Raw genomic sequence first — 288358 nt, forward strand, 5'->3', positions numbered from 1 at the left:
GAATCTGAAATCCTCGATAATCAGACTTGTGGAAAAACCGGTCATATGGGTCACCCTGTTAAACCATGTTTTACAGGCCTGTGATGCAATACCTAAATGATAATTATTAGACAATATGAATATTTACAAGATTTTTAATCAATTATCATTTCCTTGATTTATTTATGCAAAATTACCATAATTTGCCCATAGTTTTATTTGATACTTTTTATGCATGCATTCCTTTCCATTTCATCCAGAATTGATTAGTCGGAAGGCACTTTTATTAAAATTTGATGGCCGTGGTGGTTATTTTAGACCGATAGCCTTAACAATTATATGAAATAATCAATTAAAATTTCACGCATGGGGAGTAAAATAAAAAGTGCCTTCCGATTCGTACAAGGTAAGCGTGGACACAAGATCTATTTTCAATCAGATTAGCAGGTTTGAAACTACACGAAATATTCTAGTACTTGGAAAAGGTCGAGAGCTAAAACAACAAGAGCACACACACGCTGAAATGTCTCGCCTGCTTTTTTATTTATCAATTGAATTAGTCATGAGGTGAAGGTCAGATGAACCAGGACAGACAGACATATAATCTCATAATCATTCTATACACCAAATATAGTTGATGTTGATGGATGTTTAAATTCCAGCAGCAAATTAAATTCATATTTAGGATGAGATCATGTTAATACATATGAATATAAACCCTGCAAGACAATCTGAGACAGATTTATAACGTGCTAGTTCAGTGTCCGCAGGAAGACAGGTCATCCTACCCGCACACATTATTCATTGGTTTGACACGACCGGGGTTTGAACACACAACTGTATCCTTAATCACTGATCCATGAAATAAGGTCGAGGTCAGGTGAACCCTTTCTGATGACAGGAAGACCCTGCAAGGATCCCACATACTAAATATAGTTATCCTATTACTCATTATAAGCGAGCATTTCAGACAAAAATAAATGGGGAATGTGTCCATGGGACACAGATAATGCCCCCGCTTGCATATAACGTTATAAAGGGCCATAACTTAAGAATGGCAAAAGTGACACTACCCAAATTCGTACTTGATCTGAGTTTTATGTACTTCCAATTATTGGAAAAATACTGGAAATATTACTGAGGAAATTGCTAAGGGACATCATTGATATTCTTCAAAACCGGCTACATCGAGGTTTCACTCCTGGAGTATCTCCTCTATACAGTGCCCTCATATTTCTAGAATCCATTGCAGAATCAATGGACCAAAAGATACCGGTTTTTGTTGCTCTGTTAGATGCTAAGTCTGCATTTGATGTAGTCAATCTTAACAGCTCACACCGTAAACTTTTCCTATGAGGAGTAGGTGGAACCCTCTGGCTCTTAATCCGCCATTGTGTATCTATGCCACAACCTCTATTATTAATATTCGTAAAGGTTCCGCGGAACCCAGTGTCTCGCCTACTTTTGCTGTTAATCGAAGGCTCAACAAAAATGAGGGAAAAAAATAATAACAATATTCCTTTCAATACTATCTTTTGATTGTAAGAAGCTTCTGTCCAAGTTTGGTAAAAATCCAGGATAGTTTATGAATCTAATAAATGTTTTAAATCTTTAACTGCAGACTGTATGTAATGTTAACTGGAAGAAAAACTAAGTCCATTTATAAGTAAAATACGGATAAACATGCAGGTACAAAATTTTAACAAAAGTTCCTTCTATAGATACTAGCTTTTGGTCATAAACAAGCTTCTGACCAAGTTTGGTACAAATCCAGGATAGTTTAAGAAAGTTATTTAAATTTTAAAAACTTTAACCACAGAGTGAATGTAATGTTTCCTGGCAGAAAAAAACTAAGTCCATTTATAAGTTAAATACGGAAAAAATGGAATTTTGTTTTTTCTTAAATTTACTTCTGGATACTATCTTATGATCATAAACAAGCTTCTGTCCAAGTTTGGTAGAAATCAAGGATAGTTTAAGAAAGTTATTAAAATTTTAAAAACTTTAACCACAGAGTGAATGTAATGTTTCCTGGCAGAAAAACTAAGTCCATTTATAAGTAAAATACGGAAAAACAGGATTTTTTTTTTTACAAAATTTAATTCTGGATACTATCTTATGATCATAAACAGGCTTCTGTCCAAGTTTGGTAGAAATCCAGGATAGTTTAAGCAAGTTATTAAAATTTTTAAAACTTTAACCACAGAGTGAATGTAATGTTTCCTGGCAGAAAAACAAAGTCCATTTATAAGTAAAATACGGAAAAACAGGATTTTTTTTTACAAAATTTACTTCTAGATACTATCTTATGATCATGAACAAGCCAAGCTTCTGTCCAAGTTTGGTAGAAATCCAGGATAGTTTAAGAAAGTAATTAAAATTTCGAAAACTTTAACCACAGAGTGAATATTTGTGGACGCCGCGGACGACGACGACGACGGAATGTAGGATCGCTATGTCTCGCTTTTTCGACAAGTCGAAGGCTCGACAAAAATGGAATGGTCTAATATCTAAACCTTTCCCTGTACAACATGGAGTAAGACGAGGTGGAATAATTAGCACCAACTGAACAAAGTATATATAAATGATATACTGGACCATCTAGAAAACAGCGGTCTTGGTACCTACATCGGAAATATATTGTGGATCCCCGACATGTGCAGATGATGTTGCCCTCAATGCCAATTCTCCTAATGACCTCCAAACAATGATAAGTACGGTTGAGAATTATAGCACTCACATTTTCCACATTTACGTACTTCCTGTTCTCATCTATGGAATTGACATTCTACTTACAGACAAAAAATACTCTAGAGCCGCTAGAAGTATTCTATCGAAAATCAATTAAACAGATCTTATCGCTTCCCAATAACACAGCAGATGCAGCTATTTATACTATAGCAGGAGTAATTCCAGTCCAAGGCACTATACACAAAGCAGCTATAAATCCTTAGCAGAAAAGATTTTGCTGAAAGGCAATTCTCAATATCTGGATTTAACTCCAAAACCTGGTTTTCTAAAATACGATGCTTACTGGAACAATACAACCTACCTTCAGCTCATGAACTTATACTGAATCCAGTCAGTAGATACCGATGGAAAGCAAATATTTAGAAAGCATTTGACAATGTTTGGCATGAACAACCGAGGACAAAAGTACCATCATACAGCTCTCTCCGCATCTTATCTACAAATAATATATTCTGGCGAAACACTCATCCATTTCTTGCAAGTGTTGGTGCCTCTAATCTAAGATACCATCCGTCTTCAACCAAAACTGGTCTTCTTTGCAATGAACACTCATTTTCTTCTAGACTGTTATCTCTGCATGATACCCGTATACCATACCTTCATGAATTAGACAGCTTTCCACGTAGCTTTAAAAACTGCTAAATTCTTTAACCTAACCAGCTTAGTAATAGACTGCTTATTTTAGATCCAAGTAGGTTATTATGCGCTTGTGACTGTAGATGCAAATGTACTGACAATTGCTTTTAAAGTCAAGTATATAACCAGGAAACTCTGCTATGCCTTACATATCCAAACTAAAAGGTCACCCCACGGGGCGTATTCTTTTTATTTTTGCATATCCTAGTCCCCTGTAAATATAGTTATGAACTTTTAACCGATTCTGAAAAGAAGTGCTCCTTTGAAGGAGGGAATTCCTTATACAGATACAGATATGGTAATAAGCATCGTGTATATGTGTCATAACATTTAGTTGAGGCAAGCTTAAGTTAGAGAACGGAAACGAAAAAAAAATTCATTTGTATAGGGGCATAACTCTAGAACGGTAAAAGTTACGCCACCAAAATTCCAAGTTGATCTGTGTTTTGTGTACAAGATTCATAACATTTAGTTGAGGCAAACTAAAGTTCGAGAACGGGAACGAAAAATTCAGCAATTTTGATATTTGTAAAGGGCATAACTATAGAACGATAAAAGTAACGCCACCAAAATTCAAACTTGATTTAATAAGCATTGTGTAAAAGTTTCATAACATTTGGTTGACAAACTTAAGTTTGAGAACGGAAACCAATATCGGGATGTACGGACGTAAAACTCATTATTATACTTCGTCAAAATGCCAGATTTTGATTGGCTAATATGAGGGAGACAATTTACTCTATCCCAAGGAAAATACTCTATTACCCTTCACGGAGACGCTAGCTCAAGTGTGCGCTTTAATAAATACGAATGATTGTTCTGTACAAGACGACAGTTTATTACTTTGAATTTAAAATTTAATAGACAGTAATAACAGAACATTCAGTATAATAAATTAAATAACACATATCTGAGAGGGCAATAGAGCAGATTGTTACCTCTCGAAAAGACATTGTCAACCTTGGCTTCGCCTCAGTTAACAATGTTTTCTCGGGGTAACAATCTGCTCTATCACCCTCTCAGCTATGTTATTTATATAATGCCCCCTCTGCTACGGCGGGGGCATAAAAATTACATTTTTTGCAAGCAGTCACCTTAAAAAAATAAGGTACATGTATTATACAAACAGTTAACGCCATTGCTGCCGCCAGATTGTAATCCCTATTTCTCGCATTCTGCAACTTTTGTTGCAGGTTTGACAAAAACTGGAGACCTATTCAAACTCTGGCGAGTTTCTTTGGGGGGAATACTGCAAAATTAATTTTGAGTTTAAAACATCACTCATTTTAAGTTGTGATAGTTAGAATATTGCTGTTGTTGGCAGCTGCTTATTTGTGGCACAACTTGTTAAGATGTGCCCATTTGTCATTTCAAGCAGTACACTTAGTTTATAATGTCATGTCAGGAATACAGATTATCACAAAAAGAATTCCACTTATTGGGATTTTATGATGACGTATCCTGGTGTCAGAAAAAACTATAGGCTCTTTAGTGTCGCTCACCTCCATCTTCAACAATGGCCACTCTTGAGTAAAAAATCATCATTAAAGGGGAATAACTCTATCAAGAGTTAATTGACTATTTCAGACATGTTGGCATTTTTGAAGATGTTATCCAGCTGATAATTTTTCCTATCTAAAGTTTCTATTTATCCATTATAGTTTAGTTATCAAGATAATACGCAAAAAATACAAAAAAAATGTTAAAAATAATCATTAAAGGGCAACAACTCCAAAAATGAGTCGACTGAAGATTCGGCCATAATGGCTCATTTATGGATTCCGTCTTGCTGATCATTTGTGCTGTTTAAAGTTTCTATCTATCTATTACAGTTTTCAAGATAATAGGCAATATATGTCATCCTATCATTGTTTTATTTTTACTTTACGTTCTGTTTTTATAACTTAACATTTTACTGTTTCAAGTCATGACCAAACTACTTCAAATTTACATCGTGTAGTTTCAAGTCAACACATTGTATGATAAGCCTCTCTTGACGTCATAATGATATAACATCGTGCTATCTTTGCTCAACAACACGTACTTTCAACTGTACGTCGTGTAGTTTTGAATGAGCATATTGTATGGCAAGCCTATCGTGATATTATTATGATTTAACATCGTGCTATTATAGCTCAACATCACATACTTTCAACTGTACGTCGTGTAGTTTTAAATGAGCATATTGTGTGGTAAGCCTATCGTGACATTCAAATGATATAACAACATGCTATCTTAGCTTAACATCATCTAGTTTCAACTGAAAGTCATGTAGTTTTCAATGAGCATATCGTGTGGAAAGCCTATCGTGACATTCTAATTATATAACAACGTGCTATCTTAGCTTAGCATCACGTACTTTCAACTGTACGTTGTGTAGTTTAAAATGAGCAAATTGTATAATGAGCCTATTGTGACATAATGATATAACATCGTGCTATCGTAGCTTAACATTACGAAATTTCAACTGTACGTCGTGTACTTTAAAGTGAGTATCTTAGCTTAACACGTTGCATCGTGTTGTTTTAAGTCAACAAATTGTATGGTAAGCCTTTCGTTTCAATATAGTGGTGTAGCATCGTGTTATCTTAACTTAACATCATGTACTTTCAACTGTGCATCATGGTGTTTTAAATCAACAGATTGCATGATAGACCTATCGTAATATCACAATGATATAACATCGTATTATCTCAGCTCAATATTTATTAATAATAAGTCAGTACCATACATTTTAGCTATTCATTTTATTTGTTATCATAGCTATCGAAGTGGATGACTGAGCAGTATCCATCTGCAAGCTAACATCATGCAACGTCAACTTCACATATTGCATATTGTAATTTAGAGTTAGCATTTTGATTACTCAATTCAACATCACGCTGTCTTAACTTTACATTTTAAGCTTCAGCATAACGTTTTGTAAATCTCTAATATATGACAGCTGAGGCTTTCCATACTTTTGCTTTATGAATTTATGGAAAACATTCTTTATATATCATTTTGCCTCCAGAGTTAAATTTAATTAATATTCATCAACTTGCAAATGAAGAAGAAAAAATCCTGGGGATTTGTCCCTCATTCTTTTCCATAGAATTGCAGTTTCAATTCACATAATTCTGTAATGTTTTACGCATCGTTATTGTCTTTCAATTTAACATAAAACGATCTAATATTTGTACTATATTCGAAGCCTACACCAAAAATCTTCAATTCTGCACAAGTATATGTTTTCCTATCATTGTTTTAATTTGACTTTACTTTCTGTTTTCATAACATTTTATTGTTTCAAGTCAAGACCAAACTTCTTCAAATTTACATCGTGTATTTTCAAGTCAACACATTGTATAATAAGCCTCTCGTGACGTCATAATGATATAACATCGTGCTATCTTAGCTCAACAACACGTACTTTCAACTGTACGTCGTGTAGTTTTGAATGAGCATATTGTATGGCAAGCCTATCGTGATATTATTCAGATATAACATCGTGCTATCATAGCTCAACATCACATACTTTCAACTGTACGTTATGTAGTTTTAAATGAGCATATTGTATGGTAAGCCTATCGTGACATTCAAATGATATAACAACATGCTATCTTAGCATAACATCACCTAGTTTCAACTGAAAGTCATGTAGTTTTAAATGAGCATATCGTATGGTAAGCCTATCGTGACATTATAATGATAGAACGTACTTTCAACTGTATCCTGTAGTTTTAAATGAGCATATTGTATGGCAAGCCTATCGTGATATTATTATGATATAAGATATTGCTATCATAGCTCATCACCACATATTTTCAACCGTGTGTCGTGTAGTTTTAAACGAGCATATCGTGACATTCTAATGATATAGCAAAGTGCTATCTTAGCTTAACATCACATACTTTCAACTGTACGTTGTGTAGTTTTAAATGAGCAAATTGTATAAGAAGTCTATTGTGACATTATAATGATATAACATTGTGCTATCGTAGCTTAACATTACAAAATTTCAACTGTACGTTGTGTACTTTAAAGTGAGCATCTTAGCTTAACACGTTGCATCGTGTTGTTTTTAAGTCAACAAATTGTATGGTAAACCTTTCGTTTCAATATAGTGGTGTAGCATCATGTTATCTTACTAAACATTATGTACTTTCAACTGTGCATCATGGTGTTTTAAATCAACAGATTGCATGATAGACCAATCATAATATCACAATGATATAACATCGTACTATCTCAGCTCAACATTTATTAATAAGTCATCACCATACATTTTAGCTATTCGTTTTATTTGTTATCATAGCTATCGAAGTGGATGACTGAGCAGTATCCATCTGCAAGCTAACATCATGCAACGTCAACTTCACATCATGTACTTTAAACCTAATGTTACGTGTGTTTGGCATATCATCACAACATCATGACTTAATCATTATACTATCACGACTAAAGCACTCGTCATTGCAAGTCAACATTGCGCAGATTCAACTTAGTATATTGTAATTTAGAGTTAGCATTTTGATGACTCAATTCAACATCACACTGTCTTAACTTTAAGATTTTTTGCTATTGCACAATACTGTGCAATTGAAGATTTCTTCCTATCGCGCAATACTGTGCAATTGAAGATTTCTTGCTTTTGCCCAATACTGTGCTATTGTACAATACTGTGCAAGTGAAGATTTCTTGCTTTTGCCCAATACTGTGCACCCCACCCCCTTTTGGAGTAATTACCCCCAAACTCAATCCCAGCCTTCTCTTTATGGTATGGAACATTGTAGTATAATTTTAGAGATCCATACACTTAAACACAAGTTATTGTCTGGAAACTAGAAAAATGCTTGTTTTTGGCCCCTAATTCCTGAAAGTTTGGGGCAATTACCCCCCCCAACTAAATCCCAGCCTTCCCTTTGTGATATGGAACCTTGTGGTACAATTTCAGAGTGATCCATACACTTACACACAAATTATTGTCCGTAAACTACAAAAATGCTTGTTTTTGGCCCCTAATTTCTAAACTGTTGGTACCATCACCCCCAAAATCAATCCCAAGCTTCCTTTTGTGGTATTGAACCTTCTGGTAAAAATTCATAAGGAGATCCATTCATTTAAACAAAGCTATTGTCCGGAAACCAACTGTGTATTCAGAAGTGACGATGACAACATCAAAACATTAATTTTTTGCGGTCATATAAAAATGCTTATTTTAGACCCTTTTTGGCCCCTAATTCCTGAACAGTTTAGGTAATTACCCCAAAATGAATCCCAACCTTCTATTTGTGGTATTGAACCTTGTGGTACAATTTCAGAGCAATCAAAATACTTATACACAAGAGTGTTCTGAAACTAGAAAATGCTTGTTTTGGACCCTTTTGGCCCCTAATTCCTAAACGGTTGGGACCATCAACCCCAACCTTCCTTTTGTGGTATTGAACCTTTTGGTTAAATTTTATATAGAGATCCATACACTTAAACTAAAGTTATTGTCCGGAAACCAAATGTCTTCAGACGACAACGATGCCCTGATGGCAATCTACGACCGTGGTTGTATGAAAATCGTTGTTAAGGGCAAAATTTCAAAAAGGAAACGACTAATAATTTCGGTCATGTTGACTTGTTTGTAGATCTAGTCTTGCTGATCATTTTTGTTATTTCAAACTTTCTGTTTATCTATTATACTTTTCGAGATAATAGGCAAAAATTTAAAAAAAATAGTTAAATTCATCATCTAAGGGCAATAACTCCTACAAGAAGTCATCTGACAGTTTTGACATAAATAATCAATAGGTAGATCGCAACATTCTGAACATTTTGCCCTTATCAGATTTTTTCTATTCATATGGGGTTTTAAAATAATAGACAAAACTTGCATTTTACCCCTATGTTGTATTTTAACTATGTCAGCCATCTTGGTAGACGGGTGGGGTCATCGGACATTTTTTTAAAACTAGATACCCCAATGATGATTGTGGGCAAGTTTGGTTAAATTTAGCCCAGCAGTTTCCGAGGAAAAGATTTTGGTAAAAAATAAACAGACGACAGACAACAAGTGATGAGAAAAGCTCACTTGGCCGAAAGGGCAGGTGAGCTTAAACAGGAACCTAACTTTTTGTTGATCAGGAATGACCCCTGAAAGTAATTTAAGTGAAATTGTGAACTAGATTTGCGTATCCTTGTTCTAGTCCTCATATTTAAGCACTACATCAGTCAAATCAGACAATAACTGCCTAGCATGCGCAAGTCCTTCAAAGATGTATAGCTAGTAATATACGTCCTTGGTCCCTTGCTGTTACCCAAAATAAGGTTGAATTTCATCTCGCGCAAAAGTTACTGAAGCCCTCAAAATCCTAGCTAAAACCCTCAAGTACACTTAGTTTTTTATGTCGTGTCAGGAAGTACACTCATTCGACTTTGCCAGGTCAGGCAATACTCTCATTTGTTAAAATATATGATGTCAGGAAGTTCTGACTATCTCTATCAAAATAACTTGGATTTTTTTATTTATTTTATTCAGTCCCATTAATTTATTCTTTCTCTCCTCCTTTAACTGGCAGTTTCTTTGTACCTCGGATTCTTCCAGTACGACGGGCAGCAATAAGACCAACCTGTGAACAGAGATAAGAGTAATCATTATGAGTGAAACATTGGTTATTTATATCATAGTGTGAAAAGAGGTCAATAAATTGTTTATTCCGATATATTAATTGAACAAATCTGTAGCCTTGATATGTTTGAACAGACTCATGTTTTACATCAATAATTTATTTATGCAAGGAACAGGGTTATTAAGAAACAAAATCAGCCCCATAATATTTTATCTTCAGAAAGTATTTTTTTACTGATGTACACGATATATTTTGTAAGCCAAGTGAATTATTGGGAACTACATATTTATCATACTATACAACTAGAGACTTCAGGAGCCTAAATGGCTTATCTGGTAAAAATATGCCACATTGATATTAACGTAAAAAACCAAGACCCCCAAAAAAAACAGGTTACTCTAGATGATACTCTGGTTATAACGACATAAAGAGCTGTGCCATGAGCGCATGATACACCTGTCGCTATTTCAAAGAATAAAGTTCCATAACTCCTCAATGTCATCAGAACTTAATAAAATAAATGGGGAATGTGTCCATGGACACAGATGATGCCCCCGCTTGCATATCATATACAGTTATAAAGGGACATTACTGAAGAACAGTAAAAGTGACGCTACCCAAAATTGTACTTAATCTGAGTTTTGTAGTAATAAGTATTGTGTATAAGTCTCATAGCATTCGGTTGAGGCTAACTTAAATTAGAGAACAGAAACGAAAAATTCAGCCATTTTTCCATTTGTAAACAGGCATAACTCTAGAACGGTAAAAGTGACACCAACAAAATTCAAACTTGATCTGTATTATGTGGTAATAAGCATTGAGTATACATCTCATAACATTTGGTTGAGGCAAACTCAAGTTAGAAAACAGAAACAAAAAATTCAGCAATTTGTCCATTTGTAAAGGGGCATAACTCGAGAACGGTTATAGTGACGCCACCAAAATTCAAACTTAATCTGTGTTTTGTGGTAAAAAGCATTGTGTATAAGTTTCATAACATTTCGTTGAGGCATACTAAAGTTAGAGAACAGAAACCAACTTTGGGACGTACGAACAGACATATGTACAGACGGACAAGGGTAAAACTTAATGCCCCCTCCGCTACGGCGGGAGCATAAAAAGTAAAGGGAGGTTATTTTAATAGATATACACCAGTCACTGAAGTTTCAAGAAAACTACTCAAAGCACTTTGGAGTTATTGTCTGAATACTTGAAAATCAACCCTTTTTTATGAATAAAATCCCATATAAAAATCGAAAGGGAGCTTACGTCAATAGATATAAACAATTTGCCAAAGTTTCATGAAAACTGCTCAAAGCATTTTTGAGTTATTGTCCGATAACTGGAAAATTCCCCTTTTTTAATGAATAAAACCCATAACTCGGAAACGTAAAATCTAAAAACATAAAAATCAAAAGGGAGCTCACATCAATATATATAAACAAGTCACCAAAGTTTCTTGCAAATTGGTTAAAGCGTTTTTGAGGTATTGTCCGACATGTTGATGACAGACAGAGAGACAATGGTATACCATAATACGTCCCTTAAACGGGTGTATAAAAACACTACTGAACTACATTAACAATATAAAGCTTCACTACAAGTGAAATTTCTCCTTACCTTTCTACCAGCTGATGTGTCTCTTCTTACTGTTGAGGCTTTACCAATATGTTGATGGTTACCACCACCATGGGGATGTTCAACGGGCTACAAATACAATAGAAGAATGATTGTAACTTACATTCCCATTTTAAATGTATCAGAAATTTTTAGTCTCAGGTTTAAACCATTAACAAAGTAAAAATCTAATCATTTCCTAGTTGTCAAGAGATGCAAAAAATCAGATGCAAATGCAGGTTGTATTGTAACACTTCTGTATCCTCCTTTTATACTATTTAGAGATTATATGGTTTTCATAGGAATTAATCAATTTTAAATCTACTAACAGTAAATATTATTTAGACTTCTCAACCTTACATCTACTAAATGGAGGATGGCAAAACTTAGCATGTATGTTGGCTTCAAATGGCCTACACAGAGGCAGTGTTACATGTAGCTGTAAATATACATACGTTCATAGCCACACCACGAACTTTAGGCCAGCAGTTTCTCTTTGCCTTGTATTTGAAGTATGCACGACCAGCCTTTAACATGGGTTTGTCAATACGTCCACCACCAGATACAATTCCTACAATTAATAACAACTTTTTATGACTTCTATCAGAGTAATTAATACATTTTTCTTAACAAGATTATGCATCCATATGACACCATGTCCCACTGTCAAGATCTTAATTCCATGGTTAGAAATCTGGGTCAAAACTTGAATTTTGTACATATTCTAAAAAGTTCACTTCATAATAAAACAAGTTTGATCACACATGGCTTTTAACCAAAACTTAACCTGATACAGGATGGGCAGACAAACCACAAATGCAGATCTGAGAACATAATGCACATCTACTATTACAGGCAGGGCATAAAAAGAATAATTTCCTTTATAAATATTCTCCCATATTAATTTTAATACTATTCACAAAGTTTTTAACTCCAACATGCATAGCAATTTTTGTTGATTGCAATTTATTTTTTAGAGCAAGTGTTTTCATATTTGTTTTAACAATGCGCTTTTCTTTTTGATTTCAAAAATCAGTATGGCTAACAAAATCCTGACCACCTAAAAAATTAATTCATTTCGACCCGAGTTAAACACCCCTCTATATAAAAGAAATAATTCAGAATAACTTTGATTCAGAAACTTTTTAAATTTTCATCACAAATGATTCAGGTCAAAGTGAAGAATATTTTTAATCATCATTTATCAAATCATATTCTGCTTTTTATTTAGTGAATTTTTTGTAAGACAGAGTCCTCATAACTAATATTAAACAGTACAACGGTTACGCCCAAGTACTTGCAATGGAAGACTCCTAGCAGACTTGCTGTGTTAAATGCTCAGATGTCCAGATAGTCTCAATATTAATCTACAACATGTCTGTTATTACAGAACAAGAGTTTGAATTTTGGGGCAATGGAAGATAAATATGTTTTAAAAAGAAATCCTGATTTGGTAGCATTTAAACTTGATGAAAAATAATTTTTGAAAAGTGGGGATGGATATGAAAAAGCAGTTAATGTATTTAAAGTTTTTTTCATGTTATTGTGAATTATTTATCTCAAAAAGGTTGTAGGGGTGGTGATGCTCAACATTTTAAAGATTTAATATATTTTGTTTTATTTGTCCTTGTCTCAATCAACACTTCGTGCTTTAAGACTTGTGATTATTTTTGGACCCTCATTTTGCTTTCCCCAAAAAGCGCATATAAGACAACAAAGAACATTCCAACAACACTACTGTATTCTTGTAGAAATCCTGAGGGGCAAGCTAAGTTTTACTTGTTATTATGGGCAGGTTAGTGAAAAAATATGAATTCCATCAGTTCACTCAATCTCCTTATATGACTTGTCAGGTCTGTAGCATGTTTGTTAATACAACAGAATATTGCACTTTCAAAACATGATTAAAATGACCTAGTGAACAAATGTGGAACAAAAAAAGTCTTAAACGCAAAAAATTCAAATCCTCAGGAATTCTCTCTTATCCTCTTTATAGGAATGGCCCACTGAGGAGTAAATGTATAGGTGGGGATCCATCCCTTGCTGGATTAGGACCTACTCGCCTATTAGAACTAACACCTGACTAAAGTAATAATGAGCCTGGCAAAGATCTAGTAAAGACAACTTTAAACTCCAAGCTCCCCTCTATTTCAGAAATGGGTAAGGCCAAATCCTATATTATAAATACAGGACTGTTAATCCTTCCAAGGAACATCAATATAAAACAAAACATTTTCAAATTAAAATAATGGTGACTGAGGACAACACATTAACATAATACCAGGAACTTTTTAACAAATGTTTTCTCAAGCTAAAATTGGACAGATTGCAATAACATTAGTTCACTGGACTGTACTGTCCTAAGAAACCTAGATGTCAAGAGCTTATTATTGTTGTTACTCAAGTAATTTCAATTTTATATAGCTTAAATTAAACCATTCCGCTATCTTAATAACTTATTCCATATGCATATAAAAGCAACCCATATAAGAGATGTGGAATGATTGTCAATGATTTAACTAAAAGCAAAGCTAAAGACCAAAGGACGAAAATGTAAACAACTAGACCATCCTAGCCACAACATGGCTGCAAAGATAGATGAGAATGAGAATCTGCTTCAGATACTTTTAGTGTGTTCATCACCTTTGATTCAGGTCAAAGTGAAGAATGTTTTTGTATTCATCATTTAGCAGTATTCATTATTATTTTCAGACATATATAAGAAATCAATTTATATCTGCTAACATTTAATAAACAGCTGCGTCCCAAGCGCATGATACGCCTGTCGTCTTGTGTGTGAGGTTTTATGCAATAATCATAAAACGTTTCTGAGATACGGCACGGCGTGAAACCCCCCCCCCCCCCCCTTTTTTTTATAAAAAAATCAATTATTCAAAAATAAAATTTTGAATCATCACCAAAAAGAATACAGATCTTTAGATTAATATAACTAAGAAGTGTGTAAAGTTTTAAGCAATAATCATAAAACTTTTTTGAGATAAGACGCGACATGTGAAAAAAGCACCCCACCCCCTGCTTTAGTTACAAAGTCCCGTAACTCAAAAAGTTTTAATCTTATTTTCACCAAAAAGTATTCAGATCGTTTGACCATCATAAGAAACAACTATGTGAAGTTTCATGAAATTTGGATAAGTCGTTCTCAAGTTACGGTGCGACATGTGGACACCGGCCATTTGTATACCATAATACGTCCCGTCAAAATTTTTGATGGGCGTATAAAAAATGTAGGTAAGTGACAAAAGTCGTTCTATATAGAAGTAAAGTTATGTTCAGGTAAGTGTGCAATTATAAACAATTAATTTTGAAAAAGATTGACATAAAATCTTTTGAATATATTTTGCATTTTAAACCCATGTATATACCTACCAACCATAGCTCTGTTTGCTGATGGGATAACTTTTTTGGCGCCTGATGGCAGTTTTACCCTTGACTTCTTGGTATCTGGGTTATGTGAGATTACTGTGGCATAGCCACCTGAAGCTTTGGCCAATCGTCCTCGGTCACCTGTTTTCTCTTCCAGTGAGCATACAATGGTTCCTTCTGGCATCACACCAACTGGTAAAATATTGCCAATCTGGAGAGAGGCTGCAAAATCATTAAAAAATGAAACTGACTGCAGTCAATCATATTTCCATCAAAGCTTATTATCAATTAATATTAATGCTAAATTTGTACAGTTGTGTAATGTGACAAGACCCTTCATCAACTTCAATTGCTGACCTTACAACTAAAATCAGAAGACATTATCAATGATTTGATTTCAATCTGAAAATATTAGAAAAATATAATAGTTTGCCATGAAATCTGTTTGGATGCAGTTTTAAGTAACCTTTATTTCCATTCTCAATTTTATTTATAGCTATCTTATGACAAAGATTGACAGTGAATAAAAGGGCAAGAGAATAATAATGTTGTGAAAACATACATGTGCTGTATTATTGGCAGGCCAGGAAAACTACCAAAATTTGATGCACGATTAAAAAAATATTAGCTTGAAATCCAAAATACACCATAAATTTAGTTTATGACCAGTGATATTCACTGGTAAAATCAAAATCAAGGTTTCCTCCCCTTATATGTCTAAAATACTAGAGTTGTGTTCATAAAGTATCATTATCTATTCGTGTAGAATTGAGATAAATACTACTATTAATACATTGCAACTTCAAAATAGTCTTCTCACAAAACAATTTTATAAGATGGGGTCACACCCAGAAAATATATTGGTTAATTCAGAAATTTAATTAGAATTTATATCAAAGATTATGTGTTTTTAGTTAAATGAACTATCTATTGTATTTTAATAGATTATTAATATTGTTAAAAAACCTTTTTTGCCACAATAAACAAATTGCCCAGTGTACATTCCTTCGGCTGCTACAAAGGTCTCTGTTCTTTGTTTAAATCTATATGGATCTCTGAATACCACTTTAGCAAGAGGAGCACCACGACCTGAGTCATGTATAATGTCCTAAAAAACATAAAATCTTGTTCATTTTTAGGTACATGGTACACAATATGTACTTAGCAATAATACGAAACTTAAAAGCAACCACACAGGAAAAACAGCAATTGGCACACTGCTAATATTTCTGCTAAATCATGAAACAAGGATAACTGTTTCCTTCATTATGTCTCATTAGAACTGATATAAAATTGCAAGTCTCTAACTGCTAATCATGTATAGATAAAAAAAACTAGAGGCTCTCAAGAGCCTGTGTCGCTCACCTGTATTTACTAATGCTTTGGAAATCATGTTAAATAAGGTTAAAATCATAATTAATAGTATTAGATATTAGATATTCAGAGTTCGCGAAAACTTATTTTGACCCGTCGGTCATGGGACCGACAAGGCATGATTATTTGTCAGTCCTACAAAATTTTAGCCAGTCCTACAAAATCTCTCAATTTTACCCTGAAAAAAAACTGATACATATTTTATCGAAAAATAACTTTATTAATATTAGTTTTATTCTTCGCACCCACAGGCAAATTAACAATGAAAAACCAGTTCAGGTCTTCTGATTGTTCTTATTTAAAGTCATCTTCACTATCCATTTCATCATCTGAATCACTTTCTCCGCTGTTACAGTATTTGTTTGCTCCATTGTAGGGTTCAATCGCCGATTGTTTGCCAGGGATGGCTCTATGGACAAATTAAGTAGGCCACGTGTAGATCGCCGCTTTGGTTTGTTTATAATAAATCCGTAAACCAGTACCGGAAATTGGCAGCGGATACATCTGATAACCGATGTAAGCACTTATTGGAAACAGTTGCGGTACATCTAATAACCGATGTAAAAAAGTGCCGAAATATGCACTACAACGGCCGTTTTTACATCGGTCATTGGGACCGGCACTAGCCTTCAAAATACTGGTCCGAGCCTCATTTTGACCGACAGGACCGACCATTTTCGTGAACTCTGGATATTATAATGATATATAAGATAATAACAAATAAAATGCTCCGCAGGGCGCAGCTTGATACGACCGCAGAGGTCGAACCCTGAACAGTTGGGGCAAGTATGGACACAACATTCAAGCTTGATACAGCTCTGAATTTGGATTGTGATTAAATATTTGACACAGCATAGGTTTCTGACACAGAATAAATGTGGTCTAAGAACTTAAAAATTTTAAATTGGACATTCACCTATTATGGTCCAATATCCAAAATCTAAATACATGGTTAGATTCAGCATATCAAAGAACCCCAAGAATTCAATTTTTGATGAAATCAAACAAAGTTTAATTTTGGACCCTTTTGACCTCAATGTGGACAAAGTTGATAACGGGGCCCAAAAATCAAATATCTAAATACATGGTTAAATTCAGCATATCAAAGAACCCCATACATTCAATTTTTGTTGAAATCAAACAAAGTTTAATTTTGGACCCCGATTTGGACCAACTTGAAAACTGGGCCCATAATCAAAAATCTAAATACATGTTTAGATTCAGCATATCAAAGAACCCTAAGAATTCAATTTTTGTTAAAATCAAACTAAGTTTAATTTTGGACCCTTTGGACCTTAATGTAGACCAATTTGAAAACGGAACCAAAAATTAAGAATCTAAATACACGGTTAGATTCGGCATATCAAAGAACCCCAATAATTCAATTTTTGATGAAACCAAACAAAGTTAAATTTTGGACCCTTTGGACCTCAATGTGGACCAATTTAAAAACGGGGCCCAAAATCCAAAAACTTAATACACGGTTAGATTCAGCATATTAAAGAACCCCAAGAATTCAAGAATAAAACCCCATTGAAATTGATCAAGAAATAAGCAATTTATACGAAGTATCTTCTTTTGCACAATACTGTGCAATTGAATATTTCTTGCTATTGCGCAATACTGTACAATTGACAATTTCTTGCTATTGCGCAATATTGTGCTATTGGATATTTCTTGCTATTGCGCAATACTGTGCAATTGAAGATTTCTTGCTATTGTGCAATACTGTGCAATTGAAAATTTCTTGCTATTGTACAATACTTATTATATAATAATTTACACATCCTGTTTGGTGTGTATCTCCTACCATATCATTATTATTTGCTTTTAAATATTAATCAGAAATAACCAACTTAAAATGGAAAATTTAAAAAAAAAAAAAAAATGAAAAAAATAAAAAAAAAGTAAAAAAAAAATCCCCCCCCTTCCAAATTTTTTGAACCCCCTTATGATTCATCACCCCCAAACTCAATCCCAGCCTTCCCTTTGTGGTATGGTACCTTGCAGTACAATTTCAGAGAGATCCATACACTTGAACACAAGTTATTGTCTGGAAACTAGAAAAATGCTTATTTTTGGCCCCCAATTCCTTAACGTTTCGGGCAATTACCCCCAAACTCAATTCCAGCTTTCCCTTTGTGATATGGAACCTTGTAGTACAATTTCAGAAATATCCAAACACTTACACACAAGTTATTGTCATGAAACTAGAAAAATGCTTGTTTTTTGCCCCTTTTTTGGCCCCTAATTCCTAAAATTTTAAGGCAATTGCCCCCAAAATCAATTAAGCCTTTCCTTTGTGATATGGAACCTTGTGGTACAATGTCAGAGAGATCCATACACTTACACACAAGTTATTGTCTGGAAGTTACAAAAATGCTTATTTTTGGCCCCTAATTCCTTAACTGTTGGTACCATAACCCCCAAAATCAATCCCAACCTTCCTTTCGTGGTATTGAACCTTATGGTAAAATTTCATGGAGATCCATTCACTTAAACTAAAGTTAGAGTGCGAAAACTAATGTGTCTTCAGACGACGCCGACGCCAACGTCATACCAATATACGACCAAAAATTTTTTAATTTTTGCGGTCGTATAAAAACTGCAAACTTTTTGTAAAATTACTAACTCAGAGGCAGCAACCCAACAACGGGTTGTCGGATTCGTCTGAAAATTTCAGGGCAGATAAATCTAAATCTGATGAACATTTTTGCCACCTGTCAGATTTGCTCTAAATGCTTTAGTTTCAGATATAAACCAAAAACTGCATTTTACCCCTATGTTCTATTTCTAACCAAGTCGGCCATGATGGTTGGAAGGCGGGGTCATCGGACAAATTTTTTAAACTAGATACCCTAATAATGATTATGGCCAAGCATGGTTAAATTTGTCTCAGTAGTTTCAGAGAAGAAGATTTTTGTAAAAGATTACAAAAATTTACATAAAATTGTTAAAAATTGACTATTAAGGGCAATAACTCCTAAAGGGGTCGACTGACAATTTTGGTCATGAAACTTATTTGTAGATCTTACTTTGCTGAACATTATTGCTGTTTACAGTTTATCTCTATCTATAATAATATTCAAGATAATAACCAAAAACTGCAAAATTTCCTTAAAATTACCAATTCAGGGGCAGCAACCCAACAACAGGTTGTCAGATTTGTCTGAAAATTGTATGACAGATAGATCTTGACCTGATAATCAGTTTTACCCGTGTCAGATTTACTCTAAATGCTTTGGTTTCAGAGATATAAGCAAAAATCTACATTTTACCCCTATGTTCTATTTTTAGCCATGGCGGCCATCTTGGTTGGTTGGCGGGGTCATCGGACACATTTTTTAAACTAGATACCCTAATGATGATTGTGGCCAAGTTTGGTTAAATTTGGCCCAGTGGTTTCAGAGGAGAAGATTTTTGTAAAAAGCTTACGACGACGGACGCCAAGTGATGAGAAAAGCTCACTTGGCCCTTTGGGCCAGGTGAGCTAAAAAATCTATTCACTATACATGTAGCTCTCCTTTTCATCTTAAAAGTATATGAAAAGTACATTTTAGTTTTATTCCAGTGTATGAAACCTTTTTTTCCTTACTCGCCAAATTTGCAAGCAGCTTTTCATTTCAACTCGCCTAATTGAAATTCCACTTGCCAGCTTGGCGAGTGATTTACTTTTGGAACTCTCCGTCTTTTACATACATAATTATTAAAACATATTATTCCATTCCACTTACTAAATGCATGTACTTATGTTCATCATTTAAATCTATATATAACTGGTACATTTAACTTAACAATTTAAATTTCTATTTAAATATAGTAGTCTCATTTATCATAAGGGAGCAGTCAACTTATCTTGCAGAGTTCTCGAAATCTTTTTTTTACTGGTGGTCATTGGGACCACCAAGACTAAAAATCTGGTGGTCCTTGAGAAAATCTGGTGGTCCTGTAATTTTATTTGAATTTATCAAACACCTATTAGTTACATGAAAGTCATTGATCAATACTATATTAATTCCATCCTAGTTTCTATGTTATATGTTAGGTTTTTTTAATGAAAGTTTAAACTTTGCATTGTTCACTAATTTTTATACTTTGTCAGTTTGATAACATGCTTGATTTCATTTTTGTTTTATGTCTCATGCATTATACTACCTGTAGGGTCTATTAAGGGCTCATGTATAATGAAATTCAATCCTTTTTTAGCCCACCCAAATTCGTACTTGTTTTAAAAGCTAAACTCATAACAATCCTGCATTTTATTGGTCACTTTTGGTTGACGAATAATTAAAATTTTAAATAGTTAATATTAAAAGAAGTCCAAATTCATCATAAGAGCTGGTATTAAATTTCTTCCTAATGCTAATCCACTCATATTAAGAAACAATAAAAAATTGTAATAAAAATAATTTATCACTAGAACTGGTCCATAACATCTACTCAATGATGATCAAGTTGTATTTTAAAGTTATCAACAGTATTTGCAGACACAACAATTTGGGTAAACTGTTCCAATCGTTTATAAATCGTTAGTAAAAATGCCTTTAACGAAATGACGAATTACATCGAGGCTTTATTAGTTTAAAGCTGTGTCCACTGCAATCATTTACAGTGAAAAGTGCATTAAAATGATAGAAATAAAAGACTAAGTCTTGTAATATAGAAAAAATGTTCAGTCTCTGTAAAAGTCTTTGTTCAAATACAGAGTCCTCTGGTTTAGCACCCTCACTGATAGTCCGAGATTATTCTGACGTCGAACGGCTATTTTGCCAGACAAGCTGGGGCTGTGGGTCCGCCCCAACTTGTCTGGCAAAACAGCCGTTGCACGTCAGAGTCAGAGTAATCTTGGACTACCTCTCTGAACGAAATGGGCCATGCCGAAGCCATGATGACTTTTATGACTGGTTATTTATCAAAAGTATTACCGTAATTTTGAGCTATGCTACAAAAGTTAATTTACAGTAGTAACCAGTACAAAAACTATCTGAATACCAAAGAAACCGACGACTGGTTCTTTTTCAAAAGTATTACTGTAATTTTGAGCTATGTAGTTATTGTTTACATCAGCAACCAGTTCAAAAGCTATCTAAATACCGAAAAGATGTTAAAAAACAAAAGTGAACAACCACCAAAATGTTGTCGGTCATCAGGACTGACACTACACATGCAATTGTCGGTCCTAGCCGACTTTTGGCGGTCAGGACCGACAGTTTTCGAGAACACTGATCTTGTGATTACCTTAGGAGAGGGGTTTCAAAAACATTTTTACCACAACTGACAAGTCAAAAGTGTTTTTGTCATAACCAGACTTCCTTATTCCAATGATTATGGATAAATCTTAGTACTGTACAAATGCTGAAGTTATTGAGCAGCCTCTTCTACTAGAATTATTTTAAAAAACATGAATAATTACACTGTTCTGCACCAAAGGCCTTTTTATGTTTAGTTTCTGGTTTTGCTTTTTGTGTTTAGTTCCTTTTGTTTGTTTAAATTATTCAGCCTTAAAAACTATTCCATTTTGAAATTACTATTTCATAATTTGACTCCAGATTGAACTTGTTAAATATTCAGAATAGTATAAAAAATGGCTTTCAAATCTGGTCAACAAATACAATGCCCATCCTGTATTTTGCTTAAAATAAACATACCGTAGATACTCGCCTAATAGTCGATCCTACTATAAGTCGGGGGCCCTTTTCAGCTCCAAATTCTAAGGATTTAGTCTTGACCCTCGTATAAGTCGGACAAAATTTGGGCATTTTTTTTTTCAGCTGACAGTAACTGAACGCCGGTAAAACCAATGCAAATCCAGGAATAATATTCATTTCTGCATTAATGTTTGTTTGGTTTGAATTTAGTTGATGCTCATCATGATAATTTATATTGCTGTTAATAATAAAGATGTATTCATTTCTCTTGTTTTGTTCACTGTTCAAATGTTAGATTAGCCATGTGTTGTTTACATAATGCATCAATGATTTTGTAGGGTATGACTAATAACCTATCAGTGATATTGTTTGCCACAAATTACAGCCGAAATTCGGCTTTTTCCCCTAGAGAAAATTCCCAATTTCTAAAAAAAATGGCTTAAAATTCCTCCCAAAAAGTTTTACATTTTCCCCAAACAGTGATGGCATTGGTAGTAATGTTTGTAAATATCGTATTCATGTTATTATTTTGATATTAGAAAGCACTTTTGAGATCCGGTTTTCTGATCAGAATCATCATGGTGTTTGTGGGTTTCAATGCATTAAGTACCATCATTGCTTCTGTTTCTTTCCCCTCTCCGAAAAGTACCTTTCAGGTTGAAAATGTCTGACAATCAAAATATACATGAAAAAACAGTACAAAAAAGACAGCAAAGGTCAGAAAAAAATCGGAGATGTGTTTAGAATAAAATATACAAATTTCCCAATTTCATTAAAAAATATGCATTTTTCCCAATAAAAAACGGTAGAGGTAGTTTTGAAAAAAGACAACAATATCACTGCCTATTGTTTGAGAAAAGCGAATATAAACCAATATGAACCTGAAAAATTTAAAGTCAATCAACACTTGATGAAAATATTTTTAACAGCATACATAACTTGGTGTTAAATGAGCATGTACACTTCATAATTCTTATTATATTGTGATGATTAAAGGATTAAAAAAATTAAGTGAAGCTAATCAATATATTAAAATAACTAACTCCAACTCATTAGTGTCATCTGTTTACCTATCACTGATAGTTTTCACACCTTTAGTAAATACAACTCTTTGTCTCTTAATTGGGGTTATCAATGGATTATATTGGCTTGTCAATCAATTTTGTAATTTTTGTTTACCTGAGACACTTTAATGAATAATATTTTGATTTTGGGAATGAATCTTAAAATTATTTTTTGATTATTATATGATTTATAAGCATTGAATTGGTATCATGATATCACAATAATGACACAATAACTCCGTTGAAAACATCCTTTCACATATTTGGTACATTGTTATCTCCTTTTCATTTTTGGTTCTTGGCTCTTCTTTTGGGTTTATAGGAAAACCATGTGACCATGAAAATCAATACACAAACCGGAAACAGTAGAATTTCAACACGAATTTGCAGAAAATGTTTACCAAAGAACAAATAAAACACAAAGACAGTATTGTAGTCATTTATTGTCAACAAAAACTTTTTATTTATTGATTTATGTAGGTTTGGCAATCAAAAACGTAGTTTTGACCAGGAAATTCACTCCTGACCACTTTTCTCAAGCTTGGATTTTTCCTCTGGTCGCTAGATCTCGTCTATTAGTCGGTCCCCCTCTCTGGATTATGAATTTTACTCCCAATTTTCCGACTAATAAGCGAGTAGGAACGGTACATGGACAGGAAGGTAAAACAAATATTAAATGTTTTATTTGTAACTCACTGATACCCAACTGTATGCATAATACGTTTATTTTAGTCATGTCAAGAAATTAAAATCCGTGAGGTGGGGATCGTATAGTAGGTTTTAGCATGCTGTTTCAATGAAGTGTCAAGGTCATCATAATAATGTTTTAGTTTGCCAATTGCGATAAATAAACTGTTTAGGAGCTAGGGATATCATTTTTAATAACACTGCACATTGAAATTAGTTCAACAGACTTAAAATTCATGGACCTTTGACAATATAAGGCCTCACAACTGTCAAAATACTTCAACTGGCCAGAGAATTTTTTTCTGGCCAGTTGAAGTATTTTATATCACTCGCCACATTGGCGAGTTACCAAGTATCAGTGCTCGCCATATCCGTTTCTTACTCGCCTTTGGGGAGTTGGCGAGCGAAGGTTTCACACACTGTTATTCTATCAGTATAAAACTGGTTGGGCACCTGAAATTTCAACTGGACCCCAGAAAATACATTTTGGGGCCCAGCTATCTCCTGGAGAAAAAAAGTAAAGTCGAGTCCCTGCATTCATTCATGATAAACAAATATAATACAGAAAATGAAAATAGCAATATTATACAAGTTTAGCCCAGAGTTTGAATACCAGCATTCTAAATTTAGTATTACAAATACCTTGATACATCCTTTGATATAACCATGTCTTTCAGCAAAATCAACTGGTCTAAAAGCTGCTCTACCCTTTTTGTTTCTTGTGCGGGCCTTGAAAACACTTCCAGGCCCTTTTCTCTGGGACCTAATTACTCTTCCCATTATCTAAAAACAAGCAAATATTTATCACTAGTAAATATGACTCATGGAATATTGTTTATTTGAATAATGACAACCATGTTATTTATTCATATACAACTAAAACTGTCGTTTTGATTATTTGATAGCATGGCTACATTTGTATCATTGAAGGTCGGATTTTTTTTAAACTTTAAAAGAGATCCAGAAAGGCAAATATGTTTTCTTTTCAATTTTTACCTGCTTAAGGTGTATGAAAGTTTACTAGTCTGGGGAATCGGACTAGTGACTTACGATGTAGACTGCGCACATGCACTTATTTCTATCGGCATGGGAAGGTCGATAGAAACAAGTGCCTGTGAGACTGGTAGAAAATGAGGATTCTAATACACCTTATCGCTATTTGTCTGCCATTACTGGACATCACACAGGTTCTCGTAAAATTTTGACGTCATAATACAAAATATCTGACGCCTCAATGGAAAAGTGATTGTTGTATGACGTCAATAGTTCAAGCGGGACAGATTCTCGGGTCAGCCAGGAATAGCGATAAGGTGTATGGGGATTTGTTAGTAACTAGTTTGCAAATTATACCTATCTACTACCGTTATTATAATTTTACAATTTAATATTGCGTTCAGAAGAAAAGATTAGTATGAGTACGGTGTACTGTTTACGTAAACATAATAATAAACGAAGACCGTCAGTTACACCTATATAGCTATATACCATATCTGTATCTGTATAAGGAATTCCCTCCTTCAAAGGAGCACATCTTTTCAGAATCGGTTTAAAAGTTCACTATATATATTTACAGGACTATATTTACAGTGGTCTTGGGTATACAAAAAAGTAAAAATAATGCCCGTGGGGTGAATGTTGGCTACATTCAATGGCCCTTTCGTTTGCTTGACGGCAGAGCTTTCAAAAGTTCATTTCTTTTGGTATGTAAGGCATAGCAGAGTTTCCTATTTATGTACTCCACTTTGAAGCAGTTGTCAGTACATTTCAAGTCATTTGCATCTACAGTCACATGCGCATAATAATGTACTTGGGTCTAAAATAAGCTGTTTATTTATTACTAAGCTGGTTAGGTTAAAGCATTTAGCACAGTTTTTAATGGTACGAAGAAAGCAGTCTAATTCATGCAGGTATGGTATACGAGTATCATTCAGAGATACCTGCATGTTGTTTGGTTAGAAATGTGTTTAAATAACTTGGGTATTATCTTATTTTCAAAAAGAATACGTATAATTTGTATGAATATTGGTGTCAAGCGATGTTTTGTGAGGCAAAAGTCAGAGATGAAGATGGATTTCTAGCGATAATATTTCACTCACGGGTATCTAGTAAAAATATAGACCGGAAAAGGAAGTTGACGGTGACTGGTTTTCAAAGAACATTTTACAACCAAGGTACCAGATCAGTTTCACTAAGTACCTAAAATATTACTTTGGAAAAGTATAGACAACAATGTACATATTGATTAGTTCAGTTTCTTGTATGTTCCTCCATTAATTGTGGAGCACTACCCATAGGGTATAATTGAAGCTAATATATACACCTTAAAACATAAAGGAACATATAAACCTATGTACAGATAAGGGAATAAAGGCAATATTATTATTAATTCAAAGGATAGTCATTACAGTTTTAAAACATAGAATTAGTTAATCATAATAGTTATATTAAAGATAAGTGGGGAGAGTTTTTAGCAATTGTATGCCTGCATTCATCAAAAACAACAGAAGTGACATGAAAATCAATATGAAATTAACATTTGTGTTACCATACAATATATATGTATCTAGCTGATGTTACATGTGCCTGACACGCCTGAGATTTCAGTTCAGTAACTATACAGTTACGTATCTGTAGCCCCCTCTGTACTGTATGATATGATCTGTATGGATACGTTATGTATACGAATAATATTTTTTGATACAACGGTGGAGAGAGCGTCGGTACATGAGAGCAGTTTTGAAGCTCTCAACGCTCGGTGCGCGTAATACACTGTCTTCTGATTGTTCCATTCGATCACTATTTTGACAAAGAATCTGTATCTGCATCTGTATGAGTACATTGTGGATACCAATACTGGCTTTAAAACAGCGGTAGAGAGAGCGCCGTCGATTTATTGATGGTGCGCGAGAGCAGTTTTGAAGCTCTCAACGCTCAGTGCGCGCAGTACAGTGTCTTCAAGGTGGTTCCACTCGATAAATGTTTTCACGAAAAATAAGTTTTGAATATTGTGGTGTTTTGCTCTTTGGAATCTCAAAATATTTTGTTTTGTTCTTAACTTGTTTTTCCACAATGTTTATTTTCATGTAGTTGTCAAATTTCTTGGCAGTAATTGTTTTTTTTTACGTGCTTTTTTTTTAAATATTCGTCTGGTTATATAGCAGGAAATCGTGCGGTTCTAATAATGTCACATTTCTCATTTTTCTACGTTAACTGCCTTTTGTCATGCTTTCTCAAAATAGCAAATAGAATATGTCACCGTGTTGGATTCGGAGATAAATCGCAATAAATCCCAAAAATTGCGTCCAACCTTGATAACCTTAACGTTAGCGCGAAACTGCTCGACGTCGATGGCTGACAATTTCGAGGCATCTCGCCAATTGTAGTTGATAGGTTGTCGGTGTGGTTATCGGTGTCATTTTTTAGGTGTATATATATATGTATTGCTTATTTGGAGCTACCTTAAAATAATGATACTGTTTTCGGAAATTAAAAAAAATACGTATCATATATATATACCTCTCTATCTTTTATTCTGTTGTTAAGGAGTTTTAAATGTTAGTGATTACGACAATTGGACGTTACAAACCTCGGATTTACAAAATTTCTATATACACTTGTACTTTCTGGCATGCCTTGTCGTTTCATGATTATTATAAACGATTCATAAACTACAAATTAGTTCTAGAATTAATATTGATATGTTTTTTATATATATTTTATACCTAAAGTATAGAGTTTAGTGCTTTTCCTTTATCCCTGTATTTATTCTAACATTCGTTCATTTTTGTTCATTTATTTATTTTACTGTTGGAAATAAAGTTTGACAAAGAATGTGACCCGGTTTGAGGTAGACGTAAGAAAGATTGTTGAACCCCGCCATAGGTTCGTTATCCAAATGAGAATCATCTCGGATATAGTTATTGCGGACTCTTGAATTTCTTTACGGCTTAATTTTTAAGACTCGCGGCAATTTAGAGCTAGACATGCCGGCCCGGTTCTTTGTACACAATTGAGTATTGTTTAAGGTCTTATGCTGACCTCTATAGAAGTTGTTTTTTTTTAACTTTTTAGTTGGTGGGCTGCTGTTTCATTGACATACCCTCAAAACTCCTTTTATTCATACTTTAATCTTTTTCAAGAAATTCGCATACATTCATAAAAATCAAACTGTTATTCGGTTGAATGATTACAGTTTAAGAAAACTTTACAATGATTTTAATTTTTTCAAAATCTTTTATCTATCAAAATGATTTAATTTATATATGAAAAACGGGACATGTTACCTATACTTTCCCTATAACTTTTGTTTTGGTTTTTGCGTCCATTTTATTCATCTACCAAAATTACAACTTTTGAAAGCAAGCCACTCAAAACATTTATAATCTGGGTAAGTAAATGATCAGATGTACCACATAATGTTGCAGAAATCTCAAAGTGTAGGTGCTCGTAGCTGTGGTGATTTTCGTACAGATCTAAAGACCTTTTAAAAAAGGCCTTCAGTGTGTTATAACTTTTTGGAAAACTGGTCCAACCTCTTTCGGTTTTGTACTACTATATTGGCATGCTTTCTCTTCGTATATATATAATAACCAGCATGTTGGATAAAAGTTTCGGTTCAAATCAGAATACTTGCCTTATAGCGTAATTTTGTTTGTAAATAACTATATATATTGTCGAAATCCGGATATGGTGTACAAATTTCTGCACCTCATGTTTGCGGTATACCATCTTTTCCGCAAGTTTATTGTTTTTTGTTTGGTATTAAATTAATAATAAAGATCCATTTTTTTACATCTTGTGATCCGTTTATTTGGCAATCGCCAATGGCAGTAAGCAGGGTTTAAGAACATCCGTTGTTCGACCTGTTAGTCAAATGCGTTTTGTTTAAATATACTTTTTCACTTTTTTGGTCTTTTGGAAAATGTTGTTTGTGCTGTATTTAGACCCCTCTTCCAAGAAATTTGTTTTGCATGCACACGTATAAAAATTGCGGTTTTTATCCAACGCAATCATAGGTTTGAACGTTGTTTTCATTTAGACTTATTTATATTTTTTTGTTTGGTCTTGTATTATATTTGCCTTCGGGTTTATATGATCCGTTCATCCTATTTCGACTCTTCAGAATTCAAGAGTCTATCCTTAATTGAGGTAAATTATATGGCCTTCCAAATACCGTTTCGATTCCTAACATCACTGAAGAGACATCATAGGATTGAACGTTGTTTTCAATTTAGACTTAATTATATAAATAAATTGAATAAAATGTTCCATGACGAAATTTACTTCTTTTGAAGAGTTGATGTAATTAATTAATTAAATAATAAGGGATTTCAATAATTAAAAGTAAATTTTTACGCTATCTGAACTTTCGAAATGAGATTTTAAAGATCATTGACACAAATTGATTTTGACTTTTTGTAAGCTTGTAACTAAAAAGCGCTGTACAACTTTTTTCACACTGTCAGACTAACGGGTTGTCAGAAAATCGGATCCAAATCAAAATTCGGTCAGGGATGAATGATAATAAAAATGATAATTCGCATGCATTATGTTAACACCAAAAGGATCAGTCGTCTTGAGTTTGCTAAATGTACAATATTTTATTGACTTCATTGTTCAAGACCTTATAGAAACTTCAAGGCGTGGAAACAGCAGAAACAGTAATATGTGTTTAATTTCTTATGATTTCATTAGACGTTTATACGGAGGCGTATTAGCGCCACACAATTTTTTTATATTTCTTCCTATGTTTGCATTATAACGCAAACTTTTGCGAAATAACGCAAACATAGGACGAAATATAAGAAAAAATGTGTAGCGCTAATTCGCTTCCGTAGACGTTTGTCCCGTGTATTGTATATATATCCAAAATGTGCCAATCAAATGCACTAATCTCAAGAGCGGAGAAGTTGACGTGTGTGAGAAACATGAATTGGAGCATCGTTTTGCAAATATCGCTCAAGCGTGTTTTTTTTTATATTATGGAAAAATACATGCACGCATGACGTCCCGCCGAAAGTGACGTTTTTAGGGAATTCGAACAATATACGTCGCGCCAAGAGTCCGACCATTTGAGTATACGCGTATGGTCATGCCTGCCCGGTCCAAATACTCAAATGGTCCGGAACATATATACACGTATTTAAAATTTCATCTCGTACATGTGTCGTGTTAGACTAAACGACCTTATATAGTGAGCTATATAACGATTTTTTGCTAAACTATAATTGATACTGTCTCTGCTATATGTCTCTGCCGTCAGCAACTGCGCTCGGAGTACTCTTATTTATGTATATAACTTGTGTTCATGGTGGATAGTTGTCTTGTTGGCAATCATACTATATCTCCTAATTTAATATAATGTCTTTATGTTAGTTGGTTTTTTTGTTTTGTTTTTTTTTTTTTGTGCTTCGTACCGATCTATTGAGTTTAGCACTGACTTTTACAGTTTGGTCGTATGCCACATGCTGTTACACCACTGTCCTGGGTAGGGGGAGGATTGAGCACCCACAAACACGTTAATCCCGCCACATTCTTTATGTGCCTGTCTGAAGTCAGGGGCCTGTAATTCAGTGGTTGTCGTTGCATGGTTCAATGACGGCTTTATTTGTTTTTCGTAAATGGTATTCATAAATTAAACCGTTAGTTTTTCTCGTTTGACTTGTTTCACATTTCTCATATCGAGGCGTTTATAGCTGACTATACGGTATGGTTTTTCTCATTGTTGATGGCCTTACAGTAACCTATAATTGATAATATCCAATTCATTTGAACTCTGGTGGATTTTTGATTTTTTGATTTTTTGTGTTTTAACGCCACTTTTAAGCACCGCTTTTGGGCTATTTCGTGGCGGCCAGTTTTTATTGGTGGAGGAAGCCGGAATGCCCGGAGAAAACCACCGACATTCGATAGGAAAACTGACAATCCTAGTCAATTAAGATTGGAATCGAGTGCACCCGCACGAGCGGAGTTCGAACTCACAACCTCAGTGTTGACTGGCTAGTGATTACAGTAGTAACTACTTAGACCACTCGGCCACCGAGGCCCCTAACTCTGGTGGATAGTTGTCTCGTTGGCAATCATACAATATATCCTAATTTTAAATAATTTGATTGCTTAAATCATGTTATTTGGTCTCTGTTGGATAGCTGTCTCATATAGGGCAACCATGTCACATCTCCTTATTTTATATTATACAAGGGCGTAGGAGCCGGAGGGGTACCAAATCTATGTTTTCTCCCCCATTCTTAGGCAAAAAAAAATAAAAAATTAAAGAGGACACTGACTAACTTCTAGACTCTAAGACTAGATGTGTGTGTTTGTGGTTTTTTCCAGTCATTTCGGAAAGTCAGAACTTTACACCCCTTTTCAGTCTACTTTAACGCCGCTGACATGTGGATCTTTCGTGTGGGAAATAAAAATGATCTTATACTACTCAAACAAAGTTTTGAAACGCTCCCATCCTGGACTATTACACTAAAATAATATATTAGTCCTAACTTCCATTGAGATTAACGTTGGTCAAACTTTGTAGAAAATGCTCAAAATGATCTGAAATTAATTAACAGCATTCCTGTTTAAAAGGTTGTTAAATTCATAAAAGAAAAACAAACTTTAAAAAAATTATAAATATATGGGGGGAAAAATGCTCTTCCCCGTTTGAGATATTAAAAAAAATGCGAGGGAAATAATAGTTTATGTTCACATATAATCAATTATGCCATCAGATTAACCGCTTACTCCATTTTGTGCATTGTATACAGTTTTTTTTTTTAACTAGAACATGTGCAAAAAATGTTAAAATTGTGACTTTCGAGTGTGACCCATTTCCTCAAAAATAGCGATCACTAATAAAACAGCTGCAGCTGCACATGTCTGAAATTTGACCAACAAAAGTTTAGAACTTGTAAATACATTAATTTTCAGGAGCAATCCGAAAATTTCATTTCTTATGTACATTTTCCATGAACTGATATCAAGCTTTTCGTTTGTTTTCCTTTGTATTGTTGTGACGTGCATGTCATGAGAAGCACGTGTTGCTGAGTCTTATTATGAAATAAAATATACTAGTAATTTGTAAATGCCTCCCATTTGTTGTCTGCTAATCAAGATTATAAATTCTTATGAAACATATATAAAAAGGAACAAGATACCGTCGAAAATAAATTAGAAAGAGTGTCTTCAGCTCATTAAAGATACTCTTTCATCCTCAGTATTGTAAACATTGGTGTAAACGGGAGAAATCTCACAAAAAGTCACTTGATTCCTATTTAAATAAATGTCTGAATATTGTTGATATTTGCATATCACATTTCGAAAATAATTTAGAAATAAATAAAAGAGTAAGTAATACGCCCATTTCTAGGATTAAATACAATATTCAAGTATACTCGCAAAGCGTTTTGTGTTCATATCGACCGACAAAGCAGCCAACAATGTGGTGTTGGTATGACGTAAATACTTTACACGGAATGAAATTATACATTCCACTACATTCAAAGCCTTACGCTCCATAGAGAGTCAAATAGTCAACCACAGCTCAGTTTAAGGCCTCCTCCTAACATTTGAAGGTTCCCACTATGTATTGGTTACCTAAACTACACAAAAAAAACGTAAAATATCGTTTCATCTCGTCCTCTAGTAAGTGTTCTATTACTAATCTTTCTGTGCTCTTATCTAGTTCTTTAACTACTATCAAAGAACTTATCATTAACTTTTGTAATAAAACCAAGGATTTGTATAGTAATCAAATATACAAATCCTTGATAAAACATAGAAAAATAGTTAAATAAACTATTTTTGGAGTGTACAAAATTCTTTGAATGTTTTAGATAAATTGCGTGCATTTAGTGGTCCTTTTGACTCGGTTGACATGTTTGACTTTTCCTCTCTTTAAACTACACTTCCACACAATCTAATCAAACAAAAGTTTTCCTATTTAATTAAATGGTTGTAAAGCCTTTTTCTTTACATGCTAGACGTACAGTAGTAACTGGAGATGATGAGATGAGTAAAGCTGTATTTTTTTTCCTTGACAACATTTATGTACGTTTCGGCAATAAAGTTTGTCGACAGGTTGTTGGTATTCCTATGGGCACCAATTGTGCCCTTTTAAAAGCAGACTTGTTCCTGTAATGTTATGAATCTTAAATTATGTCCAAACTCAGAAAAAAACAGTCTAAATTTCATTTAATTGATAAATTCCACAACATTTACCGTTATCTTGATGATATTTTATTCAAGATTTCTGTAAATATACTGCCAAAATTTACCAAAAGAAATTTACTATATATAAATAAAATATTAGCAATAGCTTTCCTTTCCTATATTTAGGTAGTTCAGTTTTACATGAGAAACTCTACACAAAAATTTACGACAAAAGGGACGATTTTTCTTTCCTTTTTTTGGACGGTGATGTTCCTTTGGCACCGTTTTACGGTTTTTATATACCCCAATTTGTTCGCTACGCCCGTATCTGAAGTGACGTTTTGGATTTCAATGAGCGTAATCTATGAATTACTGGTAAATTATAAAGTCAGGGATTTCGTTACCACAAATTACTTAAACCTTCACTAAATTCTTCCGTAGATACAAAGATTTGGTTTGGAAGTTTGGCTATACATGTAAAATATTTATTTCAAACGGGATAACACATCCTAATTTATACGGTGATGATGTTTACCGATTCCGGAAATTCAGGTACGATTCGGGTAAACTTATCGATCCTTTAAATAAACTTATTCTAAAAGGTTACCAATTCAACACTGTATTAGATCTTTGAATATTGTTTTTATTGGTATAAATATTGATTTTGTTATCAGTAAATTAAAACCATACTAAATATTATTTTTATACACATATGCACATTCACTGTTCTACAATCTGTCGATAACAATATGTTGGCATTGCACAAGGTCATGTTTTTTTCTGACTGACCTCTTTATCCTAAATCCATTGAAAATTGGATGAGTATTGATTGATATTTTAGTCTTAGATACATGATTTTTTTATTTGTTGTTATTGGCTTTAACTGAATAGCTGTCAGTAACTGCGAGTACTCTCAGATCTGTACTTTGTGTCTTTTTTCAATCTAATTAAAATATAGTCTTTTTTGTTGTTGTGAAGGATGTATAAATCCCCAGCCACGTCCGGTCTATGTTTTTGTTCCTTGTTTAATTTCTGATTTGTATATATAGATCTGATAAGTTAAGCCCTTTTCAACTGACTTTTATAGTTTGTTCATATGTTGTATTGTTACACCACTGTCCAAGGTAAGGGGAGAGTCGGCGCCTTCAAGATGTTTAACCCCGCCACATTCTATATGCTAGAAAAGAAAGGACATGTATATGGGGTATCCATCCATGACACAAAATCAGTATGTGCCTGTCTTAAGGATGGATCCTGTAATTGAGTGGTGTTCGTTTATATTGCTGTTTCTTATATTTGTTTTTCGTTTATTGTTTCATAAATTTTGTTCTTGTGTTGTGCCGTTACACCACGCCGGCTTCAAACGTGTTTCAACCCGCCAAATTCTTTATGTGCCTGTCAAAAAGTCAGGGCCCGTATGCATAAAACATCTTAACTTAGGAGTTCCTTAAACTTAGATTTCACTAAGAATTCCCTTAGTTAAGTAAAATTCTTAAGTCGTATGCATAAAATAACTTAAGTCTTCACTTAACTAAGGAATACTTAAATCGGAACCTTTCTCTAATTACCGTATGATATATATTAGCTCATCGCATGTACTCATCCGTGTAAAAGTTTGTTTTGATTATTTACATTGATTGATCAATACATATTTTTATTAAGAGCTGGGGTTAAGTGATGTTGGTATGTAAAACAATTCAATAGTACGTAACAAAGTAAAATGTTGCAACCGATGACAAATTGGCGCATAAGAGAAGAGGTTGACGTTTTGATGGATGAGCATGGGAAACAAATTATTTGTAATCCAAAACTTTCCCTACTTAATCTTTCATTCATCTTTCATGGGTGTTGCTGGATGGAGGGGCATGTTTATTTTCTGGAGACAACACTATATTTTTAACTCTAACAATACATGATAAAGGTTTCAATGGCGTAGCACCAGTGTAGTATTGTAAGCATGTGCTTACAAATAATTTTATAAAACATTTTTTTTCAATAAGAATTTTACTATAATCGTTCAGATTTTGGTGGGCTGCCCCCCCCCCCCCCCCCCCCCCCCCCCTTTTCAGATCCCCTGCTTACAATTTCTTTTTGGGTTTTAAAAAATCCATTTCGATTTGAAATAAACTTTTTTTTATCACGTCCCTTTTACTGAACAATAAAAATTGGGTAGGATCAATTTTTCATGAATTCATATAAAAACAAGGGCATTTAATTTTCCTACAATCTTGACTAAAACACACATTATTAGATTCATATGTTTACGGTAAGGTATTATCAACATCTTAGCGTACTTCCGAATATTTCACTTGAAAGTTATCAATGCCTAAAGATGATTCAAAACTGCATACATTCTTGCTAGATTTTAGACAAGTTTTTGAAATTATCCAAAAATGGCGAGAAGGGCAATTATATTGGAAGTAATTACTGAATTTTCTTTCGGATACAATAATTATTTTAGGTTAAAGTCTTCTCTCTATGCAAAATTTGAAATTTGCAATATTTTTGTCCCAGTCAATTGAAGTGAAACAAATTCAGGGGAAATTTGCCCTACATCTTTGAATAAATCTAGATAATTGAAAATTCAACCGATGCCCCCCTCTCCCACCCCCCACCCCCCACCCCCCTAACACACACAGAAAACAGAATTTTTGCATGCCTGAAGATCCTCATCTCTTCATTCCTTCATACTGTTTTTTTTTAATAACAGTTACAATTGATACCACGCGGTGTATTTTAACAATATAACGTTCAAAGTTATTTGTGTAGACATGCACGTACAGAGTAATCAAAAGAAAAATAATAGCATGAATTCCATGCGTGTAAAAACTGAGTACTTTTCGATATACACAACGTGATTGAGAAATAAGGGTAGAATGAAGTTATATAACTACCCTCTGTTATCTCTTGATTTGTTGATTATACCATGGAAGTATTATATTGACATTTTACTTCCATGATTATACGTTAATTTAAGAAAGTTCCAATGATCGTTAATATTTAGCAATTAACAAACGAAATATTACTGATCTAATTATTAATCAATTAAATGGTAGCTAATATATTAATGTTCTGCAAAAAACGCTTACTTTCGACTGATTTTTAACTATTTCTGAAAATTTAAGGTAGCTCTATAGGTACTTTAGACTTAAGTATAATCTTAGGCGTTTTCTTAGTATAAGGGGTTTTATGCATACCACTTAAGTTTTGTGGGCGTGATTTAAAACAACTAAGATTTTACTAAGGAAATACTTAGTTTAAGATTTTTTATGCATACCACTTAGGTAAAAAGGGCGGAGTTTCCTTAACTTAAGTGTTTACTAAGGAAAATCTTAACTTAAGTAGCTTTATGCATACGGGCCCAGGAGCCTAGCTGTAGTTCAGTCAGGTTCAGTGTTGTTGGTTCATGTCTGTAGTCATATTTGTTTTACGCAAATTGTTTTGTTATAAATTAGGCCGTTGAAGGCCTAGCTATAATTGCTTACATCCACTTCATTTGAATTTGGTGGATATATATAGTTGTCTCATTGGCAATCACGTACTGTATATTAAAATACAACATTTATGACTGCACGTGCTATCCGTGAAAATGTAAAAACAATTCATTGAAAAACAAATGAAAAGCTTGATATAACTCTTGTATTCATGGTCGTAGCATACAAATGTAATTATAAGTATGGCATGGTATTGGTTGCAAAAAATTGATATTTTTCATTTAAATGCAATATTTCTTATTTAATAGGTATATTTCTTCATTTAAATGCAACATTTTTTTATTTGAATGGTATATTTTTTCATTTAAATGCAATATTTTTTATTCAGATGGTATAATTTTTCATTCAAATGGTATAATTTTTCATTCAAATGGTATAATTTTCGTTCAAATGCAATATTTTTTATTCAATTGGTATAAAATGTCATTTGAATGCAATATTTTTTATTCAATTGGTATAGTAGTTTTTTTTATTTATATGCAATAATTGCATTATGGGAAATTCTTTGACGTCATAAGGTCAAAATTGAAACAACGTTTGTGATTGGTCGGTAATTGTTTGGATTTCTCCCCTTTCTTTCTAAACTTGAGTGATCAAGAATAAAAAAAACGCGTCAGAATATCGCCCCTTTAACTAAATTTGGCGTTCTTGCGAGTTCGCCGTGCACTGGCTGTTAATGCCAATAATGGCCAGGACGAGCAAAAAATGCGAGTGACAAGTAATAATAATTAATTTGACACACAACTTGTTTATGGATAGAAACAGATGCCTGCGTGCATGGCAAAAACAACTCCAATGAAAACCTTTTCTGAAGAAACTCTCCTACAGTCTACACATTGAAATAAAAAAAAATACGTAGCTAGCCCCCTCCCCCTTCTAAGTCCAGATACATGTAATCATGACGTACTTTAGTGCTATATCATTTTTTACATTTCTTGATCCCCAGCTGAGACGTTGCAGGAAGGCACACATGAAAAAAGAATAAAAAGCATCCAGGACGTTACAATTTTTTGGACTAAGCCCCCTCTTTTTTACTACATGTAGAAAAAAAATCACCTAATTACGACAGCAGAACCAGAAACCCACAAGTAGAGACATAAGCTGTTATACTCCGGAACTAATTCTTTAATAAAGACAATTCAGGATAAATTGGAACCAGTACTAACCCATGTTACAACAATAGTTCTATGACATAGGACTTCACTATAGGAGGCGTGAACTTCATATTTAATACTATCTATAATATGTGCTCTCATGTCTTATGCTGCAAATCATTTTACATTTAGAATTCGTTGCTGAGCTTTTTTTTACTGTTCTCGTCTCCGAATCCCTTAAATAGATTTTTTTTTGAAGCCCCACAGTAGTTCAATAATTACTATATGTCTTTGCATAAATAAGTATGCAGGGCATATTTCAAAACATATTTTATCTTCAGGACTTTTAAATGATTTACTTTTCAATACTACATTGGGGAGGGGGTATACAAGTTTATTTTGTGACACATTATATAGGTATCCAACAAATTATATAATTGTACGTTTAGCTATTATCTAGACCCATACAAAATGTATATAATTAGACACATTTAACAGGGGCGGATCCAAAACCTCGGTGTCTAGAGGGGGGTGGGGGGGGGGGGGGGGGTGGGGGGGGGGGGGGGGGAGTAGGTTCAAATTTAGATATTTGTATAGAGATGTATATATGCGAGTATTGGCAGTAATGGTTATGGTGTGTGTGTGTGAGGGTAGAGGTTTCAGACCAAAGATCGTTTCTATAATTCTATATCTTTTAGTTTTTACCATTTCACTCTATTCTTTATCCTTTGATCTCTATTATATTTGTCCTAAACATGCGTGACATATTTGCCACTGGACATAAGGCAACCAAAAGTCAATCAACGTATTCTGTATATTTCATCATTTCTTTATTTTGTTATCTATAGGTTTGGTCCCGCCCCTTATCTATTTTTTTGCACATTAGGGACATCAAAAGTTCAATGTAGGATAAAAAATAACTTAATTCATATAGTTTTTTTCGCTAACCCTCTACCACCCCCCCCCCCCCCCCTCTTCACTTAATTCGGGAAAAATTTATTGACCAATAAGGATATATATAAAATCGATGTTAATTAAACAAAACTTGCAGCAATTTTGACCCCCCCCCCCCCCAAAAAAAAAATATTTGAATTAAGTTTTTTATCCTTCATTGATTTTCTGATGTCGTCCCTTATCCTCTCTATGTAAACCCAATTCATGTAATGTCCTGATAAATGGTGACTCATGCATAGCATCATATGTGGTTATTAAAACAAGAAACATATTCATATTATAATAATTAATGTATGCTAGGACTTATAGATAGATGTCATTAGTCCCAGGTCATGTAATAAAGTAGGTCTTATAAAAATACAATAGCATATTAATTTTGATGATTATATATATGTTTATATATTTAATAATGCCATTTTTTTTTTTTTTGGAAAAAAGGGTAGGGGCAAGGCGTTTTTAAAACATACCAATGGGGCGCTTTTTTTTTGTTCTTCGGAAGTGAGCCAGAAGAAGTAAATTTTTTTTTTTTGCAGTGGGAAGATCTTCTGGCTCTCTTCCACCTCTTCTTTTTTGATAGGTTGACGGCAGAGGCACATAACAAACATGGCGTCGTTTAGTCTAAATGAAATTAATAAATTTATGAATGCAGATATATTAGAATGTGAGCTGTTTTATAAACGTATGACAGCCTTAGTAGGACATCCCTGTAGGACGATAAGCTGGATAAATATAAGAACTACACGGACAATAACAGTTAAGGGACGATTATTTGATATTCTAGGAAGGGATTTTGATTGATTGGTGTTTAACGCTACTTTCAACACTACTGGGCTATTCCGTGGTGGTCAGTTTAAATTTATAGATGAAGGATGGGGAAGGGAAGAGAGGGCATTATTATTCATTTCAATCTGTCGCTAATCATGCCTATTTTTCAGCTCTTACCAGGCAACCATATTCATATATGAAATCCTTCTGTCCCCCACCCCAACAAATAAATAAATATCAAATGGTTTTCCTCTTATTTAACACAAGTTTAAATTGATTGATTGTTTGTTGCTAATTTTAACGCCCAGTAAAAATTATTTCATGCTTGTTCAGGAAAACACGAGTTTAGAAGTCACGTATATAATATAAAAATGAAGCGATGGAATATGATTGCTAATAAGGCAACTATCCACCGGAGTTCAAATATGAAGTGGATGTAAGCAATTATAGATAAGATAAGATAAGAAAAATTTATTTTAAGTCGGGTTACATGAAATACTACAAAAATAAGCTCTGTAGAGCTTTTTGCCGTCATATAGACAAATGCTTTTTGTAGACAATCGTAAGGCCTTCAACAATGACAAAAACCTGATACTGTAAAGTCGTCTATAAAAGGCCCGACATGAAAAGTGTGAACAATTCAAACGAAAAAACTAACAGCCTAATTATACATAACAAAACAATTTACAAACTATCAAATATGAGTCGAGACAGGAACCAACGACAACCACTAAACTACAGGCTTCATCCCTGGGACAGGCAAAAAAAGAATATGGCAGGGTGGATATAAAAACGAAGATGTGGTATGATTGCAAATGAGACAACTCTCCACAAGAGATCAAATGACACAGAAATCAACAGCTATAAGTCACCGTACGGCCTTCGACAATAAGCAAAGCCTACACCGCATAGTCAGCTATAAAAGGCCCCGAAATCAAAAATGTAAAACAATTCAATCGAGAAAACTAACGGACGAATTAATGTACAAAAAAATGAACGAAACACAAATATGTATAACAAGCAACAAACGGCAACCACTGAATTACAGGCTCCTGACTTGGGACAAGGACATACATACAGAATGTGGCGGGGTTAAAAATGTTAGCGGGATCCCAATCCTCCCCCTAATCTGGGACAGCGGTGTAACAGTACAACAACATGTTTGTGAGCAACCCATCCCGAAGCTGGGACAGTGGTGTAACAGTACAATAAATTAACAACCTACACAAATCAGCAAATTAACTCAAAAGATCGGTACGAGACACACAAAAAAAACTAACATTAAGACAATAGGCACAAAGCACCGACATAAGAGTATTTGCAATTACTGGAAGTTTTAAATTTGCTCAAACCTAATTACAACTGGTACTGAAATAAATCTTGTTCTCCCAGACTGAGTTATCAATCAGTACACAACGCGCGGCAAAGAATTTATTAAAAAGAGAAAACAGTCTGAGAAACGTCTGGTTTACGTTGTATATAGATATGAGAAGATGTGGTATGAGTGCCGATGAGACAACTCTCCATCCAAGTCATAATTTGTAAATGTAAACCATTAAAGGTCAACGTACGGTCTTCAACACGGAGCCTTGGCTCAAACCGAACAGCAAGCTATAAAGGGCCCCAAAATATTAGTAGTGTAAAACCATTCAAACGGGAAAACCAACGGTGTCTATCATACAATGAAACGGTTTTTGAAAAGTGGACAGAACGTTTTGACCATCGAAATTTTGCAATAGAAATACTAGTTATGACCACAAGATTTTAACAGCCAGTGCAGGACTCGCACGAACGTTAGATTTGGTTAGAGGGGCGATATTCTGACGCGTTTTTTAATTCTTGGTCACCCATGTTTAGAAAGAAAGGGGTGAAATCCAAACAATTTCCGACCAATCGCAAACGTTGTTGCAAATTTGACCTTATGACGTCAAAGAATTTCCCATAATGCAATTATTGCATATAAATAAAAAAACTACTATACCAATTGAATAAAAAATATTGCATTCAAATGACATTTTATACCTATTGAATAAAAAATATTGCATTTGAATGAAAATTATACCATTTGAATGAAAAATTATACCATTTGAATGAAAAATTATACCATTTGAATAAAAAATATTGCATTTAAATGAAAATATATACAATTCAAATAAAAAAATATTGCATTTAAATGAAGAAATATACCAATTAAATAAGAAAAATGGCATTTAAATGAAAAATATCAAATTTTTGCAACCAATACCATGCCATATTTAAGTAAGAAATGAATGCTTCTTTTTATGATTTTATATGATTGTAAAAGCGTTGATCGTGCGCACATGCATTTTAACTGGAAGCGCGTCATACAAAATGTGCTTCGGCAGTCAACGCTTTTACAATTTTTACACTTTTTGCAAAGGGCGCATAAATCAAAATAAATCATTAGATCACCAGAGACATTAATAATACCTGGGACTCATGATATTGTGTCCCAAATATTACATATGAAAATCATACTTGTATATGTATTAATTATATCTTTGAAATCAAAAAGTTCCAACTACAATATTCAAACTCACGGCATCAAATTCAATATTGAGCCTGAGCCAGAAGCCAGTAATGTAGGGTCTCAGGAACAGGCACTTGTCTAAAAAATTCCTATATACTTTAAATATCACAAGGTACGTGGGTGAAAAAATGAGATTCAAGACGTTTAAACACGGAAAAGACCGAGTTATAATAATCGACCAATAGGCAATCCTCGGGTAAATCCGCCGATATGTCCTTTTAACACTAATAAAGTTACGGAATCGACCGTTTTAGCGACGAGTGACAATCGGCAACTTCCGACGCGGCTCAAACACGGGAAATTATTGTGTTGGTTTTTTTTTAAAGATCGTGGGTCCTAAGATAAGGATGATATCACTTCATTAAATTTCTAAGACAAAAAATAGTACAATTTAAAAATAAGGTTTAGTTTTTTTAATCCAAAGATAGGAAAAGAAAAGTAAAAGAAAATTATTCCTTTAATACTTCGATTAAATTGTGAATTGACTTGTCCCTAATCACGTTTCCGACCCGTGCTGCTGATATGACCTTGTCCTTTTACCACTAAGCAAGAGGCCGAACATCGTTACAGAACAGAACATCATAAACTTCTATAATATGTCAAATGCTCCCAATCAAAATGGACAGGGTCTAGAACAGCAGGTAAAATAGTAATACATTCATAGTTGTGAGGAAGTAAGACCCTAAAAAATTCTAATTAATGCGAAAATGAAGTAAAAAGCTCGTGTGGCGAGGCGCCGCTTCGTCTTAAAATGGCGGATGCCTGAAAAAAATACCATTGCCTTTGTTCACATTCGGACTTATAGCGTCGATATGGATTTGATTCACAAGTAAGACGAAAGACGAAAAAATCCAATTTTTTCCTTGACAGAGGAGGGCCATCATCAGATCATGGTTCATTAGCGGATCCAGAATTGGTGATGTTTAAGCGAGGGTGTTTTATGTCCTTAAAAAATTATATATTTCAGAAGACCCCCCCCCAAAAAAAAAATGTGTTTCCGACTTATATTTAGTGCCCATCCTTCAGAATTGTTTGTAATTTTTTTAACTTAAACCATGAAAGTCTGACTCCTGTTAAAATGAATCAGAATTTTTTTTTTTAAATTGCCTACCAACACTAATTATGATGTCTTGAAAGGCTATTTAAAAAAATTTTCTGTGACCCCTTCCTGCGACGTCATAACGCTGAAGCGATTTTTATCAGATCCAAGGACTTTGAGAGAGATATTTCTCAACCTTTGAGACCCAATTTTGCCATGAAATCTTCACCAACGGCTAGAAATTTTTGTGTTATGTTGACAAAGTGCAATACAATTCCAATAATTTCCTAAAGTAATGATAAAATAAGTTACAATTCCATCTGACGCGGGTGATAATCTACTGCTTTTTTACAATGTTTTCCTGATTTCTCAAGATTTTCACTTTCGGAGAGTATATAAAAAATTTTGCACCAAACTCTGTAAAATTTGACAGACCTGAAATTTCTGGAACATTTGTTGTATATTATCCCAGACTGTCAAATTTTAATGAATTTGGTGCTAAAATTTATTTCAAACTCTCCGAAAGTGAAGCATCTTGGGAAATCAGGGCAACCATTTTAAAATTGCAGTAGGTCATCCATACTTTGGATGATATTACAACTTATTTATCATTACTTTTGAAAATTACTGTAATAATTTTGCACCAACAACATAAAAAAGGTAACAATATATATATATATGCTAATATTTCTAGTTGTCAGTGAGATTTCATGGCAAAATTGGGTCTCAAATTTGAGAGATATCTCTCTAAAGTCCAACCGAAAAAAATGGCTTCAGCATTATGACATCACAGGAAGATGTCATAATTATTTGGACTACTACTGACACATGACTTACCTACCCTAATGTTTTCAGCATATTAGCACAGTTACTTGGTGGACAGGACATACTTTCCAAAATCTTTTTTATTTTTTGTGTTCCACTATTAATTACTAGTGTATTATCCACAGCGGTCACTGATTATATACAAAGACTATTAAGAGATAAGGTATCTCACTTGGTACTGCGTCACCTATTTTCCAATGTCAAGTATTGCTGGAATCTGAAGCCCAATTCATTTAATATTTACTTTCCTTTGGTTCAGTGGGCATGATTCATTTCCGCTCTCATATCTCTTTTTAAGCAGTCTACACTTTTAATGAAACCAGATTACAGGTATTTATTTGTTCACAACTACTACAAATATGATTTTAATGTTTTATTTTGCAGTTTGCTGGTCTAGGCTTAGGAGACAACAGTCGTCCTTACAACAACTACAACAGTAAGTTATATTGGCTTGTTCTATTTTACTAAAATTTACAACACCTTTTGTTATAATTCACTTCTTTTGTGATTGTAGTGTTACCTTTATATTATGTAAAACATTTGAAAGTTTGCAGTGCTGAATGGAGGTTACTTTGTTAAGTATGTACTTTAATACAATAGTATATATATATATATTGATTAAAGAGGGGTACAAGACAACTCGGACCGTCTACAAAAAAGACTACTCAGACTGTAAAGTCAACCTAGACTGTCTATAATGTTGACTCAGGCAAAGATAGTTTGGGCTATTTACATGATTATATGACCGTCTACCAAAAAAAAAACACAGACAAGTCTATAAAGAAATTCAAGACCGTCCTATGGACAGTGATTGATCTATATTGATCTATATCTTATAACTTGAAACTTAATACATATGTTCCCTATGATATGATCTTTCTAATTTTAATGCCAAATTAGAGTTTTGACCCCAATTTCACGGTCCACTGAACATAGAAAGTGATAGTGGGAGTGGGGCATCCGTGTTCTATGGACACATTCTTCTTGTTAATTCATTAATCCAGATTTTAAAAGATGATACCTTTTGAGTAAGTTGGTTAAAAATTTATTGATGAAGATTTTATTTAGACTATAGAATCACCACAATGAAGAAGAAATCGAATTTACAATAAACCAATTCTTTTTGGCACAGCACTTCATTTGAAAATGAAGTAAGGTATAAAGAATACTGTTATGTTAAATATATCATTTCATCATTTAAGCATCCCACATTCTGTTTTTATGCGTGGTCTAAGCTGTCATTATTGACGGTCTGAGTTGAATTTATATACGATCAAGGTTGATTTGTTGACAACTTTAGGTATAATACCAAATAAATATGCAATGAAATTTAAATATAAAAAAAAACAGATAATAAATAACAAATTCAACAAATATATAAACAAATTCACATGAATTCAATTGACATTATAGACTGTCAGCTTTGACTTTATAGAAGGTCCGAGTTGAGTCGTCAGTTGGTCTGATTTGTCTCCAGACCAAGTTATCCCATATTCATTTGATAGACGGTACAAAATGAAACAAAATGTTTTACTGGTTCTTAGTGAGACATCCTACATTTATTATCCTCTTCTGATAAGAACATGTGAAGAAGAATAACTGAGTATCTAAAATTTGAGCAAGAAACAAAAAGACACTTGGAGCTTCTTCAGATTTATACATTTGTATTTGAAATAAAATACACGATAGTCCTGGTTAATTTGGATTTTATCTCACCTGCAAACAAAGTCTTAGAATGCAAGACAAGATCCTAATCCTGTTACAGTGACGGCTGAAAAAATTTGTTCAAATCTGAATAGTTAAAGAGGTAGAAGTCCTGGGTACTTCATATCTTGTATACAGATGCCTTATGTCCCGAAGTTTCCATCTGGCACAATGTCCATTGTCCTGGACCTTGTTTTAATGGTTCATCAACTGCTTGAAAAAAAACATGATTTTTAGACTTTGAGTAATAGAATGACTATATCTTGTAAATAGAAATCTTCAAAGATATAAATGTTTTATTTTTGCAGGGTTCATTTGACCTAGACCTCCTTTCATGGTTCATTGTGGAATGTTAAATTTTCAAGGTTTGGTCTGTTTCTCAGATAGGTCAACTATATTTGGTGTATGGAATAATTGTAAGGCGTACATTTTTTCTTGCAGTGTTCATTTGACCTTGACCCTTCATGGTTCATTGTGGAACCTATAGTTTTCAAGGTTACATGTAAGTCTGCTTCTAAAATACAGATACTACAAGTAAAAGCTCAACTAAATTTTTTATTTTTAATTATTGTAAGGTGTACATGTCCTTTTTGTCTCGCCTTGACAGAGTCAAAAAGCGAGACATAGGTATGCTGTTTCCGGCGGCGTCGGCGTCAACAATGTATTCATTTGTGATTAGGTCTAGATCTAGTTCATGGTGAACCACTAGTGGTAGGTCAATGATATTTGGTATGCAGTTGTATTAGTATTAGCACATCTCATTACCATGGAGATTATTTGGTCCCACCCCGTCAGTCAAGGTCTATTGACTTTGAAACTTTTCATAGTTAACATGTATTAGTTTGTGATTAGGTCAATTTATGGGGAACCACTAGTGGTAGGTCAATGATATTTGGTATTTTGGTATGCAGTTGTATAAGCATTGGCATATCTCATTTCCATGGAGATTATTTGGCTCCACCCCCTTAGTCATAGTCTATAGACTTTGAAAATTTTGCTAAGTTTACATGTATTAGTTTGTGATTAGGTCAGTTCAAGGGGAACCATTAGTGGTAGGCCAATGTTAATTGGTGTTCAGTTGTATAAGCATTAGTACATCTCATTTCCATGGAGAATATTTGGCCCCGCCCCCTCAGTCATGGTCTATTTACTTTGAAACTTTTGCTTAGTTTACATGTATTAGTTTGTGATTAGATCAGTTTAAGATGAACTGCTATTGTTAAGTCATTGATATTTGGTATGCAAATTTATTGGCATTTGCAAGTATCGTTTCCATGGAGATTATATAGCCCCACCCCTGATCATGGTTCATTGACTTTGAAACTTTTACATAGTTTACAAGTTAATGTTTATGTTTAGGTTTGATTAAAGGGATCAACTTATAAGAAGTCAATGGTATTTTGTATGAAGTTTTATTAGCATTGGCACATCTCATTCCATGGAGATTGTTTAGCCATGTACCTTCAGTCATGGTTCATCGACTTTGAATTTTTGCATTACTTACATGTTAAAGTATTGCAATTTTAATTTCAACATTTGCATTATCAAAATTACAAAAAGGTGAGGCATATCTCTGTGATAACAGTTTATGACCATTGCCCTCATTTTCATGTTTCATTGATCAATGCATATATTTGGTGGTCAGGTCATTTTTAATGATACAATAAATAAAAGATCATTTATATTTTGTTTATGGACTTATTGTAAGGTGTACATGTCCATATGGCCGGAGCCATCTGACCTTGACCACATTTTCATGGTTCATTGGTTAGGTCCCTTTCACAGATACTATAAGCAGAAGGTTAACTATATTTGGTGAATTGAGTTGTTAAAAGGTGAACATGTCTGTCTGGCAGCATTCATCTGACCTAGGCCTTATTTTCATGGATCCTTGATAATGCTAAATTTATGTCAATGTGATACCTGTATTGAAACCTTGATCTTAAAACTTTCAACATAAAATTGAATTATGATAGCTGATGAGACATCTCGGCATGTCCTCTTTCGTATCTGAATACAGCAAACATATATTTAATCTTTCAATGTATTTAGCAGCAGGATTGTAAAAAAACAGTAGAATGATTTATTGTTTTTGGATGAAAAAATGCTTTATTAAGAATAAGGTGTTCAGATTTTATGAGAGCAATATTATTTGTAATCATCATATTGTTCCATCAAATTAGAATACAATATTCTAAAATGAAAGGAAAAAAATAATAAGTAAGTCAAGATTAATACATTTGTTTTGTAGATGCACCGAAATATTGGCCTAACCAAGCTAACAGATTTCAGGGACCACCTCCCAACTACAAAGGTGGGATCATTATCAAATGTTCAAGCTTTCAACATAGCATGCACATTTATAATTCTTATTTCAATGGATTTTCCTATGGTTTATTTGCAAGGGCCAAAAAGGCCCCTTAATTGTTTCAAAAAGGGCCTTATTTGGCCCACAAAGACCTTAGGAAAATCTTGTTTTGTATTTTCTTCCCATCTCTTAGTCATTCCTGAATGGAAAATGTATGAATAAATGAATATATTACAGTATATGTTGTACTTAAATGTTGCTTCACACAAACAGTCCTGTTGTGTTCTTAAAATTTGAAGAACCAATTTGGAAACTTTGTCAGTGTTTCTTGAGAGTGAGGCTTTAGTATAGTGCTTTCAGCAATTATTGTTATTTTAGAAATGAATGCATGTAGTTATTTTTATGAATAAAAATCAATAAGAATAAAAATTTACAACAAAACTTAGCATCAATAAAACAAAAATTCAGTGATTTACTATGTATGTATACTATATCTTTGTTTCACTTCCAAGTACCGTTAATACTTCCTTTGATTAAATTTTTCATGACTTGACGCTAAATCTACAATCTGAAAGTAAAATAAACAATGCAAAATTTGTTCTCTAATGCCAATTGCTTCAGAACACAAGGATATAGATATATTGGTCTTCATCCAACTGACCATAAAACCTTTTTCCTAATTTGGTTGTCCATTTGACAGTGAGGGGTGTAAAAATTCACAGCCACATCCTGTAAAAATGGGGATGTTTTTATCTGATGCCTCTTGTAGAGAGAGTGTTAAACCCTCTGTATGTGAAAGAACCACTGTGTTGGAACTCTTTGAGTGGTCTGTAGGTGGTCCATTGAAGGCAAAATTACTGTCCCTATCAAAGTTGCAACATACCATTGTTTTCAAGTGGCAGTTCAACTTTCCCAACTATCTTCCTTGCCGTCCCCTTTAAAGAACCTATACCATAGTATTAAATTGTAAATAGTTTCTAATCCTTCAAATGCATCAAATAATTGCCACTGGACGTTCAATCAATATATCGAAATGCTTCACACCTGTCAAAAATTGCTGCAGGGATAAATGTCTGACACAATAATTAAAAAAACACCTGTACTTAAATCAAGTGATCAATATTTTTGTTTATTTGACACGTTATCAGATTGTTATACATTTTATTATGTACCTATTGCATCCTCATTCAAAGCTATCTGCTTGTTGGTATCAAAAAAGGCTTTTTAAAATTATCACACCAATATAAGTGATGAGAGGTCAGTTGTGCATAATTTTATGCTTGGGTAAATGAAAAAAAAATTTAAGCTTGTGAATAAAAAACAAACCAGTGACATTGATTTTTTTGTTCAAAGCTGGACTTGAAAAGAATAATCGTAGTTCACAAATAGAGTAAAAGCTTTATTCAATAAAGAGACATAAAACTAAAAAGTCATTGTAACTGTAATATCAATGAATATGGTAATGAAATACATATTATTAGAAATTTGTTTTTAGTCCCCTACCGACGAAGTCGAAGCGGACTTTAGGTTTGCACTCTGTCCGTCCGTCTGTCTATCCGTCAGTCCGGCAAATCAGCTTTCCACACTTTTTTTCTTCGTTCTTGAAGATATTGATTTGATATTTGGTATATAGTTTTTCTATGACAAGTTATAGATCAAGTTCGAATTTTGTTCCGGTCTGATGATTTAGTCCAGAGTTATGGACCATATCTAATGTTAGAGTACTATGTTAAACCATATTTCTGTACAAAGGGAGATAACTCATCTTTTTAAAAGACATTCTTTGGTAAATTATTTGAAGAATTTTTCGCCAGGTTTGTTTGTTATTTTTGTATAAACTAATTTTCTGAATGCTTTATATATATAAAAAAGAATAATAAAGGGAAATCCTTTAATTAGATAATAATCTATTTTTATTAATGTATATATTACATTACATTGTGTAGATAAATATTGTTGACATTTTATAGATAAGTTACAAATCTATATTAGTTTATAGTAGATAAAAATTAATAAATGAAAAAACGTTGCTAATTATTAACTGAAATACAACTTTACACAATGTTATTTATTTAGTAAGCTGTACAAAAAATTGTTCATAATCAACTTGTCAAGTCATGCAAGATATTTTAACAATCTTTTTGTTCCATTATCCCTCCAATGGGTCAATAGAATTGCATTAAAAAGTACCTTAGTCATCTAAGTTAAACAATAAAATACCTGTGTTGGCAAAATAACTGGACTGTTTTACAACAATTTGGAATGCAAAACGATCAAAATCATTAACTTTCTCTACATAAAGATAGCATTAGAAAAGAAATCTGAGGATGAGATATTTGAGTTTTTGACCCTAGATTTCATCAAACTGGCTTGAGATATAAGACTATATCTAAACTCGGAAACCTCATCAATCTTTAGTCGCAATTTTATTGTCCTTTTGAAATTTTGGCAGGTCTTTGACCAAAACATGTGTTGCCTTAAACTTAAATCATTCAGCAACATTTAAGTTATTGATTTTCAAAAATTTGCCACTACAATTGAAATGAATTGAGAAATGTGCAATCAACATCTAAGTTCTCCTAATAATTATCATTTAAACATCTTTGCTGTCATCATGTCTAAAGAAAAATCTGTAACGTGAAATAAAAAAATAGATTTAACACCACCTGGTCATATGTTTAACTGGTGAAAATCTCAGTGGAAAAAATGGTTATATTTTGATAATCTAATCAGTACAGTTCACAAGCCTTATTGATTTAATGGAAATTTTATTTGGTTTGCTTTGAAAATCATTTTAAAATCAATTTCTATTATTCTTTCAAAATATGCAATTATAGTCACTGGCCCACAAATTTAGCTCAAATGTTAAAAGGGCAAAATTTTGTGATCTTTTGCCAACAACTGGCAGTAATACTTATAGTTATTTATTTCAAACATCTTTGCTTAAACCACTCAACCAGTTGAGAATAAGCTTTAACTTGTCCTTTCCCCTAAAGCTTTCAAAAAATGTGACTGCCACCTTTTACTAAAAATGACATTTTTGACATTTCAAGATTTTAGGCACAAATATGGTTACAAGGTATACACTGTTATTATGGTTTCTATATATGAGTAAAAGAGTTTTAAAATGAAGTTACCTAAGATTTTCTCTTTAATCAGTCTGCATTCTTGGTTGCAGGCCCACCAGCCAAGGTAGTTAATATTTTTAGTGTCTGTAAGAATTTCTCGTACTTGCCAATAGATCTATACAAATTTACCAAAAAATGATAGTCAGGTCTTAGTCTGCAAAAGTTTATCACAAAGATTGCTCTTGTGAAACCAGCTTTGTTTTTATTTGATAGGTGGTTAGACAAATTTTAGTTTCCAGTCATAAAAACAAGTTAATACCATTTTTAGATTAAAATTTTCAAGTTTTATGTTACCAGTTGTATGAGTTGTAAATACTCTGTAAAATTTAATGATCTTTAATGTCTTGGATATTGGTAGTAATTAATGTGCACCTATAATAACAATATAGATATTTCTCAAGGTGGTGTGTGTTCTATAACTTACGTCCAAACTGTTCTTTGCAGAACAAGGACAAGGTTTTAACGACTCTGGGTCCCGTTATGTCCCACCCCATGTGAGAAATGCTGGACAAGGGCCACCACCCAATGTCCCACCCCCGCAGAATGACCAAAAAGGTTTGTATTTTAATAGGCCTGAATAAGCTTAGAGCACTGTCTGTTTCCCATAGTACAAAAAAGGGATCACAACTTAAAAGAAAATCAAGTACATTTAGTAAACAGAAAAGAAGGTTGTCTACCAATTGAAAAATAATCTAAATGCACAGTTGTTCCAAAAAATATATTGGTATCTCATTGTATTTGTTAATTTTGATCTGGTAAGGTTGAAGGACAGCAACAACCAAAAAAAGACATTGTTTTGTGTACCAAAAAAATGCACCAGAAACAGGATGATCTAAAACATTGAACTTGAAGACCTGTCTTTGCTTATATCACTATCAAATTCACATTTCATGTACATAAACATACAGTATCTGCACTGAAAAAGACTTTTCTTTGGTAATGTCAGATTTACTTTTCATATACATTTACCTTTAGGATGATGTCATTTTAGAAAAAGGGATTCACTTTGGATACTGTGAAAGTACTTTTATTCGTGGGGTACAAATTTTCATGGTTTTCTGGTTTTCGTGGATGGCTTTATTCATGAATTTAAGCATTTAACAAAATAGAACAACTGTTGTACAATTGATTACATGGAAAGATCCCCATGTAGGTTTGACTACATGGATACGCTCATATAATCTAGAGAGTACATCAAATATCAGCAAACGCACTATGAACTATTATATACAACTTCAGACAGGATTTACCCATATACTCCTTAAAAAAACCTAAACTGTATGACTTTTAACCTTTTAATTCTCATGAAAAAATAGTTTTGATCGATGAAAGTCAGACTTATGGTGATGATAAGTGTTCTTTTATCTCCTCTTAATTCTCATACGAAAAAAAAAATCATATTGGGATTGCTTTTTAATTTCATAAGGATTAATTCTACAATTCAAAGTACATTTGTGGCATTTTTTTATGTAACTATTTTCTTTAAGTGGCATGTTTATGGCCCAATTAACACCTTCAATGATCGTTAATTGAGAAAATTCAGTCTCGGGTTAATTAGTGTCATCACTTCTGATTTCAAGTGTGCAACAATTAAATGTTTACTTTGCAATTTCCTTCATTCAGACAATTTGTAAGCATAGATGAATGAGCTTATTTTCTAAAGCAATTATTGTATTAAAATTTTGATAAAAGACCAAGTACATGAAAATGAACACCTTATTTTGCAATGCCCTGCAAATCATTATTAAACAACATATGATTATTTTCAAGAATCTTCGGTCCTGATGGCTTCAAATACTTCACTGGATTTTTTTCAGAAAATTAAAATCAACGAATTTAAGAACCCACCAACATGTAACTTTTGCTCAAACCATGAAGATTGATACCAACTAATAAAAGTACTTTCACAATAGTATGAAGCAAAAATTTATCATTTTCTATCAACAATACAGACATTACAATGTATGTACAAAAATGATAACAATTTGTGTCATTTTCTCTTCCATGAGCAATATTAAAATCATAATTAGTAAAAGCTTATATAGAAAAAAATATAGATTATCATAATAATAGAACATTTGACTAGATGATTATTTATTTTCTGTTGCTAATAAAACCTTGTCAATGGAACTAAGTTCAGATTGAAGACATTGCACGAGGTGTTATCTCGTGTATTTTTATTTAAAGTTTAAGCTAAAAGTTGTGATTGTATTTACAGAGGGTGGAAACCGAGGTGGATATCAGCAGAACTACAACCGAGGAGGAGGTGGTGGAGGTGGAGGATATGCTATGAATGGAGGACCTCCACAGAGCTATAGTCAACCAAGTAAGATAATGTACCAGATATTTGGTCATAACCTTTAAGAATTTCTTGGACAAAAAAAAAATTGCCTTGTCAACCAAGAAATTGGGTTAAAGGTTTAATTTAGGCCTTACATTAAATGAAACACACTCATTAAAGTCCGATAGACTAGAGTAAGAATTGCCTGTCTGGTCCTTCATTTTTAAAACATTTTTGATAATTGTTACATCAATGTTGTCATAATACATTATCAAGCTTAAATGATTATGTATTAGAAATCAATTCTTTTTTGACAACATCTGGCTACAAGTATTTCTGAATTAAGTAGACTTTGTGTTGTTGCAAATCTTTTTGTTGTCGGGGTTGATTTACGTTGGTGATGGACCAAAATTCTATTATGTTTATAAACCAAAAAACTAAACCTGTCCAACTAATAGAGGATGGCTTTCTAAGGAATCAGAACTATGTCCTTTTTAAGCAATTAAACAGTGAATTTTGTTGATAAACATTATTGAAATTTTAATTAACTAGAACACAAAAACATTTTAATAGATGGACTTGAACAAAAGGACAGTTTAACAACAAAAAATGGAATGGAACTAGAAACAGGTAGATATTAAAACAATATGTTTACAATCAAATTTTGTTTTTGAAATAGAAAAGACCCTATGACCTCATGAAATTTACTTTTGGAAGAAGTTTGTAATCTTAAGTAATTTCAAGGGATCTATGGCAGTGGAAGAAAAATCATCATAAATCTCTGAATAAAAAGTTTTCATTGAAAATAAAAGAAGAGCAACTACAGAGGTGTTTTAGTAGTTCTCTGTTAGCCAGTTTCAGTCATATTTTGTATTGAATTCCGCCATTGTTTTCATTTTGTGTTTGACTTCTCATTGCCATTGGTTATTTTATAAGTCACAAGAAGTGCTCAAAACAAGAAATATGAAGGAGATGACACTGTATTAAATATAAAAAAGGGTATTTTGTGTAATTATTGATTTTTTACAGTTTTGATTGCTTACATTGTACTAGCTATATAAAATTGCTTAACAATATAAGATTTGAAAGACCCATACCACTTTATCTAAATAATAAATACAAGGGAGGTTATTATGATATTGATTGACATTGCTTACCCTTTATTGAGTGACAAATAGTAGTTTTCCCTTAAGGTGTGAAATATTTAAGTGACAGCTGGGGCAAAGTCAACTGTTAGGAGTTTAATTGATCATGAATTAGTTGTTTAGGGTCCCTTGATTTCTTTGATCATCACAATAAGAAATATTGTATGTGTAATATTATATTTTAAGGACAGAACTGCCATAGAAAACATACCTGTCACAATATGTTTATCAAATTTCTAAATAAATATTGTGCATTGAATGAGTTACACACTTATAATTTCTTGGCTATTTAACTGAAGATCAAGGAGTAGCTTCTGTCAAAAATGTACCTATTTATACACAGATCTACTTATGGTCTAGTTTTTATGGTATGTAAGGTTCCATGACCCTTTGTCATTAAATAACAATGAAAAAGCAGGGATGGTTGAATGTATTAACATGATTAAAAAAACTTCATGGTGATTTTAAAAATTGGTAATTGAACAGACTTTAATATCTTTTATTGTAAAATTTCAATAGGGAGAGATCATATTTTCGATTAAGTATCTATTTTAAGTTACTAGCTAGTAGTTATATAAAATTGGGAATTCAAGTCATCTTCACGACCGTGCGAGGGCTGTATAGCCAGTCAAGGTCGTTAAAAACTCCCATCATCATCTTCACGAACATCACATTGGTAAGAACAAAGATAGTCTGTTAAGAATCAAACATTTAGATGCTTTGATTTTTATCAGGACACAGAATAGAGCTGGTCTGATACTTCAATGTGATAAAATTCAGTATAAAAAACAAGAAGACCATTATATTATAATTAGCATAGTGAATAGATTTACAAACATATTTTTGTGCATGGTGGGGGTAGTAAGATTTTAAATATAAAATTAATGAATGGGAGGGGGGTCTGAAAAAGTGCCTTTTGAATAAACATAGAGATTTACATTTCAAAACTTAATTTTGGATAACAAGGAAAAGATTCAGAAGTTTAGATCAAAACAAAACAAGCTACCTCTGGTTAATGAGTTTTCCAGAATCTGAATAAGTTGCTAGATTGTTGTTCCCTCTGAAAAACAGCATGTTTTGAGAACTTAATTAAAACACATAAATAAATAAACTCCATAGGATGACCTAAAGAATTTCCTAGTATTTTATACCAAAATACCTCAAAACATTGTACAGTTAGTAGATTAACAATCAAGGTTTCCTTAATATCTATGAAAGAGAAACCTTGATTTATGATGAACAATGACAAAATATTTATTTTTTGTAGACATGGGAAATGATCGTGGTGGATATAGTTCCTACAATCGTGGAGGAAGAGGTGGTTACTCAGCAGGATACCAGGGTAACCAAGGTGGTGGATACCAGGGCAGTCAAGGGGGTTATAACCAAGGTGGTTTCCAAGGGAACCAGGCAGGATACACCAACTATAACAATCGTGGAGGTTATCAGGGCAACCAAGGAGGAGGGTTGGTATTTTGTTGTCTTATAAAGTATAAAAATCAGTGCTCAAAAATCTGATTTTGAATTTTGAATGCATTTGCACATTTAAAACTATGCCCTGTTGCTTTAGTTAAGATGCTGGTAAATTATTATTTTAAATTGAGGCCCTGAAGAGAATACAGCAATTGTTGAAGATTTTTGTTGTAATTTAGATTAAATATGAACAAATTAAAAAAAGGAATAGACACAACTATAAAAATTCAGATAAAACATTAAACATATATTGATCATTATTTTAATCATATCTCAAAATATAAATGGTAATGAAATTTAGATCAAATAAAAAAAAATGGATGTATCACATTGGAATTGAGATCAAATATAGAACAGATAGAAAGGGAATAGATGTAGCATAATGAATTTCTTGTGAAATATATAACGCATAAAAGGAAGAGATGTATCACATAACATGAACAAATATAAAACCATAAAAAAAGGAAAAAATGTATCCATGATATTGAGACAAAATATAAAACATAAAAATTGGATTAAGCATGTAATATTACACTTAATGAATTTACTAACTAATGAAAATTTCTTTACATTACTTTTCAATTGATTTTTCGAAAAATCACTGTGGCAAAACGGTGTTTTTTTGCCCATAAATGTATTTGCCTTCAAGCAAATATTACAAGACTTCCATATAACTTGTGGCAAAACAGTCTGTATATCAACTATTAAAAAGAACTGATTTTGAATTACCCTATAGAAAAAATAATTTGTAAACTTTGTCTCAGATATGGTCGTGGAGGTGGTGGTGATAGAATGAACAGACAGGGCAGTGCACCACCTTTCTCTGGAGGATATGCAGGAGGCAGCTCCAGATGGGATGCTCTCAAAGATGACTCTCGCCAACCATACAATGACAACCGTGGTGGCTACAACACTGGCTTTGATGGTGGTCGTGGTGGAGCAAATGGAGCTGGTGGATACCAAAACTACAATCGACGTGATATGGGTAGAGGTGGAGGTCAGGCCCGTGACAGTGGCTTGCAGATAAATAATCGTTGGGACAATAGAACTGAATATAACAATCCTGAAGGAGGTTACCCTGAGGCCACAAAGGACAACTGGACTGTTCCTCTTCCAAGAAACGACAGACTAGAAAAGTATATAGAAATTCATTATTACCTAAGAACTTTAAAAATATGCTGCTTTGATTTTCTGGTTCAGGGTCGATACTACTGATTTTCAGAACAAAATTTGTTTAGTCCTATGAAATATGATCAGATGTAGAAAACTACAAAAAAGTTTCAGGTGTTTCAAAATCAACAGACCATACCAATATGGAAAGTTAGATTGTTAGATACATTGTATTTGATCTTCTGATAAAGGTTAAAACTGGTGGATAAAATCTGTGAACTTTCAAAAGTAAGGATAAATAGAATGTTATTCATTTTTTAAATGTAAAAAAATGCATTTTATTTTGTATTGAATTGAAATATTTTCCTGATGGTGACGGTCTTTTTAATTTGAATATAAAAGGAATAAGAAAAAATACATTGTCATAGTTAATTGTATTAGTAATAGTATATTTCTTTACATTTTTGTATTACAGAGTGGAATATTGTATCTTTATAATGAATTTTAATTTACTTAAAAATTTTATTTCAGTGAATTGTTCGGTGGTAATAATAGTGGTATAAACTTTGACAAGTATGATGATATTCCTGTAGAAGCCACAGGAGAAAATGTACCAAAATGTGTAGATACTGTAAGTCTCAATATTAGATTCAACAAACTTTCTAATGGATCTTACCCTCTTATCTCATCTGATTAGATTCCTTGCAGATATTCAGCCAATGTAGTATATAATTGTTCATTGATTAATTAATCCATGCAAGTTGACCTGCTTCTAACTTAATAACAGCCATTGGGCCTATAAAATTTCATATACTGACAATTTTTTTCCCTGGCTGCAGAGGACATGGTAATAGTTTTCATATGTGTGTCTGAAAGCTGTCTCACTTGGGGTACATCTACTATAAGGACTAACACAAGGAAAGATACAATTTACAAGTTTACAAATGACAATAACAAATACACTAAACATACATTTTGGTTAGTTAGTGCCTATTAATATAAGATGTGGAATAAACCTTGTCGAGACAACAAACGAATAACTAATTTAACAGTAAATGAAAACCATTAAGATATGACCAAAGACTACCATTGACCAAGTTCATGATTTTAGACAGGCACATGAACATGTGTTAAAAGATCTCGACCCTCCCTGCATCTTTCTTATAACATGGGGTGAATGTTTCACCAGATTTACATTTATGAGTGTTTACACTATTTATAAAATTTAGATAAATTGATGCTATAAACTCATTTTAAAGTTTTCCCATTGCCAGGATCATTTTAGAAATTTTTGGGAGAACACTATAATAAACTATTACAGTCGATTCCAGTTATTTGCATAGCCTATTAGTTAGACAAAATTATGCAATTAAGCGGCGTATACTTATATCCAAAATGCCAAATTACGGAGTCAAATAACATTGACAGTAAAGGAAATCACCGAAGAAAGATGAACGGCCATAATCCACTTACAACAAGTCCCGTGTTATTAAGTCTCCCAAACGAAGTTTGGGAAGACTTATTGTTTTTGCTCAGTTATTATTATTCTTCTTCTTCTTCTTCTTCTTCTTCTTCTTCTTCTTCTTCTTCTTCTTCTTCTTCTTCTTCTTCTTCTTCTTCTTCTTCTTCTTCCTCTTCCGCCGCTTTTAAATTTGAACTTGTCCGCACCCGTTCTCCAAAACCGCTTGTCAGATTAACTTAGGGTTTCACAATATGTTAGACTAACATGTCTAGTGGTGCAATCAGGGTTTTGTTTGTGCAATGGGGTTTATAAAGGGGTACTTTGAGGGGCAAAAAGAAAAGAGGGTTTTACGATAGAACCCTATGGGATTTTATTTTTTAAAATTTTCAAATCATTATAAATTGAAAACCGTTTGTGATAGACACAATCTTTTTAATTGAAAATGTTCTAAATGATAAAGCCCATTAAATGAAATACAGGGTTAGTCCCCAGGGGTCACCCCCACCCCCTGCCATTTAAGAAAGTTCTAATACCTTGTAAGTGGTCAAGATCCCCACCCCTAAACCATATATATTCTGGTTTGTCATGCTAAGATGATTTGAATGATATACAGGGTTAGTCCCCAGGGGTCATCCCGACCCCCTGCCATTTGAGAAAGTTCTAATATCTTGTAAATGGTCGAGATCCCCACCCCTAAACCATATATATTCTGGTTTGTCATGATAAAGCACATCAAATGTAATACAGGGTTAGTCCCAAGGGGTCACCCCCACCCCCTGCCATTTAAGAAAGTTCTTATATCTTCTAAGTGGTCAAGATCCCCACCCCTAAACCATATATATTCTGGTTTGTCATGCTAAGATGGTTTGAATGATATACAGGGTTAGTTCCCAGGGGTCATCCCTACCCCCTGCCATTTGAGAAAGTTCTAATATCTCGTAAATGGTTGAGATCCCCACCCCTAAACCATTTATATTCTGGTTTGTCATGATAAAGCACATCAAATGAAATACAGGGTTAGTCCCCAGGGGTCACCCCCACCCCCTGTCATTTAAGAAAGTTCTAATATCTTGTAAGTGGTCAAGATCCCCACCCCTAAACCATATATATTCTGGTTTGTCATGCTAAGATGGTTTGAATGATATACAGGGTTAGTTCCCAGGGGTCATCCCTCCCCCCTGCCATTTGAGAAAGTTCTAATATCTTGTAAATGGTTGAGATCCCCACCCCTAAACCATTTATATTCTGGTTTGTCATGATAAAGCACATCAAATGAAATACAGGGATAGTCCCCAGGGGTCACCCCCACCCCCTGCCATTTAAGAAAGTTCTAATACTTTGTAAGTGGTCAAGATCCCCACCCCTAAACCATATATATTCTGGTTTGTCATGCTAAGATGGTTTGAATGATATACAGGGTTAGTCCCCAGGGGTCATCCCGACCCCCTGCCATTTGAGAAAGTTCTAATATCTTGTAAATGGTCGAGATCCCCACCCCTAAACCATATATATTCTGGTTTGTCATGATAAAGCACATCAAATGTTATACAGGGTTAGTCTCCAGGGGTCACCCCCACCCCCTGCCATTTAAGAAAGTTCTAATATCTTTGTAAGTGGTCAAGATCCCTACCCCTAAACCATATATATTCTGGTTTGTCATGCTAAGATGGTTTGAATGATATACAGGGTTAGTCCCCAGGGGTCATCCCGACCCCCTGCCATTTGAGAAAGTTCTAATATCTTGTAAATGGTTGAGATCCCCACCCCTAAACCATATATACTCCTATTTGTCATGTCTCGAACATTTGAATGACGTATACGGTCAGTCCCCAGGGGTTCCCCCCACCCCCAATGTTCTAATATCTTGTAAATGGTTGAGATCCCCACCCCTAAACCATATATATTCCTGTTCGTCGTGTAATGAACATTTGAATGACGTATAGGGCCAGTCCCCAGGGGTTCCTCCCCACCCCCAATGTTCTAGTATCTTGTAAATGGTTGAGATCCCCACCCCTAAACCATATATATTCTGGTTTGTCATGCCAAGATGATTTGAATGATATACAAGGTTAGTCCCCAGGCATCACTAATGCATATAACTTTACTGGACCAAACCAATTTTCACTGGACGTTGCCCAATGTCGGGCAACCCTGGGAATTACGAATTATGGGAGCTTCGTTTGGGAGACTTCGTAACAGCATCCTGTTACAATCATTTCTTGTTCATGTTATTGTATTTTGTATTCTTTTAATAAAGTTTATAAGCACATTTTGTTTTAGTTTATTTGCGTACCGACATTTCTTTACCTGGGAAATAAAATAAGAACAAATTGTTCTACAAATATATTTGTTTCTATGACCCGTATGTATAATGTACATCATTACGCTTTGATTAAAATAAACTGTTCAACTATACTACACAGTTTATTATCATTTTTAACAATAAATGTGTAATGAACTGCCTATGATATGCAGTATTTACCGCTTGCACAGTGATGTTACACTGTTTCTTTAACCTAGTTAGTTTCGTATATGCAAAGCAGTAAACAGGTAAAGGGGCCCTGTACAGGTTATTTGCAGGACACGAGTGTTGAACGTGTGAAAATATAATAATTAGAAGTGAATGCTCTTTTCCAAAAATAATAAAAATGAATGATTGATAATAAAATTCTTCAACCATATATAAGTGCCCTGTAATGTTTAACATAAATGCCAATCACCCCAAGCCGAATTGCGAGAGTACACATTGGACGGTCTTTCAAAGTAAATTAGCAGGCGTTATTGTTTTTAAAATTCACCCAAAATGTAATCTATGGACAATGCTTAAAATCCAATCAATAACTAACACCTTTTGGGATAGAATGGTCATGTTTTTACAACAATTACCTGTTTGACATTTTATGACCTTGAGGCTTAAAATGGAACATGGGAAACTTCACCTGTGTACACATCGAGGCTTATTTTAAAGTAAAACTCCATCATATAAACACGAAAGAAACTGTTTTAAAACTTTATTTTAATAACACAAAAGTGAATATGAAATAATAACGAAAATAATGATGCATTCAAAAAAAATATACTTACCAAATTGTTGTTTCCGGTCAAAAATCTCGTCAGTTTGAACTAAGCATATCTAGCCGGCAATTATTTCTATACAATTAACCGAAAGGCCATTTGTAAGTCTATGCATATAACCGGATAATTTAACATTAGATAAATGGGGAAATGGTTTTGTGCAGGAGAAAATTATGCAATTAACCGAATTATGCTATTAAGCGGTATGCAATTAAGTGGAGTCGACTGTAAAAACAAAACAAAAAATTTGTTTTTAAATACCAATTGTGGTAATTCTCACAGGAAAAGACTAAATTTGATTATATCAAAGAATGAATATGTGGATTTTTCTTTTGAGATAATTTAATCTGAATGTTAGATATAGGCAACAACTCAATGAAAATCTACCAAAAATAGGTGCATTCAAGTCAGCCTTATGAATCAAGTTGATTTTGTAGTAATTAATGTTTTCTTCCTTTATCTAGTTGCAACTTACTTTAAAGGGGCATTAGTTGCCAAATAAAGGTCCACCAAATTAACTCAAATTTGATTAATAATATGCTAAAACATATATAATTACAAAAGTTTCAACAGAAATAATAAACAATGAATGAAATCATTATAAAGTATCACTATTGTGGGACTGTATGCCATCAAACTTACCATCAACTTGATCTACGAAAACTGGTGATGTGACCCTGAAATAATATATATAGCATGTGTAATAGTATAATGATACATGCCCTAGCTCTGTTTGATTTCATATCATTAATGAAAATAGAAAAATCAGTTGCAATATCATTTAATACCTGTAAAATGTATAAGAATAATTTTAATTGCGGCAGAATCGGATAACAAAATTGGTTCTCTATTATCACTTTTTCAACTGATATTCTTTTCAATAATTAAACATGTTAAGCACATGTACACACAGGATCTCCACCTAAGGTCAATCTTTCCCCTTATGTTTTGCATGTATACAGATACAAATTTAATAGGTCTAAAGTCAATATTTATCATCAATTTATTTTGTAGCTTATTTTGACACAAATAAACAAACTGACTGCTGCAAAGTATTGGTATTCAGTATTTCATTCTTGTAAATATTAGAAACATTAAAAACACCCTAATTTTTATACAACTTATTCTGTCAAAATTGCAGCTAATTAAGAAATGACTGTAATATTTTTTCTGTCTATGAAGAAATAACATCAAAAATGTGGTGCACACTGAATAACCCACGTAGCGGGTTATTTTAAAGTGTGCACAACATTTTTTATGTTATTTCGAATAGACAGAAAAAATATTACAGTCATTCCTTATAATTTAATTCTAAAATCCATTTTAAACCGGAGTAAATCATGAAAAAACGTTGATGACGTCACGGTCACATGACAAAATTATGTCTATGAGCTGATAAACAAAACAACGTCAGCCAATCAGAAGACGCGTTACATCCAAAATTAAATTATTAACAATTATAAGCAGTCATACATGATTATTTTTTAAAAATTTTTTGCAGTTTGAGGAAACAACTTTGGGAGAAATTATTAGAAATAATATTGTACTGACCAAATACAGTAAACCTACACCTGTACAGAAATATTCTTTGCCTATTGTACTAAACAAGAGAGATTTAATGGCTTGTGCACAAACAGGTAAGACTGAAAAAGTTACTACAAAAAATATCATTTAAAATAATAAATCTTATGTAGGACTGCCTTTGTTTGGAAAAATCTGTTCTATATTAGAACTGTTTTAATCAAGATTGTCACAGAAAAGAACATACCAAAGAGGCAATAAAGATATATAAGTCAAAGAAAGACAATAGCATTACTAAAAGAAAAAGATGAAAAGACAACAACACCCACAATAAGGCCAGTGAAATTGTAATCAAATTTTTGTGTTTTGTGTTTCACTTAATACAGTAACTATGTACATGAATTTGCAATGCACAATTGTTAAACCGTTGAGTAATTAAATTGTACATCATATAATTTTAGGTTCTGGAAAGACTGCTGCCTTTTTAGTACCAATTTTGAATCGTGTGTACGAGAATGGACCTGCTGAACAAGCTACACAAGAGGTGAACCTTTATCTATATGATAGAACCATGAAAGATCCGTAGTTCCTTCCATCTATGGACAGTGTTTTTTTTTCACAAACATTGGAATTATAGACCCATCCTTGTGGAACTTTTAGACAATATTCCTTGGTACAAAATGAAGGCTGACTTTTACATGGTTCTTTGAATTTTTCTCCCAGTTTGAATTGAATTTTTCATAGTCCTTCTTGGCAGCCACTGTCCGTAATGTGTCAACGGATATAAGCTATAAGAGGCCTTAATCAGGTTCTTTAAAAAAACTGAATATTTTATTTGCGGTGTAAATTTGATTCAATTTTATTTTAACTTTCTGGAGTTGGTCAGTCAGATTTATGGATGCTTTTACACTTAAAAGTGCAGGTTTTAAACAAATTGTACAAAATTTGATATTTTAGAAGGAAGAAAAGATATACAAGCCTTCTTTTGTGAATAAATGGCTAATAATCTGAAGTTTCTGTCTGGCATAAGGCTGTTTACCTGGACCTCGTTGCATGGTTTAGTCAAGTTTAAGTTTGAATTTCAGGTTAATTTCTCAGTTACTATGAATAATAGGCCAACTCTATTTGGTCTATAGAATGGTTGTTAGGGTTACATATCAGCAGCCTGACAGGAATTGCCTCACCTTCACTTTTTTTGGTATTATAATCAACATTTTCATGTGTAGATAAGTTTCTGAGTTATAGATTAAATATAGTATTTCTAGATGAATCACAACATACATGTATGTCCATACTTATTATTACAGGGAAGACAGTACGGAAGAAGGAAACAATTCCCATTAGCTTTGGTTTTGGCTCCAACCAGAGAGTTGGCCTCACAGATCTATGATGAAGCTAGAAAGGTAAACCGTTTCAAATTTTTTTTTTTTTTTTAATGAAAATGCTGAAAATTTGTAGATGAAAATGCAAATAAAATATTAAATTTTTTTATTTTGTCTTTTTTTTTTCAAAAAAGTTTTGCTCATACCTGCCAACCTTCCCGTTTTTAGCGGGGGTCTTCCACGCAAACGTCAAAATTCCGGAAATCTCCTGCTTGTTGGTCTGCTCCCACAGGGAGGTATAAAATCTCCCGCATTTGGATGTTTTAACCCGAAATGACCCAGGTTCGTATTTCTCTGGCTTTTTCTTTACTGTCAATATAAGTAAAAAAACAATCAGCGATCATTTGAAAACTTTGGTCAGTAGTTTTTATGTCTAATTTATAAGTAATCGAAAATCATTTATGATATGTCAACTCCAACAAGATAGAGGTCTTTGTCTGGACCAAGAGGCAGTATAAAAATGAAGAAATATAACTACAAATTGGAAGCAGATTCGATTTAAGATTTTCAATTTACACGACCAAGTTCATTCCGCAATGAATCTTCATTTTGCACATTATGTTCAATCAACTTTTCTGTTGCTTCTGGTGGTCTGTACGACGTTTAAAAGCATGCTACTCACAGCAAAATCAAAATATGGAATTTTATGAGTTATGAGACTCAGAGGTATTGAATACCTGAAAAAAGCAACAAAAAAAAAAAACCAACCTTGTATAGATTATAACCATGAATTGAAGAAATAAAGTATATTTATTAACTCTTATTGGTGTTTTATAGATGAATAAGTAAACAGGTCATAGATTTAACTTGAAAATGTCGTTTGTGCAAAATCTCCTCCTTAGCTGTCATAGCTGAGGGGGAGATTTCCCTCTTTGAAGGTTTCAGAGGTTGGCAAGTATGGTTTTACTGTTACACCCATTTTTAAAAGGCAGGCCTTTATTGTCATCCCATGATGAAAATATGAGCCCATTGATATATTCTTGGAATAACACAGGTTTATTTAAAGATTAATCAAAGTATGATATTAAACTACCACTTATAAAGTTGGGCTCTATTGCAATCACCTTCTCTGTTTGTTCAACAAATATTTTCGTTTAACTTTTCTCCGGAATCACTGAACAGGACAACTTCATATTTTGTTTGCAACTTGACAGTGATGAGTTGTAAAGTATGAGCACTTTTCAGATTTGTAATTTTTATTTCAATATGTTGTATGAACTTAAAAAAAAATATCACACATTTCTCATGTACTACAGAACTGAAGGACTTTATATTTGGTCTGTAGGCACTTTTTAAATCTGTCAGATACCTACGTCAGGTTTGATGATACCTTGAATTTTTAATACTTTTACACTTACAGCAGCATTTGCAGGTGACAAAACCCTTAACAAGTGTTTGCCTAATCAATGCATAAGCTTGACTTAGTACCTTAATGAATGGGATATAACACATTTTAATTCTTTAGGCTAAATAGCCATTTTTAGGCTATTGTGCCATACAGAATGGCAACAACTAAGAATTGTTATTTGAGTGGTATAATATTCAGTGTTCTCCCTAGGCTGCTTTAGTGTTGTGGCACCGAGACGCTATATTTTTTTCCCGTGATGCTATAATAATTTCCGCAACGCTATAATTATTTTGAGGATGCTATTTTTCTTGTGTCTATATTGCAAAACCATGTCCTAAATTTTGAACTTTCATCTAATTACCGCTTGTGATCATAAAAATTATATCACCTTTAATTGTAATCCCTTAAAGTCCGACAATAGAGACAATTTAGAGTGATTAAATAGGTGTTAATTGCCCTTTGGGTGATAACTGAATGCATATGAATACCCCATAAGTGGACGTTGCATAGCTCTTGGAAACCTCTGATCCCCATAAAAACTTGTTTACCCCGATTGTTCATTCTAACATTTGAATTCCTATTCTATACTTGTAGTTTGCTTATCGTTCCCGAGTTCGTCCCTGTGTAGTCTATGGAGGTGCCGATATAGGAGCACAGATGAGAGACCTTGATAAAGGATGCCATCTCCTTGTGGCCACACCTGGTCGTCTTGTTGACATGATTGAAAGAGGAAAAATTGGTCTTGATCATTGCAAGTAAGAGTTAAGAAATTGTTGACAGTGAAAAAAGAGATGATTTGTTCAATTATTTATGTTTGGTGAAAAGAAAAAAAAAAAGAAGGAAGAAACAAAACAGTCTTTGAGACAGAATTTTGAAAAGAGTTTATGGTTATCCAAAATTTGAATTTTACAAGGATAAATAAATTGTTGATTTCATCCTAGCAAGCAATTTTTGTCTGACATAGGGATGCCATAAATTACAAGCTGACAGCTTTTGTAACTATTTGTTTGAAGCTTTATATTACAGAAGGTAGAAGTTTTGGACACTTCATATCTAGTTTACTATAAGTAATTAGTCAATTATATTTAATTGTATAGAATGATTGTAAGGTGTACATGTCCTTCTGGCAGGGTTCATCTTAACATGCCCTCATAAAAAATCTGTGATTGGGGCGTTTCTTAAATACTATAAGCAATCAGTCAATTATCTTTTAGTGTATGGAATGATTGTAAGGTGTACTTATCTTTTAGTGTATGGATTTATTGTAAGGTGTAAATGTTTGTCAGGCAGGGTTCATCTGACCATGACCTCATTTTCAAAGTAATATGAGTTACCAGTAGTAAAACTTTTTCTAATCTTTCAACTTATAATTCAAACATGATCAGTTATACAGGCAAGACATTTCAGAGAGTGCACTCTTTTTAAGTAACAAGAAGGATAAGGAAACCAAAATACAACTTTTATAACCAGCATCATGAAGAGTAACCCTATCTTGGCTATTTTAAACTAAAGTACATCATGTTATATTTTGTCTAGTTTGCAGTGCATTAATTCCATTGCAGATTTTTAGTTCTTGATGAGGCTGATAGGATGTTAGACATGGGATTTGAACCACAGATTAGAAGAATTGTTGAGAAAGATACCATGCCATCTTGTGGTATAAGACAAACGCTTATGTTCAGTGCTACATTCCCCAAGGAAATTCAGGTAGATATCAGTGTGCAAATCAAAATTGTGCAAATAAAAGAAAAATCCTAAGCTATACAGACTTGTCAGATAGATAGAATTAACATGTTGGATAATATTTTCCAGATTTTAGTGAAAGTTAAATCAAGTGCTAAAGCAATAAAACCAAGTAATAAAGAGACCCATGAAAAATCATGCCCCAACCCTTAAAGAGGGAGCTATATTGCAGTCACCTTGTCTATCTGTTCATCCAACAAACATTTTTGTCATACTTTCTCAGGAATCACTGAACAGAATGACTTCAGAAGATTGACATTGATGAGTTGTTACATGCGAGCATTTTCCCTGTTTGCTGATACTTTAAATATTTCAATATGTTGATTGAACTTAAAAAAATTTCATCACACATTTCACCAGTACTACTGAACAGAATATTTAATGTGTGGGCACTTTTGATATGTTGGACACCTACTCCTGTTTTTTTATACTCTGCATTACGAGTGGTGGAATGCCTAGCACAACAATGTGTGCAATCTTGTCTTTTGAATTAACTTTGATCACTGTATCTGTTAAAATATATATGGTCATGTTATTGAATTTTAGATTCTGGCACGAGATTTCTTGGAAAACTACATTTTCTTGGCTGTTGGCAGAGTTGGAAGTACCAGTGAGAATATTACACAGAAAGTTGTGTGGGTAGAAGAAGGGGAAAAGCGATCTTTCTTGTTGGACTTGTTAAATGCTGCAGGTAAGTTTTATATGTAGTTAATTCTGTCTTATTATTACTTTATCGGGAAGTTATGATTTTTGAGCATTTAATATGCAGTCTTCTATGATGCTTTGTAAATGTCTTTTTGACTTAATGTGATACTGCATTCGTAATCCTGAAATGTATGAGGTCTCTCTGACAGTGTCAGATCAAACCATGTTAACAATATACTATAACTTTAGTACTTGAATTTCATTTAAAGTAGGGGATATATATTTAAAGGTGAAATACACTTATTATTGCACACTGACTATATCTTTGCACTGAATTATATTTTCAGCTGGTCCAGATTCATTGACATTAGTTTTTGTTGAAACCAAGAAGGGAGCTGATGCTCTAGAAGATTTCTTAATTCGTGAAGGTTACCCAGCAACCAGTATTCATGGAGATAGATCACAAAAGGAACGTGAAGAAGCATTAGCTAGCTTCAGAAATGGTGACAGACCAATTATTGTAGCCACTGCTGTAAGTTAGATATATAGTTGTATCAGATTTCATTGTTCAGCCAAAAAAATTGATTTGCTAATACTTTTTATTAGAATTAAGTCCTGTGATGTTAAAAATGAAATACAAACTCAAATTGTGTCTAAAATTGATGGGGCCATAGTTAAATGGTTGACAAAGATTTTAATTCAAAATTCTTCACAAGCCCTTCATTTGCAATTCATTTGTTCAGTTGATTTTACTGGCGGAATGTTCTGTGGAATCTCAGATGACGTTTTTGTTAGTTAATAGACAAAAAAAATCAATGATTGTCATTAACAAGTTTAAAAATATAATGCAGTAATTCCTTAATTTTGGCAATGTATAAATTGAAATCTAAATTGATTTAGATCCCCTAACTACCTCAAGGTAAAGTGGCAACCTAAAGTATGGGACGAATAAACAGGAAATGTTAACAGTGACCAACTAGTCATCATTTTATCAACCAACAAAATAAAAATATTAAACATAAACACACTGGAGTTGATATATCCTGAATTTGTTTAAATTTCAGTTATTCTGACAGAAAATTCTTTGTAACATCTTTTGAGTAGTTATTGATAAAAAAAATTATATTATAAAGGTGGCAGCAAGAGGATTGGATATCCCAAATGTGAAACATGTGGTGAACTTTGACCTTCCAAGTGATATTGAGGAATATGTTCACAGAATTGGTAGAACTGGCAGAGTAGGAAATCTGGGTATAACACAAGTGTAACTCTTATACAATATATATCAAAGAAAAAATCTGTTATTGTTTGAAAGGAGGAGATTAGATTTTGTATGTGTATAAAAAAAATAATTGTATTTTATTCTACAGAAATTTTGGACAATGTATACAAGCATTGTATTCATTCATTTTTATACGACCGCAAAAAAATTTTGTGGTCGTAAATTGGTATGACGTTGGCGTCGTCGTCGTCGTCGTCGTCCGGCGTCGTCGTCCGAATACACATTGGTTTTCGCACTCTAACTTTAGTTTAAGTGAATGGATCTTTTTGAAATTTTACCATAAGGTTAAATACCACAAAAGGAAGGTTGGGATTGATTTTGGGGGTTATGGTACCAACAGTTAAGGAGTTAGGGGCCAAAAAGGGGCCAAAAATAAGCATTTTCTAGTTTCCAGACAATAACTGTGGAACGGTGTATGGATCTCTCTGAAATTATACTACAAGTTTCCATACCACAAAGGGATGGTTAGGATTTGCTTTGGGGGGTTATGGCTCAAACCGTTTAGGAATTAGGGGCAAAAAAGGGGGAAAAACAAGGTTGTCCTGGTTAATGGACAAATACTTTAGTACAAAACATAATTTAAAGCAGTGTAAGGGAGATAAATCAAATACATCATTGAAATTATCTCCCTTACACTGCTTTTAAATTATGTATAAAGTAATGGTTAATGAACAATAAAGATAATTTAAAACAATGTAAGGGAGGTAATCCAAATACAACGTTTTGGTTACTTCCCTTACACTGCTTTTAAATTATGTTTAAAGAAATGCATATTTATAAAGGAAGACCAGTAAAAATATCTGCAAATGTTGCATCTTTTTTTTTACAAAAAAATCCATATGAAAGATTTGACACTATATTTTTAATTCTATTATAAAATAGATTAAGTTAGCACTATGGTAAATTTAAATGGGTAATTATGGTTGCCAACTCCATTGGAAATTTGAATTGAGATTTTGACCATATCTTGAGGGAAAGAATTTTTTGGGGGAAAAAAGGGGGGGGGGGAGGATAAAAAGAAATTGTGGGGGGTCAATTTTTTCTCATTTCAGATTTCAGAAATTAAAAAGAATTATTCTTCAAATATTATTTTTTTTTCAAATTTCAAATATTGAAAAATTCAAGAAGTAATCTTTAATTGCACAGTATGGCGCATTAGATTTGTAAAATCTTTGATCACATTTATTTATTTGTTATGCCGAATCTAACAGTGTATTTAGATTTTTAATTTTGGGTCCAGTTTTCAAATTGGTCTACATTAAGGTCCAAAGGGTCCAAAATTAAACTTTGTTTGATTTTAGCAAAAATTGAATATATGAGGTTCTTTGATATGCTGAATCTAAACATGTATTTAGTTTTTTGATTTTTGGCCCAGTTTTCAAGTTGGTCCAAATTGGGGTCCAAAATTAAACTATGTTTGATTTCAACAAAAATTGAATATATGGGGTTCTTTGATATGCTGAATCTAACCATGTATTTAGATTTTTGATTTGTGGACCCCGTTATCAAATTGGTTCATATTGAGGTCAAAAGGGTCCAAAATTAAACTTTGTTTGATTTCATCTAAAATAGAATTATTAGGGTTCTTTGATATTCCAAATCTAACCGTGTATTTAGATTTTTAATTTTGGGTCCTGTTTTTTTAAATTGGTCTACATTAAGGTCCAAAGGGTCCAAAATTAAACTTAGTTTGATTTTAACAAAAATTGAATTCTTGGGGTTCTTTGATATGCTGAATCTAAACATGTGTTTAGATTTTTGATTATGGGCCCAGTTTTCAAGTTGGTCCAAGATAGGGTCCAGTATTTAAACTTTGTTTGATTTCAACAAAAATTGAATATATGGGGTTCTTTGATATGCTGAATCTAAACATGTATTTAGATTTTTGATTATGGGCCCAGTTTTCAAGTTGGTCCAAGATAGGGTCCAGTATTTAAACTTTGTTTGATTTCATCAAAAATTGAATTATTGGGGTTCTTTGATATGCCAAATCTAACCGTGTTTTTAGATTTTTAATTTGGGTCCCGTTTTTTTTAAATTGGTCTACATTAAGGTCCAAAGGGTCCAAAATTAAACTTAGTTTGATTTTAACAAAAATTGAATTCTTGGGGTTCTTTGATATGCTGAATCTAAACATGTGTTTAGATTTTTGATTATGGGCCCAGTTTTCAAGTTGGTCCAAGTTGGGGTCCAAAATTAAACTTTTTTTGATTTCAACAAAAATTGAATATATGGGGTTCTTTGATATGCTGAATCTAACCATGTATTTAGATTTTTTATTTGTGGGCCCCGCTTTCAAATTGGTTCATATTGAGGTCAAAAGGGTCCAAAATTAAACTTTGTTTGATTTCATCAAAAATTGAATTATTGGGGTTCTTTGATATTCCAAATCTAACCGTGTATTTAGATTTTTAATTTTAAGTCCCGTTTTTTAAATTGGTCTACATTAAGGTCCAAAGGGTCCAAAATTAAACATAGTTTGATTTTAGCAAAAATTGAATTCTTGGGGTTCTTTGATATGCTGAATCTAAACATGTGTTTAGATTTTTGATTATGGGCCCAGTTTTCAAGTTTGTCCAAGTTGGGGTCCAAAATTAAACTTTGTTTGATTTCAACAAAAATTGAATATATGGGGTTCTTTGATATGCTGAATCTAACCATGTATTTTGATTTTGGACATTGGACCATAATAGGTAAATTAAAAAAAATTGAAGTTCTTAGACCACATTCTTTCTGTGTCAGAAACCTATGCTGTGTCAAATATTTAATCACAATCCAAATTCAGAGCTGTATCAAGCTTGAATGTTGTGTCCATACTTGCCCCAACTGTTCAGGGTTCGACCTCTGCGGTCGTATCAAGCTGCGCCCAGCGAAGCATTTTATTAACATATTGTTAACTGTGCTCTTTCTTGTCAATTTTATTTGAATTGGACAGAATAGCATATTGGAATCATTTGATAACTATAATGTGTGTTCATATACATATTTATATTTAAAAACAAGGTGAAGTTGGTTAATCATTTGATTTGTAAATCCTTTAAAAAGATCATTTCAAATTATAAACTCGCTACAAAACAAATTCCAATGGTGATAGTTTTGCTTCTGAGAGGGTACAAGAAGATAATGTTTACTTGTGATTCAATTTTTCAGGTTTGGCAACTTCTTTCTTCAATGAAAAGAATAAGAACATTGTTCGTGATTTAATGGATCTATTAGTAGAATCTCATCAGGAAGTGCCATCATGGTTAGAATCCATGGGATATGATGCTAGACCTAGTGGAACATCTAGACGAGGTGCATCTAAAAGGTAGATAACCTTAAAATGTCATAGGTTTTTGTCATGTTTAACAAAGGGATCCATAAAAATGGTGCTTCTATTAACATCAGTTTTAAAATCAAAACACAACCCCCCCCCCCAAAAAAAAACACTTTTTTTAACCATGAGTCAGTTTTAAAAAAAATTGTATAAAACAAGTTATCATACTGCCCAGTAAATACAATGAACCAATAAATTTTAGTATTATATACTATAACAATCAAATGTTGCCTTAAACTTTTAACATAGGATTTAGAAAACTTTTAGCATGGGTTCATAACACCTAATACCATCTTTACATAACACCAAAAACCAATGTATGTCTTGCTATCTTTTTGAAATGTGTTCTGTGCTACTCAAAAAGCAGGTCTGTATGTTTGGTTACAGTAGAATCATGGTTATTTTTATCATTTTTGCAACAGACACATCAAATTGAGAAAGAAGCTGCATATTTGGCATTTTTGGTTAATTTGTGAAAATGGACAAAATTACATTTGTTTTAATGTCATATTGAAGAACAAGGGCATAAAAAGCATATTCTTTCTGTATTACAATAATAAATTAAAGAAAAAAATGAACCTTTGGTAATTTCTTTAAAAAAGATGATTTGTATGGTCATTTAGTGCCCTCATGTCACTTGATTGCTAATAGTTCCTAGCTATTCTGTTATTGATAATTATCTAGATACAGATGATTATTAGCTTTCTTAACCAAATTACAGATGCCTTTTATTGAAAAGAAATATTTTGGGGTTCTATTTTAAATTAATCTTACACTAAGAATTGATTGCAAGTTATACTGAAATGTTCATGACATAGTAGTACTTTTCATGTAAGATTTCCTTTCAGATTTGGTGGAGCTGGCTTTGGGTCCAGAGATTATCGTCAACAAAGTAAACCAAAGCCTCAACAGAACATGGGGGGATATGGCAATCCTATGCCTGCTCCAGTTTACAATAATTATGGTGGATCTTATGGCGGTTCATATGGTGGAAGTTACAGTAACAACTCTGGTCCAGACTGGTGGGGAAACTAATAACAGACAATTTATACAACCACATTTGTTCTTGTGTAATTGTTTTTTTGATGGGTAACTAGTGAGGGAGAACCGGTGCTGTCAGTAAGATTTTCCAAGTTTAAATTTGTTCCCATGTCCATGGTACTCAGCTATTGACACAATCTGGACTTGCCATTTTGTATTTGATAGGATACAAGTCAAAGTATATACTAGAATTTTAAAGAAAAAGTAATTGATTTTCTAAAAATTAGTTTATTGAGAATATACTGTAAAGCAGTTATTTGCTTTTAAATTCCTTGTGGTCATTTTTGGGGTGACAAAGGTTTTTTGTTTTATTTGATAAAGTACCCCAATTTTTATTTATGGATTGAAAACATTTACACTTTTCATTACCATTAAGTTTCTAGCTGTCAATATTAATGATTTACAGTATTTATAATGACAACTTAAATAAATTTGAGGTATAATTTGTGAGAAATGCTAATTTTTTAAGTGACGATTTTTTTTTGTATCCAGTCTTCAGGTACACCAAAGTTATGACTAGCTAAATCAATACCTAAATTTTTGTCATTTAAGTGATATATTTAGTTATGAAAAATAAGTAAAAACAAAAAATGTTCAAGAATTTAAATTTTTTTTTTCTTGCAAACCCTGATCGACACAATACATTTGTTTATGGATCATATTTTTAAATAAAACTTCTTTTTGGAAGTGATTCATTAAGTATAAGCAAAGAAAAGTACTTACTTCATTTTTGATATTTTTTTTTTAAATGTTATTGGTTTAAATTGTTGCTCAAATGTAATTTGATTTTGTGATAGTCACTTCCTACTGAAGTAGGTCAGTGACTTGAATTTGTTGATAAGAGTAATTACCCTTTTTATGGTGCCAAGGATTTGCATTGATCAGGTGCATCAAGAACTTGTTATTGTTTGAGAGCAAACATAAAATCAATGAAAGGTTTATTACATTGACATTCCAAAACTTGGCGAGCAGATATCAAATTTTAGTTGTGCCTTTGCATGCTTGCATTACAAAATTTCATCATGATTTCATATATTAAAGTACAAAGTATAATATGTTTAAAAGTATATTCTTTTAATAATATGACAGATTTTGTATTATTACTTCAAAGTTATCGGATGAAAAAAAAGAGCTGTCTTGCTAAAGAATTGCTTTCTTCAGAATTCATCTTTTTTTATTTTGCCAGAAAGTGTTTTATTGTACATGTATATTCCTAACTAATTCTTTTAAAAATTGATTGATCAACATTATAACTAGAGCTGAAAGGGAACATGCAACCCATACATGCAGAAGTTTTTAATTTGTTTAGCAAAAGAATTGAAAAACTAATATGAAAATAAATGAGAGATTGAACTTTTCATTTTATACATTTTGTTGAATAATTTACTGCCTGAAATTTGATTAAAGTTGATTTAATTGATGCATTTTGCATGTTAAAATAGATTAAACATTTGTACATTGACTAAAATTAAGACAAACAAATATAATGTGCAATGATAATATAACATATACATGCGTTTTTTTTCTCATGGCTCATTTGTGAAATCCAAGTATTTTGTATTTATTAGATTTTACTGTCTCAGTATTCTATTTGTGCAATCAATATTTATAAATGTAAATAAATATTTACCTTGCCCTTGAATATTGAGCTTAAAGAAAATGAAAGTGATTATTTACAATTGATAATCAGTAGGTTGAATAAACTCATATTATTTCATTTGTGTCTTAACCATTGTTATATTTTACATACATTGTCACATTTCTGGTAGAAGGGAAATCATTTTAAATTTAGACATTCATTTCATTATTTCTTTTTAATTGTGATGATAAAAAGTAATTAATTGATTTAGATAACAATGGCTGTTGCATTTGTTTTTATTGTCCATAAATATTTTGAAATATTTGGTTTAGAAATTCCAAATGAAAATTTTCCTCTTGCCATTGTAAAGTTACAAAATTAGTTAAGATGGTAATTTTAAAATCATTTAAGTTTGATTGCATTACTTTGTTTTATAAAAATTACAGTCTTGTTAAAGACCAAAATAATTTATTGAAGTATAAGATGTTTGACATAACATATTTAGTGTTAAGAACTTGTCCTATCCAAGGAAGAGATGTCGTTCATTATTATGGGGTAAATAGATCCCTTCACTTGTAAGTTAAAGGGTTTTTGGTTGGATCAGAGCACTGGTACAGGTATATTTTTTATTCATTCCTGTTATGAGTGCCATACATTTTTGGGGATACCAATCTTACTGGTTCTGCCTCTGGTTACTCGGCCTGACATTTTATTGTGTAGTGTAGTCTATATATGCCGTCCTGTTAATGTACTATCAAATTTTTATGACAATTGTTGTGCCAATATCTATGGCACCACTTATGTAATCTCAGTTGATTGTGACGAGATTTAAGAAAAACAATGAAGATATCTGGTATCAAATTACATGTGTAATTTCTTCTGATAACAATACCTTGTAGACCAGTTCCAGTAACTATAATATACATGAAATGTAAACCTAACATGTTTAAAACTGTACGCAATTTGAACAGCAGACTTTTGATACCAGTTATTTTCTGATCATGGAACAGTATTATGGCATGTAGTGTGAATCTTGACCAAAATATACTCAAAGTCTTTCAGATATTGAATTGTTTACTGTCATTTTTGGTAGTCTGTTTTATTGATGACATTGTTGATACTCACCAAATTTTAACCAGCTCTGATGCAACAGATTTGTAATATTTGTTGCTCTATGCTTGTTAATTTTGTATGAGCATCAATGAACAAGTTTTCCCTGTCAGTTACATGATTTAAAATGAGGGAAAATAAAAGGAACTTGATGTGCTCTTTTATTCTTACTGACATTTATATATTTTAATGATGCATAGAAAGGATTGTTTTCAGTAAATGTAACAAGTTGTGAATTGATCTTCATTCAATATTTTGTTACATTATTTCAAGAGTTTTCTTTTAATTGTGGTTATATCACATTAAAATAGAGAAGAAAACAAATACCATCTGGTTTTTTTCCAGTATTTACTTTTTTAATATTTGATTTGTTCAAAACATTTGTCTGAGGTTAATAAGTACTCCAAAACAATGATTAACCGCTTCAGATTTATTCTATGAATGTGTTCATAATTTATTATACTTCCATTATGATTGTAATAATATAAAAACAATTCAAATTTGAAAGTATACGATAAACACTGCCCAATTGTCCTACTCGCAGAAATTTTTGTGGATAAAAATTCTCATTTTAGACTTAGCAACAAATTTTCTTCATTAGAGTTTTTGTGGTTAGGACAGCCTGTATACAAGTATTCAAGACTTTGATCTCAGGGTATGAAAAGAATTGTGATTTTGGAAGTGTGCCCCTTTAGTGATGGTGTCTTACGGCACAGTATTCTTATAGAATTAAGGATGCCATATTTTGCACATTACATGCCATTGTATGAAATATAATAAGCTCTCTTGTTAAGATTGTTATCATCTTGTCATAGTGTTGCTGGGTTGAAATACACATTTTTTGTTTATAAAACATATCCATTGTTGGTAAATTTTATTTTATAGATAATAGATAGAAATGCAAGTGTTCAGGAAAAATAGAATTTACCTGCGATATTTTGTAAAGAAAAAGAATTTTGTCCTCATTCCAGTGTATTTTGTTTGATCTTTTTAATTGACTGTCAGTGTCTTTCCATGATATATATAAAACTTGCCATGTCTTTAAATGTATTTTCAATTTCATAATTAAAGAATCATGTCTTAAACACACAAGATATTAATTTTTGTAAATATGCTTCCAAAATTTGTTCTTTTTGGTACAAGACAATGTTGTGTTACTGTACCTGTCCAATACGGTTCTCAGATATGGTAAATTCTGTGAATATTTAAAAGTTTTTGAAAGTTCAAATGATTAGACATAATGTAGTAATTTATGAGAATTAATATCTGTGCATTTAAGATTAGTGGTCTTCATATTTTGTGAGTGTTCAGTTATCTTTGTTGTACATTGTTCTAGTTTTGACTATAATTGGATTTGTTATAATGTGTATAAATAGTTAATTTTTCATTGGTATGCTGAATTGCTTTGAATCTCAGATTTTTTTTATATAGACATCTGGCTCAGTTAAAATATGTAATATTCTTTCAGCATAGATTGGTGCAATATATGATATTTATTGCATTTTTGTGACAACTGACTATTTTGACATCAAATATATTTTCAGCAGACCAAATTAATAGATATAAGATTAAATCTCAATTCTTATGTCAACAATTTTAATATCATAATCTGTTTTACAAAATCTTAAATTAAGATATGCTTAGATGAAGTTATAATTTAACAACTCCATGGAGGACGAGAGTAATGTAAGAATTTTCAGTCACAGGTAATATCAGTGATTGTTGTTTCCTGTAGGTTTATTGATTGCCTGTGAAATAAATGTTCAGGTATACAAACTGACTCAGTGTTTTATTTATGTCAAATTTTCATCCTCTGCTCATAAAAATTTCCTCATATTCATAATATTATGTGATATAAAGATCTGATTTATATGTAAGTCAAGACTTGGTGCTCAGTTTTATGCAATTAATTATTCTAAAATAGTGCTTCCAAAGGAAAATCAAACAAATTAAGTGTAAGTGGTGATAACAGCCTTTAGTTGGCTGATATTTTTCCTTTTGCATATTGTTATTTGATATTTGTTTAATATTGTTTAGAATCAAGTTATCTGTGATTTTTTTTCTACAGCTAAGTGCAATCTTTACTGACAAGTAGAAGGAGCAAATGTTAAAATAATGTTTTTTAAACATTTTTATTTTATTTTTTTTATTTATTTTTCATTTAATTTTTTTTTGCAAATGGCAATCTGTTTGATTTTTATCATTTTATCTTTTATAAAACTGAATGAGAGGGTCTTGATTTTTGTGTTGTGAGTGTGGGGAAGTGTACATGTTGCAGGGGATGATTTGGTTAAAGATTGGTTTTGAAATAGGTATATTTTTATGGTATAAATAAGTACCTATGTAAGATGTTAGTTTTCATTGTTGACATCTTCCTGATTATTATTATAGGTGTACCCGTTAATGTTTTAAATTTGAAAAGTAATTAAAATAATTTAAGTTATTAAAAATATCGACTGAAATTATTATTTGAAATCAGTGTTCTCTCCAGGGCCATTTGGAATCATTTGAATGTGATGTTCACGTAGATTGTTTTATGGATATGCTATGATACATGGTGCTAAAAACAAAAATGGTATTTCAAAATTCTCATTTAACCAGGATGTATGAAATTTGTGGAGAGAACACTGGAAATAGTTATACAATTTGCTGTGATATTGCTGAGGGCATTGTCATAAATCTGAAGAAATTAAATGATTATCTTTTTGTATAAAAGAAACTTGAGACGTTTTTTTTTCATGGTATAGTTAGAATCCACTAATAAATAACTGTTAACTGAATAAATCAATTTGATCAGGAGATAAGTATAAGTGCCTTATAATATTACTCGAGTTCAGTAGTCAAAAAGTGAAAATTTGAAATGGCATTTTCCTTCCTGTTGGGATACAGAAACTCATAATGTTTTAAATTCAGGGTAAGATGTTCCATGCCTGTTGCTGTCAAATAAATGTGTATGAAGAGCACAGGATGATAACTTTTGGTGCGATCTATGTCAGCATTGTTGATAGTAAAAATATATTGTTTTCTGAATCTAGTCAAGTACTGAAATGTAGACAAATAATTTTTTTATTCCATAGACTTATTATGCCTTGATTACATAAAATGTTTTCTTATAATCTATTGTTTTTCATATGAATTTGAAATGTTAACATTGTAATTTGTATGAAACAGTGTATACAGAGATTCTGTTTTAATAGCAACAAAAGGTATTTGTTGGTACATTTATTTGTGAGCGATTTCTAAAAATGATTTACACCAACAGTTACACACTGTGCAGTCATAAAATTAAGTATTAAGTAATATGGTAAAAATGAATATTACTTAAGAGTTTTGTATATCTTGTCATGTGAAATGATAGTAATAATTCATATTTTCTTCTAAAATTTGTTTACCAATAACTAACCTCCTGGTGGAAATTCTGAACATTTAGTTTCTTTACCTTTGAAATAGTTTTGGAGTGACAATCAATTTTTCATTTACATTATGAATGGTATATATGATTAAAAGGAGATGGGGGTATACAGTCTACCTCTTAAGGGTTATTTAAACTAACAATTTGGAAAATACTGGATGGGATTTGATTGTAAATACCTGCCATATCCTGACTTTATTTAGTTGTGAAACCATTTTTGAGCAAGAATTGTGCCAAGTTATTCTTCAACAGTGTTTTATTTTGTAATAGTTACACAGGCCTTGCCTTCACGATAACCTGACCGCCAAAAATTTGTTCATTATGAATAATTAATTCAGAACTGGTATTCAATTAATTTATACATATGATCTATACATAGATTGATAAGTTTATCAGTGATATTATTATAGAAGTAACTTGAAATTTACCAACTGAAGTAAAACGAGTGAAAAAACATTGAAGAGTGGAAGCAAGGCCTGGTAACATAGTTCAAAGACTTCTTACAAAGAAGATTTGTTTCTAGATTTTAGTGGATAAAAGTAATGACACCACTGTTATTTTATTATATTATGCATTAGTAACTTCTTGAGAATTATTATGAACAAATCATTTTTGTAAGAGGTCCTCTCAGTGGTAAAATTTGGGACCAGCCCCAATGTGTTTGACTTTTAATCCATTGATGTGTATGTGTATTGATATAGCATGAAATGAGAGCAAAGAAAAATAGGGCGGCATTTACTTGTAACTTTTTTTTATATGTCAGGCCAAGAGATGTTCGTTTTTATACTGAGAACAAACATCTATTTAACTTGTATTTTTTTACTTATTGAATGTGGTTGTTTAATAAAAAAAACATTTCTGTAATGACTTGTTTACTTAAAAAAGATCTATAATTTATGGAGAAGATCCATATGTCAAATCATTCTTAGGCATACACTGAATTTGACTCCTAGCTGAAGTTTCAGTTTCATAGTGGATATAAAAATAAGAATATGTGGCATGATTCCAATGAGACAACTCTCCACCAAAGACCAAATGACATAAAAACTAAATGTATACAGCCTTCAACATTGAGACAAAAAGCACACCCAATAGAAAGCTTTAAAAGGCCCTGAAATGACATGTAAAAAAAAAACAAAAAAGAAAACTAATGATTGTTAATGATTATACAGACATTTTGTCTCTGAACATTTCTTGTGCGTTTGAATTAATATTCAGCATTTATTTCACGCAGAATATTGTATTGATTACCTCTGCAAGTTTAAGATATTAAACAAACACACTGGAACCTAATGTTAATTATACCCTTTGTCACATTTTCCAAGCAGCTACAAATCAGAGCTTCTAGATATTTGGCACCAAGCTTCATATTGGAAAGCTATACCATATGACAAATTAGCAGATCAATCACTTGACTTACAAGTACATGTATTTTCAAATTGAGTCATGTATAAGAAATTTTCATTGCATTTAACTACAAACCAGAGCTTTACATTTGGTACCAAGCTTAATAAGGAGTTACGCTTTTCAGTGGGACACATATTAAGATTTGTCACTTGTCTACTTCCTGTTTGCCTTAGCTTCTTGACATTTTAAAAAAAATAAATATTTGTAAGCAAAACCCTTGTGCTTATCTACTTTCTGTTATTTGCTCCCACAAAGGTTGCTAAATGTAATTCCTTTCACTCGAAAGCAAAGTTAGGGTTAAGACATGAGTAATGTTCACATTTCAAATGTTTGGCTTGGATGATATATTGCAGATGCTAGGCCAATGCTCACTATTACTTCAGGGTCATGAATAATCAGTATAAAGATTTTCCAAAACAATAGATGGCTTGTGGTTTTTTATACGACCGCAAAAAATTTGCATTCGTATAATGTTATCATGGTTTCATCGTCGTCGTCCAAAGACACATTTGGTTTCAAGACAATAACTTTAGTTTAAGTGAATGGATCTCTATGAAATTTTACCAGAAGGTTCAATACCACAAAGGGAAGGTTGGGATTGATTTTGGAGGTTATGGAACCAACAGTTTAGGAATTGCGGGCCAAAAACAAGCATTTTTGTAGTTTCCGGACAATAACTTGTAAGTGTATGGATCTCTCTGAAATTGTACCACAAAGTTCCATATCACAAAAGGAAGGCTAGGATTGAGTTTGGGGGTAATTGCCCCAAACGTTCAGGAATTAGGGGCCAAAAACCAGCATTTTTCTAGTTTCCAGACTAGAACCATAAAGGTAAATTTTTTTCAAATTTTTTTTCTTCAAAATTTTTGAAATTTCATATTTTTTGAAAAAAAAAAATTTTTTTTTGGGGGGGGGGGGGGTTCATACTTATTACCTCAAGATTTTTCAAATTTCAAATTTTTTTTGGGTGCAAATTTTTTGGAGGGATTTTTTTTCATATTTTGGTTTTGTTTCCCCAAAAAGTTTTCATTTTTACATTGATTATTTCTGATTGATATATAAAAGCAACAAATACTGATATAGCAGGAGCATGTAAATTATTATATATAACAGATTAAGTATTGTGCAACAGCACAGTATTGCGCAATAGCAAGAAATCTTCAATTGAAAATAAATACAAATCTTTAAACCACTTTCAATGGGATTAAATTAAGTCTTTAATTTTTGTGAGTTCTAACCTTGTATTACTATTTTGGATATTGGGCTCCATTTTAAAATTGGTCTACATTGAGGTCCAAAGGGTTCAAAATTAAACTTTGTTTGATTTCATCAAAAACTGAATTATTGCAGCTCTTTGATATGCTGAATCTTATTGTGCATTTAGATTTTTTATTTTGGGCCCTGTTTTCAAATTAGTCCATATTAAGGTTTGAAGGGTCCAAAATTTTTAAACTTTGTTTGATTTCAACTAAACCTAAATTTTTTGTGTTTTTTTATTTGCTGAACCATGTTGTTAGATTTTGGATATCAGACCATACTAGGTAAATTAAATGTCCCATTTCAAATTTTTAAGATCTTTGACCACATTTATTTTGTGTCAGAAACCTATATTATGTCAAAAATTTGATCACAATCCAAATTTAGACAGTATCAAGCTTGAATATTGTGTCCAAACTTGTCCAAACTGTTCATGGTTCTATCTCTGCGGTCATATCAGGCTGTGATCGGCGAAGCATTTTATTTTTAAATTTGAGGATAAAGTAAATAAAAAGACATAGCTCATTATCAAACTTGAAGGTCACTGCCTAGGTTAGAAGGGAGTATAAAATCCCAAAATCTCGATCAGAAATGTAAATATTTTTGTATCTAGGTTTTGTAGGTCACCTAAACCATAGATATAATAGCCATTATTATTGGCTATTATATCTATGCCTAAACTTAAGTACCATTGTTATCTATTTTTGTGTGCAGGTCTTTCTAAAAGTAGGCTGTAATATTGGTCAAATCGACTAGAACAAAACACTTTACGACTTGAATAGGTTTGCTTTGGTCAGATATAAAAAGTACACTTAACCTCATTATGATGGAGCTGGTAAGTGACTTGCCAAAGGCACACCACCAAGAACACTAGACACAATAAAATAGTTCTTTAGTAGACAGAAAATCTCTGTACATGCCATTAAAAAACCCTTACTGGCACCTGTTAACCTGAACAGAATTTGAATAAATTGGTATTGCTTCAAACTATAAAAATTAAAAAGCAAAATGTTTTTTAGTAAATTATATAAGCCAAAAAGATGGATTAGAAGGACGATTCCTAAACTGGGTTGCTTTATAAATGATATCACACAAAAGAAATGGCGTAAAATAGCTTATTTTAAAGAACTTGTTTGTAGGTTGACATTTACTGGATGCAGGTATTCTGGTAAATGAAATTTTTCAGGCTTCATGTGTAATTAAGAAAGAAAATACAAACGAATATTTTTGGTGATAAATAACAGCCTTTAGTTAGATTGGGATGAAATTGTTTCATCTACATTCTCTTCAATTAAGGTAGACCAGCTTGTGGTAAGGTGCGTTTTACCTAAACCTCAACTAGGATTGCTAGTTTTCCTGTTGAAGGTAGGTGGTTCTCTCTGGACACTTGCTTCCTCAACCAATAAAAAGTGGCTGCTATGATACAACAAAGCCTGGTTAACATGGGGTTAAAGCGCCAACAATCAATCGAGGAAGATACGGACAAAGCAGAAATTTATTTTTTGGCAATTTTCTAGTACCTCAGATAAACTAGCTGCTTCGACAGCTAGAACAAACACTTAATGCTTACTTAAAACCATTTGATTTGATTTTCAGTCACATGATAAGCATGAGTGCACACACTAAAATGTCTCGCCTGCTTTACTATTCATGATTTATGTTGATAGTCTTAAAGATATAGTTTTACTACAAGTATCACATACATTTAACATTATCAATGATCCATGAAAATGAGATTAAGGTCATAAACCAAGCCAGACAGACATATACCTTACAATCATTACATATATACTATAGTTGACCTATTGCTTATAGTTTATAAAAGAAACGGACCAAACCATGAACCATGAAAATGAGGTAAAGTTCAGATGAACCCTTCTAGACTGACATGCACACCTTACAGTCTTTCCATACATCAAATATAGTTGACCTTATTGTTTATAGTATCTGAGAAATGGACCTTCTATAGCCAACTATCAGTATTGGTTTTTCCTCATTGTTGAAGGTCGTATTGTGGCCTATAATTGAAAACTACCACTTCATTTTATTTCTGGGTGAAAGTTATCTCATTGGCAATTATAACACATCTCATCTGAAAGTCGCAGAATGTGAGACATAGTTATTACAATACGTTGGCAGTCAGGGCATAAACTATTTTTATAAAGCTTTATATTTCAGAAGCTTGAAGACCTGGATGCTTCATACCTTATGTTACAAAGTCACCGCCTGCCATATGTTCGTTTTCCCTGACCTCATTTTCATGTCAAGTGTCTGCTTGAAAAAAAATTACTGTTATTTTTTTTAAAGTGAAATACGCTCTTATTACCAATGAACCATGAAAATGAGGTCAAGGTCATATGAAACCTGCCAGACAGACATGTACACCTTACAATTATTCCATACATTAAATATACCTAACCTTTTGCTTATTGTATCTTAGAAATAGACCAAAACACTAAAAGTAAACATTGTCCAATGAACCATGAGGTTTCATTATACATTTTGTTTTCACAGCATGAGACCAAGAAGATAAGAAAAAGATAATATAATATATATAATTCATTTTATGGTAAAAATTGATAGAAATATTAGATATTTACAATTGGACATTTTGAAAAGATTGCTGTCAATGCATTAAGTCTTAAATAAAATGCTGAAGTGGTTCATTCCCTTCTATTATACATGATATCACAGCTGTCTATAGAGTTTAATGATCTGATTCAACAAAATGTCTCTAGGTGTTTCAGCGATCCAAAATTTTAAAGAAATATTCAACCTGAAATAGAAATAGGAAATATAATTAATATTCCAGTTTCATCATTTGCCAGTCTCCTGGCTTTATCTTCCAGAATTGGAACTGTTAAGTGATCTTTTTTTAAATGAAATAGAAACATTAAATCCTTTGCAATCCATTTCTGGTGAATGTTGTGCATGAAATTAATAATGATAGACTTCTTGTAATTTTCCTGATGTGTGTCTTAATAAGCTAAGTAAATGACTGGTATTATGTAACTTTACTATGGATTCTGATTTGCATGTTGATACAGTATGAATTTTTATGATTCCATCTCCTTTCACATTTAAAAATTGACAATTTTTACATGTGAATTTTTATCCTTTAAAAAAAATTCAATCATTTTTTCATGACTGATAATCTAAGTAATATGGAAATGTCCTGTTTACAATAAATCCACCTGTCAAATGTAATTTATATAGTGCAAGTTCATATGTTAACCTGGCACCTATAAAAAACATTCTTAGAACCACAAATACTGATTCTAATGTGTGTTGGCTTCACCCCAACATCAAGTTATAAACAAACATACATCTTTTTAATATTAATTCTTACCTCCAATAATCCATCCTCAGGTAAGTCTGTGCAGTGGACAGCATTTTGTACTTTGTCTACACCAAACAAAGCTCGTAGGGTTCTAGGTCTTAGATGGCGTGCTATTTCCTGAAATAACAGAAATATATGTTTTAAAATTTTCATTACAATAATGGTTTCTGACTGACTAACTTTGAGATTAGTTTATGACAACATGAAAAGAAAATTTCACACAAGATAACTATCAGAGATAAGGTATTGTGTTTTTGTCATCTGTAATACCAATATTATTGAATTCTGTTATTTCTATAGACTAATTTTATTGTGATTTTGTCTGTACCTTTAGTAGTTCCACTAACCACTTGAAAATGGAAAGGGAGGATTAAGTACCGATAGACTAATAACACCAGCAGTGTGTATGCCTGTAATATGTAAAGAATATAGTCAGTGGCTCACTCAAAATTTCTATTGGTGACAGATGTTTGGTCATTTCTGTTTTTATATTCTATTCTAGTGCTGGCACTTATCCATTGTTGGGGATTATATAGTGACCTCTTGATTTCTATTTTGATTAACTTAATGGATGCTGCCATGTAGACATAAAACACACATCTCCTTTCACTCATATCCTAGTTTACATTTATCATGACTAAAGTTTCACATCTTATGACAACTTACTGGATCTGCTGGTCCAACCATTTCTCTGAATTTTGTTGGTGCTTCCTGTGCCCTGATCTCCATAGCAATGCATGGACCTGACGTTAATTCTGCTACCATAGAACCATATTCCTGTACTACTCCTTTATACACCTCATAAAATTCTTCAGCATTTGCCTTCTCCATGTGGAATATTTCTAACACTGAGATTTCAAAACCTGCTTCCATGATAGCACTAATAATTTGTCCAGAAAGACCTACAATATTTCATTGAATACATTTCATTTATTTTCATGTCGTAATCTTTTACTTAAGAAGATAGTGTTAGTTGCAAGCATCTACAAAGTAAAAACTAGGGATGTAAACTCGGTGAGCAATTACTATTCGAGTACTCGTTGGTTTTATCGAGCGATACTCGAGTACTAGCTCGGAAATATATTTTTTACACGGAAACACAAGAATACGTATTTTACATTCTGTGGTTGTTCAACGGATGAAAAACCATCTACATAAGTATCTTGGACAAGGAATTACACACCATAATTAATAGCTCATTACTTTCAAGTACCAATTAATCTAATCAATATAATTTAATGAACACCTATTTAAAAATTATAACAAATAAAACTCATATCAAACAATAGTATTTGGTGATCGTTAAAAAAACACATTTAATGTTTACACAGGCGTAAGGATTAGAAGTTTAACTATCAACTAATTGTCACCAGAGGATGCAACGAATTTTTTTATTTGGATACATTTTCTTGTCAACTATCATTGGGACAGTCGGTTTTGCAACTTTGTAACTTACAGCCTTGCAGAGGAAAATATTTGCTCTGACGGTACCGATGTGAAGGAATGGCTAGGGCATGTTTAGGCTTAGTATTAGCCTAGGTAGGAAACAAGTCAACTCGTACCATTGCAAACTCGTACCACGTCAACATGTACCACTAAAAGTCAACTCATACCATTGTAAATTTGTATCACTGTGAAGTCATACCATTGCGAACTCATACCACTGCAAACCCGCACCATTAAAAATATACAATATGTATGCAATGTTTATGCAAATCTTTATAAAATATTAATTGATTTTCATGAATTTTAATATTTAATTTTAGATTGAAAAAGTATACAATATATGAATGTAGACATAGCCCACATATTTTCGGATTCATTTTAAATGACAATTCAGCATTCGAAACAAAATGTATTTTATTTACTAGTATGATTAATCAGTGATGCCTATTTAATTTTCCGAAAGAGGTTTTCAAGAAGATCAACTTTATATAAAGTAGACAGTAATATTCTAACTGGAAACCGATTGGTATTCAATACTCGGTACTACCGAGCTATACTTGAGTACTCGATGACATCCCTGGTAAAAACTTAAAGCTGACAGAATTTTCATTTTCCTATCAAACAGCTATAAAAAGTATTCAATATATTCACATGCAGTTGAACCTCATTGTGTTGATCTGAGTTCTGTTGTAAATATTTTTACTAGCTTAAAGGTGTGTTTATGGTCATTGTCTCATTGATGTATAACTAGATTCCTATTTAATTAATATTAACTTGCATTACTGACTGTTTTCTCATAACAATCTTACAGCTAATGTCTCAGAAAAAATTGTTGATATTGAAAAGAACAAGCAATAATGCAAACATAAGGTTAAAAATGTTTACTTCCTAATAGTTGTTCTATTACTTCAAAACCATACCTGCTTTAACTGCATGTGGTTTGATGACACAACATGTACATTCACTATATTTGGCAGTGTTCTGTCGTCCAGGTCCAGTGCTGGGGAAGAAAAACTCTACCTCTCTAGCAGCTGATGTAGTACTGTCTGAACCATGGCACGCATTTTCTGTGTTGTCTGAAAATTAACAACACTTTATATATCAAGTTAGATCATATGAACATTAAAAATATAGTTAAGAACTCCATGTGTCTGTTGGTATTGTGTTGTTGGGTTGCTGTTTCATTTAAGTATACCCAACATCACCTATAATTCAAATACATTTTTGCAAAGGTATCAAAAACAACAATTTTATGAGTTGATATCAGTTAATTCCTGAATCTGTAATTTTCTGTTTGACAGTAGATTGACGCTAGAAAACAACTAAGATGAGAGACTTCAAACTGGTAAAGAAAATATGGTACTATAGGCATTTATAAAAACATCACATTAATTACTGAATGAACATGCAGTAAATTACTTCATATATCATTTAATCTTTCAGAGTTACATTTCTATAACAAAAATGTTATCAAAATCTAGTTTTTTTACATTTGACATATAGTAAAGGTTCAAGCTTAAATTTGTACAAAATCCAGGAAATTAAACATCAGATTAGGGCCCCTCATGCATTGGAATCTATAACAGTCCTTAATTTTAATTTGTTCCAGAAACCAAACCATATTTGGTGTAATTTTATGCCACTGTCATACAAGTGAGAGGTTTAGCTAGCTATAAAACCAGGTTTAATCCCCCATTTTCTACCTAAGGAAATGCCTGTACCAAGTCAGGAATATGACAGTTGTTTTCCATTTGATGTCTTTGAGCTTTTGATTTTGACTTTTGTTAAGGGACTTTCCGTTTAGAATTTTCCATGGTGTTCGGTATTTTTGTTATTTTACTTTTTGCTAGTTTAGCCTTAAAGATGTCTATTCTAGTTTATTGTGTTTAGGGTTGCTGTTTCACTGATATAAAAACCAACATCCCTTCATTTGAAATATTTCAACACAAACCTTTTCCAAACCTTGCCCGTATTGACTGGGGTGCCACTTTTCTTGCTTCAGCTGAATCTGTTGGACCAAGTAACTCTCTCCAAGCAGAGATAACTCCAGGTCCCATCATTTCAAATGCTATCACTGGTCCTCGTGTTACAAAATTTAATAAATTGCTGCGTGGAGAGAAAAGTTATATACCTTTAATAAGTCATATAACTATTCTAGTTCAGTCAGGAACATGTTATTTTAGTGGTTGTCTTTGGTTGATGTTTGCCAGTATGTTTCTCATTCATTGTTTTAACGAAAACCATGCAATTGGTTTCCTCCTTGGGACTGTTTGACATTTTGTCATGCCAGGGCCTTTTATAGCTTTAATACTTTGCAATATGGGTTTTGCAAATTGTTGAAGGCCATAGGGTAACCTATACTTGTTTAATTCCCATCCTTTGATCTCTGTAGTTGTTTCATTGGAAATTATACCATGTCTCCTTATTTTTATATTTGTTTTTTTTTTTAAAATAATGTTAATCATGGTGTTCATTATCAGTTCATATGATTTTTCCTGCTGTGAAATCAATTTCTATTGATGCTTTGTTTTTCATGATATCTAGTATACATCAATTGATTAAGTGTTAGCTTACCAAACAAAAGTTACTAGAAAATCCCTTCCCGGAGAAATAAAAGTATTATAACAGTTCATCTATGGTAGTACATTTTTCAGGTGCAAATAAAAATGACCTATAAAGATTTTACAGAAAAAAATTATATTGGATTTTGTGTACACTTCCAGTTATAAATATTCAAGTAACCTTTATTTGCAAAATAATTGATGTACTCACTCTAAAAATGGTTTTCCCTGATGCTCTTGGTAAAATTGGAAAGCTTCATTTCTATTCAGCTGACACATCTTTAACTGTGTAATCATAAATCCTTTTTGATATATCACATCTAATATTTGACCCATTTTGGCAGTTGAATCTGGTTTTATCATACCCAATGTTCTGCAAATAGAAAATAACACAACTCTCATGAGAGTTTACATATATACAGATTTTTTTTTTAAATCAGCACAACAAATCTTCAATGTTGGGACTAATTTGCTGTTAGAACATTTGTCATGTCAGCACAATCCTGCATTATCAAATACAGCAGAGATATTATTTTTTTGTTATATCCTGAAATTCTTACACAAGTTAAAAAATTGAATATGAAAGTAGTTTTGAAATATGCAAAGAAAAATATATCTCCATGACTTGTACAAATATATATAGTCTGATTTTGGCACACATAAAGTAAAATATATCTTTAAAATAGCACATTATTTATTTGCTTTTGTAAAATGTAACTTATTTTCAGTTCTTAATTAACAATTGAGGTTTAGTACAATCCAATTATTGAGAAATCAAATGATTAGGTTTGGAAGTTCAAATTTTCTGGTTCCTAAAGATGCATTAAAAAAAAAAAATTACACAAATGGTTTCTTAATTTTTTTGCGAAACAGTTCTTCAACCAATAGATATAAGAAGATGTGGTATGAGTGCCAATGAGACAACTCTCCATCCAAGTCAAAATTTATAAAAGTAAACCATTATAGGTCACAGTACGGTCTTCAACACGGAGCCTTGGCTCACACCGAACAGTAAGCTATAAAGGGCCCCAAAAAATTACTAGTGTAAAACCATTCAAACCGGAAAACCAACGGTCTAATCTATATAAAAAAGAGAAACGAGAAACACTTATGAACCACATCAACAAACGACAACTACTGAACATCAGATTCCTGACTTAGGACAGGTGCAAACAAATGCAGCCGGTTTAAATGTTTTAATGGTACCAAACCTTCACCCTTTTTCTGAAACATGCATCTTTTATCTAAAAAGATACAAGATTAGGCACAATGAAATTTCTCCCCTGCTTAACTAATTTTTATTTAATAATAGTTTAACAGCTGTTAAGACTGCAGGAATCATAAAAACTTTTAAAAGTTATACTGATCAATGAACTTTAAAAATTAGTTCAAGGCCAGATGAATTCTGATAGAAAGACATGTCATCCTTATAATTATTGTAGAGATCAAAGATACTATTACTTAATATCTAAGAACAGTTATCAATGAACCATGAAAATAAGATCAGAAGGTTAGATGTACAGCTTATGATAATTCTATGGACAAATTTAGTTCACTTATTACTTACTAGAACACACCCGCGAAATCGCTGGCATTTAGAGCTTGGTTGAAAGTATGTAAATTGTTGTAGGATGAATTTTTGTTAAAGATTACATGCAGAGGCGGATTTAGAGGGTTTTTCAGGGGGCTCGGACCCCCCCCCCCCCCCCCTTTGTGGGAAAAAATTGTTGATTATATAGGGAATCAATGATGCATGACTGGAGCGGGACCCCTCTTAGGCAGTCAGTGCCCCCTCCCCCCCACCCTTATGAAAATTTCTAGAACCGCCACTGTTATGTCTGGACAATTTCAGAAAAGTTATCAAAAATCACAGGTATTTGGAGACAGGACAATATTTTTAAGCCCTCTCTCTTTTTTCCAAAGTCCGTTATTTTTTTTTATTTTTCTGTTGAATTCCATTATTTATCGCGTTTCTGTATACTATGAACATAGGTATATTATAAATAAAGAGTATGTGCTATTAACTATCAATTTCAAGTTTCGTCTCCACGGCGATCACTGCTATAATCTATAGAGATCCTCTATATATTATAGTAGTATAATCATAGTATACATGCAGATAAACGCGAAAATGATTGTCCTGTCCCAGAGGACTTATGAAAATTATTTATAAGTTTAAAAGCGGAAGTCTTGTCTATGACTTAAAAGTCGGTCTGATGACGGAAACAATATCCCGACGTCTTTATTTTCGATTTTCTCCCCAAATAACCCAAACTGAATAATCATAAGAATGGATGAAAAATGCGACTATGCAAGGTACCTATAGGACACAGAGGCATGATGATTTATTTATTGTGGAAGGAAGAGAAGCGACACACAAAATGAGGTCTTCTCGTTTAATAGTATAGATAGTACTTGAGAAACTGATTAAGCCACACTACTTCAACTTGATGAATGAACCACAACTAAAGGTCAAGGTCAAATCTTTAGGTTGATGATTTGATCATTAAACTGTGCATAGAAGTCAAGTTTAAATTATCTTCTGTCAATTGACATGTTTCTTACAACCATTCTATAAACCAAATAAAGCTTATGAAAATAAGGAGATGTGAATAATTTTCAAATGAGAAAACCAACAGCCTGAATTACCTCTTACTAATAGTAAATGAGAAAGTGACCTGAAAGCAGAAACAAGATATTGATAAATAAATCATAAAAGGGATACAAGGTCAGGATGACTCCTGACATGTATACCTTTAAACCATTCTCCACAAAAATAATAGTTCAAATGAAAATATTTACCCAAGAATGAAAATTTAACTTTGATAATTAAGGTCTTGTCACACAAACATGCACACCTTAATTATAACCATACTATGGAACACATATGTATAGTTGACCTATTACTCAGTCATGATAATAGTAAAAGAAAACTGCAAAAGGTTGCTTCTACTTTTGGGCTTCCATATAAAATTAGAAACAACAAGAAAACAGCATTTTAAATTTGACAAAGTTTCAGTACGACTTTTTGCACCGCAAGACTTTCAGGTCCATATGGATGATATGATTATAAATGAAAATTTGATTATTAATAACCACCTTCCTGTTAAATATGGTATAAGTAACTGCTTTATATATTCATTTTATTTCTACAAACCTTTCTTTCTTATGAGAAAATCTGGTTCGAGTATAATCATCTCCATAATCTACAAATTTCAGCTGTCTGGACAAGATGTTTACTGTGCTACCAATATATAAATCTTCTAGTCGTAAACAGTCACTTACTTTTGTCTTCTTCAGAAATACTCTGTGATTTTTAATGTCAAACTGAAAGATACAACATTATATATTGCAAATGGATATAAAACTTTGTCACAACATATCAAATGTATTATTTGATGCAACATTTTCATAGTATCAGTGTGATAATTTTTTTTAAAGGATAAACAATTGAGATTTATGTTAAAATATAAATGTTGATATCCCCAATGAACACTTAAGAATGTGATAGCTAATGGACACACATGATACCCTCTAGCTACTGGTCTACTTTGAAGTTTATTTATATCTTGTATAAATTAAGATTTTAAAAGATGAATTAAATTCCAGTTATTCTTTTTTGTAATAGTAAAAAAAATTCATTCAAATTAGGAATCAACTTTTCTTTTAAATTACAATATTTCCATATCATTTTTCAGCTAACTGGCAAAATATTTAATGTAATGGTGTTACCATTTCTGCTGTTTGGTCTTTAACATAATACATAAACTGATATCTGCGTATGAAGGCTGCATGTGGGTCATACCATTCAGCAATGAAACAATAACGGTCTTCTTCCTAAATGAACAATATAAGGTTAAATGCTTGGATACAACAAACTTGCACTTAATACTTCCATTATCAGTATCCAGCATCTGTTAACCAATGGCACATTAATTTAATCATTCTGTTTACCAAATATAGTTGACCTATTTATCTGAGATATAGGCCAAAAAACTTAACCTTGATCACTGATCCATGAAATGAGGTCAAGGTGATAGGTTTACCTTGTCTAATGGACAAGAAAACTGCAAACATCAAATCTAGTTATCATATTACTCATAATAAGAAAAATTCATATGAAATAAACCTATTTTTTAGCATCTATATACAACATATGCAGTATCAATGTCTTCTACTTATGTTTGACAGAACATATAAATTGGAGAATAGCCATATGGATATATATATTTGTAGGTTTTATTGTTAATCGTTTTAACATTATTTTTTTTATTGCAGGTGTTTCTGGAGATCATGAAAATGCTATTTAGAAAATAAATACAATACGTCAATAGATGTGTAATGTTTGTTTTATCATTTCTACAATGCTCTTCTGACAGAAATTAATTGCAGAATAGCAATGTATCAGAGATTATCACTGTACGATTTTTACCACTTTTTACTACTTGTTCCTAAAGATCAGTACGAACAGGCTGTTTGACCCTAAAAATGGCAGTTAAAATAAATAAACTATTCATGTACATGCAACTACATGTTTTATTATTTACAATAAAAATACTTTAATAATATCTATATGGCTACATAAGATTAATTCATGGTTACCTATATTCTGGGAATCAGTAACTCACCAGAGTACACCAAAATAGGATGTCCAAAGCATACATTATGATTTAGTACACTCATTGCCTTTAATGTTATTGGTATCTGATATTTGTAATCTGATTTGGCCCAAAATATCTTGCTCTTCTAATCCAAATACTTACATAAAGTTTCATATCAAGGGAATGCATGAAAGACGATTGAAATCTGAATGTCAGTGATGGTTTTCAAATGACCAATATGAGCATCATGAAACTTAAAAGATAATGAAAAGGCACAAAAAACTTTGGGATTGATAAAGCCTGAAAGTTTAATAAGAATTTAAATAATGGAAAATAAGGCTTACTAAGCTAAGATCATATTTATGTAGGAGGTGCTGTTTTGGTGGCTATACAAGTCAAATTGGCACCTGGTCAATTAGGCACATATAGAAAAAGTCAAATCTACACTATTTAAAGTCGTTATGGCACCTAATATACTGTTTATACATTTTCTTTCCTTTTTTGAGGTATGGACAAGGATTTGTATAACACTATACTAATCCTTGGTATAGAGAACGTATTTCTTCCCAGGCAAGCTGTTGTTTAATCCACAGATGAGGATAAACACAAATTTAATCAATGTAATTTTTTTTTCTGCATTTCCTGTTTACCTGTATAAAATGAATAACATTAGCACCATTTTTTGTATGTTTACTAGCAATCATATATACTGACATGGATAGTATTCTGCACATTGCCAGTAAAAAATAAGAATCTTGGTGCCAATGTAAATTATTTAAGGTTCATCCTAACAAATGGACAAAAATGGCTGTATTTACACCTGACAAACTAATCTGAGTACAGACTAACCTGTGCAGTTGCAAAAGTTTTAAGGCCTGGCATCCACTAGATATATAAAAGTTAAATGCATTTAGTGTTTCAGAAAGCTAAATTCTTTTTTTGGATTTTAATGGGCATTTTTTTCTGTTCCTAAGTTGGGTTAAATCTTTGAGATGCTCCCTCTCAGGTATATGTACAAAAAATGTAACAACTGTATTGTATTGATTGTCCTTGATTGACATGGACAATAGATATCTACACAACAATAGGTGAGTTAAAGGGTGTAACTGAGTGGACAGTATCAAATGTAATTCAGGTGTTTATTTTTACACCAACAGCAGAAACAAACAAAAAATGACCATCAAAATCCAAAAAAAATTTGATCTTTCTGAAAAACAAAATGTACTTAAATATAATATACATGGTAGTGGATGCCAGGCCTTAAAACTTTTGCAACTACACAGGTTAGTCAGTACTCAAGAGTAGTTTTTGGGGTGTAAATACAGCCACTTTTGTCCATTTGTTATGATGAACCTTAATACAAATAAATAGGAAATACAAAAAAAATATTTAACCCTCTTGCTGTCAGAGGGACACATATGTATGCAAACTTCTCATCATTACTGTATCTCTTAAACTGTGTAATATTTTTCTTCAATGGGTCCCAAATGTAACGGTCATTAAGTGTGTATATTCGCTAGCTATGTCCCCGTGGTTTAATCTTGTGAAAATTAGAAGTAATAGACATGATAGAAGGCCAAACTGGCACCATTATCAAGTGAAAATATAAAAAAAATAAATAAGGAAATAAAAAAGTGTATTTTACTAGCAAAACATAATTTTAATCATGGGTGCTGAAATACATGTAAATACTCTGGGTGCCAAATAAAGCAGGTCGCAATTTGACTAGGTGCTGAATTGAATATTGTTGCCGATTTGACAAGGTGCTGAAGTGACTAGAATTCGATTTGTCTTGTTACCAAAATGTCTTTTGATTCAAAGTTATGTCTAGATGTGGAAGCATCTGAATTTAGTTTTAAAGAGTGGAGCCTGAGGAAGCTGGAACAGGCAACCAATTTTCGGCAGGAAAATTGGATTGTAGTGGGAAGTGAGCACATGACAAGTCATTTGACATTGCCGATGACAAGATGAACAGAGCTCACACTCAGATAGCACCTGTCTCATATTATAATTCAGCACATGTCAGATCAAATGATGATTTTGTCAAATCAAGCAAAATATTTACTTTAAAGCTCCTGTTTAAACATGATTAAATTAATAAAACTATGATTTGATTTTTTATCAATGCCTTCGTTTCAAAGTTTTGTCTTACCCCCATGTCGACACTAGTACGTGAATATTCTTTGGTAAGTGATGTTGATCCTTGATAATATTTGAAAATGTGTTGCAGTCCGTACAAGTTGTTGTTGGCAACAAACTTTAAAACATGATTTATAAAGAGTTTTCTGATTGGATACTGTGGACACTTCCTTTGCAGTAAACAGGAAGTTGTAATGTTTTGGGTGGCAGAAAAAAATATTTTTTTGTTTTTCTACCAATTAAGTAGGTACGCAGACAAGTTCAGTAGAGAAATTTAATATTCAGGGCAAACAATGAAAATAAAAAAAAAACAAATCCTGCACCCAAGCGCCTGTGATCGCTGACGCTGGTGTCTGGTGATACACACAATATGGTTTCGGTCGTACCGGCCCCATGTCGATCCGGCACAAGTCTTGAGTTCGGCCCCATAAAAAAATGTAATGAATAATTTAGATATAAAATGCCTGAAAGTTTGGTGAAGTATTTAATTCAGGGTTAGTTGAAATTTGCACATGAACATGATGAAAAAGTTCTGTAAAATTCGCTAATCCGAGGAATATTTATTAAGAAAAAGTATAGACTATTGCTGTATGTTTTATATATCAGCGGCGGATTCAGGCGGGGGCGTGGCGAGCATGTGCCCCCCCCCCCTTAAATTTGAAAAGCATGGGTTGTCCTCAGCTTAAGAACATTTCGATAATTTTACCTCAAAAAATTTTTCGCATAGCTGCACTCGGCTAAAATTTAAGATTGCGCCCCCCTTAACTTAAATCCTGGATCCGCCTTTGTATGTGTAGGTTTTTATACGACCGCAAAAAATTTTTGCGGTCGTATATTGGTATGGTGTTGGTGTCGTTGTCGTTGTCCGAAGACACATTGGTTTTCGCACAATAACTTTAGTTTAAGTAAATGGATCTCTATGAAATTTTACCATAAGGTTCAATACCACAAAAGCAAGGTTGGGAATGATTTTGGGGGTTATGAAACAACAGTTAAGAAATTAGGGGCCAAAAATAAGCATTTTTGTAACTTCCAGACAATAACAATAAAATTTAAGTGTATGGATCTCTCTGAAATTATACCACAAGTTTCCATACCAGAGGGGGGTCGGACCTTTATCAGGACTCCGGGATCGGATGTTTTTAAGCTCGTGATTTCAGGATTTATCCTTACAGGATCTGGGAATTCTTTTTTCGAATTTCGGGATGTTTGGATTTATCTTTCTTTAAATTCGGGACCTCAGGATTTCATGTTTTTTAGGCCGGGATTTCGGGAACAGGACCCCTCCGACCCCCCATTTCTGTTCTGTTCTGGTATATTCCTCCGTTTTATCGGAGCACTCCACTTATCGAATGAGTATTAAAATTTTAAATACTTAACCGAAAAAGCGGATATTTTTATATTTACGATATGAAAAATATATAATTTTAAAATAAAATTAGTTAGTTAAAGTGAATAAAATAAAAGTTTATAATGTCTTTTATGATATTATATCCCCATTACCACAAAGGGATGGTAAGAATTGGCTTTTGGGGGTTATGGCTCAAACCGTTTAGGAATTAGGGACAAAAATTGGGAAAAAATAAGGGTTTACATGGTTAATGGACAATTTAAAAGCTGTGTAAGGGAGGTAATCCAAAAACAAAATTACACAATGTTGGATTACCTCCCTTACACTGCTTTTAAATTATCTATTTAAGACTTTTATGATGTATTTAAATTGGTAGTTATGGTTGCAAACTCCATTGGAAATTTAAATTGAGATTATGACCATATCTTGAGGGAAAGATTTTTTTTTTGGAAATGGGGGAGGGGGAGGGGGGTAAAAATGAAATTTTAGGGGGCCATTTTTTTTTTCCATTTCAGATTTCAGAACTTAAAAAGAAAATTTCTTCAAATATTTTTTTTTGCAAAAAAAAAGGGGGGGGGGGGGGGGGTAAACAATTTTATTTTTTTTAAGGGGGGGGAGGTCAATACGCAACAGCATAGTGTATTTCACAAAAGCAAAAAATTGAATATAAATTCAAATCATATAACCAATTCTAAGTTCTTTGACTACATTTATTCGGTGTCAGAAACCTATTATGTATCAAATATTTAAATACAATCCAAATTCAGACCTGTATCAAGCGCGAATATTGTGTCCATTTTCGCCCCAACTGTTCAGGGTTGGACCTCTGCGGTCGTATCCAGCTGTGCTCAGCAAAGCATTTTATTAGTCTAGTGGTTAAGATCGATGGCTACAGTGCTGAAGGTCTCGAGTTTGATTCTGACTAGGGGTGCTGGAAATTTCATTACATCAGAAGGGTGATTTTCACCCTCCCTCACACATCTGTGGTTCCAGACCAGAGTTTTAAGTGGAATGGGTACTTTGGGGCATTGGTTGGTCAAAGTTGTCCCTGACTTTGACTTGGAGATCAATCTGCTGATATCTCTTCAATTTGTCTGTTCCTGCTGAGCAGCCTGGTGGTTCTCTCCTAGTACAGTAGTGTCCGGTAATTATATCCGTCCGGTAAACCCACCCCCCACCCACTCCAATTTACTTCCGTAATTGTCACTTCCGTGAATATTTAGTCTGCTGTTTTATTCATAGGAACTGTACTTATCATCACTGCATGTAAAATTTTAAAGAAAAATCCTTTAAATACGAAAATATCTAGTGATATATATAATACAGTTCCTAAAGCTAACGATAATCATATTATGCATCGTACTTCAACTTTCTCCACCATAATAACAGTACCCTGCCTGGTGTCCTACCACTCCCTTTGTGTTGGGTTGGGGATTGTCCTTGTACAGGGCTCATGCTAGCAGGTGACTGGGGTGACAAAGTCCCTTTCCTGTCCATCACTTCGCTTGCCCATCCGTCAAAAGCAATATCTAGTCGCTCTGTTGTTCACAATACTCGCTTTCAGTCGCTTTCATTATAGTCAATTTTCAATTTTGACCAAGTCGATGAAACAGCAATTTTTCATTTATAAGTAAAGATATTCAAAGACATGTAAACAATTTATTTCTTTAGAAAATAGGTGAAAGCATTGACTTTACAGTTGGTTGTATTTTATTTCATAAAGACAATTTTGTATCACTTCTGGTACTTGTTACTCAAGAGTGTACATCAATTTAGTCTAATTTTCGGTAAAATAAATTTGTTACTTTATAAGAACGTGATGAAAATTGCCTTTAGTTAATGTTTAATCCACTTTTTGCATTAAAAAACGTCATATTCCTTTCCAAAAAGCTTGTCAAACATCGTTCATTTTTGTAAATTTTCTTCGTCCGCCATTGAAATATTTGTATGAACTACGGATTGGAGGCGGGATTCATTGGAAGTGGACCAGCTATGACCGAAATCCGTATTCTTACGATAATAACTAAGGAAGCACAAATTGCACAGCTGACTAAAGAATATTGATCCCAAACGGAAAATTTATGCATTCTGCATGCATTAGCAGACTTTTGGTTAGATCTACTTGCTTGTATATATTTCCATGTACATGTATATGCATTGTTTTAATTTATGGATTAAAGTTGCTTAATTTTGTTAGATTTATATATCTTTTTAATGAGAAACACTGAATTTCATCTGTACAGTAAATAATATACATGTATGTCAATATATTTGTTCCTGATTTCATAAACATGATAAACAGAATAGTTTTGTAATTTAATTTTAATTTATACATTATACTTCCATTTCCGTTTTAATATAAAAAAAGTTCCTTTTTAGTGCTAGATATTAAGTTTGTTGTTTCTGACAAGAAGACTAATATAATTGTGCAACTAGAAATGATAAACTTAAACAACTTTGAATTTGAATTGTTTCTTTAATTGTATACTCAGGTATGAATTGAACAATATAAAAAAAAAGATACATATGGCCCTTCATATAATAGTAAAAATTCGTAAGGGTTCTGTGGAACCCAGTGTCTCGCCTACTTTTGGTGTTAATCGCAGGCTCAACAAAAATGAGGAAAAAAATTAATAAAAATGTTCCTCTCTATACTATCTTTTGATTGTAAGTAGCTTCTGTCCAAGTTTGGTAAAAATCCAGGATAGTTTATGAATCTAATAAATGTTTTAAAAACTTAAACTGCAGAATGTATGTAATGTTGATTTGAAGAAAAACTAAGTCCATTTATAAGTAAAATACGGAAAATAATGGAACAAAATTTTATCAAAATTTCCTTCTAGATACATTTTTGTACTAGCTTTTGATCATAAACAAGCTTCTGTCCAAGTGTGGTACAAAGCCAGGATAGTTTAAGAAAGTTGTTAAAATTTTAAAAACTTTAACCACAGAGTGAATGTAATGTTAACTGGCAGAAAAACTAAGTCCATTTATAAGTAAAATACGGAAAAAATGGATTTTTTTTTTTACAAAATTTACTTCTGGATACTATCTTATGATCATAAACAAGCTTCTTTCCAAGTTTGGTAGAAATCCAGGATAGTTTAAGAAAGTTATTAAAATTTCAAAAACTTTAACCACAGAGTGAATGTAATGTTTCCTGGCAGAAAAACTAAGTCCACTTATAAGTAAAATACGGAAAAAATGGAAATTTTTTTTTACAAAATTTACTTTTGAATATAATCTTATGATCATAAACAAGCTTCTGTTCAAGTTTGGTAGAAATCCAGGATAGTTTAAGAAAGTTATTAAAATTTCAAAAACTTTAACCACAGAGTGAATATTTGTGGACGCCGCCGACGACGCCGACGGAATGTAGGATCGCTATGTCTCGCTTTTTCAACAAAAGTCGAAGGCTCGACAAAAACCAAACATTGTAGTGCTGTGAGTAAAGCAGAACCAAATACAATGAAAGTCCCAACTATGTATTGGCTTCCGAAGCTACACAAAACACCTTACAAATATAGATTCATTTCGTCTTCAAGCCATTGTTCCACTACTAAATTGTCTATTCTTCTTACCAGTACACTTGGTACAATCAAAAACCTGATAATAAATTGTTCAAATAAGGCCTTCGAAAATAGTGGAATTAATTACTTTTGGAGTGTCAAGAACTCGTTGGAAGTACTTGATAAATTGCATGCATATATTGGTGATTTTGAATCTGTTCAAAGTTTTGATTTTTCTACCCTATATACCACATTGCCTCACATTCTCATTAAGAAAAAATTCACACACCTAATTAAATGGGCATTTAAAAAGTCAGAATGTGAATATATATGTTCAAACTCTTTTAGGTCATTTTTTAGTAGCAATAAACAAAAAAACTATGTCAATTGGACATGCTTTGATACTATATATGCCCTTGAATTTTTACTAGATAACATTTTTGTTCGCTTTGGAGATTCCGTATATCGTCAGGTTATCGGAATTCCAATGGGGACTAACTGTGCACCACTTATTGCGGACCTTTTTTTGTATTGCTATGAGTTACAATTTATGACAAAAATCAGTAAAGACCCATCGAAACAACATCTGATACACAAATTTAATAATACTTTAAGATATTTGGATGATATTTTGGCTCTCAATAATGACGACTTCAGTATGTATACTAAAGAAATTTATCCTGTTGAACTTACTTTAAATAAAGCTAATACTAACAATGACCACTGCCCTTTCCTCGATCTTGATATCTATATCATTACCGGAAAGCTTAATACTAAAATATATGATAAAAGAGATGATTTTTCATTTCCTATCGTTAATTATCCATTTTTAGATGGTGACGTTCCCTTGTCACCATCTTACGGTGTTTATATATCTCAACTTGTACGATTCGCTCGTGTATGTAACAATGTTTTAGATTTTAAGTAAAATGTCAGTATTCACCTCTGAAACTAACAAAACCTTTAAATAGACTTATTAAGAAGGGATATAGTTACGATACTGTTGTCAGGTCATTAAAGATTGCATATTTTGGCGTTAATATTGATTCACTTATAGGGTCTTTGCATCGGCACTAAACACATTTATTTAAAAACCAGTTGTTGGCATGACACGGGTTATGTTCTTCTCATATATGTTATGATGGTATGATACTAAACCCCTAACGGGAAGGATTGTGCCTGATATTCATATGATGAAGACATAATCTTTCAATCAGTTTAATTGAAGTCTGGAGCTGGCATGTCAGTTACCTGCTAGTAGTCTGTTGTTATTTATGTATTATTGTCATTTTGTTTATTTTCTTTGGTTACATCTTCTGACATCAGACTCGGACTTCTCTTGAACTGAATTTTAATGTGCGTATTGTTATGCGTTTACTTTTCTACATTGGCTAGAGGTATAGGGGGAGGGTTGAGATCTCATAAACATGTTTAACCCCGCCGCATTTTTGCGCCTGTCCCAAGTCAGGAGCCTCTAGCCTTTGTTAGTCTTGTATTATTTTTAATTTTAGTTTCTTGTGTACAATTTGGAGTTTAGTATGGCGTTCATTATCACTGAACTAGTATATATATTTGTTTAGGGGCCAGCTGAAGGACACCTCCGGGTGCGGGAATTTCTCGCTGCATTGAAGACCTGTTGGTGGCCTTCTGCTGTTGTCTGTTCTGTGGTCGGGTTGTTGTCTCTTTGACACATTCCCCATTTCCATTCTCAATTTTACTTCTCTTTCAAATCTCACCACTTCTCCCTATGATTCTGAAGTAGTGTGAGCCCTGCTTGTAAATATTGTTGTAAATATGTTAGTGACACATCTCCATTAATCTTGATAGTAGTGTACATGGATTCCAATGTACCCTCAAAGCTCTTGAGGGGTACTCGTAAAAAAACAGAGGGATCTACGTACATACATACATACATTCATGGTGCTTTGTTTTGTTTACGTTTTTATATTCAGTAAAAAACTCATCAGAGCTTATGTTTGTATGTTTTATGCAATGCTGAATGTTATGATGATCTATGACAACAGGTAATACCTGTTGTCATAGGTCATCATAGCATTCAGCATGGCATAGGTCTGGTAATTAACTTTTTAGTCCTCTACCAACGAAGTCGAAGGGGACTTTAGGTTTGCACTCTGTCCGTCTGTCAATCCGTCAGTCCGGCAAATCAATTTTCCACACTTTTTATACGCCCGTTTACGGGACGTATTATGGTATACCGTTGACCATCTGTCTGTCCGTCCGTCTGTCTGTCTGTCCGTCCGTCCGTTCGTCCGTCGTCAACATGTCTGACATTAACTCAAAAAAGCTTTAACCAATATGCATGAAACTTTGGTGAATTGTTTATATCTATTGACGTGAACTCCCTTTCATTTTTTATAAATTTCAGATTTACTGTTTCTGAGTTTTGGGGTTTTATTCATTAAAAAAGGGGGGATTTTCCAGTTTTCCGACAATAACTCAAGAATGCTTTCACCAACTTGCAAGAAATTTCGGTGAATTGTTTATATCTATTGACATGAGCTCCCTTTCAAATTTTATAAATTTTAGATTTTACGTTTCCAAGTTACAGGGTTTTATTCATAAAAAAGGGTGATTTTCCAGTTTTCTGACAATCTCATGAAACTTTGGTGAATTGTTTATATCTGTTGCTTAAAAGCTTCCTTTAGAATTTTATAAATTTAGATTTTACATTTCTGAGTTATAGGGTTTTATTCATTAAAAAAGGGGGGATTTTCCAGTTTTTGGACAATAACTCAAAAATACTTTCAGCAGTTCTCATGAAATTTTGGTGAATTATTTATAGCTATTGATGTAATCTCCCTATTGATTTTCATAAATTTCAAATATGTCATTGAGAAGAAATTGAACTTCATTTGTTTATAGTCTGACAACAGATTTACTAAGTATTGCGCAACAGCACAGTGTATTGCACAACAGCAAGAAATCTTTAATTGCATATAAATTCAATTCATATAACCAATTTCAAGTTCTTTGACTACATTTATTCAGAAACCTATAATATGTCAAATATTCAATTACAATCCAAATTCAGACCTGTATCAAGCTTGAATATTGTGTCCATTTTTGCCCCAACTGTTCAGGGTTGGACCTCTGCGGGCGTTTCCAGCTGCGCTCAGCGAAGCAGTTTATTTTCTTTGTTCTTGAAGATATTGATTTGATATTTGGTATATAGTTTTGCCATGACAAGTTATAGATCAAGTTCGAATTTTGTTCTGGTCTGATGATTTAGTCCAGAGTTATGGACCATAACTCTGGACCATATCTAACATTAGAGTGCTATGTTAAACCATATTTCTGTACAAAGGGAGATAACTAATTTTTTAAAAGACATTCTTTGTTAAATTATTTGAAGAATTTTGTGCAGAGTTATGGTCCTTGGACTTGAAAAATTCACTCATTTAATCAGTTTTCCAGACTGTTTTTAGTAATGCTTGAAGATATTGACTTGATATTTTCTTTTTGTTTACACCATGACAAGTTATAGAACAAGTTAGCTTTTTGTTCCAGTATAATGAATTTTTACCCAGTAGGGGACTATGTATTGCCATGCAATACTCTCAGAATGCTTGTTATGGAAGGGATTGAGCAAATCATACAATATTTCTCAATTTTAGCAATTTGCCTCACCTGTGACTTGCAAACGTCGCAGTATGCTGGACATAGAGATTACTATGCAGCGGCTGTGTAAACTATTTGTAAAGAGCTTTATCATTTAGAAGATGGAAGACCTGGATGCTTTATACGGTATCTTGTATGCAAATACATGTACATGTACCTTATGTTAAAAAGTTTCCGTCTGTCATATGACCATTTTCTTTGACCTCTTTTTCATAGTTCAGCGACTTCTTGAAATGATTGTAAGGTGTACATGTCTGTCTGGCAGAATTCATCTGACCATGACCTCATTTTCATGGTTCATTGGTCAATTTAAAGTTTTTGTGTTTTAGTCTGTTTTTCTAGTACTATAAGCAATAGGTCAACTATATTTGGTGAATGGAATGGTTATAAGGTGTACATGTACATGTCTGTCTAGCAGGTATCATCTGACCTTGACCTCAATATCATGGTTCATTGTCAATGTTAGGTTTTTGTGTTTTGGTCTGTTTTTCAAATATTTAACAGGTCAACTATATTTGGTGTATGGAAAGATTGTAAGGTGTACATGTCTGTCTGGCCTGGTTTATCTGACCTTGACCTCATTATCATAGAACATTGGTAATGTTAAGTTTATGTGATACTTGTATTAAAACCTTCATGAACAGACCTTCCACATAAATTCAATGATAAGTAAAAACAGGCGAGACATTTCAGTGTGTGCACTCTTGTTAAACTAAATATCACATATAAAGACCATCATACTTCATCATCTCACCTCTGAGTCCTACATATATTAAGTAACTTGGCTGAAATAGTCAGTCATTTCCTTACAGGAATTATTGCCCTTAAATGATGATTGTTTACCCTTTTTTGTGTTGAGCAAAAACAATAGAGCAGCAATACAAGATGGACAAATAGGTCATAGAAGAAGAAATTAGAATTCTTTTATAGAAATCATTACCCATGAAATTCAAATTTTTGTATTTTTTCCAGGTTGGCGACACACTAGTTCAATATTGTATTACCTCAATTTTTAAAATGATATAACGAGAATCTAAAATCAAAAGTTCAATTTTCAGCAAAAAAAATACACAAAATACAGCCCTTATTGCACTCTGCATTTTGGTAGTCTGCTGGTGATTTATGCATATATCAGGTGAACAAGTGACAAATTGATAAACATGCATAGTTGATAAAAAAAGAGAAAGTCAGCTGTTTATGATTTTTTTTTTAAATCTGATTATCAACTCTGTTTTTTATTCGGTTATAGTTTCAAAAAAGGACTTATAATCATGAATGTATAAGACAAATAGTCATAAAATAACACAGGAATAATGGATCATGTAATCTGAGAATGTTGACAAATCAATGTTTATTGAGGCATACCAAGACCATAAGTAAACTTTATTGTCATCAAATGATGATAAATGTCTATGTATTATACATCACTATGTCCAGGTAAAACAGGTAAACAAGACTTTAAGGGACATTTCTTACTGTAGGCATTTTAAGTATTTTTCTTGTAATTGTAAGTATGATTTGATGATAAAAAAACAGAATGGTGATCCACATTTATTTATCATATTTTTATTTTATAATTGTTTTATTAATTTTGTTTAAATGACCTTTGTGAGTAAATGCATATTGTTCTTCGTGTTCTATCATATAAACTTTTTTTTTAAAAATAACATCATTAATGTGTCATTTATTGTAATTTTAACCTATTTTAATGTATTCTCATGTTGTATAAACTGTACCTGTATTGCTGTTCTAAGTAGGAATTCATTTCTTATGATAACTACATGTATATGTAAAGGTACAGCCATTCTTGATGGAATATGTTAAGTTAAGGATATTTTAGTCTGTTAGGAAGAATGGAAATCAGACTTATCATGCTTATAGCCCTTATTGAACTGGAAAATTTAAGATGTGTATACATTTAAAAATGTAGTATTATTGAATGAAAACTCAATGCAAATTTTTTTTAAAAGGGTGATTTTTTTCTTCAGGTTATGGCACTAAGCATTCCATCCTCTGCTAAAATATTAACATCTAGCAAAAGTGAAATTCAAATCTCCCATGATGGAAGTTCAAGTCTGAAGTCTAAAGGGAGGCAATTACCAAGACCACCTACAGTACCTGATAATTTATCTTCCAAAGGAACTGTTTTAGTTCGACATCCACTGCCAAAATACAGTTTTCAATCTACTTTAGGAAAAAAGAAAGCAGAAACTTCTAAAAGTGAATTAAATAATGGGGATAAAAGTGACAAAAATGACACTTCATCCTTACCAATAGGTACTGTAAAACCTGTCAGTAAAGTAGAACCATATTTGGACCAGGATGAAAAATTTCAATCCAATTTAAAACCACAAAGTGAGGCACCAAAACTGGAAATGGTCTTAAGAAATGCCTCACCATTAGACTGGCCTGGTAGTGAGGCAGAAGTCAAAAGGTTAAAAGCCGAGGTTGTTATGCTGAGAGGTGAACTGGATGTTCAGGTCAAGGTAAAAAAAAATTTCAGGCTAAAATTTATTTCTGGTGTTTTGAATAAAGAATTACAAATTTCCAACTTGAATATTTTATGGACCTTTGTATTCATGTATGATAGCCTCTTTTAAGTTCTAGCAAAATTTTTGCATTCATGTTAATTCAGGAAATTTCAAATTCTTGTTGATAAAACTTGTAGCATCTGCTTGAACATTATCTATTCTATTGAATGATTGAAGCTGAAAGAAATTAAGTTTGGTAGGATATGGATGCTCAAAGATCCTTTGGAGAATACTGTTTACATTACACAAACTTGATATATTTTGTCATGCAAATGTAAAAGCTTCTTTTAAATTAAAACTATAGTATTTATTTTGTTTTATTTATTATTTTAATTTCAATTCCTGTAATAATACCTTATAAAAAAGAAGAAAATAAAACAAGAGGAAAAATTGTTGCAACACAACCTGGAATGGAAAACTTAATTTGACATTGAGCTTAAAATATAATTTTTTTCGAAGAATACCTTTTTGTATAACTATTTAAGCCAGTTCAGTTGTTCTTTCTTTTCTAGGTTAATTCTGAATTAAAGAAACTATTAGTAGCCTCAGTAGGTGATGATTTACATTCCAGAGTAGAAAGACTTGCAAGGTAAGGCAGTAAAAAACTTAGCTTTTGTTAAAAAATATCTTAGAGAAACATCTGTAGATTTCAATGAAAATTGATAAATAGATGTATTATGCTATTCCACATCAATTCCTGCTGTCAAAAAATCTCTTCATACTAGTTTTTGTGACAATTGGAAAATAAGTTTTGATTTTATTTTTTTAAAAATCGCTATTATTTTTAGATATTATTTTTGAACACAAAATGTATTAGTAGGAATGGAACACAATTTTGTACAGTTGTGCTTCATTTGCTGTAAAAACTTAGTTTCATCAATATTTTTGGAGAAACATCTTTTTTTCTGTAATGATTTCAATGAAAATTGTTAAACATATATATGTATCTTATGCTATTCCAAACTGATTCTCAATGTCTAAAAATCATCCCAAAAAATTGAGATGCTTCCATTTACATATTACGAGATAGCCAAAATACATAAACATTCTAAGTGCTTGGATTTTGAAGAGATTTGATATCTGTAGAAAAGGATACCTTGAGTTGATTTATTGTGTCTAAATTTATTTGGCAGTCATCATTTTCAGCATTGCTGCCAACATTCTTAGTATGCAGAGTGCTTAGATTTCAAGAAAATTTGATATCTAGGTAGAATGTAATATTATGAAATGTTTCTTTGTGTCAAAAATTATCCATCGGCTCCTATTTTCCCAATATCTGTTGGCCATCATTTATTGAGTTGCATGGTTTTTGTCGAGCCTGCGACTTTTGTCGCAGAAAGCTCGACATAGGGATAGTGATCTGGCGGCAGCGGCGGCGTTAGCTAACTTTTTAAAAGCTTTATATTTTAGAAGGTGGAAGACCTGGATGCTTCATTCTTTGGATATAGATGCCTCATGTTACGAAGTTTCCGTCAGTCACATGTCCAATATCCTTGACCTCATTTTCATGGTTCAGTGACTACTTGAAAAAAAAGTTAAGATTTTTTGTAATGTTGAATTCTCTCTTATTATAAGAAATAGGATAACTATATTTGGTATGTGCGTTCCTTACAAGGTCCTCATGCCCGTCAGACAGTTTTCACTTGACCTCGACCTCATTTCATGGATCAGTGAACAAGGTTAAGTTTTGGTGGTCAAGTCCATATCTCAGATACTATAAGCAATAGGTCTAGTATATTCGGTCTATGGAAGGACTGTCAGGTGTACATGTCCAACTGGCAGGTGTCATCTGACCTTGACCTAATTTCATGGTTCAGTGGTTATAGTTAAGTTTTTGTGTTTTGGTCTATTTTTCTTATACTGTATGCAATAGGTCTACTATATTTGGTGTATGGAATGATTGTAAGGTGTACATGTCTAGCTGGCAGGTTTCATCTGACCTTGACCTCATTTTCATGGTTCAGTGGTCAAAGTTAAGTTTTTGAGTTTTGGTCTTTTTTTCAAATACTATATATGCAATAAGTCAACTATATTTGGTATATGGAAATATTTTATGATCTATATGTCGGTCGCACAGGTTTTATTTTACCTTGACCTCATTTTCACGGTTCATTGCTCAGTGTTAAGTTTTTGTGTTATGGTCTGTTTTTCTTAAACTATAAGCAATAGGTCAACTATATTTGTTGTATGGAAGAATTGTTAGCTGTACATGCCTGCCTAGCATGGTTCATCTGACCTTGACCTCATTTTCATGGTTCATTGGTCAATGTTTAGTTTTTTGGTTAATGTTAAGTTTATGTGACAGTTGTAATAAAGCTTTATATTTAGGACTATCAACATAATATCAATGATTAATAAAGAAGGCGAGACATTTCAGCGTGTGCACTCTTGTATAATTATTACATAAGAACCCAATGAAAATATGTATATTATTAGGCACTCAAGTTCATGTCTCGTCTGGGACACAATATTCACAAAAATTAATACACCAGGAACAGGTATTGCTTTGTTTGCATCACTATTATTTGCTTATCTACCTCACACAAAAATTTTTATACCAGAGACATTAAAAAAAAACTAAAATGATTTCATACACAGTGACTTGCTCAAATATAGCTTATATGTTGAGGGAAAATGTTGGGAAAACATGGGAATTTTCTTTAATTCTTCCGTTTGTGCTTTCCTGTGCGACAGTTTTGTGTTTTAGAACTGTTCCGATGCATATAATGAGATGAATAACAAGATTTGCCTCCTGCATAAAAGAGATTTTACTGTTCAGGACTAAAAATTAGTTCTGAGTAAATTTCAGTAGCATTCCAAAATTTGTAATAAGCTATATTTTCATCAAATAACAGTAGAACAACTGAAAATCCAGTTTATTTCAACCATTTTACGGAATTAGGAAACTCTTTATGCCAAAACAATGACTGGAATAAAAAAAATTAAAATAGGTGATAAGGCTACTAGATAAGAACTGAAAATAAGTATTAAAGGTCCAGCAAATGTTTTTTCTAGCATATAACAAGGTCAAGGACAACATTGACTTTTTGTACCAAGACAGGCTTTTATGATACACTTGTTTAATTTTACCTTGTTGAAGTGTGCAGTCTTATTTTTTGCCAAGCATAACTTTTTTTTTTTAATTTTAAGGTATAAAAGATGACACGGAAATATTAAAATCTGTATCAACAGTTTTCTTGTATGAAGATTTTTTTTATACATTGTATTTGTAATCTAGAGATAGAGCTGAATTAACCCAGGAGTTGGGATTCACTACAAAAAAGAGATCAGAGGATTACGAAAACCTAGATGCAATTTCAATACAGGCTGATATGTGGAGGAGTAAATATTTAGCAAGCAGGTGAGAATAAAGAAAAAGGTTAAAAATATCAAATATGGTCAGTGGGTAATGAAAATTTAAACTATTTGGCTTAAAAGCAGGACAATAACAGAAGTGTGGTAGAAGTCAAAACGGCAACAAGCCAGCATTCAATAAAGACAAAAAAGATATCTAAAGGTCAACGTGGTATAGCAGTAGATAGGTGACTGTATCATATGTAAAACTCTAAACCATTCTGACAGAGGAAAGTATTTATAACTCATTATTTCATTTGTTTTGATTGTTATTTCTATTGTACATTTTTCTGTGCGTTTGCCTTTCCATCATTTGTGTCAACTAATCCTGTTAAACCAGCTGCTTAACTTCAGAGAACCTTTCAGAGAATCTGTAGTATCTAATGGCATTGTGCATCTAATGTTCAATTTGTTTATTCCAAATGTCTATAAAAGGAAAGGGGTAAAACAATTTGCAGGGGAAAAAAGCTCTGTATACTTTGTAAGAAAGATTGTATCAGTTTATGTTTTTATTGTGTATATCATATCAGTCCAGACTTGGGAGCCTTATTTATTGTAGTATTGTTGAATGTATTTACAAAGCATGTTTTTGATACAACTGTTTCCTTTTTAGCTCACCTGGCCCAAAGGGCCAAGTGAGCTTTTCTCATCACTTGGCGTCCGTCGTCCGTCGTCCTGCGTCCGTCGTCCGTAAACTTTTACAAAAATCTTCTCCTCTGAAACTACTGGGCCAAATTTGACCAAACTTGGGTATCTAGTTTAAAAAATGTGTCCGGTGACCCAGCCAACTAACCAAGATGGCCGCCATGGCTAAAAATAGAACATAGGGGTAAAATGTAGATTTTGGCTTATATCTCTGAAACCAAAGCATTTAGAGCAAATCTGACATGAGGTAAAATTGTTTATCAGGTCAAGATCTATCTGCCCTGAAATTTTCCGATGAATCTGAAAACCCGTTGTTGGGTTGCTGCCCCTGAATTGGTAATTTTAAGGAAATTTTGCCGTTTTTGGTTATTGTCTTGAATATTATTATAGAAAGAGATAAACTGTAAACAGCAATAATGTTCAGCAAAGTAAGATCTACAAATAAGTCAACATGACCAAAATGGTCAGTTGACCCCTTAAGGAGTTATTGCCCTTTATAGTCAATTTTTAACCATTTTTCGTAAATTTTTGTAATCTTTTACAAAAATCTTCTCCTCTGAAACTACTAAGACAAATTTAACCAAACTTGTCCACAATCATCATTAGGGTATCTAGTTTAAAAAATGTGTCCGATGACCCGCCCGCGAACCAAGATGGCCGACATGGCTAAAAAATAGTTCATAGGGTAAAATGCAGTTTTTGGCTCATATCTCTGAAACCAAAGCATTTAGAGCAAATCTGACAGAATAAAATTGTTCATTAGGTCAAGATCTATCTGCCCTGAAATTTTCAGACCAATCAGGCAACACGTTGTTGGGTTGATGCCCCTGAATTGGTAATTTTAGGAAAATTTTGCAGCTTTTGGTTATTATCTTGAATATTATTATAGATAGAGATAAACTGTAAACAGCAATAATGTACAGCAAAGTAAGATCTACAAATAAGTCAACATGACCAAAATTGTCGATTGACCCCTTAAGGAGTTATTGCCCTTTATAGTCAATTTTTTTTAATTTTCATAAATTTTTGTAAATTTTTACAAAATATTTTCCACTGTAACTACTGGGCCAAGATCATTATAGATAGAGATAATTGTAAGCAGCAAGAATGTTCAGTAAAGTAAGATTTACAAACACATCACCATCACCAAAACACAATTTTGTCATGAATCCATCTGTGTCCTTTGTTTAATATGCACATACTGACCAAGGTGAGCGACACAGGCTCTTTAGAGCCTCTAGTTTTAGCTCACCTGGCCCAAAGGGCCAATTAAGCTTTTCTCATCACTTGGCGTCCGTCGTCGTCGTTAACTTTTACAAAAATCTTCTCCTCTGAAACTACTGGGACAAATTAAACCAAACTTGTCCACAATCATCATTAGGGTATCTAGTTTAAAAAATTTGTCCGGTGACCCGGCCAACCAACCAAGATGGCCGCCATGGCTAAAAATAGAACATAGGGGTAAAATGTAGATTTTGGCTTATATCTCTGAAACCAAAGCATTTAGAGCAAATCTGACATGAGGTAAAATTGTTTATCAGGTCAAGATCTATCTGCCCTGAAATTTTCAGATGAATCGGACAACCTGTTGTTATGTTGCTGCCCCTGAATTGGTAATTTTAAGGAAATTTTGCCGTTTTTGGTTATTATCTTGAATATTATTATAGATAGAGATAAACTGTAAACAGCAATAATGTACAGCAAAGTAAGATCTACAAATAAGTCAACATGACCAAAATTGTCGATTGACCCCTTAAGGAGTTATTGCCCTTTATAGTCAATTTTTTTTAATTTTCATAAATTTTTGTAAATTTTTACAAAATATTTTCCACTGTAACTACTGGGCCAAGATCATTATAGATAGAGATAATTGTAAGCAGCAAGAATGTTCAGTAAAGTAAGATTTACAAACACATCACCATCACCAAAACACAATTTTGTCATGAATCCATCTGTGTCCTTTGTTTAATATGCACATACTGACCAAGGTGAGCGACACAGGCTCTTTAGAGCCTCTAGTTTTAGCTCACCTGGCCCAAAGGGCCAATTAAGCTTTTCTCATCACTTGGCGTCCGTCGTCGTCGTTAACTTTTACAAAAATCTTCTCCTCTGAAACTACTGGGACAAATTAAACCAAACTTGTCCACAATCATCATTAGGGTATCTAGTTTAAAAAATTTGTCCGGTGACCCGGCCAACCAACCAAGATGGCCGCCATGGCTAAAAATAGAACATAGGGGTAAAATGTAGATTTTGGCTTATATCTCTGAAACCAAAGCATTTAGAGCAAATCTGACATGAGGTAAAATTGTTTATCAGGTCAAGATCTATCTGCCCTGAAATTTTCAGACCAATCAGGCAACACGTTGTTGGGTTGATGCCCCTGAATTGGTAATTTTAGGAAAATTTTGCAGCTTTTGGTTATTATCTTGAATATTATTATAGATAGAGATAAACTGTAAACAGCAATAATGTACAGCAAAGTAAGATCTACAAATAAGTCAACATGACCAAAATTGTCGATTGACCCCTTAAGGAGTTATTGCCCTTTATAGTCAATTTTTTTTAATTTTCATAAATTTTTGTAAATTTTTACAAAATATTTTCCACTGTAACTACTGGGCCAAGATCATTATAGATAGAGATAATTGTAAGCAGCAAGAATGTTCAGTAAAGTAAGATTTACAAACACATCACCATCACCAAAACACAATTTTGTCATGAATCCATCTGTGTCCTTTGTTTAATATGCACATACTGACCAAGGTGAGCGACACAGGCTCTTTAGAGCCTCTAGTTTTAGCTCACCTGGCCCAAAGGGCCAATTAAGCTTTTCTCATCACTTGGCGTCCGTCGTCGTCGTTAACTTTTACAAAAATCTTCTCCTCTGAAACTACTGGGACAAATTAAACCAAACTTGTCCACAATCATCATTAGGGTATCTAGTTTAAAAAATTTGTCCGGTGACCCGGCCAACCAACCAAGATGGCCGCCATGGCTAAAAATAGAACATAGGGGTAAAATGTAGATTTTGGCTTATATCTCTGAAACCAAAGCATTTAGAGCAAATCTGACATGAGGTAAAATTGTTTATCAGGTCAAGATCTATCTGCCCTGAAATTTTCAGATGAATCGGACAACCTGTTGTTATGTTGCTGCCCCTGAATTGGTAATTTTAAGGAAATTTTGCCGTTTTTGGTTATTATCTTGAATATTATTATAGATAGAGATAAACTGTAACAGTAATAATGTTCAGCAAAGTAAGATCTACAAATAAGTCAACTTGACCAAAATGGTCAGTTGACCCCTTAAGGAGTTATTGCCCTTTATAGTTAATTTTTAACCATTTTTTGTAAATTTTTGTAATCTTTTACAAAAATCTTCTCCTCTGAAACTACTAAGACAAATTTAACCAAACTTGTCCACAATCATCATTAGGGTATCTAGTTTAAAAAATGTGTCCGATGACCCCGCCCGCGAACCAAGATGGCCGACATGGCTAAAAAATAGTACATAGGGTAAAATGCAGTTTTTGGCTCATATCTCTGAAACCAAAGCATTTAAAGCAAATTTGACGGGATGAAATTGTTCATTGTGTCAAGATCTATCTGCCCTGAAATTTTCAGACCAATCAGGCAACACATTGTTGGGTTGCTGCCCCTGAATTGGTAATTTTAAGAAAATTTTGCAGCTTTTGGTTATTATCTTGAATATTATTATAGATAGAGATAAACTGTAAACAGCAATAATGTACAACAAAGTAAGATCTACAAATAAGTCAACATGACCAAAATTGTCGATTGACCCCTTAAGGAGTTATTGCCCTTTATAGTCAATTTTTTACAATTTTCATAAATTTTGTAAATTTTTGTTAATTTTTACAAAATATTTTCCACTGTAACTACTTGGCCAAGTTCATTATAGATAGAGATAATTGTAAGCAGCAAGAATGTTCAGTAAAGTAAGATCTACAAACACACCACCATCACCAAAACACAGTTTTGTCATGAATCCATCTGTGTCCTTTGTTTAATATGCACATAGACCAAGGTGAGCGACACAGGTATAAAGCTTTATCTTTCAGAAGTTAGAAGACTTGGATGCTTCATACTTTGTATACAGATACCTTATGATACCAAGTTTCCGTCTGTCATATGCCTCATTTTCATGGTTCAGTGACTGCTTGAAAAAAAATTATAATTTTTTTGTCATATGAATTTTTCACTAATTATGAGTAATAAGATAACTATATTTGGTATATGGGTTCTTTGTGACGTCAACATGTCCGTTAGATAGGGTTCACCTAACCTCAACCTCATTTCATGGATCAGTGATCAAGGCTAAAGTTCTGTGATTAGGTTCCTTTCTCAGATACTATAAGCAGTAGGTCAACTATATGTCATGTATGTGGTGTATGGAATGATTGTAAGGGGTACATGTCAGTCTGTCAGGATTCATCTGACCTTGACCATGAGGTTCATTGTCAATGTTAACTCTTTGTGTTTTGGTCTGTTTTTCAAGTACTATAAGCAATAGGTCAACAAAATTTGGTGTTTGGAATGATTGTAAAGGGTACATGTCGGTCTAGCCGGTATCATCTGACATTTACCTCATTTTCATGGATTATTGGTCATTGTTAAGTTTTGTGTTTTGGTCTGTTATTCAAATACTAATAGCAATAGGTCAGCTATATTTGGTGTATGGAATAATTTTAAAGCCATATCTGTCTGGCAAGTATCATCTGACCTTGACCTCATTTTCATGGTTCATTGGTCAATGTTCAGTTTTTATACGACCGCAAAAAAATTTTGTGGTCGTATATTGGTATGACGTTGGCGTCGTCGTCCGAAGACACATTGGTTTTCGCACTCTAACTTTAGTTTAAGTGAATGGATCTTTTTGAAATTTGACCATAAGGTAAATACCACAAAAGGAAGGTTGGGATTGATTTTGGGGGTTATGGTACCAACAGTTAAGGAATTAGGGGCCAAAAATAAGCATTTTCTAGTTTCCAGACAATAACTGTGGAACGGTGTATGGATCTCTCTGAAATTATACTACAAGTTTCCATACCACAAAGGGATGGTTAGGATTTGATTTGGGGGGTTATGGCTCAAACCGTTTAGGAATTAGGGGCAAAAAAGGGGGAAAAACAGGGTTGTCCTGGTTAATGGACAAATACTTTAGTACAAAACATAATTTAAAGCAGTGTAAGGGAGATAAATCAAATACATCATTGAAATTATCCCCCTTACACTGCTTTTAAATTATGTATAAAGTAATGGTTAATGAACAATAAAGATAATTTAAAACAGTGTAAGGGAGGTAATCCAAATACAATGTTTTGGTTACTTCCCTTACACTGCTTTTAAATTATGTTTAAAGAAATGCATATTTATAAAGGAAGACCAGTAAAAATATCTGCAAATGGTGCATTTTTTTTTTTTACAAAAAAATCCATATGAAAGATTTGACACTATATTTTTAATTCTATTAGAAAATAGATTAAGTTAGCACTATGGTAAATTTAAATGGGTAATTATGGTTGCCAACTCCATTGGAAATTTGAATTGAGATTATGACCATATCTTGAGGGAAAGAATTTTTTTGGGGAAAAAAAGGGGGGGGGGATAAAAAGAAATTGTGGGGGGTCAATTTTTTCTCATTTCAGATTTCAGAAATTAAAAAGAATTATTCTTCAAAAATTATTTTTTTTTCAAATTTCAAATATTGAAAAATTTCAAGAAGTCTTTAATTGCACAGTATGGCGCATTAGATTTGTAGAATCTTTGATCACATTTATTTATTTGTTATGCCGAATCTAACAGTGTATTTAGATTTTTAATTTTGGGTCCAGTTTTCAAATTGGTCTACATTAAGGTCCAAAGGGTCCAAAATTAAACTTAGTTTGATTTTAACAAAAATTGAATTCTTGGGGTTCTTTGATATGCTGAATCTAAACATGTGTTTAGATTTTTGATTATGGGCCCAGTTTTCAAGTTGGTCCAAGATAGGGTCCAGTATTTAAACTTTGTTTGATTTCAACAAAAATTGAATATATGGGGTTCTTTGATATGCTGAATCTAAACATGTATTTAGATTTTTGATTATGGGCCCAGTTTTCAAGTTGGTCCAAATTGGGGTCCAAAATTAAACTTTGTTTGATTTCAACAAAAATTGAATATATGAGGTTCTTTGATATGCTGAATCTAACCATGTATTTAGATTTTCTATTTGTAGGCCCCGCTTTCAAATTGGTTCATATTGAGGTCAAAAGGGTCCAAAATTAAACTTTGTTTGATTTCATCAAAAATTGAATTATTGGGGTTCTTTGATATGCAAAATCTAACCGTGTTTTTAGATTTTTAATTTGGGTCCCGTTTATCAAATTGGTCTTCATTGAGGTCCAAAGGGTCCAAAATTAAACTTAGTTTGATTTTAACAAAAATTGAATTCTTGGGGTTCTTTGATATGCTGAATCTAAACATGTGTTTAGATTTTTGATTATGGGCCCAGTTTTCAAGTTGGTCCAAGTTGGGGTCCAAAATTAAACTTTTTTTGATTTCAACAAAAATTGAATATATGGGGTTCTTTGATTTGCTGAATCTAACCATGAATTTAGATTTTTTATTTGTGGGCCCCGCTATCAAATTGGTTCATATTGAGGTCAAAAGGGTCCAAAATTAAACTTTGTTTGATTTCATCAAACATTGAATTATTGGGGTTCTTTGATATTCCAAATCTAACAGTGTATTTAGATTTTTAATTTTAAGTCCTGTTTTTTAAATTGGTCTACATTAAGGTCCAAAGGGTCCAAAATTAAACTTATTTAGATTTTAGCAAAAATTGAATTCTTGGGGTTCTTTGATATGCTGAATCTAAACATGTGTTTAGATTTTTGATTATGGGCCCAGTTTTCAAGTTTGTCCAAGTTGGGGTCCAAAATTAAACTTTGTTTGATTTTAACAAAAATTGAATATATGGGGTTCTTTGAATTGCTGAATCTAACCATGTATTTTGATTTTGGACATTGGACCATAATAGGTAAATTAAAAAAATTCAAGTTCTTAGACCACATTCTTTCTGTGTCAGAAACCTATGCTGTGTCAAATATTTAATAACAATCCAAATTCAGAGCTGTATCAAGCTTGAATGTTGTGTCCATATTTGCCCCAACTGTTCAGGGTTCGACCTCTGCGGTCGTATCAAGCTGCGCCCCAGCGAAGCATTTTATTGTGTTTTGGTCTGTTTTTCAATTACCATAAGCAATAGGTCAGCCATAATTGGTGTATGAAAAATTGTAAGGTGTTTATGTCAGTCTAACAAGATTTATCTGACCTTGACCTCATTGTCATGAGTCTTTAAAAATGTCAAGTTTATTTGATACTTGTAGTAAAATCTTTATCTTTAAGACTTAAACATAAAATCAATGGTCAGTAAAGAAGGTGAGACATTTCAGCGTGTGCACTCTGGTTTTGCTATAGTTTTAGAATTAGGATTAAATTTTTGGGATCGTATAATGGTATGATGTCGTCCTCTGCGGCATCTGCGTCAGAAGACACATTGGTTTCCGGACAATAACTTTAGTTTAAGTGAATGGATCTCTATAAATTATTAAGAAGGTTCAATACCACAAAAGAAAGGTTGGGATTGATTTTGGGGATGATGGTCCCAACTGTTTAAGAATTAGGGGCCCATAACGGGCCCAAAACAAGCATTTTTCTAGTTTCAGGATAATAACTTGTGTATAAGTATTTCGATTGCTCTGAAATTGTACCACAATGTTTAATACCACAAGTAGAAGGTTGGGATTCATTTTAGGGGTTATGGGGCCAACAGTTTAGGAATTAAGGGCCAAAAGGGGCCAAAAACAAGCATTTTGTCTCGCTTGACGGAGTCAAAAAGCGAGACATAGGTATGCTGTTTCCGGCGGCGTTGGCAGCGGCGTCAACAATGTATTAGTTTGTGATTAGGTCTAGTTTATGGTGAACCACTAGTGGTAAGTTAAAGATATTTGGTATTCAGTTGTATTATTTGACCCCGCCCCCTCAGTTATGGTCTATTGACTTTTAAATTTTTGCTTAGTTTACATGTATTAGTTTGTGTTTAGGTTTGTTTAAAGGGAACTATACTTATGATAAGTCAATGGTATTTGGTATGCAGTTGTATTAGCATTGGCACATATCATTTCCATGGAGATTGTTTGGCCATGTACCTTCAGTCATGATTCATTGACTTTGAATATTTGCAAAACTTACATGTAAAAGTGTTGCTATTTTAATTTCAACATTTGCATTATCGAAATAACCAAAAAGCGAGACATATCTCTGTGATAACAGTTTATTCTTGTGTCCAGACAATAACTTGTGTGTAAGTGTATGGATCTCTCTGAAATTGTACTACAAGGTTCCATATAACAAAGGGAAGGCTGGGATTGAGTTTGGGGTTAATTGCCTCAAACAGGTAGGAATTTGGGGCCAAAAACAAGCATTTTTCTAGTTTCCAGACAATAACTTGTGTGTAAGTGTATGGATCTCTCTGAAATTGTACTACAAGTTTCCATACTACAAAGGAAAGGCTTGGATTGAATTTTGGGGTTATTGCTCCAAGGGGGGTTTCAAAAAGTTGGGGGGGGATTTTTTTCCCAATTTTTTTAAGGGATTCATATTTTTATTTCAAAATTTTTAAAATTTCGAATTTTTGAAAAGTTTCAAGATGAAATCTTCAGTTGCACAGTATTGCGCAATGGATTTATAAGATCTTTGACCACATTTATTTTGTGTCAGAAACCTATATTATGTCAAAAAATTGATCACAACCCAAATTCAGACAGTATCAAGCTTGAATATTGTGTCCAAATTTGCCCCAACTGTTCAGGGTGCGACCTCTGCGGTCGTATCAGGCTGCACTCAGAGAAGCATTTTATTGTTCAATAAATCAAAATTATCATATAACATTGTTTTCATTTTTCAGAGTAATGAATGATGAATTAGCTAGTGCAAAATCATTTTTTGCTATGCAGTATCAGGAATCCCAGAATGCACTGCAACAGTTATTAGACGAGAGACATGAATTGAGAACAAACATGGTAGAATGTAATAGGTAAATATTGTTTGATTTAAAAAGAATGGTTATTCTTTCCCCATACAGTTTAACATTTTCTAATATTCAAAGTGTGTTTCAAAAGATCTCAGTTCTTCATTGGTCAAAATTCAATTATGATGTAAATTTTCTTGCTTTTTACCTTTGTTTTGGCTGTTGTGATGTCATGAAAAAAAGTGACCATGTCTGATGAAGTCAAACAGAAAAACACAATCTTCAATATTTTTGCAGATCACTGCAAAAGAGAGATAAGTTTGTCTTCATTTCATAAAAAAAATTATCAGAGAAACAGATTCCATCACTGTATCTCTTTATGAATGTGTTGTAATGTTTTGCTATCAATGTACAAAAGGAGTCTTGAGATATGGGGTAAACATCAATCAAACAACACAAATGAACAAAAATGGTTAATCAGAATCCCTGCAGTCCTTAATTCTACATAATATGTTGTGAATTTGCCACAAATCTGTCCTTCTGTGAATAAATTCAAAAGAGACACCAAGTATATGGCCCCATACAAATTCTGCCCACTCATCTGTGAATTTGTAATTTTTCACTGGATCATTAAATAACCTGAGATTTTAGTTTATGACCTGGTTTTACTATTATACTCTAGTCTTTATATCATTGTCATGCCTCCAATACAAAATTTACACAGAGTTTTGACAATCTTCATGGACTACAGGAAGTTCAATACCTTAAATGACCCTTAAATACTAGTGAAAATAGTTAATAATAGCCACTTACCAATGACTTACTAGTTGTCTTGGTCATTTTACTATGACAGGTATCACTGGATTCATGAAAAGAAAATGATTTACTCCCAGTACTTAATCTGGTGATAAAAATGTATGCATACTTCCACTCTTATATTGGCCACTTTACTGAATAGATTTCATGCAGCACAATCATGAACAGTGCAGAATAAATGCGGTAAAATGCCAAGATTAAATTGTTTCCACAGAAAAATAAATATATTTTAGTTCTTTTTCAAGCTATAAGTATATAAAAGACCTCCCCCCACCCTAAAAAAAAATATATATGTAACACTCCCAAACGTGTCCTTCCCCCCAAACGTGTCCGATTCCCCCAAACGTGTCTATTCTCCCCAAACGTGTCCGTAATATTCAATATTCCCCAAACGTGTCCGATTTCATAACCCCAAAACGTGTCCAATAATTGTTATTCGCCGAAACGTGTCCACTATTTAACGCCAGAACGTCTCACGTCTTTTAGCGCTAATACATGTATGTCCTGAATGAATTCAATAACGCGTTTACGGCAATTCTATGATTGGGGGAAACAGTTGATGAGGTAGTAATTTATTAGCATTAGTTTGTTCAATGTCGGTTGTTAAAGATTATCATAATTGCAAATTTAATATGTAACATATGAATTAACTTTTGACTGAATTTGCTTATTGTCCAGTTGCAAGTATTTCATGCTCATTTAGAGCGAACATACAAATAAATCTAGTGCAGTTGAATTTTAAAATCGTTTACTATGTAAATTATGTGTTACTAATAAACTCCGACGATGCCTTTTATATTGATCATACGGCGGGCTTTTAGCAGAATTGACTTCCTCTTTTTTCAACAGTTCTGATATTTTAAAAGCTCTTCAAATCATAAACTGGTTTTCAGGTTTTTTAATAAATTTTAGGTTTCGAGCATCACTAAAGACACACGAACAAGAGAAATAACGTCCAGTGCCAAATATTTCATGCATTATTTTAACGACATTATTTATAATATGGATACGAATGATAGTTCATTTAAAGAAAAAAAAATGAAGGTTGATATGGACACGTTTGGGGGATTGGACACGTTTAGGTGTTTATTAAAAAATGGACACGTTTGGGCGTTCATACAAATGACACGCTTTGGCGCCCTTTTACATTAAGACTTGTTTTGCAGTTCAGTGACGTCATGTGGACACGTTTGGGTGCTTATTGTCCAGTTGCAATTATTTCATGCTCATTTAGAGCGAACATACAAATAATTCTAGTACCTATTGTAATATGGACACGAATGATAGTTCCAGTAAAAGAAAAAAAAAATTAAGCTTGATATGGACACGGTTGGGGGAATGGACACGTTTGGGCGTTTAGACAAATGACACGCTTTGCCACCCTTTTACACTTAGACATGTTTTGCAGTTCAGTGACGTCATGTGGACACGTTTGGGGGAATCGGACACGTTTGGGGGGAAGGACACGTTTCTGAGTGTTACATATATCCATTGTGTCAATTCATAAACAAAACTGTATTTACTTTTATCAATAAGTCTATTAAGCTAAAATGGAAGATTTGATTAACAGTTAAAATGTTTGATTGCTTTATTAGTCCCCTACCGATGAAGTCAAAGGGGACTTTAGGTTTGCACTCTGTCTGTTTGTCTGTCTGTCCATCCGTCAGTCCGGCAAATCAGTTTTTCACACTTTTTTTCTGCATGCTTAAAGATATTGATTTGATATTTGGGGTATTGTATTATCAAGACCGGTTACAGATCAAGTTCAAATTTTGATCCAGTCTGATGACTTTGTGCAGAGTTATGGTCCTTTGACTTAGAAAATTCACTAAAATAATCAGTTTTCCACATTTTTTTTTTGTCATTCTTGAAGATATTGATTTGATAATTAGTATATAGTTTTATCATGACAAGTTACGGTTCAAGTTGAACTTAAAAATTCACTCAAATAATCGCTTTTTGTCTCGCCTTGACGGAGTCAAAAAGCGAGACATAGGTATGCTGTTTCCGGCATCAGCGGCGTTGTCAACAATGTATTAGTTTGTGATGAGTCCTAGTTTATGGTGAACCACTAGCGGTAGGTCAATGATATTTGGTATGCAGTTGTATTAGCATTGGCACATCTCATTAGCATGGAGATTATTTGGCCCCGCCCCCTCAGTTATGGTCTATTGACTTTGAAACTTTGCTTAGTTTACATGTATTAGTTTGTGATTAGGTCAGTTTATGGGTAACCACTAGTGGTAGGTCAATGATATTTGGTATGCAGTTGTATCAGCATTTGCATATCTCATTTCCATGGAGATTATTTGGCCCCGCCCCCTCAGTCATGGTCTATTGACTTTGAAACTTTTGCTTAGTTTTCATGTATTAGTTTGTGATTTGGTCAGTTTATTGGGAACTACTAGTGGTAGGTCAATGATATTTGGTATGCAGTTGTATAAGCATTGGCATATCTGGAGATTATTTGGCTCGGCCCCCTCAGTCATGGTCTATTGACTTTGAAACATTTGCTTAGTTTACATGTATTAGTTTGTGATTAGGTCAGTTTAAGGGGAACCTTTAGTGGTAGCCGTATGCAGTTGTATAAGCATTAGTAAATCTCATTTCCTTGGAGAATATTTGGCCCAGCCCCCTCAGTCATGGTCTATTGACTTTGAAACTTTTGCTTAGTTTACATATATTAGTTTGTGATTAGATCAGTTTAAGATTAACTGCTAATGTTAAGTCAATGATATTTGGTATGCAAATTTATTGGCATTTGCAAGTCTCGTTGCCATTGAGATTATATAGCCCCACCCCCTCATCATGGTTCATTAACTTTGAAATTTTTACATAGTTTACAAGTTAATGTTTATGTTTAGGTTTGTTTAAAGGGTACGACTTATGATAAGTCAATGGTATTTGGTATGCAGTTGTATAATTAGCATTGGCACATTTCATTTCTATGGAGATTGTTTAGCCATGTACTTCAGTCAGGGTTCATTGACTTTGAATATTTGCATAACTTACATATTAAAGTAATACTATTTTAATTTCAAGATTTGCATTATCAAAATAACAAATAGGCGAGACATATATCTGTGTTAACAGTTTATGTGTTTTTAAAACCAATTTTTTCCGATGCATATAATGAGATGAATAACAAGATTTGCCTCCTGTATAAAAGAGATTTTACTGTTCAGGACTAAAAATTAATTCTGAGTAAATTTCAGTAGCATTCCAAAATTTGTTATAAGCTATATTTTCATCAAATAAAAGTAGAACAACCAAAAACGAGTTTATTTCACCCATTTTACGGAATTAGAAAACTCTTTATGCCAAAACAATGACTGGAATAAAAAAAATCAAAATATGTGATAAGGCTACTAGCAAATGTTTTTTTATAGCATATAACAAGGTCAAGGACAGACATATCTCTGTGTTAACAGTTTATCTGCACTTTTTTTCGTCATCCTTGAAAATATTGATTGGAAAATTGGTATATAGTTTTATCATGACAAGTTACAGATCAATTTCAAATTTTGTTCCGGTCTGATGATTTTGTGCAGAGTTATGAACCTTGGACTTAGAAAATTCACTTAAATAATCAGTTTTCAACACTTTTTTTTCGTCATGCTTGAAGATATTGACTTGATATTCGTTATATAGTTTACACCTTGACAAGTTATAGATCAAGTTACAATTTTGTTCAAATACAATGACATTTTAACTGGTAGGGGACTATGTATTGCCATGCAATACTCACAGAATGCTTGTTAATGATATTATTATAATGAAAAATCATTTTTGTAATTCCTGCTAGAAGAATCATGCTTTCACAAGAAATCTCCATATTTGTGAAAAAAAGTTTTGACCAGTTTTATAAGGCTCATTACGGATTTCAGAAATTGGTCATCCAAAAGTTTTGGAAAATGCAGGCATTTTCAATCTGTAGTATTAAACAAATTAAAACCTGTAACTTTATTTTGCAGATCTTTACAGCAGATTAGAGCAGCATTTGACCCCTTGAACATTCATAGGTCAGTCCCTCAGAACTCTAACAATAATCTGGACCTTGCCAAAGCTAATCATAATCTGTCAGAAAGCATTAAATATAGACTGTTACCCAGTAATAGGACTCCAGAGATCAGCATAAATATGGACCTTAGGTGGGAGGACACACTCACACATGCTGAGTCCTATGCTTATGAGGTTAGTAATCAATTATCTTGATTCATGTCGAATGCATAGTTTCATTAAATGGCGGCAATAGTTTCTTACAGTTATCCACTCATTAAAAATATGGAAATATTGGTCTAATAAAGGAGTGTTCTTATTAAAACAAATATTGTAAATTGTATTTTCTTGAAGGTGTAATAAAAATATATTGACAGTTTAATTGAGGTCTGGAGCTGGCATGTCAGTAACTGCTAGTAGTCTGTTGTTATTTATGTATTATTGTCATTTTGTTTATTTTCTTTTGTTTCCTATTCTGACATCGGACTCAGACTTCTCTTATACTGAGTTTTACTGTACGTACTGTTGTGCGTTTGTTTTTTCTACATTGGCTAGAGGTATAGGGGGAGGGTTGAGATCTCAAAAAACATGTTTAACCCCGCCGCATTTTTGCGTCTGTCCCAAGTCAGGAGCCTCTGGCCTTTGTTAGTCTTGTATCATTTTTAATTTTAGTTTCCTGTGTATAATTTGGAGTTTAGTTTGACGTCCATTATAACTGAACTAGTATACATATTTGTTTAGGGGCCAGCTGAAGGATGCCTTCGGGTGCGGGAGTTTCTCGCTGCATTGAAGACTCATTGGTGGCCTTTGGCTGTTGTCTGCTCTATGGTCGGGTTGTTGTCTCTTTGACCCATTCCCCATTTCCATACTCAATTTTATTACACTATATCCAAGTTTAATCAGTATTTAAGACTTAACAATTAATTGCATTAATTTTTCCATTTATAGAATAAGTTTGCCTGTTAGCATATTGCTGTATTCGCGAAATTATCAGATTGCATGTTTTCATGATACAACAACTATTCACTTCTACAATACTGTGCCAAGAGCTGTTGCCACTATTTCTACATAAGTATATAGTGATATCAATTTTATGAATGTTCACCAAAATTATCCAATCATGTTTGAAAACCTATTACTCCAGGTAATTTCTCAGTAATATATTGCCACTTGAAGTTAGATAAACAGTAACTATTAAATAAATTAAAAAGACAGACCAAAAATTCTTGAACACAAAGGAAGATTTGTCTAAAAATGTTTATTTATACAGATTTTTCACCTCACAACATTGTTTTGCAGATTTTGTCAAGAAGAATAACTACAGATGACATAAAATCACATCATCCAGCTATAGTATGTAACCCAGAGTCAGCAGTAGTACCAAGATATCATCCAAGAGCCAAATTTGACAATTTAACATTCAACTGTTGTCCTCATTGTGAAGGGGAAATAACTGCTGTATAATAACTAAGACTGTTTCTTTTAATGTGTTCTCCTGAAATATAATTTCATTGAGACTTTAAACATTTATTTTGTTGCTATTTTAATCATAACCATATATCTCAGTGATTTTGTGTCAGTAGGTAAAGGCAATTATTCATGTTATTGTTCCTGACCATTTTAGTGTGTGGACCATTAACAAATGAACTGACCACAAGAGTGTATTAACATATGATCCTTATAAGTACATTCTGGTTACTTGTAAAATAGTAACAAATATCAACATGATCAATATATTTAGTAAAATCATATGGTGACTTTTCCTCATTCAGCATATTTATTGCTAGTAGCCAAAGATCTTATAAAATGCCACAAGAAGATTTTACCTTTTATTTTAAATTTTAAAAGTAAAAAAAAACAACAACCAAGGGCTGTAAAGCCAGTCAAGGTTGTTAAACACTTCCATCATTAACCAAGGAATGGAAACCATTTTGAGTTGCAGCAAAAGAGATAACAGATCACATTTCCTTTAATATTTACCCAGAATTATGAAGACTAAGAAAAGTTAATTTCAATTGATGATCATATATTGAAATTAAGTCTGATGATATTTTTTGGTTGCCTCACAGCAAAGGTGTGACTTCTGTCTTACTTTGTCATTATCTGCGTCACACTTTTGTTTCAACTCCTTGACTTGTAGAGATTTTTCTACAGGACATGAAGTTGTGCACCTGCTATTATAATATATAATATATATGATATAACATGTTTGTACATATATGGTCCAAATACTGATTTGGCCTGTTTCAGACTTGATTTATTTTTTAAAAAAATATGTGCATAATATGCATATGATTAGTTTTGTGATGAAATTATTTGTAACACTTATGCAGAAATAAATAAGTGATAATTTTTATGTTGCTTGAATCAGAGTAACTGTTGCGGAATTCAATTATTACTTTTTGATAAGAATATTACATGGCAATTTTAAGTCATACATATGACAATTAATCCAACTTGATATATATATGTGAAAAAGGTCCGTATGTGAAAATTTCTACATTTGAATACAGTTGAAATTGCTATTGTGTAGAAATTATAATAGAGTAAGACAGTATATCCTATTTTTCTCTTTAATTTCAATAAACATTTGTTTTATTTTTTTTTCCTCTAATTATTAAAATAAGTTGGACTTAAAAAACAGATAGATAATCCAATACTAAAAAATGTTTTTTTTATCATAACCTTTCAGAGCTTATGCTATTGTTTACACTGTTGAAGGTTTATTGGGCATCTGTATGATGTTTTCATTATACATTTAGGTTTATTTATTGCTTTCTGGGTTTTTTTAATTTTATTTTGGAAAAGGGTATTGTCTCATTGGTAATTACATTACATCTCCCTTTTTAGCTCACCTGGCTCAAAAGGGCCAAGTGAGCTTTTCTCATCACTTGGTGTCCGTCGTCTGTTAACTTTTACAAAAATCTTCTTCTCTGAAACTACTGGGTCAAATTAAACCAAACTTGGCCTAAATCATTTTAGGGAATCTAGTTTAAAAAATATATCTGATGACCCCCGCCCATCAACCAAGATGGCTGCCATGGCTAATAATAGAACATGGGGGTAAAATGCAGTATTTTGCTTATATCTCTGAAACTAAAGCAAATCTGACAAAGGGTAAAAATGTTTATCAGGTCAAGATCTATCTGTAATTTTCAGACACATCAGACAACCCATGGTTGGGTTGCTGCCCCTGAATTAGTAATTTTAAGGAAATTTTGCAGTTTTTGGCTATTATGTTGAATATTATAGTAGATAGAGATAAACTGTTAACAGCAAAGTAAAATCTAGAAATAAGTCAACATGACCAAAATGGTCAATTGACTCCATAAAGAGTAATTGCCCTTTAAAGTCAATTATTCACAATGTTTCATAAATTTTTGTAATCTTTTACAAAAATCTTCTCCTCTGAAACTATGTGGCCAAATTAAACCAAACTTGGCCTAAATCATCCTTAGGGTATCTAGTTTAAAAAATATATCTGATGACCCCACCCATCAACCAAGATGGCCACCATGGCTATAAATAAAACATGAGGGGTAAAATGCAGTTTTTGGCTTATATCGCTGAAACTAAAGCATTTAGAGCAAAACTGACATGGAGCAAAAATGTTCATCAGGTCAAGATCCATCTGCTCTGAAATTTTCAGACGCATCAGACAACCTGTTGTTGGGTTGCTGCCCCTGAATTGGTAATTTTAAGGAAATTTTGCAGTTTTTGGTTATTATCTTGAATATTATTATAGATAGAGATAAACTGTAAATAACAATTATATTCAGAGAGGGGTCTCCTTGTCAAGCTTCTTTCATGTTCAGCAAAGTAAGATCTACAAATAGGTCAACATGACCAAAATGGTCAATTGACCCCTTGAGGAGTTATTGCCCTTTATAGTCAATTTTTAACAATTTATTTGTAAATTTTTGTAATCTTTTACAAAAATCTTCTCCTCTGAAACTACCGAGACAAATTTAACTAAACTTGGCCACAATCATCATTAGAGTATGTGGTTTTAAAAATGTGTTTGATGACCCCACCTACCAACCAATATGGCCGACATGGCTAAAAATAGAACATAGGGGTAAAATGCAAATTTTATCTATTATTTTTTGAACCGTTGTAAATAAAGAAAATCTGAAAGTAGCAAAAATGTTCAGAATATTATGAGCTCTAACAATTGTCCATATACGTCAAAACTGTTAGACAAATTTTTATAGGAGTTATTGCCCATATAAAATGACAAATTTTACCATTTTTTTTCATTTTTGCCTATTATGAAAACTATGATATTTGGAGAGAAACATTTTTATTCCATTATGCCTTATATGATTTAAATTATAATAGATAAATAAACACTTTTAATCACAAAAATGATTAGCAAGGCAAGATCTATTAAAAAGTCAAATTTTGCCGATATAGTTAGTAGACTCACTCTTCATAGGTGTGATTGCCTTTAGATGAGGATTTTTTTACCCTCTTTTGTGTTTTGAGCAAAAACTAAAGAAGATAGAGAGAGAACCTAAACAGACTAAAAGATCAGTAATACAAGATCAACAAAATAGAGATTTTTGTCATGAAGTGTATTCTCATCTACAATGTTGGAGAGTGTCCTTTGTTTGATATGCACATATACCAAGGTGAGCGACACAGGCTATTTAGAGCCTCTAGTTTTATGTTAAAGTAATTTGAAAACTTAAATATTGAATTATCATTTATGCTTTATGGTGTTTTTCCTGCTGTAGCTATATAAGGTACCGTATAGCGGGTTATTTTTGCGGGGTGTTTATTTTCGCTTATTTTGGCGGGTCAGGGGAAATCGCGAAAAATAAATTCTGCGAAAATTTATGCATACGTTCGATACTTTCTAATAGCTAAAGCGTTTTTGGAAAATATCTATTTTTTCCTGTTCGACGGATCAATAACGGTTTATGTTAATTAAAACAACAAAGGCCAAAGGTCATTTTTCACTGGCTGTCAGGTGTTAATTAGTTTATTCATTACATAATAAAATAAATAATGATATAAGAGTGTAAGGTACGCTGTCAGGTATTTTATCCTGTCAAATCATATAAAAGTTGCAAGTCACTCATGATAATTTTATAATCTAATTAATACATCAAAGGTCCGGTCAATTTCCTAACTAATCAACCGTAACATTTACAAGAAGATTGTACACCTGTGACAAATAACTATGTACCAGTATTCTATTGATTAACTGTATGCAGGTCATGCACCTAAAACAAACATTTAACCATAACAATAGACCCTTGTTTGTCAATTTTTACAACTTTTTAACTGCAACTATTTCAGTATCTGCCAAAATATTTAATTGTGATTAAAGAATCCGCCAAAATAAAAACCGCCAAAATTTTCATATACTTTAATGCTCCTAAATAGCGAAATTTTACACCCGCGAAAATAACCCGCTATATGGTATTTTACCATTCTTCATCAGAGAAATGATTTATTTCAGTATTCTATGTGGATCTATACATATACACTGGGTTTAAAATGATGTAAAAATTGTAAATCACCCTGCAAAAAATATACTTTTAACTATATACTTATATAATCAGGAGTTATATATATAAGTATTGTTATATTAGTGTGTCAATAGAAAATGTGTACATATTTGATGTGTAATTTAAGTGAAATATTTTCTGACTTTATTGGAGAAGTATTAGGTATTATATATTCATTCCAAATTATTTGTACTAAAAACTTGTGTGTCATTTTGTTGAAAAGAGATGGTATGAAGACTGCAATAATTACAGAAAATATCTATTTAATGCTTTGAAAATATCATTAGCAAAGTGCCAATTTTACATGATTTCTATACAAATGTACATCTATTTTGAATCGAAATTGTTTATTTTAGACTTTTTATAATTTGGATATAAGTTTTAGTATGTTCTAAATCAAAATGACAATTTGAGTCAAATTAGTGAACATGAATTTGACAGCTAATGCTCCTTTAATAGTTTGTTGAACAATTTTTATATTATTAGTTAAGGTTTCAAACATATACAGTCACTTGTAGAAAAATTGTCTGTTTCAACAGTTTATTGTAGCAAAGATTGCATTGTGAAAGCAACAAAAATTATTCTAAAGTTTTGGTAAAATTTAGAATATTCAAAAGTTTTATGATTTTATAAAATGATTTGTAGATACCAGAAAGAAATATAAACTATTACGTATGAAACACCCATCCCACCACTAAAGATTTTTGTAGCTTCATCATACGTATTCAATCATTGAAAACTAAATGACTGTTATATAGTTTAATTCATTTTAAATGCTAATTGTTCTTCATTGATGTTCATTCTGAATTTATTACATGTTATTTGTCGATGATATTTATGAGACAGCATTATTGTATTGCCATTACTATACATTTGGAAGAGTGGTGGTACAATTGTTATTTGCAATATCTGTTATAAATAAATTGTTGACCATTTAAGTATTTGTTTTCTTATTTTTATATGACCGCAAAAAAATTTTTGTGGTCGTATATTGGCATGACGTTGGCGTCGTCGTCGTCGTCGTCCGGCGTCGTCGTCCGAAGACAAATTAGTTTTCGCACTCTAACTTTAGTTTAAGTGAATGGATCTCAATGAAATTTTACCATAAGGTTCAATACCACAAAAGGAAGGTGGGGATTGATTTTGGGGGTCGTCGTACTAACAGTTAAGGAATTAGGGGCCAAAAGGGGCCAAAAAAAAGCATTTTTGTAACTTCCAGACATAACTTGTGTGTTAGTGTATGGATCTCTCTGACATTGTACCACAAGGTTCCATATCACAAAGGGAATGCTGGGATTGATTTTGGGGGTAATTGCCTCCAAATTTTAGGAATTAGGGGCCAAAAAGGGGCAAAAAACAAGCATTTTTCTAGTTTCATGACAATAACTTGTGTGTAAGTGTATGGATCTCTTTGACATTGTATCACAAGGTTCCATATCACAAAGGGAATACTGGGATTGATTTTTGGGGTAATTTCCTTCAAATTTTTGGAATTAGGGGCCAAAAAGGGGCAAAAAACAAGCATTTTTCTAGTTTCATGACAATAACTTGTTTGTAAGTGTATGGATCTTTATGAAATTGTACTACAAGGTTCCATATCACAAAGGGAAAGCTGGAATTGAGTTTGGGGGTAATTGCCCAAAAAGTTTAGGAACAAGGGGCCAAAAAGGGGCAAAAAATAAGCATTTTTCTAGTTTCCAGACAATAACTTGTGTTCAAGTGTATGGATCTCTCTGAAATTGTACTGAAAGGTACCATACCACAAAGGGAAGGCTGAGATTGATTTTGGGGGTAATTCCCTCAAAATTTTAGTAATTAGGGGCCATAAAAGGGCAAAAAAAACAAGCATTTTTCTAGTTTCAAGACAATAACTTGTGTGTAAGTGTATGGATCTTTATGAAATTGTACTGCAAGGTTCCATATCACAAAGGGAAAGCTGGGTTTGAGTTTGGGGGTAATTGCCCTAAACGTTTAGGAATTTGGGGCCAAAAAGGACCAAAAAAACAAGCATTTTTCTAGTTTCCAGACAATAACTTGTGTTCAAGTGTATGGGTCTCTGTGAAATTGTACTGCAAGGTACCATTCCACAAAGGGAAAGCTGGGATTGAGTTTGGGGGTGATGAATCATAAGGGGGTTCAAAAAATTGGGGGGGGGGGATTTTTTTTTTCATTTTTTTTCTTTAAAATTTTCAATTTTAAATTGGTTATTTCTGATTTATATATAAAAGCAAATAATAATGATATGGTTTGAATAGCATACATGAGAACCTCCCGACGGGAGTACAATAATCCCGTTTTCAGGGGTCTCCTCCCGACCTCCCGTTGAAGAGGGAAAAATCCTGTGTATGAATGCCAACATATCATCTCAGGCATCTGGTGTAACTGACATTACCTGAAGTTATATTTTACCTGTAAATCAATTAACATGCATAATTATATGGCTTCACTTGTCAGCTTGGGTGTCAAACATACTGGTAATCAACGATTTTTACCTCAGGCTAACTGCGGTTGTGTAACAAAAACTGTGTATTTATTTGGTTACTTCCCTTGATTTATCCTGTTTTAAGTTTCTTTCCTTTTAATAATGAAAATTTTTAAAAGAATATAAATAAAATATAAATTGAACAAATAATCATAAAAGGATGGTAATTAAATGATTTTAAATGTCTTAGGACAAATAAAAAAATAATAATTTGAAAATTATTTGAGGATTCTATACTTCCTTTCAAGGTTTAAATTGAAATTTATATAATAACTATGACCCTTATTTTACAGATAGAATGATTTTCTAAGTATGCAAATAAAACTATTTGCAAGATAAAAAAAAAAAAATAAATAAAAACTATATGCAGATAGTTAAACAAATGTTCTGGTTGCAACGATTGTTTTATAGAATATGAAGTAAAAAAATTAAAGAACATACTGATAAAAAACAATGTTAGATTGAACATGTAGAATATAAAGATGGAGAAACTTTATAAGTACAAGGGTACTATAAACATAATAAATTGGATGGAAAGTTGAAGAAAACACACTTTAAAAGACCATTTTTACAGCACACGGTTACATTTACAACAAAATTAATGTCGATTAAAACCTCCTGATCTGAGTCCTAATCTCCTGACCAAAATTTCCCAATCTCCTGATCTGAGTTTCACAGTCCATCACATGTATGAATAGGTAAATAAAAAAATTTTAAGTTCTTAGACCACTTTCATTCTGTGTCAGAAACCTATGCTGTGTCAAATATTTAATTGCAATCCAAATTCAGTGCTGTATCAAGCTTGAATGTTGTGTCAATACTTGCCCCAACTGTTCAGGGTTCGACCTCTGCGGTCGTATCAAGCTGCGCCCCAGCGAAGCATTTTATTTGATAAACTTATAATTTTCTACAAATCAGCATTCCTTTTTCCAAAATTATTTTTACAATCGCAAAATGTATAATGGTATGAAGTTGACGTTGTCCAATTGCGATTGTATAAAAAATTTTAGGAGGTTGGGATTGATTTTGGGGGTTATTGTCCAAACCATATTTTTCTTGTTTCAGGACAGTAACTTGTGTATAAGTGTATGGATATCTTTGAAATTGTACCACAAGGTTCCATACCACAAAAGGAAGGTTGGGATTGATTTTGGGGGTTATTGTCCAAACCTTAAAGGAATTAGGGGCCTCTTGTTTTTATTTTGTTTAAATTTTTTGATTGACCAGATAACAATATTAACATTAATAATATGTAAAATTATGTATATCTTTAAATGCTTGGTTATTGATTAGTTAAATTGCTGAAAAAATTCCGTATATCAGATTTATTTCATGTCAGCTTTTTATACGACCGCAAAAATTAAAATTTTTTTGGTCGTATATTGGTATGACGTTGGCGTCGTCGTCGTCGTCGTCGTCGGCGTCGTCCGGCGTCGTCCGAAGACACATTGGTTTTCGCACTCTAACTTTAGTTTAAGTGAATGGATCTCCATGAAATTTTACCATAAGGTTCAATACCACGAAAGGAAGGTTGGGATTGATTTTGGGGGTTATGGTACCAACAGTTAAGGAATTAGGGGCCAAAAAGGGGCCAAAAATAAGCATTTTTGTAACTTCCAGACAATAACTTGTGTGTAAGTGTATGGATCTCTCAGACATTGTACCACAAGGTTCCATATCACAAAGGGAATGCTGTAATTGATTTTGGGGGTAATTGCCTCAAAATTTTAGGAATTAGGGGCCAAAAAAGGGGCAAAAAACAAGCATTTTTCTAGTTTCATGACAATAACTTGTGTGTAAGTGTTTGGATATTTCTGAAATTGTACTACAAGGTTCCATATCACAAAGGGAAAGCTTGAATTGAGTTTGGGGGTAATTGCCCGAAACGTTTAGGAATTGGGGGCCAAAAAGGGGCCAAAAATAAGCATTTTTCTAGTTTCCAGACAATAACTTGTGTTCAAGTGTATGGATCTCTCTGACTTGTACTGCAAGGTACCATACCACAAAGGGAAGGCTGGTATTGAGTTTGGGGGTGATGAATCATAAGGGGGTTCAAAATATTTGGGAGGGGGGATTTTTTGTTTTTCTTTTTTTTTTTTTCTTCCGTTTTTTTTTCTTTTAAAATTTTCCATTTTAAGTTGGTTATTTCTGATTAATATTTAAAAGCAAATAATAATGATATGGTAGGAGATACACACCAAACAGGATGTGTAAATTATTATATAATAAGTATTGTGCAATAGCAAGAAATTTTCAATTGCACAGTATTGCACAATAGCAAGAAATCTTCAATTGCACAGTATTGCGCAATAGCAAGAAATCTTCAATTGCACAGTATTGCGCAATAGCAAGAAATATCCAATAGCACAATATTGCGCAATAGCAAGAAATTGTCAATTGTACAGTATTGCGCAATAGCAAGAAATATTCAATTGCACAGTATTGTGCAAAAGAAGATACTTCGTATAAATTGCTTATTTCTTGATCAATTTCAATGGGGTTTTATTCTTGAATTCTTGGGGTTCTTTAATATGCTGGATCTAACCGTGTATTAAGTTTTTGGATTTTGGGCCCCATTTTTAAATTGGTCCACATTGAGGTCCAAAGGGTCCAAAATTTAACTTTGTTTGATTTCATCAAAAATTGAATTATTGGGGTTCTTTGATATGCCGAATCTAACCGTGTGTTTAGATTCTTAATTTTTGGTTCCGTTTTCAAATTGGTCTACATTAAGGTCCAAAGGGTCCAAAATTAAACTTAGTTTGATTTTAACAAAAATTGAATTTTTAGGGTTCTTTGATATGCTGAATCTAAACATGTGTTTAGATTTTTATACGACCGCAAAAAAAAAAATTTTGTGGTCGTATATTGGTATGACGTTGGCGTCGTCGTCGTCGTTGTCGTCGTCCAGCGTCGTGTGGATCTCTATGAAATTTTACCATAAGGTTCAATACCACAAAAGGAAGGTGGGGATTGATTTTGGGGGTTATGGTACCAACAGTTAAGGAATTAGGGGCCAAAAAGGGGCCAAAAATAAGCATTTTCTAGTTTCCAGACAATAACTGTGGAACAGTGTATGGATCTCTCTGAAATTATACTACAAGTTTCCATACCACAAAGGGATGGTTAGGATTTGCTTTGGGGGGTTATTGCTCAAACCGTTTAAGAATTAGGGGCAAAAAAGGGGGAAAAACAAGGTTGTCCTCATTAATGGACAAATACTTTAGTACAAAACATAATTTAAAGCAGTGTAAGGGAGATAAATCAAATACATCATTGAAATTATCTCCCTTACACTGCTTTTAAATTATGTATAAAGTAATGGTTAATGAACAATTAAGATAATTTAAAACAGTGTAAGGGAGGTAATCCAAATACAACGTTTTGGTTACTTCCCTTACACTGCTTTTAAATTATGTTTAAAGAAATGCATATTTATAAAGGAAGACCAGTATGGCGCATTAGATTTGTAAAATCTTTGACCACATTTATTTATTTGTTATGCCGAATCTAACCGTGTATTTAGATTTTTAATTTTGGGTCCAGTTTTCAAATTGGTCTACATTAAGGTCCAAAGGGTCCAAAATTAAACTTTGTTTGATTTTAACAAAAATTGAATATATGGGGCTCTTTGATATGCTGGATCTAAACATGTATTTAGATTTTTGATTTTTGGCCCAGTTTTCAAGTTGGTCCAAATTGGGGTCCAAAATTAAACTTTGTTTGATTTCAACAAAAATTGAATATATGGGGTTCTTTGATATGCTGAATCTAACCATGTATTTAGATTTTTTATTTGTGGACCCCACTATCAAATTGGTTCATATTGAGGTCAAAAGGGTCCAAAATTAAACTTTGTTTGATTTCATCAAAAATTGAATTATTGGGGTTCTTTGATATGCCAAATCTAACCGTGTATTTAGATTTTCAATTTTGGGTCCCGTTTTTTAAATTGGTCTACATTAAGGTCCAAAGGGTCCAAAATTGAACTTAGTTTGATTTTAACAAAAATTGAATTCTTGGGGTTCTTTGATATGCTGAATCTAAACATGTGTTTAGATTTTTGATTATGGGCCCAGTTTTCAAGTTGGTCCAAGTTGGGGTCCAAAATTAAACTTTGTTTCATTTCAACAAAAATTGAATATATGGGGTTCTTTGATATGCTGAATCTAAACATGTATTTAGTTTTTAGATTTTTGGCCCAGTTTTCAAGTTGGTCCAAATTGGGGTCCAAAATTAAACTTTGTTTGATTTCAACAAAAATTGAATATATGGGGTTCTTTGATATGCTGAATCTTACCATGTATTTAGATTTTTTATTTGTGGGCCCGCTATCAAATTGGTTCATATTGAGGTCAAAAGGGTCCAAAATTAAACTTTTTTTTTGTTTGGTTTCATCAAAAATTTAATTATTAGGGTTCTTTGATATGCCAAATCTAACCGTGTATTTAGATTTTTAATTTTGGGTCCCGTTTTTTAAATTGGTCTACATTAAGGTCCAAAGGGTCCAAAATTAAACTTAGTTTGATTTTAACAAAAATTGAATTCTTGGGGTACTTTGATCTGCTGAATCTAAACATGTGTTTAGATTTTTGATTATGGGACCAGTTTTCAAGTTTGTCCAAGTTGGGATCCAAAATTAAACTTTGTTTGATTTCAACAAAAATTGAATATATGGGGTTCTTTGATATGCTGAATCTAACCATGTATTTTGATTTTGGACATTGGACCATAATAGGTAAATTAAAAAAAATGAAGTTCTTAGACCACTTTCTCTCTGTGTCAGAAACCTATGCTGTGTCAAATATTTAATCACAATCCAAATTCAGAGCTGTATCAAGCTTGAATGTTGTGTCCATACTTGCCCCAACTGTTCAGGGTTCGACCTCTGCGGTCGTATCAAGCTGCGCCCAGCGAAGCATTTTATTCCCATTTGATGTCAGAACTGGCAGGTTAATCTTTCACTATGTATTATTTTCACTGATTTTGAAAATACACAGGAATAAATCACTTTAGTATATTATGATTACGATGTAAACCACATAAACTTGATTGACTGACAGAGAATCAGGAACAAAAAAAATACTACGACTACTAGGGGGTATTTAACAACCTTGTCTACCCATGAGGTTCTCACTCTGTTGGTAGTTAAAGCTCTGATGCTCTGTAGCAAAATTCGAGAAATATTAATACATATTATTGGAAGAACATTCAAGGAAAGTAAATTATGTGCATCCCGGCATGCTAAATAAGTAAAGGATATGATAATTTTTAAGAAGCATATTTATGCACATTTTCGTGTAAATGTGATTTATTTTTATTTTATTTTAAATTCTATGCAAAATAGATTGTCGTTAATTAACATTTATCAACATGTCACTGATTGCTGTGTTGTCAAAAGGTATGCCATGTATGATTAGCAAATTTAACTATTATGAAAACAGATTTTATTAAATATGTTTCCATATAATTTATTTCACATTTACGGTGAACAACGTTTGCTCATCAATTTTGTGTATACTTGATATTAACATTAACAGTATAATGTATGAAACATTTAAACAGCGATAAATCTTTGAATATGCATGTAAATTTACATGGTGTCAAATTTTCACGTTTTCAAAAGCTGCCTTAAACAAAGCGAAAATTAAATACAAACAAACAAAAAATTAAAACACTGTAGTATGTACTTTTTAGTCCCCTATCGACGAAGTCGAAGGGGACTTGAGGTTTGCACTCCGTCTGTCTGTCCATCCGTCAGTCCGGCAAATCAGTTCTCCAGTTTTTTCTTCATGCTTTAAGATATTGATTTGATATTTGGTGTATTGTTTAATCATGACAAGTTACAGATCAAGTTCGAATTTTGTTCCGGTCTGACGATTTTGTGCAAAGTTATGGTCCTTGAACTTAGAAAATTCACTCAAATAATCAGTTTTTCACACTTTTTTTGTCATGCTTGAAGATATTGATTTGATATTTGTTGTATTGTTTAATCATGATATGGACAAATTACAGATCAATTTTGAATTTTGTTCAGTCTAATGATTTTGTGCAGAGTTATGGTCCTTGGACTTAGAAAATTCACTCAAATAATCAGTTTTCCTCACTATTTTTCGTCATGCTTGAAGATATTGATTTGATTTGATTGGTGTATTGTTTAATCATGACAAGTTAAAGATCAAGTTCAAATTTTGTTCCAGTCTGATGATTTTGTGCAGAGTTATGGTCCTTCACTCAAATAATCAATATTCCACATTTTGTTTTCGTCATGCTTGAAGATATTGACTTGATATTTGTTATATAGTTTACACCATGACAAGTTATAGATCAAGTTAGCATTTTGTTCCAGTACAATGAATTTTTAACCAGTAGGGGACTATTTATTGCCAGGCAATACTCACAGAATGCTTGTTTGCAGATAAGTTTAAATCTTTTTTGTGAAAAAAAGTGAGACTGCCAGTTTTAAAAATATGTGGAAATGTAATACACCCATAATTAAATGGCAAGCTTATGAACTAACAAACTCAGGTTCAATTATGTTAGCAGTAGAGTCTGATTTCAGGGAATGTCTGTTGTAAAGTTTGTTATTACTGTAACTTTGTTACATTTAGAATGTTGTTAGAGCATGACTAAGCAACTATCTAAGCTCCCTTGACCAAAAGGACCAATGTGTAATATTGCCATTTTCTGGCATCTGTAGTAGATGTAAATAACACTTTATTAATTTATTGCATTCACAGTACTTTTAGTAGGTCATCCATCTCCTGTAGTAGGTTATCCAATATCCAACTTCTGGCATCTGTAGAAGGGTATCCCTCGACTGGCATCTGTAGTAAGGTATCTTTCAACTTGCATCTGTAGTAGGTTATCCATCTTCTGGCATCTCAAGAAGGTTATCCGTCTCCTGGCATCTGTATTAGGTTATCCATCTTCTTGTATCTGTAGTAGATTATCCATCTTCTGGTATCTGTAGTAGGTTATCCCTATTCTGGAATCTGTAGTAGGTTATCAATCTTCTGGCATCTGTAGTAGGTTACCAATCTTCTGGCATCTGTAGTAGGTTATCCATCTTCTTGTATCTATTGTAGGTTATCCATCTTCTTGTATCTGTAGTAGGTTATCCATCTTCTGGCATCTGTAGTAGGTTACCAATCTTCTGGCATCTGTAGTAGGTTATCCATCTTCTTGTATCTGTAGTAGGTTATCCCTCTTCTGTTTTCTATAGTAGGTTATCCTTGTTCTGGCATCTTTAGTAGGTTGCCCATCTTCTGGCATCTGTTGTAGGTTATCCATCTTCTTGTATCTATAGTAGGTTATCCATCTCCTGGCATCTGTAATAGGTTATCCCTCGTCTGTTATCTGAAGTAGGTTATCCATCTTTTTGTATCAGTAATAGGTTATCAATCTTCTGGTATCTGTAGTAGGTTCTCCATCTTCTGGCATCTTTAGTAGGTTATCCATCTTCTGGCATCTGTAGTAGGTTATCCATCTTCTGGTATCTGTAGATGGTTATCCATCTTCTGGCATCTGTAATATGTTATTTATCTCCTGGAATCTGTAGTAGGTTATCCATCTTCTGGCATCTGTAGTAGGTTATCCCTCTTCTGGCAGGCATCTGTAGTAGGTTATCCATCTTCTGTTATCTGTAGCAGTTTGTCCATCTTCTGGTATCTATAGTAGATTTCCCGTCTTATAAAGATAGGGAGATATGGCAGGATTGCCAATTGGACATCTTTACCCCAGACATGAAAGGACGAGGGTGTTCAGTCTATAAGTTTACTCAATGATTTATTTGTTTGTTCATTTAATGAGTTTTTCAAAATGTTTTTTATCCATTTATTTTGTTTATATTTATTTATCTATTACCGCTTGGTCGGTAGAAATTGGAACCAGCTCTCTTACTATATGGCATCCGCGATCATGCAAGGTGTATCAAATACGCAATCCATCGTTCGGAAGGTTAGATTGGTTGACTGTTGCATGCCTAATGTCCAGTGGCAAATAATTGGTACATATTCAGGAAAATCTAACAAACAATACAATAGTTTGGTTCTCCACGGCTAATCATACAGATTTATTAATTACATTGACAGGGTATATTGGAGCCCATATCCCTTGAAAAAACTGATTAAACAAAACGAAGATCGTAATTGATGTGGAAATCGGTACACTCCAATATCTAATTGTTATTCGAGCTTCACAGGGGGTAATATTACCTATCGGTGCCATATATCCCCTGTCACACAGTCATGATCCCGAATAACATATAAGCATTTATTATATGTTTGTGGTTTCACCAAGTAAACCCTACACGAGGTTTATGACTTTGGAACGGCGCAGGTAAGAGCTCAACCCACAACCTTATTAATCTCGATCAGTGGACATACTTAAATACATGCCTCCTAAAATTACGTAGGCTTCATTATTCGTGTCCTGTGGGCAGTTCCCTGTTTCTTTGCAGTAAATCTAACTGCTTTGGTTGCAGTCGTTTGATTGATTTTCTCCCACCATGACGTACATTTTTTTAAAGAACATACAATAAAAATCAGTAAAGGAAAAACACTTAACTCTAAAATAGCAGTATAATAGATAACAAGAGCACACAATAATCAACTAATACCTTAATTTAGAATGCTCACAGTTGCTGTAAGCATGTTCAAAGTACTTAATCTGCTGATATGAAATCATGCTGTCCTTCACCTAGTATCAGTTGCACTACTTCATAGGAAATTTCATACAGCAATGTCACGAATAGTACAGGAAAGCATGCATGACATTGTGCTATTCATAAAAGTAATTTACATGTATACAGAAAAATGAAAGAAACACTTTAGTATTTCTTTAAACTATAAATAACCGAATTTATGTGTATCCCCAAAAACAGCTACAGGTTGTAGGTATTCCTATGGGTACCAATTGTGTCCCTTTAATAGCAGACTTGTTCCTTTACTGTTATGAATCACAGTTTATGGCCAAACTCAGTAAAGAACCGTCTAAATTCCATTTAATTGATAAATTCAACAACACTTACTGTTATTTTGATGATATTTTTTCGTTAAATAATCAAGAATTCTCTTAATATACTGCTGAAATTTACCAAAAGGAACTTAAATCTAATATTAACAGCAATAACTGTCCTTTCCTAGATTTAGATTATACTATTACACCAGAAAGCCTACACAAAAATTTACAACAAAAGGGATGATTTTTCTTTCCCATTTTGGACTGTGATGTTCCTTTGGCACCGTCTTACGGTGTTAATATATCCCAACTCGTTCGTTATGCTCGTGTCTGTAGTGACGTTTTTGGATTTCAATGAGCGTAATCTATGTATTAATTTACTAATAAATTATTAGATCAGGGATTTCGTTACCACAAATTACTTAAAACCTTTACTAAATTCTTCCATAGATACAAAGATTTGGTCTGCAAGTTTGGTTGTACCTGTAGAAAAAAACTTATTTCAAACGGAATAGCACGTGCATCCTATTTTTACGGTGATGTTGTAAACCGAGTCCGGAAATTTAGATACGATCCGGGTAATCTTATAAATCCTTCAAATAAATTTATTCTAAAAGGTTACCTATTCAACACTGTAATTAAATCTTTGAATATTGTTTTTATTGGTATAAATATTGATTTGTTATCAGTAAATTAAAACCAGACTAAATATTACACATATGTACTTTCACGGTACTACACCACTGGACGTTAAGCAACCAACAATCAATCAATCACGGTACTACAATCTGTCGAAGCCTATAGTTTGGCATTGCACAAGGTCATATGTTTCTCTGACTGTTAATGATGTCTTTAATAATAATAAATTCTTTATTTAACGAAGGTAACTCATTTAACATACAATTGTTAATCTCACACGAGGCCTTCACACATTAAAATGAACAATTAATACATATAACAATCAATGCATATAACACATTAATCAATAGAGATGCACACATGCAATTACAAATCTATATACACAAGCATGAAAACAGACTGTAGAACTAGCATGGCAAGAATGTCCTAAGAAAAAAAAAAGAAAAAAGTTTGTCTACTCATTTTGTTTTGTGAAAAAAAGATTAGCACATTTCACCTTAAAGCTTTCTATATGACTTGAATCCTTTATATCATTTGGCAAACTATTCCAAATAATTAGACCAGAATATTGAAAAGTCTTTTTGAAGTATTCAGACTTTGGCCTTGTTAAATGAAGATGTCCATATGTTGTTGACCTAAGAGAATAACTATATAGATCACTGCACGCAGTAAATTTACTAGTGAAGATAATCTGGCGCTAGTCCGTTCATACATTTAAACATTAAAATGGCTTGAAAATATTTTATCCGCGTAAAAATGGTCATCCAATTAAGTTCTTTAAACATTGATATTGATGGATAATCAAAAGGTTTATTCAAAATTAATCTTGCTGTGCGCTTTGCAGCTTATGAATTCGCTCAATGTTGCAGTTTGCGGTAAAACCCCATATGGTGCAACAATAATCAATTATTGGTAATATATAACTGTTGTAAAAAAGGGTAAGACCTTTGCGAGGCAAGTATCGTTTTAATCTATTTAGCAGGTATAATCTGCTTGAAAAAACCTCACATACTTTATCTATGTGAATTGACCATTATTGATAGATTTTTATCAATATGGATACCAAGAAGTTTTTCTACTTCCACATTGTCAAATGAAGTCTGATTTTGCGATAATACACATAAGACATCATTACAATTCTCAAGTTTTCTCTCAGATCCCATAAGCATACATTTGGACTTCTTGTTATTTATTATCATATTGTTTTCAGCACACCATTCAATTACGTTTTCAAAGTCTTTATTTAAACAAGAGTTTAAGTTTGAAATAGATTTGGACGATATATGCAAAGTTGTGTCATCAGCATATAATTCAGAGTTCAGAGTTATGTAAACGGGAGATCATTTATATAGATTAAGAATAATAAAGATCCTAATATGGAACCTTGTGGGACCCCGAATGTTACATTATTGTATCCTGATTCAGTTGTTCCAATTTTAACCTTTTGCAATCTATTTGAAAGGTAGGACGAAAACCACTTAACAGAGTGATCATCACATTTATATATAAATTAATTTTCGATAATAAGATGTTATGGTTAACAGTATCAAATGCTTTTTTTTAAATCTAGAAATAAAACAGCAGTGAAATTGCCTTTGTCAAATTCTTCTAACCATTTGTCAATTATTTTGATAAGTGCTGTGTGGCATGAGTATTTTTCTCTAAATCCAGATTGTTGTTGTACTAGTAGTTTGTATTTAGTTAAAAATGAATATAATTGTTTAAACACAGTCCTCTCAAAAATCTTGGACACTGTAGGTAAAATTGAGATAGGACGATAATTGTTAGGATCATCCTTATTACCGGCTTTGAAAATTGGAGTTACTTTTGCATACTTTAGAATATCAGGAAATATACATGTACATAAACTAAGGTTTATAATATGAGTAAGAGAATCTACAATTATTGATTTTGATACTTTTAATATTCTTGGGCCAACTTCATCGGTCCCGGTTGATTTATTAATATCTAGATTTGTGAGATATTTAAAGACATCACCATTTGTGACAGTATACAGTGAAAACAACGTGTTATCATTAATTTTGGATTTCACATAATTGTTTATTTTCTCTGATTCAAAGTTAGAATGGGGATGTGGAATAAGTTTTTCTCCCACTGAACTAAAGTGATCATTTAAGCAGTTTACAATGTCAATTTTATCCGTAAGATTCTTATCTTCGTATGTTATCATATCAATATCATGATTCGTTGTAGAGTTAAGATCTTTTAAATGTCTCCATAGAGTTTTACAGTTTTTATCATTATTGATGGCATCCATAAAATACTTAGATTTTGAAGAACGAATCAGTTCATTTGTTAGGTTCCGATATTTCTTATAATCATCCGTATCTTTCTTTTTATGATAATAATCTCTCTGGTAAGCTGATTTGCATATTTCATCTGTATACCACTCTGGTTGATATTTATTTTTTATCCGTTTGGTTACAACAGGGGCATGTTTATCTAAAACATTAACAATAAGATAATACCACATAATAATTGCTTCATTTTGGGTCACTTATTTCATACGATCCGGGTAATCTTATAAATCCTTCAAATAAACTTATTCTAAAAGGTTACCTATTCAACAATGTAATTAAATCTTTGAATATTGTTTTTATTGGTATAAATATTGATTTTGTTATCAGTAAATTAAAACCATACTAAATATAACACATATGTACTTTCACGGTACTACACCACTGGACGTTTAGCAACCAACAATCAATCAATCACGGTACTATTTACACTAAATCCATTGGATGTTGGATGTGTAATGATTGATATTTTAGTCTTAGATACATGATTTTTTTTATTAGTTGTTATTGGCTTTGAAGTAGCTGTCAGTAACTGTGAGTACTCTCAGATCTGTACTTATTGTCTTTTTGTTGTGGGGATGTATAAGTACCCGTCCACACCCACTCTGTGCTTTTGTTAGATGTATCTCTATTTGTATCCTTCTGATGAGTTGAGCCTTTTTCAACTGATTTTTATTAGTTTGTTCTTATGTTGTACTGTTACACCACTCGTCCCAGGTTAGGGGGAGGATTGAGAGCTCACAAACATGTTTAATCCCGCAACATTCTTTATGTGCCTGTCCCAAGTCAGGAGTCTGTAGTTCAGTGGTTGTCGTTGGTTCATGTCTGTCATATTTGTTTTTCGTAAATTGTTTTGTTATAAATTAGGCCGTTAGTTTTCTCAATTGACTTGTTTCGTATTTTTCATGTCGGAGGACTTTTAAAGCCGACCACACGGTATGGGTTTTTCTCATTGTTGAAGGCCGTATCGTTGCCTTTAATTGCTTACCTCCACTTCATTTGAACTTTGGTGGATAGTTGTCTCATTGGCAATCATATCACATCTCCTTATTTTGATATAAGTAGAACCTTTATCAATAAGTCGATAAAGCTAAAGAGAAAGCATATAAAAGACAACATCTAAATTTAAAAAAGACAATATTACCGCAGAATGGTGGTTGTGAAATAACATTTTCTTTTATCGAATTCATGCAAGTAGAATCATACTTCCCAATATATATATATATATATATATATATCCCCCTTGCCTCCCGGCTCCTATACACTCCCCTAAGTCATGTTGCATTGTGTGAAGTTAAGAAATTTCAAAGAAGTTTTGCAACGCCTGAAGAAATTCCGACGTTAATGGGTGGCAAAGACGGTTAATGACTAGGATCCTTGTCTTGAATTTTCTTTGTTTTCCCTGTGTTTGTTTTCGTTGTGGATTTATCAACGGGGCAGTGTAACCGAAGTGGAGCATCACATCGAAGATCTAGACGTTTTGGGGTTCTGCTTTGCTCCAGGGTTGACAATCATGATTGTGGGTGTAATTTGTGCGCGATGAGTCTGTCTGCTTCTCAGCGTTGCCTTGTAACATAAAATATTGTCCCCCATGAAATATTGTCCATCGGACAAAATTTCATATAAAATATTGTCCGCAGACATTATTTCATGATGAAATACTGTCCAGGACAATATTTCATTATGAAATAGTGTCCTTGTCCATGAAATTTTGTCACCTTCTTTAGGACAATATTTCACTATGAAATTCTGTCCATGACAATATTTCACTATGAAATACTGTCTATGATATTATTTCACTGTGAAATTCTGTCCATGACAATATTTCACTGTGAAATACTGTCCATGAAAATATTTCTTAATAAAATTATTACAAAATTATTAAATTGCTTCGCTGAGCGCAGCTGGATACGACCGCAGAGGTCCAACCCTGAACAGTTGGGGCAAAAATGGACACAATATTCGCGCTTGATACATGTCTGAATTTGGATTGTAATTTAATATTTGACACATAATAGGTTTCTGACACAGAATAACTGTAGTCAAAGAACTTATAATTGGTTATATAATTTTGAATTTATATTAAACTTTTTGCTTTTGTGCAATACACTTTGCTGTTGCGAATTGACCCACCCACCAAAAAAAATTAATTTACCCACTTTTTTTCGCTTTTGTGCAATACACTATGCTGTTGAGTATTGAACTCCCATCCCCCGGCCCTTTTTTTAGCAAAAAAAAATATATTTGAAGAAATTTTCTTTTTAATTTCTGAAATCTGAAAGGAGAAAAAATTGACCCCTCCCACAATTTCTTATATCTAAAATTGATATTAATTAATAGTTACTTCTAAAGATAAATTGACAGCTATATAAATCACCTAGAGACAATACATTATTTATTTATACATAATTTACAAGCAGTGTAAGGGAGGTAATCTAAAACATACACAACATTGTTCTTTAAATGTATTTGGATTACCTCCCTTACACTGCTTTAAAATTGTATTAATAGTCCATTAACCAGGAAACCCTTGTTTTCCCCCCTTTTTTGTCCCTAATTCCTTAATGGTTTGAGCCATAACCCCCCAAAGTAAATCCTAACCATTCCTTTGTGGTATGGAAACTTGTGGTATAATTTCAGAGAGATCCATACACTAAAACACAAGTTATTGTCTGGAAACTACAAAAATGCTTATTTGGGCCCCTTTTTTGGCCCCTAATTCCTAAACTGTTGGGACCATTACCCCCAAAATCAATCCCTTTTGTGGTTATAAACCTTGAGTTAAAATTTCATGGATTTCTATTCACTTATACTAAAGTTATTGTCCGGAAACCAACTGTCTTCGGACGACGACGACGATGTGATACCAATATATACGTAATAAAATGCTCCGCTGGGGCGCAGCTTGATACGACCGCAGAGGTCGAACCCTGAACAGTTGGGGCAAGTATGGACACAACATTCAAGCTTGATACAGCACTGAATTTGGATTGTAATAAAATATTTGACACAGCATAGGTTTCTGACACAGAATGTATGTGGTCTAAGAACATAAAAAAATTTAAATTACCTATTCAAACCATATCATTATTATTTGCTTTTATATATAAATCAGAAATAAGCAATTTAAAATGGAAAATTTTAAAGAAAAAAAGGAAAAAAAAAAATCCCCCCCAAATCTTTTGAACCCCCTTATGATTCATCACCCCCAAAATCAATCCCAGCCTTCCCTTTGTGGTATGGTACCTTGCAGTATAATTTCAGAGAGATCCATACACTTGAACACAAGTTATTGTCTGGAAACTAGAAAAAATGCTTGTTTTTTTGCCCCTTTTTGGTCCCAAATTCCTAAACGTTTAGAACAATTACCCCCAAACTCAAACCCAGCTTTCCGTTTGTGATATGGAACCTTGTAGTACAATTTCATAAAGATCCATACACTAAAACATAAGTTATTGTCCTGAAACTAGAAAAATGCTTGTTTTTTCCCCCTTTTTGGCCCTAATTCCTAAAATTTTGAGGCAATTACCCCCAAAATCAATCCCAGCCTTCCCTTTGTGGTATGGTACCTTGCAGTACAATTTCAGAGAGATCCATACACTTGAACACAAGTAATTGTCTGGAAACTAGAAAAATGCTTATTTTCGGCCCTTTTTTGGCCCCTTATTCCTAAACGTTTTGGGCAATTACCCCCAGACTCTATTCCAGCTTTCCCTTTGTGATATGGAACCTTGTAGTACAATTTCATAAAGATCCATACACTTGAACACAAGTTATTGTCATAAAACTGAAAAATGCTTGTTTTTTCCCCTTTTTGGCCCCTAATTCCTAAAATTTGGAGGCAATTACCCCCAAAATCAATCCCAGCATTCCCTTTGTGATATGGAACCTTGTGGTACAATGTCAGAGAGATCCATACACTTACACACAAGTTATTGTCATGAAACTAGAAACATGCTTGTTTTTTTCCCCTTTTTGGCCCCTAATTCCTAAAATTTGGAGGCAATTACCCCCAAAATCAATCCCAGCATTCCCTTTGTGATATGGAACCTTGTGGCACAATGTCAGAGAGATCCATACACTAACACACAAGTAATTTCTGGAAGTTACAAAAATGCTTATTTTTGGCCCCTTTTTGGCCCCTAACTCCCTAACTGTTTGTACCATAACCCCCAAAATCAATCCCCACCTTCCTTTTGTGATATTGAACCTTATTGTAAAATTTCATAGAGATCCATTCACTTAAACTAAAGTTAGAGTGCGAAAACCAATGTGTCTTCGGACGACGACGACGACGACGACGACGAAGACTACGCCAACGTCATACCAATATACGACCTCAAATTTATTTTGCGGTCGTATAAAAACAGTACACGAGCATGAAACATGCACATTTTTAGATTTATAACTGAAATTGTTTTGTAAAGCATGCAAGTATATATTTTATATTTCAAACAAATATTTATTCTAGACATATTAAGCTAGTTTCAATTTGCATAGATACTTTATAAATGGTTGATATATTAAAGAATTGTCTTACCTAATGTTCCATTGTACTACATTATACTGTATAAATATAAGTAATGTACTGACAATCACTTTATATATGTTCAAAATTGAATGTTCTAATAGTATTCGTAAATACTAGATTGATGAATCGTTTTGCAACGGCGTTTTGGGGGTACAGGAGTAACTGGAATATCCTTTAATAATACCTCCTTTTTGTGAAGACAAAATTTCATGACAATATGTCTATGAAATATTGTCTCAATATACACAAAATATAACCTCCCTTTACATGTGTAACAGGACAAAATCTCATAGATTAGTATTCATCTATGAAATATTGTCTATATACAGACAAAATTTCATAATGGAAATTTGTCCTTCTCTGGACATTTTTTTAGATGAGGACAATATTTCATGATATATAGTCATGAAATATTGTCTTGGGGACAATTATATTTCATAGGACAATATTTTGCTTTACAGCCGCGGCGGACATTATACCTAATTTATGTACAAAATGTATTTGTTTTTCCTAATTTTTTTTTGTTATAAATAAGGCCGTTAAATTTCTCGTTTTAATTGTTTAACATTTTTCATGTCGACAATTTTATAGACGACTGTACAGAGTGGTTCTCATTGTTGAAGGCTGTACGGTGGCCTATGATTGCTTACTATCACTTCACTGTTTTAACTCTGTTGGATAGTTGTCTCATTGGCAATCATATCACACGTACATCTCATCATTTCCCTCGGGGGGAGGGGGGGGGGGGTTCACTTCCTATATACAAGGTGATAGGACGTGCCGCTGGAATCGGTCACATTTTTTTTTAGCTTGAAAATATATGAATAGGTGGGGAAAACTATCAGAAATATATTAAGGTCAATAAGGCTCCCATTACTTGTTATATGAAAAGCCCTGTATTTTTTTTTTCACAACCGAAAGTCTCTCCGTAAATAAACATTACATAAGGAATCTGAGCCTTTGGTAGTCCACTTTTCCCACACACCACACGAAACCCAACCAATATGGGAAAAGGTTACATTTTAACCTACGAAATATATGAAAAGGTATTCTTAAAATCTAAATTATATGAAAAGGGTGGGGTAACAGAATCCCAGCGCCACCGTGGCCCTTTATCAATTAAGTATTCAAGTACCCCCCCCCCCCCCCCGAAGTCATTTCCATTTATATCCAAATAAAGTACCCTGAAGTCACAAACAACTTCCCCCACTTTAAGCTCTAGATCCACCACTAGTGATCACTAATGATATAAATAGAAATATGCATGTAGTTCAAGTTGTTACAAAGTATAAAAGTATTGAGAAATGTTGGGGGGTTGACATTTTCAGGTCTTTGGAAGGGGGTCTTGAATTAATCTTAGGTGGGCTGGGAAAAATAAAAGATAGAAATTCCAATGTTTCCTGTGTTAAAATTTATTGAATCGAATGCGACTTATTGAGATCAGGGTCACACTACCTAAACTACCTAAACCTGAATTCACAGAAAATGAAATTTGGCGGGAAATCGTATCGAACTAAATGGAACGGGCATTGCAGACGAACAGGATTTCAGTTTCACTGCTCCAACATGTAAAGAGTTGCTGTTATATCATTCTTTTCAATCTTAACTACGTGTTAGTCTGTTAGATTATGTAAGTAGGATATTGACGTTCTTGCAATAACCAGCATAAGCACAAACAGTGTCCAGTATAAGTTGAGAACTTTTCTGTAACTTTTGATATTCCCTTCATCATTGGCCTCATAACTTTAAGGACATAAGAAGAAAAAGTATTAGATTTGCAGCTGCTAAATACTATTTGAAACAGCCTACCCGATCATTTCAGGACTGAAATTAGTTTTTCACAATCCAAGAGCCATGTTGTTGTACAGTTCTGGAATCTTTCTGGTAAACTCTTGTATTTCATGTATTAATTCTGAAGGTATGGTCAGATCATATGTTTTTGTAAGTTAAATGAATTCGAACTATGCATGCTTTTTCAATGGAAATTGACATCACAATGCATTCTTAATAGCACGAAAACCCATGAGACGAGGATACGTGTCAGTATTTGTAGAGGTTAGCCAAGTACTGAAAGATAATTTCAGACTAACCTCTCTTAAAGTTAAATAAATGTAAATGCTACACACAAATATTGTTACACCTGAGGTATAGGGGTTCAGATTCTCGAATACAAAATCTATGTATTATATAAAACCTTGGTAGCAGGTAGAGTTAAAATATATATCTAAACCATTGGTAACATGGTTACTTCACAGTAATATTGGTATAAATATATATGTTCATTGGTAGCAGGACAATCTCCTCTAACTAAGCAGGAGATCAGAATTCAACAAATAAGAAAGGTTTGCTTTGTTTCAATATTTACTCAAGCATATAAATATCAATTCAGTATAACCAGATAACTGTATATAAAAACCGTAATGAGCAACTTGAATAATGCTGGTTCCCCCCTATTTGAAGTATTCACAGGCGTAGTAAAAATGTACTTTACGGATGTAGTATTTGTTTATTTGCGTGTGAACTAGGTTTAACTAATGTCCGTCGGATGGGGATGTTAAATCTGAGGTCCCGTGTTCAGGGAGTACCACGCTCTTTGCGGGTTAAAGATCCTTCTGGTCCGAGTACACAGTTATTTCGTAGTGCATTTCTTTTAGACAATAAATGAAAATAAAAAAAATCCCACCTGCGCTTTCTCAATAATATTTTTACAGTGTGTTGTACTCCTTTTGGGACAAATTATATCAAAATTATAGAAAACTTCATCGGCTCTAACTCAAAATATGGACAATTCTATGTTAAGGGGGTCTTGAAATCTTTTGACAGCTTCCAAAGTGCTAATTTTTAACCTTTTTCAGCTGGACCAAATCACTACTTTACTTTACAATTCATGACCCAAATTTTTTTACAGTGTAATTTCATCCCCCAACTTGCTATTTGAGGCATAAAACATGAAGAAATACATTTGGAAGTGGTACTAAAAAAATTGGCAAGCAACACACTGTCCACACTAGGGACTTTATTCGTGGACAACGAAAATCAAAGGACGATAACTGTGTACTCGGACCTAATAGGATAGAAAAATTTGACCAATCTTAATAAAACTTGGTATGACCAAAGCTTAATAAATTATGAGACTGCTGACAAAGTTTCATGGCAATAGGATATATATTATAGACAATATGATAAATTCTATATTCAACTTCGCGTGTTAAATTTTGACGTTAAAATTGAAAAATTTCAACTATCAACATTTGGGGCTTTAAAAATTAAAATATTGCAAAAAATTACATTTTAAATGCCTTAATATATGACATATTATGTATTTAAAGCAATAGAATACTCATTTGATTTATCAGACTTATCACAATTATTTAAAAGTCAAATTTATATGAGCCTGTGCCAAAAAATGGAGGTTTTCCAATGAAGGGGGGCCTTACATGAAGATGTAATATTTTCCAGCAATTTTAAATTTGTGAAGTTTTTTGGTTATAAATAATCCTTACATATGTATTAAATGTACTTTAAATGGAAAGAAAAATCACAAATAGCATACCATATTAGTATAAAAGGGTCTTAAGCCAAGTAAGACTGAAAATAATTTAGGGTCAATTTAGGCCGTAGCACATATTTACATTTAAAAATGCATACTGAAGCTATAGGAAATAAAAATTTGTGTCTTTTTTATAATTTCTATACTCAGGTTACATGATACAATAAATCTGAGCATAAAAGGACTCTTGCATTCAACTTTTTTGCAGACAGTATGGTCTGATACAAAGATTTTTCACTTTTTAGTGAAAAACTTGCATGCAATTTTAGCCTTGACAGGCTTATATTTGAACCACTTGCTATTTAACATAAGAAAAGAAAGATACTATGTGAAATGAAACAGATACAAAAGACATTGTGAAGTGCTTTTAATACAAATTTAGTGAAATCTTTATTATGGACTTCAACTTTTATGTACCAAGGTCCTCACATTTAACTTGATCCAAACAGGCCGTTAGACGAGGGTCATTTATACAACACATTTTGCACATATTGTCCGAGATAATCTTCTTTTCTGTAGATTCAGAGTTCACAAATGAGTAATTCAACTGGGTTAAAGCATAGAAACACAAATATTGACACAGGAAAACCTGTCACATAGAAAGTCAGAATGCCACTTATGCATCAAAATTGAAAAAGCTTTGAAATGCCTATTTTGACCATATAATGCCAAAATGGGTAATTTTTGCAGAATTTCTATCAAATAAAAGTTTAAATCCTTTAGTTTCATGCTATTTGACAAATTGACACCATTAAATCATTCAGGGAAGTTGCCAATTACAGATTCTATATTTACTGATTTCGCCTCTTAGGTCCGAGTACACAGTTATTTCGTAGTGCATTTCTTTTAGACAATAAATGAAAATAAAAAAAATCCCACCTGCGCTTTCTCAATAATATTTTTACAGTGTGTTGTACTCCTTTTGGGACAAATTATATCAAAATTATAGAAAACTTCATCGGCTCTAACTCAAAATATGGACAATTCTATGTTAAGGGGGTCTTGAAATCTTTTGACAGCTTCCGAAGTGCTAATTTTTAACCTTTTTCAGCTGGACCAAATCACTACTTTACTTTACAATTCATGACCCAAATTTTGTTACAGTGTAATTTCATCCCCCAACTTGCTATTTGAGGCATAAAACATGAAGAAATACATTTGAAAGTGGTACTAAAAAAATTGGCAAGCAACACACTGTCCACACTAGGGACTTTATTCGTGGACAACGAAAATCAAAGGACGATAACTGTGTACTCGGACCTTCTCAACAAGCTCTTTTTGAGTGGTCAATATGTGACTTGTTGTGTGGCAAAATTATTTCATACTGGTTTTGGCTTTGATATATTTTTCTGTGGTTTATAATTTAACTATTTGGTAATTTGGTTTTCATAGTCTAATTTTTGTCTAAAATCTGTTAGAATTCATACTTTGATGAGTTGAGCCTTTTTATACGCCCGTTTACGTCTGTCCGTCCGTCCGTCGTCAACATGTCGGACATTAACTCAAAAAAGCTTTAACCAATATGCATGAAACTTTGGTGAATTGTTTATATCTATTGACGTGAGCTCCCTTTCGTTTTTTATAAATTTCAGATTTACCGTTTCTGAGTTTTGGGGTTTTATTCATTAAAAAAGGGGGGATTTTCCAGTTTTCCGACAATAACTCAAGAATGCTTTAACCAACTTGCAAGAAATTTTGGTGAATTGTTTGTATCTATTGACATGAGCTCCCTTTCGATTTTTATAAATTTTAGATTTTACCTTTCCGAGTTACAGGGTTTTATTCATAAAAAAAGGGTGATTTTCCAGTTTTCTGACAATAACTAAAAAATGAATTCAGCAGTTCTCATGAAACTTTGGTGAATTGTTTATATCTGTTGATGTAAGCTCCCTTTAGAATTTTATAAATTTTAGATTTTACATTTCTGAGTTATGGGGTTTTATTCATTAAAAAAGGGGGGATTTTCAAGTTTTTTGACAATAACTCAAAAATGCTTTCAGTAGTTCTCATGAAACTTTGGTGAATTATTTAAAGCTATTGATGTAATCTCCCTATTGATTTTCATAAATTTCAAATATGACATTGAGAAGAAATTGAACTTTATTTGTTTATAGTCTTGACAACAGATTTACTAAGTATTGCGCAACAGCACAGTGTATTGCACAACAGCAAGAAATCTTTAATTGAATACAAATTCAATTCATATAACCAATTTCAAGTTCTTTGACTACATTTATTGAGAAACCTATAATATGTCAAATATTTAATTACATACCAAATTCAGACCTGTATCAAGCTTGAATATTGTGTCCATTTTTGCTCCAACTGTTCAGGGTTGGACCTCTGCGGGCGTATCCAGCTGCGCTCAGCGAAGCAGTTTATTTCAATTAATGTTTTATAGTGTGTCTTTTTATGTGGTATTGTTACACCACTGTGTCAGGTTAGGGTGAAGGTTGGCGCCAGATAAAACGTTCAAACCCGCTGCATTTGTATGCACCTGTCCGAAGTCAGGAACCTGATGTTCAGTGGTTGTCGTTTATTGATGTGGTTCATAAGTGTTTCTCATTTTTGATATAGATAAGACCGTTGGTTTTCCTGTTTGAATTGTTTTACACTAGTCATTTTTGGGGCCCTTTATAGCTTGCTGTTCGGTGTGAGCCAAGGCTCCATGTTGAAGGCTGTACTTTAACCTATAATGGTTTACTTTTACAAATTGTGACTTGGATGGAGAGTTATCTCATTGCCACTCATACCACATCTTCTTATATATTATGTCACAGGTCAGGTAATAATCTATGCAAAATAGATGCGGGACTTACCGGTACCAATTATAACTACGTTATGATACGAAGTTGAGACAACTGTGGATGGAGTAAAACACCTTTTTTATACTTAGGTCCCACCAAAATCAGTGGGACTCTTAAGCAAAACCATTGGTCCAAATCTGTGGGAAGCTGCGCATAGCCATTGGACCGATCTCGGGTCAATAGTTCACCTATATGCATATTAAATTGATCATGGCAGATTACATTGGAAAGAGAAAGTAGCAGGTCAACGGGAATATGGGCTTAACTAACACTTATTTAGATGGGAAAATAACCCAGTTACAATATATTTCCCTTACATGGATGAGTTAAAAAGGTGAGAAGGGGTTAGAAATAGCAAACTAAAGCTGGGAAGTGAGCGGTAACCTGGGAACTGATTTACGGACAAGTGTGCAGGGTTTTCCATTCATTGTGGCCTAACAGTCCAAAATGATTAAGTAGGCAGTCACAGAAAATTTTTGAAATATACATGTAGACTCAAAATCTTGGCATCTGGTGAATTCTAAGACAAGATAACATGCTTGTCAAATGGAAACATTTAAAGCAGTACTTTTTTCTAAAAAATTATGTCTGCACTTATTAAGTTGAAGTTGAAGCCTTGGTGGGTCTATTCGAGCCGTCATGCAAATTAATTATCATGCCATTGATTCATTCTTGAATTAAACTAAACACAACAGAACAAATTGATAAATAATCAAACTCATGCATGCAAATGTTATCAATATATTATCGTGAAAATGCACACTTTGTAAAATATGTCGCTTAGCGGGGGAAAAAATCTGTAATTGAACGTTTCATCATTCATCACATGGCATGACTTTGTATATATGTAGGACTCAGATCTATGGTGGGTTCCAGATCTATGGCATATTCCTAATTTATGGTAAATAAGACGTCATGCCATCCCAAATCTATGTCAAATATTTATAATCCTAATCTATGGTAAATTTTTAGTTTTCTAATCTATGGCCGATTTCTAGTTTTCAAATCTATGGCAGCTTTTCTGCAAATGGAAGACCAGTCAATACATATTTGACCAATGATTTCAAAGTTGCCTTAAACAAGTGAAAATGTCCAAAGATAACGAAAAGGCTGCTTTTAAATAAAAGTCAGTATAAGAAAAACGGATTAAAGGTACGACAACGATAGCATATCCATAACCATTTGTGAAATGAACATAGAACTATGGTCAACCAAATCGTGATGACAACCAAAAAATTTTCTTAGTTAGGAAGTGATATACACTAATACAGACGTAAGGAGTAAAATGATGTGCTTTGGGAAAATAAACATTTCCTACTCTATGTATGGTTCCTGGTTGAACCTGTCATTTAACCAAAAAGCAGTGTGTTTAAGCATTAATAAATCTTTTTGAACTGATGACGATTGAAGTCAAAGTCCTGTAATGACAAATGACTTGCTTCAAACGTGGCCTTCTTAAAAAAAAATCCCAATTTCTGCAACGGTACAATTATTCGACATAAATATAGCTGAACATAATGTAAATAGTTATTAGAAATCTATGACAGTTTTTTTTAGTTCCCAAATTTCAAGAAAGATTATTTTCTACAGTAGTATGAGGGGCCTGTTGGAGGGGTCTCATCACGATTCACGAGTTGATTTTTTTGTCAATCATGATTCACAGAAAATAAATTTCCATGATCACGGATCACGAAAATATAAAAAAAAAAAAAATCTGTAGAAAAACGGATCACGATAGCGAAAATGCGCCGATCACGAAGAACGAAAATAACCCATCAGGCCCCTCTAGTATAGGAAGTCGCTTTAATATGGCTGAAAAATACTGTAGAATATGTTTAAAACAAATTTCAAGATTACCATAGGGATGAAAACAGCATGATAGTGAAAAAAAATTATGAAAGAAAAGAAAAAAAACATACTTAAGTCATAGTATACACTAGTAAAATCAAAAGACAAGGCAAACACCAGGAACACAGACGAGGAAAAAAAACAAGGAACGGAAAAAAAAACATGAAACAAAAACACAGAAAACACCACAAACATATTCATTTGCTTGAAATTGCCTGCAAAGGCGATTTTGCTGCTACGAATGACTATTGGTTTGTTTGCTAGTATTCTTATATCATGCGAATTAGATAAGTACATCTTCTCATTTGCAGGGATTTCCGTTACCGTATACTCAAATTCTAAAATAAAATTTAATTCATGGATTAGGGTCCTTGAAAAATGGCCTTTTCTTTTCCTTCTACATGTATATAACAAAACCATCATCGTTAGCGGTGGCATGGACATTATAGTTTACTCTTTTTCTCGGAAAATTATGTAGTATCAAAATCTGCCATAGATTTGGAGAAAACAAAAACCTGCCATAGATTTGTGATTTGTTTGTCGTTGGTGACGTCAAATTTACCATAGATTAGGAATTTGCCATAGATCTGGAACCCACCATAGATTTGAGTCCTATATATATACTCGATATCTCTCGGGATTTTCCTAAGAAATTTCATTCGATGGATAATGGTCGAGTGTTCTGATAGAAGTACTAACCCGAACTTTCAAATGTTAATATAAACCAAGAACAATAATAATAATTGCGACTCTCATTATAATCCAATAAGTAAGATATGCACCCATAATTTTTTTTTGCTGATGACAATTGAACCGGCCAAAAAACTGAAACTGTCAATTCGACCAGCAGCCGGTTCTTATGGAAAACACTGCGTGTGGTGGGGAAAACAATGAGAATGAACTCTGTGCTAGCCTTAACATCACAAAAGGAGCATAATAACAATATGATTTACACATGAAATAGTAATAATATAATTTACGCATGAAATAGTATCAATGATGATACCTAAAATAATTTTTTGTGACAAAATGTCGAGGGGCATATTACAGTCAGAGCTCTGACATAAACAAGTCAGAAAGTGTTTTGAAATTCTGACCTGTACGCGTCAATTTTTGTTTTGCGTAGTTTTCACTCGAGTCCGTCAAACCAGAAGTTATTTTGAATTTGCCGCCGATCTACGACACATACGTTCACGTGGTTTTTTGCAAGAGATCACGTGTTTGAGAGTCGTTGTTTTGGAAGTGTCTCGAACGAGAAGTCATTGAATATTATATTGATTATTTACGATTTTTAGTGAAAATCTAGGTCATTGTGGGCATTTTTAGAAAGGTAATTCATATTACCTCCGTATTTTCATGGGCATTTTTATATTTTTTGCCTATAAAGAAGTTCCTTGCAAGTGATTTTTTTGCTGTTTCATGAAGGCGCGCGACCTGTAAATACGGACGCGTGGTCTTTGAGATGACCTGGTGTTTGACAATTCTGACTTGTTCAGGTCAGAAAATGTTGTTATGATAATGAATTGTTATTTTCGGGAGATAACTCGTGTTGTCTTAAACAATATTAACATTATTAACCAGTCATTGCAATTTAAAAAAGTAAAATTATTGCTTCGAGCTGAACATCGTCACGTGATTTTTCTATTTTTAAACTCAATCACGAGGGTTTTTTTTTTATTTTTAAAGTTATAACTTGAGAACAATAAGTGATGCACACACCTGGTCTTCATTTATGATCATGGGACATGATAAAACAAATCAAATGAAATGTAGGGCAAGTCTCCAGGGATCACCCCTATCCCTGTCATTTCTCTATTCCTCTTCATAATGTCAAATTAATTTGAATGAAATATACCGGGCTAGTCTCCAGGTTTACCCCCACCCCCTGCCATTTGCAAATGTTCTTATATTTTGTAAACGGTAGAGATCCCCACCCCTAAACCATATATATTCCTGTATGGGACAATTTAACAAATCAAATGATATGTTGGGGAGGTCCCTGGGGGTCACCCCTACCCCTCCTGTTTGAAAACTTGTAAACAGTCTAGTTCCGCACCCCTAAACCATATATTTTCTTGAATAGGACAATAAAACAAATCAAATGAAATATAGGGGAAGTCCCTTGGGGTCACCCCCACCCCCTCCTGTGTGAAAACTTGTAAACGGTCCGGATCCCCTCCCCTTAACCATATATATTCTTGTAAGGGTCAATAAGACAAATCAAATGAAATAAAGGTGAAGTCCCTGAGGGTCACCCCACCCCCTCATGTTTGAAAACTTGTAAACCGTTGAGATCCCCACCCCTAAACCATATACATTCTTGCACAGGACAATAAAACAAATCAATTGAAATATAGGGGAAGTCCATTGGGGTCATCCCCATCCCCCTTTTTGAAATGTTCTGGATCACCACCCCTAAAGGTAAACCATATGATATCCCTGTTCGTCATTTCAAGAAGATTTAAATGACATGCAGGGTCAAATCCTAGGCGTCACTTATGCATAACACTTTACTAGACAAAACCAATTTGTACTGGAACTTGCCCAATGTCAGGCAACCATGGGAATGACGAATTATGGGAGCTTTGTTTGGGAGACTTCATAACAGCATCCTGTTACAATTATTTCTTGTTTATTTTAATCTGCTGAGAGACCACCTTAATTTACATTTTATATTTATCAGTGTTTGTGCAAACAGAATTGTCTATTCAGTATTATTTTCCTCTCACATGCATCACATCTTATTAATTACATGGATATAGGAAGATGTGGTATGAGTGCCAATGAGACAACTCTCCATCCAAGTTATAATTTATAAAAGTAAACCATTATAGGTCAAGGTCCAGCCTTCAACACGGAGCATTGGCTCACACCGAACAGCAAGCTATAAAGGGCCTCAAAAAATTACTAGTGTAAAACCATTCAAACGGAAAAACCAACGGTCTAATCCATATATAAAAAAAAAAAAAATTTGGCATATTTGTTTTCCTCTGAAATTACACATCTATAATTCTTACCCCAGATGCTTAGCCACATGAAGCATTTACCTCTTATTTGAGACATAGATAGTCTTTGTTTCTACAGAAGTGAGAAGAACATTGGTAGTCAGAATTTTCTGACTTATAAAAGTCTGAATGTTCTGACTTAATAAGGTCAGAAAGACTCAGAATGATCTGAAAATACTGACTTTTTTTAATGTTTAGAGTATTTTAGAATATGAATGCACTTGTTATGCTAGTACCATAAGAAACCCTGACAAGATTTTGTTCCCAAACAACAATTTTTAAAGATATTAAGAATAACAACTGTACAATGGAACATAAATTACAAAGTTATAAGTGTTGTGAAAAAAGGTATTTAAAAAAAAAAATCAATAGATAGTTATCTTCCAACTTTTACATGTATTTAAAAAAACAGTGAAAATATTATGGATTATATGAACGGCTTCTTGAAGGACAACAAAGTCACCATGTTTGGTCTGAATTTGTATGTTTTTTTCCTCAAAATTTTTTTAACATTAATAATGTCGGCTTTTTTCTTAACTAATTTAAAACATTCTTAATTATAATTAAATTTCCCCAACATTTTGCTTACAAACTCTTTAATTTCTAAAGTCAAATTGAAAGTTGTCTTCACAGATTCAATGTGTCTGAAAATGTTATATTGAAAAAACAATACTTTTATATCCTCAAATAAAATGGGCATACCATAAGTTTAATGGTCATGCAGATATGCAATCCAGGATGTTAACAATCAGAGTTTAGATTACGGTCATATAGTAATAGGCAGAGTTTTTCTTATATAATCAATAACCAGAGTAAAGATAATTCATTAATAGAGGTTTAGTTTAATATAAGTTATAAACAAAGCTAATTAATACACTTGCAATCACATACATGTAGTTAAATTAGTAAACACGGAATATTCATACAGAATTCAGACAGAAATACTGTAATAGGTCAAGTCATTAGGGACGACATCAAAAGTTCAATGTAGGATAAAAAACTTAATTCACATCACATAGTTTTTTCACTGACCCACCCACCCCCCACCCCCCTCTTAACTTAATTTGGGAAAGAATGATTGACCAATATGGATTCATGTAAAATCGATTTTGGATAAACAAAACTTGCAGCAACTTTAACCCCACCCCCACCCCCAAACTATTTGATTTAAGTTTTTTTTATCCTACATTGGTCTTTTGATGGCGTCCCTTAGAATGTGCTGACTTTGTACATGTTGTAGTGATAGTTATGGCACCCATACAACATATAGGAATCAGTCAAAAGGAGAGAAAAATTCCCGACATTTGTCACATAGTGACATTTGTGAGTCGGAATAACAAAATATAGACTCTTTAATCTCTCTATCTTTTCAAAAATTATGAACCAGATTTTATGCATATCCATTTAGTTTTTGACGGACTCTTTTAAGTCAGAACATGATTTGACCTGTTTGAGTCAATTTGCAGAACAAAATTTCCAATCAAAGCTATGTGTTCTTCCTCTTAGCCTCCTTTTGAATCTGCCACTGTTGAGTTTATTAATTGATTTTTCCATACATTATCATTAATATCAAATGGCAATGCCTGACTTAATAATTTCAATAAATTTAGTTTTTGACTGATTTTTTAAAGTCAGAACATGACTTGACCTGTTTAAGTCAATTTGCAGAACAAAATTTCCAATCAAAGCTAGGTGTACTTCCTTGAAGCCCTGCAATGCCCGGCTTAAATATTTCAATAAATTTATTTTAGTTTTGGACTGACTCTTTTAAGTCAGAACATGATTTGACCTGTTTAAAACAAAATACATTTAATATTGAATATACCAAATAAAATTTTTTATAGTCCTCATTATTGTGACTTATGGGGACTTTATTCTCTATGTCTTTTATCTGGCTCACCCATACATTTTTAAATCAATATGACAATACTATACTTAAAAGTTGTAATAAGTTTAGTTTTGTTTGACTCTTTGAAGTCAGAACATGATTTGACCTGTTAAAGTCAGTTTACAGAACAAAATTTCCAATCAAAGCTAGGTGTACTTCCTTTAAGCCCTGCTTCTGAATCTGCCATTTTTGAGTTTATTATTTGATAAGTTTTTAGAAACAATTAAGTCAAATGGTTATTTATTTTAGGGGATCTTACATATATTTCTAATGTCTTTTATCTGACGTTCCCATACATTCATTAAATAACATATGGCAATGCCCAGCTTATATATTTCAAAAAATTTATTTTAGTTTTGGACTGACTCTTTTAAGTCAGAACATGATTTGACCTGTTTAAAACAAAATACATTTAATATTGAATATACCAAATAAACTTTTTTATAGTCCTCATTATTGTGACTTATGGCGACCTTATTTCCTCTGTCTTTTATCTGGCTCACCTATATATTTTTAAATCAATATGACAATACTAGACTTAAAAGTTGTAATAAGTTAAGTTTTGTTTGACTCTTTGAAGTCAGAACATGATTTGACCTGTTAAAGTCAGTTTACAGAACAAAATTTCCAATCAAAACTGGTCTTTTCCTCTAAGCCCCCCCCCCCCCTAATCTGAATCTGCTACTGTTGAGTTAATTAATTGATAAGTTTGTTTAGAAACAATTCAGTCAAATGGTTTTTAAAATAATATTTTTTATAACCAAAAGTTCCATATGTCATGTATGTTAACTTTACAGAAAAAAAAGTCATGAAAATGCAGAAATAGAATAAAATTTTAAGATAATTTGATGAAATTTGTAAACAAAATACATTTGAATATTAAATATACCAAATAACATTTTTTATAGTCCTCATTATTGTGACTTTATTATTGGGTGTCTTTTATCTGATTTTCCCATACATTCTTAAATGCATATGACAATTCCAGACTTAAAAGTTGCAATAATTAGTAAAAGTATAGTTTTTGACTGACTCTTTGAAGTCAGAACATAATGTGACTTGTTCAAGTCAGTTTGCACAACAGGATTTACCTCAATGAAATATTAAGGTATCAAATATATACCAAATAAACTTTTATATAGTTCTAAAAATTGTGACTTAATATTTGTGATCTTTTTTCCTACTTGTATCCATACATTCTAACAATCACATCACAATCATGACAATGCCCGACTGTTACAGTTGCAATCCATTTAGTGTTTGACAGACTCTTATAAGTCAGAACATGATTTGACCTGCTTGAGTCAGTTTACAGAACACAATTTCCAATCAAAGCTATGTGTTCTTCCTCTTAGTCCCCTTCTGAATCTGCCACTGTTGAGTTTATTAATTGATAAGTTTTAAGAAACAATTAAGTCAAATGGTTATTTATCTTAAAGGATCTTGCATGTATTTCGTGTGTATTTCATCTGACTTTTCCATACATATCATTAATATCATATGGCAATGCCTGACTTAAAAATTTCAATAAATTTAGTTTTTGACTGATTTTTTAAAGTCAGAACATGATTTGACCTGTTTAAGTCAATTTGCCAGAACATAATTTGACCTGTTCAAGTCAGTTTACAGAACAAAATTTCCAATTAAAGCTAGGTGTACTTCCTTTAAGCCCTGCTTCTGAATCTGCCATTTTTGAGTTTATTATTTCATTAATTTTAAAAAAACAATTAAGTCAAATGGTTATTTATTTTAGGGGATCTTACATATATGTCCTATGTCTTTTATCTGACGTTCTCATACATTCATTAATATCATATGGAAGTGTCCAACTTTAAAATTTCAATAAACTTAGTTTTGGACTGACTGTTTTAAGTCAGAACATGATTTGACCTGTTTAAAACAAAATACATTTAATATTGAATATACTAAATAAACTTTTTTATAGTCCTCATTATTTTGACTTTAGGGGACCTTATTTCCTCTGTCTTTTATCTGGCTTTCCCATACATTTTTAAATCAATACGACAATACTAGACTTAAAAGTTGTATTAATAAGTTTAGTTTTGACTGACTCTTTGAAAGCAGAACATGATTTGACCTGTTAAAGTCAGTTTACAGAACAAAATTTCCAGTCAAAGCTAGGTGTTCTTCCTCTAAGCCCCCCCCCCCCTTAATATGAATCTGCTACTGTTGAGTTAATTAATTGATAAGTTTTTTTAGAAACAATTCAGCCAAATGGTTATTAAAATATTATTTTTATTTGGCAACCACAAGTTCTATGTGTAAACTTAACAGAAAAGAAAAGTCATGAAAATACAGAAATAAAATAAAATTTTAAGATAATTTGATGAAAATCTTTAAAAACAAAATGCATTTGATATTGAATATACCAAATAAACTTTTTTATAGACCTCATTATTGTGGCGTAAGGGGACCTTATTTCATCTGGCTTTCCCATACATTTTAAAATCAATATGAAAATCCTAGACTTAAAAGTTGAAATAAGTTTAGTTTTGTTTGACTCTTTGAAGTCAGAAAATGATTTGACCTGTTAAAGTCAGTTTACAGAACAAAATTTCCAATCAAAACTAGGTCTTCTTCCTCTAACCCCCCCCCCTTTTTTCCCTTTATCTGAATCTGCTACTGTTGAGTTAATTAATCATGTTAATTGATAAGTTTTTTTTAGAAACAATTCAGTCAAATGGTCTTTAAAATAATATTTTTTACAACCAAAAGTTCCATGTGTTAACTTAACAGAAAAGAAAAAGTCATGAAAATACAGAAATAGAATAAAATTTTAAGATAATTTGATGAAACTTGTAAACAAAATACATTTGAATATTACATATACCAAACAAACTTTTTTTATAGTCCTCATTATTGTGACTTTATTATTGGGTGTCTTTTATCTGTTTTTCCCATACATTCTTAAATGCATATGACAATGCCAGACTTAGAAGTTGCAATAATTAGTTAAAGTATAGTTTTTGACTGACTCTTTGAAGTCAGAACATAATTTGACCTGTTTAAAACAAAATACATTTAAATATTGAATATACCAAATAAACTTTTTTATATAATCCTCATTATTGTGACTGTAGGGGACCTTATTTCCTCTGTTTTTTATCTGGCTCTCCCATACATTTTTAAATCAATATGACAATACTAGACTTAAAAGTTGTAATAAGTTTAGTTTTGACTGACTCTTTGAGGTCAGAACATGATTTGACCTGTTAAAGTCAGTTTACAGAACAAAATTTCCAATCAAGGCTAGGTGTACTTCCTTTAATCCAAGAAAGTCCTTGCTTTCAGACTGCTTCTGAATCTGCCATTTTCGAGTTTATTATTTGATAAATTTTTCGAAACAATTAAGTCAAATGGTTATTTATTTTAGGGGATCTTAACATATATTTCCTGTGTCTTTTATCTGACGTTCCCATACATTCATTTAATATCATATGGCAATGCCCGGCTTAAATATTTCAATAAATTTATTTTAGTTTTGGACTGACTCTTTTAAGTCAGAACATGATTTGACCTGTTTAAAACAAAATACATTTAATATTGAATATACCAAATAAACTTTTTTATAGTCCTCATTATTGAGACTTATGGGGACCTAATTTCCTCAGTCTTTTATCTGGCTTACCTATACATTTCTTAATCAATATGACAATACTAGACTTAAAAGTTGTAATACGTTTAGTAAGTCAGAACATAATGTGACTTGTTTGAGTCAGTTTGCACAACAGTATTTACCTCAATGAAATATTAAAATAATAAATGTTTTGCTCTTAATACATTTAGCTTAAAGTGGATGAGAATATATCTTTTATTAACATAGTCTTATCATGTATAAGTGTCTTGTTTTTCCTTGGAAGATTTGAAGTATTGTCATGGTACTAGTAAATGTATCCAATATTGTATTTTGTAAATCTTTTGATATTTCGAAAATTGTATGATCCATTTTTTCTCACCTGGTTTTTCTTTGTATTTTGAAATAATTGAAAGTGATGAGATAAATATATTATGTTTAGATTCTGGAAAGGAGAAGGTATGATGTCAGATGAGCCCCACTTTTTAAAACTCTTTAATTCGAAACTAGTAATCACCATATTTTTATGGAGATTGATAACAAAGTGGTAGTAATGACTGCTTCAAATCAGAACAAAAATGACCTCTCGAAGTCAAAATGCATTAAAAAGGGGCATAAGTCTTATTAGAATATGAAGATATTAAGTCACAATATTTTGTGCAAAAGCTGACCTGTGGAAGTCATTTTATGATAAATTAAAGTCTGACATAAACTGACCTGTACAAGTCATATTCTGTTGAGTGCAAGAAGGGAGACAACACTTACATCAAATTATATCTGACCTATGGAAGTCATTTTATTCTGACTTGTTTATGTCAGAGCTCTGACTGTATTAATTTACCCCTGTGCGTCCATTCGTCCATTAGGATATAGATGCATGATATGTCCTGCTATCTCCTACAGTTTTTGAGCTACAGCTTTAATATTTTGTAGGATGTTTCAACACACAAAAAGAGGTGTGCATGTCCACAGGATTTTATTTTTTATTTCAAATATTCTCAAAATGCCAGGAGGTATTTGAACTTAGTCATATTTGTCTCGCCTTGACTGAGTCAAAAAGCGAGACATTGGTATGCTGTTTTATGGCGGCAGCAGCGTCAACAATATATTAGTTTGTGATTAGGTCTAGTTCATGGTGAAGCACTAGTGGTAGTGTGTGTTGGTGATGGTAGTGCATCACAGGGTAATGATATGCGTCTAGTGTATGGGACTGTCCTATGGATGTCTTATGCCGCTGGCTAGCAATATTTTTTTGCGAAAAGAAAGCCGAGTGAGTAAGTCTTTCCTGCCAGTACATAGCCTCTGCATTATCAAGACTTCAGCAGTAGCCTCCCCTCGTCTCGTAACATCAGAATACCAGCAGAATTCTGCGCATATGAATGGGACTAGTGAAAGCCAACAGGAAGCTAGTCACACGAAAAGTATCCTGAATGCGAGAACCAAACTTTAACTGGGCTTTTGGAATGTCCGTACCATGTACGAGACGGGAAAACAAGCTCAAGTGTTAAGAGAAATGAAGGAAAACAAGCTGCACATACTAGGTATAAGTGAATGCAGATGGACAGGGTTTGGAAAAAACTTGACAAATACAGGAGATACAATCATATACTCTGGTAGAAAAGATGACAAACACCAGGGAGGAGTTGCCATCATCCTCAACAAATCAGCATCTAAATCACTCATTGAGTACAATCCAGTCAATGAAAGAATAATAACAGCAAGACTAAATACAAAACCTATAAAGACATCAATCATCCAAGTCTATTCCCCAACAAATGAAGCTGATAAAGAAATAAAGATGGAATTCTACGAAATGCTCCAAGCTGAGATAGAGAAAATCCCCAAAAAAGACCTAACAATCATCATGGGAGATTTTAATGCTAAAGTGGGACAAGATAACAGTGGTTTTGAGAGAATAATGGGGAAACATGGCTGTGGAATCATGAACGAAAACGGAGAACATCTAGTAGACTTCTGTGGACTGAACAATCTTGTAATAGGTGGAACATTGTTCCGACACAAGGAGGTCCATAAGCTGACTTGGGTATCACCTGGAGGCAGAGATAAAAATCAGATAGACCACATAGCAATTAACGGTAAATGGAGGAGATCCTTACAAGATGTGAGAGTAAGGCGAGGCGCTGATGTAGGAAGTGACCATCATCTTGTCACAGCAAACATCAAACTCAAACTTATGAGAGCATCAGAACCTTGCAGGGTACAGAGATTTGACACAGGAAAACTCAGACACATGAAAACCAACCATGACTTCAAATTAGAACTGAAGAACCGCTTTCAACTATTAGAACAACGTAAAAGTAACAACATGGAAGAAAGTGAAACAGTAGATGAGCAATGGCTAGAAGTTGAAGATCTGTTTAAAAAGACCAGCGAAAAAATCTTGGGTTTCAAACGCCAAAAACACAAGGAATGGATCAAACCAGAGACATGGAATCTGATTGACAACAGAAAAGAGCTAAAGAAAAAGATATGTAACACTCACTCTGATAGACTAAAAGATAGACTAATGGGTCAATACTCCAACTGCAATAAGGAAGTTAAGAAAGCCACTAGAAAAGATAAAAAAGAATTCATCGAAGGAATGGCTCTAGAGGCTGAAAAAGCTGCTTCAGAGCAAAGAATGGGCGACCTTTATCAAATTACAAAGAAACTTTGTGGCCACAAAAGAAACACCAACATGCCAGTAAAAGACAAACAGGGTAATCTAATAACATCTGAAAGAGAACAAGAGAGTAGATGGAATGAACATTTCAAAGAAGTACTAAATAGGCCAGAACCAGAAACAACAGCAAACATACCCATCGCAGAACACGACCTTGAAGTAAACATAGAAATTCCATTAATATCAGAGCAGTAAAGAGCCTTAAAAACAATAAAGCCCCCGGAAATGATAAGCTATCAGCAGAACTATTCAAGTCAGATCCAGCCTTAACAGCAAACATTCTGCACACACCATTCAAAAATATTTGGCAAAATATCAAAATACCTAAAAACTGGTCAGAAGGTAACATCATAAGACTGGCTAAGAAAGGCGATCTCACAAACTGTAATAACTGGAGAGGAATCACCTTATTACCAATCCCAAGTAAAATTTTCAGCAAAATATTAATAGATAGAATTAAAACAGCAATTGACAACAAACTCAGAAAAGAACAGGCAGGCTTTAGAAAAGGAAAGAGTTGTTGCGACCACATATTTGTGCTACGAAACATTATAGAACAGTGCACAGAATGGCAGAGGCAACTGATAATAAACTTTATAGACTTTGAAAAAGCCTTTGACAGCATACACAGAGAAAGCTTATGGAAGATCTTACGAAGCTATGGAATACCCGCTAAAATAGTACAACTTATCAAAATGTTTTATACAGAATTCAGATGCACTGTAGGAACTTCATCAGACATCAGTTTTCTAGTAAAATCGGGAGTTAGACTAGGCTGTGTTATGTCTTCCCTTCTATTCATAATAGTTGTCGATTGGGTAATGAAATCCACCATAAGCATTAACAACACAGGCATCAGGTGGACTCTCTTTAACTACCTAGAAGATCTGGACTATGCAGATGATCTGGCCTTACTGTCACATCTAGAAACACACATGCAAGACAAAACCACTAAGTTACAAAAGAATGCAAGTATGATTGGATTGCATATCAACATCAAGAAATCAGAAGTCATGCCTCTTAACATCTCAGAGCCTCCTGTAATAGATTTAAACGGGACACACCTGGATTGCACTTCATCTTTCACCTACTTGGGCAGCATAGTAACATCTGAAGGAGGAGCAGACAAAGACATCAGAGCCAGAATAGGAAAAGCAAGAACTGCATTTTTAAAACTAAGTCACATCTGGAAGTCAAGCAACATCAGTAAGAACACCAAAATTAGACTATATAACAGTTGTGTACTAGAAGTGCTGCTATATGGGGCTGAATGCTGGAGAATGACAGAAAAAGACATCAACAAGCTCTCCAGTTTTCACAACAGTTGCCTTAGAAAGATCTTAAGGATATTCTGGCCACGTAAGATCACCAACAAAGACCTCCATGAAACAACAGGATCCAACAGCATGGAGACCTTATTGACGCAAAAAAGATGGAGATGGATTGGCCATGTTCTTAGAAGACCAGCAGAGGACTTGACCAGAGTTGCCCTAAGATGGACACCTGAGGGGAAAAGAAAGAAAGGACGCCCCAAAACAACTTGGAGAAGAACAGTTGAAGCTGAAATGAAAGAACATGGAATCAGCTGGGGCGAAATAGAAAAGAAAGCACAGAACAGAGATGAGTGGAAAGATCTAGTCCTTGCCCTATGTGCCTCCGGGCATAATAAGGACTAGGTCAGGTCAGGTCTAGTTCATGGTGAAGCACTAGTGGTAGGTCAGTGATATTTGGTCTGCAGTTGTATTAGCATTGGCATATCTCATTACCATGGAGTTTGTTTGGCTCGCCCCCTCAGTCAAGGTCTATTGACTTTGAAACTTTGCTTAGTTTACATGTATTAGTTTGTAATTAGGTCAGTTTATGGGGAACCACTAGTGGTAGGTCAATGATATTTGGTATGCATTGTATTAGCATTGGCACATCTCATTACCACGGAGATTATTTGGCCCCGCCCCCTCAGTCAAGGTCTATTGACTTTGAATCTTTGCTTAGTTTTCATGTATTAGTTTGTGATTAGGTCAGTTTATGGGGAACCACTAGTGGTAGGTTAATGATATTTGGTATGCAGTTGTATAAGCATTGGCATATCTCATTTCCATGGAGATTATTTGGCCCCGCCCCCCTCATTCATGGTCTATTGACTTTGAAACTTTTGCTTAGTTTTCATGTATTAGTTTGTGATTAGGTCAGTCTATGGGGAACTGTTAGTGGTAGGTCAATGATAATTGGTATGCAGTTGTATAAGCATTAGCACTACTCATTTCCATGGAGAATATTTGGTCCTTACCCCTCAGTCATGGTCTATTGACTTTAAAACTTTTACTTAGTTTACATGTATTAGTTTGTGATTAGGTCAGTTTAAGATGAACCACTAATGTTAAGTCAATGATATTCGGTATGCAAATGTATTGGCATTTGCAAGTTTCCTTTCCATGGAGATTATATAACCCCACCCCCTAATTATGGTTCATTGACTTTGAAACTTTTACATAGTTTTCAAGTTAGTGTTTGTGTTTAGGTTTGTTTAAAGGGAACGACTTATGAAAAGTCAATGGTATTTGTTTTGCAGTTGTATTAGCATTGGCACATCTCATTTCCATGGAGATTGTTTAGCCCTGTACCTTCAGTCATGGTTCATTGACCTTAAATATTTGCATAACTTACATGTTAAAGTATTGCTATTTTAATTTCAACATTTGTATTATCAAAATAACAAATAGGCGAGACATATCTCTGTGTTAACAGTTTATTTGGTACTAGCTGCATAAAGAGATTATGGTTAACATGATTAACTTTGTCTGACAATCTCCACCAATTTTTTGAGCTACAGCTTTAATATTTTGTAGGTTGTTTGTACACATAATGGAAATGAGCATGTCCACAGGGTTTTGATTTTTTTCAAATATTCTCAAAATGCCAGGTATTTGGACTTTTTTTTGTACTCGGAATAAAAATGAAAGATGGATCTTACATAGTGTTAAATTTATAATTTCTTATGTTCAGGCGGGGGCATCATTTGTGTCCTACAGACAGCACAACAATTTCAAGTTGTACTTCAACATCACTGTTTGTCAAATCTAAAGTATGTGAAACTGTACTCTTGCATATGGCAGAGCAGAGGGGGGCATCCTCCATATCTACCCCGCGAAATTGAAATTTTTCTCTTATTTCTTGCTTATTGTACTCTATAGTCCGCACCCCTTCTGGAAGGTCCAATTTTGGAGAATAAAACCGCGGACTATACAAGCCTTTCTACGGTAGTTAAAAATGAAAAAATGTTAATGCAAAGAAAATGGAAAATTAGAATTAATATTGCTAAACAATTAAGTCAGTTCAGATCGATTTACTTATCATTTTTCTTTTGTAGAATAAAAATATGGTTAGAACAAAACAGACCAGCAGAGCAAGCACTGGAGGATCACAGTACTCAAGGGCAACATTTTCATCAAATACTAGAAAAGTACGTTAACTTCAAAAAGTGTTAATTTTTAACACTTTTAGTGTGATCAAGGTTTAACTGATAATTCCACTCAAACTGGTGCTAAAAAAATTTCAAAAGTGACTGAAAAACAACATAGAAATTTCCTGTTACAGAATCAATAGACAGAATCCTGTCCAATTTGTGTAATTTATCCTTCAGTTACTTGTAGTTGCAAATTAAGTACTATAAACCAGGAATAATGCTCAATATAACCTTAAACTGTTGGCTAAGTGAAACTATAACTTGACAAGTAGTTCCCATTTATTAGTCACTCCCACTGTTGTAAGTGAGTGGTTAAATTATTTTTACACTGCTGACATACTTAGTTTATTTAGCGATCCAACTTTTTTAACATGTTTTGTATGGGAATTTAAGAACATATCGCGTCATATCAATTTTTTAATATGTCAGGCAAAGAAAAAGAAGCCAAGACAAAGAAAGAGATGGATGCTAGAATCAGGACCATCATTTCGGATGAGCGGTTCAAGTTATATGAACTATGGTGATATTGGGAGTTGTGAAGGATTTATGAGTTATGGTGGAGTGGGGAGTTCAAGTTGGAGTGGAATAGGAACTCCTCAGGTTGCAACACCTATTATTGACCTTGATGAAATGGGTCATGATGACTTGGATGATGAAGTTTTACTTGGAAGTATCCGAGGAAACATAGTTGGAATCCAATACTATAGGGGTACTGTAAGTCATCACAATATATATATAAACAAGTCTAAATTGAAAACAACGTTCAAACCTATGATTGCGTTGATATATATATACAGTTCGTCTGAAATTTAGCGCAACGAAGGAGAACATCTGTCGTAATGTTGTCACATATTCAGACGTAAATATAAAACATCTAGATAATACTTAATGATCTTTCTTACAAGGGCTTTGAATCATTATGAAAAACAATACTGAACATAATAAATAAAATAAAAATACGTTTAAAAAGTGTTCAACAACACCAAAATAAAAAAAAGGAAAATTTCAAAACAATCCGAAAAGCAAGTCAGTAACCGCTTGATTCTGTCCGTCATTCCGTCTCAAAGAACTAGGGTAAGTTTTGTCAATCATTTCTTGCTTTTTATGTAAAAGAATGATTTAATCTTCAGCTGAATTGTAGTGTATAAGCAATTATTAAATGTCCGTCAAAGATGGGATGTATTATGGTATACCAATATTCGTCTGTCTGTCTGTCAACACTTCGTATGATAACTCAAGTTTGCTTTAACCAATTCTCATATAACTTTAACACAAAATTATAATTGATGGAAGAAAGCTTTCTTTCGATTTTTAATAGTTTTGAATATATATAGGTCACTCCATAGGTGTGGACCTTTGACCCTTAGTTTTAAGGCTATTTTTCACTTCCCAGTATTTCTAAATTGATTTCATCAAAACTTTACATTATTTTGGGGATTGATAATAGGAATCTCCCTCACAATTATTTTTTAATTTTCTGATTGTTGCTCCAGAGTTACGGACCTTAACTTTTACATTTAAGGCAATTTTTCGCAAATCGTGCACTAACTCCAGTATACCTGCATTGATTTCCTCCAAACTTTATATTATAGTGGGGATTCATTAAAGGAAGCTCCCTATTAATATTTTGAATTTCCGGTTTGTCGCTCCAGAGTTATGGGACTCTTACTTGTCAGACTTTACTAAATTTTTCACATATTGTACCATGTGGAACTTGAGTTTGTTTTGATTATTTTGGGGAAACTTAACGTAATTGTTGGAAACTATATTTGGTGTATGGAACGATTGTAAGGTGTACATGTCTGTCTTGCAGGGTTCACTTGACCTTGCCTTCATTTTCATGGTTTATTGGTCAGTGTTTTGTTTTCTTGGTGATGTATGTTTATTGTGTACGACAAGCAATTGGGCAAGTATATTTGGTTTATGGAATGATTTTAAGGTGTACATGTCCACTGGCAGGGTTCATCTGACCATGATCCCATTTCATGGAACATTGATAATGATAAGTTTATGTGATACCTAGAGTAAATCTTGGATCTTAAAGACTTTTAACATTAATTCAATCAGTAAAGCTGGCCCAACATCTCAGTGTGTGCACTCTTGTTACCTCAATACACCCAAGGTCAAGATCACAGTTTCTAGAAATTAAAAAACATTAGGAAATTACCATAAAATGACAGAAAGATCTCTATTTTACACTGTTTTGAAATAGAAAAAAACTTTTAGCATGCTATATATCTTGACATTTATACATGAAAGGACTGAATCCTTATTATCTTTTTGGTAGGACAGCTTTGTCATTCTACCACTAAGCTGTTGCTTTCCAGAAATCAGCTTATGGCAAGGGATATTCAGGGGTTCAAATTAGTGTGGGTCGGAGGTCAGGAACTTGTCTAGAGCATGACATTACCTTTTGTCTGATTGGCTGGGAGTGGGACAGGTGAAAGAAAATGACAGAATATCATTCGTCTAGGAGGCATGTTTCTGCCTTAACACGAACACTGAATTGTATGTCAATGAAACATCAAAGAGGATATTGCAAGGAATAAACTTACAAAGTGACATCAGGTACACTTGAAGTCCAAAGTTGACACATGATCTAATAAATTTGTCAAGGTAAGGACAGCATTGTTTAATTTAAAAGATTATGCACTTTTTGTCGAGCCTTCGACTTTAGTTGAAAAAGCGAGACATAGCGATCCTACATTCCGTCGTCGTCGGCAGCGGCGGCGTCAACAAATATTCACTCTGTGGTTAAAGTTTTTGAAATTTTAATAACTTTCTTAAACTATCCTGGATTTCTACCAAACTTGGACAGAAGCTTGTTTATGATCATAAGATAATATCCAGAAGTAAATTTTGTAAAAAATGAAATTCCATTTTTTCCGTATTTTACTTATAAATGGACTTTGTTTTTCTGCCGGGAAATATTACATTCACTCTGTGGTTAAAGTTTTTAAAATTTTAATAACTTTCTTAAACTATCCTGGGTTTGTACCAAACTTGGACTGAAGCTTGTTTATGATCCTAAGATAGTATCTAGAATAAATTGTGTAAAAAAATAAATCCTTTTTTTCCTTATTTTACTTTTAAATGGACTTAGATTTTCTGCCAGGAAACAACACATTCACTCTGTGGTTAAAGTTTTTAAAATTTTAATAACTTTCTTATACTATTTTGGATTTGTACCAAACTTGGACAGAAGCTTGTTTATGATCAAAAGCTAGTATCTAGAATAAATTGTGTAAAAAAATAAATCCTTTTTTTCCTTATTTTACTTTTAAATGGACTTAGATTTTCTGCCAGGAAACAACATATTCACTCTGTGGTGAACGTTTTTAAAATTTTAATAACTTTCTTATACTATTTTGGATTTGTACCAAACTTGGACAGAAGCTTGTTTATGATCAAATGCTAGTATCTAGAAGGAAATTTTGTTTTCTTCCAGTTAACATTACATTCAGTCTGCAGTTAAAGTTTTTAAACATTTATTAGATTCATAAACTATCCTGGATTTTTACCAAATTTGGACAGAAGCTTCTTACAATCAAAAGATAGTATCAAGAGGAATATTTTTATTGATTTACTTCCATTTTTGTTGAGCCTGCGATTAACAGAAAAAGTAGGCGAGACACTTGGTTCCGCGGAACCCTTACAAATTTTTATTTTGGCAATCGAGTGGGTCAAGTTCATTTTCTTGCAACTTGCCTGAATGGACAAGTAAATAAAAAACAATAATGAAGGGGCCTACCGTCTAGGAGGGGGACTTTTCATTTTTGAATTACAGAAGTCGGGGACTTCCCGTTAATTTAACCGATGCTTTATACAGGGCTGTCGACTTTCTTGAGATGGACTTTTCTCTTGAAAATTCAAATGGACCTAGATCTTTCATTGTTTAAAGCAAATTTAAACCCTGGGGTATTGTGAGCTTACTAACTAAGGTTCTTTACTTGTAAAAGTGTGGTATTATGTTTTATCATGTTTTACTTACTCATTGTATAGATTTATTTTGTTTTGGCTTTTAATATAAAATCTATTCCCTTGTAAGTGAAATAAGGGACCAAAGTGAAATGAGTGTTATTTTTTGGTAGGTAAACAACAATGAGATGGTTGCTTTAGAAAGGGAGGCACACAACAAGTATGACAGGAATGCCATTAAAGTAACTAATGTAGACCGTATACAAGTTGGCCATATCAAAAGAGAACTGGCTAAACCATTGGCAGAAATTATTGATAGGAATCTGGCTAGACCTGAAGGGTATGTAGTTTAGCTGAATTGATAAGTGCTATTTACCTAGTGTTTATGCCACTAGTGGGATTGTGAGCTATTATTCCCTTCACTTGTCCTCTGTTGAAAAACTTTTTAAAAAATCTACTCGACCAATTGGAATAAAACTTTGTCACAATCTAGTGAGACCAATGTATAAAGCAAGTAATCTTTAAAAGCTTTAATAGATGAGAGAGAATGTTTGGTTCAACGCTTTGAGATCTATCTCCTGCTCATTTTGAACAAAACTCGACAAAAGTTATTGCAGTTAAATGACTATTTTTAGCTTACCTGGACTATAGGGACAACTGAGCTTTTCTCTTCAGGCGCGTAGCTACGTTTACGTCAAAACGCCCGGGCGTACACATGAATTCTGGAGAAAAAATATTTTAATCTAAATAAATTAAAAGATCTGGCTAAAAGCACATGAGCCTTGTAGTTCTTTCTCCACTGACTTGTAATTGAAGATAACAGTCGGAAGAAATTTACTTTTTGTTCAAATGGTATCATATTATTTATTTGTTCGTTTTCTGTCAAAATCTGAATCTACTGTGAATGATTCTCCCTTTCCTATAGTTTAAAGCAATTCATCATCTGCTGAGATACGATATGCAGTTTTGTCGAGCCTGCGAGACATTCTGTAATCGGCGTTGGCGTCGTCAATATTTATGTTCAGCCTGTGGTTAAATTTTTTTTAAAACATCAATGAATTTGTAAAACCTTTATGAAATTTTACAGAATATAGGCAGAAACTTTTTTATGGTCAAAAGAGTATCTAGAGCATAATTATGAAAATTTACTTTTAATTTTTCCGCATTTTACTCAAAAGAACATTGTTTTTATTAGTTAACAAGTAGATACTGTTTGTTACGCATCAAATACTTTGTCAAAACTTCATCGAATTTTATGTAAAAATGTTAACACCATCTGTACGATTTTTTTTTGCACCAGATGCGCATTTCGACAATTAATGTCTCATCAGTGATGCTCGAGGCCGAAATATTTGAAAATCCATAAAGTATTATAGCTAATTCCGGACAAAGAATCAGAGCTTTTCATGGGGGAGATATATTCCTTTATTTTTAAATGATTTCAAAACTTTTACAACAATCAGCAAATTTCTGTCTAAAAAATATTTTTTTTTTTTTTTTTCATTTTTCAGTATCTTACCATTTTTTGGGGCAATTAGCAGACGGTTTTGAATTAGATATTTTTCACCTGCTACATTTGTAAACTTTCATAGATTGTTATGAAACTTGGACAGAAGCTTATCTTCCAAGATCAAGAAAAACATTTAAAGAAAAGTTTGATTTCTTTTAAATCATGTATTTGACTGATAAATGGATTCACTTTTTATAGTTTAACCGACAGCAGCAATCCCAAGCAAAACACAGGATTCCACAGAACCCTTTGAGTATGTTTATATCACACATGACCATCTATGAAGATTTATTATTGTATGTACTTGTCCATTAACGAAATTTGCGCTTAAAATGGGAGAAAACTAGATTAAGTCATAATAATCAAAAGAACAACACCATTGAAAATGAAGACTTGCTTTTTTTATATTTCGAAAGGTTTGGATCTTTGGTCGATTGATTGTTTTACCCCACATCTCCTTTTAAACATATTTCATAGTAACAACTATTGGTCATTAGATTCCAAATCAACACACTGAATAAATTATACATGAAAAAATCAAGAAATTAGACTTGAAAGTACTAGTATGTTGCTATTGATGAGTTTTAATGACAGAAATAGTATCTCTCTCTTAATAAATCGTTAGCTTCCGTCGGACCCCTGCTGGGAGTTCCCTTGCCTTGTGCCCGCTGGGGACCCTCAAACCCCTCGCCGAGGTTCGGGCGTACACTTAAAAATGGCTTAGCTACGCCACTGCTCTTCACTTGGCGTCCTTCGTCGTCTGATTACTTTTATATAAATCTTCTCTGAAACTACTGGGCCAAATTTAATCAAACTTGGCCACAATCATAATCAGGGTATTTAGTTTAAAAAATGTGTCTATGGCTAAAAATAGAACATAAATATTATTTTGAAAACAGCTATAAATAGAGAGAATCTGACAGGGGCAGGAATTTTCAGCATGTTGATCTTTTGTCCATTTCCGACAAAACTGTCAGACTACTTCTAATAGGAGTTGTTTCCTTAAATTATTGGATTTCTTGCTCTTTAATGACGAATTTTACCAATTTTTTGGCGTTGTTGCCTATTATATTCGAAACTATAAAAGATAGATAGAAACTTAAATAACAAACAAAAAAATGATCATCAAGAGAAGATCTACAAACAAGTCAAATTTTTTCTGAAACATTAGACCCTTAAATGACAAATTCTTTTTTACCCTTTGTGTTTTGGGCTAAAACTAAAAAAGATAGCGAGAAACTATAACCAGAAAAAATTATCAGCAATTATAAAATATCATCAAGGAAGAGATTTTTGTCATGAATTTTATTCTAGTCTACAATGTTTGAGAGTGTCAATTGTTGAAGATGCACATAGACATAGATGAGCGACACAGGATCTTTAGAGCCTCTATAAGGAGCCTCTAAGTTTACATATTTGGTCTTTATATTCTAAACTAAGAGATACAGAGCTGTTTACTTGAACAGATTTTCCATATTTCATACTGAATTAGCAGATTAAATATGCATAAGGGATGGTTACTGTAAAAAATCTTAAGGTTTATTGCCAATCTGGAAAAAAATGGTTTTTTTGTTTTGCGATATCAGTCTCAAATTTAATTCTTCAGGGTTAAAGGACACTAATATTTTTGAAATTAAACTAACTTTAAGCATTTTACTGACGAAGGCTTAACATCCAATGTCAGGAATGTCTTCAGGCCAAGCAAGACGAGGGCTCAGCATCTGGTTTCGAGAATGTCTTTGGGCCAAGCAGACACTCTTGATAAAGACAATGGAAATAAATTTATAGCTTTGAAACATGATCGAAAAGACAACATGTAAAACAAAAAGAGACCAAATACATGCAGTAGTTCAAAGGATCTTATCTTTCTTTAAGGCAATGTTTAACATCTTCAAAAAGGGGGAGAGCACATGATCAAGTGCAGGAAAAAATTATTGCTTTCAGTTTTGTTGTGTTGAAGTATTGTTTCAACAGGAGTTACAGATGTAATGATACTTTAATTAATGTCTTCAGTATCTGCAAAAAATCACTCAAACATTTGTCAGAATGTAGGAAATGGTTTTAAATTTGAGCTTAATTTTTAGAGGTCGGGGTATACTCCCATTGCAGGTTCATGTATCTTTGCCATGCTCACTACTAATGATTTAATGTTGCGTAATTCCACCAGGTGAGCAATTCAGTCTTTTGGGGAGCTCTAGTTTCAGATCTCAACACTTGCTCATTTTTATCATCAATCAATTGACTAACAAAAGGTACACAAAAGAACATACCGGTACATACAATTAAGATCAGGACAAGAAAAGGACTTAATTCTTAAATAACTATATAATTAATAATAAACAATATCATACCATATCAACAATGCTTCCAGGTACTGAAACTAGTTCTAATTTGTTGATATGGAATGATGCTGTTCTAAACTCTAATAACACTAGTTGTACTTGTAAATCTTTCTTACAGCCACACATTACACAGTATAGGAAGACGTTATCTTGTGCAATGACCTGAACAAACTACAGAATTTCAATGCTGAAAACAAAAGAACATTTAGTGTTGCTTCAAACTATAGATATTATATAATAACATGGTTACATTCTCCCCCTCATTGACTACTGCTGTATTGTTTTTGGAGAATGTAAAAATAAAGGGTTCACTACAAAATAGAGCAATGTTAACTTTAGATGCAGATCCTTTATCCCAATCTGCCCCCTCATTTGGATGGACGACAGTTAAAATTAGCATCAAATTACACACTCACTACTACTATATAATTGTATGTGGAATGAAGCACCACTAACTGTACCTTAGACTCAAAAATTTAAACTTAAACTATATATTAATCCTAACTCTCTCTTCTCATTTCTTATTCAAATTATTGATACTGGATTACTAGAAATAGATTTGAAGAAAATATCTGATGAATTACAAAATATTGAAAAAGGTGGATAGGAGAGAAGGTAAATATCCTAAAATGTCTGTCAACTTTTTCAGGGTTGTCCCTTTTGGAGCAACAAATGCGTATTCAATGCCCATAGATATATCATTATGGGGCAGACAAGAGAACCAGGAAACAGTAATGACCAAATTGAGATTACATGGGTTTACAGGTTATACTCCTACATACCAGGAGTCAATACCATCTGCATCTTCCAGTATGGGATATCTTGCTCCTAAAAGGACTTTCTTGTCACCTGCTGAAGTAAGCACTGCGTTAGAAGTGGTGAAAACAAATTTATTAAAAAAGAATACATCAGCCAAAACTTAAGAATAAATAAGATATCTGGCAAAGGGAATTACTAATTTAGGGAGATATTATTTTCCATAGATTTTACATATCCTTTTTTCTCTTGTTATGTTTTACATTATTTTAACTCTAATTCCGATTCTGTTTTGATCTGGATTTTGAATACATTTTATTGCACTTTGGTCTGTTTGTCTACTAAACAAATTTTGTGTGGTCAGTTTGGCAAAATATTACCAGTTAGCATATACAGTTTGATCAATTAAGAATTTCTGCCTTAATGGAGCATGAACTGTCAAATTCATGTTCACTGATTTGACTCAATTCTCATATTTATATTCTTCCAGATAGCTCCTTTGTTTTCCTTTTCAATGTTGACATTATAACTGAATATGCGACACACATATGTAACCTATCTCAATCTAAGAGTTAAACTGACGGTCACATGAATACATATCAAGATTAGGTTGAATTATTGACTTGCAAGTCAATAATATACATTGATGATTTTGAGCTTATTTTGGCAAAATTGAACCAAACTGACTGCTAATTACGAAATGTTATTTTACAATTCCACTTTTATGAATGTTTTAACCAACAACAAAAACTTTTGTAATTTTTTGTCGAAATCGTAGCTTTATATTTCAATGCATTGGTTTCCTTGTTTTTTTCTCTGACTATAACCAGACTATAAAATCATTATTATCTGATTTTCAATTAAGCATGCAGCATTTATGAGAAAGCAATAACCCTTATTTTCAAACATATGTCTGTCATTTTCATGGACAAAATGGATCCGTCCATAAGGGCAGTTAGTTGATGTTACATAAGGTGACCAAACAATTGGAGATTTCCTGTCTTATCCAAGGTTGCATGACAACTGTTCTTCCTTTAATAATGAGTGGTGATGACAAAAAGAACCGATATCACAGAACCCAATACGACAGGTATACAGTCTTTCCGTTGAGACCACTCTGTTTTGTCTCTAACTGTTTGAAAAAGCTGATATTTTTTTTTTCTAAAACAGAACTTAAGTCTTGCACACAATAGTGGCAAAAAAACCCAGAACCAGTGTAATAAAATTGAAAGACAGAGTAAAGCAATGCATATTTGTGTTTTATAATAATAATAAAAAAACAGTCCAACTAAAATTTTACACAGTAAAAATCTGTTCCAATAGCAAATTAAAAAACCCTGGCCAAAGGTAGTCTTGTTTTGTATTGTAACATGCTCTTGGATTTGATGCTTTCATACATTTTTCATTTGTGTGTATATGACTTCCATGTCTTCCAATACTTTTGGTCTAGAAGAGTATCTGAATAGTGGCATTATTTCAGAAATACATGTCATGTGAAGTGAGTGTTGTATGGTTCAATCCCAAATAAAGATGTGATAGTTAGCCTTCACAGGGGTTGATATAAAACTATGAAATCAATATAATAAATAACATTAATAAAACTTTTGTCTAGAATGGGATGACAATATTTTATGGAGTTAATGATACTGAACAATTTCCCAAGAGTGACTGTTTAGTTGAAAAAGATTTCCAATTTGAAGTAAAATGTCATTTCCCAAAATAACTTGAAAAATCCATGTTTATATATTATTTTATTTTAGACAACATTTGAATTGTTTCAGGTAAAGAATGAATTGGACAGGTTGTTTGAAAATCTATGTGAAGGTGACAAAACTAATACTTCTGATCCAGCAAAGGTATTTTTAGATAAAACTTTTTTTAGGAATCCAAGTGGTGTTCTTAAAGTGCATTCATGACTGTGACATCATGAGGGCTATTCCATTTAAATGTATAGGGGAGGGTAGGACATTTTTGTAGGAAGGGACTTTCAAAATATCCCTACAACCAAGAACCATTTTTTAGATAATTTTGCATAATGGTAATAGATGCATACTGAAAAAAGACCAATGACCCACATTCAATAATTAAACTTCCCTTCCTACCCTCCCACACACATTTTAATGGAATAGCCCTGAATAACTTTTAGTAGAAGTTTGATACAGTTATTCTTATTTTCTAAATCTCTTTCTATTGAAATTTGATAATGCAAGCTAAGGCATGAAAATATTTGCATGATACAGATATTGACTGTTTAAAATGTTGACCAATGAAATCCTTGTATTATATCAAATGCAGACTGATACAGTCGACTCCACTTAATCCCATACTGCTTAATTGCATAATTTTATCATGCACAAAACTATTTCTGATTTATCCAATGTTAGAAAATCCTGTTCTTTGCAAAGCCTGACAATTGGCCTTTCAGTTAATTGCATAGAAAAATCACCATCTAGATATGCTTTATAAGTTAAAATCTGACGGTTTCGTACTTCCATGCATTTTTATTTCATATTCATATCTAGTTTTTGTCGAGCCTGTGACTTCTGTCGCAAAAAGCTCGACATTGGAATATGATCCAGCAGCGGCGTTAGCATACTTCTTAAAAGCTTAATATTTTGGAAGGTAGAAGACCTGGATCCTTCATACTTTGTATATAGATGCCTTATGTTATGAAGTTTCCGACTGTCATATGTCCATTGTCCTTAACCTCATTTTCATGGTTCAGTGACTACTTTTTTAGTATTCTCTTATTATGAGTAATAGGATAACTATATTTGGTATGTGCGTACCATGCAAGGTCCTCATGCCTGTCAGACAGTTTTCACTTGACCTCGACCTCATTTCATGGATCAGTGAACAAGGTTAAGTTTTCGTGGTCAAGTCCATATCTCAGATACTATAAGCAATAGGTCTAATATATTTGGTGTATGGAATGATTGTAAGGTGTACATGTCCAACTGGCAGGTGTTGTGACCTTGACCTCATTTTCATGGTTCAGTGGATTAAGTTGAGTTTTTGTCTCGCCTTGACGGAGTCGAAAAGCTAGACATAGGTATGCTGTTTCCGGCGACGGCGTCAACAATGTATTAGTTTGTGATAAGGTCTAGTTCATGGTGAACCACTAGTGGTAAGTCAATGATATTTGGTATGCAGTTGTATTAGCATTGGCACATCTCATTAGCATGGAGATTATTTGGCCCCGCTCCCTCAGTCAAGGTCTATTGACTTTGAAACTTTTCATAGTTTACATGTATTAGTTTGTGATTAGGTCAATTTATGGGGAACCACTAGTGGTAGGTCAATGATATTTGGTATGCAGTTGTATAAGCATTGGCATATCTCATTTCCATGGAGATTATTTGGCTCTGCCCCCTTAGTCATGGTCTATAGACTTTGAAAATTTTGCTAAGTTAACATGCATTAGTTTGTGATTAGGTCAGTTCAAGGGGAACCATTAGTGGTAGGCCAATGTTAATTGGTGTTCAGTTGTATAAGCATTAGTACATCTCATTTCCATGGAGAATATTTGGCCCCGCCCCCTCAGTCATGGTCTATCTACTTTGAAACTTTTGCTTAGTTTACATGTATTAGTTTGTGATTAGATCAGTTTAAGATGAACTGCTAATGTTAAGTCAATGATATTTGGTATGCAAATTTTTTGGCATTTGCAAGTATCGTTTCCATGGAGATTATACAGCCCCACCCCTGATCATGGTTCGTTGACTTTGAAACTTTTACATAGTTTACAAGTTAATGTTTGTGTTTAGGTTTGTTTAAAGGGAACGACTTATGAAAAGTCAATGGTATTTGGTATGCAGTTGTATTAGCATTGGCACATCTCATTTCATGGAGATTGTTTAGCCATGTACCTTGAGTCATGGTTCATCGACTTTGAATATTTGCATAACTTACATGTTAAAGTATTGTTATTTTAATTTCAACATTTGCATTATCAAAATTACAAAAAGGCGAGACATATCTCTGTGATAACAGTTTATTGTGTTTTGGTCTGTTTTTCTTATACTGTATGCAATAGGTCAACTATATTTGGTGTACGAAAATATTTTACAATTTCCATGTCAGTCTGGCATGTTTCATTTGACCTTGACCTCATTTTTACAGTTCATTGCTCAATGTTTAGTTTTTGTTTTTTTATCTGATTTTCTTATACTATAAGCAATAGGTCAACGATATTTGGTGTATGGAATGAATGTTAGGTGTATATGTCTGTCTGGCAATTGTCATCTGACCATGACCTCATTTTCATGTTTCATTGGTCAATCTTAAGTTTTCCTGGTTAAGTTTGTTTCTTAGAAACTATATGCAATAGGTCAACTATATTTAAAGCATGTAATGATTATAAGGTGTACATGTCTGTCTGGCGGGGTTCATCTGACCTTGACCTCATTTTCATGGTTCATTGATCAATGTTAAATTTTCATGGTTTAGTTTGTTTCTTAGATACTTTGTGCAATAGGTCAATTATATTTAAAGCATATTTGGTGTATGGAATGATTGTAAGGTGTACATGTATTTCTAGTTTGGTTTATCTGACTTTGACCTCATTTTCTTGGATCATGTTAAGTTTTTGTGGTAGTAAAGCTTTATATTTAGGACTATCAACCTAAAATCAATGGTAAGTAAAGAATGCGAGACATTTCAGCATGTGCACTCTTGTTATTCTTTATTCACATGTATTGTTTTAATAAAGTTTGAAATAGTTTTTTTCATGTTTATATGAAGCACTGTTGATTTATTATCCCTCAGTGTGTAACACTGTGCAAGTAGTAAATACTGCATGTCAAAGGTATAGAAGTTGACTTTTATTATCAAAAAGATAAAAATCTAGTATTGAAAAATTTTCTTAACGAAAGAAGAATGATGTTTCATTTTACATAGGAGTCACATGAAACATATTTATTTAAAAAGATCAATAAGCCTTAACAGGTAGCATTATACACTGTCATGACTAAAGCTGTTAACGTAATAACTTAATTTGCAACCATTGAAATTACTATTTTAGCTTGAATTATGACACTTGCATATTTAGGTTTCTACAAATAACTGTATTTGTATAAATTTGTATATTAATTTATTTATTTTAATTAATGCAAGTACTTTATTTCTTTAGGCAATAGGAACTTCTATGTATACCCATCAAAAACAAGCATTATCATGGATGATAGAGAGGGAAAAGGGATCACACCTTCCACCTTTTTGGGAAGAGAAAAATGGGAGATATTTTAATTCAGTTACAATATTCACAACAAATCAAAAACCAAAAAGTGTCAGAGGAGGTAATTAATTTACTAAATAAGAAAGTTTGACAAACATGTATTACTTTTTTATAAGATACGTACAGATAAGAATGTGACCGTAACAGTTGATTGAAATTTCTTAATATGTTTATAGAAATAAGGAGATATGGAATGATTGCCAGTGAGACGAACTATCCATCAAATGACAAGGATGTAATCGCTGACAGGTTGCTGGTTGGCCTTCACTAATGAGCAAAACCCATTCCGTATAGTAAGCTATAAAAAACTAAAGAAAAACAAAATGTGAAACAATTCAAGAAAAAAATAGTGCCTGATTTAAGCATATGAACAAAGTGTAGTAGTCAGATTGGAATCATGTTTAAACTACCAAACATAACTGGTTATTCATTCAGATTTGGTTTTTCATACCGCTGCATGTGTTTTGTTTAAGCTAATTTAACAGTATTTTACTAAAAGGACGGCAGTTTTTTTTACTTTCAAAGTTGTATTCTATATCATATCTATTAAGTATGAATTTGCAGCTCGCTCTCACTGTATTTGTTTGCGATTTACACACTTTCTATTTCCAGTTAATGACAAGCACAACTTTACCAATTGCTTTTTGGTGATTTTGGCTTATATTAACACTCGTGAAGTGATCAAAAAATCATTTACCAGTATTTTCAACTTCTACTTGATGATGAAAAACTAGGTACAAGCAACGATCATAAACGATTTGAAATTACTAAAGTTTCACTAGACATTTTCAACAAGTGAAAAAGAATTTTTATCTTGAATTCCTGTGGCCAAAAAGGTGTGCAGACCAAGGCAAAGATCCGGAAATTTTTTCACACAAATTTGGTTATTTATTTTGAGTTGACTTGAAAGTTGGGGTCCTTTTTTCAAGCTGTCGAATTCAAAATCAACTAGCTCCACAGCTCATTGAAGTTGTACATGACAGTTTCACTGCATTTACTTAATGAAATTCCTTACTGTATATCTAAAATTGTTTCAAAATTGATTTATTGAATGTAACAGTTTAAAATTGAAATGATTTTTAATGACTTAAAACTGAAAATATCTTAGAATTAAACACACTACTTTTCATTTTGGTAAACCATATAAGAACCAGAATTTTGAAATTATTCATAATTTACAAACTTGATAAGATTTCATTGATAATAATAAAGAGAAAATAAAGAAAGAAAAGTAATGTATGATTATAATTTCAGGTATCCTAGCAGATGATATGGGCCTTGGGAAAACTTTAGAAATGATTGCTCTTATAGTGACAAACTTCAAAGATAACAAACCCTTAGCAGTACCAGTGTTTGGTCAAATCAGAAAATCCAAACAACTAAGTATTCTTAAAAAACAGCAGGTATTGTATTCCAAGAATGGTAGTCTCAATTGCATCATAAAAAATGAGACTTGGTTATCTCTTTGTAGTGCAGATGTTTTAAGTTGTTGTATTTTAGACATTTTATATTTTCACCAAGGTTAACCAAGAAATGTATATTGAGGTTATTATATTGAGAACTTATCTGACAGTAACTGTCATCTGACCCTGATTTCATGTTCATTCTTCAATAGCAAAGTGATGTTAATGTTAAATTTTCAGAATAAGGTATGTTCCTGAGTAACTTCATATAAAAAACTGGAATGTCATTTCTTTTGTTACAATTCATAAGATCTTGTCCTTATTTGTCCTCGGCTTTAGTAATGAGGTCAAGTTGTTCCTCAGTTCCTATGATTAATAGGTCATAAATATGTTTGTCTATCTAAAAAAGTCTACCCTTTTCCCGAGTTTTTGGCAATTATCTTGAAAACTGTAAATTATATAAAAGATAGAGAGAAGATGAAAGCAGTGAAAATAATCAGCAAAGTAAGTCAACATAACCGAAATAGTCAATCTCAAAGGAGTTATTGCCCTTGAATTACAAATTTTGCATTTTTGGCTATTGTCTTTAAACTATGGTAGACAGCAAGAGAAACTGGTAAGAGCAAAAATGATCAGCACGAAAAGATTAACAAGTAAGGTATGTTCAGCAAAATTGTCAATCAACTCCTTATAGAGTTATTTCCTTAACTTAATGATGAATTTTATCCCTGTTTGGCTATTCCAAATTGTAAACATAACAAATGTTCAGCAAGATATGATTCACAAATAAATTAAATAAAGGAAAATATCAAACAATGACTTTTTTAGGAGTTATTGCCTTTAAGTGAGGATTTTTACCCTTATTTGCATTTTATGTATTTATCTTGAAATCTATAATACATTCGTTAGCACCAGAAATGACGAGCAAGACAAGATCCTCAAATAAGTAAACATGATTGAAATTGTCAATCGGCTCCTTGTAGGAGTTATTACCCTTAAATGACAATTGTTACCCATTTTTTTGCATTTTTGTAAAAATTTATTAGGTTGAGAGACAACAGCAAAAATTACCATCTAGATTAAGATCTGCAAATAAGCAAACTTAATTGGTTGCAATAAAGGGGAAATTATTGATCAAAATGGTATATTTTTGCAATGTGTGCAATTCAGGCTCTTGGGAGCCTCTAGTTTGAAATTTATACCTATAAATCTCAATCTGATTTTTGGTACATTTTGGTGTATAATGAAAAAATTACAGATGGAGTTGGTCATTTGTTCTTGTTGGATGACTGCTAGCGAAGGCATTCCTGTAGTACTGACACATCTAGTTGTCTTGTAAAAATTGCTTCTTAAATGAGTATCTGGAAAATATGCTGACCAGTCTTTAAAATAACTGTTATGTTAATGAATAACAAACAGTATTTGTACTGACTGGTCAAGTGAAAAACATCTCAAATTTATTTAAGGAGCTGCAATAATTATTAAAACTAGGCATGATTTATTTTTCAGATGATGCAAGATGTTAAAAAAGGTATTCAACCTTTCAAGAAATTGAAATTGAATTTTACTAGTGAATCTTCAAATTCACCATTTAAAAATGGGCATATTAACAAAACTGTATCTAGAAAAAAAGTGCTAGGATTAAGTTTGGATTCCAACCTTCCAGAGGATGAAGAAAGCACTGATACTAATTCTGAAGAAGAATACGATCTAGAGGAAGGTATGTAGATTAAATAAAACCATGGAGGCTGGCTCAATTAAAATAGGGGTAATCAATACTTACAATCAGATAATGCTTCTGTTGAACTTTTGTCATTTTATATCTTAAAAATCACTTATAAAAGATATATTTATACAAATAAGCTCATCATAGATACCAACATTGCCTGAACATCTCCATGTTGGTTGATCAGATTAGTTGAAATCTGATATACTGTAAATACAGAAATTTTGTGTGCATTTATTATTGCGATTGTTAAACAATTGACATAAATGGTGGATAATTATTGTGGTTGTCAAACAATTGACATAAATGGTTAATAATTATTGTGGTTGTTAAACAATTGACATTAATGTTGTGATTTCAAGAAATAATGCTTTAAAATTTAGAATGTGAGTTTGCGAAAACTATTCGTGTGTAAATTCTCTGCTGAGTTGTTACATTTCAGACTTACATTTTTGTATTTGATAAAATGAATTAGAATTGACCAGAAAAATTCTTACTTCTGACTGTAGGGATATAATGATTTGAATCATCTATTATTTCTCTATATGGAAATGTTTTTTTCAACTTTATTAGTTTGCTACATTCAATACTTTAGCTCAGGTCACTGTTATTATATGTAAAGCTTACAAGTCTTATTTACTCAGTAACATGTGAGGGAGATGCTGCTTGTATGTTAAAGAAAGAGGATCCAGACTTTAAACCAGATATTCAGGACACTAAAGAAAATTCATCACCATGTCAAAATTCCAGACGACCAAGAAGGTTTGTATGTTAAATATTCGAGCAATTGAAATGTTTTTTTTATTAAAATTATTGATCTAAAAACATAGGAAAGGTTTATTTTTAATTTGAAAGAAGATTTATCAAGGTTCTGCTTACAATACATTTTGGCTTGAATAGTGAAAAAAAAATCTGGAAAGCCTCCAAAAAAATTAGGAATTGTTTGATTAGCAGAACTAGAAGTTGCCGGATAAAATATTTATTTGCTATCCAAAGGCCAGTAGAACCAGCCTTTGGCTAGTTGACACTCTTATCAGGTACATTTAGTCTGTTTGGCTATTTCAAATTTCTAAAGGTCAGTTAAGTTTTAAAGATGTTGTATACAAGTCTTTCTTATTTTTTTGTCTGTATTGAATCATCAGTGCTTAGTATAAAACTCTTGTTTCCAGAAAAAGAGTGGTGTATTGAGAAAAAGATAATTATTGTAAAGCAAGAAGCAATACCATCTTTACCATGTGCTATGGATTTTTATATTAGTGTAAATGTATATTACTCTTTAGTTTATGATTTATAACATGCATTAAGGGCTGTTCCCTGTAAACATACATCCCAGGTTAAGGGGGATAGAGCCTTCAAACTAGTTTAACCCTGCCACATTCATGTGCCTGTCCCAAGTCAGTGGTTGTCGTTTGTTGCTGTTTAACATATTTGTTTTTCGTTCATTATTTTGTATATAAATTAGGTCGTTAGTTTTCCCTCGTTTGAATTGTTTTATATTTGTCATTTCGGGGCTTTATATAGCTGACTATGCGGTATGAGCTTTGCTCATTGAAAGCTCATTGTTGAAGGCCGTACAGTGACCTATAGTTGTTAATTTCTGTGTCATTTGGTCACTTGTGGAGAGTTGTCTCATTGGCAATTGTACCACATCTTCTTATTTTTACATTGTACCTGTGGAAGACACTACAAAAAACGGGAAACCACCTAAAGAGGCAAATTTTGAATTTCACTTTTATTTCCACTGAATATAAAGTATTTAATTTCAAAGATGTAATCAAATATTAATCAGAGTTGAATCTGTATTTAGACAAGTGAAAAGGCCAATAAGATATGAAGAAGACAGTGAATCAGAAGGAGAGTTTGGTGAAATTAATACTCCAAGTAAGAAAGGTAGGTAGTGAATATATGCCTGTACCTAGTATGAAGTGCTTATCGCTTTTTTTCTGGAATAAATTTCATTCAGGTAAGCCTTGTGCCCAAAGCTTGAAATGCCAAATACACACGTATAAAATTGTTTTGGACAACTAAATGACCAGTACCATATTGTATGTGTAAAACAGGCTTATTGAGTGAACTTACCTCAGTGCCAAAAGTTTTGAAATAAATAGGTATTCCTTGAAGAGGGTGACCATGTAACATATTAGGTAAAGGTCACATGACATGTTTTATGATGCATTAAATTATGACATGGTCAATCTGGCCACAGACCACAATAAATTTCCCTATTTGTTCTTTTTAATGTTTGTCGCATTCAAAAAATCCCACCCTACCATTTTGTCCAATTTTTTGTGTTATGTACAGTACAAGTCCAAAAATATATCCAATATTCAGAAAAATTGAACATTTACAGCTCACAAATTTTGCCAATACACATCCATACCCTTGTGGACAAGTCAAGAGATGTTCCGAAAACTAAATATGATCTTTTTGCACCTGGTCAAATCACCCCTTCCATAAAAAAAATCAGTTAAAATAAAACATTTAAAGATTTATTTCAACTCTCTTCTTTCCTACACTATATATATTCGTTGTAATGAAAATAGGGGTCATTTAATTCTTGGGCCATCTCCTTGAAAGTAACCTCTTTGTCTTTTGAAGATTTTGATTGTTTTGGCTTTTATCCTTGAAGAATGGAGATTTGTTCAAGTTTTTCAAATTTATATAAATCAGAAAATATCACTTTTCCTAATTATTAAGCGTTCAAATAAAAAAAGAACATCTACTATGTCTGAAGAAATTTATATTGGTGGTAAAGATTTCTAATGGTCTTGACTTAATTTTCACACTTTAGTGTTTAGGTTTAGATTTTAGGATTAGATTTAATATCATTTGATACCTTTACGTGATTGGTCTACAATATTGTTATGTTGGGTTTTTTTTACCAGTAAAGGTCTGTCTGACATTGTCATTTTTGTCTCACCTGTGACGATAAGTTGCACAATGCAAGACATAGGTTTTGCTTTTCTGGCAATGTCATCATCGTCAGCATCAACAGTTGTTAAATCTTCTGCTTAAATTAGTTTAATAGGAACTACTTATGATAGATCATTAATATTTTCTATAAAGTTGCAGTACTATCAGTACGTATCAGTTTGACAACTTTCTTTCGAGGCCCTACGTCATGGTCCAGTAACTTTGAATTAATTGGCAATTTTCAATGTTATGTTTTCTTCTAAAGTTAGTTTGATAGGAACTACTTGTGATATAGATCAATGATATTTTCTATAAAGTTGCATTACTATCGGTACATATCAGTTTTGACGACTATTTCGAGGCCCTGCCCCCTAGGTCATAGTCCGCCAACTTTGAATTAATTAGCAATGTTGCTGTCCATGAGATTGTCTTTTTCTGTGTCAACAGTTTATTACATCATGTTCATGTTCCAGGAAATATGTTAAAGTTTTCAAATAAGGTCTTAATCTAATATCAATGTGTGACAGGTCAACAATATTTGATATTCAGATTTATTGATTGTGTTTTGCTTATGTCCAGTGGCAAATATTTCATGCATTCGAAAATAGCCAACTATCACTAATACAATTTGTAGGTTCTGTCAAGTGGTTCAACTGGGATTAAGATCTGGAAATTTGTACTATTACTGCAAAACTATGTTAGGTTGGATTCCTTGCAAAAGGCCATCTTCAAACCCCTCAAAGTAACTGCAAGGATTCATAAATGTGCAGGGATCTTGGCATTATGCATAAGACATAAGATTTAACATCCCCATTCAAGCCAGATGTGGCTACCTATTTAAACTTGTTTTACTGTTGGATTGAAGAAGTCCAGGTGATCATGTTTCTAGATTTAAGTGAATTGTTTGGGTAAGGGATTCATTGTACAGAGAGTATATCTATCTGCCCTTAATCTAATTGTAATGCTCCAGTTGTAATGGATAAGATTTCAGAATTTTACTCACTATACTTGACAATTCCAGTTTTTAGTCTGGATTTGTTATGAGTACATCTTCATCTTGTGTCATGTGGCATTTACCCCATTTCCACACTTCAGTGGTCAGATTTAAGTGTTTGGATTAGGTCTATGATAATCTGTTAAACTCTATATGATTGATAAGCTATATTTTGAATGCAAGTTTGTTAACCCTTTGACTGCTACGCGCGACTATTGTCGTTCCGATAAAGCAGTCCGCTACTGCTACGCGCGACTATTGTCGTTTCCGTATCTCATTTGTTTACACAGTTACCATGGAATGGGCGGAGTCAATATTCATGAGATTGCGGCAGTTTAGACTTGTATGGATTCTGATTGGTTAAAATTCGGCGTACTTTTTGAGTTTCTCTTGACTTTAAATCAGGTATAAGCGATGAAACCAAAAGTGAAAATTTAGATGAAAAAAGGAACAAAATGGCGGAAATTGTTTGGAGTGATGGCCAACACGTTCAGAAGTATTTCAATGATAACGATGTAACAGCGGCGGCCAATTTAAATGATTTGGACGAGAACAGAAGATATAATAGATGGAAATAGAAACATTCTAGCAAAACTGTGAACAGAAGACATTTCAAGCGGGAACCACGGGGATTCCCCAGACGATGTTCAAAATGGATGACATGAAACAGGATTTACGATGTTTATCATTGCGCCTTTCAACTGTGAATCAATATTGATCACTGACATCGATAGATTCAAACATTATGTTTGTCAAGATTATTTATTGACGAAAGTTATATCAATGAACTTGTTGTTAAAACATATTTGTACATGGAAGTAAAAGTCAAAAGTCGGAAGGAAAATACCAGAAAATAGTTGCATAAAAAAAACTGTTGGTCCGAGAAGAAACTTTTTTCTTTTGATAATCGCAATGAAACTAGTTCTTAAAAGAGATTTTTAACAATATTGGTTCAATTCTGAAGTCATGGATACCAATGAAAAGTTTTTACATTGATGGATTCGCGTTAACAAAACATGAAAAAAAATTAATTTACCTTTGTTTACCTCTATTTGCACCTGTACAGGTAATAAATGACCAGAGACTCACACAAAAATAAAATAAATAAAAAATACAGAATATAACAATACTTTTTTATATAACTTTTATTGTTGAATATTCAATATTTACAAAGATATTGCAATTGCAAGTAAGCATGTTTATTTCATCAGTGATTAAAATTTTATTCAGCAATACACAAAAGTACAATAGAAATGAATGCAGCAGTCTAAGGGTTAATAAGAATTACATATACATCTGTAAGGGTCAATTTGACATTGATCTAAGTGCCAGAGTTTTTTTACCTTTAATAAAGATTAAAATATTGCTCCTAATGCAAGACATTTCAGGATATATGAATGAAAGGAAATGTGGGTATATGTCAATGAGACAACAATCCAAGATCTCCATTGATGTACATAACAAATATTGTATAGTAAACTATAAAAACCAAAGAATGACAAAAATTGAAAGAATTTTAAATCTAAAGACCTTGTATAAAATAAATGCCTTAGATACTTAAGATTTGTTCATTAAATAAATAGACTTCTCAAATATTTTGTTTTACAGTAAAGGCTAAACCATCAGGTGATGACAAACCCTACCACCCAACGATTGGAAAAGGAAAAGGCATCGGAAAGAAAGGAAAGGGAATTTCCAAATGTAAAAAAGTATCGGCTACTGATCAAGTTATTTTTAAATCTCAAGTTACTGTAGAAACAAAGAAAGAAGTTGTTGATTTGACCTCACCAACACAATCAGCAGGTATGATGCAAGTTAAAAGATCTTCAATTCAAGTTACATTATATAATTGCATGGCCTAATTGCGAATACAAGTTAGAGTTGATTTTTGTAAAACATGATCTTGATGCTTCAGAAACTTAGATATTGAAAAGAAAATCTTTATCTTGCAGAAGTTGAAGATGATAGTTACTTTTGTTTTTTTTGTTTTTTGTAATATACATAAAAATTCGTAAGGGTTCCGCAGAACCCAGTGTCTCGCCTACTTTTTGCTGTTAATCACAGGCTCAACAAAAATGAGGAAAAAAATTAATAAAAATATTCCTCTCTATACTATCTTTTGATTGTAAGTAGCTTCTGTCCAAGTTTGGTAAAAATTCAGGATAGTTTATGAATCTAATAAATGTTTTAAAAACTTAAACTGCAGACTGTATGTAATGTTAACTGGAAGAAGTCCATTTATAAGTAAAATATGAAAAATATGGAATTTTTTTTTACAATTTACTTCTGGATACTATCTTATGATCATAAACAAGCTTCTTTCCAAGTTTGGTAGATATCCAGGATAGTTTAAGAAAGTTATTAAAATTTCAAAAACTTTAACCACAGAGTGAATGTAATGTTTCCTGCAGAAAAACTAAGTCCATTTATAACTAAAATACGGAAAAAATGGAATTTTTTTTTAACAAAATTTACTTTTGAATATTATCTTATGATCATAAACAAGCTTCTGTCCAAGTTTGGTAGAAATCCAGGATAGTTTAAGAAAGTTATTAAAATTTCAAAAACTTTAACCACAGAGTGAATGTAATGTTTCCTGCAGAAAAACTAAGTCCATTTATAAGTAAAATACGGAAAAAATGGAATTTTTTTTTAACAAAATTTACTTTTGAATATTATCTTATGATCATAAACAAGCTTCTGTCCAAGTTTGGTAGAAATCCAGGATAGTTTAAGAAAGTTATTAAAATTTCAAAAATCTTTAACCACAGAGTGAATATTTGTGGACGCCGCCGACGCCGACAGAATGTAGGATCGCTATGTCTCGCTTTTTCGACAATCGTCGAAGGTTTGACAAAAAGGAATAGGAATTACAAAAAATATTGGACAGCACAGTAGAATGCACCAACACAACACACGGTGTTGATAGCCTGACTTGGTATGTTGAACCAGTTTAACATGAGCACAAACCTCACCCTTTGCCTATCAAGACTATATGTGTAGTAAAAGTAAAACAATATTTGAAAAAACCTGCACAATGTGGCTATCAACAGGATGACCATTAACTTGAACAAGGAAGTAAAAGACTGCATATAATTTGGAAAGCACAGTCAAGATGTGCTAGCTAGCTAAGGTAGCCTCAGCTGTTGGTTGAATACTTCCTCTCTGACAAGAAAACAAATAAAAAAAATCAGAATCAACACTCCAAACATGTTTCTTGAAATCTCATCATAAAATTTGATTGAAATCAGTAGTATTTCTGGGAGACCATAAGTATTTAAAATAGCTTGATCATTTGAAGGAAGACACATTCTAACTGAATATTAAAGTTAGTATATCATGCCTGTAGCCCATACCTGCCAACCCTCCCGTTTTGAGAGGGAGTCTCCCGCGCAAACAAAGAAATTCCAGAAATCTTCCAACTTCTGGTCCACTCCCACGCGGGAGTATAGAATCTCCTGCATTCAGCTATTTTAACCGGGAATGACCCGCGTTCGCATTTCTCTGGCTTTTTCTTTACTGTCAGTAGAAGTAAACAAACAATCAGCAATCATTTGAAAACTTTGGTCAGTAGTTTTTATGTTCGATTTATAAGTAATCGAAAATCATTTATGCTATGTCAACTCCAACAAGATGGAGGTCTTTGTTTGGACCAAGCGGCAGTATAAAAATGAAGAAATATAACTACAAATTGCAAGCAGATTTGATTTAAGATTTTCAATTTTTACGACTAAGTTCATCGGTAATGATTCTTCATTTTGCACATTATGTTCAATCAACTTTTCGGTTGCTTCTAGTTGTCTGTACGACATTTAAAAGTACCGGTATGCTTAGTGTGAGATTCACAGCATAATCAAAATATGGAATGTTATGAGTTGTGAGACTCGAAGGTATTGAAAAAGGTAAAAAAAATAACCCTTGTATAGATTATAACCATGAATTGAAGAAATAAAGTATATTTATTAACTCTTATTGGTGTTTTATAGATGAATAAATAAACAGGTCATATATTTAACTTGCAAATGCCGTTAGCGCAAAATCTCCCCCTTAGCTGTCATAGCTGATGGGGAGATCTCCCTCTTTGAAGGTTTCAGAGGTTGGCAGGTATGCTGTAGCCATATAAGGCAAAAATAAGCATGACTAGTGATGATCTAGAATTGAATAAAAGATGAGCGAAAGTGGTTCTCCACAGAAAATTCTAAATACTGTGGAACATAGCTAAACTACAGCATCAATTCACAACATAACAGTATGCATAACAATGAAATGTACAGTATACAAATAATAGTAACTCTTTATTAACACACAAAATAAATGAACTAAAATAGCCAAGGATGTGGAGAGTGGGAAAAGAGACGCCAATATTTCTAATGCTAAAACGATGTTTACTGCTGCAAGTAAAATTTTTGAATGCCTGAAAGATGCTGGGATGCAAACTGAGCTTTAAATCTGATTGGTCTAGACAAGGCCTGGAAATATGAATAACCAATAATGATTGGTCAACAATAAATCACAGACATAACAGATTCAAATTTCGAGGGATTTGATTGATTGCTAAGTTAAATGACTAAAAGAGAGGTGCAGGCGTTTTAATTAGAACAATAAGAAACTAACAGCTAGCATATATAACAATCAATAATGTATTGAATCTAAATACTCCCATTTTCATAGTTCATTCATCAATGTTAAGTTTTCATGTTTTTATCAGATTCTCACTTTAATAAGGTAATTTATAGGTCAACTGCATGTGTTGTAAAGAATGATTGTAAGGAATACATGTCTGTCTGACAGGGTTCATCTGACTTTAACCTGATTTCCATAGTTCATTGATCAGCTTTAAAGGGGCACTAGCTACGAGATATATAAAAAATCTGAAGTATGATTTTTTTTTGTTTAATTATTAATGAAAGTGAAATAGTGAAATAATAATTTGCTTTTAGCAGCCAGTATGGTCCAATTTTGTCAAATTAAGCTAAGAAACATTGAAGATGAATTATTCACTTGCAAGTAAATAATTGGACCTCATTGAATCCATATAAATGTAAACCTCAATTTAACCCCTTAGCTTGAGATGGATAACGCATGTATTGTGCGTGTTCAGTTATTTAAAGGAAAAGAATGTCAACATTGAAAGTGAAACAAAGGTAATTCATTTGATTGACTGATAAGATCCACATGAAATAATTCTTATACAGGTAAAAACGATGAATAACATATATTTTTAATCTATAATATGAAATTAAACAGACCTAGAAAAATCCAATTGCACGATTTCACTTTCTATTTTTATCTATATTTATGTTTATATCGCTTATATGACCATCGGAGGTCAACTCAATAGTTAATTAGATGGCGTCAATACTAAAATACACACGAAACAAAGCTACATATTATCGAGCCCATGTCCTGTAAATTGTTTATTTGAGACTTTTTATAATTTGAATAAATGTTTTACATGAATATAAATCAAATATGAGAATTTGAGTCAAATCGGTGAACGTGAATTTGACAGCTAGTGCCCCTTTAAGTTTTTGTTATTATTCAAATTTTCAGTTACTTTTTTAAATTATAGTTTTACAATATGTTGCTATATAGAATCATTGTAAGGATACATGTCCATCTGATTGGGATTATGTGACATTGACCTCAGTTTGATGGATTATCAAGATATTCTGTAAATTTTCATTATACTATAGTCATACTTTGACCTTTAACAGTGGCAATTATTCCTTGTGAAAAGAAAAAGCCTACTCCAACTGTTGATGAATCCAGAAAACAACATGATTCTGTCAAAGAAGACTGCATAGTGACTTTATTGAAAAGTGTAGAATTACTCCACCTAAAAGAAATATTTGAAAGGGAACAGATTTCAATAGATATATTGGTTGAGATGGGACATGATGATTTAAAGAGTATAGGTATTGAAGCATTTGGACAAAGACATAAAGTCATCAAAGCTGCTAAAAACTTTGTTATTAGTTCAGGTAAGTATGTGTAATTACGATACATTAAGAAGGAAAATGTTTGGTGTTGAGAAAATGAGAATAACCAGTGGGGAACTTTAGTAAACAACACATACTTTATAGATATAGAATGAAAGCAAAACAATAAGGATGCATTTAGTTATAGCTGTTATTTGTGGAAGATATTCACAATTCATTACAAATCTTAAAACAATATAGCCTTCATCACAAAAAATATGTGTTTAATTGGTTGAAGGCCTTATGTAATCATCTTGTCTGTCTGTGTTCGTCACAAATCATTTAAACCTTTTAACCCCATTGGAATTCATTAATGAAACTTGGTACAATTATTCACCACTTCTAAAAAGTGTTTGGCATGCAGGGAAGAATGATCTGGTATAAGCTATGTTGTAATAGAATAACCCTGGTTACTTTTAAATTGAATCACAATCAGTTGTTTACATGCAACTCAGCTCTTTGTGATGGCTTCAATCACTATCCTTGAGTTTTCAGTGTTCCATTCTTATATCTATAATATGTGTTTGTCGCCCCACATATTAGAAGTTGGTATACTTTCACAGATATAGATAAAGATAGCACATGCTGAAATACTTCTTTAATTTGCTTTAATAAAATTGCTGGTTATCAACGTTTAAGTACAGTAGAAATTGGTCTAAATCTGTCAACCAAACAAATGGAGAACCTATTCTTGAAAATGCTTATATACATTGCTATATTTTTTAGAGTCCAAAAAAATTGACCAAAATGCAGGATGTAATCTGAAGACTGAAACTATCAAGTCTGTAAAAGTACCAGCCTCAAGTACATGTTATGAAGACTTACCTGACCCTGCAGAACAACCTGTCATGGTTTTGGAATCCGGTATAAATACTGTTCTAATTATTTATATATATATATGTTTTGAGGTTCTAGTGGACATTTGTTTTACAGACAACAGTTAGTATCAGAATGGTGTAGTTAACAGTGGCGTAGCTTCTCTTGAGGCAATGAGGCAACTGCCTCAACAAAGTTTTGACCGAGAAAGAAAGATAGAGAAGGTCAAAGTAAGATAGAATGCATGTGTATTCCATAGTATAAAGTGAAAATGGTTCCAAACATTAGAAATGTTTACACTTTACATGCGTATGCATTATCATTAACTTATAGACAGAATAAAAGAAGTTATCCCCGGCTTAGTATATTTCTAGGATTTTGATTGGATAACGCACGTCGTTACAAAACCCATAGCCCCTGGGTGTTGGTAACCCATATACCCGTACGTTGCTATCCATTACCTCGGGATACTTCAGGGTGTTAAAATATCCATATTTACGGATATGAACGTAGATAACTTATAGTATCTATCTTTTTTTTATATAAAAGATCAAAGCAGAAACACGTATTTTGTTTGTAGGAACGAGCAAATTATACTTTAGAAAAAAAGCCTTGATTCAAACAGATATTAGAACTTTAAAATGACATAATGCTTAATTTGTTGTATTGACAACTTGACAACATATGTGTTGCTTTGATAATATATAGTAAATCTGTTTTTCAACAGAAATTTGACATTCCATGGGAACCAATTGTGCTCTTCTTCTCACTTGCATGTTTCTATATTCATATGATGCAGTTATAATCTATCCATGCATATAAAGTTACAAGTCTTAGCTAATCTTGAATCTGTAAAGTTACAAGTCTTAGCTAATCTTTGAATCTGTACAAAAATTGTATTAGAGATAATCATGATTATGTCCGTTATATTTGCTTAGGTAAGTCCTGTCTGAACTTAAATTTCTAACCTAGTTTTGTCAATTTATAATTTTAACCCAGTGCAAATACCTAGTATGTAATCTTTCATGATTATGATTATCGAGTTAATTTTTTTGAGGATGTTAAATGGGATATTGGAATATGGTCATCCCTGGACTCGCCAATGCAAAACAATGTTAAGTCAGAATGGGGGCATTAAATCCACTACCCAGTGCAGCAAGAGTGTAGGGAGCATGCCACATTGTCTTCTCGTTTTAGAACAATTGCAAGATCTCTTTGAGTGGTCCGTAACTGAACTTTTACAAGGCAACATTTTTTACCATGTCTGAAGTGAGACTCTTTTCAAGTGGCATCCTAGTCGACCTACTCTGGAAATCATATCTATTGAATTATTGTATTTGTTTTCTGAATATTAATGAAATATTTGTCACTGGATGTTAATTACAGTCAACCAAACCTGTGTAAAATTTGTCTTTTTGTATCTGTAAGTGTAATGCACTTTTGCAATGACAGACAAATTGAAAAAATGTCTTCTATCTTTAGTTCAAATAAATGGGGAATGTATCCGTGGGACACAGATGATACCCCCGCTTGCATATAACATTATAAAGGGACATTACATAGGAACGGTAAAAGTGACGCTACCCAAATTCGTACTTGATCTGAGTTTTGTGGTAATAAGCATTGTGCATAAGTTTCATAACATTTGGTTGAGGCAAACTAAAGTTAAAGAATGGAAACGAAAAATTCAGCAATTTATCCATTTGTAAAGGGGCATAAAAGTGACGCCACCAAAATTCAAACTTGACCTGTGTTTTGTGGTAATAAGCATTGTGCATAAGTTTCATAACATTTGGTTGAGGCAAACTAAAGTTAAAGAACGGAAACGAAAAATTCAGCAATTTATCCAGTTGTAAAGGGGCATAAAAGTGACGCCACCAAAATTCAAACTTGACCTGTGTTTTGTGGTAATAAGCATTGTGTATAAGTTTCATAACATTTGGTTGAGGCAAACTAAAATGAGAGAACGGAAATGAAAAATTCAGCAATTTTTCCATTTGTAAAGGGGCATAACTCTAGAACGGTAAAAGTGACGCCACCAAAATTCAAACTTGATCTGTGTTTTGTGGTAATAAGCATTGTGTATAGTTTCATAACATTTGGTTGAGGCAAACTAAAGTTGGAGAATGGAAACGAAAACGGACATAAAAATAACTTAAAATAATCAGTATATGAATAAAGAAATATGAGGCAAACTGTTATGAGACTGGAACCCAACAACAACAAAATAGACATCTTATCAGTGAAATTAAAGTATAAATTTTAAATTAAGGGAAAATCTTACCATTAAAGTGATTTTATAGATCGGAAACAAAAATTCATACAGCTACAAAGTAGCAGAGGTGAGACTTCCGCATGCTACTTCTGGCAGAGTTTTGCATATAGTTTACATGTTATATTGTTGGTATTTAAATTTCAACATTTACATTTTATATACTGTCAAACACAGTTGAGACATATCTGAGTTGACAGTTTATTCTTGATACGCTTTAAAGTTGTATATTTATCGCGAGTGGTAAAATACGAATATAAATGCCCAACCCATGGTTAAATGAAAACAAATCTACGGCTGCACACACAATACTGTTTTGGCTGGTACATTTTACCTGAACGTATGATAATAAATAAAAAAACTCACATTTTCACCTTAAATTGTTCTTTTTATCCAATTTTATTACATTCTGAGGCGTACAAGAGGCCTGAGAACGGTTGGTGTTTGCATTTGATGCCGGCTGCATACATATGACGTCACCTTGTTTAGTTGCCAAAGGCGATGACAAGATTTAGCGGAATTTTTCGTTTTATGAAATTTAAAACCAAAATAACTGAAATGGACTGATTTGTTTATTGTGCACTATTAGAATCGAGATAACCGTATTGTAATTGATGCATGGCCTACCTAAAAGGTGTTTTTTACTGTAACAAAGTAAGTTTACTTGGTCGTATAAATATGTATTCCTGCGTTTGCGCTAAAAGTAGATATACTGTGACTATACTGATTGACGAAGTATAAGTCGTCATAATAGAATTATTGTTGAATAACAGTGTTTGGTGTCATTAAAACAACATTGACTTAGAATTACAAAAAGTACAATGCAGAAAAAGTGACCTTTTTATACACCTGTCTATTGTTAAAGCAGTATTTTGCCCTTGACATGTCCTTTGGCCATTTTTGTTGGGTTGCTGTCTCATTGATGTATAATCTCTCAAGGGATGACTGTTGTATTGAAATATGGTAATCTGTTCTGGCTTTAAAACCTTTCCTAAAGTGGGCCAACCATTTGGCTATGCAGCAATGTCCAGGCAGAAAGGAGATGGTAAACCTGATGCCTTGTTAAGAAAAAAAGACATGCTCTCTGCATGTAAAGGACCCTTGCAACAATAATTCTTTGGGGTCCTTAGATAGCTTGTTGCTAGGCAAAACATACGTCCATATGTCCATATCCAAATTTCCCACCCTTCATCCCGGTCAATCCCTACCTTGCAGATCCTACTGGTGGCAGATGCGTCAACAATTGTTAAGTTTTCTGCTTAAGTCAGTTTCATAGGAACATCTTGAGACAGATCAATGATATTTTATATAAAGTTGCATTACCATCAGTACATATCAGTTTGACAACTATTTCAATCAGATTGCAGGGCTCAACATTACAGTTTGTCTGATTGTCAGGGACAAATAAAAGTAGGTGTCAGACAGGTAGAATCAACATATTAGTTGTCCAATGGGACAAGTGAAAAATTTCCTTTATTGACCTACAATTAATGAGTTTATATTATTTCTAAAGAGTTAATAAGTTGGCACAATTTTCAATTTAAGTACATTGGTTTGCATTCAATAATTAATTGGCTTCTTTGACAAATATATATTGCTAGTAAACATACTTTCAGGTAAACAAATTTGGATTTCCTCAGGTTTTATTGCATGAGCGTATTACGTGATTAATTGCATCATCATTTTTCATTTTTACTTGGATTTTACCATTATTGCAAGCATGCATAATAACGGAAGTCAATTTCCGTTAAAAAAAATATTAACAAGAAGCATATTTTCAGATACTTGTTAACAGCTAAAGCGAATGTCTTTATTAATATTCATCTGAAACGCTTGAGAAATATAGAGCTTGTACATGATCTAATAAATGTGTCTGTAGGTACGGACACTCACAGCATTTTTTTTATTTTTTTAACTTTTGATTTTGGCAAGTTACTTTAGAAGTCTGACAAGTTGATTTTCTTCCAACTTGCTGGAATGGACAAGTTGAAAAAATGATAATGTAGAGGCCTGGATTGTCTTTTTTTTAAATTTTCTGCTGACAGTTGAGACATGTCTCTGTGTCAACAGTTTATTATTGTTAATTTTGTTCTCGTCCTGAACATGAATGAAATATTTGCTGTTAGACATAAAGCAAAAAACAATTAATCAATCCTTTTATTCATACTTTTTAACAAACCTGACCTGATTTGTAAGGAATGAAAGTTTGTGAATTTTGATACCCATGGCAGATATACATGTACATGTATATGAAATCTCTGTAAATGAAAAATATAAATTCTCTACTATCTTTCAATCTAAATAATATATAGTTCTGATGTCAGAAGACTTTTTCTTCATAACTTAAGTTCATAAAAGCATTTTCAACCCATTTTCAAATTTTATTTAATTATTTGAATTAGACAAGACAGGTTTTTGAAGAGGAAGTTAGTTATCAAAATTGAATAATTAAAGATTATTCTGCTCATGTATGTGCTCCTAGATCCTATCTCTTTAGGAATGTGCCAATGTTTCTTGCATGCAATGATAAATTTTACTTATTTGGTACATTATTGAAAATGCATCATTTATCTATTGAACTTTTTTCAGATCCTTTGGATGATTTAGAAGTTTTAGGTGGTAATGCTTCCTCAAGTGAGTGTGGTTCTGGTACAGGAAGAACTGAGACAACTGGACCAAGAAGTACTCTTATCATTTCACCATTGTCTGTTTTAAATAACTGGCTGGTAAGATGCGATACAAAGATCTCCTGGGAAGGGATAATTCAGAGATCATCTATGTATACATATATTGATTATGAACTTATATTGAGAAGAGGTAAATTTGTAATATTAGGTCACAAAAATCTTGAACATAGATTTTGAATGCTTCGATCTGGCACTAAGAAGTTGTTTATTTTAGGGGGTCAGCCCAGAACTATGTTTCCTGAATTTTTGATATGATCAAATCATTGCAATTCTGTTAATACATGTCAGAGTGTCTATTGTGGTACTTTAACACTAGGTTATACTAACATGCATCTTTTTATTGATCATTAATAGGACCAGTTTGAAGATCATATCCATGAAAATGTACATCTTGATATATACACATACTATGGGTCCAGCAGAACTAAAGATCCCAAAATTATTGGTCAACAGGACATAGTACTGACTACTTACTCTACAGTTACTGCTGATGCAAAGGTAATTCTCTTCTCAGTCTTGTAGGGTAACAAGGTTAAAGAAACATCAATTTTCCAACCTTTAAAACTATATCTCCTGAAAAAACTTTAAATATTTTTTGTTTGGGGGGGAGGGAACTTGTACACCTTGAAAATGTAAATAATAGTAATAAATGGTGATTACAATTCCACATAATTACTGCTTGTGATAAGGCTAAGGTATCATCTCTGATGGTATGCAGAATCTGGAATAAATGGCTATAGAAACTAAAATTGTGAATAATATCGCTCCTTCATGTGTGAACAGTCTTCTAAAATTTAAAACTACCAAGTATTCTTTTATATACAGTAACATTTAAGATGTCCCCAGTATAAGAATATCTACTTAAGGTTAAAAAAATGTTCAAATATGTTGCAACTACCCTGTGGAACAGTCTTCTTGTCAGTTTCAGAATAGAATACAGTTTTTATACGACTGTCATAATTTGTGGCCGTATAATGGTATAGGGATGTCGTCATAGTCGTCCAAAGACATTTGGTTTCCAGACAATAACTTGAGTATAAGTGTATGGATCTCTATGAATTGTACCACAAGGTTCCATACCACAAAAGGAAGGTTGGGATCGATATTGGGGGTAATGGCCCTAACTGTTTAAGAATTTTTGGCCAAAAGCAATTATTTTTCTTTTTGAGGAGAATAACTTGAGTATATGTGTATGGATTTGTATGAAATTGTACCACAAGGTTTCATACCACAAAAGGAAGGTTGGGTTGTATTTGGGGGTTATGGCAGTATGTGCTTAGAAATAAGGGACCAAAAAGGGGTAAAAAACAAGCAGTTTTTCAAAACTTTGTTTGAATTGCTTATTTCTGACCAATTTCAATGGGGTTTAAATAATCTTGCAATATTGGGGTTCTTTGATATGCTTAATCTTACCGTGTATTTTAGAATTTTGATTTTGTCCCTCACTGTTTATGAATTATAATATACTCAATTCAAATAAAGTTTTCTATGACTCAAAAACCTATTTCTTCTACCATGAATTCATAAAGTTCACATCTCTGCTTATGCACTCATAATGCTACTGGAATTTTATTTATCCGAATAATATACTAAACAAGTTGATGAGCTAGTTTAATAAATTTCACCTTGAAATACATTGGTTGGTGTCTACTAAAAATTACAGGTTCATCAAAAATAAGACTTTTGTTTCATGTGAAGGACCAGTGGCTTTCAATCTTTGATCTAGTAATACATTGGTGGTCCTCTTCAAGAGTTGTACTTGATGATTTCTGCCACCTCTTAAATATGGCCACCACTATATCCTGTGAACAATTTGAAAAATTATGTGAAGGATTTTTATCAAATAAGGTAAATGATACATTTAAGATACTTTTGGGGATTGAACACAAACTATTGTCTTTTAGTTTACCAAGCATCCTGGTGTCAGATGTTACTGAAACCTAGTCTCTGTCAGAGTATTGTACCCCAGGATTATTCTTGTGAAAAATTTTCTGTTTTGAGTTGTTATACATAGGATTCAAGTCGAGGACACATGCCTCTTGGAGATTCCTTCTCTAGATTTTTGTATTTTGATGGATTTTGAGCCAAAATGAGATTATTTCTTCCTTGTTTTTTTGTAATCAAAATTGATATCTTTCAGGGAAATAACAACCCACTTCAGAAGGTGGAATGGTTGAGGATAGTATTGGATGAAGGACATGCTATAAGAAATCCAAATGCACAGCAGACAAAAGCTATTTGTGCTCTCAAAGCTGAAAGAAAATGGATTTTGACGGGTAAAGATTCAAAGTTTGCCATTCTTTAACTTTGATCGATATGCGTACATTGATTATTCTTAATGATGTTTTTTTGTTTTTATTAGGGATGACAATTTTTGGGGAATCAATACTGGAGTACTCTTGTACTCTTTCCAAATACGTGCAAGAACTTAATTGGGGATAACAGTTTTAAGTATATTTTTTATGACCCGCCTGCCTATGATAGTAGAGGGGCATTATGTTTTCTGGTCTGTGTCCATTTGGTAGTCCGTCCTGGATCAGGTTAAAAAAAAATGGGAAAGATACTTTACCACCAAGATGTGGTCACATCAACTTGAAACTTATTTCACATGTTTATTACGATGTGAACTTTAAAACCCTTTATGAGTTCTAACTGTTGCATTCCTTGACTCGTTCTTATACATTTTTTTTTTAAATCAGTAAGGACATTTCATGTTGTTTATGCTGTAAAACTCTGGATACAGGTTCCTCTTTGCCATGAATTCTGGCATAAATTGACAGTTTAAAAAAGTCAAAACAGATAACCAAAATCATTTGGAAATATTTTAAGCCCTTTGACCCACACCTATATTATTCTGTTTTAAATTTTGCAAAGATGATAAAAGGCACAATATAAAGTAATGTTTATCCATCCAACAATATTTTTATGAAGGGCACCTGTCTGCTTTTCCATAGGTGCCCTTTATAGACTGGTTGCATGGTTCTTTGTTCCTTCATATTCCCCTCAAACATGTAATATATCAAAATGACATTGAATTAATGATTAGTACTGAATAGAATTTTATCTGATGTTTGTCAGAAAAGAAGATATAAGTTTGTAGATTGTATAGAGAATATTCTATTTCAATATCCCTTTAATATCAACCTGAGACACCCAATATAATCCAAAGAGCGCTGCTCAAAGGATTTTATTGCTTGAGGGTTTAAATAGCATTTTTTATTGACAAGAAAAAAAAGCCATATCATATATACACCTGAAAATATACTTAAAACAGATGTTTTGATAAAGCTTGTTTCGAAAGGGTTTGTTAAAGCCTGTACAACTGTAACTGAAATTGATATTATCACAGATGGCTGATGCAAAACAGATTGCCATTGATTGTATTTGTATTTACTACTAGCTATAGGTGTATGATAAATTACTGTCTATTTATAGGTACTCCCATTCAAAATTCCATGAAGGATCTTTGGTCATTGGTAAACTTTTTACAGATCAGTCCATTTACAGATAAACAATGGTGGAACAGAGCCATAGAAAGACCCCTAAATGAAGGAAATGACAATGCTCTCAAGTATATCAAAATATTTTTTTTTTATTTATAACTATGCTACTCTTAAATTAGAATAAGGAAAAAAAGCAGATATAAGAAAGAACATTCACAGAGAAAATATAAAAAGAAAAGATTTTCTTGTTTTTATGCATAAAAAAATTATTCATGTATAAGAAAAGACTAGAATGCAAATAAATGGTTTATGTCTGGCCACAACGCAGTCTCAAAGGCAAGACTTAGGTGTCCTGTTTCCGTTGTCAGCTAAAGATGTACCCATAATAATGAGTCAATGATATTTGAAATGGTATTACTATTGGCACATCTCAATTCCATGGAGATTATTTGGTCCTGCACCATCAGTCATGGTTTCATTGACTTAATGTGTTGTATATTTTATATGTTACAGTATTGCCAATTCAATTTTAAAAATTGCACTTTACTATCAAAAATGCATACAGGCAAGGAACTTGTGGGTTGTGCTAAAATATTTTCTTGTTTTCTTATGATTAACATTTTTACAGACGAGTCCAGCATCTAATGGGAGCGATAGCTATGAGGAGAACAAAGACCATGAAGATAAATGATAAACCAATAGTAGATTTACCTGAAAGGAATGTTTTCATTGAACATGTCCAGTTGAGTGAAGAGGAAAGATCAGTTTATGAAGCCATGCAGAAGGAAGGAAAAATAATTGTCAGCAGGTAAAACTATATAAATAATTTGTAACTAGTGACATGAATAAATTTTTCATATAATATTTGTCCCGGCTTAATGATAATTACGTTGATAGAAGTTAGTACCTTGAATACAATATATATTGTAAAATGACATTCATATATCATGTATATGATACTTTTAGTTAATTTTTTCACTTGTACAGAAAAGTTAAAGTTTCTTATTATTATAGAATTAAAAGGGGCAGTATATAGGTAGAAGAAAAAATGAATAAAAAATTCTCCATGACTGAATCTTAAAACCTAGAATCAGATGTAACCATATTTAGTGTTATGGAGCTTAATCTTTTAAAACTTTCTGAATTAGATTTATGAAAGTATTTAGATTTCCAGAGTGGAAATGGGGAATCTATTTATGTGATCATGTTGTAGTAAGAATTGACTAAGGCCACACCAAATTAATTTCTAGTTCTTCGGACTCTTTCCTTTGAAAAAGGGTAGCTAGAGTGTGAAATTTTTTTATTTGTTTTTTTTCTTTCTGGAATTTGATTTTTGGCAGGCAAAGGAATTTTTTACTAGCGAGCGGTATTATTTTTGAAATATTTAAAAAAAAAATCTTATGAAAAGAATTTTAAGCAAGCGAGCGATTAGAAATTTACATAGTTTCGGTGCTTGATATTTTATATATCTCATATCTTATTTCTTATTTTAACCTACTTTGCTTCTCTATTTGTTCTCTAACATCCAGTTTAATCTTCTCAAAACATTTCCAAGTATAAAATGGTTAACTTGTAGCAAAACCTACGACTTTATGTAGTCTGATCAAATAAATAGGATCCTGCTGAACATGAAAAAGTGCAACAGCTTTGATCAGGCATGCATCCATATTTAATGTAAATTATGAGTGATGCAATGTATGTTGCTTTAAATAAAGTATGCAAAGCATAAATGCATGAATAAAGCTTCAAGTTGTATATACAACCAAATATATTTCTGTATATAACAAGCTGAAAATTAATACAGGACTGTCCTCCAAAACCACACCAATTTATACCATTCAAATGAACCCATCAGATGTTATATACTAACTAAACAAAAGGAACATTTCAATACATTCCACTTCCGTCATTGCTTTCCTGTAGAATTTAATGATAATCAAATTTATATACCAGGTATATATCATGTATATACATGAATATATGCATGTGGACATTGCTCTGTGTTGAAGGCCATACCGTGAACTAGTTGCAAACCTCAACAAATTTGGTTTTCTGGTTGAAGGTTGTCTCACTGACAATCATACAATTTTTCTTTTAGAAGATTTTGTAAACTGTAAAGACGGATTAATGTGTTAAATTCAATTATCACATAAACATTCTTGTCAATTTCCATGCTTTTAACTAGTATACATTATTGTTGAGGGGTCAGCTGAAGTCAGCCTCTGGGTGCTGGATTTTCCCACTGTGTTGAAGACCCATTGGTGGCCTTGGGCTGTGTTCTGCTCTGTGTGCAGGTTGTTGTCTCTTTGACACATTCCCCTTTCCCTTTTCAATTTTATTTAAATATAACTTGGTAATGATACTAGCAAATATAAATAAATTTCAAATTTTTTAAGGAAAAACCTTTATTCTAAAAAAAAAAAAAAATCAATATGATAGTTTCATTTCCATTTGGGATTCTCTTTTATTCTTATGCATGTTATATTGTCACAATTTAAATCTTTCAATACAGTGAATCATTCAAGGATATTACTTCACCAAGCATGAGTCAAGTAATTCACTTAGTGGGACACCCCTTACAATATCACTGAAAGTTTTAGCTGGTTCTTCTGCTGTTTGAATCTTGGTGAAAATATCCAGTGGTAGTAGGTTCCAATCTTTAATTGTATTGGTATGAAGCAGAATTTTAGTGTGTCTGGTTTTGTTTGCAGTCTCAGGAAATGTTGGCCATATAAATGCATGTTTTTTGGTTGTCCTAGATGTTTTTTTCTCGGGTTGAGTTGATCAGATCATTAACAGGTGGTTGGCTTGACCGTGTATGCCTTTGCAGAAGAGGATAAATCTGTTTTGGGTTCGACGATCTTTTAGGGATGGTAGTTGCAGCTGGTCATAAAATTGCTGTCATATTTCCTGGGTCGTAATAATTTGTAGTTTGATGTTTTTGCACGGAGCACTTCCAACAAATCGGTAAAAGAATTGGCCAAATCATATTCTACTGATGTGTTTGCCTGCGTTACCACTGTAACTACAAATATTCCACTCATGTCTTACGTTAAGAATGATTATCATACTAAATTTCGCAGATGAAATTGTAACAACAATGTTGTGAATGTTAGATCTAGATCGTTTTTAATGTCAATTTCTATGTCTGTATGGCGTTGCTTTCAAACGCACAACTGATCAAAATTTTTGTTTCCTAAATTTAGAGATGGACGCAGGTTTAAAAAAAAAGTACTTTTTTCTGGTCGACCTTTCACGACGAACAAGGTATTAATTTGGCGTGGCCTAAGCAAAAAAGTTGCCATGGTCTCAAGCCTTAGTGGAGGACCCTATAGTCAGTGCTGTACACATTATTCTTATTATTAAACTGACTGGCAATTTAAATTTTTTGTAACATTTGACTTGCATTTTTTTTTGGTTTTGTACATATGTATAAAAATACTGCAATATTGTTGTTAGTTTGGATCTGCTGATTTGCAACAAATCCTCTGAATTACATAAATCCCGTTCCATGATGAAACCATGCAACTTTTTCTATCATCCAATGGAACATTTTCCTCAAAATGTATTATCATTTTATGCCAAGATAAAGAAATCCATTTTATCAAAGCACATTCTTACAGATAAAATGATGATAAGATATAGTGTTATAACGGATATTTTACAGTTAACAGTATTGTATTTTAACAATTCAGGTACTTCACTCAAGGGACATTGCTCCACAACTATGGCGATGTTTTGGCTATATTGATGAGATTAAGACAGATGTGCTGCCATCCACTGCTTGTTGCAAAAGCAGCAGCAGCAATTCAGGAGACAGTTGGGCACCTTGAACCAGGGCAGGCCATTCCTGATCATTTGAGAGAAAAATTAATCAGCAAATTGTTATTAGTTTTAGGATCTGGTTCAGATGAAGAATGTGCCATCTGTCTAGATGGTCTGAAGGAACCTGTTATTACTCATTGTGCACATGTCTTCTGTAAGAGATGCATTGATGCTGTGATTCAGTCAGAAAAGGTATACTTTTGAAATATTTCCTACTTAAATGGAAAGACCCTGAAACAAATTAGTGTATCACAATATATATATATAATTCACAGTCAAACCTGCCTTTACTGTCGCCTCTTTTCAGCGCTCACCTGTCTCTAAAGATCACTTTTGGACCCTCCCACATGTTTTCTCTTTATAATTTCTCTTTTTAGGGGTCACCTGTGTAATGTGGTCAGTGGTCACCTAATTTTTGCACGAAATTATCATTTCAACTTTTAACAATGGTAATATTAATGTTTTTAACTACCAACCTGTTATACCAAGAACTTACAATAAGAGGTGGATTTGTGAATTCCTTGTGTTCAAATCCTTACACCTTCCATTGAAAACAGTATCACCCACTTGTTTCTTCCTGAAAATAAATACCATGTCTCAAACGTTTTCTTCCAATTAACAATGCTGGAATCCACCATTTTTAATTTCACTGCTCCAAGAACTATAACTCTACTGATTGAAAACACCAAAGCAATTTACCGAGATCCTAGACATGGGTGATATTGGAAATCGGAATTTTTCGGAACCACTTTTAAAAGGTCACCTCTGTTGAGTGGTCACTTTTAACACTTCTCATAAATGACCACTTAATACAAGTTTGACTGTACTAACAAAGTGGGAGGCATACAGTATTAAGAATGTCCAACTTTCTTTAATTATTGTCTTCAATCTGGAGGTCCTCAAAAACTTATAAATGGATTTCAGTTGAATATACACCTCTTCTCTGTTTAGTGTTGTTATGCATCTTAAATTTGGTTTTAGCATTTAGTTTTCAAGAGATAAATATGAGTCAAACTGGTGGAAGTCTTCATTTTAGTATTTGCATTCCACTTCTCTCAGTGTAATGAACAAACCATCACATTGTAATGTTGTGGTGCATTCTGTATTTTTGACTCTGCATTTTAGGTTCTTGAGTTAAGATTGAAGTACTATTGAGTAATTCCCTTGTGTAGAAATATATCGGCAATCAACTTCTCCAAAAACACTGAATTTATTGCATTGGATCCCTGCACTTTGGTTTCTATGATGAGAAATAAGTGAGAGTATAATTTGAAGATTAACTATTATATTATTATTATCATAATAGAAACATTTTTGCAATCCTATTCTCCTAGGTCACCAAATATGTCTTCTCTGTAATGTATAGTTATATATCTTGCCTCTGATGTTACTATGATGGAATACCAATGTTTAACTTTTCAGCCTCATCCACATTGCCCATTATGTAGAGGAAATGTTGATACAGACAAATTGCTTGCACCTTCAATTGAAGAGTTAAATCAACAGAAAGACACAGAACAAATGGATATTAGTGCTAATACTTGGAAATCTAGTGCTAAGGTATGGTGGGGATAGGATATTAGTGCTAATACTTGGAAATCTAGTGCAAAGGTATGGTGGGGATAAGAATTTAGTGCTAATACTTGGAAATCTAGTGCTAAGGTATGGTGGGGATAGGATATTAATATGTATGCTTGGAAATCTAGTGCTCAGATATGTTGGGGATAGAATATTAGTGCTAATCCTTGGAAATCTTCTGCTAAGGTATGATAGGGATAGGATATGAATACTTATTCTTGGAAAAGAAGTGCTAAAGTATAATGGGGATAGGATATTAGTGCTAATACATGAAAATCTAGTGCTAAGGTATGTTGTGGGTAAGATATAAGTGCTAATATGTACCGATTATCAGGTTGTCATGAGTTCAAAAAGGCTTCATATTGTTGTTGAGCAAACGTGAAGATGACTTGAGTTCAGGTCAATCTTGTCAACGTGGATTATTTCATTATGACGTCGGTGATATGTCTGGATCAAAGTTATTTAGGCCAGGTTAACGTATTTGACGTCACAAAGCCGTGATATGCAAATTTATGAAGAGTTAAGCAGAGAGATACAGACCACGGGAACACAGATAAATGAAAATCTAGCTCTAAGGTATAGTGGGAATAGGATATTAGTGCTAAGCTGTGCAGAATTGGATATTATAACATATTATTACTACTGCTCATAAATGATGCTAAGGTATTGTTTGAATAGGATATTATTACAAATCCTTAGAAATCCAGTTGGATAAAATATTAAAGTTAAGGTTGGGATAGGATGTTTGTACTAATGCTTGGAAATTTAGTGGGGATAGGATATTAGTTGAAAACCTTTGTCACATAGTGATGAAGGACTTTTGACTCTACAATATATTTTGAATTATCATAAATATTTATTTCAATGAAAATAACCAAAAATCTTTTACATCAGGTTGATGCCTTGATCAATGCCTTGTTGAAGTTGAGACAAGAGGATCCCTCAGTTAAAAGTTTGGTTGTTTCACAATTCACATCCTTGTTGTCACTTATAGAAATACCTTTAGGGTAAGTATGTTGCAAAAGGGAAGTTAATTGTTGCATATCTGACTAAAGTAAAATTGATACTTTTTTAAATAGATTATTGTGAGAAAGCTGTTTTGTAAATTTCTATTGGTAATAGTCATTCATCTATCTGTTGGACTAATAATACTTTAGATGCCCTTTGTTGTCCCCTGTGTGATTTGTTGAGGGGGACATAGAAATACTGGGCATGCATCCCTCCTTCCAATTTTAAATTCTCTCGCATGTATAATTCTTGTCAGATTTTATCAACTTATATCTAAGGTTTATATCACTTATTTCTCTGACACACTAAAAAATCAGTACCAATCAACTATTTTTAAAAGAGTAATGCCCCTTGGGAATATTAATTATATGGAAAATTGCATTTGTAAGTACTGTCATGCATACAATTCTTGCCAGATTTTTATCAAACTTATATCAGAGGTTTATATCACCAATGTCTAGGACAAGTTGAAAATCAGTGCTGATCAACTATTTGTAGTAGAGTTGTGCCCATTGGAAATATTAATTATATGAAAAATTGCATTGCAACTGCTCTCACTATACAGTTGTCTCTAGATTTTTATCAAACTTTTATCAAAGGTTTATATCAGCAATGCTGAGGACTAAAAGAATAATCAGTGCTGATCAAGTAATATCAAAAGAGTTATGCACCTTGGAAATATTAATTATATATTCTAAATCTTATTATGTATTTGTATATATTGCCTTTACCTGAGTAAACATGATAAACATTATTATATTTATTATTATTATAAAATTCCTAACCTAACATTTCTTTAAGAAATTAATAAAAAGTTAAAAGAACCAAAAAACATTTATTAGTTTTTGCCCTTGGACAGATAAAATATGTGCAACACGGGGGACACTGAAACTCTATTCTTTTATTCAAAAGCTTTCACACTTTGTAGGATTATTTGTCGTCATTTTCTTGATTATAATGTACTGTCATATTGAGTAAATTTTGCAGGAATCATTTGACTTTGATTATTGTTTTCACTATTGTTACACAATGACACCTTGACTTTGAATTCAACTCCTGAGACCATTTAACACAAAGCTTTCGTTCTTGGTAGCAGGGAAAGAAATTACAAAGAAAGTTGGGGTCAAAGTCATTGTTTCAATGGCCTCGATAAAAACCTGTTTGCTTAGGTGGCATAAAGCCAATCAAGTTTCTAAAAATTGAAAAATTTGGAAAAAATGGTTTCCAGATGGTTACTTGTAGTTCCATTTGAATGATTGGAATGAAACTTGTACAGATGGAATTTAAAGAGAGGGGGAGGAATAATTTTTGGCACCATGGGTCCAAGATAAAGGTCACTTTTACTAAAAATAGATTTTGTTTACCTTTTATACAGGTGAACATTTTCTTCTTTTGTCTCTCTAAACATACTAGTACTGTAAATTTAAAAATGTTGCAATGTTTTTATTATTGAGAAAATTCTGAGTGTAACAGATTTCCTAAAAAAAAAATTTCAAACAGTTAGTTGCATGCAGCATTATCTGATATCACAATAATAAATCTAACATGTGTGGCCATTGTTAAATAATAGCAGTAAGAAATGCATGCATAATTTCTGAATTATTATATAAAAGGTGTTTTGAAACCTTGAAATAAAAAAATTGTTTTCTATCAATATGCAGTTCAGGGAGCATCAAGTGGCAGTGTCAGCTTTTCACTTGTTTTTACTTTAAAATAATTTGTGTAGTAGGTGTTGTATCAGGATGAAATTTCATCAAGAGTATGCCAGGATAGCTGATGTCCATATTCCATGATATTTGTTAAAATTGTAACAGTACCTTAATGTCAAGTTTCAGTGATTATCGTGTCAGAAAGTATTTAATTTTGTATTAATGATAGATAAATGCTGCAAGGAAGGGCATATTATTTTACTGGACACAATACATTCTAATTCCAATTGATGTTGAAAGTTTTTGCCCATGTTATTACACACAAACTCCATTTTTGGACAAGTTGTCTATTGCTGACCTTGTTCATGCTCTCAGCATGAATAAAATATTTGTGGCAGAGCATTGATCATTGCATAGTCCAAAGAAGTTTTAAAGGGAAAGTTCGATGATTTATCATGCATGCATTTAAAAATGTTGGGAAAATGCCTATAAGGGCAAGCTGGGTAACAGAAATCTTAAATGGTAGAAATATTTGAAAGCAAGCCAACAATCCATTTCTGAACAGATGAACATTAACAGTGATATTACTTATTGTAGTATGCATGGATTTAACTTTGTGAGGTTAGATGGAACAATGAGTTTGAAGCAGAGACAGACAGCTATAGCCCAATTCAGTAACAGCAGTTTTGGCACACCTACCATTATGTTGCTATCTTTAAAAGCTGGTGGAGTTGGGATCAACTTGATAGCAGCTTCCAGAGTATTCCTTATGGATCCTGTAAGATTTCTGTTATTTATAATAAAAAAGTAGTTATAATGTAAAATGGAGGATGGTTTTCAATAAGTGGGACATAATCTAACTGATTAAATGTATGACATGCAGAATTTTAAGTTAAAACAGTATTATTCTTCGAAATCCAATATATCAATAGTATGCAAAAAAGCTTACAGAAATTACCATGACCAAAACAAACAAATAAAAACATCTTGTCAGAAAAACCGAGACAAAAAATGATTGTAAAGAATAATTTAATAATCCATTGCTTTTTTTGTAGTGTTACATTTGCATTCGTTCATTTTATTTTCTACTAGAATTTTAGGGTTTACCTCTTTAATGACTTTGAACTTTTTTTCATTTTTCAAAATAATGTGTTTAGTTGATATTTACAATATCAATATGATAAATATTTTACTTACAATAGACAATATTTGGAATTTTGTGGAACAAAATTTAAACACATGTTACTCGTTTGCTAGGCTATTGTATGCTTTGAAAAAGTGCAACTTTGGGACTTTTACACAATGACGCTATGTGAATGCAACTTTTGAGATTGTTTAACAGAAAGCTTTCATACATGATAGCAGGGGTAGAAATTACAACCAAATTCTTAATCACCAATTGCGCCCCTACTATAAAGGTTAAAGAAAGGGAAAGTAGCCTATTGATTTTGGGTCGGCAAACTGGGCGCATTACATTTGCGTGCATTTGGGGATTAATTAGTTTTTTTTACGTTTGTGTGCAGGTTTTGTTTACATTTGCATGCATTTATTTTACAGGTAACACACGTAAATATAAAGATAATTTATGATAAATACATCAATTAATTTTGAACATATTTATAATTTCAAATTATATATTTTTCAGATTAATTCTTCATGTATTTTGTGTATCTTGACATTATTTTAAAAGTTCAAAACTACCACACATATCAAACTGAGAGGGCTTGAGACACCAGCAGTTGTTGGTAGAAGTGAGAAAGAATCAAAAACTGAGTATCTGATGGAGAAATTCCGATAATACAATAATATGATCGGTATATATTTCCAGGACTTGGTGCTTGTGCATAAAAAAACAAACTTATCCTTCTAGAAACCCCCTTTCCTTCTGGTTGGTGAACAAGGGACAGACTTGTAAATAGTTAAATAAATAAATAATAGTAAAAAAAATAAATATATTCTACCTGTATTTGCCTGAGTTTACCTGTAAAATGTAATGATTTTTGCGTGCAAATGTAATGCACCGGGCAAACTGGAAGATAACTTGATATGTTAAGAGTCAAACATTATGACATCTTTGATTAAGGCCCTGTCAAGCATATTTTATGTCAAAAAACTGTGACATGCAATTTTATGAAGAGCCAAGCAGAGCAATATTAAAGGCACAAGAAGGCCAATAAGGATGCCTATATAAATCATTCCTATGTTCAATAGGTTCCTACACAAATTAAAAGTTTGATAAAGATATCGCACAAGTTTTGTCTAAAATTGGTTATATGTTTCATAAAAATTATATATGATGTAATCTGTTTTTTTCTAGGCCTGGAATCCAGCTACAGAGGAGCAGTGCTTTGATAGATGTCACAGACTTGGCCAAACCAGGAATGTAACAATAACAAAGGTAGGCTGATATCAAGTTGTTTAGAATTCGCTGGAATGTGTTATAAATAGGAGTTATTTCCAGATGTTCTTTGCAGTGAAAGTAATTCCTGTATGAAAGTTCAAGGGGCCGGGGGTTGTCAATAAAGATGAATAAAAGGGGCAGGGGGTTGTCATTAAAAATGAGTACAGGGGAAGGGGATATCATCTTATGAGCTTAGCAGTACCTCTAGTTTACATTTGTTAATATTTAGTTCTATGAAAAGTTATATTTTGGAGAATATGTTAATATTGTTAAAAGTAAATTACTGGTATAGCAGAATTCATAACTCATTGTTCATTAAAACAGTGAAATTTTGACAACCAAAAAAAAATGCATATTTTCATTAGACTTGTATATTCAAAAATTGTAATTATGAAAGAGAAAACTTAATTTTTCCATTACCCTGAAAATTTGAATCTCTGATGACATATGCTTTTAAATATTAAATATCATTATAGTTTGTTGTTGATGACTCCGTAGAAGGCAGAATGATGGATTTACAGGACAAAAAGAGGAAATTGATGCAGGGGGCTTTTGGCAAGAAACAAACTGCAGAGGAAAAAAGGACAAACAGGATACAAGATATAAAAGCTTTAATGGATATGTAAAAAATAGACCTGAGCAGGGATTGACTCTTCGTGTCTTATGCATATTGGATAACAGGGATCATCATCAGATGCCATTCATAAGAAGATTGGACATTTTGTAATGTTAATTTGTTTGTTTACATATTTGTTACTTTAGGTAACAATTGTGGAAACTTGATTTATTTTATGGGATTTGAATGCAATTTTTTTAAGGTGCTATGAAAAAGGTGACAGTTCATATATCATATTAAAACTGTTCATCAGTTAGAGATGTGATTTATAGTGCTTTTTATACATAGTGCAAGATATTTTATACATGTACTTTAGGTTGATTTTACATTAGTTGTATTCTCCTCTCTATGGCACAATAAAGGAACGGTAGCAAAAGGAGAATGCATGTTTTTGGATCAAAATGGTCCTGTCTCTTTTTTTTTTTTTTAAATTAAATCAATATGGCCCTGACATGGAAAATGAATCTTCTTTGATATTCAGTCATCATTTATTACCCAGGGCTTCCAAAAAAAATTTGATCCAGCTGGACATTTTTGTCTTATCCCGATTTTTATGTTCGATGTTCTGGCATAAACTGTTAAATTGACATTGCATCATTCGAAGTGTGCAACATAAGCGTACAAATATCTGCATAAGACCCTTTATTTGTGCAAAATTACTATGTCAAAAACTTGACTTTCGTTTTTAAAAAGTACATTTTCCTAGTACCGGATGTTGACTTGACAGTGGTAAAACATTGACCAGAGCCAGTTGTGTTAAATCTGTGTACGTTTTCAAGAAAATACTGAAAATGAACGTTAGACAAACGTATCAATGATGATTTTAACATTTTTAAAGAATTCGGATGCATAACTATATCTCACACCTGCGCACAGGTGTACTAGTTCAAACAACGTAATTTTGATGATTTTTGCTTTTAAAAACCTTTATTACTACCTTTTCAAATTTTTCGTCAAATCATATTTTTATAAGTATTTATGATAATTCAAATCTCTTTGACTAAATTTATTAGATGCAAACCACTGAAATTTAAGAAAATAACTTTAAATAGATCGATCAATGTCCGGTACAAAATAGTTTACCTGTTGCCTGGACAGGTAAATTTCAGCTTATTCACCTTCATTGTAATGAGAGGGTATTACAGTAGGGTTTGTTTTGATAGTATTTATTCAGCTCAGCACAACAAGTCAAATATATAATTTATCAATCAAGTCCGGACAATACAACCATTTTGGAAGCCTTGTTATTACCTTTTACTTCCTAGAAATCTCAGCAGTGGCAGAAATAGGAAGAAATTAATATAGTTACATTGTAAATTTGCCCATTTGATAATGATTTTGAAAGAAATAACATAAGATCATGCATCCCTACCCCCCACCCCCCTCACTCAAAAGATAATTTTATATCCAGGTGGATTCACTGTGTATCCCTACATTTGATTTTGTGAAAGGCCACAATAGCATGTTATATTACTTCTGCCAAATAATCACTGAATTTCTTTACTTGGGGGGGGTATATAGGGAGGTCTAATTTTATCAGCATCAACAATCCATTAGTGCCAATAAAACACATTATTATTGGCATTTTGAGGCGTAAACAAATAATGTTTACAGGGAAACCTATTATATCTTTTTGGGTCAAATGCAAAAAGTATGTATGTGCTTTATTGATATTTTTACAAATTCTCTTTATTTGTTTAGCCTATATGATTTATCATGGGTAAAGTTTCTCTAGAATAAATTGCATTGTATCTCAATTCTAAATTAGGAAACATTTCATTTTATGATTAAATCAAGTTTGGGATGCAAAAGAAAAGTCATACATTTTTTACTTTTTAAGATAATTTTTTATGAAGAAATGTTAATTTTATTATAATTTTTTACACAAATGTTTTTTTTAAATGTTGCAGGGGGTTTAGTACTTGATGAAATGCTGGGAATAAAATAGAAAGGGTATTAACACCATAACTAGAGTTAAACTGAGGTTCATATACCAATAAGAATAAAATTACTTTCATAAATATCAAGAATGAAGTCACTTCATTGTATTACAGAATCAAATATATCAGTATTGTTAATCTTCTAGTCTAAGTTGTTTAAGTAGATAAATAGTCATTTTTGTTACTTTTGGAAAATAAATTTTTGAACATATTTTTGTTTATTCTAAATATACATCATATAGGTTTGTGACCTTGGAAAAGAAGTTTCCATACTTTGCTTGTTCATGAGCAATTCATTCTGTTTGTGTTAATCTTGAATATGCATGACAATGATTGGTACCAGCTTTTCTGGGATAAAATTAATTGGAGGAGAAAGATGTTGGATGGTACCCTACAACTCATGACTACAGTTGTAGAAGTCCTGTGAAGAACTATCACTTGCTTCAAAGTGCACGATATAGCAGCAAATAGATAACCCTTCAAAATTGACTAAAGCTTTATATTTCAGAAGGTAGATGGATGCTTCATACCTTGTGTTAAGAATTTTCCGTCTTGTCATATTTCATGGTTCAGAGACTGCATGGAAAAAAAAATTTTGTCATGAATTTCTCATTTAATATGAGTAAAAGGATAACTTTATTTGGTATATAGGTTCCTTGTAACGTCTACATGTCCGTCAGATAGAGTTCACCTGACCTTGGTTAAGATTTTGTGTTTTGGTCTGTTTTCCAAATACTTAAAGCAGTACCGGTAGGTCAACTATATTCGGTATATAGAATGATTGTAAGGTGTACATGTCTGTCTGGCAGGTATAAGGTGACCTTGACCTCATTGTGATGGTTCATTGGTCAATGTTAAGATTTTGTGTTTTGGTCTGTTTTTCAATTGCCATAAGCAATAGGTCAACTATATATTTGGTGTTTGGTATAATTGTAGGGTGTACATGTCTGTCTGGCAGGATTTCTCTGACTTTGACATCATTGTCATGGATCTTTTAAATGTTAAGTTTATGTGATACCTGTAGTAAAACCTTTTTCTTTAAGACTTTCAACATAAAATCAATGGTCAGTAAAAAGGCGAGACATTTCAGCATGTGCACTCTTGTTGCTGTTTACAGTTTCTACCCTTCTTTTATTTTTTTCCAAATTATCTGCACACTAAACACGAAAATTAGTCCAAAATCCCAATTCAACAACAATAACTTCTGTAAGGAGTCCTCCAATGTTATTATATTGGCAGTTATGAAGATATGGTATTGGTGATCTAATAAGGAGTCATCAGCTATGTAGATATGGTATTGGTGATCTAATAAGGAGTCATCAGCTATGTAGATATGGTATTGGTGATCTAATGAGGAGTCATCAGCTATGTAGATATGGTATTGGTGATCTAATAAGGAATCGTCAGCTATGTAGATATGGTATTGGTGATCTAATGAGGAGTCATCAGCTATGTAGATATGGTATTGTGATCTAATAAGGAGTGATCAGCTATGTAGATATGGTATTGGTGATCTAATAAGGAATCGTCAGCTATGTAGATATGGTATTGGTGATCTAATGAGGAGTCATCAGCTATGTAGATATGGTATTGTGATCTAATAAGGAGTGATCAGCTATGTAGATATGGTATTGGTGATCTAATAAGGAGTCATCAGCTATGTAGATATGGTATTGGTGATCTAATGAGGAGTCATCAGCTATGTAGATATGGTATTGGTGATCTAATAAGGAATCGTCAGCTATGTAGATATGGTATTGGTGATCTAATGAGGAGTCATCAGCTATGTAGATATGGTATTGTGATCTAATAAGGAGTGATCAGCTATGTAGATATGGTATTGGTGATCTAATAAGGAGTTGTCATCTATGTAGATATGGTATTGGTGATCTAATAAGGAGTCGTCAGCTATGTAGATATGGTATTGGTGATCTAATAAGGAATCGTCAGCTATGTAGATATTGTATTGGTGATCTAATGAGGAGTCATCAGCTATGTAGATATGGTATTGTGATCTAATAAGGAGTCATCAGCTATGTAGATATGGTATTGGTGATCTAATAAGGAGTCGTCAGCTATGTAGATATGGTATTGGTGATCTAATAAGGAGTCGTCAGCTATGTAGATATGGTATTGGTGATCTAATGAGGAGTCATCAGCTATGTAGATATGGTATTGTGATCTAATAAGGAGTCATCAGCTATGTAGATACATGTATGGTATTGGTGATCTAATAAGGAGTCGTCATCTATGTAGATATGGTGTTGGTGATCTAATAAGGAATTGTCAGCTATGTAGATATGGTATAGGTGATCTAATAAGGAGTTGTCAGCTATGTAGATATGGTATTGGTGATCTAATAAGGAGTCGTCAGCTATGTAGATATGGTATTCGTGATCTAATAAGGAGTTGTCAGCTATGTAGATTTGGTATTGGTGATTTAATAAGGAGTCATCTGATAATTTTGATGGAAATAGGAAGAAGTTAGATCTCTGAGCATTCTGGGTATTTTTTGCCTTGTTGGATTTTTCTCCTCTTTTAACTTTTATGGTTTTTAAGGTAGACAATTAATGCTTTTTACCATTATGTTCTATTTTTAGCCATGTTAGGTGGTTGGTTTGCAGGAACAAAAAAATCAAACTTTATGCTAGATACCCTTTGAGGATCATTCAGTTCAATTTTGGCTGAAATTGGACTGCTGGTTCTGAAGATTTTTTTTAAAGTTTAAGGTGGCATTGGATGCCAAGTAATGACTAAGGCATAAAAGATTAGGGACAATACCAAGAGTTGCTTATTTTTTTTTTATCATTTTTAAAAACTCAGAAATTTTCTTGTTTGTAATGATGATTATTTTGGTGAAAATAGGTAGTGTGAATGAGACAACTATCCATCAGAGACTGCTAAAGGTTGTGGATGTAAGCAACTATTGGTCACCCTACAGCCTTTAACAATGAGCAAAACTGATACCTCATTTTAAGTAATAAAAAGGCCCAGGCCTGACAATGTGAAACACTTCAGACAATAAAACTGAAAGCCTGATTTATACAAGAAAAATGAATGAAAAACAGATTGTTTGGGTTTAGTTGGGTAGTACTTAAATAAATAGAAAAATGAGTGTATATTCAAACTGTTTACTATACTGACTAGAGATGTGATGCACACAATATAGCATAATAATGATATGACGTTACAATATGTTACTCGAGGTACGTTACGGTCTTTGATGTTAACAATAAGAGTTGCATTAGTTAGTGTCTCTGTATTGTGGCTAATTTGTAATAAAGATGACAAGACCGCAACCAACAACACCACTGTGGCATGTTTAACATGTGTGAGAGCTCCACCCTAACCGGTTACTGATAATGATGACAAGACAGCAACCAACAACACCACTGTGGCAGGTTAAACATGTTTGTGAGAGCTCAACCTTAACGTGTTACTGATAAAAATGACAAGATAGCAACCAACAACACCATCGTGGCAGGTTAAACATGTTTGTGAGAGCTCAACCCTAACCTGTTTCTGATAATGATGACAAGATAGCAACCAACAATACCACTGTGGCAGGTTAAACGTGTTTGTGAGAGCTCAACCCTAACCTGTTACTGATAAAGATGACAAGATAGCAACCAACAAAACCACTGTGGCAGGTTAAACATGTTTGTGAGAGCTCAACCCTTATCTGTTACTGATAAAGATGACAAGATAGCAACCAACAACACCACTGTGGCAGGTTAAACATGTTTGTTAGAGCTCAACCCTTACCTGTTACTGATAAAAATGACAAGATAGCAACCAACAACACCAATGTGGCAGGTTAAACATGTTTGTGAGAGCTCAACCCTTACCTGTTACTGATAAAAATGACAAGATAGCAACCAACAACACCACTGTGGCAGGTTAAACATGTTTGTGAGAGCTCAACCCTTACCTGTTACTGATAAAGATGACAAGATAGCAACCAACACCACCACTGTGGCAGGTTAAACATGTTTGTGAGAGCTCAACCCTAACCTGTTACTGATAAAACAATATTCAAAATTCTTACTGGTGTTACATTGATAAAAATCAGTTTGTTCAAAGATCAATAACTATACAATGATCATATCTAGATTTAAAGGCTCTATAAACTATATCCCTGTAAAATCTAGGATGTGACATCCCAATTGTAATAAGGTTTGTACAGGTACAGCCAAACTTCCAAACCAAATCTTTATGAAAGAATTTAGTAAAGGTTTTAAGAAATTTGTGGTAAAGAAATTCCTGACTAAATAATTCACCAGTTATACATGGATAATGTTTATCGAAATCTAAAACCTCACTACAAGCACAGGCATAGTGAACAAGTTTGGAAATATACACACACTTAAGAAGTTGCCTAAGGAATATCACTGTCCAAAAAATGAAAATGAAGAATAGTCTCTTTCTTGTAGAGAGTTCCCTTGTCAAACTAAAATATCCAAATCTAGTAAAGGACATGTATTGGCTTTTTATATAAGATTTATTTTAAATCAGTTCCCTCCTATGAAAAATGTCTGCAGTATAATAAGAGATTTCTTGATATTTTAATACAATAATATCAAGGTAACTGTGCGTTGTAAGTCTTATTAAATCTTTTAATTAAATGACTGCTGTTAAAACAATAGGAAAATAAAAACAAAAATATCTTTAAGAAAAATACAAGTGAATCTCCACTGAATTTGAAGTAATAATATTGTTCAGTATAAAGTTTTTAATCTGCAAAAAACTCTTCATATGGCACTCTAATGATATGTAATGTCATCTGATTTAAAAACTCTTTTATTCTTTCTATAATGTCTTGATGTTTCTTGGAACTATTTGAAATAGTTGCTACATTAGGTGGATCTTCAGTAGTCAAATGTCCAAACATAACAGTTACAGTTGTAAAATTTACACCATTTTCTCTCAATTCATCTACAAAAACTGATGGAGTTACTACATAAATGTTACTTGATTTTTTGTTTTCTGGAAAATCTTTTATTTCAGATAATCTCTGAGGGACTATTTTCAAGAAATGTTGAATATTACCACCTTGTATATCTAGTATTTGTGATTTTGAAGTTCTGCTTAGCAGAAGGCAATGTGGTGGCATGTATGTTCGGTGATAAACAAATTTATCGTGTATATCAAACAAAGATGTCCCAGACTTTAGATCCTTTTGAATGTGCAATAAACTTTGTATTACTCCACCCTGATGTAAAAATCCATATATAGGGGTCATAATAATATTAAAAAACAAACAAAAACATACAAATAATGTCTTCAGCTTTGATTTTTCCTGAATTTGTTCAATTCCAATCATAACTGCAAGAGGTAAAACGGGTAACAAAAATCTAGGTTCCTGATGTGGAAATGTTGATATCAGTATTACTGGTATTAAAAGCATAACCAATGGGAGGTAACTCTTGTGAAACTTCTCCTGTCTCCATAACAGTACTGAAAGATGTAAAAGTTTTTTATAAATAAGCAAAGTTAGAGGTCCAAATAAAAGAGGAAGATTGACAATGAAATGTAGATATCTTGGATGAATACCATGTTCTGCTAAATTAAGTGGATTCATATTGTACAACAGGAAATTATATGGTGTTATAACTACCCATCGAAGAAACGTTGTAAAAAAACACATCAACACTGAAGTCTTTTCTTTATCACACTGGCTCAATAACTCCTGGAAATTTTCGCCAAAATAAAGGGTATCAACTGCAGTAAGTGTTATAAATGAAACTGTTGCTCCTGCTCCAACAAACACTGCATGAGTAGTTATCTTTTCTTGTTTAGCCTCACAATACATCAAAGCTGGAAACAATGCCATTATGGCAAATGTAGGTCTGTTAAACATACCAGCCATTCCTACAATACCAATTAAAGTGGCCTTCACATAAAATGTTGTTGTTAATGACTTTGTGTAGTGTAATTTTGCTTCAGCATGTTTTATTATTTTAAAGCGATAATCTTTCATTGAAACTCGCTGCAGATTTTCCTGTTTCTCTTCTTCCTCCTCTTCAAATTTGGATTTGACGTAAAATTTAATAGTTCTATCTGTAAACACCAGGAGTAATAAAACAGCAAACAGTACTGCCTCAATACTGTTAGTAAATGTTCTTGTCATGTATGTCAGCATAACATAAGATGCTGCCATTAATCGTAATCCTATCTGCTCATTTAAATCAAAACACCTGCAAAGTTTGCATAAAGTATAATCTAACACCAGACTTAGAGATGCTATTACTAAACGAGGTATCACAATAATCCAGTATGGAGAAATCACTGCTGGTTCAAATTCTCCAAGAAGTTTCAAAAATTTCAGTGGCAACCCAAAAAAGATGTATATCAATGAGACACTTCTTATTGGAAGTACTGTATATTCCCATGGCTTGTTTACTTCAATGTTGAATATATCACCTAAAAAAAAATTGAAAACTATGTTTACAAAAATGTATAATATATAGATGATATCATTTCACGCACATAATAAGCTAGTTTGTCTAGCGAAATATTGTGTGAATCTATAAAATATAACAACTATTTTTATAACACTCAATAGCATGTTAAAGTGTCTTTGGCATTTCAAACTGATCCAAATCAAGATAGGTTGATGTTGATTGTTGCTATTCTTAGACTATATATATATATATATATACCATCTCATCCACAATTTTATTGTTTTTTGTTTGGTATTAAATTAATATTAAGATCCATTTCGTTAGATCTGGTGATCAATATATTTGGCAATCGCCAATGGTAGTCAGCAGGGTTTAAGAACATCAGTTGTTCGACCTGTTAGTCAAATGCGTTTTGTTAAAATAGATTTTTCACTTTTTTTGGTCTTTTGGAAGTTGTTTTTTGTGCTGTATTTAGACCCCTCTACCAAGAAATTTGTAGAGGTAGAAGGGTCTAGATACAGCACAAACAATATATATTCCTGAAGATAAATGATTTTTATAGTTCTTTCTTATGTTGTACTGTTACACCACTGTCCCAGGTTAGGGGAGGGTTGGGATCCCGCTAACATGTTTAACCCCGCAACATTCTGTATGTATGTGCCTGTCCCAAGTCAGGAGCCTGTAATTCAGTGGTTGTCGTTTGTTTATATGTTACATATTTGTTTTTCGTTCATATTTGTACATAAATTAGGCCGTTAGTTTTCTCGTTTGAATTGTTTTACATTGTCATTTCGGGGCCTTATATAGCTGACTGTGCGGTATGGGCTTTGCTCATTGTTGAAGGCTGTACGGTGACCTAAAGTTGTTAATTTCTGTGTCATTTGGTCTCTTGTGGAGAGTTGTCTCATTGGCAATCATACCACATCTTCTTTTTTATATTTAAGGTATATGACAAAACCATAATTCAGTAACTGGTTTTTGAGGGTGTATAAGGGGTTCATAAGTTTCAATGATCAATGCTGCCATTTTTGCCACTCAATCAACATTCCATGAGGATCCTTTGTAAAGAGCCTTTCAATTAAAGTTTTATAACATTTTTTCTTGTAGTGTTTCAGAAGAGAAGAGGAAAAAAAAGATTGCTTCTGGCAACTTTTTTTTTCATAAGATTTAAATGAAATGAGAAATTTTATGTAGGAATTTCCATAAATCATTCCTGACAAGTTTTGATAAAATTGTGCAAGATACGAAATGTGATTTTCTACAAGATTTCGATGGAAACTATGTTCTACCAAATTGATACAGTCATTTTCTACCTGATCAACATGTAACTTTTACATGCCATATGGATGCTAAAGTTTGTTATATATATACAATTCATCATTATCAAGATGTCTAAATAACTTAATAAAATACAAAACCCAATGTTATCTTAGCTTTAGCCTTTGAGTCTATGAGGAAGTTTTTATTTGAAATTACATGTATGTCCTGGTAGTGGGTTTCAAACAAACTGAATATCTGTAATCGTTTTGGAACATATTATTCTGTTAGAAAGAAATCATCACAGATGTCTTAATATTATTGTGTCAATGTTGCTCATACTTTGGTTCGTCAGGGGATGATTGTTTGATTCTGATAAGTGCTAATGGAATTTATTTATTTCCAAGTCAATGAAAGACTTATTGTTCAGTTTCTATTCTGTTATGAAACAATCTGTTAATCAACACCAAAGTCAAAAGGTAATATTATTATTATCATAACCAGGTGTAACATAAGGAAATAAAAATCAGCATGCTTTGCTGAAGTAAACAAACGATGGAAGTATAAAAAATACACTAAAAATATACTGGCAATAGACCTTTTTAGTCACTTGACAGAGAATGATGAACAGTCTTGTGTCCTTGGGTTTGTACTAAAGTCACACTTACTTACCTACCTCTGCAATTGTACATTTTAAGACATATTTATTTGTTTGTAATTAAATCCCATTTCTAAACAAACTTCTGTCAAAATACAAATTTTAAAAAAAAACTAGATTTATTCAAACACTATTAAATAATGTGACAGAATCAACTATGGCTGAACTGGGTTGAGGCTAATTGGTTTGTGGCTGAAACTTCTAGAAAGCCTTGCTATATTTTGTATACTCAATTATCTCCCCTTGTAGCTAATTTCTTGCATATCTCAAAATAATCTTTCTTCCTTCACAAAAGAATTTGTTCATCTTGCTTAATAAAACACTAATTATTCACACTTTTAATTTAAGTTTGAATATTTAGGTAGGGGCGCATTGCATTTGCGCCAATTTTTGCAAAATCCAATCTTTCATTTGCGCCAAAAAATAAAACTACATTTTTGCCATTTTGTAGGTAACATATAACGGAAAAGTTTAAAATATCCATTGCTACATCATGAATAAGATTTTTTTTAAGAGTATTCCCCCTGGGTAACTAAGTAAGTTCATACTCATTTTTCAATATAAAACTGAGAGTCACTTAGATTTTAAATTATATAGTGTTCACGTTTGAGGTGTCAAGATGGACATTGTCAATTCTGAGACAAATAGACCGTTAATTTTCTCAGAATTGGATTGTTGCATATTTTTCATGTTGGGCTGTTTATAGCCGACAATACGGTATGGGTTTTTGAAGGCCGTTTGGTTGACTTGTTTATAATGGCTTTCATCCACTTCATTTGAACTTTGGTGGATAGTTGTCTCATTGGCTATAGGTTATCCAGTGTAAATGAGAACATCCGAGCCGTTGCTTAAAAGTCTTGTGTCAGAAACAACTTTTGGTTTTACTCCAATGTATAGTGCTTTCTTTTAGGTTTTATGATCTTGTTAATTTATAACCGAACTGTGTTTTAATTTTATTATGAAAAGTCTCTTATTAAGAACGTATCAGTGTATAGTGCTTTCATTTTGGTTACGCTGACTGATTTCGGAGAATATGTTTTATTATGCAATCAAATACTGAGTTTAAACTGAGTTTTAAAGTAATAACTAAAAGTCCCTTTTTACTAAAACTATTCTTTATACTATTTACCTGTATTTACCTGTTATATTGGCGCAAATGAAATATAGTTTGTGGCCCAAATGAAAGATTATTTTGGCGTAAAAGCAAAGCACCGTTAGGTAGCAATACACCGTAATGCATGTGTTTTTTTTGCATTTTGGCTCCAATAACTTTTTTGTGTAATAAAATTAATTTTTAAATGAGGGTCTGAAAAAGGTTTACAGAATACAGAATAAAGGCTTTAAAAATTAATGAATAGAGAAAAATAAGCAAAAAAAATTAAGAATGGAGAAAAATAAGCAAAAAAAATAAGTAATAGAGTAATTAGGTGCTAAAGTATTTATAAAGAATAACTGTGGAAAATTTAAAAAAATAGGGGAATAAAATGCTGATTACAGAAATGAAGACATACAGAATAAAGAAATCGTCTAATTACAGAATAATTTAATAGTAAAGTAACTTTATAAGAATTTTACAGAATAATTTTTAAAGCTAAACAAAAATGCCCCCAAAAATTAAAGAATACAGTAATAATAGAGCCTTCATCCAGACCCTATTAAATAGATGATGAATTATATGAATAATGTTTACTTCCAACTATATTTATATGAAATTTTTTATGTATAAATTTTTGAACAAAAATTAAGCAAAAAGCACCAGATTTTTTAATTCTACTTTTGCTAGATAAAAGTCAATTGTATCAGAAAAGGTATCACTAAAAATTTTGTTACACATATAACATTTTCATGTCCTCTTTTTCGATATTTTTGGGCAAATAAATGTACTTGTCATGGATACACAAAAAAAGAAATTATATTTCACAATGATAACTATTGGAAATCAAATCCATGGAAAACACATTCTAATTTTATACGAATACGAATACGAAAGTTTTATTTTGATTCGGTTCACATATAACAATACAAACATAAGCTCTTAAGAGCTTTTTACCGAATATAAAGTTATTTATTTTTTTAACTTTTTATTGCTATCTTATCTAAGAGTATCAGTAAATATTTGTGGCTGAAAAGGTTTCTTTCTTACACATTGCATAAGGTTTAAAATCTAAGTCTTTCACTTTGAGGCTAAATGTTAATAACAATAATAATGTTTGTAAAGTAAGGGGAGACAATCAACTTACCTGAAATGACTTCTGTTGTTTGGAAAAACTCATCTGGGTGTATATATCCATACTGTGGTATAAAAACTAGTAAAAATCTCAGAACAAGTAATCCAATGTAAATAGGATCCATACCTGGAAAAAATTGATGATCATTTTTGACATGTTTAATAAAATCGATAATTTTCCAACATATGAATACATTTTGATACATTTTATGTACCTTTCATTATAACCATATAATTCTTATATGATTTGCAAATCTACAAATACTTGAATATGTTTGTCCTGTTAGAATTTTTTCCCTTGGTTTACACTTCCATATATTATGTTGCTGAAATGCCTTTTGTAACCTATTCTTGTGTGATTTGATACATAATGTGATATGCATGGGATCAATGGGTTCCAAGAAAATCAAATAGAAAAAAAAAATTATTTAACTCTTTTTCCTATTCTTATGCATAACAACAAAATAAAATGCACAAGAGCTTGGAAAATGTATAAAATAAAAATAAAATAATATTCCCCGTACTTTCATGAATGATCTTGCATGGCCCATTAACATCATGGCAAAACATGATGTCATAAGAATGAAAACTCTCAAGCTTGAGGTTATTCTGTTACTTGTACACTTCAAATTCAGATTAAGTCTCATTAAAATGGAGTTTTTAAGGTAGAAGTTGTTTCATTTTCAATTTAATTGCATTACATTAAGCAAACATTTATGGATTTCTGCAAGTCAATATGGCGGCTCACTCCTTAGTCTCGACATGTAAACTGTGGATTTGACTTCTAATGAAAAATCTTGTTAATGAAAAATAAAAAAAGTTTGTGTTTAGAATAATGAGGATCAATCATATCTTTTTAGAGGTTATTGGTGTGTAAACTGGGCCACTTACTTACAAACTTTATATTAAAGTCCTTCTATTCAGTTTGTGAGTTAATCACCACATTCTACAAATCAATAACCTTGAAATAGAAAAAAAAATCTTAATCTTATAATATCTTGCATTGAAGAATTCTGATCTTCCTATAAGACATTTAATTGCGATTTCCAGTTCCATCACTCCATATCAGGTGTAAATAGAGAAATTATTTAATCCAGTTTTATGCTATTCTGTAATACAAGAGGAACCAATACTTTCTTTTTAGCACATGATTTCTTCGTGTCTTTATACAAAAAAAGAAGACATAGTGTGATGACCAATGACACAACTATCCATAGACGAAAGGAATATGTTGACCTCTAGTCTTTTATTGTTTTGTTGTTTTGTTGGAATGCTGTACATGTATCATGCTGTTTATACCAAGCATCTCCTTTTATTTTATGGTATACAAATGTTTATATCTGAAATTATATTTTTTGCTTTTTTTTTAGTGACACAACATTGAATACAGAGGTCCTGGAGCAGACAATGTGATTTTAGAAGGTCCATTATGCTGCTATGACTATTTTTCTATCTTGAATGTGACAGAGGTTAGTGTTAGAATCTTATACCATGTATACTGAGGTCTATAATTAAAATCTTAAAATGATATTTTTCTTTCATGAATAGGGGATAATTATCTGGTAAGAAGGATGCAGAAATATGACACCATATATATATATATGAATTGGTCAGGGTATATTTCGTATATATAAACTAACCAATTACTAGACCTAACAAATCCTATAACAATTTAAGCACACACTAACTTAACCCTTTTACTTTAGCAGGTTGGGACCTAACCCCCTATATACCGTAGAAAGGCTTGTATAGTCCGCGGTTTTATTCTCCAAAATTGGACCTTCCAGACGGGGTGCGGACTATAGAGTACAATAAGCAAGAAATAAGAGAAAAATTTCAATTTCGCGGTCGAGGTGGTTTGTTTACGTTCCGCCATCTTTGTTATTTCTATTGTAGAGGGCGCTCTTATCATTTTTCAAACTAATAATTTTAACTCATCCATATTAATAAGTTATTTCTATTCAATATCAAATTAATACTGATAAATATAAAAACTAAACCTTTCATTACAAATTTCTCGTTTCTTTTCAATGCATTGGTTGAAATAAACTGGTATCTGCTCGATTGAAACGATACAAACATAGTGAAAAAGACAACCGTAAACCAGCTTAGAATTTGTAAACTACAAAACGAAATCGGTTATTGTTCGTTCCGTTTTGGTGTTTCATACTGACTAATATGGTTTGTATTAGCTTAAGACCCTTCAAACATTAATGTGATAGATATATTAAAGACTGTTTTACAAAAGGATGGAACTGTTTTGCTTTCAAAGTCGTATTATAGTGATATCTGTTATGTACGGATTTCGACTCTCACCGGTTAATTTCTTCTTTTACACGTGCTTTTTAAACTTCCTGTTTAAACATACACAAGTTTCTAAATTGTTTTTTAAGTGAATTAAACTTATTTTAACAATCATGAAGCGTTCTAGAATCATTAACAAGCAGTTTCAGCTTCTGTTTGATGATGGAAAACAGGTTTTTCCAAGAAAATACCGCAAACGACCGCACAGGATTTGAAATTACCGGAGTTTCATTAGACCTTTTCTAACAGTTACAAAAAGTTTTTTTTCCTAAAATTTCGTGGGGAGAAGGGGGTGCGGACTATGTACCACTGCGAACTATACAAGCCTTTCTACGGTAGTGATAATACATTTGTACCTGTATCGATTGATTACACTTCTATAGAGGGATAAAATTATTTAGACTGGATTTAAAGCAGAAAATGGCAAAAGGGCATTTTCTACTTATGGCAGTAACCTGCAATATTTGAGGCACAAATTGATCTCCTTATGGTGAATAGGGGGTCTTCATTAATATCCATAGAATTTTTTAATAATTTGTGAAAATGTAGTTTATATTATGCTTTTTTCAAAAATATAATAAAAAGTATGGGTCACCAGGCATTTTTTCATGCTACAAGTTGTGAAAAATTGTCAGATTTTGCATAGATTATGCATGGAAAACACAATTTTGTGTGATAAAAAGAAAATTACACCATAGAATTGTAAGATAAAATATGAGAAGATAGCTCTAATAATATGCTTTCAGATAAGAAAAAGAAAAAATGGGGTCACCAAATTTGTTTTCTTGCTACATAATAGAATAGGTAAATTCACAACACATTCTATTATAAAAGTTACTTTATCTGAGTTATCTCCCCTATTGTGGCAAAAGTTGAAAAAAAAAGATAAGGCCACAGACCACAATTAAATTCTCTATTAGTTCTTTATAACGTTTTGTTTCATTAAAAAAAATGCTCCGGTTCTTTTTGTCAAATATTTTGTGTGTGTAAAGTACAGTACTAGTCCAAACATATATCAAACATTCAGAAATATCGCTCCCCAGCATCTTACAAATTTAGCCAATACACATCCATACCCCTATGGACAAGTCAAGAGATGTTCCGAAAACTGTAAATATCACCTTTTTGCACCTGGCCTAATTACTCTTTCCATATCAAAATCAGTTAAAATACAACATCCAAAAGTTTATTTCACCTCTCTTCTTTCATTTCCATCCAAAAAAATCTAAGAAATGAGTGAGGAAGGGAAAGAAAAAAAATTAAGAAAAAATACACTCTAATTAAAAGGAACTATATTCGTGGACAACGAAAAGCGGGATCATTAATTGTGGTCTTTGGCCTATTAGGGGTCTAAACCTTGACCAATTCTAATAAAACTTGGTATGATTTAAGCTTAGTGTATTATGAAACAGTTTACAAAGTTTCAAAGCCATATGATACCAATTATAAAAATTGTGGCATTTTTTATATCTGAACTTTGGGTGCTGAATTGTGGCGTTGAATTAGAATAATTTCAACTATCAAATTTGGGCTTCTAAAAACCAAAATATACCAAAACTTACACTTTTTAATGTCTCTATGTATAAGTTATTACCTATTAAAAGCAACAGATAGCATACTTCATGTTTCAGACTTAAAAAAAATGGCCAGAAGTAAATTTCATATGGGCCTGTGCCAAAAAATAGAGGTTTTCAAATGAAGTGAGGCCTTATATGAAATGTAATATTTTTCACTTACCACAATTTTCTGAAGTTGCTAAGTTATAAAAAAACCTTTTACATGTTATAAATGTACTTTTAATGGAAATATAAGTTTCAAATAGCATAACACATGTGAATAAAATGGTCTTCAGCAATGTCAAGCTTAAAAAAACAGGTTGTCAATTTAGGTCGTTCCCCACCTTTGCATATTAAAAAGCATATAAATGATATGGGAGATGAAGATATGCTTCTTTTTGCTCAAATCTTTGCTCAGATATGATAAAACATGGAGCCTGGATGTAACAAGACTGTCACTTTCAACTATATATGTAGACAGTATGATCTAATGCAAAGTTATTTACTTTACTTTTTAAAACCGGCATGAAATTTCAGCCTCAAAAGGCCAATATTTTAACCACTAGCTATCAAACAAAAGAAAATAAAGGTAGTCTGTGAAACAGACAAGGTCAAACAACCAGTAATAAGTGCTTTTGATACAGTTTCAGTGAAATCTGCTAAAAGGAATTCAACTTGTATGTGCATAGAACCTCATTTTTCACTTGCTTCATACTGACCGTTAGACTAGGACCATTAAAGCAGCACATTTTGCACTCTTATTCTGATTTTATCTACTTTTTTTGTATGTTTAGTGTTCAAAAATGAGTTAAACATCTACATTAGGTACCACAAACACAAGTAGAAAATCAGAAAAACCTGTGAGAGAGAAAGTAAGCATGCTACTTTTGTAAAAATATTGAAACAACTGAAAAAGTTCAATTTTGGGCATGTAGGCTGAAATGTCACTTTTTTACAAAATTTCTATCAAATAAAAGTGGAAATCATTTATTCTCATGTAGTTTGACAAATTAATACCAATAGATCATTCAGGGAAGTTGTCAAAGTACAAATTCAATATTTCCTGAATTTCACCTCTTAGGCCACAGACCACAATTAAATTCTCTATTAGTTCTTTATAACGTTTTGTTTCATTAAAAAAAATGCTCCGGTTCTTTTTGTCAAATATTTTGTGTGTGTAAAGTACAGTACTAGTCCAAACATATATCAAACATTCAGAAATATCGCTCCCCAGCATCTTACAAATTTAGCCAATACACATCCATACCCCTATGGACAAGTCAAGAGATGTTCCGAAAACTGTAAATATCACCTTTTTGCACCTGGCCTAATTACTCTTTCCATATCAAAATCAGTTAAAATACAACATCCAAAAGTTTATTTCACCTCTCTTCTTTCATTTCCATCCAAAAAAATCTAAGAAATGAGTGAGGAAGGGAAAGAAAAAAAATTAAGAAAAAATACACTCTAATTAAAAGGAACTATATTCGTGGACAACGAAAAGCGGGATCATTAATTGTGGTCTTTGGCCATAAGATAAATTTATTTTATTAAAGTGTCATGTATTGATCTTACACAACAGTGAATATTTACAAGTACAATCACATAAAAAAAAAAGATCAGCACCCAGCCTTTAAAGACTTATGAGACACTATTATATACATATAAAACAGCTCAAGCATTGCAAGTTGTGTCACTTTAGTAGAAAACTAGGCATCCCAATTTTTAGTAAAGTGCAATAATTGATACCTATAATGTTATATAATAATTTTATCCCTTAATAGAAGGGTTATCACTCTATGCATCTATGCTGGTATTATCACCATATAGTCATAATACAGTCAGGGGCAAATTACGTGTACAAGTGTATTTTATTTACTGGTACTGGTAAATTATTTTGGAGGAAGAGACTGTATATCCTTAAGACATTCAGATAATTTTTACTTATATATGTAAAAAAAGTCTTATTTTCTTCTACTCTTGAAGGGAGCTATATATTTTTGAAGGCCTTGCACAGTTACTAAAAAGCCCCCGGAAGCTCCTGGATTTTAGGGTTTTAGACCCACAAATATTAACTGAAAATATTGAATGTTAAGGTGTAGTCAAAAGCATTTTTGTTAGATACAAGTTGGATAATTTTGTGAAAAAATATATATTGTCCCTCAAAGAAACTGTAAAAACCAAGAGATTCCAGAGGGATAAAAAGTTATATTTACTAAGACCAGTGTCTTGCCTACTTTAAAAATATAATAAATTTTTGAGAACTTTAACTGCAGACTGTATGTAATGTTAACTGGAAGAAAAACTAAGTCCATATATAAGTAATATACGGAAAAACAGGAAATATATTTTTTTTAAATTTCCTTCTAGATACTAGCTTTTGATCATAATCAAGCTTCTGTCCAAGTTTGGTAGAAATCCAGGATAGTTAAAGAAAGTTATTGTAATTTTAAAAACTTTAACCACAGAGTGAATGTAATGTTAACTGGCAGAAAAACTAAGTCCATTTATAAGTAAAATACGAAAAAAAGGATTTTTTTTTACAAAATTTACCTTTGGATACTATCTTCTGATCATAAACAAGCTTCTGTCCTAGTTTGGTAATAATCCAGGGTTGTTTAAGTTTTGGTGGGGTCCGTGTTGTTTTTGTAACCCTATTTGTGACATTTTGTTCACGCATCATTGTCAGTATAATGCATCTGGAAATTGATGTGACTGTCGTACAAGTGAGAGGTTTAGCGCTATAAAACCAGGTTCAATCCACCATTTTCTACATTTGAAAATGCCTGTACCAAGTCAGGAATATGACAGTTGTTGTCCATTCGTTTGATGTGTTTTATCATGATTTTGCCATTTGATTAGGGGCTTTCCGTTTTGAATTTTCCTTGGAGTTCAGTATTTTTGTGATTTTACTTTTTATTAAAATTTCAAAAACTTTAACCACACAGTGAATATTTCTGGACGCCGCCGCCGCTGCCGCCGACGACGACAGAATGTAAAGATCGCTATGTCTTGAGTTTGTGACAAAAGTAGCAGGCTCGACAAAAACCACACCATTAAAAATTGTTTGGAGATGAGATGTAAACAATATATTCAGGTTAATATAGTGGGTACCCAGGTTAGGGCAGGATGGTGCCTTCAAATTAGTTTAGCCCAGCCACATTTGGTATGTGCCTGTCCCAAGTCAGGAGCATGTAATTCAATGTAATGGTTATCGTTTGTTGCTGTATCAAATTTGTTTTTCTTTCATTATTTTGTACATAAATCCGGCCGTTAGTTTTCTCGTTTGAATTGTTGGTATGGATATGAATTATTAAAAGAGTCAGAGTCAATCTCTCTCACCAACAAAAAAGCAAGCCTACTGTCAATTACTTTATCAATAGCCCCGAAATTTGTTCAGTTGTCATTGTATTTTAACCCGGCACATGACACTGAAACTGCGTTGATTCAGCGGAGGAATTAGTCACAGGCATTGTCAATTCTGCGTTGCATTGTAAATAGCAGATTACCCTGCAGACAAAATATTCATCTGCTATAAAAAGAGGGGAAATAAAGCGCTGGTGATGGGAATGAACGCCGGGAGTCTTAGAAGTGATATCGACTCGTTGACTTCTACAACTTTTTGTTTATTTAACCGCACAGTGCCATTGGCAAAGTGAAGGGGAATATAAAATTGAATTTTATACATTAATCTAAAAATTAATTAGCAAACCAGAAAAATTCTGTTTAGGCATGTTTTGACCTTTCAAAACTTAGAATTTAAGGGGTTGTAAATATAATTTTTTGGACAAGATTAAGGGGAGATAATTCAAACCTTGCAAATAAAATAAAAATCTTACAAAATTACTTATACCAAGGCTGTGTATAGTAAAACATGTGTTATAGTAGTCTCAGGTTATACTTAGTTTAGTATAGCTCTATGTGGGTTTGGACCCCTAACCTAAAGCAAAAGAAATCCAATTTTTAAGTTTCCGTAGTCAGGTTATTTCAAATGAGCCTATATATACATTTGTACATGCCTTTTTTTTTATATTTTATGAAATCATACTCTGGGTATATTAATGCTTATCCATTATAATGATGCGATCAGAAAATATTGACCAGTGTCGTTTTGGTAGCTTCAAACAAGTCTTTCTGTAAGTACTGTACTCAATCCGGATTTTCTTTAAATTTACAAAGAAAATATTACTTCCGGTTAAGAAAACTACGCTATTCGCCGGTGTTCAACATGTCAGGGACAGTTTTAACGTCCTTAAAAAGAAAATATTCACATGCAGTTGGACTAAGTTCTTACAGAGACCAACATTTTAAGGTAGAAATTCAGGAAATAAAAAAATTTCCACAGGTTAACTGAACATGTCCTTGTTCTCGTCTTCATCATATGCATGTTCATTGTTGTAAACATCCTTTAACATGGACAATGCGCTCAGGCTCTTGTTTCTATCAATGAGAAAGTCGACTATCCATACATAAAAGATGGATGGTAAACTTTTCCACTGATAGAAACACGTGCCTGTGTCAATGTGATTGAAAAACAGATCTTCCACAATTCACCAACAAATATCATGCACTGCAAAGTACTTCTATTCTGACTGTATCCGGAGAGCATGATTCTTCTTACAAAATCACTTTGTTTACTCCGGGACTCGAACCTGGGACTTCTGTGTTATAAGGCAGCACTTTAACAGACTGAGCTAAAGAATACTTCCCTAGCTCAACCGCTTACTGCTGGCTAAGTACATGTATCTACAACATATACTAAGGGAAGCAATCCCGTCACACTTCCCCCACCTCAAGAGTCATTATACTATAATGATGATATCTTCAACACTTCCCTGGTTAGATATTTAGGGCCCGGCCCAATGGCGGACTCCCTATAGTGATCAGTCTGTCCATCCATCTGTCAGTCCGTCCGTCCGTCCATCCATCCGTCCTTAACAAATTGTGTCCGCTCTATATCTAGAGAACCGTTATGATTTCAAAGTTTATACTTGACATGTATATTAACCAACACCAGAGGGTGTTTCATAATGTATGTACAACTTCCTAGGTCAAAGGTCAAGGTCAAAAAATTTGGTTTTAGTTGACAACCCCATGTCCTATGGTAAAGATCATGTCCGCTCTATATCTTGAGAACCGTTATGATTTCAAAGTTTATACTTGAAATGTATATTAACCAACACCAGAGGGTGTGTCATAATGTATGTACAACTTCCTAGGTCAAAGGTCGAGGTCAAAAACTTTGGTTTTAGTTGACAACCCCATGCATGTCCAATGATAAAGATACAAATTTTTTACCACACATTATTCACAGCGGGGCCCACAGAAATGGCTCCCATCTTAATGATATCTAGTTTTTCTAACTGTGGGTTTTTATCATGTTTATTGTTGGGTGCCGAATGTAATCGGAGAGCAAAATTCTTCTTGTGAAAGGAGTCTCTTTGAGTATAAATAAAATAGGAGACTTCCTAGATTTCAGATGGTTTATTACCAGAGAATATAAACTTTGAAATAACAAAATTATAAACATTTATAATAGTTCAATATAACATAGAATATATTATTCACATATTATATCACAGACGGTTATAATTCGGTTTAAACAATTTCTAATGCCGAAAGTGTTACTATAAACATTAGATACACATTTACTATGGAATGTTCATTCATTCAATTGTGTAGTGAAAACAATCAATGAAATAATGCTCCAAATTTTTTTAGGATGGCATCTGCCATCAGTACAAATCCTAAGGATCCTGTACACAATTTATACCCAAAATCAGGTACCGATTTACATACATAAAAAATCAAATTATGTATTTCATCATACTTATGGCTATCATGGTACAAATATTCATATAAATGGCAACATTTTTCCCTTTGAGACCATAGTTCAAATGACAACTTGATACAAAGATATTGGCCTCCATAAATCCTACTTTTCACGGCAATTAACTTTTAACTAGACGTAGATGATATTTCAGTCATTTGGCAATGTGTTGTCATTTATACCCGAATGTTTTCGCAAGGACAGCAAATATCTTGAAATCCAAAGTTTTTTTTTTTTTTCACTGAAAATTGATATTTGTTTTGGGGATATGATACCCATTTATGAGGATCTTCCTCTGGTCCCCAACCTAGATAAGTCTTCACTCCTGCTTACTGATAATTAACATGATTAAACAAGATTATATTTTGACCTATATTTTGTTTGTTATTACATGCATACTGAGGTTGAAAACTTACAACATGTAAAATGAATTTATTTAATGAAATTTTGTTTGTCACATGAATTTTAGGGAAACAGAACAGACCAAGAACGCCTCTTATTGTTGAGCACAACATTATATGTTGGTAACCTGTCTTTTTATACAACGGAAGAACAGATCCATGAACTCTTCTCAAAATGTGGAGACATCAAAAGAATTATCATGGGGCTTGATAAAGTCAGAAAGACACCATGTGGATTTTGTTTTGTAGAGTATCCTTTACAAATTATATCATTTTAAAAATTGGAAATTTCATGCATGACTCAGAACTCAAATTTTATATCTAGTACAACTGTACAATATTGTATGCCATGTATGTGCTTTATTTATAAATTATGAAAATAAGTTTTTTTAGTCCTCTTAGGGATATTGTGCTGATATTTTGGTTTTAATTGTGTAATGTAGAGTTAGTAATAACATCTATTTGATAAACATGTATCTTTGTAACTGTTGACTTACTTTTGACTTAGACAATTACATAAAAATGTCAGTTTTCTGTTTCCTTTTTAGCACCCTTAGCAGATATGACTGTTCTTAAGTAGTTTCAGCTCACCTATAAAGGTCAGTAAGCATTTGGTTAATCTACTATTTCTTGGGGTTATCATGGTTATATGTGAACCAAATTTTTAGGATTTCACAGATACAATTTTCTCTATGCTAAAAATTTGGAACTCGTGATAATAAATGAAAACAGTTTGTGGAATTTCTTGTAGCTGCCCATAGAGAAGTTTGTCTCTTGTAGCTGGCCATAGTGAAGTTTGTCTCTTGCAGCTGCCCAAAGTGAAGTTTGTCTTTTGTAACTGCCCGTAGTGAAGTTTGTCTCTTGTAGCTGGCCATAGTGAAGTTTGTCTCTTGTTGTTGCCCATAGTGATGTTTGTTTCTTGTAGCTGCCCCATAGTTAAGTTTGTCTCTTGTGTCTACCCATAAAGATATTTGTCTCTTTTATCTGTCCATAGTGAAGTTTGTATCTTGTAGCTGCCCCATATTGAAGTTTGTCTCTTGTAACTGCCCACAGTGAAGTTTGTCTCTTGTAGGTGCCCCATTGTGAAGTTTGTCTCTTGTAGATGGCCCATAATGAAGTTTGTCTCTTGTAGCTGCCCATAGTGAAGTTTGTCTCTTGTAGATGGCCCATAGTGAAGTTTGTCTCTTGTAGCTGCCCATAGTGAAGTTTGTCTCTTATAGATGGCCCATAGTGAAGTTTGTCTCTTGTAGCTGCCCATAGAGAAGTTTGTCTCTTATAGATGGCCCATAGTGAAGTTTGTCTCTTGTAGATGGCCCATAGTGAAGTTTGTCTCTTGTATATGGCCCATGGTGAAGTTTGTCTCTTGTAGATGGCCCATAGTTAAGTTTGTGTCTTGTAGCTTCCAATAGTGAAGTTTGTCTCTTGTAGATGGCCAATAGTGAAGTTTGTCTCTTGTAGCTTCCAATAGTGAAGTTTGTCTCTTGTAGATGGCCCATAGTGAAGTTTGTCTCTTGTAGATGGCCCATAGTGAAGTTTGTCTCTTGTAGATGGCCCATAGTGAAGTTTGTCTCTTGTAGCTTCCAATAGTGAAGTTTGTCTCTTGTAGATGGCCCATAGTGAAGTTTGTCTTATGTAGATGGCCCATAGTGAAGTTTGTCTCTTGTAGATGGCCCATAGTGAAGTTTGTCTCTTGTAGATGGCCCATAGAGAAGTTTGTCTCTTGTAGCTTCCAATAGTAAAGTTTGTCTCTTGTAGGCACCCATAGTGAAGTTTGTCTTTTGTTGCTGCCCATAGTGAAGTTTATCTCTTGTAGCTGCTCCATAGTGAAGTTTGTCTCTTGAAGCTGCCCATAGTGAAGTTTGTCAGTCTAAAGTTATTGTAAAATAAATGTTTTCAACAAAGTTTTTCTTATGGTTTGTATTGATGATATGTTTCCTTAACCATATAAGATATTATACCAGGGAAGATTCAGAGAATGCCATCAAATATATAAATGGAACACGATTAGATGACAGAATTGTGAGAACAGATTGGGATGCAGGATTTAAAGAAGGCAGGCAGTATGGACGTGGTAAAAGTGGTGGACAGGTTTGTTTATTAAACATTGTTATAAATAATTATTAATTTATATATTTATACATATGTATAATGCATTGTACAAAATGTAGAGTGTGATCAGTAGATTTTAAGTAACTATATGTCTAGCACTGAAAGACTGTTTATGTGGGACAGTATAAAGATTTTTTCCATCATACACTTGATCAAATAAGTTGCAAACTAGAAAAAGTCTGAATAGATAATTTCTTTAACTTCACTGTCAATTTTACTTTATCAGTACAGAAAAGTCATACCTGATTGTCTCTAAGGTGCTGTACTATATAGCAAAATAAGCTTGTTCTCTGTATAAGCAAAGATTAACTTCAAGGGAATCTTTCTATGATGTGATTTGCTGGGAATTTTTAGAGTATTTTTTATGAAAAAATGAATTCTGAGAACTAATTAAAATAGTACATATTTAAACAATAATTTAGGTAAAATGGTTGGATTTCATTTTTGTCAAAAAGCGAGACATAGTTATGCTGTTTCCGGTGGCAACGGCGTCAACAATGTATTAGTTTGTGATTAGGTCTAGTTTAAGGTGAACCCCTAGTGATTAGTCAATGATATTTGGTATGCAGTTGTATTAGCACTGGCACATCTCAATTCAATAGAGATTATTTGGCCCTGCCCCCTCACGCTCAGTCATGGTCTATTGACTTTGAAACTTTTGCTTAGTTTACATGTATTAGTTTGTGATTAGGTCAGTTTATGGGGAACCACTAGTGGTAAGTCAATGATATTTGGTATGCAGTTGTATAAGCATTGGCATATCTCATTTCCATGGAGATTATTTGGCTCTGCCCCCTCTGTCATAGTCTATTGACTTTAAAACTTTTGCTTAGTTTACATGTATTAGTTTGTGATTAGGTCAGTTCAAGGGGAACCACTAGTGTTAAGTCAATGATATTTGGTATGCAGTTGTATAAGCATTGGCATATCTCATTTCCATGGGGAATATTTGGTCCCGCCCCCACAGTCATGGTCTATTGACTTTGAAACTTTTGCTTAGTTTACATGTATTAGTTTGTGATTAGGTCAGTTCAAGGGGAACCATTAGTAGTAGGCCAATGTTAATTGGTATGCAATTGTATGCATTAGCATATCTCATTTCCATGGAGATTATTTGGCCCTGCCCCCTCACGCTCAGTCATGGTCTATTGACTTTGAAACTTTTGCTTAGTTTACATGTATTAGTTTGTGATTAGATCAGTTTAAGATGAACCGCTAATGTTAAGTCAATGATATTTGGTATGCAAATTCATTGGAATTTGAAAGTCTCGTTTCCATGGAAATTATATAGCCCAACTCCCTCATCATGGTTCATTGACTTTGAAACTTTTACATACTTTACAAGTCAATGTTTGTGTTTAGGTTTGTTCAAAGGGAATGCCTTATGATAAGTCTATGGTATTTGGTATGCAGTTGTATTAGCATTGGCACATCTCATTTCCATGGAGATTGTTTTGCCATGTACCTTCAGTCATGGTTCATTGACTTTGAATATTTGCATAACTTATATGTTAAAGTATTGCTATTTGGATTTCAACATTTGCATTATCAAAAATACAAAAAGGCGAGACATATCTCTTTAACAGTTTTTTTTTTTTTTTTTTTATAATGAAGACTGCAAATATATATTTTAAATGAATCTTTATGTGGAAGTTATTCTTTCCCTTATATTTTTATATTCTATACATCTAAAGATTGTAATACAGAGCTTTGAAGCTCTTTTGTTTAATTTACTGTTGGTCATTTGAACCACATAGACTGGTTTTACATTACACATTAGACCGTTTGAAAGTCCAACCCTAAAATATATGTGCTTCATAGATCAGAAATAATTACATTCAATATATGGGGATTTGACTTTGGACACAAATTCATGTGATAAGAAGTGCTTTTATTTTAAAGACATATATATCTGCAAAGAGTGTGTTGGTAAGTCATGTTGCATGGAAGGTATGGTGTTGTACCATTCAAAAGAGGTTAGGAAAATGAATTCCAGACTGTTGTATGTATGTAACTTTACACTTCAGGTTCGAGATGAATACAGGACAGATTTTGATGAAGGTCGGGGTGGTTATGGACAGATAATACAGACAAAAATAAGAACCAAGGATTCAGTGTAGATGGCAGATTTAAGTTCTCTAGTTATTGCCATACACATGTACAGCTAGAAATTCTAGCTTAAGTTTAAGCCTTGTTGCTTATTTTTGTTGACAAACATTAGAAACAGCATTGAAATGACTCTGTTGTCTTCAGTCAACATGTTGAATGTAGAGAGGTCATTTCCACTCAACACGTTACAAATTGGTGTATATAAATAAATGTATGTTAGATTTACCATTGAAACATGGTTTAAAAGTACATCATCAGGAACCTCTTCAGTAATTGTCTTATATCATTTCCTAATGCTTTTTGTTATTTAGAGGATTAGGTGTTGATGGGAGATCTTTGTTCATTTTTTTTAAACCTTGAAGGATTGAGAGATTGGACATTTTTGTGTAGACCTTTGATTATGGTTGGAATCTATTTGTTGTTCCCTACAAAATGTTTGGTTGTTTGTGTTGTTGGTTTGCTGTCTCATTGACATAGAGCCCTCTTCTCCATTAACTCAAGGTTGAGCTACATAAGGCCCACTACACAATTCAGTTAGGCATTCCAAAAAAATATAACATACTTAAAGTGAATAATTATCAAAAACAATTTTGTTAACTGAAAATATTCAGCAATGGTTAAATCTGCATTCCATATTTAACCAAGTACAAATGGATTTTTTTTAATCTTTGTGAAAAGTGTGTAAAAGGTGGTATCCCACATTGGTATTATATTAGTAGGGTTTTCTATACGTATTGGATTTTGAATAAAACAGCTTAGCATATTCACTGTGCTAAACATCACATGCTTTTGACTGTGTAATAACGGTAAATTGTTTGACTTACAATTGGTTTCAGTAAATGATAGTCATTAAATACATTTCTCTTTCTCAGAATATGGAATAAAACAATTGTCTTTTGTTTCGATAAATATGTGGTTTAATTGACTTTTGAATAACTCAGTGATAATCACTTTGGCCGATGGCATCAGTGAATATCAGTTTTTCAAAAGTCTATAAAACCACATATTTACCTCATCAAAAGACAGTAATTGTATATTATTACTTCTTTTCATTTTAAACCATTTGTTAATTTTTAGTTGGGAGTATTATTTTGTTTTTAAATTAAAGGTTTGAATTAGAATCAAGATGTCTGTACTTGTATTTATCTCTCTGTTGAAATAAGCATTATCTAACTATGTCTAGATTAGAACTGTGACTCATTTCACAAAAAAACTTACAATAAGAATTGATCATAAGTTATACTGAAATGTTCATGACTTAAGAGTACTTACTCGTAAGATTTAATGTAAAAAATCCCCAGATTATGATTTCTGTCAAAATGTTCTAAAAAAAATTCCACAATTTCTTTTTTTAAGATTAAAATCACATCATAATGTTCAAAATAAATTGAACAATATTTTATGTTAAACATCTTATCATCTGTATATATATACATTTTATCTTCACTTTTCATACATAATCATACAACTTGTGACACCTGGGAAGAATTCTGCCAATCCCAAAGTTATTTGAAGAAATGAATGTGATGTTAATGAGTTAAATATTTTAAACAATGTAAAAGTATAGAAAATTTATTGTATTTTCATTCATTTTTCACCACGCTCAGCTATGTGAAAGTGGCAACATTAAAGTAGCATAATGTTGAAAAGGTTTGACATGACAAAGACTAATTTAATCAAATTTCAACAGAAAATTTTGAAAGGAACAGGGGGAACATGATTTCCATTAGCTTTAAGACCACAAAGAAAATAACACACGAAAGGGGATTCGTTACATTAAATCCACCCCAAATTATTAACCTTTGACTTAAATTTACTTCATTCACTCATGGTTAGCATGTCAAACATAAAAACATCACAATGAGCAAGAATAGTGCTAGATAACAATACAATAGATTTGTTATCTGAATTTCTAATAATGATATAATCAAATATTTCCCACTTGAACAAATATGGAGATTTTTAGCTTTGTATGCTGTGCTAACTTGCTATTAAAACTCATATTTTAGCTTTATGTTGATATTTGACAATATTCACAAGTAGAAAATCAGATAATATATACTTATTTGAACATAAATTTGTCTGAATTATATTTTATGAATAAAAGTACAAGTTAACTGTAAATGAGCTAAATGTATTTCATTTATCAGGTGTGTTTGGTTATCAGGTGTGTTTGGTTATCAGGTGTGTTTGGTTATCAGGCTAAGGTTCCATGGCAACCAGTTCATTTGAGTTATCATTAATTTTTGTATATATAATTTTTTTACAGTTTAAGTTTAATTAACAAATGGGAAGACATGGAAAATACAAAAAAAAATTATTATTGCTCTATCAGATCACTTATTTTTCACATGCTCTGTGTTGATTGTTTATCAATGTCACAATCTGGTAAACTTTGGCAACAAACTTTAAAAGTTAGTTAGCACGATCAACAAGCACTGAATAAAAATTTACTTGTCTATAATGTGCTACAGATTCGTAATAAATGTAAAATACATGCATACAGGACTAGTATATATGCAGGCATTGGTTCAATAATTTCGATAACATTATTATTACAAGAAACTCGTTTCATATGACTTTAATCAGAATTGTAAAAACATCCTTTAGTTATATTTTGAAAACTATTTCAAATTTTGTAATACATATATATATTAGGGTTTTGGTCCTGCATAAAATCTTTGATTTTGGTGCAAACCTGAAATTCATAATGGCTGTTATCACAGATTTTCCACATCAGCGATCATCATTTGCTCTAAATTTACTGGACCGAACAAATCCAAATTGGCAGGATTATTCACTTAAGGACTCACATTCATAATTTTGATTTTTGTCTCGCCTGCGATGAAAGTCGCAGAATGCGATGCATAGGTATTACAATCCGGTGGAGACAGCTTAAACTATTTGTGTAAAGCTTTATACTTCAGAAGGAACAAGACCTGGATGCTTCATACCTTGTATAAAAATACCTTATGTTACGAAGTTTTCGTCTTTTATATGTCTTTTGTCCTTGATCTCATTTCATTGTTTCAGGGACTGTTTGAAAAAAAGGTGTACATGTCCCACTGGCAGGTTTCATCTGACCTTGACCTCAATTTCATTGTTCATTGGACAATGTTTAGTTTTTGTTGTTTGGGTATATCTCAAGATACTGTAAGCAATAGGTCCACTTAATTTGGTGTATGGAATGCTTGTAAGGTGTACATGACTGTCTGGCAGGTTTCATCTGACCTTTACCTCATTTTTATGGTTCATTGGACAATGTTCAGTTTTTGTAGTTTGGTCTTTTTCTCAAATATTATAAGCAATAGGTCAATTATATTTGGTGTATGGAACTATTGTATGGTATACATGTCTGTCTGGCAGGGTTCATATGACCTTGACCTTATTTTCATGGTTCATTGGTCAGTGATAAGTTTTCGTAATTATAAGTGGTGTATGGAATAATTGTAAGTTATACATGTCTGTCTGGCAGGGTTCATATGACTGTGACCTCATTTTCATGGTTCATTGGACAATGTTTAGTTTTTGTAGTTAGGTCTATTTCTCAAATATTATAAGCAATAGGTCAATTATATTTAGTGTATGGAACTATTGTATGGTATACATGTCTGTCTGGCAGGGTTCATATGACCTTGACCTTATTTTCATGGTTCATTGGTCAATGATAAGTTTTCGTAATTATAACTGGTGTATGGAATATACATGTCTGTCTGGCAGGGTTCATATGACCTTGACCTTATTTTCATGGTTCATTGGTCAATGATAAGTTTTTGTAATTATAACTGGTGTATGGAATAATTGTAAGTTATACATGTCTGTCTGGCAGGGTTCATATGACCGTGACCTCATTTTCATGGTTCATTGGTCAATGTTAAGATTTTGTTGTTTGATCTGTTTTTCAGTTAATCAGATACTATTAGCGATAGGACCACTATATTTGGTGTATGGAATGATTGTAAGGTGAACATGTCTGTCTGGCATGGTTCATCTGACCGTGACCTCATTTTCATAATTTGTAAGATTATGTGATACTTGTAGTAAAACCTTCATATTACAGACTCAACATAAGGGAGCTACCATTTGGTTTTTATGGGGGGGGGGGGGGGGGGAGGGGGCTAGAATGAAATTTGAAAAAATAGGCAGGACAGGAGTTTTGAGTAAAAAAAAGGCAGGATGAGACACTTGCAAAAAAAAAGTCAGGATGACAATCTAGGTAAATAAAGTCAGGATAAACTAAAAAAAAAAAAAGGCAGGACCGAATAGAGTGAAAAATAAAAAGGCAGGACAGAGATTACAGCTTAAAAAAAAATGCTGGACAAAATTTTTCATCCTAGCCACCATCCCCCCCATAAATATCAAATGGTAGCTCCCTAAGATTCAATGATAAGTAAAACAGGCTAGACATTCAGCATGTGCACTCTAGTTTTCAATATGGCTGCTATGGTGGGAACCTGAAATTCATAATGGCTGTTATCACAGATTTTCCACATCAGCGATGATGCATTTGGTCATTTGCTCTAAATTTACTGAACCAAATGAATCCAAATTGGCAGGATTATTCACTCACATTCATAATTTTGATTTTTGTCTCACCTGGGACGAAAGTTGAGAATGCGATACAAAGGTATTACAATCCGGTGGAGACAGCTTAAACTATTTGTATAAAGCTTTATACTTCAGAAGGAACAAGACCTAGATGCTTCATACCTTGTATAAAGATACCTTATGTTATGAAGTTTTCGTCTGTTAAATGGTTTTGATATGATACACACAAATTAAGATGATAATTATAATGCTATTACTTGGAGTCTGTCCTCGTTTATCATAAACTGTTTCAAAGATCTTCTATGAAACTTTCAAAAAATCGAAAATGCCATAAAGTTCAGGTCAATGTTTACTTTTAAACACTATGTTATGTCTGCAGATGAATCAAAATAAAAAAAACATACAAAAATCATTAATGTTCTTTCGACGTTGCTTACCATATGTTATTGCTTTGGTTCTGATGAAAAGCCTACTTCTGCTATTTGGGCAAATTAAATCCAGGGGAGGGATTCAGGCTCCTTGGAGCCTCTTTTTTTTTTTAAGGTGGATGGGATTCACTCAGGGAATTATAATATAAGAGCATTTGTGGTGCTTAAATGCTTTTAGTGTTGTTTGTTGTTGTTTTCAATTTTTCTTCTGAATGAGGAGAGGGGTTGTGAATTACTGTCAGATGACCATGTAACTGCGGATATGATAGGGGTATCCCAAATGATGATTAACGGTTTATATAATGCCAATAAACATTTTTTACTGTTTGACGCTAACTAACTCTAAAATACAATGTGACAAATGGTGATAAAAATATGGACATCATTTAACACTTACAGTGTTGAAAAGAGGGTACAAATGTAGCTGATGCTGAAGGATTAAGGCTCTTCCAACCCTTATTATACAAATAAGCTGTCAACAATGAGTAAACCCGTATCGTGTAGTAATCTCTCTAAGGCCCCTTCAAGACAAAAAATGAAACAATTCAAAAGAGAGGAACAAATATGGCACATAAGTCCAAAATAACAACTGACTTACAGGGTCATTACTCTGAAACTTTCCGAAAGGAACATTTAATCTTTGAATATTGTTTTTATTGGTATAGATATTGATTTTGTTATCAGTAAATTAAAACCATACTAAATATTATTGTAATATACATATGTACTTTCACGGTTCTACAATCTGTCGATGCCTATATTTTGGCATTGCACAAGGTAATGTTTTTCTCTGACTGTTAATGACGTCTTTACACTAAATCCATTGGATGCTGGATTTTTACTGATTGATATTTTATTCTTAGATACATAATTTTTTTTTATTAGTTGTTATGGGCTTTGAACTAGCTGTCAGTAACTGCGAGTATTCTCAGATCTGTACTTAGTTGTCAGAGACATATAATACATTATATGTCTCTGTAGTTGTCAAGTCAATAAAGATGGCATTTTTTTGAATTACAGTAATATTTATTCACTCATAGGATCTTTGCATCGGAAATAAACACAATTCTTCTAAAACCAGTTGTTTGCATGATATTGGTTATGTTCTTCAAGCATAATTTATGATGGTATGATACTAAACCTCTTACGGGAGGGATTGTGCTTGATTTTCATATGATGAAGACATAATCTTTCAATAAGTTTTAATTGAGGTCTGGAGCTGGCATGTCAGTAACTGCTAGTAGTCCTTTTTAATTTATGTTTTTAAACTGAGTTTCACTATGCGTTTTGCTGTGGGTTTGTTTATTCCACATTGGCTAGAGGTATAGGGGGAGGGTTGAGATCTCACAAAGCATGTTTAACCCATCCGCATTTTTGCGCCTGTCCCTAGTCAGGAACCTCCGGCCTTTATTAGTCTTGTATGATTTTTTTTTCATTTCAGTTCATGTATACGTTTCGGAGTTTAGTGTGACGTCCATTTTCGCTGAACTAGCTATAGTATACATTATTTTTTAGGGGGCCAGCAGAAGCCCGCCTCCGGGTGTGGGATTTTCTCGCTGTGTTGAGGACCCATTGGTGGCCTTGGGCTGTTCTCTACTCTTTGGTCGGGTTGTTGTCTCATTGACACATTCCCTGTTTCTATTCTCAATTTTATAAGTGTCTTTTTTGTTGTTGGGGATGAGGGATGAATTAATAGTAATTTAATACCCTGGCCACTTCCGGTCTCTGTTTTTATACGAATATTGGTATCACGTCGTCGTCAGCGTCGTCCTAAGACATTTGGTTTCCGGACAATAACTTTAGTTTTAGTGTATGGATCTCTATGAAATTTAACCAAAAGGTTCAATACCACAAAAGGAAGGTTGGGATTGTTTTTGGGGGTGATGGTCCCAACCGTTTAGGAATTAGGGGCCAAAACAAGCATTTTTCTAGTTTCAGGACAATAACTCTTGTGTACAAGTATTTTGATTACTCTGAAATTGTACCACAAGGTTAAAAACCACAAGTAGAAGGTTGGGATTCATTTTGGGGGTAATTGCCCAAACCGTTCAGGAATTAGGGGCCAAAAAGGGTCTTAAACAAGCATTTTTTTAGTTTTCAGACAATAACTTGATTTTAAGTGTTTGGATGTCTCTTAATTTGTACCACATTTTACAAAAAGAAAATTTCGTCAAAATTATTTTTTTTTGGAAAAGGAGGAGGGGGCTAAAAAATATTTTAGGGGGGGGGCAGTTTTTTTTAATTCAAGATTTAAGAAATTGTCAATTTTCCAAAGAAAAAAATTGGGGGTCACAATTTATTTTGCTAATTCAGGGTATATAGTCTGAAAACAGATTTACTAAGTATTGCGCAACAGCACAGTGTGTTGCACAACAGCAAGAAATCTTCAATTGAATATAAATTCAAATCATACAACCAATTTCAAGTTCTTTGACTACATTTATTCTGTGTCAGAAACTTATAATGTGTCAAATATTTAATTACAATCCAAATTCAGACCTGTATCAACTTCGGCTTGAATATTGTGTCCATTTTTGCCCAAACAGTTCAGGGTTGGACCTCTGCGGTCGTATCCAGCTGCGCTCGGCGAAGCAGTTTATTGTTTGATGTTTTTCGGCTTTCTATTGATCTGACGAGTTAAGCACTTTTCAACTGATTTTAATAGTTTGTTCTTGTGTTGTGCTGTTACACCACTTTCCCAGGTTTGGGAGGGTTGAGCGCTTACAAACATGTTTAACCCCGCCACTTTCTTTATGTGCCTGTCCCAAGTCGAACCCGGGTCTGTTCGCCTAAATTCACGTTCGCTCCAATTCACGTTTGCAACCTACACGTTCACACCCTGGGTCCGTTCACTCCCTTTTTATTAGCTCACCTGGCCCAAAGGTCCAAGTGAGCTTTTCTCATCACTTGGTGTCCGTTGTCATCTGTTGTCGTCCGTCGTTAACTTTTACAAAAATCTTCTCCTCTGAAACTACTTGACCACACTCACCATTAGGATATCTAGTTTAAAAATGTGTCCGATGACCCAGCCCGCCAACCAAGATGGCCGCCATGGCTAAAAATAGAACATAGGGGGTAAAATGTAGATTTTGGCTTATATCCATGAAACCAAAGCATTTAGAGCAAATCTGACAGGGGTAAAATGTTCATCAGGTCAAGATCTATCTGCCCTGAAATTTTCATAAAAATCTGACAACCTGTTGTTGGGTTGCTGCCCCTGAATTGCTAATTTTTGGGAAATTTTGCAGTTTTTGGTTATCTTGAATATCATTATAGATAGAGATAAACTGTAAACAGCAATAATGTTCAGCAAAGAAAGCTCTACAAGAAAGTCAAACATGACCAAAATGGTCAACTGACCCCTTAAGGAGTGATTGCCCTTTATAGTCAATTTGTACCATTTTTTTGTAAATTTTTGTAATCTTTTACAAAAATCTTCTCCTCTGATACTACTGAGACAAATTTAACCAACCAAGCCACAATGATCATTAGGGTATCTAGTTTAAAAATGTGTCCGATGACCCCGCCTACCAACCAACACGGCCGACATGGCTAAAAATAGAACATAGGGGTAAATTGCAGATTTTAGCTTATATCTCTGAAACAAAGCATTAAGAGCAAATCTGACATGGGGTAAAATTGCTCATCAGGTTAAGATCTATCTGCCCTGAAATTTCAGACAAATCGGACAACATGTTGTTAGGTTGTTACCCATGCATTGCTAATTTTAAGGAAATTTTGCAGTTTATGGTTATTATCTTGAATATTATTATAGATAAACTGTAAACATCAATAATGTTCAGCATAGTTAGATCTACAAATAAGTCTACATGACTAAAATGGTCAATTGACCACTTTAGGAGTTATTGCCCTTTATAGTCATTTTTTAACAATTTTTTGTAAATTTTTGTAATCTTTTACAAAAGTCTTCTCTGAAACTACGAAGACAAATTTAACCAAACTTGGCCACAATGATCATAAGGGTGTCTAGTTTAAATGTGTTTGATGACCCCGCCTACCAACCAACATGGCCAACATGGCTAGAAATATAACATAGAGGTAAAATGCAAGTTTTGTCTATTATTTTTTGAACCGTTATAAATAGAGAAAAACTGAAAGGAGCAAAAATGTTCAGATTAATGAGCTCTACCAATTTTCCATACATTTCAAAAATGTTAGACAAATTCTTTTATGAGTTATTGCCCATAAATGAGAAATTTTACCTTTTTTTTTCTTTCATTTTTGCCTATTAGCATGAAAACTATGATATTAAGAGAGAAACATATTTTTTTTTCTGTTATGCCTTATATATATGATTTAAATTATAATAGATAAATAGACACTTTAATCACAAAAATGATCAGCAAGGCAAGATCTATTAAAAAGTCAAATTTTGCTGATATAGTTAGTAGACTGTCACTCTTCATAAGAGTGATTGCCCTTAATTGAGGAATTTTTTTTTACCCTCTTTTGTGTTTTGAGCAAAAAGTAAAGAAGATATATAAGAGAGAAACTAAACAGACTAAAAGATCAGTAATACAAGATCAACAAAATAGAGATTTTTGTCATGAAGTCTATTCTTGTCTACAATGTTGGAGAATGTCCTTTGTTTGATATGCACATAGACCAAGGTGACCGACACAGGCTCTTTAGAACCTCTAGTTTGTTTTGTGTGGAACATTTTTTTAAATCGTGTTTTAGTTAGTGTATTGCTATAAATAAGTTTTTTTATTGTTTCAAAATAAAGTGACATTTTAAAAACGTAAACCGGTTTCCTTTAGTGTTTTATTGATTATTTAAACGAAATGAATGATGAATAAAAAAAATTGTCATGATGATCAAGGCAAAGTTCATTCGCCTAAGAATTGTAAAAGAAATGCGGAATTTAAGATACCAAACGGTTATCAAACTCGTCACAATGACATTGTCACGACAACAACGAATTACAGCTATCAGTTACGATATAGAGCATTTATATTTTATGATATTCATTACAAATCACACAAAAAACAAAGATATTTCATTTAAAAATTCCCGAATTTTTATTCATTAAAATATAAATATTTTGATATATACATTTAAACACATCTAATAATCCAACCCCGGTATTTCAATAAAAATAGGGTGCGAACTGACCCAGGGGCGAACGTGTATTGGGAGCGAACGGACCCGATAGCTCCCAAGTCAGGAGCCTGTAGTTCAGTGGTTGTCGTTAGTTCATGTCTGTCATGATTTGCTTTTCGTAAATTGTTTTGTTATAAATAAGACGGTTAGTTTTCTCAATTGAATTGTTTCATATTTTTCATGTCGGTGCCTTTTATAGCCGACTATACGGTATGGGTTTTTCTCATTGTTGAAGGCCGTACGGTTGCCTAAAATTGCTTACATCCACTTCATTTGAACTTTGGTGGATAGTTGTCTCATTGGCAATCATACCACATCTCTTTATTTTTATATAAAGAATGTTGTGGAGTTTACATGTTTTGTGAGTGCTTAACCATCCCCCTTTTCCTTCGACTGTGGCGTAACAACACAGCATTAGATTAAACTATAAAAATTCGTAAGGGTTCCGCGGAACCCAGTGTCTCGCCTACTTTTGCTGTTAATCGAAGGCTCAACAAAAATGAGGGAAAAAATAATAACAATATTCCTTTCAATACTATCTCTTGATTGTAAGAAGCTTCTGTCCAAGTTTGGTAAAAATCCAGGATAGTTTATGAATCTAATAAATGTTTTAAATCTTTAACTGCAGACTGTATGTAATGTTAACTGGAAGAAAAACTAAGTCCATTCATAAGTAAAATACGGATAAACAGGTACAAAATTTAAACAAAATTTCCTTCTAGATACTAGCTTTTGATCATAAACAAGCTTCTGACCAAGTTTGGTACAAATCTAGGATAGTTTAAGAAAGTTATTAAAATTTTAAAAACTTTAACCATGCACAGAGCGAATGTAATGTTTCCTGGCAGAAAAACTAAGTCCATTTATAAGTAAAATACGGAAAAACAGGATATTTTGTTTTACAAAATTTACTTCTGGATACTATCTTATGATCATAATCATGCAAGCTTCTGTCCAAGTTTGGTAGAAATCCAGGATATTTTAAGAGAGTAATTAAAATTTCAAAAACTTTAACCACAGAGTGAATATTTGTGGACGCCGCCGACGACGACGACGACGCCGACGGAATGTAGGATCGCTATGTCTCGCTTTTTCGACAAAAGTCGAAGGCTCGACAAAAGTCAATTGAAAAAGCCTTAATGCGTCAGATCGAAAGGAAGCAAAACTAACAAAAAGGAAAAGAATAATTTGTGGATGGTAGTTCAAAGCCAATTTCATATAATGAATAAATCACATGACTAAAAGTGGAAAAAGGGTCCAATTTCAAAATTAAATAAATGACGCTTACAATCAACATGGTCACCATTGATAGAAGAGAACAATGTTTCAAATCACCAATGTGTCATCTAATCAATACAGGAGATGTTACTTTAACACACATTTATATAATACCAAGACGAAGAAATTCTGATTTCCACTGCATGTATATTCTGTTTGAACTTGATAATCCAGGGATAATGTTTAGATGAAACATATATTTTCAAATTCACATTCAAAATCTTCACTCCTGCATCCAATGTAACTTAATATGGCCTGAATCATCACAAGGTGTCTAGTATCAAAGTTATATACATTAATGTGTTGTAACCTTCCTCCAGAAAACACAGTTTTACATTTCTGTACTTAATTTTAACTACTAGTAATTAAATCAATATTTTAATTATGTACCAGCTCGACGATACAGATTCTCAAAAGCATTAGTGCCTCTTCCTATTCCTATCATAATTTAAAGTTGACAACAGTGGCGAAGGATTGGACTGAAAAGTGGGAGAGATGGCACACTTCTGAAAGTGACAAAAAAAAAGCTTTTCTAAAGTCCTATTACGATGTCCTCTTTCATTTTTATTTTCTAATCATTTTGTTTGCGCCCTATTCTAACTCCTACGCCAGTGAGACTATCTTGAGGTAAGGATTGGTGCAATATTTAACGGTGCTGGCCAAGAAAAATTACGTGTGAACACTTTTAGGACTTTCAGACAACTCTGAGTTTCTGGTTTTTTTTTATACTTTGAGTAGGCTTTTCACGACAACGCATGCATTATTGTTTCGTTTGTTTTACCACACAAATTAACAATAGGTGCATTTCTGTTTATAACCGTACAATTTGAGCCATAATGACAATCAGAATTGCACAGTGATGTAACTAGAGATACTTATCATTTGAAGCGTTATTTAGGAAACCGTGTATGAATATACAATTGAAAAAAAACACTAGCTGTCAAGCCAGAACAAAATCAGTTTGAACAAAATACTATTCTAGTATTCAAACCAATACAATTATGCTCAATGCTCACTATATCAAGATAAAGGACTCAAGGGCGGACCAAGACTTCGAGGAAAGGTGGGCGTAAATGTCGATAATGGTAAAAACTTTCCAAAGCGTAGCGAAGCGATTTTTTGCGATTTTTTTTTTCGAACAAGGTGGGGCAAACGACCTCAATCCTCCTCCCCAATTACGCCAATGAAGGTAAGGCAACATCCTCAAACAAACATTTCAGAAGGAAGTAATTGTGCCATCTAATGAACAGCTATAAACCAGAAACATAGGTAAAATAATACTTTGATTATCAATATGGTGTTATCTTAATTATCTAATAGACTACAATATAAGCATTTTTTTTCTCCAAAACCGGTCACAAAAGGGGTAATGTAAACCCAAGTTCACAAATGGATAGTACACAAGCCATTATGTAAAGAATGTTCGCTACTCTGTTTCAAAATAACAAGCTTTTTGAAAGACTATAATAGATTGATAGTATATGCATAAAGGAACTTAAAAAGCAGATAAAAATTAAGGGTCCATGCATGTGCTTGTTTTCGAGATATAAGCCATTGAAAATCTGGCGGGAAATGATTATCTCTAGATTTCATACATTTCACATTGGCACCTTTTTTCTTTCAAAAACTATGAAAAAATAACAAGGATTTTATAAGATTTTGAAATATGACTTTTTAAACTTTTTGTAATGATATTATGAAAAGAAAAGTAGGGGTTCGTGGGCAATTTTTTTTAATGGCACTACATGAATAAAACCAGAGGATTCCGAATATCTGGCAAAAATTCTAAAACAAGAGAAGCGAACATCCTTAAAATGAATATATTTGAGCTTGGTTAGATCAGGGATGATGATAATGGTGTTGTTGGTAGTTGGTGTTAACGGCTCTGTCGACACTCTTGGATATATCATGGTGGACAGTTTTTATTGTTGGAGTACCCAGAGAGAATCACCAACCTTCGACAGGAAAACTGGCAGTCAATTAAGATCAGAGACAAAAGCACCTTGCAGCGAGCGGGGTTCTAGCTCACAACCTCATTGTTGACATGCCCTCAGCTTGGTGTATATGTTTCATTTGATTAAAGGCAGGAAACCTTTATGGATGGTATGTGTTCATATTTTATTTGTTATGGACAGAATACTATGTATGATCTGTATATTTTTTATATACTTTTGACAGGAAAACGATGATTAGTATATATTTTATTTGTTTGTAAAATGTTTTATTTGTTGTTTCAGGTCAGGGACAGATTATGATGAAGGGCGTGGAGGTTATGGAAAAATTATACAACATAAAATACAACCCAAAGAAGTATGACAAAGTTATCAGAACTATAATTGAAATACTTTTCTGTTCCTATTCAATTGTGAAAAATTTAGCTACATGTAAAACTTGACTAGGCTATATCTTGAACTTTGGATTGGAGATTCAAATAAATAAGATAACAGTTACTTTCACCAAAGAATAACAAAATTTCATGCATACATTTTTCATTAAAAAGAATTGGCTCAGAAGATTTTTCTCTTTTTTTTTAAGCGGTAAGATTTACTATCAGGCATTGTGAAAGGTAATAAGTCATAACTTAAGAATACTTTATAAAAGTAGTATTTTAATGCATATTTTACGTAATGATTAAAGAGTGCGTATGAGACATTAAATTGACTAGATTTACTTGAATATTTTTTGGAAACCACACAAACTTCCAAAGAAAGTTGTTAGAGACTAAACATTAATTATTGTTAGAGATGACACCTGTTGTCCTACAATTACTGTATGTTTATGAGTTTGTACATTTATCTATTGGTGACAAGAAGCCGATACTGAAACATAATATGGTCGGGTTATATGAATACTAGATGATGAAAGGGGATACCGGATTCCTTATTATTTTCCCGTTGTTTCAGTGTTTTTTATATGAAGCATGTCTTCATAAAGAAGAATAAAACTTGAAGTAAAGTACTGGTGGCCAACCTTTTGGTTTAACAGCTTTTCAGGCTTCATTCGCTTTAATGTTATGAAAATCACACTATGGAACAAATAATAAAAAGTGGAGATTAAAAAATATTTCGATTTTCCTGACTTTTTTTTTTGTAATATTTTTGATTTGAATGATGAAACATGTGAAATAACATACTACATTAATAGATACAATATACAAAAATTAAGTAACACTTGTAAGATTGATCAAATCGATCAGAATCAATTTGCGCCAATTACAGTTATAAAAAGGTATCAATTGCGCCACTCTCTATTTTTCTGATGGTATTAATTGCGCCAATAAATGGAATCAAATTGCGCCACGTTTACCTGTTAATTTTTTTTTACCTATATTATACATGTAACATGTACTATAATTATATTAGTGGGCTAATTTTATTTGGATGCTAGGCCAATTTGAGATTTCAGTGTACAGTTTCATATGGAACGCCATAGCTGTCTTATGTGTCTTTTTTATTGCTTTTCTATTATACGAAGATGATTTTCTATTATACGATGGTGGTTTTCTATTATACGATGGTGGTTTTCTATTATACGAAGGTGCTTTTCTATTATACGAAGGTGCTTTTCTATTATACGATGGTGGTTTTCTATTATACGAAGGTGCTTTTCTATTATACGAAGGTGGTTTTCTATTATACGAAGGTGCTTTTCTATTATACGATGGTGGTTTTCTATTATACGAAGGTGGTTTTCTATTATACGAAGGTGCTTTTCTATTATACGATGGTGCTTTTCTATTATACAATGGTGCTTTTGTATTATACGAAGGTGCTTTTCTATTATACGATGGTGCTTTTTTATTATAATAAGGTGCTTTTTTATTATGTGATGGTGGTTCCCGTGATTAACCGGAAGTGTGGAGTTTATTTGAAAAAGGGACGGACCAATTGCTAATGAAATATGAAAAAAAAATTAAATCAATAAAATCAATTAAGTCTTTAAAATGAAATAGTTAGTTCAACATTTTTTAAGTAGATTTTGTATCGCTTAATGGAGTCAAAAAGCGAGACATAGGTATGCTGTTTCCGGCGGCGTCAACAATGTATTAGTTTGTGATTAGGTCTAGTTTATGGTGAAGCCCTAGTGATAAGTTAAAGATATTTGGTATGCAGTTGTATTAGTATTGACACATCTCATTACCATGGAGATTATTGGCCATGCCCACTCAGTTATGGTCTATTGACTCTGAAATTATTCCTAAGAATCATGCATTAGTTTGTGATTAGGTCAATTATTGGGGAACCAATAGTGGTAAGTTAATGATACTTGGTAAGCAGTTGTATAAGCATTGGCATATCTTATTTCCATGGATATTTTTGGCCCGTCCCCTCAGTCATTGTCTATTGACTGAATTTTTTGTTTAGTTTTTATGGAGCCTGCGACTTTTGTCACAGAAAGCTCGACATATGGATAGTGATCGGGCGGCGTTAGCTAACTTGTTAAAAGCTTTATATTTTAGTTGGAAGACCTGGATTGTTCATACTTTGTATATAGATGCTCAATGATACTAAGTTTCCGTCTGTCACATGGCCAATGTTCTTGACCCAATTTTCATGGTTCAGTGACTGCTTGAAAAAAAGTTATGATTTTTTGTAATGTTAATTTCTCTCTTATTATGAGTAATAGGATAACTTTATTTGGTATGTGCGTACCTTGTAAGGTCCTCATGCCAGTCAGACAGTTTTCACTTGACCTCAACCTCATTTCATGGATCAATGAACAAGGATAAGTTTTGATGGTGAACACAGATACTTGAAGCAGTAGGTCCAGTATTTTTGGCGTATGGAATGATTGTAAGGTGTACATGTCCATCTGGCAGGTGTCATCTGACCTTGACCTCATTTTTATGGTTCAGTGGTTATAGTTAAGCTTTTGTGTTTTGGTTATTTTTTCTTATACTATAAGCAATAGGTCAACTATATTTAGTGTATGGAATAATTGTAAGGTGTACATGTATTTCTTGTTTGGTTTATATTACAATGTACCTTGACCTGATTTTTATACTCATGTTTATGTGATAGTTAGGCTTTCTATTTAGGACTATCAACATATTATCAATGTTTAGTAAAGAAGGCGAGACATTTCAGTGTGTGCACTCTTGTCATGTATTAGTTTGTGATTAGGTCAGTTTATGGGGAACCACTAATGTTAAGTTAATGATAATAGGTATGCAGTTGTATAAGCATTGGCATATGTCATTTCCATGGAGATTATTTGGCCCCGCCCCTCAGTCATGGTCTATTGACTTAAACTTTTGCTTAGTTTTCATGCATTAGTTTGTGATTAGGTTGGTTTATCGGGAACCACTAGTGGTAGGTCAATGATATTTGGTATGCAGTTGTCATAACATTTGTTCACCTCATTACCACAAAGATTATTTGACCTTGCCCCCTCAGTTATGGTTTATTGACTTTGAAATTTTGCTTAGTTTACATGTATTAGTTTGTGTTTAAGTTTGTTTAAAGGGAATTATGATAAGTCAATGGTATTTGGTATTAGCATTGGCACATCTCATTTCCATGGAGATTGTTTAGCCATGTACCTTCAGTCATGATTCATTGACTTTGAATATTTGCAAAACTTGCATGTTAAAGTGTTGCTATTTTAATTTCAACAAATGCATTATCAAAATTACCAAAAAGGGAGACATATCTCTATGATAACAGTTTATTTATTTTAGTAAACCTGACTGGAGGAATTTCAGTAGAAAAAAATCTGTTTAATTTGAATTTTCTGTGTTTGATATCTTCATACCATGACTCTAAGTTTTAAAAAGGTATCTGGGGGGGACAAAATTTCTCGCATTTGGCCCTCAACAGTGATACTACTAAAAAAAAAACTGAGAACATTCAAATATTACTGATAGACTAACTTTTAAATTAGATAAACACCTCTGCGTTATAGATGAGCATCACCACACAAGTTGGAGACTGTTCTGAGTGGGTGAACGGTAGAAGATGCCTTGAAATGAAATTTAGCTCAAGTTCAAGATAGGTGATACTCCTATATAGCCAAATTTAATCACTGGAAAGCATTTTCGCAAATATTAGCATTGATTTCATTACATTAAAAATGCTTTTAACCCAAGTCTAATAGCAAAAATAAGTACCTTCAGCTTCATACTAGTACCTCGGACAGTTTCGAAAAGTACATGTTCGCTAAAGCTTGCCGACACATTTTTTTAAAATCAATGGACTTGTGTACTCCCGCGATACTTGTGACACAGTAAAACCTGTCTAAACCGAACCGATTATAGTTAGTTGAGGTAGAGACATATAAAACAAGAGATTGGAAACTCTGAATATTATACAATAGAAAATTGAAGAGATTTCGGTCTGGAACATTTTATGACAAAATGAAGTTTTCATACTATCATGACAATATTTTGAAACTTACTAAATAACAAAGTATTGAGGGCATGTGTTGATTTTTGATACTTCTTTTACAACTTCTGTGATCGGTATATTTAGATATCTTGTTAAGTTTTTGAAAAATTAAGGAATATTTATGAAAACTTAACTACTTTCTTTCTTTATATATGACTCTTATACATGGTATATTCTTATCAAAGCATGTGGCTGCGATATTTCACAAAGTTGCTTATCTCTAGTATTATATGTCTCTGATTGAAGTACTTTTTAATTTGGCAAATTGTAAGACCAATGACTTAATATTCAGGACACAATTAATGATTTTCAGTTCAAACACAAACATTTAAATATTTGTTCATTATCGGCCAAATTCTTGAAATGCATGTAAAAGTCACAGTTACATAAGTTTTCATTTAAAGCATTACCGAAGAATTTCATTTAGCTGAACCATGTAGCCAACCTTTATATATAAAAAATAAAGATGAAACAAGGAATGGCAATAATTCGATATAAAACATCAAACAGCACCAACACCACCAATCAAGCCATCAAAATAGAGACATACAGCGACAACACAAAAAGGAAAATGTACAGAAGGTAGAGAGAAGTCCCGACTTGGTACAGGCACTCTGGCAAAACTTGGCAGAGTGGTGGGGTTGAACCATGTTTATGGGTACACTAACCTTGCCCCTCAATCTACTCGACTTCCTATCAAGATTCGAAAGACGCGCAGCAAAAAGACTTGCACAATACAATTGCCAACTCAGCGTCCATATAAGTTAGAAAAATTGGTTATAATAAATATTAAAATAGTTAGAGGATATACAGATCTGTACATTGTACATGTACTACCTCTACACAAAATGATACAGTTACATATAACCAATATACCACTTTAAAGCTTGAAGTTGTTGAAAAGTCATGGGGTTTTATAAGATTAAGTATATAAAGAAGTTATGCAGTTATTCATTTACGTTCAAGATATGAAGGCAATTTAGTAAATTACAAATAAGTTTTAATAACCAGTTTAGTTATTTCTTTCAATGACTTCCAAACATTCAAGATAATAATCTATTCCAAAGTTAGTATTGCTTCTTATCAATTGTCGAGTTGAATCCAGATTGCATTGATCACTTATCATGCGTGCAAGGGGTCCAAATATTAGTCTCTCGCACTCTTCTACATCATTTTGATCCACAGAGCCTTCAATTCCATAATCTTGCAAATTTGCTTCTCCTTCGGTAATTCCTACGGCATTTTGAAGTTGAACTGAAGTCCACAAGCTCAATGGAGATGAATTAACAGTGCGTAGTCTATGACCAGCCCATGCCTCTGCCAAAAATTGCAGCTTCCTGTTTAGTTCGTCAATGAAAACAAAGTGGAGAGCAGCTAAGTTTGTCAGTTTTAGTGGGTCTAGATAACCTTCATCTAAGTAACTAAGCACACCTTCATACACATCTCTCCATAGTCTCTCAATCCGTTGATTATGAGTGTTTTTTTCCCGTTACCATACTGTTGGGCCTTTTTGAATCAACATGTAGTTTGCCACAGAAACATTTTCCAATCCTTTGTCAGACCTAACTTTATTGGGTATCCCATACTTTGCAACACCGGAGAAGAAACAATCCAAAACTGTTCTTGATGTGTTGTTGTCGGTACATTTTAAAAATGTTATCAATCGACTAAACCCGTCAATGCCACCTACAATAACAAATCTCCACCGGACAAGTTTATGATTTGTATCTATGTGCCAGAGGTGATTTGGACCCATTTCATTGTAAACACGCCTATTAAGCCTACCAGTACGTCTCGCCTGTACACCGGCGGTATCTAATCGATGCATACACTCCCTAGTCTCCATCTCTGTACTCTTATGCCTTTTAATAGAAGCATCTGTTGCAATAGTGTTTCGCTACACAATGGAAACTCTTTCATTATTTGTCCAAGTGTCAAGTCTAAATCACTGTCATCAATTTGTGTAAAATTCATTTTGCTTAATCCAAACTGTGACATTCTTCGGTAAATGGTGCTTTCAGACACGGACAACAATTTAGAAATGTCGGATATTTTAAATCCATTTTCAAGAACAGACTTTGGAATATCAAATTTCGGAGGGCCGCATTCAGAGTTTATTTTATTAGGGGCAGACGTTCCATATTTTACACATTCAGTTCTTAACTTCATCATATCTGCCCTACTAGATACACCTAATATTTCAATTTCATGTGTCGAAAGCCTACATACAATGTCTGGAGTGATTTTCTCTCTCTCAAAGTTTGGAAATGCTTGCTGCAAGTTTAATTTCTGTAAAACGTTTAACATTTTAGTATTCACAGCCATGGCTGCCATGTTGGTTCGGTGAGATTCAAATACACGCCACGCTTCCGGTTAATCACGGGAACCACCATCACATAATAAAAAAGCACCTTCGTATAATAGAAAACCACCTTCGTATAATAGAAAACCACCATCGTATAATAGAAAACCACCTTCGTATAATAGAAAAGCACCTTCGTGTAATAGAAAACCACCATCGTATAATAGAAAACCACCATCGTATAATAGAAAAGCATCTTCGTATAATAGAAAACAATCTTCGTATAATAGAAAACCACCATCGTATAATAGAAAAGCACCTTCGTATAATAGAAAACCACCTTCGTATAATAGAAAACCACCATCGTATAATAGAAAACCACCATCGTATAATAGAAAACCACCTTCGTATAATAGAAAAGCACCTTCGTGTAATAGAAAACCACCATCGTATAATAGAAAAGCACCTTCGTATAATAGAAAAGCACCTTCGTATAATAGAAAACCACCATCGTATAATAGAAAAGCACCTTCGTATAATAGAAAAGCAATAAAAAAGACACATAAGACAGCTATGGCGTTCCATAGTTTCAATTGATTTTTTTGCTGGTGGTACTTACTTGATAAAAGACGCAAAAAGTTTAAATTAAGTGGACCTTGAACAATAACAGCATTCATCTAGATCTTGAAGAACGAATGCATAAAACAGTATTAGACATGTTTCCAAACGTCGGCATTAAGTCTTGTAGATTCCATCTTGGTCAGGCTTAGTAGAGGAAGATACATAATTTGAGTCTTGCAAATGAATACAAGAAAAAATGGAACTGACTTTAGTAAATGGTTAAATGTATAAAGGAGTAGGGAAGTCAATCATTTAGTTGATATATATAAGTAACAATGTATAAATTGATAAAATTGGCGCAATTGTATGCTTGTTTTATTGGCGCAAATGAATCCTATAGTTTCCAAAATGAAGTGGCGCAGAAGCTGCATTGGTGCAATTAAATGGCGCAAATGATTTCATTTTTGGCGCAAATAGATATCGGCCCTAATTCAATTGTAATATATCATATTATACCAATATGACTTGATCGGCCAATGTCTATTAATTAAATGCTGCTTCTAACAATTGCCACTTCTGATCTATTTTTACTTTATGTGCAGGAGTTAAGAAACATACAGAGTATTTTTCTATATTGATCCAATATTTTAAATATTCTATCCTACCTCATTTTGTGGGCAAAATGTATATGTAGTATTTAAATAGCAACAAAATATTATTTACTGTTTTACTGTTAACAAAATCCTCAAACACACCTAACATGACAGTTGGTCTTTACAAATACTAGAGATGTTTTCATATATTTCTGATTCCTCTAAAGTTAGAAAGTATGTTTTACAAAAAATATTAACTATATTACATGCACTTAACTTGTATACTACCTTATGATATGTGAGTCAGTCATACATTTTATGTAATATAACGTACCTTTACCGATTGTTATAATTGCGTTTGTGATAATAGATATTGTCTATTATTAATTTAGAACCAATGTCTAAATTTTCATACTGCTACATACACTTAGTCATAACATAACATTGAAATCGATTACTAGTAACTTATTGACAGAAAATAAATGTTAAGTACATTTTCTAAATATTCAGTGACAACAGACAATTCTTTGCAGAATTCTACAATGAGCTCTACAATGATTTCATCTTATTTGATTTAATGACGTATTCTAGCAGACAGGAGTGATGACGTCACGTGCATGTAAATTGTCGTTTTCCGTAAACTGGGACAGTAATTGAAAGCCAAATAGAACGAAGTAGAAGGACAAAAATAGCTCAAAAATACATTTCCAAATAAGCCTTTGATATTGCTATGTATCAGAATTCTCATAAAAAAGAAGAAGAAAAAGACGTGTTCATTTAAGATTTACTTGGTTATAGATGAGTTTTTTTTTGGGGTAATAAAATGAGCAAATCAATGGAAGGATTCGTTTAAGAAGGTAACCAAATCGATCAGAAAATACCATTAACACGGGCTATTCTAAATGTTCGATGTAGGTCACGAATGGATTATTATTCTCAATGCTCTATAAATATGAATACATCATTTCCTTAATAAAACTCTAAAAGAATATTTCGTACTTGATTTAACTTCCACCCGAAACACACAGCAAACGGCCAAAGATAGTAGAACATAGGAAAGTGATAGACTCTAAAATATCCTTAATTCGTATTGTTGCGCAGTCATATTTGCTTGTAGAAAAATGTTGATACAAGAACAAAACCTCTTCCTTAAAACTGTCTTGTCCTCCTTTTAAAAAATATGCACAAGAACCCGAATAGTCAGATGATTTACCTTCCACTCTGATATATATAAAAAATAACAATGCAAGCACGTTCTCTTTTAATTTTAAGTACTATAATAATTAATTTGTAACCCTAAAATTTGTAAGTATAGGATATTTTGATTATGATGGTATGAAATATTAAAATAAAGAGACGAACAATACAATACAATAATAATTTTATTGACTAATCAAAGTAATCATTACAGTTTAATTATTGCTTCAACACAAAATAGGCAATACTGAACAAGATTTCAATTATTAAGTAGATTATTGTGACTTGGATGGAGAGTTGTCTCATACCACATCTTCTTATATCTATATAACATTCAGTATATATATATATATATGTTACAGGTATTTTCTTCATTAAGGCATTTTATAAAATGCCTGAAAACTTTAGCCATTTTCTAAAATGCTTGAAAGATTTATATATTGACTATTTTTTTCTGGCATTTTACATCATGCCTAGAAAAATTGAAAGGCATTTTACAAAATGCCTGAATTATTTTATAGAATAATATGTATATGCAAAAACTGAGCCAACAACACAATAGATTTATCTGTGATAATACCTGAATTTTTAACGCTTGCATTTAAATAGATTTGATTATTAAAAATAATTTAACTAAATTATTTAAAATTTCCACAAGTACTGAACTCGACAATTATTTCTTATTTCATAAACTATTTGGACTGCAGGTTATATATGTTGCATATTTGTCCTGATTTTTTGGCAAATATATCGTTTGGCGTTAAATCTGGTCTTAGCACTACAACCACATTTGGTGAAACCCAGACCATGACTTTATTTTAGCTCTGTCAAAATTTAAAAGTTTGAAAAACATGAGGTTTCGCAAACAGCACACACATGAATATCTTCTTTTCATGTGTTTTCAAAAGATTTGAAGTATAATTAGTGTGATTATGCTAACGTACATATTTTGGGTTATCAGAGCATTCATCAGACTTATTCAGATTCCTCGCCTAGTGGGTGATTCGTGTATAGCAGGAAACGCTTACCCTTTGTACACACATTGATTTGTCTCTTCTTGTTTATTGTTTTGTTCTAGCATCAGCACACTACTGTCGCCTTAATTCGTTAGATAATAAAGACCTCAGAATGTCATATCTTTACTTTACGAGCAAACACGACCTTATATGCTGAAACCAATTTAATGCTTTAAAGGGGAATTCGCTTTGCTGTAGAATTTGTCCCTATCCAACATACCGTTCTTTTCAAGCGGCAGTCAAAATTCTTGTCCTTTATCCGACCAATTCATTGCAGAACTTACCCATTTGATTTATTATCAATATGTTCTCAACCTAAATAAGCATAAACAATTTGCCACTGAACGCAAACAAACAACAATCAGTCAATCAAACAACACCTTCTTTTTGTCTGCTTCATATTTCACATTTGTTTTGAATCTAGATTTCATAAAAAAAAACTATTTGTAAACTTTGCTTTATTGTAAGAATAATTTGTCCATCTGTCACCCTGACAAGAGAGTAAAAAAATTACTTTCTGAAATACAAAGTAACTACAAGTTAAAGTAGTTTCACTAAAAAAACCTCTGACATACAGTTTTGAAAGTTTGTATTTGAAAAAGAAACTGAATTTCACTATACCATTAGGTATATTCTTTGCAAGATATTGTGTTTTTGGTCATATCTCAACGATAATTTTTTCTACAAATTACCTGAAACTGAACTTAGGCAATTTGTTGAATTTTGTTTTTTAGTCATTTAATATGATGTCTGTCTAGGTTAGGCATTTTGTAAATTGCCTGGAAATTCACTCATTTTACAAAATGCCTAAATTAAGAAAATGCCTGTAACATATACATTTATTAAAGAAAAAAGTAAAATACCGTGACAAAAATACCGAACTCCAAGGAAAATTCAAAACGGAAAGTCTCTTAACAAATGGCAAAACCAAAAGCTCAAACACATCAAAGGAATGGAAAACAACTGTCAAAATCCTGACTTGGTACAGGTATTTTCTTATGTAGAAAATGGTGGATCAAACCTGGTTTTATAACTAGCTAAAACTCTAACTTGAGAGTCGCATAAAAATCCATTAACAGACATAATAGGTAAAAATGTCAAAAATTAGAGTACATCAGTCAACATTGTGTTATAATCTATAAAAAGAAAAACAAAATGAAATGTAGACACTCTATAGACAAAGCACATAAGCAAAAATGAAAGACAAGAATACAAAAAATGACTATTAGCACAATAACACAATGGCGGGAAGTATAAATACCGAGCCACGCCAAAAGGATATTACTAAAAATAGACTAAGTTATAATTGTTCAAATAAGGCCTTTGAAAATAGTGGAATTAATTACTTTTGGAGTGTCAAAAATTCGTTGGAAGTACTTGATAAATTGCATGCTTATATTGGTGATTTAGAATCTGTTCAAAGTTCATAATCTCATTAAGAAAAATTTCACACATCTAATTAAATGGGCATTTAAAAAGTCAGAATGCGAATATACATGTTCAAACTCTTTTAGGACATTTTTTTAGTAACAACAAACAAAAGAAATATGTCAATTGGACCTGCTTTGATACGATAGCTGCACTAGAATTTTTACTAGAAAACATTTTTGTTCGCTATGTAGATTCCGTATGTCGTCAAGTTATCGGAATTCCGATGGGGACTAACTGTGCACCACTTATTGCGGACCTGTTTCTGTATTGTTATGAGTTACAATTTATGACTAAAATAAGGAAAGACCCATCGAAACAACATCTGATACAAAAATTTAATAACACTTTTAGATATTTGGATGATATATTGGCTCTCAATAATGACGACTTCAGTATGTACACTAAAGAGATTTATCCTGCTGAACTGACTTTGAATAAATACTAACAATGAACACTGCCCTTTCCTGGATCTTGATATCTATATCTTTAACGGGAAGCTTAATACCAAAATTTACGATAAAAGAGATGATTTTTCATTTCCTATTGTTAACTATCCATTTTTAGATGGTGACGTTCCCTTGTCACCATCTTATGGTGTTTATATATCTCAACTTGTTCGATTCGCTCGTGTATGTAACAACGTATTTGATTTTAACGAAAGAAATCTCTGTATTACTGAAAAATTATTGCACCAGGATTTTCGATATCACAAACTAGTCAAAACATTTACTAAATTTGATCATCTGTACAAGGACATCATTCGTAAATATAAATCAACATGCAGACATCTTATACGTTCAGGTATTTCATATCCAATCTTTTATGGTAATATTCTATACAAAGCACAAACATATCGTCATTCACCTCAAAAGCTAACCATACCTTTAAACAGACTTATTCAGAAGGGATATAGTTACGGTGTCTTCCTCCTATTCCCACTTTTTAAAAATAACTATTCCTTCTATTCCCACATGCAAATAACAATAGATGTTTTGATAAATAATTTGTTTTTATAACAATCAAGGTTAATTAAAAATTCACCTAAGATTTACCTGTATATTTCTTACACTGTTTAAGTATATTATTTTTAAAAAAATAAAAATTAATACACTGTTTATTTGTAAAATGTTTTTTTTCTTCTTCAAAGAATTACCTTAAAATAAAGAATAAGTCAGATAAACAGAAGTAATATAAGTCAGATTAAAAAATCATTGAATTTGTAAACCTAAATAGTTGTCATCCGAACCAGTTTTACCCAAAAAACGTTGATAAAAAATCATCATAGAGGGTATTTGGGCACGTACTACCAAAGGTGACCAATTCTTGCTAACACTAAACAGACGACAACACAGTTGCAATTGGGTGTGTATTAAATCTTCAGAACTCGAAGGAATCTAACACATTAGCAGCAGCAGATATAATATACTAGTATGGTAAAAGTACATTTTACTCCTGTCCAAGCCTATTTTTCAAACTTTACACATTTCACGCAATGGTTGGCGGCGCAATGTATCCACTGGTACACAGTTTACTTCCAGCCAAGAGCGAACTAGCATACACAAGGTTCCCGACTTTACTCAAAGATGTATGTCACCAACACTAACTACAACTTCAGCCTACCATTATCTTCCTGGACTATGATTCATGAAGTCGTCATCCAAAATGCAGCATATTATGTATTTTCTCACATCAACGCAAACCACTGTTTTTTTCCACTACACACAATGCATCTGGAGAAAAGCACAAGGAACAGGGATTCAGGTTCCATACAAGAAAGACAACAACATTCATCAACTAGTACGCCGTGCCGCTGTCCTTCCACATGTACTTACTGCTGAGGTTGAAGATGTGTGGTTTAATGCCCTAGTCGACATAGATCAGATTGATACTAACATCAACTACACGCCCTTTACAGACTATGTAACAAAACACTGATTGGAAAATTACACAACACAGGGACTGCGGACTACATATCATCTAAAGGGATGGCAAAGCAAGCGGAAGAAACATTCCAGAACCCACATCCAAACGTCTTTAAAGTCATAAAACTACTGAAACATGAGGAAGCTACGCCCTGACCATGATCCAGTATGCAGCCGGTAGGAAGAGAGTGGCCCAAAAACGAAAGTATGTCAAAATCAACAACAGATTAGAAGAGCTTATGGATAGATACCTCAACCAGGAAGTCACAACATTACAGTTTGGTGATACAGCCTCCCACCTTATTCACGTTGAATAGATTAATAAACTTTGATAGACTAATATACAGTGAATTTCTAATGTGTGTGCTACAATGTATGATTTGTTTTAGTGCTTTTAACTTGTATTGTTTGTTTCATATTATAATGCTTGATTGACTCTACTGCAGAATTTGTGTTATAAAAGAAATAGAATAATTTACTACATTTGTTTCCATTTCTTTCATATTTATTTAAATTAAAAACACAGAATTCATACACATACAAAAATAACCTATTACCTATCAAAAAAAAAAAACGCTGGTTAATTAAAAGTTGATTACACAATGTTTATACAGTATAATCCTTTGTTTGCACAAGTTTTCCTCCTATTCCCACATGAAATTTTAACTTTTCTTACCAGGTTTTAAAAAAGTGGGAATAGGAGGAATGAACCATAGTTACGATACTGTTGGCAAGTCATTAAAGATGGCATATTTCGAATTAATATTGATTCACTCATAGGGTCTTTGCATCGGAAATAAACACATTTATTCTAAAACCAGTTGTTGGCATGATACGGGTTATGTTCTTCTCATATATTTTATGATGGTATGATACTAAACCCCTGACGGAAGGGATTGTGCTTGATTTAACATATGTTGAAGACATAATCTTTCAACCAGTTTAATTGAGGTCTGGAGCTTGCATGTCAGTAACTGCTAAAAGTCCTTTGTTAATTTATGTATCATTATCATTTTGCTTAATTTCTTCTGTTACCTATTCTGACATCAGACTCGGACTTCTTTTGAACTGAGTTTTACTGTGCGTATTGCTGTGTGTTTGTTTATTCTACATTGGCTTGATGTATAGGGGGCGGGTTGAGATCTCACAAAACAAGTTTAACCCCGCTGCATTTTTGCGCCTGTCCCAAGTCAAGATCCTCTGGCCTTTGTTAGTCTTGTATGTTGTTTTTTTTTTAAATTTTAGTTCATACATATGTTTCGGAGTTTAGTGTGACGTCCATTTTCACTGAACTAGTACACACTTTTGTTTAGGGGCCAGCTGAAGCCCGCCTCCGGGTGCGGGATTTTCTCGTTGTGTTGAAGACCCATTGGTGGCCTTGGGCTGATTCTGCTCTTTGGTCGGGTTGTTGTCTCTTTTACACATTCCACATTTCCATTCTCAATTTTATGTTTTTAATTTCTGTGTCATTTAGTCTCTTGTAGAGAGTTGTCTAATTGGCAATTAACCACATCTTCTTATTTTTATGTAAATAGGTTAAAAATATACAAAGACAAATAAAAAGAACACTATAACACGTAATAAAGATGATAAACAACGTCAGCACCTAGAATCTATACTTCAAGACCACCCTGTATTTTTGTGAATTTGATACGGAATATTTATCAACAAGGTCTTGGTATCTTCCAATGAACTTTTTTTTTTTTAGAAAAGAACTGCATAATATAATAAACTGGTAAATAAAAAAAAAAACAAAAAAAAAAAACAAAAAAAACACAGCAATATGGATTCCACTTGGAACACAGAAAAATTCATATAATAAGGGGGACCGTTCATAAATCCATATTTATTAGTGCATCTCTTTCTTTTGACAGTTGTTTTAGAAGTTTATGAACATGTGGTATGATTGTCTATGAGACAATTAACCAACATGGGCCAAAGAACAAGGATGTACACACCTACGGTTGGGATCAGTTCTATTTGCCAGGAACAGCGAGGAAAACAGGTATAGCACAGTTTTGGACAGTTTTGTCCCAAAACTGATTCTTAATGTTATACCCTACAACAGATTCCGACAGTTCCATCTATTAAATAACTTGAAAACCTTGTACTCTGAGGTTGGCTGGGTATTCCTTTTTAAAAGAAGACGAAAAGCATTATAAATTAGTTACAATATAAGTCAAAAACATGCACCAGAGTTTTTATATAATCTTGTCCTCCGTGTGTATAAAGTACAACCAACTATCCGTTGCGAAATAGTCATGATATTATTGTTTCATTTTGTAAACTTCCCCCTACTACTGAATCGTTTATTCCCTCCACAATACGTGAGTGGAATAAGCTTAATCCAAAAATTCGCAGCTTCGACTCTATATCTAAATTTAAGAAAGAAGATAGTCTCCCAAGTAAAGTTGAAACGTTTTGATTGCATAGTCCGAGAAAATCAAATGCGGTGTTCCGCTTCATTCTTAAACGATGGCCCTTTTCGACTTAACATAATACTTGATCCTACCTGTCAATGTGGGTCAGATATTGAGGATGTTAATTATTACTTTTTCGTTTGTCCAAAATAAATTTCATGTAGAGAAACTTTACCCAATAATCTTAATTGGCTTTCTGAAAACTTTGTTTTAGACACAAAACTGTTAATAACATAGAGCTTTCGAATGAACAAAACATCCGAATTTTCAAACTTGTTAAAAATTTCTTCGAAAGGTCAAACAGATGTCTTGTACCTGCACTAAATGTTATTAATACTGACACGGACCATATTCATCGTCGACATTATCATCACCACCCCAAGTCACATCACAGAATTATATGACTTCTTATTCTTTGCTTCTTCGCTTTCTTCTCCTTTTTCATCTATAGCTCGTAAAATATCGAATAAACTGTCTGCTTTACATACATGCTTATTTTATAATTACTGTAAATATCCATATGATTTACTTGTGTCTCATCCATTTTGCTTTAATTTGGCAAATAAAATATGTTTAAATTATACTAAACCTCCGAAGACTGCCGATGGTCATATGACTGATATAAACGTAAATATCAATATAAATAGACAATACAAGCACTTGCAATCGTATTATAAAGATTTTTCCAGGTCTGTTTGATTTTATGTCGTTAATTGAAAAAATATGTAAATCATTGTTTTACCTGTATAAAAAAGATTTTTTGTGTGTTGGTCAACGAAAGGTTCTTCATTGTGACCTCCTTGTTTCAATTTTCGATGTTGGCATTCTTTTCTTTTTAATAACTGGAACTGTTGAGATAATCTCTTGCTATGAGCCAAATTAATGGTCGCATGTATGCGGATTCAAATGAGGTTGAAATATTTACTTACAGGTCAATAATTCATCTGCTATGTTTTAAGCTTATTTGGACAAAATTGAAGGACACTGACTGCTTATATTTTATTTCATGATTCCGCTTTTGTAAATGTTTAAAACAGAAAAAAAACAACAAAAAACTCGAGCCAGATTTAATTTTTTTATAAAAACACCCCTCGAGAAATGATATGGTCACTGTATAATAAAAATAGGTTACCTGTTGTAAACTCCACAAAAAGTGTTCATTGACCTTGCATAATTGTCTTAATAAAGAAAATAAATTACTAGTCTTTTTTTAATAATAATTACGGAAATATTAGAAGTATATTTCCTCACTGCATAAGCATTATTATGTACAAAAAATAGTTTTGATTAGAAAATAATTATAAATATGGAGAAATAATCGAACTAAAACATGCATCACGTTCATTTTTATCTATAAAGAGGTTAACTCCTAACTATCCTACTGCCTGTCGATACATTTATTTTTGTCTTCTTTGACTGTCCATGACGTTAAAATACTAAATCCCTGGGACGTGTTTTAGTTGATTTTAGTCTCTGATGCATGATTTTTTATTTTTAATTGTTTTTGGCTTTTAACTAGCTGTCAGTAACTGCGAGTACTCTCCGAAATCGTACTTTCTTGTTAATTTGACCTGTTGATACTATTTGTAATGTTTTTTGTTATATAATGTTTACTTATTCAGGGTTATATCTGGTCTATATACCAGCTTTGACAAGTGTTTGGTATTACTATAAATTTTCACTTCTTCGTACTATGAACATCAAAATTATTTATTTTGTAAAAATATTTCCTTTCTCCATTTAAACTGTAAACCTGACTACAAAATTATTTTCATTCACCTGTGTATAATATTATTGTAAATGGCGGATTTTTGTTCAATGTTATTGTTGTTTTTCTGAAATTGTTTAACATTCATATATTCATCCCTTATTTTATTGATTTTGTATTTACATTGTATCATAGATCAAATTTATTCGTTCAGTGTATGTTCACATGTGTTTATATGTCTTTTGATTGAGTTATGCCATTTCAATTGATATTTTATAGTGTCTTTCTATGTTGTGATGTTACACTATTTTTTCAGATAAGGGTGACGGTTTGGTACCATTAAAACGTTTAAACCCGCTGCAATTGTTTGCACCTGTCATAAGTCAGGAATCTGATGTTCAGTAGTTGTCGTTTGTTGATGTGGTTCATAAGTGTTTCTCGTTTTTTTATATAGATTAAACCGTTGGTTTTCCGTTTGAATGGTTTTACACTAGTTATTTTTGGGGCCCTTTATAGCTTGCTGTTCGGTGTGAGCCAAGGCTCCGTGTTGAAGACCGTACTTTGACCTATAATGGTTTACTTTTATAAATTGTGACTTGGATGGAGAGTTGTCTCATTGGCACTCATACCACATCTTCTTATATCTAATCACAGACTGTAACTAGTTTTTACTATGTAATCTTTTCATATTTTTTTATCTTAAATATGACTTACAGAGAAAATCCAGGTAACTATCCCTATTCTAAATCATGATCAGAAAGTTGCTCTCATATACGTCATTTAGAACTGAATAGTTGTAAAATTTCCTCTCATCTAGCAATTGTGTATAAGTTCTGCTTGTGTTACATCTGCTCTTGGTGGAAAAAAAAAGCCGTCTGAATCTGGGTATTACGAATGTTCGCCTTATTCTTTTATTCTGTGATTTAACATTCTGGTTTAACATCTGATACTGTTCAGTTTGATGAAAGTCCAAAAGTGCTTTGTGCAGTTTCTAGTGCCAGAGTTGTCATCCTGTTGCGAGGTATACTCTCTGTATATTTTCAGTAAGCACGTCGAAGTTCTCGTTGTGTCTTTTGAATTAGCTGTTTGTACCTAATCGTATGCATCGTCTTGGTTCCCAGATGTAGATTTTTGTGTGTACTACCCATCCCGTTTTCTTATGAGGTGTTTGAATTTCTACTTAGCCACGGACATTCATACTTACACTACGATGTTTTATGAGGTATGCTGTTCTTAATATTTTCTTCAAATTGTTCAGGAATATTTTCACATATTGTTTACTGACTTATAATGGTATCTAGCGAGGGTTTTGTAAGTCTGTCTATAGTAACGTCTATTTCAGCATACGATTTGTCATTATCTGATATGCCTGGTATGATCTCTGTTCTAAACTTTACTACAGAAACGTTCATAACGAACAAATTGTAAAATGTACACATCTTAAGAGGGGACGAAAGAACCATCACCGTACAAAATGGAAAATTTACGATTGGAAACGGAAAATTTACTTTTTTGTTGTCAATTTCTGTTTAGAGTTTCCCGTGTGAAACTGGATTATTAAAATCTAGAAAATGGAAAAATTGCTGTTGGTATTAGATTTAATCTTAGTCAGGTCCCTTCAATAAATTTCCACGGAATAATTAGAGAAATCTTGATTAGTTAAGCAAAAATATCATCAAGGTAACGGTAAGTGTGTTTTTTTTTTTATTAAATGGATTTTAGATAGATCTTTACTGAGGTCATAAACAACACAGGAACAAGTCTATTCTTAAAGGTGCACATTTTGTGCCCATAGAGCCATAGGGATACTTCCCTATATTAAACCAAGAGTTCCAAATGGTGAAGTTGAAATCATCCCTTCGTAAATTTTACGGACGCCATCACGAGTTGGTTGACCGTTATGGAATAACCGTTTCACAGATGATATCGGATATGTTCCTTATGTCGTAACTACAATACCCTTCCCTTTTCACGAATGTGACCTACCGAATTAGACTATTTACCGGATTTGTAATAACATAAGCAACACGACGGGTGCCACATGTGGAGCAGGATCTGCTTACCCTTCCGGAGCACCTGAGATCACCCCCAGTTTTTGGTGGGGTTCGTGTTGCTTTGTCTTTAGTTTTCTATGTTGTGTCATCTGTACCATTATTTGTCTGTTTGTCTTTTTATTTTTGGCCATGGCGTTGTCAGTTTGTTTTCCATCTATGAATTTGACTGTCCCTCTGGTATCTTTCGTCCCTCTTTTCCAACGTGTCGATAATATTTATCGTCGATTCGTAATAAATGTTATCAAGAAGATATTAGCAGCAGTAAACATCAAATCACAGTTCAAATAAGTGTACCTATCATATTTACCTTTTCCATTACAGAAGAAGGCTTTATAAGAGTTGCAGTAAATAGATTTACAATCAAATCAGATTTTTTAAAAGAATATTTTATTATAAAAGAAAACTGCTGTTTGATAAGATTGTGTGGTTGTGTAGTGTAGAGTGTCGAAAAGTCATACATATCGACCTAATAAAAAAGACCATCAAAAGCACGGAATTTAACTAAAAGATCCAAAGAGTTTTTTATACTCCAAATATAATTGTAGTCAGAAACCAATTTAAAAGGACAGAAAGATTAGTGGTAGAACACTTACTGGAAGCTAGTTTTGTGCTTTAAGCTTAAATATGGTAGTGACATGAATGTCTGCTATTTGACTTTTTGTGGAGTGCAAATTGCCTTGAATGCAGAATTAATTTTCTTTTCAAGAACTTCCGTGAAGTGTTTACGCCATACCACTGCCACATCAGTGACTGCTTTGTCGGCTGATACAAACGCAAAATGATTTGCAAGTACTCGCAGTTTATTACCAATTCAAGAAATGTAAGTATAATTAACCCTTATATTAATTTTTGAATTGTTTTTAAATTGTAACATGCTAATATCCACAATTATAATATTTGTTTATTCAAGTAAGAATTGATTGATTTTAATCAGATTTCTGTCATTTACATCATTTTTCACAAAAGGATGAAATAGCATGTATAATCTTCTAATTTATTTTTAATTGAGGAAGATATTTTGTTTTTTCATGATGTTTCTTGGACTTGAACGATGTTGAGGCTCAATTGCAATAACTTGGTCTATTGGGTTATATCTAAGCTTCGATGTTAAAGGAGAACTATTTTCTATACTGAATTCAGATGTATCTGACGTATAATTAAAAATCAAACTTCTACTGTTTTAACATCACCTGGACCAAAGGACCAGTGAGAGCTTTTCTCGTCACTTAGGCGTCCGTCGTCTGTCATCTTCCGTCGTTCGTCTCCGTTAACTTTAACAAAGATCTTCTCTGAAATTACTGGGACAAATAGAACCAAACTTATACACAATCATCCTTAAAATATCTCGGTTCAAATGTGTCCGATGAACTCGCCTGCTAACCTACATGGCTACAAAGGTTACAAAATAGGGGTAAATTGCAAGTATTGTGTATAATCTTGTAAACCGTTATGATTGGAAAAACTTGACAGTACAAAAATGTCCAGAACGTCGAGATCTACCTATCAGTCATTCAGACCAAACCTGTCAGAAGACCTCCTTAAATGACGATTTTCACCATTACTTAGCGATTAAGACTATAACCTTTTAAACTGTTATAGATAGAAGGGAGCAGTAAATGCAAAATGCCAAAACAATTATCAGCAGGACATGATCTACAGATAAATTAACATGGCCGAAATCGTCAGTTGACTCCTTAAATGGAGTTATTGCCCTTTAAAGACGATTGTTTTCCAATTTCTGTGTGTTTTTTTTTTTGTAGAAACAATAGTAAATCTATAGATGGAAACTGTGAGCAGCAAATTTAATCAGCCAAATATATCTATAAATAATTCCACATGGTCGAAATCGACAGCAGACTACTTGTAGGATTTATTTTTTGTGAAATACCCTAATTACCCATATTTGTGAAACTACAATAGAAAGATAGAAACTGTATATGACAAAATAAAATGGCTAGCATTACAAGATCTAATATAAAGCAACATGGCTGAAATTGTCAGATGACTCATTAAAGGAATTATTGGTTTTTGAATGACGATTTTATACTATTTTCTGTTATTTTTGCGTAAACTATAGCAGAGTGAGAGAAACTGTAAAAAGCTAGAAATCTTGTAAGGTACAGATATGAACACCGTTATCCTATCTGAAAATACCAGGAGAGCAAAACCCACTAAAAGAAACTTGTATCTACAATAATAATACAATATATTCGAGAAAAAAAACTTAGCGTTGGTTTTTCTAGCTTGAATTGTTTCACATTTTTCATGGCGGTGCCTTTTATAGTCGACTATACAGTATGGGTTTTTCTCATTGTTGGAGGCCGTATGGTTGCCTATAATTGCTTACAATCACTTCGATTGAACTCTGGTGGATATTTGTCTCATTGGCAACCATGCCACACCTCCTTACTTATATAATATTCAACTGTATGTCCATCGGTATATGCCATACTTTATTGAATGCTTTTAAAATAATCACAGAATACGAAGCAACTGCATTCCTTCTGTATATATAGGATAGTTCATTTACTTGATATACACTTACATGTGAAAGTTTAAGTAAAAATTCTGACTGATACTCATAACTATAAGTTTGCTTCTACGTAGATGGTTATAAATATATGTGTGTAGTCTTCTCTCTCCGAGTCCTTTACTAGATGGTTATAAATATATGTGTGTAGTCTTCTCTCTCCGAGTCCTTTACTAGATGGTTATAAATATATGTGTGTAGTCTTCTCTCTCCGAGTCCTTTACTAGATGGTTATAAATATATGTGTGTAGTCTTCTCTCTCCGAGTCCTTTACTAGATGGTTATAAATATATGTGTGTAGTCTTCTCTCTCCGAGTCCTTTTCTAGATGGTTATAAATATATGTGTGTAGTCTTCTCTCTCCGAGTCCTATACTAGATGGTAATAAATATATGTGTGTAGTCTTCTCTCTCCGAGTCCTTTACTAGATGGTTATAAATATATGTGTGCAGTCTTCTTTCTCCGAGTCCTTTACTAGATGGTTATAAATATATGTGTGTAGTCTTCTCTCCGAGTCCTTTACTAGATGGTTATAAATATATGTGTGTAGTCTTCTCTCTCCGAGTCATTTACTAGAGGGTTATAAATATATGTGTGTAGTCTTCTCTCTCCGAGTCCTATACTAGATGGTTATAAATATATGTGTGTAGTCTTCTCTCTCCGAGTCCTTTACTAGATGGTTATAAATATATGTGTGTAGTCTTCTCTCTCCGAGTCCTTTACTAGATGGTTATAAATATATGTGTGTAGTCTTCTCTCTCCGAGTCCTTTACTAGATGGTTATAAACATATGTGTGAAGTCTTCTCTCTCCGAGTCCTTTACTAGATGGTTATAAACATATGTGTGTAGTCTTCTCTCCGAGTCCTTTACTAGATGGTTATAAATATATGTGTGTAGTCTTCTCTCTCCGAGTCCTTAACTAGATGGTATAAATATATGTGTGTAGTCTTCTCTCTCCGAGTCCTTTACTAGATGGTTATAAATATATGTGTGTAGTCTTCTCTCTCCGAGTCCTTTACTAGATGGTTATAAATATATGTGTGTAGTCTTCTCTCTCCGAGTGATTTACTGTCATATACAGCTAATTAGGGACATAGGTTGATCGTTAAAAGGTAGGGATGCATCACCTTATTTACATTTCAATGAAGCGAAGTATTAACCTTCGAACAACGATTTAGAAAAAATAATTTTGAAGAGGTATTTCAATTTTTTTCGAGTATATATTTTTGTATCTTGTGACTGATTCTGACAGACGCAGATGCTTTCTTAGGATCAGGAGTACATTCAATTTGAAAGCATGTTTTCTAAGAAATTTTGACAATTTTTTTTTACATATTTCCTTATATTTGTGAACAGTGTAATTTCCTCGGGGAAATGTTACATTTACTACGGTGAAGTGCACACTTCCGTTCTCACTCACAAGTCCTTTTTGTGACTTTTCTCCGTCTAAAAGTACTAGTGATATTCTCTAGTTTTATCAATAGCTGATTCGATCAAATCCAAAAGGTGTATGGACTTAATTAAATCCAGATTGAGTGCATGCATTCATTTTTCAAATTACCTGTCACCGTAGCTTTCAAGAAAATAACTTTATTACATCTACTGATATAAAAAGTGTCTTAATTATGAGATAGCATCTTTGATCAGTGTAATTGAGAGGGACATATTCTTATTGTGCATCTAAACTTGCATTTCAATAAATATTAAAACAGCGAATTGAAACATCATATTCACCATGTTCACAAATTAAGACAAACATGAGCAGAACAAATTTCCTTTACAGCGCTTAAGTTACAATAAAGAGCAATAAACACTTCTGCAAGCATCCTTCGAACTACCTTCGATCTGCACACAATCGGATATTAAACCTGATTGGGGTTCTATAATACCTTAAATTACGAAAACACGTTTCAATGTCTTAGAGCTTTGTTTGTAATGTACCATCTTCAAAACGTCACAGTTTAGAGCTGCAACTGCAAACTCATAAACAGATTATGTCCTCCCAGACAAAAATAATGTCCTTCAAAGAAAGATTTTACAAAAAAAAATGCGAAATTGTATCAAAATTATCTCCATGAACAATGTTTAGCACTGAATAACAATTAGATGTTAAGGATATATTTATCTGGTGTGATTGTATTGTATATTTGTATGCATAAGGTTAGACGTAAATAAAATATTGAACTGATTGAATTGAATTGCATTGTGTTGTTTACCTTGTGTGTGAAGTACAGGGGCTATAACTCTTTTTGGAATAGAATGATTATCTTTGAGTGTGACTATATTAGTTTTCAATTGTAACAGCTCGTTTTATTAAAAACATATGCTATCTGGACTTTCATAAAATGATAAAAAGGCATTTTTTCTAGACAAAATTAGCTATCATATTGATGATGTTATACTTTCGTCCAGTTAGCATCCCATTGAGAACACATTGTTCTTATTTGTTTCGTGGCATTTATGAGTCGCAATTTTATAATGTACCTTCAAAATATCACTTTAATAAGTTGACAAACGTTTTACACTATCTACAGCTGTTTTAACAATGTGCATTATGCAAATAAGATTTTTCTTTTTGTATAACTACATTTGGCACTATTGTGATGGGTTGATTTCGTAGAAAAATTCATACTCCGTGTTATTATTCAATTCCAACAGCTTTTTGTTTTACTGAGGATAAACTTGACTACTTTTTTTGTAAAGCTTGTCAGCTTTTGGTTCCACAATGAACTGACTGACTGAGTTGTCAAACATATCTCGCAGGTATCTGTTATTAAAGGCATTGCGTTTGAACAATATAATTAAAATGATTTTAGAGTGATGTTTGAAATAAAATCAATTGAATTAATTCCGACTTCAATGTGCAAGAAAAGCGATCGTGTAAAATTAACACGGATTGTCGTTGTATTATTAATAGCGGATGTAATTAGAAAGTCAATTAAGAGTAATTTCTTTGAATTAATGTAAATGTATTTTTTAAATTTACGATTTTGAGTAGAAACAAGATTTAATAAAAGAGTGAAAGCTGCAGAATTAAAACGTGATGAATATGACTTAAGCTTAGGAAAAGAGAACATTATTTAGTTGACTGCATTTTACTCATAACATGTACGATTCATTCTCTTTTTTCTTCACCCATTACTAAACCGAACCAACTTATTGCGTTATAATGAGAATGAAATACGCCTTTAACTAATACTGTGCGTGCGGGTTTCATTTATGTTCACGTTTGAACGTGGGCAATGAGAATTAATTACATGTAAGTGACGGTGTAATTTTCTTCGTGTTAATATTATCAGTTTAAAACAGTTAATGCCATCTGAAAAGGTTAGACTCTCCAACAGATACTTGTTTAAAGTGGAAGAAGCGGTACTGGAAGCAATAGATTGGAAAAATTAAGGTAAAAATCGACACCGTGCTTCTAATATGCCTTATAAAAAAACTATTTGTGTAGGCTTCATTCTAGCAATTTTACCCACTTTTTAGTCTTTATATTTCATTGAATATTCATTGTATCGGGGCTTCAGTTGTTGGTCTTGGTTTGCTCGTTTTTGTGAGTAAGAGGTTATAGATACTAGTAATTGTTTCTTTTTAGGAGTAAACGGTTATAGATACTAGTATTTGCTACTTCTAGGAGTAAAAGTTTATAGATACTAGTCTTTGCTCCTTTTTCGGAGTGAAAAGTTATAGATACTAGTATTTGCTACTTTTTAGGAGTAAAAGGTTATAGACACTTGTCTTTGCTCCTTTTTTGGAGATAAAGGTTATAAAAACTTGTCTCTCATCCTTTTTATTAGTGAAAAGTAAAAAATAACAAAAATACCGAACTCCAAGAAAAATTCCAAACGGAAAGCCCTTATCAAATGGCAAAATCAAAAGCTCAAACACATCAAACCAATGGAGAACAACTGTCAAATTCCTGACTTGTACAGGCATTTCCTTGTGTAGAAAATGGTAGATTAAACCTGGTTTTATAGCTAGCTAGATAAACCTCTAACTTGTATGACAATGAAAGGTTGTAGATACTTATTTTTTCTCTTTTTTCGGAGTAAAAGGTTATATTTACTAGTCTTTGCTGCTTTTTAGAAATAAAAGGTTATAGATTCTAGTCTTTGTTCCTTTTTTGGAATAAAAGGTTATAGATACTAGTCTTTGCTGCTTTTTAGAAATAAAAGGTTATAGATACTAGTCTTTGCTCCTTTTTTGGAGTGAAAGGTTATATATTCTAGCCTTTGCTCCTTTTTCGGAGTAAAAGGTTATATATAATAGTCTTTGCTCTTTTTTCTGAGTAAAAGGTTATAGATACTAGCCTATCTGTATTTTGATTGATAAATATCTCCCCGTTTTGACGAATTCTTGTTTGTGTTCGACGCCTATTTTAGTGCTGTGTTTTCATTAATTATTCAAACTGCTGTACTGTTTCTTAATTGTTAGCACTTAAATTTGAAATTATCCGAAGTGACAGTGTTCATCAGAAAATTTAAATGATTAAAATCAATAGAATAACAAATAAGAGCCTCCTAGAAGTCTGTATCACTTACCCGGACGTATTTTGCCAAATTAACAAATTGTTACATTGATCAGAACAAAATTATAACATATCGTAAGTACCTTCTTAGGTAAGGGTTTCAAGGCAAACTTTGATCTGTGCTGACGATCTTTTCAAATTTTTGAAAGTACCAACAAATGTACCAGACCTTCACAGGAACATCCCTTTCAAGTTTCGTTTCAATTGTTTCATTTGTCCTTGAGAAGCAGATCTTTGAAAACTTGATGAACGAACCCATTTTGACCACTTGAAGCCATATTGGACTTTCCTTAGGACAAAAATAAAGACATGTGGTGAGTACCTTCTAAAGAACACTATACCCTGTTTGTTTATATTTCACCTCATCTGTTCTTGAAAAAAAAAATGTATTTTGTATTTTGTATTTTTTAGGGTTTGAATAAAACGTTTGAGGTCATATGTAATTTCCGATTAACATGAACGTAACATCTGGTAAGGACCTCCAAAGAAACATATCTGGCAAGTTTAGTTCCAATCGGTTCAGTAGTTCTTCAGTAGAAATTCGACACTCTTTTTAGCCACTTGAAGTCATATTGGACTTTTGATCAAGAACAGACCCAGAGTAATCAAAAATAGTACTGTCCCAGCTTTATTTTTCATTATCGTCTGGTGTAAATTTCCAAGATCTGCTTCTCAAGGACAAATAAAACAATTGAAAGATCAAAACTAGGACAATATGGACTCCAAATGAGACAGAAATCGTAAGCTTGTAATCAATAGACAAGACTGAAATTTAAAGCTGGGACTATACGGATTCTAAAAATAAATCTAATTTATGTACATTCATATAAACATTTCTCAATGGTTGGTTTTCATTTCACGCCATCTCTTCTTAAAGATTTAAGTAAAATGTAACTTTTAATAATGTTATAATGTAAAATTTGACCTCATTTTATACTTATTCCTGCCTTTCTAAGGAGCATATTTGGCATTTTGGTTTCAAATGGTCCAGTTAAAATGGAACTGTGAAAAGGTAACAGACAGATGCCGGACGATGGACGTCAAGTGACGACAAAAGTTCACAGAAACTCCGACAAAGTGGGCTGAATACTGTCAATACTGGAATTGAGAAAAAAACGGCAAAATAAAAAAAACAGCATATGAATAAGAACACAGACTCGCGCATACCATACGACAAGAACACCGAAATCTTGGACGATACGGACTCATGTAAACACAAGAAGATCATGAAACCTAAAACCAGAACTATTCCGACTCTTTAAAAACATCGGACGACACATACGATAAAGCTTGGACAAAACTAGACTCTCTCTTGAAAACACCAAACGACACTGAAACTAAAAGCTTAAACAATACGAGCTATAATAATTGTTAACACCAGACGATACTAAAACATAAAGCTGGGAAATTACAGACGAGCTCATGCATACATCAGACGACACTGAAATCTAAAGCTTGTACGATACAGACTCTAGTTAACACCATCGATACTGAAACCAAAAGCTGAGACAATATTATTATAGATTAATGTTTACAAGAATGGATACATAAACCTTTGGTTCGAACGATAAAGTCTTTTGCCAACCTAAAGCATGGTCAATACATAGACAATAATAGTGCATTGACTTGACATATCAACGATATAAGGATGAGGCTTAGAAACGGGGAAATGTGAGGCTCTGCCGAGCTTTTTCCCCGTTTCGGGCCGAATCCTTATATCGTTGATATGTCAAGTCAATACACTATTATTGTCTTTATACATCAATCTAGATAAAAACATTTTCAATTGTTGTTTATTGTGTTAATGTTATTTATTCGATTTAAATATTGGGAAAATCCCCCTTTAAAAAGGCCTCATATCTGGCGGAGA

At 32.9% G+C, this 288358-nt stretch overlaps 8 protein-coding genes, 2 long non-coding RNA genes and 1 other non-coding gene across 18 annotated transcripts; 6 read left to right on the plus strand and 5 right to left on the minus strand.

Moving 5' to 3' along the window:
- Window positions 1-9843: 9843 nt before the first annotated feature.
- On the minus strand, window positions 9844-25922 carry LOC127737950 (60S ribosomal protein L8-like). The gene is made up of 7 exons (XM_052248921.1): window positions 25836-25922; window positions 24382-24522; window positions 15933-16074; window positions 14970-15188; window positions 12038-12153; window positions 11586-11672; window positions 9844-9965 (listed from the first exon to the last, which is right to left on the minus strand). The coding sequence occupies exons 2-7, from the start codon at window positions 24517-24519 to the stop codon at window positions 9885-9887; spliced, it is 783 nt and encodes a 260-aa protein (XP_052104881.1). The 5' UTR covers window positions 24520-24522; window positions 25836-25922; the 3' UTR covers window positions 9844-9884.
- On the minus strand, window positions 12715-12787 carry LOC127699284 (small nucleolar RNA SNORD37). The gene has a single exon (XR_007981161.1). It is a non-coding gene; the product is annotated as a small nucleolar RNA SNORD37 (small nucleolar RNA).
- A 16357-nt stretch (window positions 25923-42279) lies between the features above and the next one.
- Window positions 42280-80245, plus strand: LOC127737929 (ATP-dependent RNA helicase DDX3X-like). 6 transcript variants are annotated; one of them, XM_052248884.1, is made up of 19 exons: window positions 42280-42385; window positions 43993-44044; window positions 47564-47626; window positions 51193-51303; window positions 52967-53074; window positions 53603-53659; window positions 55442-55640; window positions 56412-56783; window positions 57289-57388; window positions 62796-62931; window positions 63277-63359; window positions 64123-64218; window positions 66140-66300; window positions 67108-67252; window positions 67835-67979; window positions 68281-68465; window positions 69067-69184; window positions 72366-72522; window positions 73380-80245. In XM_052248884.1, exons 1-19 carry the CDS (start codon window positions 42341-42343, stop codon window positions 73564-73566), a joined length of 2520 nt encoding a protein of 839 aa, XP_052104844.1. In that variant the 5' UTR covers window positions 42280-42340; the 3' UTR covers window positions 73567-80245. The 6 variants fall into 6 exon arrangements, with proteins under 6 accessions (XP_052104844.1, XP_052104845.1, XP_052104846.1 ...); XM_052248885.1 differs by lacking the exon at window positions 53603-53659 and having other exon boundaries at window positions 42284-42385; XM_052248886.1 differs by lacking the exon at window positions 51193-51303 and having other exon boundaries at window positions 42284-42385.
- Window positions 69191-72103, plus strand: LOC127737962 (uncharacterized). Its single transcript, XR_007999895.1, has 2 exons — window positions 69191-70478; window positions 70878-72103. It is a non-coding gene; the product is annotated as an uncharacterized LOC127737962 (long non-coding RNA).
- A 4638-nt stretch (window positions 80246-84883) lies between the features above and the next one.
- Window positions 84884-96556, minus strand: LOC127737942 (nucleoside diphosphate kinase 7-like). Its single transcript, XM_052248908.1, has 9 exons — window positions 96438-96556; window positions 93417-93521; window positions 92842-93011; window positions 89896-90057; window positions 89075-89229; window positions 88044-88199; window positions 86344-86579; window positions 85687-85794; window positions 84884-85113 (listed from the first exon to the last, which is right to left on the minus strand). The coding sequence occupies exons 1-9, from the start codon at window positions 96441-96443 to the stop codon at window positions 85081-85083; spliced, it is 1131 nt and encodes a 376-aa protein (XP_052104868.1). The 5' UTR covers window positions 96444-96556; the 3' UTR covers window positions 84884-85080.
- Window positions 96557-96583: 27 nt separating this feature from the next.
- LOC127737940 (golgin-45-like) lies at window positions 96584-131761 on the plus strand. 3 transcript variants are annotated; one of them, XM_052248904.1, is made up of 7 exons: window positions 96584-96671; window positions 106912-107409; window positions 107967-108043; window positions 110693-110815; window positions 120427-120555; window positions 125280-125499; window positions 126604-131761. In XM_052248904.1, exons 2-7 carry the CDS (start codon window positions 106915-106917, stop codon window positions 126766-126768), a joined length of 1209 nt encoding a protein of 402 aa, XP_052104864.1. In that variant the 5' UTR covers window positions 96584-96671; window positions 106912-106914; the 3' UTR covers window positions 126769-131761. The 3 variants fall into 3 exon arrangements, with proteins under 3 accessions (XP_052104864.1, XP_052104863.1, XP_052104865.1); XM_052248903.1 differs by having other exon boundaries at window positions 96597-96667; XM_052248905.1 differs by lacking the exon at window positions 96584-96671 and adding an exon at window positions 106351-106430.
- Window positions 131762-151256: 19495 nt separating this feature from the next.
- Window positions 151257-221818, plus strand: LOC127737926 (helicase-like transcription factor). The gene is made up of 25 exons (XM_052248880.1): window positions 151257-151384; window positions 172498-172590; window positions 173023-173307; window positions 176685-176851; window positions 181013-181220; window positions 182901-182975; window positions 186251-186416; window positions 187610-187758; window positions 189268-189478; window positions 190129-190246; window positions 191292-191374; window positions 195000-195194; window positions 199109-199375; window positions 200099-200236; window positions 205050-205186; window positions 205502-205645; window positions 207288-207423; window positions 208583-208718; window positions 209219-209398; window positions 212286-212607; window positions 213838-213975; window positions 214888-215000; window positions 217248-217428; window positions 218968-219048; window positions 219528-221818. Exons 2-25 carry the CDS (start codon window positions 172507-172509, stop codon window positions 219675-219677), a joined length of 3864 nt encoding a protein of 1287 aa, XP_052104840.1. The 5' UTR covers window positions 151257-151384; window positions 172498-172506; the 3' UTR covers window positions 219678-221818.
- LOC127736907 (uncharacterized) lies at window positions 168261-169325 on the plus strand. Its single transcript, XM_052247472.1, has one exon. The coding sequence runs from the start codon at window positions 168261-168263 to the stop codon at window positions 169323-169325; it is 1065 nt and encodes a 354-aa protein (XP_052103432.1).
- Window positions 221819-226089: 4271 nt separating the features above from the next.
- LOC127737941 (GPI mannosyltransferase 4-like) lies at window positions 226090-232278 on the minus strand. The gene is made up of 2 exons (XM_052248907.1): window positions 232167-232278; window positions 226090-228030 (listed from the first exon to the last, which is right to left on the minus strand). Exons 1-2 carry the CDS (start codon window positions 232276-232278, stop codon window positions 226340-226342), a joined length of 1803 nt encoding a protein of 600 aa, XP_052104867.1. The 3' UTR covers window positions 226090-226339.
- Window positions 232279-240194: 7916 nt separating this feature from the next.
- On the plus strand, window positions 240195-248586 carry LOC127737954 (nuclear cap-binding protein subunit 2-like). Its single transcript, XM_052248926.1, has 4 exons — window positions 240195-240325; window positions 242313-242494; window positions 244194-244332; window positions 246381-248586. The coding sequence occupies exons 1-4, from the start codon at window positions 240242-240244 to the stop codon at window positions 246471-246473; spliced, it is 498 nt and encodes a 165-aa protein (XP_052104886.1). The 5' UTR covers window positions 240195-240241; the 3' UTR covers window positions 246474-248586.
- Window positions 248111-251214, minus strand: LOC127737963 (uncharacterized). The gene is made up of 2 exons (XR_007999896.1): window positions 250097-251214; window positions 248111-249840 (listed from the first exon to the last, which is right to left on the minus strand). It is a non-coding gene; the product is annotated as an uncharacterized LOC127737963 (long non-coding RNA).
- Window positions 251215-288358: the final 37144 nt, after the last annotated feature.

The sequence above is a fragment of the Mytilus californianus genome, unplaced genomic scaffold (genome assembly GCF_021869535.1).
Source record: "Mytilus californianus isolate M0D057914Y unplaced genomic scaffold, xbMytCali1.0.p SCAF_4, whole genome shotgun sequence".
NCBI classification, from domain to species: Eukaryota; Metazoa; Mollusca; class Bivalvia; order Mytilida; family Mytilidae; genus Mytilus; species Mytilus californianus.

Excerpts from the sequence above, each read along its gene's own strand:
- LOC127737950 (XM_052248921.1), bottom strand. The coding sequence starts at position 24,519 with ATGGGAAGAGTAATTAGGTCCCAGAGAAAAGGGCCTGGAAGTGTTTTC. Across the intron at positions 15,189-15,932 it reads TGTTTATTGTGGCAAAAAAG|CCTCTCTCCAGATTGGCAAT; the intron begins GTTTTTTAACAA and ends ATGATTTTGCAG. Across the intron at positions 12,154-14,969 it reads AGCAAACAGAGCTATGGTTG|GAATTGTATCTGGTGGTGGA; the intron begins GTAGGTATATAC and ends TATTAATTGTAG.
- LOC127737929 (XM_052248884.1), top strand. The coding sequence starts at position 42,341 with ATGTCAAATGCTCCCAATCAAAATGGACAGGGTCTAGAACAGCAG. Across the intron at positions 42,386-43,992 it reads GACAGGGTCTAGAACAGCAG|TTTGCTGGTCTAGGCTTAGG; the intron begins GTAAAATAGTAA and ends TTTATTTTGCAG. Across the intron at positions 51,304-52,966 it reads CCCGCAGAATGACCAAAAAG|AGGGTGGAAACCGAGGTGGA; the intron begins GTTTGTATTTTA and ends TTGTATTTACAG.
- LOC127737942 (XM_052248908.1), bottom strand. Across the intron at positions 86,580-88,043 it reads ACCACATGCAGTTAAAGCAG|GTCTTTCTGGACAAATTATT; the intron begins GTATGGTTTTGA and ends GAAATATTGTAG. Across the intron at positions 85,795-86,343 it reads TGGTTGGACCAGCAGATCCA|GAAATAGCACGCCATCTAAG; the intron begins GTAAGTTGTCAT and ends CTGTTATTTCAG.
- LOC127737940 (XM_052248904.1), top strand. The coding sequence starts at position 106,915 with ATGGCACTAAGCATTCCATCCTCTGCTAAAATATTAACATCTAGCAAA. Across the intron at positions 108,044-110,692 it reads AGAGTAGAAAGACTTGCAAG|AGATAGAGCTGAATTAACCC; the intron begins GTAAGGCAGTAA and ends TTTGTAATCTAG. Across the intron at positions 110,816-120,426 it reads AGTAAATATTTAGCAAGCAG|AGTAATGAATGATGAATTAG; the intron begins GTGAGAATAAAG and ends TTCATTTTTCAG.
- LOC127736907 (XM_052247472.1), top strand. The coding sequence starts at position 168,261 with ATGCTCCAAGCTGAGATAGAGAAAATCCCCAAAAAAGACCTAACAATC.
- LOC127737926 (XM_052248880.1), top strand. The coding sequence starts at position 172,507 with ATGGTTAGAACAAAACAGACCAGCAGAGCAAGCACTGGAGGATCACAG. Across the intron at positions 181,221-182,900 it reads CTTTCTTGTCACCTGCTGAA|GTAAAGAATGAATTGGACAG; the intron begins GTAAGCACTGCG and ends GAATTGTTTCAG. Across the intron at positions 212,608-213,837 it reads CTGTGATTCAGTCAGAAAAG|CCTCATCCACATTGCCCATT; the intron begins GTATACTTTTGA and ends TTAACTTTTCAG.
- LOC127737941 (XM_052248907.1), bottom strand. The coding sequence starts at position 232,278 with ATGGATCCTATTTACATTGGATTACTTGTTCTGAGATTTTTACTAGTT. Across the intron at positions 228,031-232,166 it reads AACAACAGAAGTCATTTCAG|GTGATATATTCAACATTGAA; the intron begins GTAAGTTGATTG and ends ATTTTTTTTTAG.
- LOC127737954 (XM_052248926.1), top strand. The coding sequence starts at position 240,242 with ATGTCAGGGACAGTTTTAACGTCCTTAAAAAGAAAATATTCACATGCA. Across the intron at positions 240,326-242,312 it reads ACAGAGACCAACATTTTAAG|GGAAACAGAACAGACCAAGA; the intron begins GTAGAAATTCAG and ends CATGAATTTTAG. Across the intron at positions 244,333-246,380 it reads GTGGTAAAAGTGGTGGACAG|GTTCGAGATGAATACAGGAC; the intron begins GTTTGTTTATTA and ends TTTACACTTCAG.